Raw genomic sequence first — 242,198 nt, 5'->3', positions numbered from 1 at the left:
CCAGGGAACTCCCAAGAATTTAGCTTAATTACCATACCCATTTGTTTGTTTACTTGGTTATGTAAATACTGGCAAAAATAATCATTTTAAAATTAATAATTAAGGAATAACCAGATCAGAGAAGGGAAGGAAACCCATTATTGACTCAAAAGTTATAAGATCTACTTTTCTTTCTGTACACTTTCAGTATTTTCCAAGCTCAATAATGGAAAAGAGGTGTGTATGTAAATCATTATTGCTGCCTTCACACTTGCCTACATTTTAAACGAAATTCTCAGTATTAACCTTGCAGGTATTCATTAACATAGCAAGCAGTGGCCACGTACCACCACTTACCACCTCTCAGGCAAACTAGGCCTAGAACCCCAGGATTCTGCTGGAATGAGAGACCCCAGAAGCAGAGCCAGGCCTGTTCCTCCCAGTGGCCTATGGCCACATCAGCTCTTAGCCCTACTGCGGAGAGTGACAGATGAGGGACTGTTACCCTAATCTCGGTGAAGTGATGGCGTGGACTAAGGTGCAAGCGGTGGCCAGGGGAGAGGTGAATGGAGTGTCTGAGAGAGGTTTCTGGGGTGACGTCAGCAGGGCCTGGCAATGGAGGGGATGGGGGCGGTGGGTGAGGCCCAGGTCCCCGACTGTTCTCTGGGCAGATGTTGGTGCTGTCAGCTAAGATGGGGGCACTGCAAGTCTGAAAGAGGATAATGAGTCAGGCCTGGGACAGGCTGGAGTGAGGTGAGGGGCCACTGAGACATCCAAGTGTTAAGTGCCAAGCAAGCGTTTGGCTAGCAGGCGCAGAACAGAAATCGGGCTGGAGGTACCACCGTGAGTGATGCTCTCTGCAGGAGGCCGACACTGAAGCCAGGGTGTGCTGAGTCTGCGGGTCCTGGGCAAGCAGGGTGAGGAGAGGGCCTCTGACCCAGCCAGGGGGACTCCGATGGACTTCAAGGGCAGGTAGAGCATGAGCTGTCAGCAAGGAAGGAGAAAAGCCAGCAGAGGGCTGGGTGGGCCAGGAAAGAGACCCACACGCGGGCTGTGGAGGACCTGGCAGCCGGGTGGCTTGATTTGGTGCTCGCTGTGGAGCCACTGTGGGCTCTTTACTCGTTTAGCAAATGGTTTTCCAGCATCTTTGTACAAAGTGATGCTGGGCAGGGGATCCAGGCGTGGTGGGAGAGCCTGGGCAAGTGGAGGAGAGAGGGCACAAGGTCAGGGGTGAAGGCATGGGGTGGGAGGCCTTCAGAGCCAGCTGGAGCTGCATGGGGAGAAAGTTCAGTGGATCCTGGCATCCATGGACTTACATCTGCGGTTTCCACTGCACGAGGTGCACCCTGGCAGTGGGCCGGAGGGGCTGTCCGTGGTTCACTGGAAAGCCGGCTCAGACATCTTCCCAACCCCTCCAGTTTTTTTTGAGGGATTGCTTCCACTGCCCAGAGGTTGCACACGGCACTCATTGGTTGTTTTTTCTCTGATTCGGGAACAGGCTGCCATCATCTAATCTTTGAGGCAGAAGAGCGCACAGAAGAAGTAACGTTGGAGACCCTCTGGCTTCCTCAGAGGGGGTCAATCTAATACACAACCGGGAAGCAAGCTGATAAGTGTGTACTTCTTGCGAGGTAGAAACTGATTCCAGGCTACTCTTCGTACTGGTTCTCAATTTTTTTAATAGAAAATTTCAAACATACACAGAAGTAGAGAAAGCCTCTCACCCAGCTTCAAAACTTATTGACATCCTGAAAGCCTCGTTTCTACTCTCTCTCCTAACTGTGGGTGGGGAGTGGGACTGGAGTACTTTAAAAGTCAGTCCAGCAGATGGCAGACCAGGAGGACGCAGAATTCGCGTCTCCTCACAACCAGGGCACCTACCAGGCCCCGGTGGGGGACTGCGGACCCCTAAGGGGACGGGAGAAACCCCCAGCGACCGGGTAGGACATGGGGCTTAGGGGGAGTGAGGGGGGAGGACAAGTGTAGGCGGGACGGGACTGGCGCCCCTGAGGGGCAGCTGGGGGAGGGGAAGGGATCCCATGCCCGAAGGGGGAAATTGGGGAACCACTAGCAGGGCGGAGGATCAAAAGGGAGCGTGGCCGGGCTTCCCTTGACCACTTGGGCCCCCGGGAAGCTGCTGAGATCCCGGGCCTGATACTCTGCCCACCGAGGCCCCCTCCAGCCGAGCGGATCCTGAGGGAGCGGGAGGGAGGGAAGGGGGAGCAAAAGTAAAGGCCAGACCTCTGGGACCGGCACCCCTAAGGGGCGGCTGGGGGAGGGGAGGAGTTCCTACACCCAGCGGGACCCACCCACGGTTAGGGGTCCAGCAGGGATGGACGGGGGAGACCCTGGGGGAGATGGTGGGGGAGGCCACGAAGGAACGGAAGGGGACGGGGCCAGTGCTCTCCCTGTCCACTCAGGCACTTGGGAGCCTGCTGGGTTCCCGGGCCTAATGCTCTGCCCTCAGAGCCTCCCTCCTGCCATGCAGAGCCCAAGCCCCGCCCCTGCACCCCTAGCCAGGGCCCCATCTCTACACTCGGAGACCCCCTCCAAGACCCCCTCCAAGGCGCTGGGCCTAAGCCCCACCCACACACCTGCACGCAGGGCCCTACCTCCAAACTCCAGAACTCCACACTCCAGAGGCCCTACTTCCAACATGCAGCCTCTCCCCTTCTGCCAGGTCCTAAGCAGAGGCCCCGCCCATGGTTGAACGTCACCCCGCCTAGGCCCCGCCCCATGCTCAAACGTCACCCCCCCACCCGCCTAGGTCCCGCCCCACCCTAAAAGCCGTCCCTGCCTAAGTACCACCCCCCACCTAAACTCCGCTCCCATAGCCAAGGCTTTTTTTTTTCTTTTCCTTTTTTACTCTTTTAGATTGGGGTTCTGTTTTACATTGTTGATTCATTGTTGTTGATTCTTTAATATTTTTATTTTTCCTAATCTTTTATTTTTCTAATTTTATTTTATTCTTTATACTTTGTTAGTGATCTCTCCTTTTGGCTTGTTCCCTACCACCCCCCCTTTTTTTTCCTTTTTCTGTTGTGGTTTTGTTTTACCTTGTTGCAGTTGTTTCAATTATAGTTTTATTTTTCCTAATATACTTTTTATCTTTCTAATTTTATTGTATTTTTTATTTTTGATATTGTACGACTCCTTTTTTTCTTTCTTTCTTCCTTTTTTTTCTTTTTTAACCATACCACGAAGCTTGCGGGATCTTGATTCCCAGGCCAGAGGTAGGGCCTGAGCTCCTGTGGTGGGAGCTTCGAGTCCAAACCACTGGACCAACACAGAACCTCAGACCCCAGGGAATATCAATCGGAGTGAGATCTCCCAGAGGTCCTCATCTCAGCACCAAGCCCCGGCTCTATCCAACTGCCTGCAAACTCCAGTGCTAGACGTCTCAGGCCAAACAACCAGTAAGACAGGAATACAACACCACCCATCAAAGAAAATAAAATGAAACGACAAAAAAAATACATTACAGATGAAGGAGCAAGGTAAAAACCTATGAGACCAAATAAATGAAGATGAAATAGGCAACCTACCTGAAAAAGAATTCACAGTAATGATAGTAAAGATGATCCAAAATCTCAGAAACAGAATGGACAAAATACAAGAAACATTTAACAAGGATCCAGAAGAACTAAAGAGCAAACAAACAGTGATGAACAGCACAATTACTGAAATTAAAAGTAGTCTAGAAGGAATCAATAACAGAATAACTGAGGCAGAAGAACGGATAAGTGAGCTGGAAGATAAAATGGTGGAAATAACTGCCAGGGAGCAGAATAAAGAAAAAAGAATGAAAAGAATTGAGGACAGTCTCAGAGATCTCTGGGACAACATTAAACACACTAACATTTGAATTATAGGGGTCCCAGAAGAAGAGAAAAAGAAAGGGTCTGAGAAGATATTTGAAGAGATTATAGTCAAAAACTTCCCTAACATGGGAAAGGAAGTAGTCAATCAACTCCAGGAAGCACAGAGAGTACGATACAGGATAAACCCAAGGAGAAGCATGCCAAGACACATACTAATCAAACTATCAAAAATTAAATACAGGGCTTCCCTGGTGGCGCAGTGGTTGAAAGTCCACCTGCCGATGCAGGGGACATAGGTTCGTGCCCCGGTCCGGGAAGATCCCACATGCCGCGGAGCAGCTGGGCCCATGAGCCATGGCCGCTGAGCCTGCACGTCCGGAGCCTGTGCTCCGCAACGGGAGAGGCCACAACAGTGAGAGGCCCACATACCACAAAAAAAAAAAAAAAAAAAAAGAACCCACCTGCCAATGCAGGAGACATGGGTTCAAGCCCTAGTCTGTGAAGATCCCACATGCCGTGGAGCAACTAAGCATGTGCGCCACAACTACAGAGCCTGCACTCTAGACCCTATGAGCCACAACTACTGAGTCCATGTGCCACAACTACTGAAGCCCGCGCACCTAGAGCCTGCAACAAGAGAAGCCACCATAATGAGAAGCCTGTGCACCACAACGAAGAGTAGACCCCACTCGCCTCAACTAGAGAAAGCTTGTTCACAGCAACAAAGACCCAATGCAGCCAAAAATTAATTAATTAATTAATTTTAAAAAAATCCAACAGCACATTAAAAGGATCATACCCCATGATCAAGTGGGGTTTGTCCCAGAAATGCAAGGATTCTTCAATATATGCAAATCAATCCACGTGATACACCATGTTAACAAATTGAAGGAGAAAAACCATATGATCATCTCAATAGATGCCAAAAAAGCTTTTGACAAAATTCAACACCCATTTATGATAAAAATTCTCCAGAAAGTAGGCAGATAGAGAACTTACCTCAACATAATAAAGGCCATATATGACAAACCCACAGCCAATATCATTCTCAATGGTGAAAAACTGAAACCATTTCCTCTAAGATCAGGAACAAGAAAAGGTTGCCCACTCTCACCACTATTATTCAACATAGTTTGGAAGTTTTAGCTACAGCAATCAGGGAAGAAAAAGAAATAAAAGGAATCCAAATCAGAAAGGAAGACATAAAACTGTCACTGTTTGCTGATGACATGATACTATACATAGAGAACCCTAAAGATGTTACCAGAAAAACTACTAAGAGCTAATCAATGAATTTGGTAGAGTAGCAGGATACAAAATTAATGCACAGAAATCCATTTCATTCCTATACACTAATGATGAAAAATCTGAAAGAGAAATTAAGAAAACACTCCCATTTACCATTGCAACAAAAAGAATAAAATACCTAGGAATAAACCTACCTAAGGAAACAAAAGACCTGTATGCAGAAAACTATCAGACACTGATAAATGAAAAATTATACAAACATATGGAGAGATATACTATGTTCTTGCATAGGAAGAATCAACATTGTGAAAATTACTACCCAAAGCAATCTACAGACTCAATGCAATCCCTATCAAACTACCAATGGCATTTTTCACAGAACTAGAACAAAAAATTGCACAATTTGTATGGAAACACAAAAGACCCCCAATAGCCAAAACAGTCTTGAGAAAGAAAAACGGAGCTGGAGGAAACAGGCTTGCTGACTTCAGACTATACTACAAAGCTACAGTAATCAAGACAGTATGGTACTGGCACATAAACAAATATATATCAGTGGAACAGGATAGAAAACCCGGAGATAAACCCACGCACCTATGGTCACCTTATCTTTGATAAAGGAGGCATGAATATACAAAGGAGAAAAGACAGCCTCTTCAATAAGTGGTGCTGGGAAAAGTGGACAGCTACACGTAAAAGAATGAAATTAGAACACTCCCTAACACCATACACAAAAATAAACTCAAAATGGATTAAAGACCTAAATGTAAGGCCAAACACAATAAAATTCTTAGAGGAAAACATAGGCAGAACACTCTGTGACATAAATCACAGCAAGATCCTTTTTGACCCACCTCCTAGAGAAATGGAAATAAAAACAAAAATAAACAAATGGGACCTAATGAAACTTAAAAGCTTTTGCACAGCAAACGAAACCATAAACAAGACAAAAAGACAACCCTCAGAATGGGAGAAAATATTAGCAAGTGAAGCAACTGACAAAGGATTAATCCCCAAAATATATAAGCAGCTCATGCAGCTCAATAGCAAAAAAACAACCCAATCCAAAAACGGGCAGAAGACCTAAAAAGACATTTCTCCAAAGAAGATATACAGATTGCCAACAAACACGTGAAAAGATGCTCAACATCACTAATAATTAGAGAAATGCCAATCAAAACTACAATGAGGTATCACCTCACACCAGTCAGTATGGCCATCATCAAAAAATCTACAAACAGTAAATGCTGGAGAGGGTGTTGAGAAAAGGGAACCCTCTTGCACTGTTGGTGGGAATGTAAATTGATACAGCCACTATGGAGAACAGTGTGGAGGTTCCTTAAAAACTAAAAATAGAAGTACCATACGACCCAGCAATCCCACTACTGGGCATATTCCCTGAGAAAACCATAATTCAAAAAGAGTCATGTACCACAATGTTCATTGTAGCACTATTTACAATAGCCAGGACATGGAAGCACCCTAACTGTCCATAGACAGATGAGTGGATAAAGAAGATGTGGCAGATATATACAATGGAATATTACTCAGCCATAAAAAGAAATGAAATTGAGTTATTTGTAGTGAGGTCGATGGACCTAGAGTCTGTCATACAGAATGAAGTAAGTCAGAAAGAGAAAAACAAATACCGTATGCTAACACATATATATGGAATCTAAAAAAAAATGGTTCTGATGAATCTAGGGGCAGGACAGGAATAAAGATGCAGACGTAGAGAATGGACTTGAGGACATGGGGAGGGGGAAGGGTAAGTTGGGACGAAGTGAGAGAATAGCATTGATATATATACACTACCAAATGTCAAATAGATAGCTAGTGGGAAGTGGCTGCATGGCACAGGGAGATCAGCTCAGTGTTTTGCGACCACCTACAGGGGTGGAATAAGGAGGGTGAGAGGGAGATGCAAGGGGGAGGGGATATGGGGATATACGTATGCATATAGCTGATTCATTTTGTTTTACAGCAGAAACTAACAACACTGTAAGGCAATTATACTCCAATAAAGATGTTAAAAAAAAAAAAACTCCAAGCCACCATGTCATTTCACCTAGAAATACTTTAGTCTGCTGCTCTAATGAGGACAGTTTATTTTATGTAACCACCATGACCTCATCACAGCGGACAGACTTAACAGCGATTCCTCGCTACTGTCTAATGCTCAGTCCATATGCAGATTTCTCCAGGTGTCAAATCAGCCCCATGTCTCAATGCCTAGCACTGCCTGGGTGTACGATACAGCCGTATAAAGCCTTGGGCATACAGCTGCCAGGTGTGCGCCCTCCCCTGAAAGTGCAGATAGGGGCTCAAGCCTGCATGTGCCCTTAGTTCCAGACCCTTCTCTGACCCTGTGGCTCACTGCCGCATTGTACCCTTCCCCTCCCACTCCCTCCACCCCTGGGCAGTATGCTCAGCTGTCCCTTCCCCCCACCCTGCCTCAGGGCCCCTCGGGACACTCCCCTCCTAGGCCACCCAGCTGGATCCTTCCCACCTTGGCTGGCGGGTGGGACGAGACCCAAGTGCCTGTTGAGAAACCTCCGCTCCCTCTTGAAGGTGGAGCCCTGTTCAAGGTGAGCTTTTCTGGCAGGGGTTCAGTCCCTCCCAGGGGGTCCCAGCTGTTCCAACTTGCCTCCTCCATGCTCTTCCACACGCTTCAACAAAAACAGGACGCAAGCTCAGACCACCCTGGGGCCGGACGTGGGAAGGGAGTGGAGGCAACCCTGCACTTGGGACGCCTAAGGGAGGGGTGTGCTTGTGGACACAGATTTTGTGTGAGCTCAAAATGAGGATGAGCTAAGAACAAATTTGGTTGTGTCAGCTTAGAACCAAAGTAGGTTCCACCCATAAGATGAAAACTGAAAAGGTAATCATCAAAACTTGGAAATAGATTTACGTGTAAACCTTCCCTCGTCTACCCTTCTGGCTACAGGTGCGCCACCTAGTGGCAGAAAGCAGAGCTCACCTTCTCTTCCCCAACTTGCCAGTTCCTGTCTGACCTCCTTTAGACTAGGAGTGTGGGGAGAGAGAAAGGAAATTCTTTAATTTTTTTTTGAATTATAGTTAATTTACAATGTGTTAGTTTCAGGTATACAGCAAAGTAATTCAGTTATATATAGATATATAGATTCAGATTCTTTTCCATTACAAGTTATTACAAGATATTGAATATAGTTCCCTGTGCTATACAGTAGGACCTTTTTGTTTATCTATTTTATATGTAGTACAGTAGTTTCTATCTGCTAATCCCAAAATCCTAATTTACCCCTCCCGCCTTCCCCTTTGGTAACCATAGGATTGTTTTCTATGTCCCTGAGTCTGTTTCTGTTTGTAAATAAGTTCATTTGTATCATTTTTTTAGACTCCACAAATAAGTGACATCATATGATATTTGTCTTTCTCTGTCTGACTTACTGCATTTAGTATGATCATCTCTAAGTCCATCCATGTTGTTGCAAGTGGCATTATTATGTTCTTTTTTATGGCTGAGTAATATTCCATCATATATATATATATATATATATATATATATATATATATGAAACATCTTCGTTACCCATTCATCTGTTAATGGACACTTAGGTGGCTTCAATGTCTTGGCTATTGTAAATAGTGCTGCAATGAACGTTGGGGTGCATGTATCTTTTCCAATTAGAGTTTTCATCTTTTCCAGATATGTGCCCAGGAGTGGGATTGTTGAATCATATAGTAACTCTAATTTTAGTTTTTAAGGAACCTGCATACTGTTCTCCATAGTGGCTGCACCAACTTACATTCCCACCAACAGGGTAGGAGCATTCCCTTTTCTCCACACCCTCTCCAGCATTTATTATTTGTAGACTTTTTGATGATGGCCATTTTGACCGGTGTGAGATGATACCTCATTGTAGTTTCGATTTACATTTCTCTAATAATTAGCAACGTTGAGCATCTTTTCATGTGTCTGTTGGCCATCTGTATGTCTTATTTGGAGAAATATCTATTTAGGTCCTCTGCCCATTTTTTATAGGGTTGTTTGTTGTTTTAATATTGAGTTATATGAGCTGTTTGTATATCTTGGAAATTAAGCCCTTATCAGTCTCATCGTTTGCAAATATTTTCTCCCAGTCCGTCGGTTGTCTTTTCATTTTGTTTATGGTTTCCTTTGCTGCTCAAAAGCTTGTAAATTTGATTAGGTCCCATTTGTTTGTTTTTGCTTTAACTTCTTTTGCCTTGGGAGACTGACCTAAGAAAACATTGCTATGATTTATATCGGAGAATGTTATGCCTGTGTTCTCTTCTAGGGGTTTTATGGTGTCGTGTCTTATGTTTAAGTCTTTAAGCCATTTTGAGCTTATTTTTGTGTATAGTGTAAGGAAGTATTCTAACTTCTTTGATTTACATGCAGCTATCCATCTTTCCTAGCACCACTTGCTGAAAAGACTTTTTTCTCCATTGTATATTCTTGCCTCCTTTGTCGAAGATTAATTGACCATAGGTGTGTGTTTATTTCTAGGCTCTCTATTCCATTCCATTGACTTATACGTCTGTTTTTGCACTAATACCATGCTATTTTGATTACTGTAGCTTTGTAGTATTGTCTGAAGTCTGGGAGGGTTATGCCTCCAGCTTTGTTCTTTTTCCTCAGGATTGCTTTGGCAATTCTGTGTCTTTTGTGGTTCCATATAAATTTTAGGATTATTTGTTCTAGTTCGTGAAAAATGTCATGGGTAATTTGATAGGGAACACATTAAATCTGTAGATTGCTTTGGGTAGTATGGCGATTTTAACAATATTGATTCTTCCAATCCAAGAGCATGGGATATCTTTCCACGAGAAAGGAAATTCTTATCAGACAATCATTGTTCTCACTCTCTGGGCAGCTGTTTCAGCCGACCCTTCCCAGGGAGATTCCAGAGGTTCTTGGGGAGCCCCTACGTTGCCAATGTTCTCTCACCCATAGTGTAGTCCCCTTGACCTGGGGAAAGGTGTTCTGTCCATTAGGCGGCTGCTTTCTCCTGCAGCCCCTGAGCACAGGGCAGTCCACCTCTTGTCCTCTTTCTGTGGAAGTCTGACAGCCCCTGCTTGTGGCCCTGTGGACGGGATCTAAGTTGATTCCTCCCCTGGCTCGCATCTTGTCCCACTCCCGACACTGACGGGTGGGCAGTTATGCCCTCCCACACAGCTTCCTCGGGCATCTGCTGAGAGCCACCCAGTCGCCTGTAGATATTTCAGCCACTAAGTCCACAAATTCCAGGGGACACGCTCGAGCTCTCAAGAAATTGGGGTGAGAGGGAAGCAACGCCCACCCCTCCTTCTTGAGGAAAGGGGGTTGGAATCAACAGCTCAACTTTCCCCAGAAGAAATTCTCCTTACAAATACTTTTTAAGAATTTGAATTCCTGACCCTTTTATACCCTTAATGTGGATGTGAGGGGCTGGGAGGTCTCTTGGGGACCTCCTCTGTAAACTCTGCCCGTGGTCCAGCAGCACCTTTGGAATGCATGTCTACTGGGTCTCAGCTCCTCCCCCAAGACTTGGCTGGCATGCATGCACGCATGCACACACACAGGTACTCATGCCCACACACACACGCGCGCACACACGCACCCAGGCTTGCACGGGCTCAGCTTCACTGGATCTCGCCCAGCCTTTCTCCAGTTCCCATCCTTCCACTTCCTCTCTGCACGACCGGCCTGAGAGGTAGGATCACTTTCCCATCTTCTACGAGGAAGAGACCTGGGGTCAGAAAGATAGAGGTGCTTGCCCATGTCGCTCAGTGAGTTGGCGGCAGAGCCAAGGGAGACCCCCCCAGTTCTCCCAAGCTACGTTCTCGGACCCGTGCTCCGCAGAGCGCCATTCAAGGCACAGCAATAGAGGATTTCCAAATAACTTGAGAAATACCACGTGCTACGTACAGTGTGTGGTCTATGGGGACTCAGTGAAAGGCATTGGGAAGCTCTGTCATAAAGAAACCTGTTGGGACTTCCCTGATGGTCCAGTGGCTAAGACTCCACACTCCCAATACAGGGGACCGGGGTTCAATCCCTTATCAGGAACTTGATCCCACATGCCGCAACTAAGAGTTCACATGCTGCAACTAAAGATCCTGCGTGCCACACCTAAAAAAGATCCCACATGCCACAACGAAGATCCCACGTGCTGCAATTAAGACCCGGCACAGCCAAAAAAAATAAATATTAAAAAAAAAAAGAGAGAGACCTGTTTACACCAACATTTCCCAGACGTGAGCGTTGGCAACCTGTGCTCTCAAGACACTGATTATCGGCCATGACTCTTCCATCTTAGGAAACGCTGTGAGAGAAAGTTCATCATCCAGGAGCTGAATATATCAAAGAAAGGGGACTCAGAGGCCACATGATTCTCCCTCCCCTCCTCCATCCCCAGTTTCTGCTAAGAAGGGCTTCAAGGCCGCATTCTGAACAGCAGGACAAGGTGCATGAGGGCGCTTCTGCTTTCCTGTGTTCCCAGCCGACTCCTTTAGACTATGTCCTGCTTTCCTCTAGAGCAACCAGCCTCACTGATGCACAGAATCTGTAACTGGAGACCCTAGGGTGCAATGCAACAAGCCCCTAGACAGCGGAGAACACCAACCCTCACCTCCCTCACCCCTTTTATTAAGCCAGTTGCCATGGCGATGGGGGGGGGACCAGAATGGCAGGCACTGGGAACGAATTTGCTTAGAAAGTTTCAGCTTATAACATTTGGGGGCAATCTCTCCCTCCTTACCAGGCCTGAACTAAGGAATTGCCTGACTCCCTGCTGTGTGACACGGTCTGTGGCATTTCTGAGATTCCCTCGGCCAAATGGGCTTCTTTTTTATTATTATTATTTGTTTGTTTGTTTATTTTTGGCTGCGTTGGGTCTTCGTTGCTGCACGTGGGCTTTCTCTAGTTGCAGCGAGCAGGGGCTACTCTTCGTTGTGGTGCACGGAGTCTAGGCGCCCGGACTCAGTAGCTGTGGCTCACGGGCTCAGTAGTTGTGGCTCTAGAGCGCAGGCTCAGTAGTTGTGGCGCGCGGGCTTAGTTGCTCCATGGCATGTGGGATCTTCCCGGACCAGGGCTCAAACCCATGTCCTCTGCATTGGCAGGTGGATTCTTAACCACTGCGCCACCAGGGAAGTCCCCTAAATGGGCTTCTGTATCTTTTAAGTTACCCCCAGAACCCTTACAGCCATGACTGCCAAAAAGGAGAGTGAGCTGTGATAGTCACAATCCAGCGCGCTGCCCACCCCTCACTTACACCCATGGCACTGCACAGTGTTCTGTTCTCATGTGGTTTATTTGGGTTTGTTTTACTCTGATTCACACAGAAGTGGCACGTGGTTTAGAAACCACGGCATCGGCTTATCATCTGGATTTGAAGCCAGCCATGGGAGAAGCCAGACAGCACCCCTGTGCTTCTTGTTTCAGGAGCACCTGAGGTTGCCCCATCCTCACCTTCAATCACCCTTGGCATCGGGCTGCTGTGAAAGCACTTTCAGATGCTGTGGGAAAGGCTTTTCCCTCGTTCTGGCATGTTCACTCCTGTGTGTCTCCTTCCCAGGCTGAGGCAGCTCTCGGGCTCAGACATCAGCAGGGTTCAGAGGAAGGAGAGGACCCAGGAGGCTCAGGACAGCCAGATGGGGAGAACTGGAGTCCAGGAGGACAGCCACGCAGCTACTGCGCCCTTACCTCCCCCGAGGTACTCTGGCCGACCCCCACAGTAGGGTTGTTTTATTTGTAGAATGGTGGGGCTGCAGGAGAACTCGGAGAGCTTGGGGTGGGGGTCATCTTGGGGGAGTATTTCCCCAAGTGTGTTCTGTGGAACATCAATTCCACAAGGTGTTAATAGACCCTGGGTTTGTGAGTCAATGAGTTAAACAGGTTTGAGTATGCTTTTAGTGTGGATCTTCTCAGAGTTTGTTTTTTTTTTTTTTTTTTTTGCGGTACGCGGGCCTCTCACTGTTGTGGCCTCTCCCGTTGCGGAGCACAGGCTCCGGACGCGCAGGCCCAGCGGCCATGGCTCATGGGCCAAGCCGCTCCGCGGCACGTGGGATCTTCCCGGACCAGGGCACGAACCCGTGTCCCCTGCATTGGCAGGCGGACTCTCAACCACTGCGCCACCAGGGAAGCCCCTTCTCAGAGTTTTAATACATCGATGTGCATTGTCCAGGGGGCCATTGTGCCCCTCCATCCATCCAATAAGTACCATCTCCTTTCTGCACCAGACACCACACTAGGACCAGGGACACCAAAGGACACCACAGTTCTTGCTCTTGTGGAGCCAGACAGCTGGCGACAGGCAGCGGGGAGTTAGCAGAGATGGAGACCCCTTAAGCCTGGGGACTCAGGCAGGTGGCCTTTGAGCAGAGAGTGGAGTGGCAGAGTGAGGGGCCGAAGCATGCGGCCATCTGGGGGGGCCTCCTGGGTGCCAAGCACGCAGGGTCCCCAGGGCTGTGTGACCACACTCACCGCCTTTCCTTCCTGGGATGTGTCTACAAGGCAGAGTCTCTGGAGCACATGGTGGGGAGGATGCGATTTTGTTCAGCCCTGTCTTTCTGTAGATGTAGAAACCAGAGTACTGGGAAAACAAGGATTTGCTCTAGGTCACTGTGACCTTGGCAGGGACAGCCCCCCAGCCACCTTAGTTTGTTTGTTTTTTAATAAAATAAAGTTTACTGTACTTTTTCATGATAAAACTAATACATACTCATCACAGCAAATTCAGAAGGAAGCCCTCCCATAACCCTACCACCCAGAAATAGCACTGATATTTCTTAGTGCATTTCCTTCCTGCGTTTTATTTCTGGGAGCACATTTTTAGATGTGTTTCTGTAGTTAACATATTGCATAGACAATGCTTTGTATTGCTTTTTTCATGTAACTTTATAAGTATTTTCCCCTATCATTATAACTTCATTATAAAGAACTCCGATCAGCTGCAGATAAACAGGCTGCTGTGACTGATATCACTCTCTTAGCTCAGTCCTCTCACCCCTATGGTGATGGTGATGATGATGATAAGAAAAAGCAATAAAGGCCACACTTACAGAGGGCATTTGTCCACAATGCATTCTCTGAAGTCTCCTTCCATCAACATTTAAAGAGGCTCCAATCTTTCCCATCAGAAGAAAACCCCCCTGGTCTGTTCCTCAACTCTCGGTCCTCTGCCCGCTTCCTTTCCTTCTCCGCCCCTCCCGGGGCTGTGTCCTCAGCTCCTGGGGTCTCAGTCACCTCTTCAGCTCTGATAAGCCCCCAGATCAGTATCTTTGACTCATCTTCCTTAGCACCACACCTGGATGTCCATCTGCTTGCCCACTGGGACCTCAATTTCATGTCTCAAATCAGTTCATCCACTTTTCTCCCCAAACCCTGTGCTCCATCCTCACAACTGCCCAAGCCAGCAGTGGGCATCCCTCTCCACCCCTCTTTTGGACTCACTGCCCGTATCAACAAGCCGCCAATAATAGTCATGACTCCACAGCATCCCTTAGAGAGCCCTTAGCCACGCCCCACACAGGGCGACTCCTTCAACACTCTCACCACTCGAGGAGGGGGCTTCTCTTTATGATGGTCCTCCTTTTATTGACAATGAGGAAACTAAAACTCAGAGAGGTCAGGTAACTTTCTAGGGCTGCACAGTGAGTGAGCTGGGATTTGAACCCACGTAGTCAGGTTTCAGAGTTCATGCTCAGCAGTCCTGCGTCTCCAGCACTGAAGGGGCCATCACCTGCGTCCACGTCGTCTCCTCATCTGTGTTGCGTCTGCCCTGGCCCAGCTGCAACCCCACTGGCCTTGCGCCACGTGGCAGCCGAGTGAGCTTTCTAAATACCCCCATTCTCTTGCTTAAACTCCTTTAGCGGCTCTTAGGGAAAAGCTCCTTCACGCTGTGCACGGGGCCTGCTCAGGGGGCTCCGGGCTCCTCTGCCACACCACCTCTCTCTGCTACCACTCTCTGTCCCCACACCCCAGCACGCTCCCTGTCACCACCCAGCCTTCACCAGTGTTTACACCTGCTCTCTGCCCCAACACTCTTCCTCCCATTTTTCCTGGCCAACCACCATAACTTTCATAACTCAGCTAAAAAGCCACCTCCTGGGGACTTCCCTGGCGGTCCCGTGGTTAGGACTCCACGCGTCTACTGCAGGGAGCATGAGTTTAATCCCTGGCTGGGGAACTAAGATCCTGCAAGCCACAAGGCATAACAAAAAAGAAAAAAAAATAAAAGAAGCCACCTCCTCCAGGAAGCCTTCCTGGAGTGCCTAGTCTGATTTCTGGTCCCTCTTATGTGTTCCCCTCCCCCTCCATTGTACTTCCCTTATCACAGTGAATTGTTAGCATGGGTTTCCTTAGTCTACTTACCTGTAGCCCTTCTGTCCATAAGCTGCCTAAAGCATAAACACTCCGCATCTTGTTCATTCTTCTTTCTCCAGCACTTAGCACAGTGCCTGGTGAGGACAGCCTATCAGTAAGTTAGGGGGATACACGAATGATTGGAGCTACAGGCAAGGTGAGCATTCGGACTTGTATTCAATTCCTAAACCTTTGCCCTTATCCCCGAATATCTTTTCCTGCTTCCAGTGTTTTACTATTGCAAACCACACTGCTGAGAACAGCTTTGTCCCCTGCGTCTTTCTTTTAGATTTACTTCAAGACAAACGCCCAGAAGTAGAATTACTGAATTAGAGGGCAAGGATATCTGTATGTCCCCTGATAGGTTTTGCAAAAAGTGAGTTCCAAAATTATGGTAACAATCTGGGAGGCTTTTTCTTTTGTAGCAAATAAATCCTCTTTCCTTTTCTATGTGTCTTCCTGGTGGAAGCCGCACAAAGCTATTTTTACCTAAAGGCTGTAAAGCTCGTCATTCTCAGGGGAGAAAGTTGGGCGTGTGTGTGGTTAGACAGTGTGCCTGCCTCATCAGCCCATCAGCCCCTGCATGCTATCTAGTTCTAGGTCATTTGGGGAAAGCAAATTTCAGTTATGTTCCAAATTAAGCAGCACTTCTGTAAAAGAAGGAAACACACAGACACAGATACACACACACATCCATCTCCATTTGGGGACTTATAAACATCTTTAAAATCCTAAGGGACAAACAAGTTGTCAAAGCATAACCCATGAACTTTGGCAGGTGAATGCTATGAAGAGATCAAAGCTGAAAGCACTTTGGGGGCGGAGGGATCATCTGACTTCCAATGTTCGTTTTAGCAACAGCTTTCTGCAGATAATATCTTACAGGAAGGGAGGGAGCCGCAGGGGGAGGAGAAACGGGAATATATGTATATGTATAGCTTTGTTATACAGCAGAAACTAACACACCATTGTAAAGCAATTATACTCCAATAAAGATGTTAAAAAATAATAATAATAAATAAATAACAATAAAAGAGGCCAGTAGAGAAACAAGTATATGCTGTTGTATAATAAAGTCTACCTTGTATCGCTCTGAACTGAATAAAATCAGAAATGATTTCATTAAAGTGAACAGACGAGAATAAATCAAAGAGAAAAAGAAAAAATCTTACGGGAAAATCTGCGCTATAATATGGTTGAGAATGCAGCTGCTGTGGCTTCAGGGGGCGAAGGTGACCAGAAATGCCCTCATCCTGTGCTCGCTCCCTCTCCCACCTCCCCACCCTCCATCCCACCTCCCCACCCTCCATCCCACCTCCACCTGGGACTCCAAAGTCTCCCGTCCAGGAGCCAACGCAGGAGGACACCCAGGCCCAGCAAGGGCAGAGGCCTGCCCAGGGCCCCACAGTGAATAGTGGCCTCCCTGTCTGGGGCTGACTCTCCACCTGCTGTCTTGCCAGGAGCCACTCGGCCACTCACAGACACAGTGCCTGACGTGTCCCCTAGGAGGTCCTGGAGGTGGCTGGCTTCCCCCCAATGCTTACCATCTAGGCACCCCCGCTATCAATTTGGTTTTAGGGTTCAGTCCAATTTAAGTTCTCTTATTACCAGCCTTTCTATCTGCCTTTTAAGAATATCATCCATTTCATGTAGATCCTCAAATTTATTGAAATTAAACTGCAATAGTATCCTCATGTAATTATTTTGTTCTCATTTACCCCATGCAGTTATAAGTCCTTTTTCATTCCTAGTGTACTTTTCTTTTCTGGTCTTTTATTTCTTGGGCTTTGTGGGTTTTCCATTTTATTTCTTCTGGAAGAAGCATATTTTAATTTCGTTTTTTTTGGTATTTCTTGTTTTCTAGTTCATTCTTTTCAGCTTTTTATCCTAAATAATTTCCTTCTCATAATTTTTTAATTTATTTTGTTGTGTTTTAAGTTGAATGCTTCATTCCTTTATACATATTCTTTGTTATATGATAAAAATGTGTAAGGTTTGCTGTTGGTGTATCCCATAGGTGTTACCCTGACATTTTCTCATTTTCATTTATTTCTCATTAATTTGTAGTTTTAATATTGATCTCCTCTTTCAGCTCAAAGTTATCTAGAAGAGTATTTTTACATTTCCAAGCTAAATTTTTACCATATTTTTTATGGTTATTTAGGGTTTCATTGCACTCTGGTGAAACTTCTGAACTCCTAGGATAACAAGGGTAATTCCAGGAATCTTTCAGCCTCCTGGGAGAAAAAACAGATTTCCTATGTGCAGAATGCACCCTCCACCCCTCCCTAAAATGTCCAGTCCTAATCCCAGGAACCATGAGTATGTAGGTTCCATGGCAAAGGGGAATGAAGGCTGCAGGTAGAATTAAGGTTGCTGATCAGCTGACCTTGAAATAGATTATCATGGATTATTCAGGTGGGCCCAGTGTAATCACAAGGGTCCCTAATTATGGGAGAAGGAGGGAGAAGAGGTGAGGGACATGTGACTACACAGCAAGGTCAGAGTGATGCCCCGTGAGAAAGACCTGACCTTAGTTGCTGGCTTTGAAGATGGCCCCTTCCTAAGGTGACATAAGCCGAGGAATGTTAGGTGACCTCTAGAAGCTAGAAAAGGGAAGGAACAGACGCTCTCCTGGAGCCTCCAGAAGGAGCACTGTGATTTTAGCCCAGTGAAGTCAGACTTCTGACCTCCAGAACCATAAGAGAATACATGAGTGTTGCTTTTTTTTTTAATTAATTAATTTATTTCTGGCTGCGTTGGGTCTTCGTTTTTGCGCGCAGGCTTTCTCTAGTTGCGGTGAATGGGGGCTACTCTTCGTTTTGGTGCTCAGGCTTCTCATTGCAGTGGCTTCTCTTGCTGTGGAGCACGGGCTCTAGGCGCGCGGGCTTCAGTAGTTGTGGCACGAGGGCTTGGTTGCTCCTTGGCATGTGGGATCTTCCCGGGCCAGGGATCAAACCCGTGTCCTCTGCATTGGTAGGCAGATTCTTAACCACTGCGCCACCAGAGAAGTCCCCCTATGTGTTGTTTTAAGCCAGCAACTTTAGGGTAATTTGCATGGCAGCAACAGGAAACTAAGACACTGGGTAAAAGGGAGAAACAGATGTGTTATTCAGCTTCTTACCTGCATTTGAAACTCGAAGTTTTCAGATCTCTGAGAACAGAGAAGTGCAGGCCTAAACTCCTGTCCTGTCCAGGGGTATCATCCACATGGGAGAATAAACAAGGCCGTTCCTCCCAGACAGTGGCTACGTGAGTGTCTTTCTCCACCAATCCTCCCAAATGCCTGGTGAGCTCTCTCTTTTCAAACGGCTTTATTGAGATATCACTCACATTCCTTAAAATCCACCCATTTAAGGAATACCACTCAATGGTTTTTAATATATTCACAGTTGTGCAACCATCACTACAGTGTAACTTTATAACATTTTCATCACCCCCAAAGAAACTCCATGCCCATTGGCATTGTATTTGTTTACTAGGGCTGCCATAACAAAATATCACGGACTGGGGGGCTTAAACCATAGACATTTATTTCCTCACTGTTCTGGAGGCTGGAAGTCCAAGATCCAGGTGCAGCAGGTTTGGTCCCTTCTGAGCCCTCTTCTTGGGGGCTTGCAGACGGCCACCTTCTCAAGGCAGCCTTTCCTCTGTTCCAAGAGTCTCTCTGTGTGTCCTAATCTCTGCTTATAAGGACACCAGTCAGATTGGATTAGGGCTCATACTAATGGCCTCATTTTAACTTAACTGTTTAAAAGGTCCTATCTCCAGATACATTCTGGGGTACCAGGAATAGTGCTTCAACAAATGGATTTTGAGGGAACACCATTCAGTTCATACAGATAGATAGTTATTCCCTATTCCCTTCCTGCTCCCCCTACCCCCAGCCCTTGACAACCACTAAACTACTTTATGTCTCTATGGATTTACCTTTTCTGGACATTTCCTATAAGGGGAATCATACAATATGTAGTCTTTGTGACTGGTTTCTTTCACTTAGCCTAATATTTTCAAGGTTCATCAATGTTGTAGCGTGTGTCAGTACTTCATTGCTCTTTATTGCCAACTAACATTCCAGTATATGGGCTTCCCTGGTGGCATAGTGGTTGAGAGTCCACCTGCCAATGTAGGGGACACGGGTTCATACCCCGGTCCGGGAAGATCCCACATGCCGCGGAGCGGCTGGACCCGTGAGCCATGGCTGCTGAGCCTGCGCGTCCGGAGCCTGTGCTCCGCAATGGGAGAGGCCATAGCAGTGAGAGGCCCGCGTACCGAAAAAAACCAAAACAAAACAAAAAACCATTCCAGTATATGGAGAGACCCCACTGTGTTTATCCACTCATCAGGTGATGGACATTTGGGTTGTTTCCACTTTGGGGCTATTATGAATACTTCTGCTGTGAACATTTGTGTACAGGTTTTGGCGTTGATATGTTTTTATTTCACGTGGGCACATACCTAGAAGTTATATTACTGGGTTATATTATAACTTTTTTGAACAGTTTGAAGAACTGCCAATCTGTTTTCCAGAGAGATTGCATCATTTTACAATTCCACCAGAATTATGAGAGTTCCAATTTCTCTGCATCTTCAGCATCACTTATTTCCCTTATTTAATTTAAAAAAAAATTAAAAAAGGGGGCTTCCCTGGTGGCGCAGTGGTTGAGAGTCCGCCTGCCGATGCAGGGGACACGGGTTCGTGGCCCGGTCCGGGAAGATCCCACATGCCTCAGAGCGGCTGGGCCCGTGAGCCATGGCCACTGAGCCTGCGCGTCCGGAGCCTGTGCTCCGCAACGGGAGAGGCCACAACAGTGAGAGGCCCGCGTACCGCAAAAAAAAAAAAAAAAATTAAAAAAATTTTAATTTATAGCCATCTCAGTAGGTGTGAAGTCGTATCTCATTGCAGTTTTGACTTGCATTTCCCTGATAGCTAATGAGGTTGAGCATCTTTTCATTGCCTGTTGGCCATTTCTATATCTTCTTTGGAGAAATATGTATTCAGATCCTTTGCCCACTTTTTAATTGACTTATTTATATTTTTATTATTGAGTTATAAGAGTTCGTTATATAGTCTGGATACAAGGCTCTTTTCACATATATGTTTGCAAATATTTTCCCCCATTCTGTGGGTTGTTTTTTCACTCTAATGGTATTACTTGCAACAAAATTTTTTAATGCTGATGAAGTCCAATTTATCTATTTTTTCTTCCGTTGCTTGTGCCTTTGGAATCATATCTAGGAAGCTTTTGCCTAACCCAAGGTTATGAAGATTTAAACATGTTTCCTTCTAAGGGTTTTATTGTTTTAGCTCTTACGTTTAGGACTATGATTTATTTTAAGGTAATTTCTGTGTATGATGTAAAGGGTCCAAACTTCATTCATTTGTATGTGGATGTCTAGTTGTTCCAGCACCATTTATTGAAGACTATTCTTTCCTGCACTGACTTATCTTGGAGCCCTTGTCAAAAATCAATTGAACATAAGTATAAGGGTTTATTTCTGAACTCTCAATTCAATTCCATTGATCTATATTATCTACACCAGTACCACACTGTCTTGATTACTAAAGCTTTTCAATAAATTTTGAAATCAGGAAATATAAGACCTCCAACTTTGTTCTTTTTCAAGATTGTTTTGGCTGTTCTGGGTCCTTTGCATTTCCAAATGAATTTTAGGATCAGCTTGCTCATTTCTGAAAAAGAGATTTTGACGGGGATTGCATTGAGTTTGCAATCAATCTGCGGACTGTTGCCTTTGTAACAATATTAAGTCTTCCAATCCACGAATGGATGTCTTTACTTTTATTTAGGCCTTCTTTCATTTCTTCCAATGACATTTTGTAGTTTTCAGTGTATGTCTTAACACTTCTTTTGTTAAATTTATTCCTAAGTATTTTATTCTTTTTGATGTTATTGTAAATAGAACTATTTTCTTAATTTAATTTTCAGATTTTTCAGAGCAAGTATATAGAAATACAATTGATTTTTTGAATATCGCTCTTGCATCCTGCAACCTTAGTGAGCTCGTGTATTAGTTTTAATAGTTTTTCAGTCGATTACTTAGGATTTTCTAAACGTAAGATCATGTGATCTGCAGATAGAGATCGTTTCACTTCTTCCTGTCCAATTGAATGCCTTTTTTTCCTTGCCTGATTACCTCCAGTACAATCTTGAAAAGCAGTGGTGAGAGTCGGTAACCCTGTCTTGTTTGATCTTAGGGGAAAGCCTCCAGCCTTCTGATGGGCTCTTTTGATTTAAAAACTCTTATTTTGTCCTCAATTATGGCTTTTCCTCCTTCCCCCCCATTTGGAACTCCTCTTGTCTAGAAGTTAGCTCTCTTGAATCCATCATTTATGTGCTTTACCTTGTCACTGATAATTTCCATTTCTTTCTTTTTTTACTCTGCTTCACAAAGTAATTTTTTCATCTGATCTTTTAGGTCCCTGGATTGCAGGCCCAATCCTGCCTGCCACCTGTTTTTGTCAATAAAGTTTTATTGGAACACACTCACATCCATTGGTTTAGGGATTGTCTGTGGCTGCCTTCACGCTGTGATGGCCGAGAGGAGTAGTTGTGACAGAGACCGAATGGTCTGCAAAAAGCCAAACATATTTACTATCTGGCCCTTTGCAGAAAAGTGTGCCAACCCTAGTTCTAGATCAGTGTCTTTTCTGTTTTTCCCTGCCTCTAATTAATCTTTTTTTTTTTTTTTACAGTATGCGGGCCTCTCACTGCTGTGGCCTCTCCCACTGCGGAGCACAGGCTCCGGACGCGCAGGCTCAGCGGCCATGTCTCACGGGCCCAGCCGCTCCGCGGCATGTGGGATCTTCCCCGACCAGGGCACGAACCCGTGTCCCCTGCGTCGGTAGGCAGACTCCCAACCACTGCGCCACCAGGGAAGCCCCTAATTAATCTTTTAAATTATGAAGTAATGGTTTTTGTTCTCAAGAATTGTCTTTTGTTCTGAGATTGTTCCTCTGCAAGATCTTCCTGGCTCTCCTGATAACTTCTCTGTCATTGCCTCCTCTGGACATACCACCTTCTGACTGCTCAGCGTGGTAGAGCATTTTTGCGGGGCGGGGGGGGATGGCAGTCTTTAAACTTCCCAAGCTCACGGTTTCGGAGGCCCAGGCCTCCCGGCTCTGTTGCAGAAATGAGTTCCCTACAGAGGCCTGGCTGTCTGGGTCTCCAAGGCAGGAGTGAGACAGCCGACAGGGAGAGAAGTAACCAGGACGTTTCTTCCGCAGGCTACTGGTGAACAGCCGCCCACACTGGGACCTGATGGCTGGGGCTGGGAATGACAAGGAGGTTGGGCCTCCTGGGTAGGAGCTGGCTGGGGCATCCTTTCCCAAAGGTCTGGAGGCTCCTGGGTAAAGGCTTCCCAGGGACCAGCAGCTAGGATGGCAGGCTAGGCTGGCCTGAGGGATGCACTTGGCTAAGTTTTCTTAATTTAATGAAGCAGAAACATTAAGATCCTGTTAAGTGGGAAGCCTCAGGCAGCCCAGGATGGCAGGACTTGGCGCCAGGCTCCTCCAGAAAGGCAGGCCTGATCCAGCCTGGGTCCTCGACGCTCCTCTCCCAGTGCAAAGAGGCACTAAGAAGTTGCCCTCTGCTGGATGGGTACCCAAGGTCCTCCCCCTGCCCCCAACATGCACACATCTGGCCCAGCTTCCCCTAGATTGGTCCAGGTCTTTGAGTTACCCCAGCAGAAAGCTGGAGTCATCCCCGGTAGGACCACTGCCGGCTCCTCTCCCAGGAGTCGCCCCCTCCTGAGCCTTCAAAGTGGGTGAAACATAATCTTCAGGGGAGTTGCTTTCTGAGCTGAGGCGCCTGAGAGATGGAGTCAAAGAGAAGCTCCAGCTGTGTGCCCCACACCAACCTCAGTGTGTGGAAGGCAAGGTGGGCCAGGAACAACTTATATTTCCCACCAGATGCAACCAGAACACAAGCGAGAGCTTTGGTTTCCAAAATATAATGCCTGCAGGCTCGTCCCCGCCCCGCACAAGCACCGTTTGGATGAGGACGACATGTCAGTTCTGTGCTGTAAGAAGCTCGGGGGCGGGGTGGCAGTGGGGAAGAAACTCAGGGGGGACAAAGAGGAATAAGCACGGAAGACATGCCTGCTGCTCTCATGAAGTTCACAGTCCAGTGCGGGGGCCAGCAAGTAAAAGACCATTCCAGAATGGGATGGCAAGGGTGTGATGAGGTGGAGCCCAAAGCCCTGAAGCCTTTGGGAGATTGGTGCCTACAGCCCTGTGGGAGAGGATGCCGAGTGTTTGGGGGGCGGGGAGGGGAGGTGACATGTGGGTGGAGTTGAAGATAATTGGCCAGGTAGAGAGTCAGTGGGCTGGGTATGAGAGGAGGCGGACGTGTGTAGGTGCTCAATAAACAATGAATGAATTAATGAAAACAAATGGTGCTGTATTTAAGGAAAACAACTGTTGGTAATAACTGAATTGGTCAAGGAGATTAACGGTGTGAGTGGGGATTTTCAAAAAAAGGGCTGCAGGGTCACAGGTGATCCCAAGTTCCCTGAGACCTCTGTGGTCTTCCCTTTGAAGAAGACACTTCAGTGTCTGACACGAATTTGTAATTTACCTCGGCTCATTCATATAAACCAGACATGGTCTCCTTGGTGAGTCATCAAAAGCAACTGTGTTGCTTTTTATTGTTAGTGGTGAGTGAGGCAATTACTTTGTTTTGGCAAAACCCCAAGTAATGGAGGAGATGATCCATGGAGTTGGGTCCTCACCAGTGACTCCAGGCTGGAAAAACTTCTAGAAACAGGGAGGGAGCATGGGATAACGTGGGCAGTCCTGGGACTTGGTGTTTGCAGAAATGTGTCTGTTAGGCTCTTCATCCACTCACCCGTGCACCCTCTCAGGGCCTCACCTCCACCCTCTGGACAAGGAGGCTGGATAAGATACTCCTTAGGGACTTTTTAGCTCTATTATGTATCTGTGGCTCTGTGACTAGCCTGGGCTTAACACACAGCAGAAACCCCATCTTCCCTGCCTCCCCCATGAATGAGAAATCCAGTCCAGGGGTGCCTCGGAGCTGACCCACAGATAGCCTGGCCACTTGTCCCGAACCCCAGTACAAAGTCACTGACTTTGGTGGGCAATCTTTTCAAATCCAAGAACTGGTGACTTCCAGATTCACATCGTTCAGGGGCCATGTGTCCCCCCAAAACGTTAATTTTGTTTTTAGCAGAAGAATGGAAAACATGAATTCATGTACTTTTAAGAAATAAAGACTTCATTCAGCAAACGGGAAAGATGCTAAATAGACGATGGGTTTAAGTGCTGCACAGTCAAGGGAAAGGGGAAGGAGCTGTGCGAGTGAGGCACTGGAGGAGGGCAGGAAGGATCTTTGGGGAGCTGACTTCGTGCTGATCCTCAGCAGTGCCTGCAACACAGCGTTAGGAGGCCCATCTGTCAGTAAGAAATGGAGGCTCAGAGAGGTCTGAGCTGCTGAGTAAAACGCAGGGCTCTGTCTCCCCAGGCATCTTCGGGCTGGTTGGACAAAGACCCACGCCCATTCATGGGGAAGTGGGGCTCAGCTTAGGGCACAAGTGGTCCCTACCTGCCCACCTGGCCCTTTCTGCAGCTCAAGAAGCCCTCTAACGAACAAACATCCCAAGGAAGAAACCTACCAAGGAGGGTGACACAGCTGATTTCGTGAATTCACTGAGTGATGTTGGGCCACTTAAACCTTTCTCAGTGTTCTGTGCGCCAAACCCTTTACTAAGAGCAGGATTTGCAGGTCCCCTACAGCATCCATTCTCTGATGCTCCTTAAAGGAACTTGAATGTCTTTATGGTTCCAGGAGATTAGTAGTTAGCAGGAAAGGTTGACGGAGGCAAATCCCCCTCACCTTTGGTGCTAATGTTCTATAGGAAGTCTGCCATGAACATCTCCCAGCAAATCTTCTTCCAGTTGCAGAGTCCAAGACAGCAGGGAAAGTGCTTGATCTAGAGGTTAGAGTGCGCCACATGCTTCAATAAATCAGGCTGGGAACAAACAGGCCAATATCCTGGGAGGGTCTTCTCACAGAACTTTGATATGCATGAACCAGGGGTGACCCTGCCTCTGCAGAGCACATTGGGACATCTCCAAGTGACCTGGGGCTTGTCCATTTTAGTAATTTTTAGGGTCTAACCAGTCTCTTCTGTAGCAAAGAAACTGATCTTGACCCTGGAAAGAGAGGGACAAATAAGGTTAGGAGGGGCTGAAATCCTCTGGGGCTGCTCACAGGACTGTTAGAGGACCAAGGTGCCCTTTTGAGTTTGAAGACTCTAGCTCAAAGAAATCGGGGAAGGAAAGTGGAGATGTGACAGCCAATCACTAAAGAGCTCTGAGGACAAGTGGACGGTGAGGAAGGGGGATCAATCTGCAACGTGTAAGAATGATGAACAACTGCAGCAAACAAGAATGGATGGGGGACTTCCCTGGTGGTGCAGTGGTTAAGAATCCGCCTGCCAATGCAGGGAACATGGTTCGAGCTCTGGTCCGGGAAGATCCTACATTCTGTGGAGCAACTCAGCCCACGAGCCACAACTACTGAAGCCCGCGCGCCCTGGAGCCTGTGCTCCACAGCAAGCAATGAGAAGCACGTGCACCGCAACGAAGAGTAGCCCCTGCTCGCCACAACTAGGGAAAGCCTGCGTGCAGCAATGAAGCCCAAGGCAACTTAAAATAAATAAATAAATTTATTTTTTTTTTTAAAAAGAATGGGGCTTCCCTGGTGGCACAGTGGTTGAGAGTCCACCTGCCAATGCAGGGGACACGGGTTCGTGCCCCGGTCCAGGAGGATCCCACATACCGCGGAGCAGCTGGGCCTGGGGGCCACGGCCACTGAGCCTGCACGTCCGGAGCCTGTGCTCCGCAAGGGGAGAGGCCACAACAGTGAGAAGCCCGCGTACAGCAAAAAAAAAAAAAAAAAAAAAAAAAGAATGGATGGGCACTGGGATTTTGAGTCAGAAAAACCTTGGCTTGAGAACTGACTCCACCACTTCCTGTATCTTGGGCAAAACCACTCTTCTCACTCTGGGCCAGCAGTAGAATAGCGACCCTTCGCTGCCCTCCTACTATATGCCAGAAACGGCTTAACGCTTGATGTGCTCTTGCTTAGAGGCAATGTTTTAAAAGGTAGATACGATTTCATTGTTGCTGTGATAGAGGGGAATGGGAGCATTAGTGGCGATACTGAGAAAGCATGACGAACTGTGTCTAATTAGAAGTGAGAAGTGAGACTCTGAGGGTTTAGGGTTTCCAGCTATGAGGATGGCTAACCTTTAGGAAGGCTGGGGATTAAACAACCAGAGAAAACCTGGACGACCTCGTGCAGTCGATGTGATTTTTCACAAGCTGTGGTTTGCAGGCGCCAGGTGGGGCTTTTTTGGACTGGGAGATCCTTCAGCTGTTGATATTGCCTCAAAGATACGACTCCCCGTCCCAGCCTTGGCTCTTTATTTACAAAGAGAGAGGAGTTTGCTCACTGCCTCGGAGCAGGCTGGGCACGCCGCAGGGCCGGGGAAGGTGGACTCCTCCGGCCAAGTCGCACGGACGCCGGCGCGCTCAGCTGCCTTTGTAGTTGAGAGAGGCAACCCGTGCGGGGAGGGGGACGCTCCACGTGCCGCGCCAGCGCCCCGCCCACTTTGGGCCCTACCCTCCTCCTCGGCTCCGCCCCTCACGGATCGCGCTTTCTCCTAAGCCCCGCCCTCTCACGTCCGCCAGTCCCACCCGGCTCTCGGAGCTCCACCCGGCTCTCGGAGCTCCTCCTCGCCCCTCACTGAGCACCCTTCCTTCGAAGCCCCGCCCCTTGCGGCCCGGCCGGGCCCTCACGACCCGCCCCCCGAGGTCCCGCCCCGCCCCTCGCAGACCCCGGCTCAGCTCTCCTGGAGGCGCGGGCGGTGGGGCCCCGCGCCTTTTGTGTCGGGCTTGGGCCGCCGCGCGCGCTCTCCCCTCAGTTTCGACTCGCGGGCTGACTTTGCCCGCGCGCGCCCTCTCGCCTCTCCGTCGGCGGCCTCGCAGCTGCCCGCGCCCGCCCGGGGACCGCGCCCCCAGTCTCGGGCAGGCGCACGCTCCCCCGGCCGGAGGGGACCCGGGCGACGCTCGCCCCCTCCCCTCCACTCCCCTCCCCCCGGCGGCGTGCGCACACGGCGGCCCGGGCACGCGCCCGCCAAGATGGCAGGGGCCGGGGCCCAGCTGTCAGGCGCCGCCGCCGCAGCCCGGCCCCGCAGCTAGCGGCCCGGACGCCAGCCCCGAGAAGATGAGCCCTCGCTGCCCCCCGCAGCCCAGCGAGACGCGGAGCCGCCGCGCCCGGGGCCGGCTGCCCCGCTAACGCCCCGCGCCCCGCGCCGCGCCCCCGGCCCCGCGCGCCCGCCCCGGCAGCGACAATGAGGTGAGTCGGCGGGCGCCTGGGCGTGGGGAGGCCGGGCGGGCGGCGTCCGGAGCGCTGGGCGGGCTTCGGGAGCACCGTGGGGGTGTGGGGGACCGTGAGAGGGTCTGGGGGAGTCGGGGTGGGCGGCCTTCTGGAAGCAGCGGGCGGTGCCGGCCTTTGCAGCTCGCGGGAGGCACACGTGGGGGCTGGGGGCCGCGTGGGGAGGCCGACCCCGCGGCAGGTGTGGCCGCGCCCGGCCCGGAGCCCCTCCGGCCTCCCTCCCCGGGGCTCTGTACCCTTGGTCGAAGCCTCCCTGTGCCAGCGCTCCGGGGCTTACACGTTAAGTGGTCGTTTCCTTCCACCTGGAGCTGCTTGCCCGCTTCTGCTCCCTTTTTCTTGTCCCCGTCTCCTTTTTTCTTGCACGCCGGTCAAGTGCAAGACCCGCAATGTACCACTTATTGGTTTATCACCCAGCCAGGGGGACTGGTGGTTACCAGTTCCAGAAAAAACATTGCCAGCACCCAGGAGCTCGGAATTCTCTCTCCGGAGGTAACCCAATCCTGACTTTTTGGGGATAATCACGTCCTTGCCTTTTGTCTGTGTGATTTTACCTTCCAAACATATATCCCATAAAAACTATAGTGTCCGTAGTTTCATTTTGACTGTTTTGTGATCTTTATATAAGTGAAATACTAATGAAATATATATTCTTTTGTGTCCGTCTTTTTCACTCAACATGCTTCTGAGATTCATCCATTATGTCATAACCGTTGTTCATTTTTATTAATCTATAGTATTCCACTGTATGAAATACTACAATTTAACTATTCTGGTATTGGTAGACATTTGAATTGTTTCTAGCTTTAGACTATTAATAATAATGCTATTTTGAATCCTCTTATACAGCTCCTGGTACATTCATTTCTGTTGAGTATATACCCAGCAGTGGAACTTCTAGGTCAAAAGATACCCATATCTTCAACTTTAGGAGATAACACCAAGTTTCCAAACTGTTTGTACCAATTTACACTCCTGCCAGCAAATGTATGAGAGTTCTCGTGCTCCATGTCCTTGTCAGCACTTGTTAACACTTACATTTTAGCCGTCCTGGTGAGTGTGCAGCCATCCTGGTGAGGTATCCCCTTGTGGTTTCGGATTGCAGTTTCCAGCTGACTGATGAGGTGGAACATCTTTTCATGTTTATTTGGTATCCTCTTTTATGAAGTGCCTGTTCAAAAGTGTTTTCTTTTGGGGTTTACATGTCTTTTTCTTCCTAATTTGTAGGAGTTCTATTCCAAAGTCAAGAAGATAGTTTCCTATGACATCTTCTAAAAATCTTACTGTTCTGCCTTTCAAATTAAGATCTACAGTCCACCTGTGACTTTTGTGTAACTTGTGGAAAAGCGGTCAAATTTTATATTTAGCAGAACCGTTTATTCAGTGCTGTTTATCAGAAAGGTCATCTTTTCCCCATAGTTCTGCAGGGCCACCTTGGTCATCTTCCAGTCTTCCATTTGGGATCATTTCTTTCCATCTGAGGAATACTCTGTAGAATTCCTCATGCAGGTCTGCTGGTGACAAAGTCTTACAGTGTTTGTTTGCAAATGTCATTATTTATCCTTCATTTGAAAAAAAAAACAGATTTATTGAGATGTAATTCACATACCATAAAATTTACCCATTTAGAGTATGCAGTTGGGTGGTTTTTAGTATTTTCACAGAGTTATGAAACCCTTACCACAATCTAATTTTAGAACATTTTCCTCCATTTTAGAAGGGTCTTTTCAGTAGTTACAGAATTCTTGGTTTACCGTTGCTTTCTTTTAGCACTTTAAAGATACCTCATTGTCTCTGACTTGGATTGTTTCTGTTGAGAAGTAACTTGTCTGTCGTTCTTTGAAAGTCATCTTTTTCTCTGGCTGCTTTTAAAATGTTCTCTGTATTTGGTTTTCAGCAGTTTTTCTGTGCTGTCCTTAGTATGTTTTTTTTTTTTTTATATATATATAACTTATAACTTAGGGCTTCTTGAGTCTTTGGCTTTATGTCTCCCATTAGTTTTGGAAGTCATGAGCCATTAGGACTTCAACTATTGCTTCTGTCCCATTCTCCCTCACCTTTCCTTCTGGGGCTACCATTATACATGCTAGGCTATTTCACTGTATCTTCCTTCTGTGTTTTCTTAACCTTCCTTCTGTGTTTTCTGTTTGTCTCTTTGTCCTTCATTCTGGTTATCTCCTCACTTATCTTTCCTATCAATTGACTTTTAAATTTCAGTTATATATTTTTTGATACTTTAATTTCCATTTGCTTTTCTTTTTATAGTTTCCAGCTGTCCGCCAAAATTATCAATATTGTCTTTCATCTCCTTGAATATAGTATGTATAATTATCTTAATGTTTGTCCAGTTATGGCAGTATTTGTGAGTCATTTCCAATGTCTGTTTCTCTTGGTTTTCATTCATATTGTCTTATCTCCTTTTGTGCCTAGTTGTTTTTGTTTTTTAATTCCGTGCTGGACATCATATTTGCAGAATTGTTTGCAGAAATAATTTGAGGCCTAAGGAGATGTTTTTCTCTTCCAGAGATAATTCACATTTGCTTTTGTCACAAATGGGGCACTTATAATCTGGGGTCACTTCAGTGTAGTCTCAAGGAATTGGGCTGTTTCTAAGCTGAGCTCCAGTCCTTGTGAGAGCCAGCCTGTTCTGTTCACCTTTAGTGCTCATGTTCAGCTCTTCGCCAGGACCTTTACCCTCCAACCTAAAGCCAAGCTTTTAGGATTCCCCTCAAAGTTGGCAGACATCTCCAGGGAGAAGTAGCCCCAAATACTGAACTCACCTCCCTGAGCCTCTGATAGCCCTTCTTCCTCCAGGCCTCCAAGCAGATATTTATTCTGTTTTTTCCCCTGCTTTTCTAGTTCTTTTCAACTGGAGGATTGTTCTGATTTACTATGTTCATGTTTACTGGAAGTAAAAGTCCTTGATGTATGCATGTTAGGAGCAGTTTGAGTCAATATTCAACTTCAGAGGAGACTCAAGCTACCCGGTTACAGAAGCTGTGGAGAATAACAACGCCAATTTTTTTTGTGTTATAACTATATTAGATCATTTCAGTTTGTGAAATGCCCTTAGAATCAAGATAACTTTAAGAATAAATCTTTATTTCCTCTTAATATGTAATTAATTGAAAAAAATGGCAGATGATTACTGTAAAGCAAAGGATTTTGGAAGCAGGTGCTTTCCTCTCTTCTTTTAATATTCATTTCTTTCTCCTGTCTTGATTTCCTTAATTGTTTATTTGATAAAAATTACCCCTTTCTTGGCCCACTTGCATAGAACATTTCATTTTTTGATCAATAATGACATAATAGTATTCTCAGATTCCATTTTGGGGGATCAAATGACAAGGCATGGATATAGAAATGAAAGTTTTTAAATACTTTTTCCCAAATGAGTCATTCAGTTACCCTTTTTCTTTACACAGATTTTTTTTTGAAAACGCTGCTAACAGTTTAACATAGTTCTCTGTTGCAGACTGTTTGTAGTTAAACATCTATACGTGTATATTTACATGTACCTCTTGAGGTACATGGCTTTTGCAAATGGACCTGAATGAGTCGAGGAGGTCTGTTCATCATTACCTCTGTTGTCAATTTATTGGATTTGGATATTTATAAGCAATGTGGCTCATCTGTGAAAAATACTTTCTTTTTTGTTCAGTCTGAATTTTTTTAATGAAAATGACACATTTTTCTTTCTAGATAATCTCATGGGAGTACATAGATACGACATTTTGAAAATGGTCTGAAATGGAGCCTCTAAACTGACGCTTTTCAGGAGTGTCCCAGAAAGACATAGGGCTAGAGATGCATTCTAACAAATAAACTAAACATTTGAGGGACATGTCCACATATTTTAGTTTTGCTAAAATATGTGGACATGGTGAATTATCCGAGTCAGTGTTTTGCTGACTTGGATAATTAAGGCTGTGTCTGAGTTTTTCTTAATTTTCTAGACTATTGCCTGAATTCTTATTTCCCTTTTCCTAAGAGACGTTATATATTCTCATATCTCATTCAGAAGTCATTTTTTGAGGCCTTACCGTTGCCTGATACTGGATTTGGTGGTAAGGAGGTAGAAGGGGCCAAGCCTCCCCTCCCCCAAATAGTCTCTATCCCTAAAAGATTTACAAAAATTTACTAAATCCCTTTCTGCATCCTTTTTCTACTTAAAAACAAAGATGCCCACATAAACAGTGTACAATATGTTTCTGCTTATATACTTCAGTCATTTATCTGTTGGGAAGGTTCTCTTCTGTGAACGTTTTCCCCCTCTGCCTTTTATCTTTTAAAGATTTGATACATAGAAGTTAAAGATTTTTATGTTATCAAGTCATTTTCTTTGTGATTTTTCCATCATTTCTTATGTTTTAGCATTCGTCTAGTAGTTGGTTAAGTATTAAGTTGTTTTTTATATGTAAAATTTCACAAAAGTTCATCCTTCAAATTGTCTGGAATATGAGGTAAAGATCAAAATTACAGTTTTCTTCAAAATTGCTGTTCAAATACTTGATTATATTAGTAGATATATGGCAGAGGTATCAGGAATGTTTCTAAGTTGGATGGCAGAACAAACATGCAGATTCCCAAATCCTCTCCAGGGCTGCATGGTAACATCTGAAGCAGGCTCACCTGCAATCTTTGGAAAGCTTTCCTGCCCCCGCCAGGGCCAGCCTTGTGTGTGTAAGGCCTGGCCAGCCTACCATCTCACAGGTCTGGTTATGTGCCAGGGAACTACCTCATCTGGGCCAAGGGCACTTTATCAATTTGGAGTTCTGCAGAATGCAGTGCAATTACAGGGTACAGCATGAGATACCCAAGCACAGACACAGTCTTCACACACCACAGTTAGCCAGCACTACCTAACACAAGTACACCTCAGAGCTTATTGCCGCAGGATAGGGGCAGGGGAGCATTCCTCCAGGTATCCTTGGAAGTTGTGTTCGGGAGACCAGCTATGGGGTTTGGCGCTTCTGTGTGTGTACCTTCAACTCTCTGCGGTTGTTCTGTCTGTTTTTAGACCTGTACCATTACTATATTTACCTTGTGGGTGATGGTTTTTAATAGGAGCAGCAGCATCTTTTTATTAAAGTAATGTCCTTTTGAATTTTGCTGGTTTGGTAGTTTTGTTTGTATCTAGTTACATAAACATAAGAAATTTAAACTTAGTTTTATAATTGCACATAAATAAGCTACATGATAATAAATCGGCATTGTTTCACATGAAGATTTTTTTCCCTTTAAAGGTAATCTATATACTCCCCAGGTTTGAAGCTTGCGGTAAACTATAAGCTTGGTGACTCCGAGTTGAGTGAATGTCTTAAGGGCCTTAATAGTGTGATGATAACTTAGAGAGGAGCACCTCCAGCTGACGTCAGGGTGGGGCGGGAAGGACAGTGGTCCCCTCAGCAAACAGCTTTTTCTCTTTCTTAGCCTGAAAGGAGAATACCTCATAGAAATGACTTCTGGTGGCAGTTTTTATTTTTCTGGTTTAAATGTAGTATATATTGAATGTGGAGAATTTGAAAACATAGAAAGTATAAAGAAGACAATAAAAATCAGCATTGATCTGCTGTTTAGGGATAACCCATTAAACATGGGGTGTAGTCTCTTTATCTTTTTCACGTGTAAGTGTAACATTTTCACAAAATTGATACTATACTGTGTATTCGTATTGGGCATTTTACATTCAACATCTATGCATTTCCTCTTCATTAAATGTTCTTTGAAAACATTTAAAATAGCTGCATAATAGTCTGTCAGATGATATACCATAGTTTATTTACCAGTACCCCCAAGTTTGGGACAGTTAGCTTTGTTTTTAGGATTTCATCATTGTAAATAATACGATGATAATGTCTGTACATAAATCTTAGGGTACGTCTCTGGTTATTTCCTTAAGATAAGTTAGCAAAATAGTATTATTACTGGAACCAAAGGCTGTTGATAAATTTTAAGCAAAGAAGAGAGAAAGATAAAGTTAATGAAAGGAACTTTATTCCTGATCTTAAATTGGAGGTTCCCCTCCCAAAAAGCAAAGGACTAGGAGAGGAATCAGAAGTAAATGGTGTGGTTGCATCTGCTTGCCAGTCGGGGGAGCCCTGTTCTCAAGTCCTCCGTAGCTACTGTGTTTGAAGATGGATTGTCTGTCTTTGTCTTTAAGGCTATGGGAAAGGCATCTTCTGCTTCTGGGTTTGGACTTAACGTAGGAATGTGAATGACCTTTTTCTTTTTATAATATTGAGTTAGGCCACATTTGTCCCTTGTATTCTAAACAGCCTGGGTTTTAGAGTCTGATAGACCTGGATTCTGCCCCATAGCCACTCCTAACCAGCTGACTGACTTTGAGCAAATTACTTAACCTTTATGAACTGACACTTTTCTCAAATATAAATGAGGATAACCCTACTTCTTCCTCAGGGTTTTGTGAGGATCAAATGAGAATACATAGAAAGTTCTCGGCTTACGGTCTTCAGTAAAGGTTAGCTGTTTACTTCCCGCACCTCAATTTGTTATGTCTGTGAAGGAGATGAACCCCGAAAGATCTGGGACAATTCTGATTTCAGATCTTCTGCCCCTTTGTCAGATTGCTATATAAGTTCTCTACCATATGTGATAATTTTTTGGTTTAGAAACCACAGTTGCTATTGATGCTTCAACTTCTAAAAATGATTCAGGGCCATTCTCTGTAAAAGAGGCAAAATAGAACTACTGAAATAAAGACAAAACAGGAGGCATGTTATTTTGGGGTAGAGGAGATCATTACCAGGAAATTTAGATTAAGAAATAGTTACTGCAGTTGAGCAGTTAGTGGTGAAAGTCATGGAGGTGGTGGCAGAAAGGGCAGTGGGAGCCAATGTGACACGTTTTCTGAGTGTCTTAGCGGAAATGGGCAACGTCCCTTACAAGGGCTTGGTTTTGGAAGCCTCTTACTCACCTTCTCCAGTCCTTCCGCCTTGTCATATATCTGCCCTGGGCCCCTCTGTGAAGCTTCCAGCACCTTAAACACTCTCTGGGTGCTGCCCTCCTCTCTGGGCTCTCTCAGTGCATCTGTGTCTGTTGCTCTGATCTTGTCTTCTTCATTCTCCTCCAGAGGATCCTTTATTAAGAAAAGGTCTGATGGACTAAGTCATGAGTTAACCAGAGTTCAACTACTTCCTTTTCCTCTTCACCTTGCTAAGTTCTCAGCCTTCAAATCTTAGCTTAAATGTCACTTCCTCAGGGAGGCAGTCCTTGACTCTGACCCTGGCTGATGGCCCTTCCCGATTATTTGCCTCTGTGGCATTCCATATTTCCTCTTCTGTTACTTTATTTTATTCTTGGCCACGCTGCGTGGCATGTGGGATCCTAGCTCCCTGACCAGGGATCGAACCCATGCCCCCTGCATTGGAAGCACAGAATCTTAACCACTGGACCGCCAGGAAAGTCTCTCTGTTACTTTTTTTTTTTTTGCGGTACGCGGACCTCTCACTGTTGTGGCCTCTCCCGTTGCGGAGCACAGGCTCCGGGCGCGCAGGCTCAGCGGCCATGGCTCACGGGCCTAGCCACTCTGCGGCATGTAGGATCTTCCCGGACCGGGGCATGAACCCGTGTCCCCTGCATCGGCAGGCGGACTCTCAACCACTGCGCCACCAGGGAAGCCCCTCTCTCTTACTTTTTATATTTATAATTACTTATCTTTTTCCTCCTATACTTCATAAAGGATTATGCTTGTTTCCATCTCTGTTGGGTCCCTAGAGCCTAGCGCTGTGCCTGGCAATTGGTAGATGCTTAATGAATATTGATGCTGCCAATTATACGTAAAATGGGTAGTAAATCATGACATTCATTCGGCCTTGTCATGGGTCCTTCCAAGTACCACATGCAAGGCAGCTCCCAAATGAGTGAAGCTGGCATCCAAGATGAAAACTCTTTCATTATGTGCTTAATGAGTTAATGAATTACTGGGTGACAGTGCTTTCATCTAGTGTTTCCGTACCAATACCAGGAGACAGGATTTGTTTAGTGATGTGTGGATGGATTTTATTTTTCCTGAATTTTGTTTGTAAGGACATTGTGCACTGTAACCCTCGATGTCGCTGAAGTTTCTCGAACTTTAATGTGCATAGGAATCCCTGTGTGTATGTCCTTCCAAAATGCAGATCCCAGGCCCCATTGCCAGGGATGGAGGAATGCTTTTCTTAAATCTTTTTTGTCCTGTTTTTATTAGTAGACTATATGTGTGTGTGTGTGTGTGTGTGTGTGTGTGTGTGTGTGTGTGTGTGTGTGTGTGTGTGTATATATTTTTTTTTTTTTTTTTTTGCAGTACGCGGGCCTCTCACTATTGTGGCCTCTCCCATTGCGGAGCGCAGGCTCAGCGGCCATGGCTCACGGGCCCAGCCGCTCCGCGGCATGTGGAATCCTCCCAGACCGGGGCATGAACCCGTGTCCCCTGCATCGGCAGGTGGACTCTCAACCACTGCCCCACCAGGGAAGCCCAGACTTTATATTTTAAAACAATGTTAGAGTTATGGAAAAGTTGAGCAGGTAGTACAGAGAGTTCCCATACACTCTCCACATATATAGTTTCCCCTGTTATTAATATCTTACGTGGTACATTTGTTATACTTAATAAACTGATACTGATACAATATTATTAGCTGAAGTGCATAGTATATTCAAGTTTGCTTGTTTTTACCTAATGTCCTTTTTCTGTTCTGAGGTCTGATCCAGGATACCACATTACATTTAGTTGTTAAATCTCCTTAGACCCCTCTGCTGTGGATAGTTTTTCAGACTTTTAATTTTTGAGGATCTTGACTATTTTTTTATTATTATTTTTTATTTTTTTATTTTTTTTTATTTTTTGCGGTATGCGGGCCTCTCACTGTTGTGGCCTCTCCCGTTGCGGAGCACAGGCTCCGGATGCGCAGGCCCAGCGGCCATGGCTCACGGGCCCAGCCGCTCCGCGGCATATGGGATCCTCCCAGACCGGGGCACGAACCCGTATCCCCTGCATCGGCAGGCGGACTCTTAACCACTGCGCCACCAGGGAGGCCCCAAGATCTTGACTATTTTGAGGAGTACTTGTTTAGGTATATTGTAGGATGCTCTTCTATTGGAATTTATTTCATGTTTTTCTCATAGTTAGCCGGGGGTTGTTAAGTTTCAGGCAGGAAGATCACAGAGATAAAGTGACATTCCATTCCATGTTACAGAGGGTACGTACTGCAGCGTGATTTATCACCGTGGATGTTGACCTTGATCACCTGGCTGAAGCAGTGTTTGTCAGGTTTCATCATTGTAAAGTTACTCTTTTATTCCCCTTTTCATACTATCTTCTTTTCAAGACAGTCACTATTTGTAGCTCACACTTAAGGAGTAGGGAGTCATGCTGCTTCCAATGAGCGCTTTTTAAAGTTTAATAATTAAGTATTTATTTTTGTGTATTAGAAGAAAATCAGTGCATCAAATTAGTGGTATTTTAACTGGATTCCCCAGAAAACTGTACCCGAGATGAAGGCTCCTGTGTGTTTGGAGGCGAGCACAGGATTGATATTTGGGGGGGCCTAAGGGAGAAGCCTATATCCGTTAGCTACCGTCTCCATTTGGCAAAGGGTTGCTCCACGGGGCATTAGTTGCCCCTGTACGTGGTGATGTTCTCAGTGGGTACTGAGAGGGCGCACGTGGCGGCGCACGTGGCCACCCCCTGGGGCCGCAGCAGAGACTGGACACAGGTCAGAGCCTGGGCAGAACTGGTTGCCTCAGGGGTGGCTAGAATAAGAAACAGGTAAGGCAGGAGGAGCTGAAATGATGCAGACTAGGTGCTTAATGCACGTGATTTTGTGGGGATTACTTCTCTTGTTTTGAAATTTTTTTTTACTCACTGCTTCTTGAGTTTCAGTCATGGCTCGAAAGTTTTCTGTGATACCAGCTTGAATTCACCTATGTTTTTTCTAGTACTTGTACAGTTTCTTTTCTTTTTTCTTTTTTTAAACGTTTAAATCTTTGATCCATTTGGAATTAAATATATGGTGTGAGAGCTGGATCCAATTTTAACCTTTTCCATCTGGTTTTTCAGTTATCCCAATACCCCTTATTAAAAATTTCATTTTCTGAGACTTCCCTGGTGGTGCAGTGGGTAAGACTCCACACTCCCAATGCAGGGTGTCCAGGTTCAATCCCTGGTCAGGGAACTAGATCCCACACGCATGCTGCAACTAAGAGTTCGCACATGCCGCAACTAAGGAGCCCACGTGCCACAACTAAGGAGCCCCCTGCTGCAGCTAAGACCCAGCACAACCAAATTAATTAGTTAATTATTTTAAAATTCCATTTTCTCCCAGTGTTTTGAGATTCTGTCCTTTGTCATATTTAATTAATTTAACCTATTTCTGGATTTTCTATTATGTTTCATTGGTCTGCATTTATTCATGTGTCAATACCTCACTTTTGATTAAAGAGGTTCTATAGTGTGTTTTAATATTTAGTAGGGCTAATACTCTCACTGCTCTAGTGAGTTGATTTTAAAGAAAAAGGTTAATTGATAGCACTCACATTAAACAGATATGACAAAAATCATGAATGACCAAACAGTGCTTTAATCCAAGGGAACAAATCCAGAATGGCAGGAGTCAGGCATCTGTCTGCCCCTCGGGGAGAATTCTCACTAATAATATGACATGTGTGGCTTTTGAATATGAATCCAAGGAGGCATCTGTGAGACTGGAGGACACTTACAGGCACTGTGACCCCTCGGGCTAGGATTGTCAGCACAGTCGAAGCACACCCTCGGTCACTCTCCCTCCAAAGTATTAATGAAACTGGGTTATTTTGGAGGGTTTTGACCTGTAAAAAATACTCACTTGTCAAACCATAGAAAGTTAGATTCAGAAACTTAGAAATTCTCTAAGTCCAGTGGTTTTTAACCCTCACTGGGCATCAGAAACAGTGGAAAGACCTTCTTCCCCACCCTCCGCCTGATGCCCGGGCCCTACCTTAGAGAGTCCATTAATCTGGGATGAGGTATTTTGTTGTTGTTTCATTTGAAATCTCTAGGTTACTTAAGTGTGCAGCCTCCGTTAAGAACTGCTGACCTAGTCCTGAGTTTCAAGACTGGGGCTGGTTTTTTGGAATGTAGTAAGTGCTCAATAAGTGTTTCTTGACTAGTGCATGAGCCCCCTATTTCTCAGATGAGAAAATGGACACAGACTCCAGAGGCCACTTGCCTAGGCCTCACAGGCAGTGAGGTATTAGGGGCATGAAGCTCAGATTTCTTGTCTCGCAGTTCTGGTCTTATTTTTCACTCTTCTTCACCCATGGTTTCCTCTTTAGTTGTAGGCAGAAGTAGGCAAGAGCATTTGCTCTCTTGATTCGTGGGTTCATTTTTATGACCTTGACCCTAGTTCCTCCTATTCAGTACAGCAAAAACTTGGGAATGAGCCTGAGACTCTGTAGTGAGACAGCTGGACTAGGCTGAAATTTCAGCCTGGATTCAGTGTCAGCCCTCCTCTAGGTAGGGATCGGGGGAGACGGGGGAGGAGGAGCAGTGGCACCAGCAACTGCCATTCCTGTGTATCGTGGTGTGTCAGGCTCTGTGCCTAGGAGTTTTCAGCTCTCTCATTTTTTGAAGGGAGCTCCATGCCTCCAGCCATAAGGCGTGTTAGATTTTAGATTACAGTGCACGATGACATTACTTTCGATTAATGCTTTGTTTGAATTCCGGCTTTATGGTTTTCTGTTAGTCAGCAGTAATGCCTAATCTCTATTTTCTCACACTCCACATTGCTTCATCCCCTAATTAGGTTAGTCCCCTGGGAAAAACTCAAATTTCAGAACTGCAGAAGTTGTAGAGACCAACTAGAGAAGACTTGAATTAAATTATGAGGGATTTATGTTAGAAAGTTGCCGTTTGGTTCCGTTTTAAACACGTTAAGTTGTACTGGAGTGGGGGGTTCTACTTCTGGCAGTGTTTTAGTCCTATTAAGGGCAAGAAAAGGTGAAAAGTTAAAAAATAACATCACAACCAAAAGACATAGACTGGCTGAATGGATACAAAAACAAGACCTGTATATATGCTGTCTACAAGAGACCCACTTCAGACCTAGGGACACATACAGACTGAAAGTGGGGGGATGGAAAAAGATATTCCATGCAAATGGAAATCAAAAGAAAGCTGGAGTAGCAGTTCTCATATCAGACAAAATAGACTTTAAAATAAAGACTATTACAAGAGACAAAGAAGGATACTACATAATGGTCAAGGGATCGATCCAAGAAGAAGATATAACAATTGTAAATATTTACGCACCCAACATAGGAGCACCTCAATACATAAGGCAAATACGAACAGCCATAAAAGGGGAAATGGACAGTAACACAATCATAGTAGGGGACTTTAACACCCCACTTTCACCGATGGACAGACCATCCAAAATGAAAATAAATAAGGAAACACAAGCTTTAAATAGTACATTAAACAAGATGGACTTAACTGATATTTATAGAACATTGCATCCAAAAACAACACAATACACATTCTTCTCAAGTGCTCATGGAACATTCTCCAGGATAGATCATATCTTGGGTCACAAATCAAGCCTTGGTAAATTTAAGAAAATTGAAATTGTATCAAGTATCTTTTCCAACCACAACGCTATGCGACTAGATATCAGTTACAGGAAAAAATCTATAAGAAATACAAACACATGGAGGCTAAACAGTACACTACTTAATAACCAAGAGATCACTGAAAAAATCAAAGAGGAAATCAAAAAATGCCTAAAAAGAAATGACAGTGAAAACACAACGATCCAAAACCTATGGGATGCAGCAAAAGCAGTCCTAAGAAGGAAGTTTATAGCAATACAATCCTACCTCAAGAAACAAGAAACATCTCAAATAAACAACCTAACCTTACACCTAAAGCAGTTAGAGAAAGAAGAACAAAAAAACCCCAAAGTTAGCAGAAGGAAAGAAATCATAAAGATCAGATCAGAAATAAATGAAAAAGAAATGAAGGAAACAACAGCAAAGATCAATAAAACTAAAAGCTGTTTCTTGAGAAGACAAACAAAATGGATAAACCATTAGCCAGACTCATTAATAAAAAAAAGGGAGAAGACTCAAATCAATAGAATTAGAAATGAAAAAGGAGAAGTAACAACTGACACTGCAGAAATACCAAGGATCGTGAGAGATTAGTACAAATCTATGCCAATAAAATGGACAACCTGGAAGAAATGGACAAATTCTTAGAAAAGCACAACCTTCCGAGACTGAACCAGGAGGAAATAGAAAATATGAACAGACCAGTCACAAGCACTAAAATTGCGACTGTGATTAAAATGTTCCAACAAACAGAAGCCCAGGACCAGATGGCTTCACAGGCGAATTCTATCAAACATTTAGAGAAGAGCTAACACCTGTCCTTCTCAAACTCTAAACTCAAAATATAGGAGAGGGAGGAACACTCCCAAACTCATTCTATTAGGCCACCATCACCCTGATACCAAAACCAGACAAAGATGTCACAAAGAAAGAAAACTATAGGCCAATATCACTGATGAACATAGATGCAAAAATCCTCAACAAAATACTAGCAAGCAGAATCCAACAGCACATTAAAAGGATCATACACCATGATCAGGTGGGTTTATCCCAGGAATGCAAGGATTCTTCAATATATGCAAATCAGTCAATGTGATATACCATATTAACAGATTCAAGGAGAACCATATGATCATCTCAATAGATGCAGAGAAAGCTTTCGACAAAATTCAACACCCATTTATGATAAAAACCTTCCAGAAAGTAGGCATAGAGGGAACTTTCCTCAACTAAGAAAGGCCATATATGACAAACCCACAGCCAACATGATCCTCAGTGGTGAAAAACTGAAACCATTTCCACTAAGATCAGCAACAAGACAAGGTTGTCCACTCTCACCACTATTATTCAACATGGTTTTAAAAGTTTTAGCCACAGCAATCAGAGAAGAAAAAGAAACAGGAATCCAAATCGGAAAAGGAGAAGAAAAGCGGTCACTGTTTGCAGATGAGATGATACTATACATAGAGAATCCTAAAGATGCTACCAGAAAACTACTAGAGCTAATCAATAAATTTGGTAAAGTAGCAGGATACAAAATTAATGCACAGAAATCTCTAGCATTCCTATACACTAATGATGAAAAATCTGAAAGTGAAATTAAGAAAACACTCCTATTTACCATTGCAACAAAAAGAATAAAATAACTTGGAATAAACCTACCTAAGGAGACCAAAGACCTGTATGCAGAAAATTATAAGACACTGTTGAAAGAAATGAAAGATGATACAGATAGATGGAGACATATACCATGTTCTTGGATTGGAAGAATCAACATTGTGAAAATGACTCTACTACCCAAAGCAATCTACAGATTCAGTGCAATCCCTATCAAACTACCATTGGCATTTTTCACAGAACTAGAAAAAAAAAGTTCACAATTTGTATGGAAACACAAAAGACCCCGAATAGCCAAAGCAATCTTGAGAAAGAAAAACGGAGCTGGAGGAATCAGCCTTGCTGACTTCAGACTATACTACAAAGCTAAGTAATCAAGACAGTATGGTACTGGCACAAAAACAGAAATATAGATCAATGGAACAGGATAGAAGGCCCAGAGATAAACCCATGCACATACGGTCACCTTATCTTTGATAAAGGAGGCAAGAATATACAGTGGGGGAAAGACAGCCTCTTCAGTAAGTGGTGCTGGGAAAACTGGACAGCTACATGTAAAAGAATGAAATTAGAACACTCCCTAACACCATACACAAAAATAAACTCAAAATGGATTGAAGACCTAAATGTAAGGCCAGACACTATCAAACTCTTGGAGGAAAACATAGGCAGAACACTCTATGACATAAATCACAGCAAGATCCTTTTTGACCCACCTCCTAGAGAAACAGAAGTAAAAACAAAGATAAACAAATGGGACCTAATGAAACTTAAAAGCTTTTGCACAGCAAAGGAAACCACAAACAAGATGAAAAGACAGCCCTCTGAATGAGAGAAAATATTGCAAATGAAGCAACTGACAAAGGATTAATCTGCAAAATTTACAAGCAACTCATACAGCTCAATATCAAACAAACAACCCAATGCAAAAATGGGCAGAAGACCTAAATAGACATTTCTCCAAAGAAGATATACAGATTGCCAACAAACACATGAAAGAATGCTTAACATCATTAATCATTAGCGAAATGCAAATCAAAACTACAATGAGATATCTCACACCAGTCAGAATGGACACCATCAAAAAATCTAGAAACAATAAATGCTGGAGAGGGTGTGGAGAAAAGGGAACCCTCTTGCACTGTTGGTGGGAATGTAAATTGATACAGCCACTATAGAGAACAGTATGGAGGTTCCTACAAAAACTAAAAGTAGAACTACCGTACAACCCAGCAATCCCATTACTGGGCATACACCCTGAGAAAACCATAGTTCAAAAAGAGTCACGTACCACAATGTTCATTGCAGCTCTATTTACAATAGCCGGGACATGGAAGCAACCTAAGTGTCCATCAACAGATGAATGGATAAAGAAGATACGGCACATATATGCAATGGAATATTACTCAGCCATAAAAAGAAATGAAATTGAGTTATTTGTAGTGAGGTGTATGGACCTAGAGTCTATCATACAGAGTGAAGTAAGTCAGAAAGAGAAAAACCAATACCGTATGCTGACACATATATGGAATCAAAAAAAATGGTCATGAAGAACCTAGGGGCAAGACGGGAATAAAGACACAGACCTACTAGAGAATGGACTTGAGGATATGGGGAGGGGGAAGGGTAAGCTGTGACAAAGTGAGAGAGTGGCATGGGCATGTATACACTACCAAGTGTACGACAGATAGCTAGTGGGAAGAAGCCGCATAGCCCAGGGAGATCAGCTCGGTACTTTGTGACCACCTAGAGGGTTGGGATAGGGAGGGCAGGAGGGAGGGAGACGCAAGAGGGAAGACATATGGGAACATATGTATGTGGATAACTGATTCACTTTGTTACAAAGCAGAAACTAACACACCATTGTAAAGCAATTATACTCCAATAAAGATGTTTAAATAAATAAATAAATAAATACAAATACACACCAAAGGGGAGAAAAACGAATCAGTTTGAAGGCATAGGAGAGCTACAAGGCAGAAAGGATTTGCAGAGCCAAGATTTGGTAGAGGGTTGTCAGGTAAGCCCGACATTGGGCACCATTCTTCCCTTGACGCAATTGTCATTGCTGAAATTGTCAACTGAGAAGCTGGTTAGAGCTTTTGGGAGATTGATGGGACAGGGGAGATTAAGAATAAAAAGTTGGTATTTGCACCCTTGCCAAGGACGAGGAGCCCTAGTAAATGCCCCAGTTTTCATAAGGGCTTTGCTTAGGAGCAGGGGTGAACTAGGCATCGACTGGCCTTCTCAGGAACTGGAGTACTGCTTTGAATCATCTCAGTATCTAACTAGATTAAGGTGACCCGGAGTGGTTTGTACCCCTGACCTACCTACCTGCGCATTAGGAACAAAAGCAAATCCTCCTAGAGGAGCCGCGAATTATCTATGCAGTTTTTTTTAAATAATAAATTTATTTGTTTTTATTTTTGGCTGTGTTGGGTCTTGGTTGCTGCGCATGGGCTTTCTCTAGTTGAGGCAGGCGGGGGCTACTCTTCGCTGTGGTGCACAGGCCTCTTATTGTCGTGGCTTCTTGTTGCAGAGCACGGGCTCTAGAGCGCAGGCTCAGTAGTTGTGGCGCACGGGCTTCATTGCTCTGCGGTTGTGGGATCTTCCCGGGCCAGGGATCGGACCTGTGTCTCCTGCATTGGCAGGCAGATTCTTAACCACTGCACCACCAGGGAAGCCCTATACAGTTTTCATGTACAGTGACTGGCACTCGATCAAAAATTATCAGATATATAAGAAGGTAAGACTTAACCAAAAACCAAGGGAAAACATGGACAGTAAGGACAGACATAATAAAATGATTGACTTGGACTTTAAAAGAACTATGATTAGCATATTTAAGGAAATAAATTGTGTTTTACCTTCTCTTGTTCACCATGGCCATCTCAGCTTAGAGGCTGACTCAGACTCCAGACAAGAGTGTTTATATCAGTGGAGGGCAAGTGTGAACAAGTGTGACTGCCAGTTGTCCTCGGGCATATTTGCATGGTTCTAATCGTCTTTGCTTAATCCCCTGCTATGTAGCTTTGAGGTAGGAATCGAAGAGAAATTGGAATGATGATCACAGGCTTTTAGATCTTAGAACTAGAAGGGCCCCTGGAAGTTAATGTATTGACCTTATTATTTTTATCTTTGAGAGACGTGTACGTGGTGATTGGTTTAGGCAATGTAAACACATGTGGAAGTTATTTTACACAATAAAGGTGGTGTTAAATACTTAATGTAAACATAATTTCAGTAAATGTGAATACTTTTTTTTTTTTTTTTTTTTGGCTGAGCCACATGGCTTGTGGGATCTTAGTTCCCCGACCAGGCATTGAACCCGGGCCCCAGCACTGAAAGAACCAAGTTCTGACCACTGGACCTCAGTGAATTCCCTAAATGTGAATACTTTAAAAATACTTTAGAATTTTAAATTTACTATAATAAATGTGAATTTTTTTAAAAAAAAGTATAGACTTCTCTGTATTATAAATACATGACTACTGCTTATTTATCTATTTTCATATGTCATACCTGCTTAAATTTTTACTTGAAAGATAGATATTATGCATCTACCATATGCAAGACAGTGGTACTAGGGATGGGGCAAGTGAAAGTTGGGCCTTGGGTAGTAGTATGTAGCCGAGAAGGGGAGCATGAGGCATCTGAGATGAAAGTGCCAGAAAAGAGGTATGGACAACACAAGTTTTTTAGTTTATTTTTTTGCATTTGCAGTGGGCTAGGCTAGGCTCTTTTATCTTCTGTTTTCGTTCTTTTACACTTCTTTTTACTGGTTTATTCTTTTGTCCAGTTGGCTTTTCAGTTGCTTGAAAACAATAGTCTTCAGAAAGTCTCTCATTAATTTAGTTTAATGTCTCCGGTTCTTCAAGTTATTCATGATTCATCTCTAATTAGTGGCCCTTTAGAGGGCTTTCCTTTCACTGAGCTCTGACCCACCAAAGTCATTAGCAATTTAAAAATTTAAATTCTCTAACATTGGCCTGAACACAGAAAACTGTTGGACCTGGCGCACGTTTGAAGCCCTTTATACAAAATAGAAACACCACACCTTGGAGCCTCGGTGCCTATAAACAGATGAAAATCAAATATACCCATTGACGCTGCATTCTTCTACCAGCTGAGATTTCTAACTGATCAGCTTTAGGGACTTCCTTTCCTAGGAAGAAGGAAAATGCTCTCCTCATTTTGTGTCACTGTGCAAAATAGAAGTGTAAGCAATACACTGAATCAGAGAAGAGTCCCAAATAGAAGAGCAGCACTAGAAAGAGAACCAACTGGTCCCTTCACGTGAGCAAAGAGTGACATGCCTCAGAGTGTCCACATCTGTGGGTGACGAGGCAGCGACCGTGAACCACACAGATGGATAATCATCCACTGAATGTCATCGAGTTCACTGATTGCTGGGCTGTGAGTAGAAGACATGGTTATCCACACATGTAGCTTATTCCTCAGAAGACAGAGCACAGGTACCTCAAGTTCAGCGTGTCTAAAACTAGACTCACTAACACTGTTTTATGAGCAATTGATTTTTGACAAAGATGCCAAGACAATTCAATGGGAAAAATAGCCTTTTCAGCAAATGCTGGGACAACTGAATATCAACATACAGAAGACTGAAGTTGAACCTACCTACCTCCATATACAAAAGAACTCAAAATAGATAATGAACTTAAATGTGGAAGCTAAAACTTTAGTCTCTTATAGGAGAAAATGTGAGTAAATCTTCATGGCCTTGGGTTAGGCAGTGATTTTTTAGACATAACACCAAAACACAAATGATATCAATAAAGGAAAAAAATAAATTGGATCTCATCTAAAGTAGAAACGTGTGTGCTGCAAACTATACTATCAAGAAAGTGAGAAGACAATTCACAGAATGGGAGAAAGTATGTGCACGTTATATATCTGATAAGGGACTTATATCTAAAATATAGAAAGAACTCTTACAACTCAATAATAAAAAGAAAACTGACTTTAAAAATGGGTGAATGGGGCCTCCCTGGTGGCGCAGTGGTTAAGAGTCCGCCTGCCGATGCAGGGGATACGGGTTCGTGCCCCGGTCTGGGAGGATCCCATATGCCGCGGAGCGGCTGGGCCCGTGAGCCATGGCCGCTGGGCCTGCACATCCGGAGCCTGTGCTCCGCAACGGGAGAGGCCACAACAGTGAGAGGCCCGCATACCGCAAAAAGAAAAAAAAAAAAAAATGCGTGAATGATTTAAATGGATGCTTCTCCAAAGAAGATGTACAAATGGCCAATAAGCACATGAAAAGGTACTCAGCATCATTAGACATGAGGAAGTACAAACCAAACCACAATGAGATACCACTTCACACTCACTGGAATAAAAAGGACAGATAATAACAAATGTTGGTGAGGATGTGGATGCTCTTCACACATTGGGTAAGGGCTATGTGGATAAATCTCATATTGGAACCCTCAGACATTGGCTGGGGTGAATGTAAAAGGGTACAGTTGCTTTGGAAAACAGTTTGGTAGTCCTTCAAAACATTAAACAGGGGCCTCCCTGGTGGCGCAGTGGTTGAGAGTCCGCCTGCCGATGCAGGGGATACGGGTTCGTGCCCCGGTCTGGGAGGATCCCATATGCCGCGGAGCGGCTGGGCCCGTGAGCCATGGCCGCTGGGCCTGCGCATCCGGAGCCTGTGCTCCGCAACGGGAGAGGCCACAACAGTGAGAGGCCCACATAACGCAAAAAGGAAAAAAAAAAAAAAAACATTAAACAGAGTTTCCATATGTCTTGGCATTTCCCCTGTGAGGCATATACCCGAGAGAAATTAAACATACGTCCATACAAAACTTCTACATGAATGTTCATAGGAGCATTATTTATAGTAGCCAAACAGTGAAAACAACCCAAATGTCTGATAAATGGATAAATAAAATGTGGGCTCTTCATACAGTGGGATATTATTCAGCAATAAAAAGGAATGAGGTACCCATACTGATACAACATGGATGAACCTTGAAAACATTATGCTAAGAGAAAGAAGCCAGTCACAAAAGACCACATATTGTTTGATTCCATTTATATGAAATGCCAAGAAAAGGCAAATCCATAGAGATGGGAAGTAGGTTAGCAGGTGCTGAGGTTAAGGGGTGAGAATGGGGAGGGGCTGCTGAGGGGTATAAGGTTTCTTTGGGGGATGATGAACACATTCTAAAATTAGATAGCAGTGTTTGTGCCACCCTGTGAATATACTAAAAAATCATTGAATTGTGTAAATGGGTGGTTTTTATGGAATAAAAAAATCTCTTTCTAAATAAATCTGTTAAAAAAAAATAACTGAACACACTGCTCTCCTTCCCAGACTTTTCTCCTTCCAAAATCCTTATTCTCGGTGAGCTGCGCACTGTGGTCCAAACTAGAAACCTGGAGGCTTGATGGAGCCAGATCCAAGTGGATGCATCATTACCATTATTATGTCTTCTTCCTTAAACTCTCTTTTGTCCCCTTCAGAGCTGTGTTACTGACATACACAGGTCTTCATCATTATTAAAGTGCCCTAATTATATTGCACTTTTGTTCTCTACCTCTTAAACTGTCTCCTCTGTATTTTGTTAAATTGTCAATACTCACATCTGAGTTAATAGTCTCTTCCTAAGTTTCTTCAGGATATTTCTGTGTCTTTCTGGATAAAGTTATGACTCCTTAGCTTAGTTTATAAAGTATTGCATGAACTGGCCTCTCTCTCCCTCCTCAGAGTAATTTCCTCTGTTCTCCATGTTATAAGGAGCCTACCCTCACATGTTCTTTCATATGATAGTCCTCCTGATTATAATGCCAGTTTCAAGTGGTCAGCAGCCCCACGTGGCTACCATGCTGGACAGCACAGATTACGGAACTTCCATCATTGCATCATAAGCACTCAGTAAATACTTCTTGAATGTAATCATAGCCATTATCTATGATAGGCATTTACCCAGCTTCTGCTTTTATACTTTTGGTGGTAAGGTGTTCCCTGGGTTGTTACGTTACTAACCCAGCCCTGGGTACCTCTTCCTTCTTCTTCTTATATTCAGCTGGTGTTTGCTTCTCTAAAATGTCTACTAGTTGATCCAAGTACTGCATCATCCAAAACAGCACCCAGGTTATTAGACTATGGCAGTCATTTCCTCGACTTTGCCCCAGATTGAACACATTGCTCACTTGAACTTTGTATAACAGGCTCTAATTTGTCAGTGGTTCTTACAAATTGTTGACTCCAGTTAAGATGTGGATATGGTGTGACTGGTGCAGAATTCAAGGCTTTATCAGCTCTTTCTGATATGTACATTTCAAGTTGCGCAGCCCTAATTGTTATAAGTTTCAACATTGGGCACAAAGTTCAGCGAGTAGGCAGTAGCTGGCTGAAAGACTTATTCATTGAATATATGTTGAATAAGCTTAAGACTTTTTAAAGGTTTTTGGAGGGAGTGTTTTCTGTCACCAAGTTTGTGATCAAGTAAATTCTAATCAGTCTTGTCTGAAATTATTTATTGCCTCACTGCTATTAAGGCACCTCTTTTTTTAAAATAAATTTATTTAATTTATTGTTTTTTGGGGGCCGCGTTGGGTCTTTGTTGCTGTGCACGGGCTTTCTCTAGTTGGGGCGAGCAGGGGCTGCTCTTCGTTGCGTTGCGTGTGCTACTCATTGCAGTGGCTTCTCTTGTTGCGGAGCACGGGCTCTAGGCGTGGTGTGGGCTTCAGTAGTTGTAGAGCGTGGGCTCAGTAGTTGTGGCTCGCGGGCTCTAGAGTGCACGCTCAGTAGCTGTGGTGCACAGGCTTAGTTGCTCCATGGCATGTGGGATCTTCCCAGACCAGGGCTCGAACCCGTGTCCCCTGCATTGGCAGGAAGACTCCCAACCACTGTGCCACCAGGGAAGCCTCTCTTCTTTTTTTTTTTTTTTTTTAATATTTTAAAATTTTAATAGTATTGGATTTTAACTCAGTTGATTCTCATATTAGTCCTGAGTGATGTGCAGGGACCTGTATCTCCATTTTACAAGCAAGGAAACTGAAATTCAGAGGAAACCAGGGATTTATGTGACAAGTGATCACCCAGGCCTGTAACTCAAGTTTTAAGTATTGCCCAAGAGAGACTGCTGGTGTGCCAGCTATCCTGGGTTAGCCCGGTGGTCCAGTGTCATTTCTTTTTTTTTTTTTTTTGTTCCCATATCCCCTCCCTTTTGCGTCTCCCTCCCACCCTCCCTATCCCACCCCTCCAGGCGGTCACAAAGCACCGAGCTGATCTCCCTGTGCTATGCGGCTGCTTCCCACTAGCTATCTACCTCACGTTTGGTAGTGTATATATGTCCATGCCGCTCCTTTGCTTTGTCACAGCTTACCCTTCCCCCTCCCCATATCCTCAAGTCCATTCTCTAGTAGGTCTGTGTCTTTATTCCTGTCTTACCCCTATGTTCTTCATGACATTTTTTTTTCTTAAATTCCATATATATGTGTCAGCATACAGTATTTGTCTTTCTCTTTCTGACTTACTTCACTCTGTATGACAGACTCTAGGTCCATCCACCTCATTACAAATAGCTCAATTTCGTTTCTTTTTATGGCTGAGTAATATTCCATTGTATATATGTGCCACATCTTCTTTATCCATTCACCCTATGATGGACACTTAGGTTGTTTCCATCTCCGGGCTATTGGCCTCTCTTCTTTTTTTAAATCATAAGAATATTTGATCATTATACAAAAATTTGAAGACGACAGATCAGCAAAAATAAGAGGAAAAGTAGTTGTCATCACATCATCCATCGAGAGTCACTGTTAACTTTCTGCTGTGTGTCCTTTTCCACCAGGCGCACGTTAAAAAAAATGTATATATTGTGGATTTGTACTATGCATACAGCTTTGTAATCTTTTTTTATTTACCAGTACATCACCTTTGATGACATATTTGTGTTATGAAGTATTCTAGAGCTTAACCTTTTTCAACATCGTATGAAAATTTTCAGACTTAGAAAAATCACATTATCCAGTAAATATCTATACTTCCACCACCATTTCACTATATATGCTTTGTCACTTCTCAGTCCATATACCCATCCTTCTATCCTTCTGTCAACTTTTTAACAACTCACTAGTATTTCATTGACTGGAAGTAGCTAGATTATCTAACCAATCCTCATTGTTGTATATTTAGGTTATTTTCAGTTTATATTATGGTTGTTCTCTCATTGTTGAGTTTTGAGATTTTGTTACTCAGTGTGGATATAAGCATTTATCAGATATGTGATTTCTCCCAGTCTGTAGCATGCGCTTTCATTTTCTTAGCAGTGTCTTAAAGCACATATATCTTTAATTTTGATGAAGTCCGGCTTACCAATACTTTCTTCTATGGATTGTTCTTTGCCTAACTCAAGGTCAGAGAGATTTTCTCTTATGTTTTCTTCTAGAGGTTTATAGTTTTATACTTAGTCTATGATCCATTTTATATGGTATGAAGTAAGGGTCTCAGTTCATTTTTTTCGTATGGAACTTCAGTTGTTTTGGCACCATTTGTTGGAAAGACTATCCTTTCCCCACTGAGTTGTCATAGCACCTTTGTTGAAAGTCACTTGACTATCTACTCATTTATTTATTTATCTATCTATCTATTTATCTATCTATCTATCATCTATCTATCATCTATCTATCTATCTATCTATCTATCTATCTATCTATACGCGGGCCTCTCACCGCTGCGGCCTCTCCTGCCGCAGAGCACAGGCTCCGGACGCACGGGCTCAGCGGCCATGGCTTACGGGCCCAGCCGCTCGGCAGCATGTGGGATCTTCCCAGACCAGGGCACGAACCCGCGTCCCCTGCATCGGCAGGCAGACTCTCAACCACTTGCTCCACCAGGGAAGCCCCTCATTCATTTTTAACTTGCTACAGCATATAATAAATCTCTCATTTCTGTTTTATCCTTTTTTACCTCTGTTCCTGATGGCTTCACTCACCAAGCATTTTGGACAGTGTACGTCCCATGTGCCTCTCATCTTGATTGTTGATGCTGGGTGGCAGAGATCTGAGGGCATTGTGAAGAATTGGGAAAATACGGCGGGGGGCCCTGCGTCTTACCCCTTCTCCCTTCCACCAAGGTTGGTTATTTGCCTGGGAAAGTAAGTGATAACTGCTGAGTGCCTAATTGGTGAAAATTTCATAAGAACAACGATTGAATAAATGCTTTAACTGTAAAAAAAAAAAAAATACCATCTAGCATGTACTAGGATATCAGCAAAGCTCAGAAAACTTTCTAAAGACTAAAAGTTAGTTTCTTCCAGTACTCTCTCTTTTGAAGTCATCTTTCTCTGGGCAGTAATTTAATTTTTTTATAGTTTGTGAAAATGTGATTAAATGTAAAAGTGCAGCTTGGTAAGATCTGAACTCTGTTTCTCAATGAATGTACTCAGTAATAAGGATTGCAATAGCTTGTATTAATGAGTACTCTTCACATGCCATCACTGTTCTAACCACTGAACACACATTGTCTCGTTTTATCTTTGCAGTCCTCCCAGAAGGTAGGTGCTGTTACTGCTCTCTTTTCATGGTGACGAGCCTGAGGCACAAAGAGACAAGTGACTTGTCCTTTTGGCTGGAAAGCATGGGCCCCAGCAGGTCCCAAGCTCAGGAGTCACAGCCCTGCACTGCTCAAAAATTCACAGCAGTGGAGTTCCAGATACTCCGTTTATCTGTGATCCTAGCCTTCAGTCAGTACTCAATATTCCCCATGTTTGCTATTGCATCCATTTTTTAAATCACTTGTAAATGTAATTGTTTGCCCGAGTGTAGCTCCTTCACTTCTTGTATGGCTAACATAGCTATCTGGCTTCTCGTTGAGAATTTCAAGCTTTGAGGAAGTTGAGAAGCAGAAGGAAAGGACAGTTCAGTTCCTTTTGTCAGTTGCTGTTCGTGCCTAAAGGGCAGGTTGATGGCCATCCTGTATCTGTTAATCAGCATGTAGGCTCATCCCTTATGTAGTAAAGGTCTGGAGATTGGGGTGTTTTACTGCCACATTGAGCATGTGGTATATCCTGGGCGTCCACTTACCAAGATGCATGACTTCGATTCCGAGGGAGGAACGGATCAGGACAGGGAGGGCACAGGGAGCGAGGATGGAGTAGGGCTGTTGTCACTGGAGGCAGGTCTGAGGTCAGTCATTTGAGGAAGGCGGTAAAGAGGGCTTTGGGCCTGGATCCAGGAGAGCTGGGTTCTGGGCCTGCGCCGCCCAAGCTCCCTGGTGGCCTTGGTGAGTCATTTCCCTCCTCTGAGCCTCACCGTCACCATCGATCTGTTTGTGAAAGGAGGAGACTGAACTAAGTGATGTCCAAGGACGCTTCTGGTATGCTAGCCTGTGGTCCTGTGGATCTTTCAGACTCAGGAGGACAGTGAGCTGACCTGCAAAACTAGGGCAGAATAAGTCAACAGGAGGCATAAACATACATATCTTTCTCGGTTGTTTGCATTAGGGAAGAGTGATCCTGATGTAAGTCAACTCCAGACTCTGCTACCTGGTGTCAACCTCTGGCCCCGCCCTTGACTAAGCAGGGCTAAAGGCACAGCTTTATTTTCCCTCCCCTCTCATCTTTCCCAAAGGGAAGTACAGGGTTGGCCAAAAAGTTCGTTCGGTTTTTTTACGTAAGCTGCCTCTTAGCACTTAGTTGTCTTTAACTTCATTTGAAACAATGTTGTTAGGTTGCATTGTGACAGCATTCATATCAGCATGCATTTTTAAAAAACTTAGCAAAATTGGTAAATTTTTGTGTAGCCATTTTAGTATTGAAGATGGAAGAAAAAAGCAACCTTTTCGGCATATTATGCTTTATTATTTTAAGAAAGGTAAAAAGCACAACTGAAATGCAAAAAAAGATTTGAGCAGCGTATGGAGAAGGTGCGACGACTGATCAAACATGTCAAAAGTGGTTTGCGAAGTTTCGTGCTTGAGATTTCTTGCTAGACGATGCTCCACGGTCAGGTAGACCAGTTGAAGTTGATAGCCATCAAATTGAGACATTAATTGACAACAATCAGTGTTATACCACGTGGGAGATAGCTGACATACTCAAAATATCCAACACTATGTGCAGTTCCCTGTCTGTTATGAAGCATGGCTGGCATTGTAAGGCTTGACTTTGATCAGGGCACTTTAACCGCTTAGATCCATAGTTTCCCCCCTCTAAAGTCAGCATAATCATCCCTGCCTTGCCCGCCATGGCAGATGATTCTTTGGCCGTAGAAGACGGTGTGGAGAACTGCTTTTAAAGGGTTCTGTAGATGTCAGCTGTCACTGAGGTGCTCCACAGTGAGAGCGTGGGTGAGTCCATTAGGTAAGGGTTTCAGCTGGAGGCAACTCAGATGGGTTAGTACTTCCTCTTAAACAGTGGGAATTAGCAAGAGTTCCCATCTTTCTCATCAGGAGAACAAACCACAAGCACCCAGCACTGATGCCAGCTCCCCCGTTCCGTGCAGTCTTTAGCAACGGGCTGAAGTAGACCAGGGTTTCTTGGGAGGCAGTGATTCCAGCCAGATCAAGGCAGACTTTACTTTCAGGTAGACAGGGATTAGGCTATTCTGGGAACGTTCATGAAGGTCAGTAAATTATTACTAATTAATAAAATCTGCATGTTTCTCAGATTTTAAAGGCTGTCCAAGTTTAGTTTATTGGAGCCAAGAGGCTATAAAATAAAGTGAACCAAAAAACTCCCATAATAATCACAGTAAGTCTTTCCATTTGTATAGTATCTGATACTATACAAAAAGCTTTTACATAATTATCACGGCATCCCAAGGGGTAGGTGAATGTTATACTCATTTTATAGGTGAAAAACTGAGAACTTGTCCAGTGTCACACAGTTTGTCATTCGCAAACTTGAGACTGGAGGGAAGGAACTCCTTCGTTGAACTTTTACTAAATGCAAACTGCTTTCACGTCTACTGTTTCATTTAATCCACATAATAGTCTTATAAATTGGTACAATCCCATTTTATAGGTGAGGAAACGGAGGATCAGACGGGTTAAAAATGAAGTGTTCAAGCTTAATAGCTAGAAATTGACAGAACTGATACTTGAATCCAGCCGTTTGGCTCCAAAACTCAGCACTGCTGCACTCTGTTGCCTCTCACTTCATCTGTTCCTTCATTCATTCAGCAGTGTTCCAGGCCCGGGGTCTCAGGCTCCCCAGCTTGCTCTGTTTCTAATTTGAGATACTGCCTATCACGTGAATTCTATTGGAATAGAGAGCACGTTCGTATAAGTACGCTTATCTGTATGTTGGGAGGGTATATACAAAGCAGTGTTGTTGTTTTTATAGAAACCATACCTATTCATTGTAAAAACTCAGCAGTACAGGAGAGTAAAAAAAATAAAGTACAGATGACCAGGGCATATTCAATCCCCTGGAGATAAACAGTTGTTAGCATTTTGGCTAACATGCTTCCGAACATCTCCTTATGCACATACATACACAGATAAAAGCATAGTAATAATGAAACAGCTCAGCTTAAGAGCTGTTTCATAGTGGCTCCATGTGCATTGCATCATTTGATTCTCACCAAAACCCTATGAGATGACAGTGTTACCCCCATTTTACTCAGAGGGAAACTGATGTTGACAGCAGTGCAGTAATTTGCTCCTTAGTGGTGAGCTCTGTGATCTGAAGACTTAGTCTGTAACTACTGCGCTGCGTTGTATGTGATGTACAGGCCGACCTGGCTTTACTGCGCTTCGCAGGTACTGCATTATTTTATTACAGGTGGAAGGTTCGTGGCAACCCTGCGTCCTCCAAGTCTGTGGGAACCATTTTTCCAACAGCATTTGCTCAGTCACTTCATGTCTCTGTGCCACATGTTGGTAATTCTCGCAATATTTCAAACTTTATTATTATTTTATTTGTTTTGTAATCTGTGAGTGATCTTTGATGTTCCTACTACGACTCGCTGAAGGCTCAGATGATGGTTAGCATTTTTTAGTAATAAAGTATTTTTTAACTAAGGTATGTACATTTTTTAGACATAATGCTATTGTACACTTAATAGGCTGTAGTGTAAATAGAACTTTTATATTCACTGGGAAACCAAAAAATTTGTGTGATTCATTTTATTGCATTATTGTGGTGATCTGGAGCTGAACCCGCAATATCTCTGTGGTGTGCCTGTATATGATGGGGCATAAGTGAGAATACACTATAGGCCTTTCTATAACTTGTTTTATTGTATGATTTCTGGAAGTGTTTATCATACAATAATTCACAGTTTGTAATAATCCTCTAATGTTTTTACTCAACAGTAGTAATGTCTAGGCAGTTAATGTAGGTCTATATTTATAATGACTCTTTGTATATGTACTTTATTTGAGCAATCCCTTATTGAGGATATTTAGTTTATTTCCAGTTTTTTGCTATTTTAAGTTATGCAAGAATTAACGTTGGGCTTCCCTGGTGGCGCAGTGGTTGAGAGTCCGCCTGCCAATGCAGGGGACACGGGTTCGTGCCCTGGTCCGGGAAGATACCACGTGCCGCAGAGCGGCCGGGCCTGTGAGCCATGGCCGCTGAGCCTGCGTGTCCGGAGCCTGTGCTCCGCAACGGGAGAGGCCACAACAGTGAGAGGCCTGCGTATGGCAAAAAAAAAAAAAAAAGAATTGACGTCTTCATGCCGTTTGGGTTTTAACTTGTTCTGTAGTGATTAAGAGGACAGAATCCCCCCAAGGTGAGAATCACTGGTGTTAGAGCAGTCAGTATTCTCCATCTTGACCATGCATCAGACTCCACTGGAGAGCTTGTTAAAAAATACAGCTTGCTGGGTTCCATTCTCCCAAAGTCTCTGATTCCCTTAGTCTGGGGACAGGGCTGAGAATTTTCCTCTTTGACAAGCTCCCAAGTAATGCTCACACAGCTGGCGAAGGACCCCATTTTTGAGAGCCACTGATGTAAAGGAAAAGCACTTAAATTGGAAATCAGAAGACTTCCGTTCTAATTCCAGCTCTGACAGTAGTTCTGTGACCCTAAACAGGGTGCTGTGTTTTTCTCTTTCTTTGGTCAAAGTGGGAGGATCGGACTGACATTTTCTTAGGCCACTTCTCATTATCAATGAAAACTATGAAATCCTTCAAAATCCATGTTCTTCTGATGTCATACAGTGGCTCTCAAGGTTTGGTTCATTCAGTGCCTGTGTCCTTTTTGCCCTCTTTTTCTTTCTTTTATTCAGTATTTACTGTGAGCCCATGGAAGGTAGTATCATAGGAGAGTTGAATGGTTTGAGACTGAGGCTTAGAAAATGATCAAGTGCTCATTTTTTTTTCATGTTAACAAGAATACATCTTTTAAAAAACAACTGCAGTTCCAAATTTAGTCAGCTACCTAACATATCCCAGCTTAGCACTAGCAATCCACAGGAAGGTCTTTAATCAGTTTGTCCTCATATCTATTAATTTAAACACCAGGGTTATATGCTGGGTGTCAGAGCTTTTACTAAGAAGGAATATAAACACCATTGTAAGATTCATGCAAATGGAACTTTTTTGGAAACTAAGAAGCAGTGCTCTTTTGGATGAGGAAAAACACTACCCTGTACATTTTAGTAGGAAATCAGAAACAGAGAAAGCCTGATTATCAGAAATAAAATATGAGAAAGAAAAACTAGCTTTTAGAGGGAAAAAAATACATTTATCTAAAGCAGGACTTTTCAGATTACACTTCTCTTAGGCATATATTCATGTAATTTCTTTGTCATTATCTCTGCTCTCAGAACATGTGTGAAATGAAGGTTTTCCTTTTTAGTGCTTGCAGATTAGGAAAAGCTTGCATGGCCTGGATTGGTGCCTAGACTTCAGTCCTTAGAGAGGACTGCTGGCTTTGAGGGTAGCATAGGTGCCTTCAGACCTGTGTGAGTTGATTTTACATGTATGCATTTATACCCCTCCTTTTCTTCCCTGCCTTCAAAATCAAATATCTTCATCCCTGCCTTGCCAGTAGGTGCTAGAAATTCCCACAGTGTTCATTCATTTGGTCGTTGCTATGATGTGAATGTTCGCGTCCCCCCAAAATTCACATGTTGTAATCCCTGTGTGATAGTGTTAGGAGGCGGGGCCTTTGGGTGACTGTGTTACGAGGGTGGTGCCCTCAGAAGTGGGATTAGTGCTCTTGTGAGAGAGACCCCGCAGGGCTCCCTGGTGCTTTCCACCGTGTGAGGACCCGTGAGAGCTCTGTGACCTGGAAGAGGGTCCTCGCCTGACCACGCTGGCACTCTGATCTCGGACCTCCAGCCCCCAGAACTGTAAGAAGTAAATTGTTTATAAGCCACGTGGTCCATTACGCCACAACCCGGGCGGACTAAGACAGTCTCCATTTCTGAAGGCTCCCACTGGACTAGTCCCCGGAAATTCCCTTCCTTACTTAGCCTCTTAAGAGACACTTAACATGCCAAAGCCTTTGGAATCCATTCATTCTTTCAGTTCTTTAGAGCATTTACTTAATTAATCTGTTTGTTTATTCATTCTAATTTCCTAGCCTCTGTGGAAAATACAGATATGAACAAGACATTCTCTGATTCATTAGATTTCTTCTTTGACTTCATATTATTGTGCAGTTAGTGTGGGTTGGGTTTATATGTGCCTCTCTGTAGTGGGTTTGGTTTGTGACTTCCAAGCACCTTTATATTGGAAAGCAAGGAGTGATAGGGGTGGTTTTGTGAAGTTAGGAAATTAGAGTTAATTATGGTAACTGCCTCAGAATAGCCAGAGCCTGGGGGAGGGGGCTCTGTGAATCAGTGCCTATGAATCAGATGTTCCCTTTTTGTCTTTAAGAGACTCACAAGTGTGATAGTTGGAGAGAATTCAGAGAAGCACTGAAGGCTGGAAATTCTGGAAAATAGGGCCCCCCAAATTTCAGATGATTTGACCTAGGAAGACAAAGCAATAATTTAGAATTGACTTCAATTATTTGAAGGATTTCTTTTACAAATTAAGAGGATATAAATGAGGCAGAAGCAAAAAAATGGACCAGATAGGAAAGAACTTCTTATCCTTTCCACCCAGTTCATTGGAATGGATAATAAGCTAGGTTTAGATATTTTAGGAAAATTGCCTAAAACTTGGAGAAAAGGCAAATTGATTATTATGTGCCCTTCCAGTGTCCCTCAAGAGCATTGTCTAGCAAACCTGTCTGAGGGGATCTGATATTCTTGGAGTTGACTTACTCTTGTAAAGTTAGATTTTAACTTGTGAAAAATTGATAAGTGACAGGTGATCTTTTTCTGTCCAGTAGAGATCTAAATGATTTCTGTTTAGTAGAAGAGATAACCTCAAAAGTTACAGTTTAATTGCTCTGTAGGATACTAACCAGTTTTGTATCTAATTTGGCAAGATTATTACAGCATTCTTTTTTTCCACCGAGTTTATATGTTTTTTTCACCACCTTTGAACCAGCTTTGCCATCCTGCTGGTTCCCTCATTAAGGACTTACTTAATACATGCATACTATATATTTGTGTGAGAGTTATGTTTTTGGCTTTTTGAAAATTATACTTTGACAGAAATGAGTGCTTGTGGAGGATATAAGCATCTTAGGTAGCTTACCCAGGAGTGGGGTTTGACTAATTTGACTTCCATGTCCTTTCAGCCCTGAATTCCCACAATTTTGGATGTTCATCTGAATTCTCTTGGTCACTTGGGTAGTAAATTGCGTTTATGGATCATCTAATTATCTGACCTGAATGAATACTTAAAATTCCTGCTTTATCAAGATCTCAGATAGCACAAAGTAGAAAAGGATCATTTCTTTTGTTGTTAAGAATAGCATTATTGGGGCTTCCCTGGTGACACAGTGGTTAAGAATCTGCCTGCTAATGCAGGGGACACGGGTTCGAGCCCTGGTCCTGGAAGATCCCACATGCCGTGGAGCAACTAAGTCCGTGCACCACAACTACTGAGCCTGCACTCTAGAGCCTGCGAGCCACAACTGCTGAAGCCCACATGCCTAGAGCCCGTGCTCTGCAACAAGAGAAGCCACCGCAATGAGAAGCCCGTGCCCCGCAACGAAGAGCAGCCCCCGCTCGCCACAAGTAGAGAAAGCCCGCGCACAGCAACAAAGACCCAATGCAGCCAAAAATAAATTAATTAAATAAATAACTTTATAATAAAAAAAAGAATAACACATTTATTTATGTAGCACTCACAGTTACAAAACACTGGCACACCTACTGTTGTATCTGACCCTCTCTTTCTTTGTGAGGGAGAAGGACAGGAATTATGGTCCCCATTTTATAGGTAACTAAGCTGAGCCTCTGGTAAAATGCCCTTGCCACAGGGCACTCGGCTTGGTGAGGAGTGGAGCTGGGACCACAGCCCAGCCCTTCACACTCCAAGCTCATCAGCAGCTGCACGAGGGAACCAGGGTTCAAGAGGGTCTTGATAAGAACAGTGAGCTGAAGTAGGGAAAAACCAAAGCAACCTAAATGCTCATCGACAGACAAATGGATAAAGAAGATGTGGTACATAGGTATGATGGAATATTACTCAGCCATAAAAAGGAAAGAAATTGGGTCATGTGTAGAGACGTGGATGGACCTAGAGACTGTCATACAGAGTGAAGTAAGTCAGAAAGAGAAAAACAAATGTATATAAATGCATACATGTGGAACCTAGAAAAATGGTACCGATGAACTGGTTTGCAAGGGAGAAATAGAGACACAGACGTAGAGAACAAACGTATGGACACCAAGTGGGGAATCGGCGGTGGGGGGGGGTTGAGGGGATGATGAATTGGGAGGTTGGGATTGACACATATACACTAATATGTATTAAATGGATAACTAATAAGAACCTGCTGTATAAAAAAAAAATTTCAAAAAAAAAAACCCAACTGTAAAGTCCTACATCACGGCTCCAGACTCCTCGCATACTGATTGACTAGTACTGACTCTCGTACTGTGGTTGTGTTCGTCTGTGTGCTCGGTTCCTAACTGTTGGAGAGACCTGAAACGTGTCTGAATCTTCCTTCACCCTCCCTCCCCTCTCAGGGATAGAGCATTGCTGGACACACAGCAGGTGCCCACGGTTCTTGATTGAATGTAGGAATTCGTTTTACGTGCTTTTATATCTTGATTCTCCCTTTATTCCTGGTAAGACTCTCTCGGCAAATTTCTGTCTATCTGGGTGACATCGGAGCAGCTGCACTTGTTCATTCAAAAAGATCATCTGCCCTTTTATTTGATGCTTGCACTGGAAAGAGGACTGCTGACTTAACCCAATTTCATCTTTTTATGAAATCTTCTCTAGATCTACAAACTGCTGATTCGTTAATTCAGCAGATATTTATTGACTGGTTCTGTGGTCCAGGCCCTGGGGGTAGAACAGTAAAGACGAGGCAGGGCCTCCTCTCATGGGGCTCCCACTTCCTTTGGCTCATGGTCCTGGTGGTGTCTTAGTATTTCTTTCTTTCTTTTTTTTTTTTTTTTCCTTTGGCATGCAGGATCTTAGTTCCCTGACCAGGGATTGAACCTGCACCGCCTGCAGTGGAAGTCTTAGCCATTGGACTGCCAGGGAAGTCCAGTGTCTTAGTATTTCTGTTGAAATATTTTCAGTCTTTGCCCTGTTTCATGAAACACAACATGAAACAACTGAGTTGTGACAGAGACTCTCTAAAACACACCCCCAACCCATCAACTTGTCTCTCATCTGCTGCTGCCCCGGGAGTCCACAGCCCACCATCTCTCACCTGCACAGCTGCAGCAGCTTCTCCCACTTCCATTTCCTTCTAAAAATGAAAATCAGGTCATGGTACTCCATTGCTTAAAGCTCTCCAGCAGCTTCCCTGCTGGTAAAGCCCTGCTTTCCCCTCTGTCTCCATCCCCCTCCACTTGCTCCTTCTCCGTTCCAGCCACACTGTGTGAAAGGGCAGAAGCCAGGCTCGTTTCCTCCTCCCTCGGGCCTCTGTACCAGCTGTGTTGTCTGCCCACACTGATCTTGCCCTGGTATTCGCACAACTGTCCCTACTTGTTAATTCACATCTCAGCTTACATATCCCTACCTGAGAGGGGCCTTTCCTGTTACCTCTTAAGTTCAGTAGCTCCTCCCCCATCACTCTGGTACTTTGCCCTATTTTATCATCTTTTTCTTATTTATTATCTTACTTCCTTCACTAGAATATGAAACTGAGGGCTTTAGCTTTTCACACAGAAATTTGTTGAGGGAATGCAAGGATAGTTTTCAATAACCTGGTACAGATACTTAGAGAGTGCTTATTGGGTGAGAGGGATCGATGTAGACAGGAATGAAGAAGTAATTACCAGTAAACTCCTACTTTTGAACAGTGGTAGACTGAAAAATGGATTGTGATTGTGTTTGCTTAATCGTAGAATGATTTTTTTGGATAGCTTTTACTTTTATTTTTTTAACATCTTTATTGCAGTATAATTGCTTTACAATGGTGTGTTAATTTCTGCTTTATAACAGAGTGAATCAGTTATACATATACATATGTCCCCATATGTCTTCCCTCTTGTGTCTCCCTCCCTCCCATCCTCCCTATCCCACCCCTCTAGGTGGTCACAAAGCACTGAGCTGATCTCCCTGTGCCATGCGGCTGCTTCCCACTAGCTATCTATTTTACGTTTGGTAGTGTATACATGTCCATGCCACTCTCTCACTCTGTCACAGCTTACCCTTCCCCCTCCCCATATCCTCAAGTCCATTCTCCAGTAGGTCTGTGTCTTTATTCCCATCTTACCCCTAGGTTCTTCATGACCTTTTTTTTCCCCTTAGATTCCATATATATGTGTTAGCATAACGGTATTTGTTTTTCTCTTTCTGACTTACTTCACTCTGTATGACAGACTCTAGGTCCATCCACCTCACTACAAATAACTCAATTTCTTTTCTTTTTATGGCTGAGTAATATTCCGGTGTATATATGTACCACATCTTCTTTATCCATTCATCCAATGATGGACACTTAGGTTGCTTCCATGTCCTGGCTATTGTAAATAGAGCTGCAGTGAACATTTTGGTACATGACTCTTTGAATTATGGTTTTCTCAGGGTATATGCCCAGTAGTGGGATTGCTGGGTCATATGGTAATTCTATTTGTAGTTTTTTAAGTAACCTCCATACTGTTCTCCATAGTGGCTGTATCAATTTACATTCCCACCAACAGTGCAAGAGAGTTCCCTTTTCTCCACACCCTCTCCAGCATTTACTGTTTGTAGATTTTTTGATGATGGCCATTCTGACTGGTGTGAGGTGATATCTCATTGTAGCTTTGATTTGCATTTCTCTAATGATTAGTGATGTTGAGCATTCTTTCATGTGTTTGTTGGCAATCTGTATATCTTCTTTGGAGAAATGTCGAGATCCTTTTTGACCCACCTCCTGGAGAAATGGAAATAAAAACAAAAATAAACAAATGGGACCTAATGAAACTTCAAAGCTTTTGCACAGCAAAGGAAACCATAAACAAGACCAAAAGACAACCCTGAGAATGGGAGAAAATATTTGCAAATGAAGCAACTGACAAAGGATTAATCTCCAAAACATACAAGCAGCTTATGCAGCTCAATAACAAAAAAACAAACAACCCAATCCAAAGATGGGCAGAAGACCTAAATAGACATTTCTCCAAAGATAGCTTTTACTTTAAATAGAATTCTCAAAATGGAGGTAAGGGATGTCTTTAAAACTTTTGTTTTGAAGTTACATAGTTCAGGTGACATGTAATTTGGGGGGTGGAGTTATTGGAGCAGGACTCACACGTTCCCTGTGCTTTCAACGAGGTGAGGGTTTTGTGTGGTTTAAATTTTTTGAAAGGTTAATTCAACTGGAATAAAAGTACGTTCAGTGCATTCAGCACATCTCTGACAAAGAAATCTATGCCTAAGATTGTGCTCTGCCTTGTGAAGGCTTAGAAATGACTGAAAACAAAGGTCACTGCTCGTGGGCTCCCCACCGATTCAGAATAGGAGAGTTCAGAGCCGGTGGCTCCATATTGTGACGGATTTCTCTTGAAACTGTATTTGCATAGCAAGCATGTTGTTTCACCTGGAATGTCTGTACATTTCTCTTTTTTTATTTTTATTTTTTATTTATTTACTTTTTTGCGGTACGTGGGCCTCTCACTGTTGTGGCCTCTCCCGTTGCGGAGCACAGGCTCCGGACACGCAGGCTCAGTGGCCACGGTTCACGGGCCCAGCCACTCCACGGCATGTGGGATCTTCCCGGACCAGGGCACGAACCCGCATCCCCTGCATTGGCAGGCGGACTCTCAACCACTGCACCACCAGGGAAGCCCCATTTCTCTACTTTTAACATTTATTTGGCCACACCGGGTCTTAGTTGCGGCATGCGGGGTCTTTAGTTGTGGCATGCATGCGGGATCTAGTTCCCCAACCAGGGATCGAACCTGGGCCCCCTGCCTTGGGAGCGCGGAGTCTTAAGCAGTGGACCGCCAGGGAAGGCCCTGTCCATACATTTCTGACGGAGGTTGTGAGGGGCTAAACCCCTCAGGTCTCTTGTCACCAGCCCCCTTAGCCACTGTCCCCAGTGACTCTCACCTGGTCAGAGGCCTAAGACATGTGATGGACAGAGATTACTCCTCAGTACAAGACTTTTGTACAGTATATGAGATTTTAAAAATAATAGCTGTTGATTATCACAGGAATTGCTGAGTTTCAGAGCTTATCGTAGGCTGGCTTTGGTCAGGAGGGGCTCGATGGGACTCTGCGGCATGCGGTAATACCAGCTCCCGTGGCGTGCGGTTAACGTGCGCCAGCGCTTCCTCCCCCCAGCATCCCACACACACGCTGTCATCCCCGTTCTCAGATGAGAGACTGAGGCTTAGATGGGAGAGAGTTTTCCCAAGGCTTCTCAGGCAGGTAGTAGTAGAACTGGGTTCAGAACCCCACTCTCCATAACCTCTGTGGAGAGGAGGCGGGGAGACCCCTGCGTCCGGGTCCCTGGTTGGCAGGGTGGGAAGTGGCTGGAGGCGGGAAGGCCCGGCTGGGGTGCCGAGACTCCATTCTGCAGACAGTGAGGAGGAGTTGTGGGTCCTCCCTGGGAGGTGCTGGAGTGGGTGACTGTGCAGGAAGGGGTCAGATGGCGGGTGATCCGGAGCTGGGGTGCGACCAGGAAGGCCATGGAGCACGCTCTCGAGCGTCCCTTGTTATGCTCCATCCCCTGCTCAGTGGAACGTCTGCGGCCAGGCCGTGAGGACGGAGTCGGATTTTCAGTCTTGTCTGTAGCTGGTTTCCCTTTATGTTCCCTCCTGCTTGGTGTGTATGCAGCACAGCCGCAAGTGTACAGGCCCGTGCATGTCAGAGTGTTCCTGCTCACGTGATGGGAATGCTAGTCTCTGCTCAGATGCCCAGTCTTTGTTTTGTTGCTCATACATCATGGCTGTGCAAACCTAAAAACCCAACAACCTAAGAAAGTGGCAGAGGAAACATTGGTTGTGATGCCTCAAAGCCATGGGACCTCAGGGCCTGAAACTCATAGATTGTCAGTCTCTAAAGGAGCTATGATGAGGATTCAGTGCCAACAATTAAATCATAACTTCGCTTTCTTGGGAAATTGACCATTTCACTTGGAAAGCCATGTTGCTGGCAAGCTGAGCGTGTGCACCTTAAGCTAAGGAAGGACACTGGTTTCAAACATCCTTCTCATGTGGCCTTCCGAGATTGTCCCAGGTCTGGGGACACCTCCTGTCACCCACCGTGCTTCTGCTCTGTTATCCCCATGCCTGTTTCTCTGCGGAAGCCTCGGGCAGCCCACACTGCCAGTACAGGCAGCAGGTCAGTACTGGGACCTGATGGGACAGCCGGGCCCAGTCAGGAGGCTTCTGTTCATAGGATGAGACTGGGAAGAGGAAGTGAGTCCAGAGTGACAAGGGTGAGCGTGATGACGTGTAGCTTGGAGAGCCCCCAAAAGGTCAGCGCCGATGGAGCTGCCAGGTCATCTAGGCCTGGTGTTTCCAGGCTGACTCTGGGCCTGACCCTGGTGGAAGGAGGGGAAAGCCTGGTAGCAGGTAGTCTGGGGCTCTTCCATTTTTATCAGTTTTGTGTTCATATCAGTTTCATGTTCCAAGTAAGTGGCATTTAAAAAAACACAAGCCTAAAAAATTACTGTCTGGTTATTCCTTTGTGTTACAAAGGGAACATAAGTTCCAGAGTAGGAGCATGCTTTGTCTGAGCCTTGAGTCACTGGTGGATGGCCTGGGATAACTCTTTTTTAAAGCATTGTGTGGTCACAGAAGTGCCACTTGGAGAGGAGTGGAGTGGTCAGGAGTCCCTATTCCTGACACTTTGGTGTTATCAGTTATCAAGTGGTCAGGTGCGATTGCCCAGCCTTTGAAGCACACTCCTTCCCAGTCTGGTCCGAAGGCCATGTCAACTCAGGGTTTCCTACTTCCTGGGGCAGCTGAACCACTTTTTCAGCCCTTAGCAGTCTCTTGTCTGGCTGTGAAATCTGGGGATTAGCCAGGGCCAGCTGGATGAAGGAACCTCAAAGGTTTGCCATGTCCCAACCCTGTCTCAGGGCCACGGCTGCCTGACAGTCTGTGGAATAAGTCCTCTTAGGGAGGTAGCCTGAGGCCGTTGGATCTGTGGTGTTGGAACCCCAAATGGTCACAGGGGTTAAAAACTTTGGCATTAAACCTAACCAGGTGCAGGAGGGACTTCCCTGGTGGTCCCGTGGTTAAGACTCCACGCTCCCAATGCAGGGGACCTGGGTTTGATCCCTGGTCAGGAAACTAGATCCTGCGTGCGTGCCACAACTAAAAATCCCTCATGCCACAACTAAGACCCGGCACAGCCAAATAAATAAATAAACAAACCTACCCGGGTGCAAGTCATCGCTCTGCCACTTCACAGCAGTGTGATCTTGGGCAAGTTACTTAACCACTGTGGCCTCTGTTCTCTTATTAGTAAATTGGGGAATCTCATAAAATTATGTCTCAAATACACTTGGTGCTAGGATTTGGCGATTTTTCACCATTTCTGTCAACTCTACTAGGACCTTAAAAGAACTGCTCTGAAAGGTATAACCAGCTCTCCAAGAGGAGGTTCTTGAGTCGCCGGTGGAAACCAGGCGTGAAGTCCAAAGGTTCTCTAACCCACGAGGCCTCATCAGCACGCTGGACCTTCCTGGTGGCCATGGTAGAGCACATCTGGCAGTTCCCACTGTGCCCAGTCTCTGGGGGTTAAGGCCCCTGCTGCTTCCCCCATGCCTTGCAAAGAGTACTGGGAATGTAGGTTTTGACCTTTAGACCAACCAACAGATCCGTCAAGTCATTGTGGGTTGTCTGCTGTTCACTACCCCCACCCTCGAGGGTGGGAAGGATGGGCAGTGGGTGCTCGGTCTGGTCTCCTTTCCCTCGAGAAGCTTGCCCCTACCCCTTTCCATCTGTGACTCTAACCGGGTAGTTTAATAAATTAAAACATCAGAGACCACAACAGTGAGAGGCCCACGTACTGCAAAAAAACAAAAAAACAAACAAAAAAACCAAAACATCATATCATTTTATTTGGTATGGGTAAATTGTTCTTCCTAAGACTTGGGTAAACTCTACTGCTTTTTTTTTTTTTTTTTTTTTTTTTTAAGGACTTAGGACAGTGATTTTATCTGCATATCCATTTATCTTGTATTCCTGTCCTGAGAATCACAGGAGAGAAATACCTTGCCCCTCTTCCCCCTGGGGAAAAAAATTAAATGAGCTCCTGGGAACAGACAGAACTTCAGTGACAGGGTGGCCTCCCATAAAGAAGAGCCATCCAGCTGTCAGCACTGTCAGCGAGAGACCACCTGGTGAAGTAATGAAGACAGTGAAGAACATCTCTATAACTTGACATGCTTGTAAAGAACTTTCACAAGTCCTGCCGTGTTGGGTCCTCGCCCCCATCCTGTGACAGAGGCCTGGGCAGGATCCGCATTCTTCCAGTTTTACGTACAGGGAGTCTCAGGCTGCCAGTGATCACAGAGTTAGTAGGTGGCAGATCTGGGACTTAAACTTGGGTGATTTAGTGACTCTGCCTCTCCTGCGTTTTCTGATCTATCACGATGCCGCCAAGAAGCTGCCGTCACTAGAGGGTCTCGGCAGAGGCTGTCAGGAATACTGCGGAAGGCATCTGGGCCGGCTTGGTTGACGATTGCTGGGTGGTTTGAGGGACAGAGAATTCCCCAGAGGATCCTGCTCAACAGTCAGTCGCCTCAGTTGGCCGTCATCCCTTCATTTCTTTAAAGAGGAGCACCTTCATCCTGAGCACCTTTGTGTGAATACACACATGCCCTAGCTTGCTTTTTCTCCCTGCAAGAAAGCTGCGGAGGTTTGCTCAGCAAACCTTTACTGAGTATCTCCTCCCTGTCAAGCTCTCTATGGGGCCCTGGGAATATAGACATTAACCTCACACAGACCTCCCTCAAGGGCCTCATAGATGTGGGGTGGGCGGGATGCTGTCACGCAGCGCAGTGGACAGCAGAGAGAGCAGCTGACTGTCCTGCTCATGGTTGGATGGTTCAGGCTCCTGGGGAAGGAGCAGCCGAGGGGACAATGGGGGCCACGTGGAAGGGTGCAGCCCGCGTGGGGAGCAAGAAATAATCTGGGGGCCTCCCTGGTGGCGCAGTGGTTGAGAGTCCGCCTGCCGATGCAGGGGATACGGGTTCGTGCCCCGGTCTGGGAGGATCCCATATGCCGCGGAGCGGCTGGGCCCGTGAGCCATGGCCGCTGAGCCTGTGCATCCGGAGCCTGTGCTCCGCAACGGGAGAGGCCACAACAGTGAGAGGCCCGCGTACCACAAAAAAAAAAAAAAAAAAGAAATAATCTGGGCGAGTTGGCCTGGGGACCAGAGGACAGAGGGGCCTGGCTTATTTTGGGAACCGGGAGTGTCTAGCTGAATTTTGGGGTTTGTGAAAAGTTTTAATGGAAGAAAGTTGGAGAAATGAGACTTTGTGTGTTGCGCTGAGACATTTGTACTCAGTCCCGTGACCACCGAGGAACTAAGGGTTAAAATAGGTGGACATCAAAATCAGACTAAGGGGCTTCCCTGGTGGCGCAGTGGTTGAGAGTCCGCCTGCCGATGCAGGGGACACAGGTTCGTGCCCCGGTCCAGGAAGATCCCACATGCCACGGAGCGGCTGGGCCCCTGAGCCATGGCCGCTGAGCCTGCGCATCTGGACCCTGTGCTCCGCAACGGGAGAGGCCACAGCGGTGAGGGGCCCACGTACCGCAAAAAAAAAAAAAAAATCAGACTAAGAAAAATTGTTCTGGCAGATTGTTAGAGAAGGGACGGAACAAGGAAGACCTGTCACTAATGCAAGAGACTCAGGGGGAAATGCTGAAGGCGAGAGCTGAGGCAGTGGGTCTGGGAGTGGGGGAGGGTCAGATTCAAAGAAACCTTCCTGAGGCAGAATCAGTGTTAGTGACCTGTGTGAGGGAGAGAAGAAAAGTCAAGAGTGACTCACCGGTTTTTATTTGAGATCTGCCTCCCTTATGGTATAAAGGTTTGCAATCCAGATGCTACAGTTCTCCTTAATGGCAACTTTCAGAGCACAGCCTCAGCTCACTTGCCAAATCTCGCCAGCTCGGGCTTTACAAGCAGGGAAACATTCCTCTTTTTTTGGCTGACATCTCGTTTCCTTTTTCTTAACTTCTGTTCTGAAATTATTACAGCAGTTTTTGTACTTCAAGGAATTGGAGCCTGGTACATATTAGGTACTCAATAAATGAATAATCAGATAGATGAGGTCACGCATCCTGGTTGACCTACAGGGTGATGTTGTTCGTGGTAAAGTGCTGGGCATAAAATGTGAATTCTGTCATTCCAGAGCAGCTTGTGCATTTGTGCTAAAATAATGTTTGATAGTGGAAGGGTAAAATATAGAATTCTGAAGAATTTCCGGTAACACGCAGCCCGGTATCAGTCTCCTCTGCGTTCGCTGCGCACGGTGGTCATTGTACCTGACCCTGAGCACAGCGGTGGCCGCGGGAGGGTGAGGTGACCCAGCAGAGCGCGGGGGAACAGATTGCGCTCTCATGCCTTTACGCTCTTGCCCCCCACCCCATCCCCCTTACAGTTCGTTGGGGGCGTGTGTTGTGTGATTTCCCCAGTTCTTGCCTGGGACTGACCCAGCTCCCAGCGTGGAGCCTCAGCATTCGCTGCGTTAATCGGACTTGCTGGAATGATCACGTGGTCCTCTAGCTGCCTGCCTGTCAGCTGCTGCTCGTCAGCAGCTGGCTGGCTGAAGGCTGCAGGCCCGTCTGCAGAAAGCCTTCTACTTCAGAATATGGGGGGTCGGGGGGTGCAGACCCGCCTCTTTCTTCTGCACTTTGCACCATCTGACTGACTAAATGGTTGTCCTCCGAACCAGAAAGGCTACCAGGCAGTATAAGGAAATTGTCTCTGACTAGGTCATGTTTGCATTTGAAGAATTCAGGTATGTTCTGGCTTTTCTACATCAGTCTGCTGCTGGGTTTTTGTTCTCGCTGGGTTTTTGCTGTGTAATGACAGCTTAGGCTCTGGCTGGTTCTCACAAAAGAAGGGCTCTTTTCTGTGGCGGGGTTTCTCCCGGTCACGGGGGTGGGAGGCGCGGAGGTGGTACCGGTCCAGGCTGTTTACTGCAGGACAGATGCAGCGTGGGTAATTGGTTTGATCGTGTGTAGCTGTGCCGAGGACCCCACCTTGTGCCTCATCTGAGCTGTGCTGTTGCTGGTGTAGAGGTATGAATACAGAATAGGAACTGCTTATCCAGAAGGAGTCTCCTGCTGCCTTTTGTTTTTCTTCCTTTGTGAAACTCCTGGAGCCTGACTGCTCTTTTTAAAAACGCTAACTGTAGCGGTGAAGGTGAAAATCCTGCACGTCTGTCTGCTTAGCCGAGGTTTGATCTGGGCTCTGATTTTGATCGTTGTGAACGGTGACCTCGCGGCTGGGCGGCTTTCTGGGAAGTACCCTCATGGTGTTGTGTTAACAGGGTCCTTCTTTGCTTTCGTCAGCTTTTCAGCTGCTGTAATTATTAATGCTCCAGATTAAAGTCTTTTGTGAATCTTAGGCCTTCTCTTTCCTCCATCTCTCCTCCCTGGGTATGAATGTGGGGAGGGGTGCTCCAGAGAGATAGTCTCCAAGAAATGCAAATAAAGGAGGTGGGATGGGAGGGTTACCGTCTCATTCTTGTGCAGGTAGGTCTCCACCTCTTCGGAGCATGCGGAAGACAGTGTGTTTGTTTCTCACCTCTGACAGCTTCTCATTTCTCAGATGGAATTTCTGTGTATTTTAGAACTGAACGTAAACACCATATCGAGGGGCGAAGAAGCGATTGTGTGGGAACCTCCACAGGCCTTTTTCGTCCCCTCCAGATGTTGCTGCAGTAGACATTAAAATGATAATAGAATTACCACCTTTCATTACTTGTAAGAGGAAACTAGAGGCCTTTTGATCAAAATCACGGGAGGGGATGAGAGCATTATCAGCTTTCCACAAGGAAAAGCAGGGCTACGGAGGTTGTTCCCGCCCTTTCTATAAACTTGGGGCTTTGGATCCAGGAAGTTATCCTTTGTTTAAGAGCGTGCCTCTGCATTATTTCTAATGGACTGGGTTTGTGAAAAGAACATTCTTTCCACGTGGCAACATGCTCTGGTGACATGGGGTGACACCATGACCAGAACTTACAGTTTTAGGATAGTTCCATTAGATAACTAACAAGAATTTATTTAATGCCTGGCGTGTAACAGTAGATAGGTCCTTAGGGAATGAATCGTGAGTCCTGGGTTCTAATCCGAGTTTCAAAATTGGCTTTCCTGATCCTTGTGAGGGTTACAGAAGAGCTCTGTACATCGTAGAAAGTAGTATAATAGTGAGGCTCATGTTTTATTGCTAGCATTTGTTTGAGATGGAGTAAGTCTTGGCTTCTGCCTTGAACGAGCTTGGAGCCTTTCGTTGCATTTTGTAGTCAGTGGGGAGGGATGCATATCAGCAAACCCCCTCCCACCGTGGCGGCACCTAGTCCCGGAGCCAAGAGCTGGGTCTGATGAGGTGGAAGGGCGTTGAGTTAAAGGCCACTGCTCTGCTGAGCTGAGAAAGTGGGGAAGCCTGTTACCCGTCAAGTTTCTGCCTAAGCTGGCCCTGAAGAATTTTGCTGAGTATGATTGCATTTTATGACGGCTGCACGGGGCCAGACAGGTGGCTTTCTTCTTTAGTCATGGGGCCTATGCGCATGGGGGCCAGGTGACTGTGGTGGGGCAACACGGCGCTCGAGAGGAGCTTAGCTTTTTAGTTTAGGTCAGGTTGGTCCTGAAGCTATAGCATGCAGCAGAATCACCCGGAGGGCTTATGAAAACCCTCCCCCAGAGTTTCAGATCTAGCAGGTCTGGGATGGGGCTTCAGGATCTGTGTGTCGATAAGTTCCCAGGTTTTCTGATGCTGCAGTTCTGGGGACCAGACTTTGAGAACCATTGGCTTGGGAAAAGCAGCCTTTGTTGTTGTCGTTGAGGTGGGAAGTCTGAGGCAGAGGCAAGGAGGTGGGTGCAGGGAGGAGCCAGAAGCTGCAGTTCAGGTACGGGCAGGTGGGCCAAGGCGGGGGTGCCGGCGTGAGCGGGGCATGCTCATGGGGCGGCGGTGGAAGGGAACACCAGGACGAGAACCAGAGGACTTGCTTTACAGTCCTCGTCCTGCCGTGCACTCCTCTGTGGCCTTGGCCAGCCTCTTCCTCGTTCTTAAGTCTCGGTTTTCTCAGCTGAACATGGGGAGAGTTGTTCTTGCCAAGAAAGTCTATAATCCTGTTAGAATTAAACGCGATAACATAAACTTACTTAATAAACTATAGCACGCTTTCCACGTGAGTATAAAGGGAGGAGAGGACCCTGGGGGTCTCCATCAGGTTATCTGCGGACACAGCCCTCCGCACACACACCCAACTCCAAGAGTGCAAGGGCCACGTTCATTTTAAAAGCAAGTCTGACTGACAGACACGTTTACCTGCCGTTACTCCCCATTTGACTCTGAGTTCCAAGGTGGTCTGTCCGTCCATCTGTTTTTAACTTTGTCTCCTTAGTGCCTAAAACTGCTCGACACACAGTACGGCCTTAGTAAGTGGCAGACGCAGTTCATTTTCACAAGGACTTAATAAGGAAGAAAAAGCAGGCAAGCTCTCTGGCTAGCCCAACGCAGGCCTGAGATGGTACCATGGTGCCCGCTGAGTGTGCTGGTTCAGAAGAGCATGTCGAAAAGCTGACCTCTGACCTCCTGAGAAAAATGTGAAGTGTCCTCAGCACACCCCCATTGCAGGAGTGCCAGAGAACTGCGACCACATTTCATAAGGAATCTCCGCGATGCGCTCACTCTAGAATGGGCTGCTGGTTGTCATGATTTGCCGGGGCCCAGGGCCCAAGCCTAGAGAGCTGCAGGGTCCCGAGAGCTTGAGAGGCCGGGCCAGCATTTTCCAGCTGGTCAGGGGGTTTCTGCCTTCCACTGACTGCAAGACTGTGTTGTCCTAACACCAGGCCAGCTATTCTAGCTGGCTGTGCTGGGAGACACACTGCATTTGTGTTTTTGCTTTAAAAAAAAAAAACTTCTTAGGCGAGATGTGTGCTGAACTGATAGTTTAAGTCAACATTTACCTGTTACTGCACACCACAGAGGCTGTCCTCTGAGCCCTGCTGGAGACAGCTTCGTGGAATACTGTCTAGTTCTTCTTCCACCTCTAGACCCAGAATCATGACTGCATCCCCTTACCGACCCTGGAATAAAGAGTTTGAAATGTGATTTTCGGCTTCATAATCCCTCAAGTGAGAATGGAACCCAAATCAGAAACCGCTGTTTCTTAGAATTCCTGCCACTTATTCTGACTTATTTCCAGAAAGAATGTGGTATACCAACTCCAGTATTTAAAATCCACAGTTGGAGGGCTTCCCTGGTGGCACAGTGGTTGAGAGTCCGCCTGCTGATGCAGGGGACACGGGTTCGTGCCCCGGTCTGGGAAGATCCCACATGCCGCGGAGCCTGTGCATCCGGAGCCTGTGCTTCGCAACAGGAGAGGCCACAGCAGTGAGAGGCCCGCGTACTGCAAAAAAAAAAAAAAAAAATCCACAGTTGTAATGAGTCAGTCACATAAAAATGGGAAGTTACTACTTTGGGTCTGTTTTGTTTTATTTTACTTTTAAGTAAAACATTATTATGGAAGGATTGGATTCAAATTCAAACTAGCTCTTTATTTAAATTTCTGTCTAGTCTTGGGAAGTGTTAGCATTTTTCTTGCCCTTTCCCTGGAGTATTGAAACGAGTTAAAATGAGAGGCATCAGGGAAGACCTGAAGTTCGCAAACGAGGAGAGCCCCACCACCCCATTCGAGTGTCCAGAGCCCAAGCCAGCTGAGTCCCTCTCGTTTCCCAGGGTCCTGTAATCCCTTGAAGAAACAGATATTTAGGTACAGTGACTTTCACACTGTGGTGAGGAAATAAATCTCAGATCAACAGGAGATGGAAACTGGGCTGGGCAGGGAAAGGAAAGGTACAGAAACTTGATCACCGAGTACCTACTATGTACCAGACACTGCTAGCTGCTTTGCCCCTGGTAACTTTAACCCACATAAAAATGAAAACAGGCTCAGAGACGTGGGACTGTCCCCAGACCTCCAATCCATAAATAATGTTAAGTGAGTGCAGGAAGTGAAAGCAGAGGCTCAAAGGGGTGAGGTCATTTCCCTGAAGTCACCCAGCAGTTATGGGGGTCTGGTCAATTTCAGTTCAGTCCTTCTTTCTCTGATACTCTGGGCCTAGAATGCCAGCCTGTGAATTGACCTTGTGTCTTCCAGCCAGCACAGCCTTTCTGAGTCTCTCCTGTGGGCCCAGAGCCTGTTGTAGCTCCAGGCACTTGGCTCACCTCCCTGACTGTGGGAAAAGCCCGGGAATAGAAGAGGAATATTCTGCCCCCAAGGGTAGAACAGACTGACCCCTCCTCTTAGCTCCCAGGGCTCCTAGTGATGTAGCTATGTATCAGTAGTACTTACTGTAGTGCAGTTGTATAACAATCAGTTTCTTTCACATCCTTCTACCCTACTAAAGTATGAGCTCTTGGAGGCCAGGAGGCATATCTTAAGTCATCTTACCTCACTACCAACTATTAGCCTAGTATTAGCTCTAGGAGGGATTAGTAAATGTCTGACTATTAAATGTCTACACTACTGATATGGTGGGCATTAGAATAACTTTAATTGAATAAGTCACAGTCCCTGACTGCGGGGAGCTTACAGTCACGCTGTCTGATCCCCCAGGGCTATTAGTATGCACAGCCACGTGGGTGTTTGGTAGGGGGTGGTAGGGGCACCTGGTTGGAGTACATGGGCAGAGGGCGGAGGGTTGAGGGTTGAGGGAGAGAAAAGTAGAGCAGCAGAGAGGGAAGGACAGACAAGTTTCATTGACAGTTTTGCCGAGTGTTTGTCTAGCCACAAGCAAAAGTTATTTTGCGAAACAGATAATTTAGCTGTAGGATGGCCACGCAGATATATTTAAAAATACCGGTCTGGGCTTACCCTGGTGGCGCAGTGGTTGAGAGTCCGCCTGCCGATGCAGGGGACACGGGTTCATGCCCCGGTCCGGGAAGATCCCACATGCCGCGGAGCGGCTGGGCCCGTGAGCCGTGGCCGCTGAGCCTGCGTGTCCGGAGCCTGTGCTCCGCTACAGGAGAGGCCACAGCAGTGAGAGGCCCGCGTACCGCAAAAAGAAAAAAAAAAAATACCGGTCTATTCTCCATTATTAAGTAAGTGTTACAGTTGTTGAGTTTCACTCAAAGCGAAGCAGCGTTGTGGAACCAGACTCCCCTGCAGTTCATACAATGTAAATTTAAAAGCTGGGACCTTGCAGAAGTCACTTCATCTCTCTTTACCTCACTTAGAGGAAAAGGGCTATTTTGAGGATAACATATAGGAAAGAAGTGTATAAATTATAAAACTTTGCTATAAATGTTTGCATTTTATATTTTGGAATCAGTTCATAGTTAACCGGTTCAGGTGCTGCTTTATAAAACAATTTTTGTTTCCATCTCCCATTTCTCTTTGCTTAGCATTCTGGTCTCTTAAATAGAAAACAAAGCAAAACTGAACTAAGAGGAAAGAATTTTAACTGGACTCATTACCTAGAGGAATAAGCCCCAGAGTAGGACACCAGCTTGGGTCTGTGTAACTCTTGCTAGTTACTTAGGATGGTTGCAGAAGAGTCTCCCAGCTGTGTAGGTGTGTCCTTTTGGAGGTGGGAGGGCCTTTCTGCGATTAGGATAGCCCTTCATCCAACAAACCACCTCCTGAACATCAGTAGAAAATGCAAACATGTGTCATCCTTGGTCCTGCCCTCAGGGAATTACTGTCCCGAGAAGGTGCTGAACCAACACCAAAAGCATGGCGTGGGGGTGGCCAAAGAGAAAAGGAACCCAAGGAAAACCAGGGGAAGTTCCACAGGGGTCCGGATAAGGTGCCTGGGCTGGGAGGAGCATCTGATTTTTCTGTTGTGGAAGTTAGGGAGACTTGCGGGCCGGGCCAGGCCGTCTCTTGGAGCGAGTCTTACAGAAGCGTAGGATTTGGGTGGGTGGAAATAAAGGGAAGGGCTGTTGGCAGCAGTGCAGGAGCTGAGGCCCGGGAGCCGGGAGCCAGGGGCAGTGTGCTCTTAGCCATATTTTGGCTGGTAAAACCTGAGGAGAAGGGATGTTTTCTCACTCTTTTCAGGGTAACCCAACCTGGTTGTCTTTTCGTCATGAAGGTCACTTCTCTCTGCCCTGAAGGTCACTATTTTGCAGAGGTACACATTTTTCACCTTTAGGGAACGTGTACGTATTCATAGGAAACGCATGTTTTGCAGTGCTGGCCTGTTACTTCGCACAAGTTACCTCAGTTCTTCGTGGTTTAGTCTGCCTGTCTGTAAGATGGGGGTATTACTTACCTCCCAGAGCTACTGTGTTGATTAAATGAGATTACTTATGTAAAGCATCTGGCACGGTTCCTGGCACTTAGTAGATACTCAATAAATTAATTGCTTTAACTTACCTTAAGCAGCAGAGCATTTAATTCAGACCCTCATCCTGGATTAGAAATTACATAGGAGCCAGGAAGGAGACCTGACACACTCCTAAGGATGGGGGGCACCTCTGATCTCCCCATTTCCTTGGCATTCAGACTCAGAATGCCAGCAGTCAGTCCGCGGAAGATAATCCTGTTCGCTGCTGAAATGTTTATGACACGGTGAACTGACTGTGGTGTGACTAATCAGCTGAGAGCCTGGATCTCGGCTTGGTTGGCACACAGATTCACTGGGCTGAGAGATTAATTAAGTTCCCTGAAGTTGACATAACTGGGACTCTGCCACTTTGTGCCTGATCATGAAGACGTAGCCAAGCCCACCGTCAAGCGTCAGCCTTGTCCCAGTGCCTCCCTAGTTAGTCCGTGGCCCGTCCCTCACTGTTCTGTATTCCTCCGGGTCATATCTCTTTATCTCCAGAGACTGACAGAAGCCATAGATGTCTGTTGAACTGACACAGGCCGCACTGGGCAGGTTCGGTGTGTGAGCCCTCCTCTGGGGGGAAGCAGAGTGAATTACGGGTGGGAACTCTGTGGAGAGCACCATTCCAACCAGCGGGCGCTGTTGTGGATGTGGCATAGTGCATCCCGGGGCAGCTCTGCTGGGCCTCAGGAGAAGCCACTGAAGACCTCAGCTGGTGGATCTTCCGTAATGGTTCCCTACTGGGAGGGTGCACTGAAACCTGACACAGGTGCCCAGGTCGCACCTCAAGCCTACTGAGTCCAGGTGTTCAGAGGTGGAATCCAGGCGTGTCCATTTTTATTCAAGGCTCCGCTGATGACGCACCTCCCTCGTTGGAGTGTGTGGGGAGAACCTGAGCTTGGGAACCTGAAAGCCCTAGGTTCTAACGATACTGTGTTACCTTAGATATGCCACTTAACTTCACTGGGATGTAGTTGGTCCACCTGGAAAGTACAAATAATAATTTATGTGGTTCAGAGAGAACAAGACGAGGGCCACGCGGGAGCGTGGGAAAGGCAGGAGCCCTGGATGATGAAAGGCGCCGTCACACGTGCTTTCAAGTTCAGCGGGCGCCTTCTGCGGCAGATTGAACGCAGGTGTGTTGAGTGTGTGGGGCTCGTACAGACACAACACTGGGTCTAGAACTGACGGCCTGCTGGTTTGTGGTCTGTTGGGTTTGGTAACTGGTCCTGTGGCTCTCGAGTTCATCCTGAACCCCGTTAAAAGTGAGTGGGATTGTTTTCACTCCAGTCAGCCACTTCAGGGCCTGCCCGACGCCAGGACGGATCTCGCTGTGCGTCTCTGAGACTAGCTTGGCCTCCGTCTTCCTCAGCACGAGGGCTGGAGGAGAGAAAAGGCAGCCTGCGTTCATTTGTGGAGGCACTGGAGAAAACTGAAAACCGGGAGCCCTTCCGTCCCTGAGATCACCCCTATGCCCCTGGAGCACAGGGTCATAGGAAAGAGAACCCTGAGCAGGAAGGTGGGTGTCCCTCCGGGGCTCCCTCCAGGGTATTCAGAAGCTCTGTCCTTCCTGTTTCACTGTGTGCCATGGATCAGAAGCTGTGTATTGAGTCAAGATAGAGCCTCCTCAGGAGAGATGGGGAGATGGGTAAAACTATGTGGTTGGATATACTTTTATGAACGGGACATCGAACAAAATGTATGATATAAAGAAGTGTTTATACTCAGTGATGAAATTCCTTTTCCTGGAGAGAGGATGCTTTCATAGTCAAATGAACCTTGGAGCACTTCCAAAGCCAGAGTGAAGACTGTATATTTTCCTTATTCACCAACTTACTGAAGAGTTGAGGGCATTAGAGATTCCTAAGGTGTAGGAAGGCAGATCAACTGTTTTGCTACAGTTGATAAAACTTTGTTTTCCTGGTCTTGGTTGGGGCATTATGATAATCAGGTTCCCGTCGTGAAGTGAATCAGCTCACCCCACCCTGACTGAAAACTTAAATACAGCCTGCCTCAAAGAAAGGTGGCAATGCGGGGAACAAGTCCTAGTATTGGGGGGACGGCCCTTTACCAGGTTGCAGTAGAACTCCGTCCACCACCACTCCAGCTCCCCTGTGTCTTCTGCGAATGAAGCCCTCTGTGGCCTGACTGCGCACTCTCTCTTAAAGCTTAACCCCCAGGAATCTTCCCTCTGCTCCAAAAAACGGATTTAGTCACAGATCTGCACGTGCCACTTTGCTTCCCCGTCTCTAAACTGAAACCACAGAACGCGTTTCAAGAATTCAGCGAGAGGCAGAGTGACAGGTAAGGAAAGAGTTTATTAGTAAGTATAGGATGCTTGTGAGAGATACAAGCGGGCAGGCAAGGGAGTGCCGCCCCCAGAACTTGGTGGGCTACAGTTTATAATCAGAGGAGAAGTGGGGCGGGGGAGAAGACCACCTTCGTCCTCACTCTTAAGCAGACGTCAGGCCTCCATCATCGGCTCCTCCTCCACGGCGGGCGGGGGAGTTCTCTTGCCCCTACATGGGCGAACTGGGACTGTCACGGAGCCATGGAAACGAGCAAACCAGCGGTAACGTACACTGAAACGCAGTAAACCGTCTCAGGTTTCAGTGTAATGTCACCTTTTCCCCACATTTTTGTTTTTCGTGTGTGTGTAGAGGAGTGTGTCCTAGGATTCATTGACTTACTGACCTCCCTGGGCAGGATGTGGGCCTCATTCCACCATTGTTTTATTGTTTTGGGGGGGGGGGGCATGTCTCATGCTTCTGTCGCATGGCTTTGTTGCTAAGCAAGCCTGTTCGGTTTTGTGGTTAAGCAAACCTGCTTTCTTGACTGATCATTAACTTACAGGATTCGCCCATACCTTTTTCTTTACTTAGGATTCCCTAGTGCACTTAACTGTTTAATCACCTACTTCGTCCCTTTACTCTTTTCCTGTCAAAACCGTTGTTTTCTTCCCATGAAACCCTTCAAAACCCAGGACTGCACACGCTGCCTTTGGGAGCCTTTTCTGACCTCTGTCGCCCAAATACATTTCTCTTTCTTACTGAACTCCCATGGAGCACTCAAGCTGTATAACACATCATCTAATATTTAATGTTTCTCAATCTTATTTTCCTGACTAGACTGAGGGATACTTGAAGGCAGAAGCAGTGTTTGATGCATCTTCATCCCATCTGTCACACTTGAGCAGAGCTGGATGCAGCCTGGCTTCTGGGCACTTTTTATTTGCTCATTTTTATTACTTATTTAAAACCCTCTGCCATATGCCAGTCATTGTTCTAGGCCCTAGAAGGGGAAACGGCAGGAAAAAGGACAATTTGCTGCCTCTCTGACGTCTGTTCATTGCTGAGCATGGAGGCATGATTGGGATTTTGAGAGAAGTACTGAGTCTGGGGAGCAAGACCTGCTGTGCACGGGCAGGGTCTGTCCGGGCAGCAGACCAGCAGGAAGGCCTGAAAGGGCCGGGTGGTAGGGTTTCAAAGCTGTAGGGACTTAGAAAAGGTTTGAGCTAGTAAAAATGCATGTGAAGTTTAAAGAGTCGTTACATATTTAAATGAAAAGTTTTTCTGGTTCTTCTAGATTCAGATGCAAACAAGATAACACGTGTGCACGTGTACCCGCCATATTCCAGGCACTTTTGTTATCATCTCTAATTTTCCCAACAGTCCTATGAGCTAGGCATTATTATTACCATCTTATCTAAGAGGCACCTAAGGTTCAGAGAGGTTAGGTCACTTCCTCAGAGTCACACATCTGCTTAATTGGTAAAGCTGGAAATTGGACCTAGGTCTTCTAACTAAAAAGTCAATGCTTGTTTTTATCATTCTGACCCTAATTTTGTAAAACAGAGTCTGTGAGGTGGTATTCTGGCACTGTTTGTTTTATATAATGTTTCATTGGATAAGTGAATATATCACATTTATTGAGCCCTGACTGTGATCATTGTAACCTGCTAAGCACTTTATAGGCATGAACACATGTACTGCCGTCCTCATAGGAATCCTATGAGACAGCTGCTGTTATTGTCATATCTGTTTCACAACTTGCCCAGCATCACACAGAGCTGGCACTTGAACCCAGGGCCGTCTGACTCTGAGACCTGTGCTTTTGACTGCTGTCTTAGTCATACAAGGGGCTTCCTGGGGAACAAAGTTCTGTGGTCGGCTGTTTGAGAAAAATTGCACACCCCATGCCCTGGAGAGTAGCCTGAAGGCTGTGACAAGTCCTGTAGCGGCGGGTGTGTGTATATGTGTGAATTTTGCCCCACGTTTCCCATGTGTGTTTGATGAAGGAACTTTTATTGCCTAACACTAATTTTTAGTTTTAACTCTGGAAAATGCTGCCGTAGCGGAAGGAGAATCTGAGCCTGGGAATTAGAAGAGGGGGGAGAAAGAGAATATTCAGAGAAAAATACATCAATGGAAGAAGATAATAAATAGAGCCTGTGATTTGAAGTCTCATTTAGGTGTGAGTTCAGGCTTCTGCTCTTACTGGCTGTGTAATTTGGGGCAAATCATTTATTCTTTTTGGGTCTCACTTGCCTTATCTGTAAAACATTGTTGTGAGGAAAAGTGTGATTATATACGCAAAAGTGCTTTGTTAACAGTAAAACACGTAGTTCTTTTTTCAGTTGTTATTTGCCAAGTTCATTTAGTGCCCTAGTACCTAACACGGCATCTACTAGCTATTTGAAGGACAATTAAAAGTTGTTCCATGAATGAATGAATTTTGTCTTATGTGTCTCTGAGTTCTGCAGCTGACATGTTACAACTGAAAAGTTCTTTTAAATGTTCCTTGAATTTTCTTTCTCAATTGTGTTTTTGCTAGGTTTTATGTTTTTGGAGTTTAATGAAGTCACTCAATTGGAAAATCAAGAACCGTGTTTCTGTCATTCACTTTGTTGTACCCCAATTTGGACTGCCAAGGCAGTTTGTTTTGTGTGTTTTTGACATGTCCCTGGCAGCAAGAAATGTTGGGACAGTTCCAAATGGTAAATTTCATTCAACAGTGTGCATGTGTTAGCTTTTTTTTCTTTCATAAATTTATTTATTTATATTTGGCTGCGTTGGGTTTTCGTTGCTGTGTGCGGGCTTTCTCTAGTTGCAGCGAGTGGGGGCTACTCTTCGTTGCGGTGCGCGGGCTTCTCATTGCGGTGGCTTCTCTTGTTGCGGAGCACGGGCTCTAGGCGCGCAGGCTTCAGTAGTTGTGGCGCGCGGGCTCAGTAATTGTGGCTTGTGGGCTCTAGAGCGCAGGCTCAGTAGTTGTGGCACACGGGCTTAGTTGTTCCGTGGCATGTGGAATTTTCCCAGACCAGGGCTCGAACCCACGTCCCCTGCATTGGCAGGCGGATTCTTAACCACTGCGCCACCATGGAAGCCCTCTTTTTTTTTTTTTTTTTTTTACAATGCTCATTCTCTCAGATGTGCCCATCTGTGGTGGGGTTTTTTTTTTTAAGGCATTTCTAATGTATCACCCTCTTGATGGAGTTACTCTTGATGTTTCCATGATAAAGTCTAGCTCCTTTCAAGGACTGTAAGGAGGAGAAAGTTGCTGCCATTTTGCTTTCCAGTACAGATCTTCCTGATGGGGAGTACTAAGATGTCAGGGCGTTCTTTACCCACTTCACGTAAGTCATTTGTTTTTTAGCACCTGGCCAAAGAGACAGAGATGACCTTGAGGTTATTTCAATAAGTAAGACGTTGCACCAAGATCAAGAAATTTTTAAAAAGAGAGAGGCAGTCAAAATACTTTTTAAGCACACCTGTTTGTTTGCTGGAATAGCATTTATTGCTAGAAAGATACTGTGTTTTGCCCAGCAGCCGTTTTGGAGAGGAGGGGTTAAGTAGAGGGGAACTAGCTTTCCGTTCCCTGGTAACTTGACCTGGTCATGCAGTTTGTGTGGGCCTGACAACTCACTGCCACTCTGGGGTGGCACACAACCCAGGCCTGGCCCGGCCAAAACTCAATCCCCTGACTGTGGTGTTTGGCTTAGGTGCAGGCATGTCATCTAAGAGTCCTCCATGAGACCCGATGGGCTATAGAGCTATTAGGAAAGAGGCCGGTTTTCTCTCTCAGGTTATGAAAGCCTCAAGTCATTGGTAACCTTCTTTCCCATCATGTGGGGAAAGGTGGTCTGCTAGTGAAGCCAGAGAGAGAGGTAGGGTTCAGCAAAGGCCAAAGAAACCGAATTCCCCTGGCATTGCTGATCTTGTGTGTCCCACTTTCCGCCCTGCTTAATCCAGGCTTATTCATGAGCCCACTTTTTTGTACTGTATGAACTAATACATTCCATTTTTTTCCCATTAATATCTGTCACTTACAACCTAAAGAATCCCAAATAATACAAAACCATGCAAGATAAATAAAAACGGACTAAAAGCTGTATCATTTTTACCTCCAGAGGAGATGACTGTCCCAGTAATCTTGAAAATTGTCAGACCACATTTACAGTGTTGTATTCCATCTGGGTGTTTAACAGAGGACTGTGGTCTAGGACACTGATATGGATGGAACTGTGTCCCCCTGAATTCATAGGTTGAAGCTCTAATCCCCAGTGTGACTGTATTTGGAGATGGGGCCTTTAAGGAGGTACTGAAGGTTAAATGAGGTCGTAAGGGTGGAGCCCTAATCCAATACGACTTGTGTCCATGGAAGAAGTGGCAGGGTCACCAGGAGAGCTCGCACACAGAGGAAGTCTGTGTGAGGACACAAGGCAAGGCGACATCTATTGTACACGTCAGGTGAGAGACCTCTAGAGAAACCAACCCTGCTGACACCTTGATTTGGACTTGCAGCCTCCAGAACTGTGAGAAAGTGAATTGCTGCTTCGAAGCTCCCACTCTGGGGTATTTCGTTACAGCCACCCAAGTTGACTAATACAGGCTCATTCATTCATTCATTTATCTTTTTTTTAAGGTTTTTTTTTAACATCTTTATTGGAGTATAATTGCTTTACAGTGGTGCGTTAGCTGATTCACTGCTATACATATACATATATCCCGATACCTCCTCCTCCTTGCGTCTCCCTCCCTCCTCCCTATCCCACCCCTCTAGGTGGTCACAAAGCACTGAGCTGATCTCCCTGTGCTATGCGGCTGCTTCCCACTAGCTATCTATTTTACATTTGGTAGTGTATCTATGTCCATGCCACTCTCTCACTTCGTCCCAGCTTACCCTTCCCGGGTCCTCAAGTCCATTCTCTACATCTGCATCTTTATTCCTGTCCTGCCCGTAGGTTCTTCAGAACCATTTTTTTTTTTTTTTAGTTTCCATATATATGTGTTAGCATACGGTATTTATTTTTCTCTTTCTGACTTACTTCACTCTGTATGACAGTCTCCAGGTCCATCCACCTCACTACAAATAACTCAATTTTGTTTCTCTTTATGGCTGAGTAATATTCCATTGTGTATATGTGCCACATCTTCTTTTTCCGTTCATCTGTCTATGGACATTTAGGTTGCTTCCATGTCCTGGCTATTGTAAATAGAGCTGCAGTGAACATTGTGGTACATGACACTTTTTGAATTATGGTTTTCTCAGGGTATATGCCCAGAAGTGGGATTGCTGGGTCCTATGGTAGTTCTGGTTTTAGTGTTTTGAAGAACCTCCATGCTGTTCTCCACAGTGGCTGTAACAATTTACATTCCCACCAACAGTGCAAGAGTGTTCCCTTTTCTCCACACCCTCTCCAGCATTTATTGTTTGTAGATTTTTTGATGGCCATTCTGACTGGTGTGAGGTGATACCTCATTGTAGTTTTGATTTGCATTTCTCTAATGATTAGTGATGTTGGGCATCCTTTCATGTGTTTGTTGACAATCTGTATATCTTCTTTGGAGAAATGTGCGCTTAGATCTTCTCCCCATTTTTGGATTGGGTTGTTTGTTTTTTTGTTATTGAGCTGCATGAGCTGCTTGTAAACTTTGGAGATGAATCGTTTGTTAGTTGCTTCATTTGAAAATCTTTTCTCCCATTCGGAGGGTTGTCTTTTTATCTTGTTTATGGATTCCTTGGCTGTGCAAAAAGCTTTTAAGTTTCATTAGGTCCCATTTGTTTATTTTTGTTTCTATTTCCATTTCTCTAGGAGGTGGGTCAAAAAGGATCTAGCTATGATTTATGTCATAGAGTGTTCTGCCTGTGTTTTCCTCTAAGAGTTTTATAGTGTCTGGCCTTACATTTAGGTCTTTAATCCATTTTGAGTTTATTTTTGTGTATGGTATTAGGGAGTGTTCTAATTTCATTCTTTTACATATAGCTGTCCAGTTTTCCCAGCACCACTTATTGAAGAGGCTGTCTTTTCTCCACTCTATATTCTTGCCTCATTTATCAAATATAAGGTGACCATATATGTGTGGGTTTATCTCTGGACTTTCTATCCTGTTCCATTGATCTATATTTCTGTTTTTGTGCCTGTACCATACTGTCTTGATTACTGTAGCTTTGTAGTATAGTCTGAAGTCCAGGAGCCTTATTCCTGCAGCTCCGTTTTTCTTTCTCAGGATTGCTTTGGCTGTTCAGGGTCTTTTGTGTTTCTATACAAATTATGAATTTTTTTGCTCTAGTTCTGTGAAAAATGCCATTGGTAGATTGATAGGGATTGCATTGAATCTGTAGATTGCTTTGGGTAGTATAGTCATTTTCACAATGTTGATTCTTCCAATCCAAGAACATGGTATATCTCTCCAATTGTTTGTATCATCTTTAATTTCTCTCATCAGTGTCTCATAGTTTTCTGCATACAGGTCTTTTGTTCCTTAGGTAGGTTTATTCCAAGTTATTTTATTCTTTTTGTTGCAATGGTAAATGGGGGGTGTTTCCTTAATTTCTCTTTCAGATTTTTCATCATTAGTGTATAGGAATGCAAGAGATTTCTGTGCATTGATTTTGTATCCTGCTACTTTACTAAATTCATTGACTAGCTCTAGTAGTTTTCTGGTAGCATCTTTAGGATTGTCTATGTATAGTATCATGTCATCTGCAAACAGTGACAGCTTTACTTCTTCTTTTCCGATTTGGATTCCTTTTTCTTCTCTGGTTGCTGTGGCTAAAATCTCCAAAACTATGTTGAATAATAGTGGTGAGAGTGGACAACCTTGTCTGGTACCTTTTATCTTAGTGGAAATGGTTTCAGTTTTTCACCATTGAGAACGACGTTGCCTGTGGGTTTGTCATATATGGCCTTTCTTAGTTGAGGTAAGTTCCCTCTATGCCTACTTTCCGGAGGGTTTTTATCAAAATGGGTGTTGAATTTTGTCGAAAGCTTTCTGTGCATCTATTGAGATGATTATATGGTTTTTCTCCTTCATTTTGTTAATGTGGTTTATCCCATTGATTGATTTGCGTATATTGAAGAATCCTTGCATTTGTGGGATAAACCCCACTTGGTCATGGTGTAGGAGCCTTTTTTTTTTTTTTTTGTGGTATGCGGGCCTCTCACTGCCGCAGCCTCTCCTGCTGCGGAGCACAGGCTCCAGACGCTCAGGCTCAGCGGCCATGGCTCACGGGCCCAACCGCTCCGCGGCACATGGGATCTTCCAAGACTGAGGCACGAACCCGTATCCCCTGCATCGGCAGGCGGACTCCCAACCACTGTGCCACCAGGGAAGCCCGTATGATCCTTTTAATGTGCTGTTGGATTCTGTTTGCTAGTATTTTGTTGAGGATTTTTGCATCTATGTTCATCAGTGATATTGGCCTGTAGTTTTCTTTCTTTGTGACATCTTTGTCTGGTTTTGGTATCAGGGTGATAGTGGCCTCGTCGAATGAGTTTGGGAGTGTTCCTCCCTCTGCTATAATTTGGAAGAGTTTGAGAAGGATGGGTGTTAGCTCTTCTCTAAATGTTTGATAGAATTCGCCTGTGAAGCCATCTGGTCCTGGGCTTTTCTTTCTAGGAAGATTTTTAATCACAGTCTCAATTTCAGTGCTTGGGTTTGGTCTGTTCTAATTTTCTATTTCTTTCTGGTTCAGTCTCGGAAGGTTGTGCATTTCTAAGAATTTGTCCATTTCTTCCAGGTTGTCCATTTTATTGGCATAGAGTTGCTTGTAGTAATCTCTCATGATCCTTTGTATTTCTGCAGTGTCCGTTGTTACTTCTCCTTTTTCATTTCTAATTCTATTGATTTGAGTCTTCTCCCTTTTTTTCTTGATGAGTCTGGCTAATGGTTTATCAATTTTGTTTGTCTTCTCAAGAACCAGCTTTTAGTTTTACTGATCTTTACTATTCTTTCCTTCATTTCTTTTTCATTTATTTCTGATCTGATCTTTATGATTTCTTTCCTTCTGCCAACTTTGGGGGTTTTTTGTTCTTTCTCTAATTGCTTTAGGTGTAAAGTTAGGTTGTTTATTTGAGATGTTTCTTGTTTCTTGAGGTAGGATTGCATTGCTATAAACTTCTCTCTTAGAACTGCTTTTGCTGCATCCCATAGGTTTTGGGTCTTCGTGTTTTCATTGCCATTTGTTTCTAGGTATTTTTTAATTTCCTCTTTGATTTCTTCAGTGATCTCTTGGTTTTTAAGTAGTGTATTGTTTAGTCTCCATGTGTTTGTACTTTTACAGATTTTTTCCTGTAAGTGATATCTACTTTCACAGCCTATGGTCCAAAAAGATACTTGATATGATTTAAGTTTTCTTAAATTTACCAAGGCTGGATTTGTGACCCAAGATATGATCCATCCTGGAGAATGTTCCATGAGCACTTGAGAAGAATGTGTATTGTGTTGTTTTTGGATGGAATGTCCTATAAATATCAGTTAAGTCCATCTTGTTTAATGTATCATTTAAAGCTTGTGTTTCCTTATTTATTTTCGTTTTGGATGATCTGTCCCTTGGTGAAAGTGGGGTGTTAAAGTCCCCCACTATGATTGTGTTACTGTCCATTTCCCCTTTTATGGCTGTTAGCATTTGCCTTATGTATTGAGGTGCTCCTATGTTGGGTGCATAAATATTTACAATTGTTATATCTTCTCCTTGTATTGATCCCTTGATCATTATGTAGTGTTCTTTGTCTCTTGTAGTAGTCTTTATTTTAAAGTCTATTTTGTCTGATATGAGAATTGCTACTCCAGCTTTCTTTTGATTTCCATTTGCATGGAATATCTTTTTCCATCCCCTCACTTTCAGTCTGTATGTGTCCCTAGGTCTGAAGTTGGTCTCTTGTAGACAGCATATATACGGGTCTTGTTTTTGTATCTATTCAGCCAGTCTGTGTCTTTTGGTTGGAGCATTTAGTTCATTTACATTTAAGGTAATTGTCAATATGTATGTTCTGCTTACCATTTTCTTAATTGTTTTGGGTTTGTTTTTGCAGGTCTTTTCCTTCTCTTGTGTTTCCTATCTAGAGAAGGTCCTTTAGCATTTGTTGTAAAGCTGGTTTGGTGGTGCTGAATTCTCTTAGCTTTTCCTTGTCTGTAAAGGTTTTAATTTCTCCATCTAATCTGAATGAGATCCTTGCTGGGTAGAGTAATCTTGGTTGTAGTTTTCTCCCTTTCATCAGTTTAAATATGCCCTGCAAAAAAAAAAAAGAAAAAAAGAAATATATATATATGCCCTGCCACTCACTTCTGGCTTGCAGAGTTTCTGCTGAAAGATCAGCTGTTAACCTTATGGGGATTCCCTTGTGTGTTACTTGTTGCTTTTCCCTTGCTCCTTTTAATATTTTTTCTTTGTATTTAATTTTTGAGTTTGACTAGTATGTGTCTTGGCATGTTTCTCCTTGGATTTTTTTCTGTATAGGACTCTCTGCACTTCCTGGACTTGGTTGACTATTTCCTTTCCCATGTTAGGGAAGTTTTCGACTATAATCTCTTCAAATATTTTCTCAGTCCCTTTTTCTCTTCTTCTTCTGGGACCCCTATAATTCAAATGTTGTTGCGTTTAATATTGTCCCAGAGGTCTCTGAGACTGTCCTCAATTCTTTTCATTCTTTTTTCTTTATTCTGCTCTGCAGTAGTTATTTCCACTATTTTATCTTCTAGGTCCCTTATCTCTTCTTCTGCCTCAGTTATTCTGCTATTGATTCCTTCTAGAGAATTTATAATTTCATTTATTGTGTTGTTCATCACTGTTTGTTTGCTCTTTAGTTGTTCTAGGTCCTTGTTAAACGTTTCTTGTATTTTCTCCATCCTGTTTCTGAGATTTTGGGTATCTTTACTATCATTACTCTGAATTCTTTTTCAGGTAGACTGCCTATTTCCTCTTCATTTGTTAGGTCAGGTGGGGTTTTACCTTGCTCCTTCATCTGCTGCATATTTCTCTGTCTTGTCATTTTGCTTAACTTACTGTGTTTGGGGTCTCCTTTTCACAGGCTGCAGGTTCGTAGTTCCCGTTGTTTTTGGTGTCTGCCCCCAGTGGCTAAGGTTGGTTCAGTGGGTTGTGTAGGCTTCCTGGTGGAGAGGACTGGTGCCTGTGTTCTGGTGGATGAGGCTGGATCTTGTCTTTCTGGTGGGCAGGACTGCGTCCGGTGGTGTGTTTTCGGGTGTCTGTGACCTTATTATGATTTTAGGCAGCCTCTCTGCTATTGGGTGGGGTTGTGTTCCTGTCTTGCTAGTTGTTTGGCATGGGGCTTCCAGCACTGGAGCTTGCTGGTCATTGAGTGGAACTGGGTCTTAGCGTTGAGACGGGGATCTCTGGGCAAGCTCTTGCTGGTTGATAATATGTGGGGCTGGGAGGTCTCTGGTGGACCAGCGTCCTGAACTCAGCTCTCCCACCTCAGCGGCACAGGTCTGACACCCGGACAGAGCACGAAGACCCTGTCAGCCACATGGCTTTAGGATGGAGAGCTCTGGGGTCAAGATTGCCAGATTCAAAACTCAGTTTGGCCTTTTCTAGCTCTGTGGTCTCAGGTGAATTTCATCATCCACTGGGTCCTGAAGTACAGCAACCGTTCCCTGTGACTCCGAAACTAAAGGGCAGGAGTGGTGGACTGAACTCTGAGGGGAAAAAAAATGCAAGAAAACGCGGAAGATGGACAGTGATAGAAACCTGAAGAAGGAAGACTAGACAGGATAAAGCTGATGCTGCACAGCAACGGCGGAAGCTGAGGAGCCCATGTTGGGCTTCTTAAAGTGGAACTTTAAGTAAAGTGAATAACCTCGGGTGGACAGTACAGATAAAAGAACTAGGTTTAAACCACATTCAGGAAAGTTCTAAATAAATGGCAACGTGAGTCCATCCCTCCGTGCTAAGGGCTCCTAAGTAATTTCCTCTCCTGGACCCGTCAGCATCTTAACCCACTCTTTTCCCTTGGCTCGTGTGTCCCAGTGGTGGCCTCGAGCCGGTTCTGGGTGGTATCTGTCCCTCTGCGTGCTGGCTTCTGGCACATGGACAGCTCGGCCAGCGGCTCAGGACGTGGTGGTGGTGTTACTAGCACCTTGCTCCCTCTGCAGTTTCTTACAACCTCCTCTTGTTTCCCCGCTGTCTCTCTCCTCCCTGTTCTTGTCCACTGTTACCAGTTGCTGTGTTTTTCTCTTGTGAACGTCTCCTTCTCCTTGTTTATAGTCTGCCATGTGGGCCCACTCCTGCCCCTGCACCCTCTCCCTCTGGTCCACACGCAGGCTTACCTTCTCCACTGTACTTGGATTACTTCTGTGTCTCACTGTTTTTCCCATATTTTGACTTCAAGCTTTAGGGCGGAGAGAGGACGGAGTGTGGTTGCACTCTTGCTCCTCAGGAAACTCACCTGAGGACAAAACAAGGCAGAACAAAACCAAACCTGACTCCTGCACAGCGGATGCACTTCCCTCTCAAGAAGTTAAACCTTTTAATGCATCTTTCCGTGCTTTTGCTTTCACATTTTCCCACCTGCACCAAAGAGTTGATATATCAATCAGTCAGACCTTCCCTGGGCTGTTAGAGACCAAGAAGGGCTTCTCCCAGGCGCTTCTTCGTTTAACCTTTGCTGCCTGTGTGTTTAATTTGTTTGGTCCATAAGTAGCTCTGAGAGCTTTTGTAAAAGTCACTCAACTGTCCTATGTCTCAGTTTCTTCCTCTTTCAAATGAGTATGACACTGTAAGCGTGGAAGAGCTGATGAATACATAAAATACCACACTAAAAATTCATGGTGCCGTTACTACATTCATAATATAAGAATGTATAATATGCGGTTATATGTGTTTGTCACTGAATATGAATATGACTGTTATTGACAGTAATGGTCCCCCTTCTGTTGTTCCCTTAATTCCAAGACCAGGAACACAGTCAGTATTAATTAAAGGAGGAGGTTATGTTTGGTAGCATGGAGAGGGTACATTTGAAAGGATATTGAACCTGTTTTCAGAACTCCTAGGTGTAAGACTGTGCCCCACCAAGCCGTTAGGTGTAGGGCAAGTCCTTGACACAAGCTTTTCATGCCTTTTAATATGAGGATTGATGACCTCCATGTCTACCTCACAGAATAGCTTGGATAATTAGGTGATATAATGTATCTCAAAGTACTTTATGTTTGCCTCACCCTTTACAGTTTACCAAGGCAGAATGTTGGCAGAGGGAGGGATGGGGCAGTGTGCTGTGGTAGCAGGACCGGGGTTCAAGGTGACCTGCCACGAACAAGTAACGTGGCCTTGAACCACTCTGTGAGCTTCAGTTCTCTCGTATTTAAAATGAAAGTAATGATAAATGCGAAGAGCCCAACATTCAGTAGGTGCTCAGTAAATGTCTATAGAAATAGATTCTTATTAGACGTACACCCTGGATGTGACATTTTCACCTGCATATTGCCAAGTGGATTTCACCATGGAATTGGACCCCCTAAATAAATGTGCCTGTCTTAGTGTATTTTCCCAGGTATTTTTGCCAAACTGTTTTTTTATTTGTGTGAAAATACTAGTATCTGACATAGAAAATCCTCTCTGAAAGTTTTGCTTTTGATTTGCAAAGAATAGAATGATTCTAAGGTGGGAATCAATTAAGCAGTGATAGAGTGAATAGAAGCACAGAACAGTGGCTAGTGTGCCACATTTTCTAGAGCAGCCCTGACCAACAGAATAGAACACAAGCCACAGATGGGAGCCATATGCTGCATTTTAAATATTTAATAGCCCTATTAAGTAAGAAGAACAGATACAATTAATTTTAGTAATATATTTATTTAAAATACTGTCTAAAATATAATTTCAACATGTAATCAACATAAAAATTATTAATGAGCTATATTAGATGACTTCTGGTACTAAGTCTTTGAAGTCTGATATGTCCTTTACACTAGCATCACTTCTGTACTCGGACGGGCAACATTTCTAGTGCTCCTGGTCACGTGGCTCGAGGCATGGCACTGGACAGTGCAGGTCCCGTGTCCCCATGAACTGAGAAGGAACAGTACTCAGACAGAGATCTCTTTTACATTGTTGCGTTTAGCAAACAGACTCGAAAGTGCTGAGCTAAACAGAATTCCCAGATTTGTGCAGTATTTCTTGCTCTGTGTTAGGTTGCACTGATATTGGAGGCTTCCAGATCCTTCTCGATGCTCCTCATTTCTCTGCTCCTGACATGAGCCCCATGGGCATGCTGCCTCCTTTAACCCCCTCGTCCGTGGGCGCAGTGGTCCCTGAGCAGGGGAACGTACCATGACGGGGCTTCAGCGGCAGCCCCCGGGCTGGGGGCAGTTCATAAGCTTCCAGCGGTGGGAAGGTCCCTTTTTGGAGATTTGGAGCACCTTTGAAACATGAATGGAAGTTATTAACACAATCCCTGAAAAAGTCCAACATGATTAAACCACAGCATTATGTGCTGTTTCAGGGGGTTATGGATCCCTGAAGCCAGTGTGCGCACCTCCGGTGTAGAGTGGGGTGTGTTGCCTGCACCCGTTTGTGAGGGAGGGAAGGGGCTGGGGGCTCACCACACACTTGACTGTGCGTGGGGGTGGGTGGGAAGGAACAGACGCGGAACTAGTACCAGCAGTTACCCCCGGACGGAGCTTTTTATTTAAAAAAATTCTTTATGACATGCAACATTGCCTAAACACAGAGGTTTTGCTTCAACACACATACATACAAACACAACAACACCCCTCCATCCAGAACCCCATGTTAGAACTGTCCAGAAAGTGTCAACTAAAGCCATAGGAAAATAAGCGTGGGCTGAGCACTCTCAGGCTGCCAGGTGCTGGGGAAGATAAAGTAGAGCCTGTGTCTGCCCTCCCAGAGCCCACAGTGGCAGACAGACCCAGAAGCAGACCTTGTAGTGGGGTCCAAGCATGTCCTAGGCAAACCTGGGGGAGGGGGTAATTAAATGCATAGGCCCCTCAGGGTGAGTTGTGAATTGCCCCAGAGACAGCCTAAAGGGAGCCCTCTCACATCAGCGGGGGTGACCAGAGTGGCCGCCGGTGGGAGACGGCCTGGACCGTGCTGGGGATAAGCTCCCCAGCATTGAAGCTTGGGCCGGCTTTACACCACTTCCCACAGGAGATGGGTGTTCTTCGGGGGGTTTTGTGTGAGGACCTGACATTGTCAGATTTGCATTCTATCCTGTTGCTCTTGGAACTAAGTATGTGGAAGCTGGGTTTGAAGGAGCTATAGCTCGAGGCAGGGCAGCCAGTTAGGGAGCTGAGTTAGTCCACGTGAGAACAGCTGAGGTTTAATCTGGGTTGCCAGTTCCTGACAAATAATTGGATGAGGAATAGGAAAGAAATTCCAGATTGCCTGCCAAATAAATTGTGGTAGCATTAATTAAAGTAGAAACTGTTAGAGGAAAAGCTGGGCATAGAGATGATGAAAGAGTAGCTAATTCCAGCCAGTGTGTTGATATCGTCCTAGGGTGGTGAGCCTCCTGCCTGGGGTTGATGGAGTTAGAGCTGCCTGTGAACTCTGGGTGGGGGAAGGGCTGTGAAAAGAAGGAGACCCCTGAGAGGCAGGAGGCGGCAGGAGGAAGCTTTGAGAGGATCTGAGCGTCTCTCTTCTCGTGGGGGCACTGAGGCCCAGAGAGGGGACTCACTTGGCCAAGGCTGCTGGGGGACTGACAGGAGACCTGACGGGAAACCCAGGACCAGCTGCCCAAGTCACGTGCCTCCTGGGCCAGGGCTCTTTCCTCTGTGCCCCAAAATGTGCATCTCCTAAGTTTAAGATTTTAGGGAACATGCTAGCACGTGGGATTAGCCTGGCATCCATCATGTTTGCAGAGCAAGGAGCACCCAGGAAAAGTTCTGATTGACAGTCACTATCCCAAATGCCAGGTTAGAAGAGTTTTTTTAAGAATAAAAACAACTGGTCACTTTTTTTTTTTTTTTTTTTTTTTTTTTTTTGCGGTACGCGGGCCTCTCACTGCTGTGGCCTCTCCCATTGCGGAGCACAGGCTCCGGACGCGCAGGCTCAGCAGCCATGGCTCACGGGCCCAGCCGCTCTGCGGCATGTGGAATCCCCCCGGACCAGGGCACGAACCCGTGTCTCCTGAATCGGCAGGCGGACTCTCAACCACTGCGCCACCAGGGAAGCCCCAACTGGTCACTTTTGTACTTGCTTTATAGAATACCCATGGCTTCCAGGTCTCCTGTCTCCTCATCAGTCCTAGGCAGGATAAGGACCCGTCACCTCATCTTACAGGTGATGAAATAGGCCAGGGGTAGAGAGGTAAAGGGATTTGCCTGGAGTCCCGCTGCTACCAAAGGACAGAGCTCGGGCTTGTCTAGGTGTTCTGGTGCCAAGGTCAGGCCGTTTCACTATAACGTACCGCACTTCCCAAGTCAGCTTTCCTCCATCCAGTAATCCTCCACTTATACAACAGCCCGAAGCCAGTCCTGTGTCAGGGCCTGGGGCTGCAGAGATGACTGAAACGCTCTCCCTGCCCGATGGCTCAGTCTGGTGGTGGTTTCCCGGAGGACACAGTGCTGCAGTAGATACAGGTGGACGGAGCAGAGTGTGTCTGCCCTCCGTATTCCCGTGCTGGGTTCTCAGGTAGGTCGGTTCTGAATCAGTTTGGGCAGGACCTTAGGCAACCATTTCCTGGCTGTGAACTCAAGGTTGAAAAGAGACTGGTATTGGTGGAAACTAGAGGTTGACTGTTACTAAAATTTTAGACCTAGGATGCTTTGTGAAGAGCTGGAGATTGTGACCTCCTTTAGGGCCTGACAGATGGAGCAGCTGGATCTCTCTCGTCCCTGTCGAGTAGATGACTTCAAGGCAGCGACCTTGAGGAGTTTCTACTGAAGTGCTGGGTGAGTGGGACCGGAAGAGGCAGAGTTCCGTGGACTTACGTGCCTGTTGTCATCCTGCAAAGAGTTTAGTGGCATGTGTCAAACACAGATACATTAGGGCTTCCCTGGTGGCGCAGTGGTTGAGAGTCCGCCTGCCGCTGCAGGGGACGCGGGTTCATGCCCCGGTCTGGGAAGATCCCACATGCCGCGGAGCGGCTGGGCCCGTGAGCCATGGCCGCTGAGCCTGCGCGTCCGGAGCCTGTGCTCCGCAACGGGAGAGGCCACAACAGTGAGAGGCCCGCGTACCAAAAAAAAAAAAAAAACCAGATACATTAGTTCATAGATTTCAGGCCTGCCTGACAGGGTCTTTTTAAATTTTTAAATCATGAACTCTGTTATTAGCTAGATCTAGACTGATGAAACTGGAGTGGAATTCAGCAGAAGTTGAAGACAGTCCCCCAAACCAGGAAGTGACTGTCAGATGGGTGGTAGTCGCTTAGAGGATGCCCACCCAGGGTTGTATGGAATGTGATTCCACCTCTCTGCTAAAAAGATCATATTGTAATGTAAATTAGCAAGAACGATGTTATAGGGGCAACTTTGATTCATCTTGGTGATGGGGAAAAAGGTAATTCTTGGAAACGTTGATACTTCATAGTAATAACTTGCAATGCAATTTTCTGTAGAACTTTTCCTGACACACCGGGTGAGCTGCACTTCCTTAGTTGAGAACTGCTGCTAAAGACCCCTGTGCATGCATAAACTGGCATCCATATGCATGGCCTTTCGTGTATTAATTAAGCGGAGTGCTAAGCTCCACACCCCTCTGACAAGCTTCTCTGACAAGTGAAATGTTCTACTTTTCAAGAATCTTCCCCATTCATTGTTGTATTTAATCTTCACAGGCAGCATGGTAATGAAGAAATGGACTCAGACCAGTTGAGACTTAAAATAGTTTGAGACAGTGTTGCCTGTGTGCAGGTGGCCTCCTAACCCCGTCCCTCATTTTAAAGATGAGGAGATTATGGCCCTGAAAGGTAACTCGTTTCCCTGAGGCCCGACCAGGTGTAGCTTGTCTCCCGACTCCCCACTCCCAGCTCGTCCCATCGCACCTGCCCTGTGTGTCTGCGAGGCCATGAGGCCCAGTCAGGGCATCAGTCACAGGAGAAATGTTAGCGTGAGCAGGAACTAAACCATCATCAGCAAAGCTGCGTGAAACAGCAGCCAGGATGTTTGGACAGAGATTTTTTTTTTAAGGATTCATTTTTTTGAAAATTAATTCATTAACGAAGTAATTATATTTCCTGTCAGCGTAGGCCAAGGCACTAAGCTATACCAGCTGCCTCCCCCGTGACAGTTTTTGTTGGCCACACTTAAAAGCAGTATCATTGGCTTCAGGAATTGAGAATTTTAAAATAGCATAGACTTCGTTTTCACAGCAGGGCGGGCTCTCAAAGGTGATCTGTGGTTTTCTCACTGTGAGCACAGGCAGTGATGCCCAGAGAAGCCAGGAGGCTCACCTGATATGGAAACAGGGCGCGGCCCAGGCCTGCAGTGCCTCCCTGCTCGGGGCCCCAGTTCACCAGGAGGCATGTGAGCTTGCTGTCCCAGGGAGACCTTTCAGAGACACCTGTCCCACCCCCGCGGGCCACAGGGGGGCCGAGAAACTCGCGGTGGGTGCAGGGCTGGGGTGCAGCGCCTGTCGACTGCCCGAGAGGCTGCTGGCCATCGAGTCCTGCCTCTCTCTGCAAAGCTCAGGGGCCCTGGGGTACAGCATTTCGCCCTTCTGGGCTTCAGAGAATGTGAGAATATTTTTATCTTCACCTCTCCCACCTCGCCGATGAGGCTGTTGTGATGACTGAGAGTGTGAAACCCACTTCTTTAAGTGCAGATCACTGTAGAAATGTTAAAGGGTGTCCTAAGAGTCAGAAATAGACGGCCAGCTGCCTGCTGCTTCCTTTGCTTTTTTCTCTCTCCCCTTCTCTCTCCTTCCTCTCTCTCACTGCTCCACGTCTGTGCTGCTCTGACACTAGGACTCAGGTGTGTCCTCCAGCATCAGTCAGGCTCCTGCCCCAGCCCATCGTCCTTCACGCTTTCCCTCTGCTGCCCAGGTGTAGACCTGTGCAGGCTGTGACCTGGGACACCTGTCTGAGGTGCTCGGTCACCAGAGACCGGCGTTCAGGCTCCGGCCCTTCCACTAGCTTGCTGTGGCCTTTTGGACGAGTTGCTTCTCCTCTGCAGGCCTGTCTCCTTTACAGCAGGCCTGCTCAACATTGGCACAGCCGACGTCTGGGGCCAGGTAACCCTTTGTTGGGGAGGCTGCCCTGTGCATTGTATTAGTAGGGTATCTGCAGCATCCCTGGTCTCACCTGCCAGGTGCCAGTAGCCTCTGTGGTTGGGAGCCGCTGCTTTATGTACAGTAAAGGGTAATAGTAAAACCATGGCCCACTTTTGCAGATTATCTCCTGCATCATATAAAATAAAAGAGAGTGAGGTATTTTCTGAAATCTGGTTCCGTCTCCTGCTGCCTTAATACCCTGTTCATGCCATACCTTCACAATCGTTGTCTCTAACTGCCCAGCCTGGAAATGGACCCCTCCTGGGCTCTCCCATCACCCTGTACTTTCCCATCATTGTGCTTGCAGCAGTATGTTATATCTGACTGTCGGGACTGCAGGGATATATTTTATTTATTTATTTATTTGTTATTTTTTTTTCGGTATGCGGGCCTCTCACTGTTGTGGCCTCTCCCGTTGCAGAGCACAGGCTCCGGACATGCAGGCTCAGTGGCCATGGCTCATGGGCCCAGCCGCTCCGCGGCATGTGGGATCCTCCCGGACCGGGGCACGAACCCGTGTCCCCTGCATTGGCAGGTGGACTCTCAACCACTGCGCCACCAGGGAAGCCCCAGGGATATATTTTATTTTACTTTATATCCATGCAGTTTCACAGGGTGCATGCCATTTAATAGGTGCCCGGCACATGCTTGTTAAATGAATAAATCTCTCCCTTAAGTACAGTGCTTTTCACTTCTCCTATCCGTCATCGCCTTTGATCCTCACCAGAACTCTGTCTGCTAGAAAGGACTGGGGTTATTTCTTCCCTTTTGTAGCACACATTAGAAAGCAAGAGGTGAGACTGTCAACCTCGGCCCTGCGGTGACTTCCTCCTGTCCCGCATCCTTGCCTGGGGAGCTTGGGGAAGGAAGGGACTAGCAATAAACTGAAGCGTTAGCTATTGTTCTGCTGTGTCCTGTCCTGGGTATATTAGTTAATCCTAAACCATTCAGTGATGTTTGTTCTCCTTGTTTGTCTGTGTTTATGGTTAATCGATGGAATGAATTATGGAACGAATCAGTGAATTCCCGGAATGCTCTGATGCCACTGTGGGCACTGATGATGTTAAGTAGTCTTGACAACTTTTTCCTCCAGCCACAGCCTGAATCTCATGAAAGCCAGGTCTACTTCCAGCCTAATTAGAGTAGTAGGTCACCCAGAAGCAGCTCAGAGCAGAACTCAGATCTTCAGAAGAGCCCTGTCTGATTTGATATGATGTTTTCCCCCATCTTGTCATTGAAAAAAAGTGTTGAAATTTCAGATGTGTAGGATTCCTTTCTCTTTAAAGTCCTCTGAGACAGTGAGCCTGCAAGACTGAAAACCCAAAGGGTCAGAAAAACCCAGGAGACACTATATACTAGAGGAGGCATCGGGTTACTGAGTCTTCAGCAAATACAGTGTTGATTGATAATTTTGACAAGCAGTAAAAAGGAGTCCTGGACTAAGCATCAGGAGGCTTGGTTTACAAATTCAGTTCTGCAGCCACTGTTTTGAGACCTTGGGCAGATCTCTTTCACATGACCTGAGCCTCTTCCTGAGGCCATTAAACCCAAAGACAGAAACAAGTCATTTGTTCAAAATAGAGTTGTTGGGCCACCTTTGGCAACCATGCAAAATCAGAGACAAACAAGTCATTCAATCCAGTCTCTTATAAAGCAGATGTCCATTACACTTAAAATTGATTGGATGGCCCACGTCAAACCAAAACAGTTTTTCCTGTGGCTTCCCCCTCTGCAAGCAGGAACCATATCTTGTCCGTCTCTGGGCTCCCAGCACATACATAGCACAGTGCCTGGTTTAGCCACTGGTCCTAATCATCTCCCTAAAGATCCCATAAAAGAAGTACTCATCTTTCCAGTGAGCTCCACTTCATAGGTCCAGAGCTGGTGTTCACATTTTCCTTTCATCTCTCCAGGCTAGGCAGCCCTGGTTTTCTCAGCCAGTCCTCATGTGTTAGGATTTCTGTTTGCCTCACTATCTCAGTCACCGTCTCAGAATGTTTCCAGGTGGCCAGTACCCTTCATACTGCAATATCAAAAACTGATCTCAATATTCCATGTGTGGTCCAGCCTGGAGAGGGCATGGGTTACATCCTCCACAGCCTGTAGCACAAAGATAAATGAATCAAGTACCTAATCACTGTTCCTGATTCAGGTTCTGAGTTCTGATGTTGAGACATGTGTGAGATACCAACGAGCTTGCCTTGTGATTTTGCAAGATGACTTAGAGACATGTTGGAGACTTGGGTGGAAAATCCGGAAATAGGTCCATACAGATTTGTCAGTTGATGTTTGACAAAGGTGCAAAGGCAATTCAATGGAGAAAGCATTGTCTTTTCAACAAATGGAGTTGGAATGATTAGATATTAATCTGCCAAAAAATGAACTTTGATCTAATCCCCACACATTATACAAAAGTTACCTCAAGATGGATGCTAAATCTAAATGTAAAATACAAAGCTATAAGAATTCTGGAAGAAATCTTGAGACAACTTTCATGACCTAGGGTTAGGCAAAGGGTTTGAGACGTGACAGCCAAAGCAACCATCCGTAAAAGAAAAAAAAGAGGAATTGGACTTAATCAAACTGAAATAATTGTGACAAGGCAAGAGACAGACTTGGAAAAACTAATTGCTCATCCCAAAGGACTTGTCTTCGGGATGTATAGAGAACGCTCAAAGCTTAGCAGTAATAAAACAGCCTGATTTTTTTAAAATGGGCAAAAGCCTTGAATAGACATTTCACCAAAGACGATATACAGATGGCAAACAAGCACATGAAAAGATACACAGCATCATTAGTCATTAGAGAAATGCAAATTAAAATTACAATGAGATACTACAACGCACTTACTAGAATGACTGAAATAAAGAAAATATTGACAATGCCCAGTGCTGGTGGGGATGCAGCTCTGCTACACCGCTGGTAGGAACAAATGGTACAGCTACTCTGGAAAACAGTTTGGCAGTTTCTTATAAAGTTAAACATATAACCCAGTAATCTCAATCCTGGGTGTTTACCTTACAGAAATGAAAACTTACATTCACGTAAAAACCTGTGTGTGCAGACCTACTAGAGAATGGACTTGAGGATATGGGGAGGGGGAAGGGTAAGCCGTGACAAAGTGAGAGAGTGGCATGGACATATACACACTACCAAACGTAAAATAGATAGCTAGTGGGAAGCAGCCGCATAGCACAAGGAGATCAGCTCGGTGCTTTGTGACCACCTAGAGTGGTGGGATAGGGAGGGTGGGAGGGAGGGAGACGCGAGGGGGAAGGGATATGGGAACATATGTGTGTGTGTGACTGATTCACTTTGTTATGAAGCAGAAACTAACACACCATTGTAAAGCAATTATACTCCAATAAAGATGTAAAAAAAAAAAAAAAAAAAGAATCCACCTGCCAATACAGGGGACATAGGTTCGAGCCCTGGTCCCCCCCCCCAAAAAAAAAAACACCTGTGTGTGTGTGAGAGAGAGAGAAAGAGAGAAACTGTTTACAGTGGCTCTATTTATAACGGCCAAAAGCTGTAAACAACTCAAATGTGCTTCAGCTTACTGGATAAACAACTCGTGGTATACCCATATAATGGAGTACTACTCTGCAAAACAAGAAAAAAGAACCAAATTATTTAATAAACACCGTAACTTGGATGAACCTCAGAGGCATTATGCTGAGTGAAGGAAGCATCCTAAAAGGTTACATACCGTAGAGCTCCATTACTATACCATTCTGTGAAAGAAAACTATAGATCTAGAGAACAGATCAGTGAGAGCAAGGCAGCGGGGGGGGGGGGGCGGGAGGGGGAAACGTGTGACCACTAAGGGACAGTGGAGGAGGTTTAGGGGGCGATGGAACTGTATCCTCTGATTGCGGTGGTGGTTACTCAGATCCATATGGGTGTTAAATTCACTGAAATGAAATAAAATCAAAACCAAGACAAACCAAAAGTTCTGAGGAACAAACAAACAAAAAGCTCCAGTTGTTTGGATGATGAAAAATGGTTTCTCATTATTGTGTTCCTTTGGATTAATTTGATTTATAGTTAACCAAAACTAGCTAATGTGTCCTTCTATCTTCAGATGATCATTAAAACCATTGGAAATCACTGAAAGGAGGCAGAAGGCTTGGAAACATTAAAATACTCAACATATAGCTTGAGATATGAATTGTTCTTGGGTTAGGTTCGTAGGCTTCCCTTGAAGCCTGAGCATAATTCAAGTTCATAGGCATTGCCTTGAAGCCAAAGAGCACATATACTGCACCTGCTGGATTCTGGGGAGGTCTTTTTAGTCAGAAGTCCCCTTGATTCATTTTATTTTCTCTGTATTCTAGAAGGCTGAAATAACTTGAGAGTTCTCACCCTCCGTGAGGTCCTTTCTACTGGCTGTTGTTTCTGGTGTGAGCCAGAATGGTTTTCTTCAACAATCTCAAAGTCCCACTAATTCATAATCCATTTGGAAGCATTGCATTCGCTGCATTTAGGGTTAGTTTTTAATCATAGCTTTATTCAGACATAATTTACATACCATAAAATTCATCCACTTCAGGTGTACTGTTCAGGGGTTTTAGTATATTCAATTTTGCCACTGTTACCACAGTGAATTTTGGAAAATTATCGTCACCCCACAAGGAAACTCTGTACCCATTAGCAGTCCTTTCCCATTTCCCCCAGTCTATTCCCCCGGCAACCACCAATCTACTTCTGTCTCTATGGATTCGCCTGTTCTGGGCATTTCACATAAACGGAATTGTATGATGTTCTTCGTGGTGGGCATCTTTCCCTTAGCCTGATGTTCTCAGTGTGCCTGAATGTTACACCGGCATCCCTTTTTGAGATGCTAAGTTGCACGAGTCCCTCTACAAAGCAGGGCTCATTTTAGTCCATCCCTGCATTACACCTGACACAGGTGTAATGGAAGCAGCGCTGGACCATGATAAATGAAAATTGTAACCTCTCATTCCACACAAACATTTTCCCCAGCATGAAAAATGGTTCTGTTTGGGGAGAGAGGGCCAGAGGAGAGGAGAGGGGCCTTAGTTTACTTCCATATCTTTCTATAGTTTGAGTGTTCTAACTTTAAACAAATATAACTTTAAAGCAAGGAATAGCTGAGTGGAGAGCTGATGCCTCCCACTTTGTTTACTTTGTATCTCTCTGTTTTAAGAAAGATCTAATAAGTCATATGTTTCTAAAATTTCACTGGGATGGTTTATTTAACTATTTCTCATAATTTTTTGGTTACTTTACATAGTTGAAGCTATATTACATATATATGTGCTCGTGATTATTTTTTTGTATTTAATATTCCTCTGGATCCTTAATCATGTTTTTCTCCTTAAATTGTATTTGTGCGATATTAAAATTGCTAATGATGTTCTCTTTATATTTGCCTTATAACTTTTCCATTTATGTATTTTCAATCTTGAAGCATCCTTTTGTTTTAACTGTCTTGTGTTGACTCCATAACTCTGGTTCTTATTCTTCATGAAATCCAACAAATCCCCGTCTGTTGACCAGTGATTTTAACCCATTTATGGTAGGTCATGACTATTACATTAGCACAGCCATCTTCAAACTGGGGCACGTTCATTCTTGGGGGTGTGTTAAGACTTCCTGGGGCTACACTGCCAAAGATAGCTTGAAGAGAATAAGCTTCCTGAGTTCCCAGTTCTGTGTGCCTGTGCTATGCTGGCTCCCCATCCTCACATCACCTCTCATGATTCCTCTTTTCTCACTGTGTGGAAGAGAGGCGTATCGCCTGCCCTTTCCAAACCTTATGAAGATTCATTGCCTCAGGATATAATAACCTTCAGTAGACCAAACGGGAATAATTTGAGAATGCATTGGCCCTGAAGGAGAGTCTCCTGAGAGCAGAGCAAAGAAAGCATCTATAGAAAGTACCAGGGGCTTCCCTGGTGGCACACTGGTTAAGAATCTGCCTGCCAATGCAGGGGACACGGGTTCGAGCCCTGGTCCTGGGAGAGCCCACATGCTGCGGAGCAACTAAGCCCGTGCACCACAGCTACTGAGCCTGTGCTCTAGAGCCTGTGAGCCACAACTACTGAAGCCTGCAAGCCACAACTACTGGAGCCCACGCGCTTTGGGACCCACGTGCCGCAACTACTTGAGCCCACATGCTGCAACTACTGAAGCCCACGTGCCTAGAGCCCGTGCTCCACTGCAATGAGAAGCCCGCGCCCCGCAATGAAGAGTAGCCCCCGCTCACCGCAACTAGAGAAACCCGCATGCAGTAATGAAGACCCCATGCAGCCAAAAAAAAGTAAGTTTAAAAAAAAAAGAAAGAAAATACCAAAGAGGGCAGCTCTTATTTCATCTAGGCTGCCAACTCGTGCAAAGTGTCGTGCCTTATACATGTAGCGCTCTGTTCTAAAATTAAGAATTCTCTCACTGTGATGTGTATAAGCATGTTAGAGTTCAAAAGTTAGTCAAGGACGGGACTTCCCTGGTGGCGCAGTGGTTAAGAATCCGCCTGCCAGTGCAGGAGACACGGGTTCGAGCCCTGGTCCAGAAAGATCCCACATGCCACGGAGCAGCTAAGCCTGTGGGCCACAACTACTGAGTCTGCACACTCTAGAGCCCGCGAGCCACAACTACTGAGCCTGCGTGCCACAACTACTGAAGCTCGCACACCTAGAGCTCATGCCCTGCAACGAGGGGCCACCACAATGAGAAGCCCGCGCGCCGCAACAAAGAGTAGACCCTGCTTACTGCAACTAGAGAAAGCCTGTGCGCGCAGCAGCAAAGACCTGACGCAACAAAAAAATAAATAAATAAATAAATTTATTTTTTAAAAAAAGTTAGGGGCTTCCCTGGTGGTGCAGTGGTTGAGAATCCGCCTGCTAATGCAGGGGACACGGGTTCGAGCCCCTGTCCGGGAAGATCCCACATGCTGCAGAGCATCTAAGCCCGTGTGCCACAACTGCTCAGCATGCGCACCACAGCTACTGAGCCCACGCGCCACAACTACTGAAGACCGCATGCCTAGAGCCTGTGTTCCACAACAAGAGAAGCCACCGCATAGAAGCCCGCCCACCGCAACGAAGAGTAGCCCCTGCTCGCCGCAGTTAGAGGAAGCCCGTGCACAACAACAAAGACCCAACTCAGCCAAAAAATAATAATAATTAATTTTTTAAAAAAGTTAGTCAAACTTTTTCTGATAGAAAGTAAAACTGATTTGGCCCAATGGTTTGATAGAGCAAACAAGTTCTACCAGTTAAGTTTTATGGCAGACCTTTTTCATAAATTGAAAGGACTTAAGCTTACATCCTAAATTGCATTTATAAATTTAACGTATTTAGTGCACATATACCATATATGATGTTTCTAAATATTAAATCCTTTGCAACCATCTACACTTCCTGTGAAAAATTATACATGTCGCCTTAAAAATATGCAGCAGGATATATAATTTTCTAAATATTTCTAGAAGGTACATAAGCAGAAAATTTGGGTGACCAGAGTAATACACTCATTTCTGCTGTCTTATTCTATATTTCTATTTTTAATGCTTTTTCTCCTTGTTTTTTTCCTCCTGCCCTGCCTTCTAGTGTATTATGTATATTGAATTTTCTTAAATTGAATTGAAAGCTATAAATTCTATTTTTATTCCCCTGGTTGCTGCTCCTAACTTACTGTGACCCATGCTTGCTCCTCTTTCATTATCATTGTTGTTTTAAGGCTTGTCAGTGTCTGCGCTTCCCTTAGTCTTTAATTTTCTCTGACCTCCCTCTGTTCCTCATAGGCAGTACTCCCCCACCCCCAAGAGACACACACACACACACACACACACACACAAGTTGGTGTATCTGGAATTTTTGTTCAAAATTATAGATACACTTTCTTAAAAAATGGTTACTGATTATCATTGCTTATTCAAACATAAATTAAACCTCAGGCTATAAGAAGCTTCACTAGATTTTTGCCCCCCCTCCCCGTAATTTTTCTAACTATTTTAAAAAACCATTTTAATCATTCTGCAGTCTGCAATTCAGTGATATTTAGTACATTCACAGTGCTGTGCAACCATCACTACTAATTAGTTTCAAAACGTTTTTATCACTTCAAAAGCAAACTCCATACTCATTAAGTAATGTCTTCCCATACCTCCCTCCCCTCCCCTCCATATTAATTATATTTTTAATGGGTTTTTTTTTTTGGTGTCTTGACATCTCTTGGGGGGCCTTGCTGGCTGGGGAGAGACTGCCCCTCCCAGGGCTGGCTAATTCCCCTAGACAGTAAATTTGTTCGTGGGTCCACCTTTCATGTACAGACCAACCAGTCTGGAGTCCATACCCTCGGCCATCTCCTTTATCTAACTCACACACCAGGCCAGTATTTCCCCTGCCCTAAATCAAGCCTGGGCCAGGTACCAGACAGCTAGGGACAGCCCCTGGGCCCCACAGCCTGCTGGGATTACTCAAACCGGCCAAGCCTAGTCTGTTTACCCTGCTGTGCTCTTCCCACGGAAACTCCAAGGAGGGCTGTGGCCTCGGCCTTCCCCTTGCTTCTTCCTGCCTCCTGACCAACACTGGTGCTTTCGCAATCCCAGACCTCTTGTTTGAAGGGGAACCGTCAGTAACGTTAAACTTTTCTTAGAACGGCATTGTCGTCACTCAGTCACCTTTATAAATGAAGATCCAGACACAAATGACCCCCCCCCCTGTGACGGCACTAGTCTGTGTTCTGTCTCTGAATTTATCTCTGTGAATTCTGGATATCACATGTAAATGGAATCATACAGTATGTAGCCTTTCATGTCTGGCTTCTTTCACTTCGCATAATGATTTCAAGGTTAATCCGTGCTGTAGCGTGTGTCAGTACCTGCCTCTCACTGTTGTGGCCTCTCCCATTGCGGAGCACAGGCTCCAGACGCGCAGGCTCAGTGGCCATGGCTCATGGGCCCAGCTGCTCCGTGGCATGTGGGATCTTCCCGGACCGGGGCACAAACCCGTGTCCCCTGCATCGGCAGTCAGACTCCCAACCACTGCGCCACCAGGGAAGCCCTCTAAGATGTTATATACCTGAAAGTACATTCCCCCCACCACCACATTTAAATAATGGTTTAGCTAGGTATGAAATGTGAGTATCAAACTTTTTCGTCCAGTATTCTGAAGATAATATCCTGTTGTCTTACCGCAACTAGGATATAGAAGTCTGGTCTGATTTTTGTTCTCTTATTGGTCATCTGATTTTACTTGGAAAACTTTTTAGAATTTTCTCTCTGTCTGATTTTTTTTAATTAATTAATTTTGTTTTATTTATCTCTTTTTGGCTGCATTGGGTCTTTGTTCCTGCACGTGGGCCTTCTCTAGTTGTGGCGAGCCGGAGCTACTCTTTGTCGCGGTGCGTGGGCTTCTCATTGTGGTGGCTTCTCTTTTTGCAGAGCACGGGCTCTAGGCGCATGGGCTTCAGTAGTTGTGGCACACGGGCTCAGTAGTTGTGGCTCGCAGGCTCTAGAGCACAGGCTCAGTAGTTGTGGCGCACGGGCTTAGTTGCTCCGCGGCATGTGGCATCTTCCCGGACCAGGGATTGAACCTGTGTCCCCTGCATTGGCAGGCGGATTCTTAACCACTGCACCAGCAGGGAAGTCCTCGTTGTCTGATGTTTTTGAATATCATTATAATCCATGTGTGTGCACATGCACACTTACATTTTTCACTTATCAATTCTGTTTGTCACCCTGTGAGCCTTTTCAGTCTGAGGTCTTACATCTTTCTTGAATTCTGAAAACTTCTGCCATTATTTCTGCAAGTATTTCCTCTCTTTGTTTTTCTTTCCCTCTCAGATGCCTTTTTCACAGAAACTGGTACTTTTCTCCTGTCCTCCTCTTTTTCACTTCCTGATCTGTCTAGGTCAGTTCTTTGACCTGATTTTGTGTTTTTCATCTCTCTCAGTTCTTCTGCTGAGGCTATCCATTGAGTTCTTTATTTCAACAATTATATTTTTATACTAAAATATTGCTTGGTTCTTCTTTCTCACTGCTTATTCCCATGTCATTATTATATCTTTCCTTATATCTCCAATAACTTTTATCATGCTTATTAAGTTTTCAAATTCCGTTTCCCATGGTATAGGTTTTCTAAAGGAGAAGCTCCTGTGTGTTTCACTTACTGTTACACTGCTCTACTACAGTACTGCTTCACTTCCTACTTTATTTTTTTTTTATGTTTTAGTTTTATTGAAGTATAGTTGATTTACAATGTTGTGTTAGTTTCTGGTGGAAAGCAAAGTGATTCAGTTTTGTTTTGTTTTTTTTCTTTTTCAGATTCTTTTCCATTGTAATTTATTACAAGATATTGAATGTAGTTCCCTGTGCTATATAGTAGGACCTTGTTGTTTATCTATTTTATGTACAGTAGTTTATATCTGTTAATCCCAAACTCCTAATTTATCCCTTACTCCCTTTCCCCTTTGGTAACCATAAGTTTATTTTCTATGTCTGTGAGTCTGTTTCTGGGTCGTAAATAAGTTCATTTGTGTCATATTTTAGATTCCACACATAAGTGATATCATATGGTATTTGTCTTTGTCTGACTTACTTCACGTAGTATGTTAATCTCCAGGTCCATCCTTGTTGCTGCAAATGGCTTTATTTCTTTTTTTTATGGCTGAGTAATATTCCATTGTGTATATATACCACATCTTCTTTATCCATTCATCTTTCGATGGACACTTAGGTTGCTTCCATGCCTTGGCTGTTGTTAAATAGTGCCACTATGAACATTGGGGTGCATGTATCTTTTCAAATTATGGTTTTCTCCGGATAAATGCCCGGGAGTGGGATTGCTGGATCATATGGTTACTGTATTTTTAGCCTTTTAAGGGACCTCCATTCTGTTCTCCATAGTGGCTGCACCAATTTGCATTCCCATCAACAGTGCAGGAGGGGTCCCTTTTCGCCACACTCTCTGCAGCATTTATTATTTGTAGACCAACACTGCCTCACGTCTGACACCAGGTGTGTGGGGTTTTCGCACATCAAGCAGTTCTGCAGTGCCAGCTGGGTGTTCTGAGTTGGACTCAGTTCTGATGCTGTTTACCTGGAGATAGCACCACGTCCCACAGATGAAGGGCTCCGTCCCACAAGGCTGTTCCCCCCCCTCCTTCAAATGCCAGTCACAAATCCAGGTTATCACCTGGGCTTCAGACCAACGGGCTATTAATTGGAGGCTCCCATGCCCCCTTCCTGGGGTTCAGTGAATTTGATAGAAGAGCTTACGGAACTCAGGAAACCAGATTATTACAAAGGATATTAAAGGATACAAGTGAACAGCTAGAGGAAAAGATATAAAAGGCAGGGTCCAGAAGGGTCCTGAGGGCAGGGGCCTCTGTTCTCATGTTTAGGTTGTGCCACCCTCCCAGCTTGTGGATACATTCTCTTCACCAACCTGGAAGCTCTCCAAACCCTGTCCTTTTGGGATTTTATGGAGGCTTCATTAAATAGGTGTGATTGAGTAAATCATTAGCCATTGGTGACTGAACTCAATACAGTAAGTCCCCTACATACAAACGAGTTCCATTCCGAGAGTGCGTTTGTAAGTCCAATTTGTTCTTTTTTTTTTTTTTTTTTTTTAAAGGAATAGATGTTTTGGATCCACCAGAGTTCTTAACAGGAAGGTCATCTATTCTTTAAATACATTTTTTAAATTTATTTATTTATTTATTTATTTAATTTTTGGCTGTGTTGGGTCTTCATTTCTGTGTGAGGGCTTTCTCTAGTTGTGGCGAGCGGGGGCCACTCTTCATCGCGGTGCGTGGGCCTCTCACTGTCGTGGCCTCTCTTCTTGCAGAGCACAGGCTCCAGACGCGCAGGCTCAGTAGTTGTGGCGCACGGGCCTAGTTGCTCCGTGGCATGTGGGATCTTCCCAGACCAGGGCCCGAACCCGTGTCCCCTGCATTGGCAGGCAGACTGTCAACCACTGCGCCACCAGGGAAGCCCCCCAATTTGTTCTTAAGTCCAACAGAGTTAGTCTAGGCACCCAAGTAACATAATCGGCTATATAGTACTGTACTGTAATAGGTTTATAATACTTTTCACACAAATAATACCTAAAAAACAAGCAAACACAAAAAATAAAGAAAACCTTTTTAATCTTACAGTACAGTACCTTGAAAAGTACAGTAGTCCAGTACAACAGCTGGCATATGTAGGCTGGCATCCAGTGAACAGGCAAGAAGAGTTACTGACTGGAGGAGGGAGAGGAGGTGGGAGATGGTAGAGCTGAAGGATCCTCAGCAATAGGAGACGGAGGGCAAGCTGCAATGTCACTCACGCCTGATGTTGATGGAATGCACGTTTGCATCGTTGAAAGTTCACAACTTGAACGTTCGTATGTAGGGGACTTCCTGTATCAGCCTTTCTGCCCTCCTTGGAAGTTGAGGTGAAGGCTGTGGGTTGAAAGTTACAACGCTCTAATCACATGGTTGGTTCTCCAGGCAACCATCCCTCATCCTTAGGGGCTTTCCAAAAGTCACCTCATTAACATTAATTCAAGGGTGGTTGAAAGGGGCTTGTTATCAGTAACAAAAGACATCAGTTTCACTGTTATCACACAAAACTGTTTCAGGAAGTGAAGACCAAAGGCCAAGTATTATAACAAAGGATGCTTCCATTCCTCTTATACTTCGGAAATTCCAAGGGTTTTGAGAGCTGTGAGCCAGAAATGGGGACAAAGACCAGATATATATTTCTTATTATGTATCCCAGATTTCTTCATTAGTTGCCTTTCTTTTAAGTCTTTTTTTTTTTTATAATGCTTACACTTCTCAGAGATATTATCGTTTTCCCCTGTGAGTTCATCATTGTTTCCTTGGAACATTCAGTCGCCTCCGCTAGTCATGTAGATTTATGCTGCAGATGAGTTTGGCCAGGAGCTTATTTGGGATGGAAGTTCCTCGGGGCAGAGGACCGTGGTATTATGGTCAAGGCTCAACCATTCCCTTTCCAAATGCTGAGATTTGAAAGTCAAGGCCGTATCTGTACCACTAATAATTCCTGTACTTTTTGAGTCCCAGTCTCTGCAGCAGGATAGCTTTAACAAACATTCTGAACACCCAGTATGTACCAAGAATTGTGCTGGATACAGGTGGTTATAAAAGATGAATAAAACATGGTAGCCCTTACCTAAAGGACAGTGATCTATGACAACTAAACTGATAATGCTGAAGAAACACAGCAGCAGGAATAATTTTCTCGGGGGGGCTGGAGAGCATTAGACACCTCACTGAAGAGGCAATATGTAAGTTGGGTCTTGAAGGACAACTCCAAGTTTGACTACAGTTGGTCGTGAACCTTGCTAGTAGGTTTTCATAACATGTCAATGATGTTAACTAATTCCGTGTAGACATTTCTCTATCCTCTTTTTCTCTGCTCCTAGAGCACAAGGACCTACTGCCCAGAACACTTTGCCTCTTTAACACAGAGTCTCATGAAAAGCCAGTATTACACAAGCATAATTTTTTTCTGTCTTTCTTAGTCCAAGACCCTTTTATGCTCACATATACCACTGAGGCAGAGTAGGAGAGTGGTTAGTCTGTTTAAAGAGAAGGAAACTAAAATCCACAGGAGGTGACTTCCCCACGCCACACAGCAGCTAGATCTTAACTAGATCTCCTAAGCATGGTGTCTTTTAGTACAGCTTCCTGATTCGTTTTCAACCATTCTGCTTCCTTTTGGGATCTAGCCACATGGAAAACACCTCTTTCAAGTCAATATAGTGGTTGTTTATTGAGCATGATCAAGGACCAAATGCTTTAGCATTTAATATCCTGTGGGAGATTTGGTGCCCTTCTCTTTCATTTGTTCATTCATACATTCATTCATGCAATTAACATCTACCCTATACCTCCTCTATCCTAAACAGTATACTAGGTGCTGAGCTCAATTCATAGGAACACATTATAGGGTGCTACCTTAAACGACATTTTTTAACTCTCTCACTAAATTGCTCTTCAAGTGTCAACAGCCCCTATCCTATTTTTCCCATACTTTCTATTTCCCTGACACAGTTGATTTAGGAATTTGTGCTGTACCTACAGCCCATAGTTATTAATGTAACCAGTCCTTTCATTGAACAGATGAGGAAGCCAGGGTCGAAAGTGAGGAAGTGAATGCCCAAGGACATACAGCATGCCAATAATAAAGCAAGGGCTAGAATCCATGTCTCATAACACCCTGTTCATAAATCTTTCCACATTTCTTGCTCCATCTCATAATCCTACTCAAGTGCTGTATTAAGCCAGATGGTAGAGTTTTTTTTAAATGCCCCCAAAAGATTCACTCTTACCTGTTACCTACTTATGAAAACCAAGAAAAAACAGTAGTAACATGTTTGGAGGACAGAGGAAATGAAGGATGAACGTGAAAGGCACATTTCTCACAGTGAGGATATTTACACTCAAACTAATATCTTTAGGAAATGCTCAGGAAATGAAAAAGAATACCCTTTGGTACTTTAATAATCATAATCAACTTCTGCTTCTGGCCATGACAGAGTATTCGTAATAGACTTGTCATCTTGACAAAAACAGCTGTGACACTGAACAAAATATACAAAATTCCTAAATATGTGAAGGATATTGAAACTCAGACAAAATATTAAATTCTGGCTGTTTTCAGGCATTGAACAGGCAGCACAGCACTCTGATCTTTGAGTGTAGAAACGCACATGATAAGCCCCACAATGGCTGTAGCTTTCTACCTGGAGTCTCTTTCTGGTCTCGGCACAGAATGGTGGAACCCAAGCTAAAAGTTGATCTTAGTAAGCGGAAGAGTCAGTTGTTGGAATTCCAAGCTACTAAAATAGCTGGATGTTGCAGGGCAAGGAAATAGCGAAGAGGAAGCCATGTTGAGTTTTGTGTAGGGAATTCACTTTGGGTTGTTGGCTGAGGGCTGGCTGTGAATGAGTAGAATGGCACTCTCCGTGAGACCTAGCACAGATTGCCTTCTCTAGGGCTAAGAGCTGAATGATGATGCCAAAGGTCACGCAGTGCTGGGAAATGCTGGAGATCCCTGTCCACCTGAATGAAGAGACCTCACTGAGCACCTAGGCATTCAGTTGAGACCCCAGAACAGCTACACATTAGGAGTAAGGACTATGCCCTTGAGTAAGGCACATACCCTAGGGCTAAATCAAAATGGAAGTAGAACTTAAGGAAGAATTAATCCAAGCTTGTTAACACTAAAAGGACCTGCCAATAATTTACCTAACTGCCAGGACAAACTCAATACCTTTAAAGGAAGACAGCATAGCCAAGACTTTGCAGTGTATCATAACAGAAGAAGAATTATATAGAGAGGATTATATGAATGACGGCTGACTTTTCATCAAGATACCATGGATGCCAGAAGACAGTAGAACAACATTTTTAAGGTGCTGAAAGGGAAAGAAAAAAATCTCAGAATTCTCTATTCAGAAAAAAAAAGTGCCTTTAAGTATGTAAGCAAAATGAAGATATTTTTCAGATAAAAGAAGAGTAAGAGAATTTATTGCCAGCATACCTGATGTACAAGAAATGCTATTGGCAGTTCCTCAGGCTGAAGAAAAAGGATACCAGGCAACTCAGATGAAGGGATGAAGAATACTGGGAAGGATAAATATATATGGGTAAATATAAAAGACTTTTTCCCATAATTAAAAAATACAAACACACATACAACATTCTATTGAGAATATATAATGCATAGGACCACTAGACCATTAAGGATGGGAGTGGATTTATGCAGTTATGAAGTTCTTGCTGCATGCAGGCTTTCTCTAGTTGTAGTGAGTGGGGGCTACTCTTTGTTGCTGTGCGTGGGCTTTTCATTGTGGTGGCTTCTTCTGTGGAGCATGGGCTCTAGGTGCATGGGCTTCAGTAGTTGTGGCATGTGGGCTCAGTAGTTGTGGCTCACAGGCTCTAGAGCGCAGGATCAGTAGTTGTGGTGCATGGGCTTAGTTGCTCTGCAGCATGTGGGATCTTCCCGGACCAGGGCTCGAACCCGTGTCTCCTGCATTGACAGGCGAATTCTTAACCACTGTGCCACCAGGGAAGCCCCCGAACCACACTTTTAACCACCTTGACTTAATTGACATTTTTAGAAAACTGCACCCAATTTCAGAACACATCTTCTTTTCTTGTGCATGTAGTACATTCACCAAGATCAACTACCTGCTGGACCATCAGACAAGTCTCAGTAAATTTAAAAGGACTGCAGTCATACCAGGAAAAACAAAAGAAGAAATTCTAAGTATGTTCTTTGACCACAGTAGAATTAAATTAGAAATAAATAATAATAACAGAGGTAAGATAACACCAAATATTTGGAAATTAAACAAAATATTTCTCAATAATCTATGGATAAAAGAAGTCACAGGGAAAAATAGAAAATATTTTGAACTAAGAGAAAATGAAAACCACAATATGTCAAAGTTTGTGGTTTGCAACCTGAAGCTGGGCTTAAAGGGAGATGTGTATCTTTGAAATCCTTTGAAAATGCACTTTCAGCCTTCAGCTCTCACTGCCTGTGCTTTCAGCTCTCTAGTTAGAAGTGATCTTTCTTTTGTACTGTTCTCGGTGTAGCTGTTTTCCACTATATCAATAATAACATCTTAACACATCAATTTGCTAACCTGTCAGTCTCTTCCTTTCTAAACCGCAAAAACCCTTTAAGGACAAGTAACTGCTGTTCCCATCAATGTTTTGTCTCTAGTTTCTAGCACAGTGCATGACACTTCGTGGGTCCTCAGTCAATTTTGAATGAAAGATTGGGAATGGACCTTATCTTCATGAGGACCCTGTGGAGACAAGCAAACTAAGAATCATTAGCCCCATTTTACAGCTGAGTAAACAGAAGCCCAGGTTCCCTTAATGAGCCGGTGACAAGGCCAGGTTTCCATCATTCCTCAGAAATTTTCCTTTTGGGTCCTAAGTTGCTGACAGAAATGTCACCATTAGTGAGAAGTACAGAATTTATACTGGAGTAAAACTGAAGCCTTCACCAGCTATAACCTCATCATGTCATCTTTTATTCTCTGGAGGATGGTCCAGGGCACCTTTCCGTGAAGGCTTGTAGGAAGCCCTCGGCACTGGGCCTCAGCATCCGGACCGGTGAGGGAGTCTGGGCCATGACCTGTCACACGCCCTGCCCGGCTGCCCCCCCATCCCGGCCCTGCAGAGAGCGCTGGCGCTTTCGGGCAGCCCACACTGGTGGGTCTGTGCACCACGGGCTCTGTTTCTCTATTTTCTACCTAGGTTTCAGTTCTCAACTGGGGTTTGTTTCTCCTTTGCCTCTGGTTCAGCTTCCTTTTCCTGTTTGGTTTTAAGTAGAGTCTAAAAATCAAGCTGCTGCCTTCCGAGGGTCTGTGCCCTCTGATCAGCTGGCCTGGTGGGAGTACAGGACTTACCTCCTCGGGTTCCCTGTGCTACAGACGTGCAGCCATGGCCACAGTGTGAGTACGGGGACCAGAGGGGACAGGGGGACGTCAGAGGAGACCGAGACTCACGGGGACTGTAGAGGTCTCCCCAGATCCCCCAGGTGTACTGATGGGGAGACCGAGGACCAGAGGGCAGGGGACTCTCTCACGGTCACACAGCAGGTTATGACGGAGCCTGCCCACTCCATCTGCTGGCCTGTCCACTGCACCGGCCTGTGTCTCTGGATGCCTGTCACCTCTAATGGCTTTTTCGTGTGTGTCAGAATCAGGCCCTCAGAAGTCAGAGGCCTGCCTCGGGTGGTAGAGGGGGCTCTGAAGTATCTGAGGGGACTGGGGGGGCTTGGCTGAGAGGTGCTGTGGACGGGTCCTGGCTCTTCTTCAGAATGGCCTGAAAGCATCAGGGTGTTTCCTCTGAATACTGCGCACAGAAGGAGGAGCTGGGGTGCCTTTTGTACAAGTTGAGACCTCATGGGCTGTCACAGCAGAACCCTGACCTTCTGCTTGAGAGACTTGGGACTGGCTTTAGACTGCGGATCGCTTAGGCTGCTGTGGTTTAGCACATGTGTGGGCACCAGCCAGTCTGTGTCCTGAACGGGTAGTTGTGAGCGCCCTTTCCAAAGGTGAGATTACGATTCAGACATGATTTCCCCCTGCCCTGCGACCCCATAAAATACTGTGGATCGTAGGACAGAGCTTTGTCCTCTGGGATTTGGGGCACTGGCTTGATCGACTCCCTGCAGCTTTGCGTCTCAGCATAAGTTTTAATCCCTCCCCTTTAAAATTACTTCACAATTTCCAAACTGCTGTTTCACCAGTTTTCTTGATTCTTTCAACCGTGTTGGGTGGTTAGCTCAGGAAGGGGGCATCACTGCTGTTCTGTGGGCAAGGAGGCCTGGCCTCCGATCGGCTGTGGCCCTCGCTCAGGGTTGCATGGCTGGTTGAGGAGGGACTGGAAGGAGAACCACCCAGAACAGCTGCGTCCAGCGTTTCTCCCAGGATGCAACACGGGCTCTCTAGAAGCATTTTGCAGGGAGTTATGGCAGTTGACACACAGTAAGTGGGGCCCGTCCGATGCTCCTGGTCGGCAGGGGAGCTTTGGCGAGGGCGGCACTCTGGCGCCGTGGCGTGGCCTTGGGCAGGCTGCCGGAGCCCCTTCCTCCAGGCGCTGGCAGCTCTCAAGGCCAGGGCCACAGTTGGCCTTTCCTGCTCCTTTGCAACCAGTTTTCTATCATCCTTGAGCTCTAGAGGACTTGTGGGTGGAACTGCGGCAAACAAGACTTTCCGTTTCAAGGGCTCGTTAGCTTCCAAAGTGGGCAGGCACCAAAGTCATCACCTGCCGAAAACTACACTGAAAAGCTGAGTCTACTCTATCCTGTCCACTACTGATTGCAGAAAATAGTATCAGAAGTAAACCAGGAGGAAGCAAAGCAGTTCTTAAAAATCTTTTAAAGTTGTAGAAATCTTAGGAGTTTCCATCTTGAAAGCAGGTTGAGACCGTCTACAGTAGATCACCTGGGTTAGTGGTGCTTCAGGTGCTTTAGTCCACTTCAACCAGATCCACTCTCTTTTATCTTTTTAAAGTACTCCTCAATATTTCTTTGAGGAAAAGAAGTTGTATTGTTGCTGGTGATGATGATTTTGAAATCTGAAAAGTACTTATTTAGTCCAGCTCTGAGGTATACACAGTTGGGGAAATTGAGGCCCAGAGCCGGGGCAGAACTTGTTCTTTGGTGAGTGAGTTAGTGGTCCAGCCAAACCAAAACCCAGGTTCTCTGCACCCACCCTCCCCGTACCAGGCTGCCTGCGCTCACGGTGCCAGTGGGACCGCACATACAGCAGCTGTGAGAGCCGTAGATGGTTTGCTTTCCACATGCTGATATAACAGAGATGTGGTCGCTGGATTCCTGGGTCGCCGTGGTTCCTGTGGTGGGGATGGAAAAGGCCTTCCCATCATGAAAATGGGTCTGTCCCAGCTCCGGCCATCCATCAGTCAAGAAACATTTTCTGAGCGCTCAACCCTGGGCTGGGACCGGGGAGTTCTCTTGAGCACGTGCCAGCGTACAGCACGCTCTCTCTGGCATGATTTCATTTAATGCCTAAGGCGATCCTGAAGGTGGCAAGTATTGCTTTTATTGTTCCCACTTGATAGCGGAAGAAACCACGGTAGAGAGGCAGGGAGTAAGTTGCCCAGGAAGTGAGAGACCCAGGCTGGAGCGGGTCTCCTGATGCAGACGCTCTGCACTCCTGCCCCTGAGCTGGTCGAGTGGGAAGACGGCGTTCTCAGGAATGAAGGAATCACAGGTCCTTAGTCCGGTGCGGTGTAGACCATGGTGAGTGTAGACAGGAGGCGCGGCAGGAATTGAGAAGTTGGGGGCTGCCAGGAAGTACTTCAGGGAGAAAGTGGGGTCTCGGGTAGACTTGAAGGATAGGGGTGAGTTGTATTTTTATTTTTTATTTATTTTTATTTTTTGGCTGCTCTGGGTCTTAACTGCAGGATGAGGGATCTTTGTCGTGCCATGTCGGATCTTTTTAGTTGCAGCACGCCGGCTCTTAGTTGCGGCATGCGAACTCTTAGTTGCGGCATGCATGCGGGATCCAGTTCCTGACCAGGGATTGAGCCCAGGCCCCCTGCATTGGGAGTGCAGAGTCTTACCCACTGGACCACCAGGGAAGTCCCAGGGCTGAGTTTTAAAAGGGACCAAGGGGCTGCTCTTGGTGCCAGGGAGACAGGGAGCAAGACAGACGTCCTGAGACTGCGCTAGGGGCAGTAGGAAGCGGGCGCACAGTCGAAAAATCGTGGAGAAGCGGGAAGGCCAGCTAGAGCGATGGCAGAGGCGGGGCCCTGCTCACGCCCGCTGCAGCCTTCACCCCCAGGCCTGGGCAAGGGCACGAGGCAGCCACGCCAGACCTGAGCATGAAAACAGGAGGAGGGGCCACACGGGGAGGGACAGCGAGGGGAAGTACCCTGAGACGGGAACGGCTTGGTGTGTCCAGAGGTCAGGAAAAGAACGGGGAGGCTGAAGCGACATAAGGGGAGAGTGAAGGGAGGGGGGGCGGAGGGGCAGCCAGGCCTCATCACGCAGAGCCCGGGAGCCCGGAAAGAGTCCAGGCTGTGTTTGTCGTGTCCTGAGAAGCCTTTGGAGGAGTTTACGCAGGGGGAAAGACATCCGATAGAGCTTCAAGAAAAGTCACTCTGGCCACCGAGTGGATAAGGGTCTGTAGTGCGACAAGAATGGAGGCAGGAAGGCGTCGGGGAGGCTGCCGCAGTCACACGGGTGGCAGGCCACGGCTGGGACCAGTGATGGAGCCAGTGGCGTAGCGGGAGAGTGGCCGGATTCGGGAGGTGTTGTGGAGGTCTAGCCTCTGAGACTGCCCGCCCGATCCAGGGTGGTGTGAAGGAGGGAAGTGAATCAAACCCAACCCCGGGCGGACGCGGGGAAGGCCGGGTGCAAGCCTGCATACTGGCTGGGTCGGTGGGGGTTAAGCCGGTGCAGGACGGCTTCCCAGGAAGTGTTGGCTGACGAGGCTGCGCGAAGCGGGTGCTCAGCGCGTCACAGAGGGAGGACCGCACGCCTCAGTGACGCGTCTGACCCTTCCTGGTGCGGCCGGGTAATTCCAGCCTCTTCCCTCGTCTCCCTCCTGTCCTTACTGTGCTTGCTTGGTTGGTTTTCTAATGCACTTGTCACCTGCTGACATATTACATGACTTTTTAATTTGTTGTTTGTCACCTGTCTCCACCCCACAAGGATGTAAGTTCAAGAGCGGAGGGTTTTTGTGTTTTGCTGACTAGTGTATCCTCAGCGCCTAAAACAGCGCCCAGCGATAGGCATTTATTAACTTGCTGGGATTAATTAACTACTTCCATTATCATACTGGAGGTGGCTGGGCCACCAGAGCCGCCAGCGGAGCTCCGCAGTGTGGCCTGTTGGAGAAGCAGCCAGGAGAGCGGCTGTTTCGTGTGTTCTCAGCTCGTGATGGAGCCAGGGCTCCCTGTGCGACCAGTCAGTAGTCAGCTGCCTGGGCACAGCCGTCACCGCTTATTCCACAGCCCCTCAGAGCTTGAATAAGCAAACGTGGAAGAAGTCCCACGGCCTGGCCACACCACGGTGCCCCCCAGCCCACACCCTTGCCTCTGCTACAGGGTTTGGAAGACCGTCTCTAAGGGCAGCTGTTGTTTCCTTTGACGTCTTGTCCTCACAGGCGAGTGTGAGTCCCGGAAGCTCACAACCAGACGAGCCCTCAGAGATCATGCTGTCCGTTTGCTGTCCCGGGATGTGTAGCCCAGTCATTTGAAGAGCATCTTAAAACTTCGCTGTCTTCTCCTGTTCAAAGAATCCAGTGTGTCTGCAGTGGAGAAACACTCCCATAACGACTCTAAGTTCTTCTCATGGGAGTGTGTTGTGTTCCCTGGGCTTCCTGAGGCAGAGATGGTTGAGAGCTAGTCTAGACTTTGACACCTGAGCCCTTAAAAGACAAAAGTAGCAGCAGTACCCTTTTTCGAGTGTTACATGCCAAGCACTGTGCTAATTGTATTGATATGATTCAACATGTGTTGTACTTAACCCTCATCCTCGGAGGTGTTACGTTGCTGTGCCCATCTCACTGGTAGAACAGGGGTCAGCAAAGTTAACTTGCTTGCTCCAGGTCACACTGGTATCGCTTGGCAGAGTTGGGCTTTGAAGCCAGGTCTCCTGTGTTTTTCAAAAGCTAAGCTTTGGGGCTTCCCTGGTGGCGCAGTGGTTGAGAGTCTGCCTGCCAATGCAGGGGACACGGGTTCGTGCCCCGGTCCGGGAAGATCCCACGTGCCATGGAGCAGCTGGGCCCGTGAGCCATGGCTGCTGGGCCTGTGCGTCCGGAGCCTGTGCTCCACAGGGGGAGAAGCCACAACAATGAGAGGCCCATGTACCGCAAAAAAAAAAAAAAAAAAAAAAAAAAAAGCTAAGCTTTTAGCTACACATCCCGGGACAGCAAACGGACAGCATGATCTCTGAGGGCTCGTCTGGTTGTGAGCTTCCGGGACTCACACTCGCCTGTGAGGACAAGACGTCAAAGGAAACAACAGCTGCCCTTAGAGACGGTCTTCCAAACCCTGTAGCAGAGGCAAGGGTGTGGGCTGGGGGGCACCGTGGTGTGGCCAGGCCGTGGGACTTCTTCCACGTTTGCTTATTCAAGCTCTGAGGGGCTGTGGAATAAGTGGTGACGGCTGTGCCCAGGCAGCTGACTACTGACTGGTCGCACAGGGAGCCCTGGCTCCATCACGAGCTGAGGAACTTGCCCAGAATGACAGTCAGAGTTAGAATCAAGGCTCCTGATCTCTGTCTTTCTTTGTAGTCTCCGATTTTCCACTGTTAATACCACGGGAGACGGGAGACCTCAGGCCTCCTGTGGCGCCCACGCTTCTCTCCATCAGTCATCTGTTCATTCACCACCTCCCCTCCCAGCCTAGAGCTGTTCATGGGCAGGGTCTGCGCCCGCCTCTGTGGCCAGGGGATGGCACGCACTTATTCTGATGCGAATCTGATCCGAAGCGCCCTGCCGATAATGAGGGGTGTCAGCCGAGGCTTAGCCAGGTCTCATTCCCAGGCGATCAGTTTACCCTCGGAGGTGCACATACTGCCCCAGTCCTTGGCCCAGCCAGATCTCTGCAGCTGTCCCAAGGCTGTGTTGAAACCTGTTCCACTCCCACAGTGATCAGAGGCACAGACTCTGGGGACACAGGCATAGAGTGGAATTTAAATATGTTTGAAGTTGGAGCGGTCCTCGTGTCCACATGGCCTGTCAGATGGTTCCCCCAGGGAAGGGCTGCGTCGGTGGCCTCGAGAGAAAGTGTGGGAAGGGGTTGAGACAGGTTCAGCCTAAGGATGTCAGGCCCTCTCAACAGTTGGTTGGAGTATTTGTTCCAGATTCCACTAGACTTCACAGAGAAGTGGAGCCAGCTGTCCAGGCATCCAGGACACTGGCATCAGAGCAGAGAAAAGGCAAATAGTCTTGACCGCACATGACGTGGCAGTCTGGCTCTCCCAACCAACTTGGGTAGAAGAAAAGATATTTGGGTTTGATACCAAATTTATTCTTCATTTACCCAAAGCCTTTCTTTAATTCTAACACTCACAAAAATGGGGCTTAGTCACCATTTGAGATTCTGCATGTTATTCTGTGCAGATCTAATTTATTGTTTTCATTACTGTAATGCAGCAGTCCTCAAAATGTGATCAGAAGACCTACCCTTTTAGGGGTCTGTGAGTCAAAACTATATTTGTAATAATACTGAGACATTATTTGCCTTTTTCACTCTTATGAGTGCAAAGTGGAATTTTCCAGAGGCTACATGACATGTGTTGACATTGTCACGGTGACAGCCAAGGAAGTGTATGTTTGTGTTTTTAAAAATTCTTAGTTTTAATTTCAAATATGGTAAATACAGATAGACTTAATCTCCATAAACAGAAGCTTTTTGGCACCCTCAATAATTTTTTAAAATTTATTTTATTGAAGTATAGTTGATTTACAATGTTGTGTTAATTTCTGCTATACAGCAAAGTGATTCAGTTATACATGTATATACATTCTTTTTCATATTCTTCTCAATTATGGTTTATCACAGGATATTGAATATAGTTCCCTGTGCTATACAGTAGGACCTTGCTGTTTATCCATCCTATATATACCTATATAAACTAGTTTGCATCTGCTAATCCCGGTCTCCCAATTCTTCCCTTCCCCACCCTTCCCCCCTTGGCAACCACAAGTCTGTTCTCTATGTCTGTGAGTCTTTTTCTGTTTTGTAGATATGTTCATTTGTGTTATATTTTAGATCCCACATATAAGTGATATCAAATGGTATTTGTCTTTCTCTTTCTGACTTACTTCGCTTAGTAGGGTAATCTCTAGGTCCATCTATGTTGCTGCCGATGGCATTGTTTCATTCTTTTTTATGGCTGAGTAATATTCCATTGTATATAGATAGGTACCACATCTTCTTTATCCATTCATCTGTTGATGGACATTTAGGTTGCTTCCATGTCTTGGCTATTGTAAATAGTGCTGCTGTGAACATAGGGGTACGTGTATCTTTTTGAATTATAGTTTTGTCCAGATATATGCCCAGGAGTGGGATTGCAGGATCATATGGTAATTCTGTTTTTAGTTTTTTGAGGAACCTTCATACTGTTTTCCATAGTGGCCGCACCAATTTACATTCCCGCCAGCGGTGTAGGAGGGTTCCCTTTTCTCCACATCCTCCCCAGCATTTGTTATTTGTAGACTTTTTAATGACGGCCATTCTGACTGGTATAAGGTGGTACCTCATTGTAGTTTTGATTTGCATTTCTTTAATAATTAGCTGCCATCTTCCGTAATTTATATGGGCGTACAGGGGTCCTGAGACCAAAAAAGTTTGTGAACCACTCCTGTAAAATAGTCCGTTATGTGATTGTACCATGAAAGGCATGCACAGAATTGGTAAGCACCCAGTTCAGGATGGTGGCTCCCACTGGTCGAGAGGAGGGCACTGGGATGCAGGGGCCTCTCGAGCTAAACAGCTTTCTGAGATGACATCACGTTTCCTGGCCTGAGTGGTGGGATCATGGGCACCTACTTCTCACAGGCGTGAACTGTTTCAGAATAACATTTTAAGTTTAGAACAAAACACCAACCTGTTTCAGGCCTGTTTCCATTAAGAGGAAAAAAGGTCACCCTATAGGGGATTTACTCATTACCAAGAAGAAAGGTACCTTTCCATTGGAGAGATCTGGCATCTGCTCCCGTAGACAAGCTTGCATCTCAAAGAGAAGGCGCCCGATGTGATGTGATAGAATAAATGCCCACTACCACCTGTGTTGTGTTCTTCCTATTTACCCTGAATTTAGTCACGAGGAAACAATCCAGGATGGGGACGGCCTCCAACACAATTGGCCTGATCTCTTCACACACACAAAAATCAATATCAGCGAAAAACAGGAAAAAAGTATGGCCTAACATTCTAGCTTAAAAGAGAGTAAGCTGACAACACAACCAAATGGAATGCATGAGCGGATCCTAGATCTATAAAAAATCAAAACATTTTGGGGAAACTTGGGTAACTTTTAATATGGGCTCTGTATTGGATCTATTAGTAAATTACTAATTTTCTTAGATGTAATAATGGTGTTTAAGTTATATATTAGAACATTCTTATTTTAAAGAAATGTAAAAACCTTAGGATTGATGTATCATGATATCTGGAACTGTCAAATGGTTCCGAAAAAAATGACATAAAAAAGAGAAAAGCTGGCATGTGGTAAAAATGCTTTATTCAGGAGGCAGAGAAGCCCTATCGTGTAGCAGAAAGGGGTCTGCAGTCTAGTCCCGGCCTCCCGCATATTAGCTGTGGGACATTGGTAAACTTGCCCCCTTCACTTGGCCTGACTGCTGCATCTAAAGAGTTCCTTCCGAATGCTTCTCGGCTCTGACAGGGCTGTGTTTCCATCCCTGTTCCGTGGTCCCTGGATTGGGATGCAGTGCCAGTGCGCCTGGTGCGGGCTTCCTGGTTCCCCTGGCATGCGTGCGTGTTGAGAAGTAACGGGCGGCCCAGGGTGATGGCCAGGAACACCGGGCACTCTGCCCGAGACGCATGCACCCCCACCCTGGGCCAGACGCGCCAGGCTCCCCTTCTGCCGCGGGTGCTCTGCACCCCTGGAGTGCCATGGGCTGTGCGCGTGCGCCTTCCCTTGATGGTGCAGACCACATGGCTTCTGTTCAACACACGGTCTGCTTTCTAAGTACCAGGTGTGGGGATATATTTGGTTCATAGTCAGTACTCAGTGAAAGGGGTGTGTTCTTGGTTTATTTGTTAAATTAATGCAGGAAGAGAAAGCAGTGGTGGCCCGATCTCAGGTGGGTCGTGACCCCCTCCCCACCCCACCCCAAAGAATCCTCGAAGGCTGAGAAGTATGATGCCTGGCAGAGCTACGCACAACTCAAAAGCAGGCATGTATTCAGAGATAATTACTGAGCATCCAGCAGGTCCCAGTTATTGGAGCTACAGAGATGAACAACATCTTTAAACCAACCACAAAAAACCTGCCTCGTGGGGGAGAGAGAAAATCAGCAGACCTTCAGGACAGTGGCAGGGAATGGATAGGTGTTTCCTGAAGGCAGTGGCACTGATCGGAGAAAGGTGAGATGCAAACTGTGGATGTAGGAAAGAGAAGTCGTCTTGAACAAGGGACACACTGGCTCAAGTCAACAGCACATCTGCATGAGGTAAGACTTGAGGTGAAGCCAGTGTGAGGCGCCTTCTGTGTCCGCATTGGAGCTGCCCTCACCCCTTATTCTTTTAACCTCTAAGGAGAAAACTAAGGTCAGAGGCTCCTGAGTGTGACCTGGAGAGCCACCTTGGGCGTTTAGGTCGTAGCACGCAGGCCGTTGGGTCCTGCCTTTGCCGAGAGCCCCAGGGCGGAGGCTTGCCCATGGCGGGCACAGGCTGTGCTGCGGGGGTGTCTCCCACACCGGGTCTCCGAGCCCTGCTTTGCCCACTTACTCTCCGGAGTGCCTGCTCCTCGCAGGGTGATGGCCCACCCCACGGAGAAGATGCTGGGTAGCTTTTCCTCATGCCACTTACTGTACCTGCCACTGTCGCAGGTCTGTCTGGCCAGGTATCATATTTCTCAGCTTGACGAAGAGAAAACGAGAGCTAGAGAGGTAGCAGCTGGGAGCAGGGAGTGGTGTCAGCCCGTGTCACCTGACATCAGCCCAACCCACATTCAGTGGATGTCTGTTAGGTACTTACTCCGTGATAGTTACTGTGGAGAGGGAGAGGAGGCTCCCAGGAGGGTAACCACTCCCTCTGCTTTGCCTGGGACCATCCTGGTTTTAGCGCTGAGTGTCCTGCCCCACCTCCCGGGAAACGCCTCAGTCCCAGGCAAACCTGGGTTCCCGGTCCTGCTGGGCCGACAAGATCAGCCTTCAGGACAGAGTGTGATGACTTGTTCCGTCTGAAGGGAGTGGCCGAGCTGGGCCTTGGGTTGGGCCAGTGCTGGCGGGGAGGGTGAGGTGCGATCCAGGCGACAGAGTGCGCTCCTAGGCTGACCCTCCGCACCCGCGAGAGGGCAGCCTGCACTTTCCCAGAGCGGCGGGTCTGTGTCTCCAGCTGGCCTCCTGGGAGCCTCACTCTCAGTAGGCGCCCCGTCAGCACTGCGGTCTCCTGACTTTCAGATCCCTGGCCGCGGTGATCGGACGGTACTCTGTGACCGAGGCTTTCATTCGGCAGCTAGTCTCTCTGAGGATCAGCGGAGTCGGATTGTAGATGGACTGTTCCCACGGGCATGCGGTCATAAATGCACTTAGTCACAGGTAGAGAGTCATATATTCAACAGTTTGTAGTGTCTGCAACACACGAGGGACCAGATTTACGAAGGGGAAAGCAATAGAGCCCCTGCCTTCAAGGAGCTCACCGTCTAATGGGACAGACGGATGCTGATGCAGGTATTGAGAAGCAGGACAGCCAGGTAAGAGCTTCGGTGAGAGGTAGAGATGAGCACAGTGCTGCGGGGGCCGGTTCTTCTTACAGGTCCAAGTGCTGTTCAGGTTCCAAGCTCAACCCTGGACTTAGTTTTCCAAGGAGCCTCTCTTCATTGGCCCTGTTCCCTTTTTGGCTTTGCACCTTTTTGCCCTTACTTTATGAAATTACACTCTGTCCTTCAAATTTTTGTAGTAAATGCCTGGAAAAGCCCCGAAAGGTATTTGTAGAGTGGAAAGGATTCCACATTCACTGTGCATGGGAAAGAGCGTGGCCGGGATGGGGTGTCACCGCAAGCCCGAGAGAGGTTCGGAGACCTCATTCCTGGTCACGTAGGGAGCGGCGGGGCGGGAGTCCAACAGCTGGTGGGACGTGGAAGCTGCGCTTTTTCAGAAGGAACAGACAGAAGCAGAGGGGGAGACTGACTTCAGGCTACCTTTACTGTGTTTTCCCGTGTATTCGTTTTATCCACAAGTGCATCAGTGGTTTCTTATGTCAAGTCCAGGAATATCTGTGAGTATGTTTCACAGTTACATGCAGAAAGTTTGGGGTGTGTTTGCTCTTTTTCTTTTTAAGTGAGAGATTTCAACAGGGATTCAGTAGTGGTCTCTGACGTATAGCCTAGAAGAGTTAACTGCTGAACCAGTGACAAGACACTGACTGCTGGCCTGGGGCTGGGCTTATGGGCAGAGCTCAGCACGAACGCATGGCTGTCTGAGGGGGGCCCTGAGGTCAGACTAGCCTTGTACAGATGAGGAAACGGAGGCCCAGGGGATGCCGTCTTCCTCCTCTAAGGTCCTGACGAAAGAGCTGTCCCAGCTTTGTTAGTGTATGTCTCACCTGCCACTGGGAGGGAAGTTACAGACTTCAATTTTTGGCCGGGCCCACAAATACCCATACAAAAGCCCAAAATGAGACGAATTGGATTGCTAGCTCTGAAAGAGCCTTCTCCTGGGAGAGAAACTCTGCTTGTACCTGCAGCTCAGAGCAGCCTGTTAGGTCCCAGGGGGCAAAAGTCCATCAGCCTGGCAGCTCGGCACCATGTGAAACCAACCAAACGGCACATTGGACCGATTCCCACTAGTCAGTGGTTGTTTGCTCGCGTGAAGGCAGCCTGTCCGAGATGAGCCCTCAGGAGGACCAGCTTTGGCGCACGTTGTACAGGGCCAGGGCTGGGGGGGACGGGTAGCAATAGTCCTTTTCAGTTTAGTAAAGGGAATTTTGTATATATGTGTTTAAAAAAGAGTTCAGTCGTTCTAATATTCGTCTACCAAATTAACTTTCCTCAAAAAACTGATTTAGACAAATGAAGTGTCTGGTGCCTGTGAATGCGCGTGTAGTATAGAGTTTGTGTATTCATCCCAATGGAGGTGTCGAGAAGACAGTGAATATATGGCGCTCAGAGGCAATGTCTAGGCTGGAGAGCAATCAAGAGTTTATTAAAACAAAACACAAGAAAAAATTTTCGTAACTAGGTGTGGTGATGGATATTAACTAGACTTACTGTGGTGATCATTTTGCAATATATATAAACATTGAATCATTGTGTTATACACCTGAAGCTAATATAACGTTACATGTCAATTATATCTCAGTAAAAATAAAAAATAATAAAATGCTGACTCCTGCAAAACAAAACAAAAATCCCAAAGGGATAATAAGACAAATCTTAAGTAAACAAGTATTTTCTTGCATTTAGGGTTTGTTAGTGGTAATAAAATAAGCATAGATAGACAAGCACTAGTCAAATGGGAACAAAAATAGGGATTTTTGATTAACCACAAGTTCAATTTGAAACCTAAACTGCTAAAAAAAAAAACGACACACACAAAAAGGGACCTGTGGCTATGATTACAATTTAAAAAACAGCGGTTGATGTTGAAGCACCTAGCAGGGGCGAGCACAGTGGTGGGTCCGTTGCTGTATCATGTCCGTTGAACAGCCCCGAGAGGTGTACGTGGTGCCCCAGGTAGGCTCTACACGCAGTGCACTGTCCTAGCCTCGCTGGCTGCTGGCCGCCCCCGCCCAGAATCCCACATCCCCTTCCTGAACCCGCCTGGGGTTGAGAGCTCTTCAGCTTTAAACCCACACCGCAGTTTCTTCAGAAAGTCTCCCCTGTTCCCCCAGTCCCTCCAGGCTGAGTAAGGTGTGTAATTATTTGTCTTATTTCCTGAGTAGCTGTGAGCAGAGACTGTCATATGCATCTCTGCATCACTAAATGTTTGACTCACTGGCATCTGTGCTTGTCAGACGAAGACAAGAGTATCATACCCAGATCCTAAGAGAACATTTGGCAGGTGGGGACTCACTGGGGTGGCACGGGGGCCTGTAGCTGTGTCGTGTGAATGGTGGACGGCAGAGCCAAGGTGTTCCTTCAGTTGTCCACTAGACTGGCAGAGCCGTCCAGAACCCCTTTGTACCTCTGGAGGTCAGGGAGTGGGCTGACCCTCAGAGCAAGGACAACTCAAACCATTCCACAACCAACAGACTGCTTTGGAGAACAGAGCTCCCCGTTGCCAGCCGTTCCATTCAGAGGCTCGGCGTGCTCTTCGGGCTGCTTTAGGAGGCGTGCTGTGCTGAGCAGGAGAGGGGCTGGGTCCTCTGCAGAGCTGTCTTCACAGGGAGCAGTCATCAGGCCCCTGCCCTCTGCCGGGTTCTGGAGGTAGTGGAGAATGAGACCCCTGTGTCTCTGCCCTCAGGGAGCCTGCACCGCGCAGGCCATGTTCCTTTGGGTCTTCCAAAAGCAGACACCAAGACCCCCAGGACGGTTAGATACCAGGGATTTATCAGAAGGTCAGTGAAGGATGGAGGGAGCGGAGGGGCGCGGAGAACCTCGGGCCGAGATGCAGGTCTGACGTCTGCAGGAGGCGAAGGAGCAAGAAGGGCTGAGTAGGAAGCGTCTCAGCCCACAGCACAGTTCCGAGAAAATGTGGGCCTGGCTGATGAGGTTTCCCCTGGGAGGCGCCCCGCGTGGGCCAGCCATCCCTGCCGCCGTTGGGTCATGGGCGGAGAGTGGCCCAGAGGATGTGGCCTCTGTGCAGACGTGGTGGGCGTCCAGAGGGCAGCAGCTGGGACCACTGGTCAGCTCTTCTCCAGAACGGGCTCGTTTGAAGGTGATCAGAAGGGCGGCGCTCCACGGCCTTCGCACAGGGACTCTACCACACGGTTCCTTCCTGGTTTGCTCCCCCAGAGGCATCTCAAGGGCTTCTGTGTCACATGCCAGTAAGCGCTCCGCCTGGGATTTTGGCTCAGATCCCTCTGACTTAACCGAGTCTGTGCTTTGTTACCTAACGCTGTTCCGCGTCTCAGGATCTCTCCCAGCTCCTGAGCCAGCGTTCAGAGCACACACCTACTTGCCCGCGGTCACCATGAGCGCCTACGTGCGTGAGTAGCAGTCAGTGACACAACGTAGCCCAGAACTTGATTAGTAATTAGTTTGTATCGGTGTGGGACTCTGACTTGATCTGAACCAAGATCTGTCTTATTCTGTGTACACTTTACTCTGATTCCTACCTTCGACTTCCTGAGGACACAGCCCCAAAGACTCAGCTCGGGGAGCAGCAACTCCTCCTAATATTCTCGTAGAAGATACATGGTTTCGGGCTCCAGAGCTCAGAGAAGGCAAAGCATAGTGCTGTGTTTGGTTTTCTTTTTGTTTTTCTTTTTTCTCCCCGCCAGTATGATATGGCCGTCTTGTGGGGAAGCCCATGCCTGCTCGGCTCATCACTGATTTCCCCTTAATTACTTGTTGAACGAATAGTGAATTATGAGAAGAAAGATGTAGCACAATTGCACAACAAAACCCATATAATTCACTCCCAGTACATGTGTCCACAAGAGGAGCCTCAGCACAGGGCTTGGACGGCTGGCGTCCAGTGTACCCCAGACTCCTGCACCCTCGGGCAGAGCTGACGGGCCAGCTGAAGGATTGAGACGGAGCAGTGTAGGCCTTTGGAGTGGGTCTGAGAGCGCCGGCACGCGAAGTCATTAGCTGGACAGCCATCAAATGTACGTAGGGATTCGTGTAACGTGAAGTGAGGGAATATGTACAGACAGGTTTGTGTGTGCACATACCCAGAATTGTTGCTAAGATGGTAATCATCTGTACATGGCTCCTCCACCGTCTTGGAGTCGTAGGGGAGCCGGGTCCCGGGAAAGCTCAGCCCGCAGGAGCCCTCAGGCAGGCTGCCTAGGCCGAGTTGAGGTTTCCAGGTCCCTCAGGGCCAATCTCCTGAAAACCATCATTTTGTCACCTGGTGACCACTGGGACCGGGGAGAGAACTTCTCCGAATATTTGGTTTCCCTGCCCTCTTAGATATGGTGAAGGGAACGGGCTGTGACTTTCTCCCGACTGCTTGGTCTCACACACTTTCACTTCTGTATAAATTGGCGCCGACTTGCTGGGCTTGAACTTTCCGTTTCTAATTCTTCAGCCACCCTTTCCGCTAACAGCCACTGCCTCGCTGCTGTTGGTGTGCCTACCTTTGACAACCACGTCTTACCTTTTTTTTTTTTTTTTTTTTTTGCGGTACGCAGGCCTCTCACTTGTGGCCTCTCCCATTGTGGAGCACAGGCTCCGGACGCACAGGCTCAGCGGCCATGGCTCACGGGCCCAGCCGCTCCACGGCATGTGGGATCTTCCCAGACCAGAGCACGAACCCGTGTCCCCTGCATTGGCAGGCGGACTCTCAACCACTGCGCCACCAGGGAAGCCCTGTGTTTCTTTTTTTTTTTGCGGTACACGGGACTGTCACTGCTGTGGCCTCTCCCGTTGCGGAGCATAGGCTCCGGATGCGCAGGCTCAGCGACCATGGCTCATGGGTCCAGCCGCTCCACGGCATGTGGGATCTTCCCGGACCGGGGCATGAACCCGTGTCCCCTGCATCGGCAGGCGGACTCTCAACCACTTGCGCCACCAGGGAAGCCTGTCTTACCTTTTTAATTGGGGGATTCTAATATACTCGAGACTGAGAAAGTAAATGTTTAAGATTATTAGGCTTATATGTAAATGAAGAGGCCGGTGGGCTCCGGGAGACTTGCCCTGCGTGCTGTGGCGGGAGTTGCAGTGTGTGACTTCAGTGATAACTGTCTTCTGTCTCCAGGTGCTTCTTTTGCTTCTTCCCTGGTTTTCTGTCATATGCTGAACAGGGGAATTTGCTTGGAAATGTCTCCACTGAAGCAGGGTGGACCATCTATTCATTTTGATTTTCATCACTCTGTTCTTTAGAAGATCACCTAATCATGTAATTGTCTACATAGCATGTGTGAAGCCACACTATCGTACTATCATAAATTGAGCATTTTGTTGGATGTTGTGGAGAATATTATCTGTATCATGTATTCTAGAGTCAGACAGAACAGGTTGGAAATCCCAGATAAAATCGCTGAGTACCTATGTAAGTTTGTATAAATCTTTCCAAGTCTCTGAGCCACTCTTTTGTCATCTACAAAATGGAGGAAATAAATGGCTGCTTCATAAGTTGCGAAGCTTATGTGCTTTAGTGCATTGTCTTATTTAACACCATGCCTGGAATATCATGGACAGTTGGCAAATTATAGCTGTAATTCCTTTCTAATTCAAGCACCTTTTCTCCTGAAAGAGAAGCTGGGAGTCTCTTCCATGCTATCAAAAACTTTGGCTTAGGGGCTTCCCTGGTGGTACAATGGTTGAGAGTCCGCCTGCCGATGCAGGGGACACGGGTTTGTGCCCCGGTCCGGGAGGATCCCACATGCCGCGGAGCGGCTGGGCCCGTGAGCCATGGCCGCTGAGCCTGCGCATCCGGAGCCTGTGCTCCGCAACGGGAGGGGCCACAACAGTGAGAGGCCCGCGTACCGCAAAAAAAAAAAAAAAACTTTGACATAGAACCTCCTGTCCACCACTCCCCCTGGTCTTTGGAGAGTCAAAACTTATCACCTCACAGAGCGGCCCTTCCACAGACAGTTGGAAGCTCTGGCAACTAGGAAGTTCCTTTGTGTCAAGCGGCAGTTGGCCTCTGTTTCAGAAAAAGACAAAGCCAGCCTCCATCCCTTGTAACTGAGGCTGACGCTTAACGTTTTCTCTTGGTCTGCAGCGAACAGAGTATCTGCCAAGCCCGGGCTTCCGTGATGGTCTACGATGACACCAGTAAGAAGTGGGTACCAATCAAACCTGGCCAGCAGGGATTCAGCCGGATCAACATCTACCACAACACTGCCAGCAACACCTTCAGAGTCGTGGGAGTCAAGCTTCAGGATCAGCAGGTGAGTGCTGGGGTGACAGGCCGTCCCCACACACACCTCACACACACACCTCACACACACACACCACACACACCTCACACACACACCTCACACACACACCACCCACACACACACCACACACACACACACACACCTCACACACACCTCACTTCACACATACACCTCACTTCACACACACACCTCACTTCACACACACACCTCACTTCACACACACACCTCACACACACCACACACACACACCTCACACACACCACTCACACACACACACACACACACACACACACACACTGGTGAACAATGGTCAGAGAACAGCAAGGTCACGATTTAGGGTCAAAGGTCTGGGTTCAGCGTCTGGCTCTGTGTCCTCCTATCCAACGTGTAAGACCTTGAGCAAACTATCTTTTCTGAACTTCATTTTTCTCAGCTGTCTTACACAGGCAGTAATCCACACCCTGCCTACCTCACTGTATTATTGTCATATTAGAATATAAATAAAATAATAGATGTGAAACAGCTTTGAAAAATATATTGTACGAACGTGTTAGTAGTATTCTCTGCCTGCGTACCCATAAGTAATAGAGCTGTGAAGATTTTTGGTCCACCAACCCCCTAAGTCTTACTTTGGGGGGAATATCAAGATGATTTAAAGAATCTGGGATCATTCATCTCCATAATAGTACATCCTGGACAAATCAGATGAGATAGTTTGTGAGTGTACCTGGTAAGTACCTGTGCCAGTAAATACAAGGTAATCCACCTATGTCTGGGGTAGTCGTGTACACATAACTCAGACAGAGTGATCTGACGTGTCGTGGACTGAAATAGAGACGTGGAGAAAGGGCTCGTGTGGTTTCAGCACAGTGACTTTGTTAGAGCTTCAGGCTCTCCCTCCAGCTCTCTTCTTAGAGATGGACAGGGACATTTTCCAGCAGTGAAATCAGCATATCTGTGGTTTAGCATTTATGAACACCTCTGCCTTAAATAGGCAGCCTTTGTCAGTCAGCCCTTGGCTGAGTTGAGCAGCAGGTTTGCTTCTATCTTTGCAAGAATCATCGTGTTCACAAATAGAAAAGAGAGAACAGAAACTGAGGACTCCGTTTTTAGTGTGTTGCCTATTGAATGGGTTTCTGCTTTTGCCAAAATAGTCCTATTAAATTTCAGATTCTTGTGGCTAAAAGGGACCTCCTCACTTCAGAACCCCTGATCAAAGGTGGTCTTTCTGACCTGGAACTCTGGGTACCTTCAGGGGCATCCCTGTCCCTTGTTGATGAGCCTTACAGATAGGCAGGTTATTCTAAAAACCTTCTAGAAGCTGCTTCCCTGTTCTTCTAGTTCACTTATGCTAGCTCTGCCTTTTAGAGGCACACTGCACCATATGCTGCAGGATTTATAACACCTTTAGCCCCAACTATAGCGACAACCAAAAACATCTCACACATTTCCCTGACAGCCAGGGCAGTTCCACCCTGGTACTCGCCTTTGACATAAGGCCCATTATCTCATGCAGTTCCTGAATCATAGTGGGTGTTCCCTAGGTGGCTGGTTTTATTATGACAAGTTTTCCATTCTCTTCATGCCTCTTGGTTGCACTGCAGTGCACTAGGAATATACCATGGTGTGTGGGAACCAACGTGAACCTTGTTCTCGGAAGCCTCAGCTTCCTTCAGAGGAAAGCACATGTTGGGGCTCATTTGGGAGGAGACCTTTCCTGCATTCAGGGAGGGACTGGCAGCAGTCCTCAGTGATCTCCTGGGGAAACTCAGAGAGACGCTGTTGCCTCTGACTTAGAGATCTTCTGGGACCTGATGGAGAAGTTACCAACATAGCCTTCCAGTTGGAATTACACGTTCATCACACAGGCTCCTGGAACATGGTTGCAACTCTGCCCAGGTGGGTGGGACACATTAGCCAGGAACACAAAAAGAGATTCTCAGTAAACCAAGGTATTAGAGAAAGTGGCAGGAAACCTGGTCCATAATAAGTTTTATGGACCCAGGAGAAAATATGGATTTTCACAGGTCTGATTTCCAGTCAGTATGGATTACAAGGTCAGACATCTTAAGAGAGACAGAGATTCCTGGTCTTATAACCAGAGGGGGCTATCTTACATGTTCAGTGCTCTCTATGGCTTACATAGCACTCTTCATGTTTATTATTTCAGCCCCCCAGTAACCCCATGAGGATAATGGTGTAAGAATTGTCTCCCCCGTGTTGCTAAATAGGTGGACATAAAACCAGGTGATCATTTGTGGGGAAAAGGACTGGTAAGTTATAGTATCATTAGCCAAGGTCTAACCTGAATCTCACATTAAAGGTGAAGAAACCAAAAGATGTTTAGTTGAGAATGAGTTACGGCCACTAAAAATGTTAGTGACTCTCAGGCTGAATTAATAGAAGTAGAGGCCCAGAAGGAGGGGTATTATAGTCCTGCTCTCCTCTGCACTGGTTGTACTTTACCGTGAATGTTGGGACCAAATCTGAGTGCCCTAAATGGAATCTGTAAGGAGGAGGGCGTCCAAACTGGTGAGAGGTCTGAAAGCAGCATTAATATGTGGAACAGTTGAAGAAGTAGCAAAAGATATTTACTTGGAGGAGAGAAAAACTGAAAGGGGCATGGCCACAGTTTTCAAATCTCTGAAGAGCTCCTTCTCCATGTGGAGGAGAAATCTTACTTTTTCTGTGAAGCCCTGAGAACAGAACTAGGAATACTGCGTGGATACTATGATGAAGAAGATTTAAACTCCATAAAAGGAAGAGCTTTCTTATAAACACACTACGGAAGAGGGACTATATTGCTTTGTGAGCCCACGAGCCAGCAGGCCATTTGGTAAGCATCCTGGGAAGAACGTCCCATCACTGGGTAGACATTTGGATGAGACCACAGAGGCCTTTGCCAACCTGTAGATCCTGTGAGTTTTAGACCCAGGTGAACATGTGGGTCAGGAAGACCTTTCCCCACCATCAGCTTCTTTTTCTGTAAAGGGCTCTTGACTATTCTTACTCAGGAGCCTCAGAAACCTGTTAGACAGTATTTGGAGTTACAAGGTCTTCCTTGAAGAGAACTGGAAAACACTCCCACTTGTTCCCACGCTTCCCAAAATAAAACATGTGCAGACGTTGTTAATTGTGGGTTCTTACACAAGAAGTGTGACCTCTTAAAATAAGGTTTACTACAATGAGGTACCACCTCACACTGGTCACAATGGCCATCATCAAAAAATCTACAAACAGTAAATGCTGGAGAGGGTGTGGAGAAAAGGGAACCCTCTTGCACTGTTGGTGGGAATGTAAATTGATACAGCCACTATGCAGAACAGTATGGAGGTTCCTTAAAAAACTAAAAATAGAACTACCATATGACCCAGCAATCCCACTACTGGGCATATACCCTGAGAAAACCATAATTCAGAAAGAGTCATGTACCACAATGTTCACTGCAGCACTATTTACAATAACCAGGAGATGGAAGCAAGTGTCCATAGACAGATGAATGGATAAAGATGTGGCACATATACACAATGGAATATTACTCAGCCATGAAAAGAACGAAATTGAGTTATTTGTAGTGAGGTGGATGGACCTAGAGACTGTCATACAGAGTGAAATAAGTCAGAAAGAGAAAAATAAATACTGTATGCTAACACATATATATGGAATCTAAAAAAAAAAAAAGTTTCTGAAGAACCTAGGGGCAGGACAGGAATAAAGACGCAAACGTAGAGAATGGACTTGAGGACATGGGGAGGGGAAAGGGTAAGCTGGGACGAAGTGAGAGAGTGGCATGGACATATATACACTACTAAATGTAAAATAGATAGCTAGTGGGAAGTAGCCACACAGCACAGGGAGATGAGCTCGGTGCTTTGTGTCCACCTAGGGGGTATGATAGGGAGGGTGGGAGGGAGATGCAAGAGGGAAAAGATACAGGGATATATGTATACATACAGCTGATTTACTTTGTTATACAGCAGCAACTAACATAACATTGTAAAGCAATTATACTCCAATAAAGATGTTAAAAAATAAAATAAAATAAGTTTTATCCTTCAGCATTTGTCTAGATTAGTCCTACCAAAGCTTGGAGAATTAGTTTAATATAAAGCTGATAAGGACACAGGTTGAGAGTAATAGAGTGGAAAAAGATGAACCTTAACAGACACTAACCAAAGAAAATGGTGTGACTATATTAATATTACACAAAGTAGACTTTAAGGCAAGAATTATTTAGTGAAGATAAAGGACCTTTTTAATGATAAAAGAGTCAATTGAAAAGGATGACTTAACAATCCTAAATTTGTAGGCATCTAATATATCTTCAAAATATATAAAGCAAAAATGGACAGATCTAAAGGGAGAAGTAAAGGAATCCAGAAGCCTGGTCGGAGATTCTAATCATACCTGCAAGAGACTGACTCAACAAGCAGACAAAAATAAGTAGACGTAGAAAATTTGAAGAGCATTATTAACCAACTTGACGTAATTTACATTTATAGAAACTACAGGCAGCCACAGTAGAATATACAGTCTTCTCAAGTGTACATTGAGCATTTACCAGAACAGACTACATGCTAGGCCACAAAGCCAACCTCAACAAATTTAAAAGGATTAAAATCATACAGAGTTTTTCTTTGACCACAGAGGAATTAAGCCAGAAATCAGTAATAGAAGGATAACTAGAAAATCTTCAAATGTTTAGAAATAAAGCAGTATACTACTAAATAATCCATAGGACCAAAAAAAAAATCACAATGCAAACTAGAAAATATTTTGAACAGAACAATAGTGAAACTGGAATGTAGCAAAACTTGTGGGATGCAACTAAAGCATGGCATATAGAGAAATGTATAGCTAGAAATGCATAGTCTAGAAAAAGAATGATTGAAAGTCAGTGACCTAAGCTTCTATCTCAATAAGCTAGAAAAAAACACATTAAACCAACAAAAGTAGAAGGAAAAATTAAAAGCAAAACCAAAAATCTAATGAAATAGAAAGCAAGATACACAATAGAGAAAAGCAAAATGTTTTAGTTTTTTTTGAAAAAAAAGAGTCTAGATAGACCCACATATATATGGTCACTTGATTTATGACAAAGCCCCGTTGCACTCAGTGGGCTAAAGATGGTCTTTTCAACAAATGATACCAGAACAATCAGATATCAATATGAAAAAAAAAACTTTACCCCTAGTTCACACTATACCCCCAAATTAATTAAAAATCAACCTAAATATGCAAAGTAAATCAATAAAGTATCTAGAAGAAAATTCAGGAAAATATCTTCATTATATTGAGGGGAAAATACGGGAAAATATCTTTATGACCTTGAACGGGACACACAAAGCATTAACTGTAAAAGAAAAAAAATTAAGTTGGACTTCTTTAAATTTAAGGAGTTTTCTTTGTTAAAAGGCCCCATTAAGAGTGAAAAGGCAAGCTACATACAGGGAGAATATATATACATACACACACACATATGTACATACATACATACATATGGGCAGGGAGAAAGAGGGGGAGAGAGAGAAATGAATATGACAGAGGATTCATATGAAGAATATATACAGAACTCCTACAAATCAAAAAGAAAAAAACAGACAACCTCTTAAAAATGAGCAAAGTGACTGGAACAGGAGTTTCACAAAAGAGAAAAGAGCAGTGGAACAGAAGACATGGCCAGTGAGCACGTGAAGATTGCTCTACGTCATGACTCATAAGGGAAGTACAAACGAAAACTGCAATCACAGTACTGCATGCACAGCAGAAAGGCTAGAATTTAAAGGACTAAAGGCTAAAATTTAAAGCTAAAATTAAAAGGATACCAAATGTTGGTGAGGATGCAGAGCAGCTGGAGTTCCCATTACTGCTGGTGGAGGTGTAATCAATACAGCCTGTTGGAAACATGGCTTGCCAGAACCTAGTAAAACTCAATATACACCTACCCTGTAACCTACTCTCGGGTACCTGCCCAAGAGAAATGAGTGTCTGTGTCCACTGAAAGACCTGTATGAAAATATTCACAGCAGTTTTATTCCTAATCCCCAACAGTTAGAAACTACGAGAATGTCCATCAACAGGAGAATGGATAGGTTATTTATGGTATATCAAAAAATGGAATGTGATGTAGCAATCAAAAAAAACTATATACTTATAAATGCAGTGACACAGATGAATCTCATAGATATTCTATTGAGTGAAAGAACACAGAAACAAAAGTGAACACACCATATGAATCCATTTCTGTGTAGTTCAGGAACAGGCGAAAGTAACTGATGGTGATGCTCAGAAACGTGGACATCTCTGGGGAGGAGTGTATGAAATGAAGCTGATCCACACCCCAAAGTGGACTTGTAGTAATGCACGTGCTCTAAGGAGAGTAAACAAGGGAATGGAGCCATTGAGTAGGTACAGAGATTTTTAACTATCAGCCCATAAGTTCTGTCTGTCCGTTAATGAACACTGATCACCTCTCGAGATGGTCAAGTGACAGTAGGCCATGTGTCATCTGCACATATGTCCAAAACACAGTGCATGGACTCTCCTTTTTTAGAAGGCAGTTTAGAAGTTTCAGAGTAGATCTTTTCAAATAGAAAATATAAATGTTTAAATGGTCATGTCCATTGATCCAGAAATTCTGTTCATAGGAATATTCACACAGATATATGCACAAGGATATTCAGTCCAGCATTATTTATAATATTTTCATTTTACATATGAAGAAGCTAATGCCAGTAACTTTTCCAAGTGTATTCAGCTGCAAAGTAATAAGGCCAGAATTTTAATCCTGAACCGTTTGACTCAAAACCCCCTGCGCAGTCCTTGTACCTAGCACGGTAGTTGTGTTCAGAGCAGTCGTAGACCCTTGTGGGCTATGTCTGGCTAGCAGACACAGCACTCGGTGAGCAGCCTTTCTAACTCTATGCTCTAGGTGTAGATGGATCAGAAATGGTAACCCAAGCGCTGCAGTCGGAGGAGAGGCCAGCCATGTGCACCAAAGAACCCAGAGAACTTCTGGAACAGCTCTATCACACTCTCCCAATCCAATATCTGAAAATCTCTAAAAGCAGAGAATCGGTTTCTGAGGCTCTTTAGAGGTTAGAGCTAGGACCAGAGAAGGAATGATGGGAAGAAAGATTGCAGCCCATTATGCTGGCAGTGAGAAGCAGCACAGAGTCCTAGGCTACAGGCTTGGATTCTAAATTCAGTTCTACCATTATATACCTTGTAAGCTTAGACAAATCACTTATTCTCCCTGGGCCTCAGTTTTCCCAACTGTAAAATGGGAGGATTGAGTTAGACATTCCGTCTGGTCTCTGAGTTCCTTACGCCACACTGTTTCTAGATTCTGGATAGGCATCCACCTTCCCCAGTTCCCACTCCCTCTAAGTCCCCCTCCAAGAACATAGCCAAGCAGAGATATCAAATGTTAGGATTCTAACTCTCACTTCCCCAGATCATCCCCTCAAGTACCTGGAGAGAGTATGTGATACACTGGAGAGTCTTCTTTTATCCTGCTTCAGTATCCCTCAACCATTCTTGATATGATGTGGTTTCCAGACCTTCTTCCATTTGAAACACATCCCTCTGGCTTGCTCTAGTTTATTCATGTCCACTAAAAGTGCAGCACCAAAACCACACAAACACAGACCTTCTGGTATAGACTTAGCCACAGCAGAAAGGAAGAGGGCCTTATCTCCCTCATTCTGGTCACTGTACCGCCATTATTGTGCCCTCTCCTCTGAAGAGCTGTGTTAACCACAGATCACTGTGCTTCTTATCATGCATGTAGCCACAAAACCTCCAGCCCTTTTTCTGATGACCTAGAGCTAAACCCAGAGAGAACCACCGAGGAACCTGGGTATAGATGTTGGCCAAAACTGCAGTGTCAGTATGTAACAACTAAGTTAAGAAACTGTTGTGTTTCTTTAGCTAATTTAGTACATGTGCTTCTCTCCCTCCGTCTCTCTCACTTGATCGCTCTTTTTTCACTATAGGACAATCCAAACCTACCTTCCGCCTGGCTGAGACTTGGGAAAAAGCTCTTGTGGATATTGCCCGTATTTGCCATCCTCTGGCCTTACTTTATCCAACAGCACAGCAGGATGGAGGAGTAAAGGAGAGCATTAAATCAGAGTCCTCATCTTAGCGTCCCAGCCAGCACACAGGGTGTCTCGGCCATGTCCCTTTGCGTCTCCGAATCTTTTCCTGAGCTCTCCTTCCTGACTGGGGGACAACAGACTGAGTTATCTCCAATTCAGGTCACAAAACCCTAGAGCCTCAAAGCCAGAGGAGATCCGAGAAATCATCTTGTACCTCTCCTAAAGCAGAATCTTTCCATTGTATCACTGATAGCAGGCCATCCAGCCTTATCTAGACTCTGCTTGCATATTTCCATCTCTGAGGACCTTAATATTTCTCAGTTAACACTTGCTGACAACCTGTGTGCTAGCAGCTGTGTTAAGTGGTTTCATATGCATAATTTCTCCCCCGCCCTTCCCTTACGCCCCCCACCACCTCTGGCAACCATCAATCTGTTCTCTGTATCCATGAGCTTTTTTTTTCTTTTTTAAGATTCCACATACAAGATAGATCATACGGTTTTTGTCTTTCTCTGTCTGACTTCTTTCCTTTAGCATAATGCCCTTGAGATCCATCCATGTTGTCACAAATGGCTAGATTTCATTCTTTTTTATGGCTGAGTAATATTCCATTGTGTATATACCACAGTTTCTTAATCTGTTCATACATCAGTGGCCACAGGTTATTTCCATATCTTGACTATTGTAAATAATGCTGCCGTGCACATGGGGGTGCATATATGTTTCTGATTTCGTGTTTATATTTTCTTTGGGTAAATACCCAAAAGTGGAATTGCAGGATCCTGTGATAGTTCTATTTTTAACTTTAAGGAACCTCTATACTGTTTTCTGTAGTGGCTGCACCAATTTGCATTCCCACTGACAGTGCACAAGGGTTCCTTTTTCTCCATATCCTTGCCAACACTTTATTTCTTGTCTTTTTGATAACAGCCGTTCTGACATGTGTGAGATGGTATCTCCTTGTGGTTCTGATTTGCATTTCCCTGATCATTAATGATGTTGAGCATCTTTTCTTGTATCTGTTAGCCATCTGTATGTCTTCTTTAGACAAATATCTATTCAGATCTTCTGCCCATTTCTTAATTGGATTGTTTTTCTGCTGTTGAACAATACAGGTTCTTTATATATTTTAGATATTAGTCCCTTATCAGATATGTTTTGCAAACACTTTCTCCCATTCAATAGATTGCCTTTTCATTCTGTTGATGGCTTTCTTTGCTATACAGAAGCTTTTTAGTTTGATGTAGTCCCACTTGTTTATTTTTGCTTTTGTCGCTTTTGTTTTTGGTATCAGGTTCAAAAAATCATCACCAAGGCCTATGTCAAGGAGCTTACCACTTATATTTTCTTCTAGGGGCTTTATGGTTTCAGGTCACAAGTATGTGGAGATTAAACAACATGCTACGGAAGTGGGTTGAAGGAGAAATCAAAGAGAAATTTTAAAAGTACCTGGAAAAAAAAAGAAAGAATATTGCCTTTAGCCTGAAATGTACATGGTGGCCCATTCTCAAGGCTCTGCCTCCCAGGCTTGACCTTTAAAGATGTTAACACCTTCCATTCATATAGAGATAAAAAGCTGCAGAACAGAAAATAACATTTGCCTTGTTGGAGGTTTACAGGAACATGGTGACCAGTCCCTCATGGACAGATTCGAGAACAAAGGATTACCTTAACCCCTCCAGGGTCTGGCCGCACCAAGAAGTTTGCAACAACCAGCCACATCCCCTTTCCTTTTAGTATAAAAGAAGTCTGAATTCTAACCTGGGTAAAAGGGTTCTTTGGGACACGAGTCTGCCATCTTCTTGGTCTGACAGCTTTCTGAATAAAGTTGCTATTCCTTGCCCCCCAAAAAAAGTACCTGGAGACAGGGCTTCCCTGGTGGCACAGTGGTTGAGGGTCCGCCTGCCGATGCAGGAGACACGGGTTCGTGCCCCAGTCCGGGAAGATCCCACATGCCGTGGAGCGGCTGGGCCCGTGAGCCATAGCCGCTGAGCCTGCGCATCTGGAGCCTGTGTTCCGCAACGGGAGAGGCCACAACAGTGAGAGGCCTGCGTACTGCAAAAAAAAAAAAAAAAAAAATTGTACCTGGAGACAAATGAAAATGGAAGTATAACATAACAGAATTTGTGGGATGCAGCAAAAGCAGTTCTGCATTCTACTGCTAAGTTCATAGCAGTCAATGCCTACCTCAAGAAACAAAAGTCACAAACAACCTAACTTTACGCCCCAGGGAACTGGAAAAAGATGAACCAAAGAAGCCCAAAGTTAGTAGAAGGAAGGAAATGACAAAGATGAGAGCAGAAGTCAATGAAATAGGACTTCCCTGGTGGCACAGTGGTTAAGAGTCCACCTGCCAGTGCAGGGAACACGGGTTCGAGCCCTGATCCGGGAAGATCCCACATGCTGCGGAACAACAAAGCCTGTGCACAACAACTACTGAGCCTGAGCTCTAGAGCCTGTGAGCCACAACTGCTGAGCCCACGTGCCCCAACTACTGAAGCCCGCGCGCCTAGTGCCCGCGCTCCACCACAAGAGAAGCTACCGCAGTGAGAAGCCTGCGCACTGCAATGAAAGTAGCCCCTGCTCGCCACTAGAGAAAGCTCATGTGCAGCAGTGAAGACCCAACGCAGCCAAGAAAGAAAGAAAGGAAGGAGGGAGGGAGGAAGGAAGGAAGGAAGGTGATCATTTTAAAAAAGAAGAAATCAATGCAATAGAGACTAAAAAGACAATAGAGAAGATCAAGGAAACTAAGAGCTGATTCTTTGAAAATGTAAACAAAACTGACAAGCCTTCAGCCAGACTCACCAAGGAAAAGAGAGCAGACTCTGTGCTCATGTTAGAATGTCCACACCACCCAAAGCGATGAACAGATTCAACGCAATCCCTATCAAAATGCCACAGAATTATAACAATAATCCTAACATTTGTATGGAACCACAAAAGACCCCAAATGGCGAAAGCAATCTTGAGAAAGAAGAACAAAGCTGGAGACATCACACTCCCTCATTTCAAACTATATTACTGTAATTTTAGTATAGTAATTAAAAACTATAGCAGCCGCATAGCACAGGGAGATCAGATTGGTGCTTTGTGACCGCCTGGAGGGGAGGGATAGGGAGGGTGGGAGGGAAGGAGATGCAAGAGGGAAGGGATATGGGAACAGATGTATATGTATAACTGATTCACTTTGTTATAAAGCAGAAACTAACACACCATTGTGAAGCAATTATTCTCCAATAAAGTTGTAAAAAAAAAAACTATAGTAAATAAAAAGCGTGATGTTGGCATAAAAACAGACACAAAAATCAATGGAACAGAATAGAGAATCCAGTAATAAACCCATGCAGGTATGGTTTTATTAATTTATGACAAAGGCGTCAGGAGCATATAGTGGGGAAAGGACAGTCTCTTCGATAAATGGTGTTGAGAAAACTGAATAGCCACATGCAAAAGAACGGATAGATGTCCTTTTAACTAATAACCCATTTATTAATGCATTCTAAGATTAGACACTATGCAGAGCGCTATGGGAGGCATAAATATGAATTAGAAAAGACTCTCGCCCTTAAGGATCTTTATATCTAGAAGTCTCCATAAGATATGTGTCACAGTGTGACCTTTGCAGTAACCCCATTAGGTCAGTAGAGCCAGGATCATTATCCCCATTTTATAACTGGCGAAACTGAGACCCAGAGAAGTGCGGTGCCGCCTAGGGTGACATGGCTGGGAGTCAGGGCCAAGACCAGGACCCAGGGAACCTGACTCCCAGCTTAGGGCTCTCATGTGGAGGTCACGACCACACTCTTTGTTAGTTAAATGAAATAACTGGTTTTCAAACCCTCAGTGTTGTATAGATCATGTTGAAAAGCTGCCTGGTGGTGCTTTCCCCTTCTTCTGACCCCATCCCTGTCCCCCCTGTCCTCTTGTAGCCCCAGGGGACACAATATCCTTGCCCCACACAGCTCCCTCCAGCTCACTTACCTTTTATTTATTTACACGTATTTCTCTCTCTTTTCCCTTTCAGGTTGTGATCAATTATTCAATCGTGAAAGGGCTGAAGTACAATCAGGCAACGCCAACCTTCCACCAGTGGCGAGATGCCCGCCAGGTCTATGGGTTAAACTTTGCAAGTAAGGAAGAGGCGACCACGTTCTCCAATGCCATGCTGTTTGCCCTGAACATCATGAATTCCCAAGAAGGAGGTAAGCGGGGCTCCGTCTTGGCCTGGTGCCTAGACCCTCTCTCCTCCTACCTCTGCCGTCCTACAGTTCTGGCTGCCTGGGTGTCCTCGCCCTGCAGCTGCGCTGAGCTGATGCTTTGTGGGTTCTCAGAGAAACCCACTGCCTGACTCTAGATTTAAAGCTGTGTTAGCAATTTGAAGGAGGAGAGAATGGCATTAACATCTTTTTTGCCCTTGGTGAGATACAGATTTGTACTGTGTTCCTAAAGCCGAGTATCCGGATGCATTTTACATTTGTCATCCTAATTCGACATTCTAGACACATGTTCGGCATAGATCGGAGAGAACAAGCAAAAATGTATTCTTGTAGTCAATTATGCATATGTTTAGCACACTGTTACTAAACCTTTACTGAGTGTTAGAAACTGACTAGACAGAATAGGTAAGAAACGGGTAGATGGAGTCCTTTCCCTCAAGGCACTTGGTATCTTGGAGTAGACGGATTCATGAACTGCTGACTGTAACGTATTGTGATAAGTGTGCTGATAAGGTATGAGCAGGGCAGGGACTTCGGGAACACAGAAAGGGAAATAAGGGACTGCCCATATGGGCTGCCAAGGGAGGCTTTGAGCGGGTGGGGACATTTGAGCTGGAGTTTTGAAGGGCAAAGAGGTGGGAGTGGGCATCCCAGGCAGAGGGAACAGCAAATACGAAGGCACATGGGCCTGAAAGCCCAGCACATGCTGGGAAAGAGAACACTGCAGTGTCTCTGCAGACTGCGGTGCCGATAGGAAAGAGATTGGATGTGGAATTAGACGGGTGGCACGGATTGCACAGTGAAAGGCTCCAAATTGGAAGACTTGGGCTGTGGACGGTGGGCTGGGGGCGGCGAGTGGCGCTAGCAAAAGCTTCTACGCAGGGCAGGTAAAGCAAAGGAGCAAAAACACACGTGGCTGTTCTCGGAGATTTGTAGTGTTAGCTTCAGAGGGTGGTCGGGGGCCTTCCAGGATGTTGGCATCTTGGTGGCCACAGAGACAGTCTTGCACTTTGCTGGAGATCTTACCTTGGTAGGGCGTGGTAGTGAGGACCTGGGCCTCGGGGTGCCCTGCTGGCCTTGAGTCCTGGTCATTTTTCTAGGCTTCAGTTTCTTTAGCTATCAGATGGGTGACGTGTGGTTGTTTCTGCGTTTAAATGAAGTCGAATGTATGTTAGCAGGCTGCCTGACACGTGTGCATCACCCAGTATTAGTACTTGTGGGTCTTATTACTGTCACTGCGGCTGCTGCCAGAATTGGGGTGGGAAGTGGGGAGACATAGTACTTGGGACCTGGAGGAAGATGGCTTTTCAGTATCTATTGTGCCTGACAGGTTGGAGCTTTGGGACCCAATTTAAACCCTAGGAGAATTTCTTTAAGAAAATAAAGAACACGTTTTGAGTATGCTTCCCGCGGGTCGTACATAGAACCGGTACTTGTAGAGTTCTGTCCCCACTGTGAAAAGGCCCCAGGGTTTGTGGATTTTCTGCCGAGAACTGGGGGTGCGCAGTGAGGAACCACAGCGGTGTGAGTGATGAGTGCAGGGCCTGCCTGCAACCTTGTAGGCACCAAATAACCGCGTAGTCAGCTGTCTTTTTTTCCACCCGAGAGCCTTGAGCTTCGTGGTAGGCTGACCTGACTTCAAGGTTTCCGATCCGAGCTGCCTCACTTGCCCCGGGACGTGGGAGTTAAGCTGTATTTTATCTGTACATACAGATACATTAAGGAGGGGGAAAAAAGGTTTTCATTTATTCAGATGACTGATGCAAAGCAACTACTCGTTATTTTTTTAACTTCACCATAGAACCACAAGGAAATCAGCTAATCCAGCCCTCATTTTCAGATAAGAATCATGTGACCTAGTATGAAGAAATAACTTCCCGGTGCCAGGTAGTAACTCAGGTTCAGAACCCCAACCACCTGCGTCTCCTCTGGGTTGAACGGGTGTCTTTGTTGGGGTAGGGGGTGGATGTGTGCTCACGAGGTGACAGTGGCCTGACTTGAAACTTTCATCGTGAATAGTAGTCGCCCATCCCGGTGCCACGGCCTTTGGTGGAGGGGAGACCCTGGGCCCACTGAGGAGGAAGCGTTTTCTTCACCTGGGGTGTAGCCCACTGTACCGTACAGAAACCTGAAGTGTGAGCTCGATGAGCTTGTACAAGTGCGTATGCAGAACCCGTGCCAGGCCCTGACGGGGACCAAATCCCTCCACCCCGTCCCAGGAAAACCAGGATGTCAGGTTCTGTGATAACAGAACACTCTTACCCGTGTTCGAACTTCGTGTAAATGGATCACACTGTGTGCACTTCAGGGCCTGATTTCTGTCCCTCGACATTACGTCTGAGAGACCCGCCCCTGGACCCATGTGTCTCTGCAGCCGGCTCTGTCACTGTGGAGTGCCACTCCACGATATGGCTGTGCCACCCTGACCTGTAGGCCAGGCCTCAGAGCGCGGGCAGGGCACAGGCAGCCTCTCCACCAGCTACCACGGGAGGCCTCTGCTGCAGGATAATTGTGAGGCTTCTATCAAATCCCCTCTGTATTGGCAAATTGTGTTCTACCCTCCTCGGCGGTTTGCGGTTTGCGGTTTGCGGTGCAGTGGACCCTTGAACCAACACGGCTTTGAACCAAGTGGTCCACTGACAGTGGTTTCTTTTCCATGAAGGCATCTCCGGCCCTACATGATCCGCAGTTGGTCGCATCTGCGGGTGCGGAGCCGTGGACGTGGAGGCCAGCTGTGCAGTTACATGCAGGCTTTCACCCATGCAGACTCAGAGCCCGACCGCCACGTTGTTCAGGGGTCAAGTGTAGTGAGAAAAGCATGTGTTTGGAGGCAGTGAGATCTTATATTAAGTCTTTGTTCTGCCACCTGTGGCCTTGGGGTAATAAACCCTACTTCCTAGGGTTGTCATGAGGGTTAAATTTAAAACGTTTATAGAGTACTTAGTGTACAGTGCCTGGTATGTGATAAGAGCGTGAATGATACTGGTTCTTTCCCCTTTGGTCCTGTTGAATTTGCTTATCTTCTGTAGGCTTCAGCATCCTTATTTGTAAAATGGGGTTATAGGTCCCACTTGCAGAGTTGTGGAGAGGGTTCAGTTGCCCGGCATGGGGCCTGGCACCTCGGAAATGCCCGCCTCTGCTCCCTCCTCTCCTCACGGGCATGTCCTCTTCTGTGCTAGGCATCCGGGGCTCGGGCCATCGGATCGTGGACTTTCTGAGACTCAGGGTCTCATCAGCATTTCCCACCTCCCCCTCATGCGTGAGCGACACTACTGTGGCCTCCTGGGGTCCAACAAACCTGGCAGACACGAGGTGCTTAGATACACACCTGAAAGCAAAGCAGAGCAAATCGTGGCCGCCCAGTCTTCACACCCCTTTCTCTTACCTGATTCTCACCACAGCCCTGGGAAGTGAGTCCCCACACAACCTCGCTGGGTTAGGAGGCCGGGGCTCAAGAGGGGAAGGGGCTTCCCTGGGTGTACACCCAGGACTTGACCCACCCTTGCAGCTTGCACCCTCTGGGTGCTGAGGACAGGTCACGACTCTGTTCTTTCTTTTGTTCCTTCCTGCCTGTCACCCTGGTGAAACCCATTGTTCAGCCAGAGTTCTTGACATTATTCTGGAGAAAGAACGGGCGCAACAGAGTAATGTTTTCGCTGCCTGACTTCTACGTGGAAGAGAGAGGAGAGTCAGAGAGACCCTTGAGAGATCTGTTTTGCTGACATTGGTACCCACAGAACCTGTCTTTTTATGCCAGTGAGTTTTGGATACTCATCCTTCAACTTCAGGCCCAACCTAGGGAACCTAAAGCCAATTTAGCAAGTCAGATCAATATATTAAATAATGGTCCTGTTGCCTGGTTGCTTTCAGTTCCCTGGGTAGGGACAAGAGTGCAGAGCTGGCTCAGGGTTCTCTTGGGACCCACAGGGCTCTGGGTTCAGGGGTTACCTTGGTGGACAGGGACAGTCAGCCACTGGGTTCTTGGGGCTTTTTCTGTAGAAATTGGCACCTGGAGGTAGTTTGGGGTGTGGGGAGGAGCCGTCTGTCTCTGACGCACAGCCGTCTTCTGCGTGAAGGAGGAGTGCCGACGTTGGCGGAAACGGGGCCTCCCTGTGGGCGCCTCTCCGTGACGAGGTGTGATGGCCGCGGGTGGTGTGTGTGCTTAGGGGGACTCAGAGTGGGGCTTCTGCAGTCTAGTTGGATGGCAGAGAGAGTGACTGTAGTAACAATAACATCTAGGCTTCCTCCTCAAAGCCCAGGATTTTCATTTCTTACCAGGACCTTCTCCCACGTGCCCCTGCTCTGCCCTTCTTGAGGGAAGGGGCTCCCACTGACCAGGCAGCCCCACAGGTAGGCCTTAGCTGGCTAAGGAAGGACTTCTTATACTCTAAAGAGCCTATAATTTGGCTTTTATTTCCCGCAGGTTGTCAGGCCGGCTACTGTTATACACATTTATTCAGATGGGGGCTGGGGTTAAAAGAGGTGACATGTCTGCCAGAATCTTCAGTGGAACTGAGACTCAATTTTAGGGCTCCTGGTTTGAAATCCAGTGTTTTTTCTACAACTCTGCACTGCCTCAGTAGGTCAGAGGGGAGGGTCAACCAGCCTTGGGCCCAGCCTGAGCCCACAGCTCCGGGTGGTCTTCTTGCTTTGGGGATCACAGGGGCTTGGTCAGGGCAGTGAGCGTGGCTCATGGCACGTTACAGCTGCTACAGAAAAAGGACCGAGGACGCGGGCCTCGGTGTCGGCAGGTCTGCACCGTCTCAACTCCCACACCACTGATGCACGTACCTGGACTCCCTGCGGCTGCTGTCCTCAGCGGGCGCACACCACTGCCTGGCAAAGCCGCCAGCTGTCAGGCGGGCAGCAGTGTTTACAGGCTGTACTTGGCCACCCGGCCCAGCTCAGCTTCCCTCCCCGTTGCAGTTCATTCTCTTAGCAGAGTTCAGTTCACAGTTGAGTGGCCTTATAAAGGCAACTGCTTCTATATGCTTCCATGTGCGCCTGCTTCTGACCTTAAACAGGTCATTTCTCTGGGGGCCCCAGTTTCCCCGTCTCTGAAAGGAGGGATACAGACTTGCTCGAGCTCTCTACAGGTCCTTCTAGCCCTGACGGTTTAGGTTTCATGTTTATTGTCTGGACGGAGGGAATGCTAGTTCACTGCCTTCAGATGTGGTCGCTGCGGCCGATGCTAGAAGCAGGAAGAGCCCTGTGTAGAAACTGGGCGGAAGACTGTCCTTCTTTACTTCCCGAAGGACCTGGCACGTCCGGGAGTCAGCATCCCTCATCATCCATAGTCCTTGCTTGTAACTGAAAAGTAGAAAATAGAGACAAGCAAACAAAACGTTACCCCTGATCCTCAAACCCAGAGATGACTGCTGTTAACTTAGGTAGTCTTCCAGAGTTTTATGTGTTCACATATGACTGAAGAGCTCTTCCCCAGAAATAGTCTGTATGTACTGTCTTGTAAGCTTTTCTCACCTGGCACTATGGTGCGCATGTCCTTCTGTGCCAAGGAAGTCGGATCTCCTCACCGTTTAAGTGGCCGGAGTGTGGCACTGAGTACCATATAGAGATGTTACTACAATTTAACCAGCCTTCGGCTTGTAAGTAAGTTGTCCCCAGTTTTCACTACTACATTCGTGTAACAGAGGGCTGTTACAGGCTCTCAGGCTCTCTTGTATGTTTATATGTTAATTTGTATGTATGCTTTGTGTCTTCTGTTCATCTTTACACACTTGTCCAATTATATCTTGGGATATTTCTGAGTCAAACAATACATACATTTCTAAAGCTTTGACGTATCTTGCTGAATACACCTTCCGGAATGAGAGTACTAGTTTGTACTGTGTCCAGCCCAGTTGATGGTCACCCACTGCTGAGCCTGCACCAGGACCAGGCCTTAGTACTCCTATAATCTTAGCAAACACAAGGGAAGGGAAATCTTTTCATTTTAATTTGCTTTTTTGTTTACTAGTATGATGACCATTTTTCATACGCTAATCTGAGATTTCATTTTTCCCATTATTTTCAGCAGTAGCTTTAATTAAGGGCAGTACAACACGGAGGGCTGCAAACCTCCTGCGCCTTTAGTCACGTCTGCATAATTCCCCACTCCCAAAGCAGGTGCGTCCTCTAATGACCAAGAGATCTTTTATTTCCTTTGGCAAATGAGTGGAGGCAGTCTGCGCTCATGTAGTGTGTTTCAGGCCCACGACAGATAATAAATACACCTCCCTTGCCCGGCTGCTGTGAAGGTGGGGTTACCTCATCTGTGTCTTAGGAGTCGTCGTTATTCATGCTCGTCCGCATAGACGTAGAAGGAAACATTCACTTTCATTCTCTTTCATTCCCTGGAACTTTACTTCTGCTGGAGGAACTTCTTTCTGTTTAGAGTCTAGAATCATGTCAGTAGGTCAGAGAGATTCCTTGGCTGTTCCTTCATCTGGCTTCTTAAAGCAGGGAGGGGGTCTAGGAGTTAGAAGACCAGCTGTTTCAAGCTCTCAGGTGTCTGGGTGCCTGTTTGAGAAAGCGTTTCCCTGAATGATTCACTGGGTAACATGAAAAAGAAAAATGGCTCTTTTGTTGGAAAAGCAAATGTGTAGGTAAATAATTCCCTCATTGACCTATATTTAGAAATAAATTTAAAGATGGGAAGGATCTTAGAGATTCTCAGCCAAGTTTTTTTGTTTTATTGTTTTGCTGTTTGGAGCGACTTCTCTGGTTGAAGGGGAAGGACGGAGGGGAGCTGGCCTCCCCGAGGGCTCTGTGGCGGCTCCGGAGAGCACAGACCCTGCGGGTCGTGCAGCACTGGCCCGTGCACCTGCTGCCGCGCCCCACGGCCTCCCGCCTCGGGCAGCTGCAGCCAGCACCCTCAGCCCTGCACATCCCCTCGCCGGGATACTTACGTGTTTTACTCACACCAGCTCTGTGGGGTCTGCTTCCCCGCCACCTGGCTGGTTCTACGGTGGTAGGACCGGTGTAGCCTTAGTCACCAGCCACTTTCCAGGAACAGAGCCGGAGAGGCACACAGGGAGCTCAGGAGATGCGTGTGAGAAGCAGCAGCCTTTTTGACCCTCTGAATCTCAGGAGCCCAAGTTCTGTTCTTCTGGGCTAGGACTCAGGGGGTCTGGCTCTGGTCCCAGCTCCGCTCCCCATGTGTGCCCTTGATCGGTGCAGTGACCTCCGTGGGCCTCAGTTTCCTCGTCTGAAACATGCAGTGCTGGTTGTCCTCCAAGGTCCCTCCAGGCCAGAGGCCCTCAGAGCCCTTTGTGTGTGGTGCCCTGTCGGCTCTGCGGAGGAAGAGGCCATGGTGGCCGGGAGGTTAGCGGGCCTGGCTGCTGCTCGCCTACATGCAGCCTGGGCAAATCACCTCCCTTTTCTGGGCCTCGGTTTCTCCATCTGTAAGATGGGCGGATTCTGAGGCGTTCAGCGCAGCACGGCGCATGAAAGGCTGTGATGGCAACCAGCCAGGCCCCGTCCGACTAAGGAAGAGGCTCACCCAGCACAGCGTCTGGGTTCCCCGGGAAACTCCGCCCTTGGTGGGAGGAGCCTGGCCTAGAGGTCGGGCACCTGGTTGTTGGCCAACTCGGCCGCCGCCATACCTGTGGCTTCAGGCCTGTCTCCTCTGCTGTGCGGGCGTCGGTGCTTAGGCTGGACTAGTCAGGTGGTTCTAACAGGGACAGTGTGGGAGCGGAGAGGAGGCGTTTGGTGGCCAGTGGACAGAGGGCCAGGAGCGCTGGACGCATCACAGTGTGCCGGGCAGCCCCGCATGATCACAGACCGTCCTGCGTGTCCCACCAAACACGTGGAGGTGAGGAACTTAATTATCTGAGGCAGAACTTTACTGTGTTGCAAGAAAAAGCACTCCTTTTTTTTTTTTAAGTTAAGTTATTTATTTATGTTTGGCTGCATCGGGTCTTCATTGCTGCACTTTCTCTAGTTGCAGCGGGCAGGGACTACTCTTCGTTGAGGTGTGCGGGCTTCTCATCGCAGTGGCTTCTCTTGTTGCGGAGCACGGGCTCTAGGTGGGCGGACTTATGTAGTCATGGCACGTGGGCTCAGTAGCTGTGGCTCGCAGGCCTAGAACACAGGCTCAGTAGTTGTGGCCCACGGGCTTAGTTGCTCCATGGCATGTGGGATCTTCCCGGACCAGGGCCCGAACCCGTGTCCCCTGCATTGGCAGGCGGGTTCTTAACCACTGCGCCACCAGGGCAGCCCCTCCTTTTTTTTTTTAATACCAGTTTTAGTATGTGCTGAATTTTCTAGGAATGCAGCCACCACATGCTTCAAAAGAAAATTGTGGGGCTTCCCTGGTGGCGCAGTGGTTGGGGGTCCGCCTGCCGATGCAAGGGACACGGGTTCGTGCCCCGATCTGGGAGGATCCCGCATGCCGCGGAGCGGCTGGGCCCGTGGGCCGTGGCCGCTGGGCCTGTGCGTCCGGAACCTGTGCTCCGCAACGGGAGAGGCCGCAACAGTGAGAAGCCCGCATACCGCAAAAAACAAACAAAAACAAAAACAAAAAAGAAAACAACAAAAAAGAAAATTGTGCTTTAGTTTGTTTGTAACTTTACCAAGAATTGTTTTCTCTTTTGGAAAGTCTTATCTCCAGCGTTATCGCTGATGAGATACACACACAGCACCGCATTATTGAAACCGCTCGTGTCAGTAGTGGTCACTGTGTGTCTGGGGGTGGTGCCAGCATCTGACTGATGATGGCTCCTACTGTAGTTGTCTGAGCTTTTACGTGGTGCAGTGTCGTCTTACTATTGGTTACTTCTCTCTGTTCTCTCCTTTATTATTTTTTTCTAATTTATGTAGGTAGGTTATATAATCTTTGAATTTCACTTCAGTATAATACAGGGAGTGTTATAAAATGTTTGTCATAAAAAGGGGCCATTGAATCTGAAGGGAAGGGCTAGAAGTTCTGTAAGAACGAGACGAGTTCCATCTTCGTCGCGTCTGTTATCTCCCCGGATCGTCCCCTCACAGTGCCGGCTGGATAAGGGAGGCTGGGGTCCGAGCACTGTTCCTCTTCTCCTCCGGAGACAAGCGGGAGAGGCAGCAGGGCCCCCGGGAGGCGGGGGGTGGGCGGGGAAGGTACAGTGTGGAGCCAGGGTACCGCGGTGTGAAGGAGAGCCACGCGTTCCTCCCGCCCCTGCTCCGGCACCGCGTCCCTCCGACCGCGCACCGAGCGGTCCAGACACTGCCTGCCTGCAGGCAGCATCCCACAGGCTACGGGCTCAGCCCCACAAGACCGCCCCCACCCCCTTCAGAAGCCAGTCACCTGTGCTTCTGACCAGCAGGCCATGAGTCAGAGGGGCCTGTGACCTCCTCAGGTACAATTAATTTGCTAGAGTGGCTTTTGCAGAACTCAGAGAAATGTCTGTCTGACCTACGAGATTACCGACCAGTGTTTTAGAAAAGGGTGGAACTCCGGAGCAGCCGCATGGACGAGATGCACAGGGCCGGGCGCGTGGGGCGGGCCAGAGCTTCTGTGCCCACTCTGGGCAGCACCCTCCCCAGCCTCCACAAGTTCACCAACCCAAGATCTCTGAGCCCCATCCTTTTGGGTTTTTTATGGGGGGTTCATTACATAGGCCATAGGTGATTGAACCCAATCTAGCCAGTCTGCCCTCCGTAGAGGTCGAGGACGTGGGGACCGAAAGTTCCAGCCCTTCTCATCAAAAGTCACTGCATTAACATCAACTCAAGGGTGGTTGAAAGGGCCTGTTAGGAGTAACAGAATACACCCATGTCACCTCCATGCTCTGAAGCTGTTTCAGAAAGTGAGAAGAAGACTAAATGTTATCACGAAAGATGCCCCTTTGGCTCCTATTTAGGAAGTTACAAGGGTTTAGGAGCTATGTGCCAGGAACGGTGTACGAAGACCAAACATACATTTCTTATTATAAATCACAGTATCACCCTTGGGTTCAAATTTCTGCTACTCACAAGCAGTGTGACCCTGACGAGTCACTTCATCTATAAAATGGATATAATAATACCATTGATGGCTGGAGGATCACCCCACACAATTCCTGTGTGACACCTGTACCGGTAGGTGTCCGGTAAATAAAGCTGGTTCCCTCCAGGCCTCTGCTTTTCCCCCCGCACAGGCACTGCTGTTCCTTGTCAGCAGGTGAGCGCTTTCATTAAACGAGGTTCTCTCAGAACTGCCCGCAGTCACCGTCCAGTTGTCTTTCCTTGTTCCTGAAGGGTAGGGCCCTGGTGGCACCGGATGCGAGGCCCCAGGCTGATGGCCTCCAGCCATCTGGCGGGAGTGGGCTTTTGAGAATAATCTTCCCCCTCCAAGCCTCCACTGGTGTGGAGGACAGATGGTGGAGGCCTGGCCAGCACTGATGTGGGACCAGAGAAGGGCTTAGACGTCAGGACGCTGGGCTTCCGTTTTGCAGCTGGGACCCAGTGAGGGGAGGGACTTGTGCGGGTTGCACAGCACATCGGGGCGGAGCCGGCGCCTGTGCCCAAGCTTCCTCCCGCTGTCCCACATCACGCCCATTCCTTCCTAAAGAAGGATTTTTCCTAGGACCCAGACCCAGGGTGGGGCTAGGAAGAGAGCTGTGGAGCCTGGAAGGCGGGACTCTGGAGGGCCTGAGAGCTTGGCTTGTCTGTGTTCTCTCCAGAGACATCCAGTCCACCCTCCCAGAGGGCAAAGTCATGCTGTCCTGTAGCTCACTCTCCCACAGCTTCACCTTCTTACTGTCAACTCACAACAGAGTGGGAAGACCCCAGACCAAACCTGAGGGTTCCCTCCATTCCCGCTAAGACCCCAAGAAACTCTTCAAGTCAGAAGATGCGGCGACCCTCAACTCATCCCAGAGTCATAGATGCTCCCAGTAGGTCACCAGCAGTGATGAGGGGAGGGGGCCGGTGTCATGTGCATGTGACCGAGCCTGAGTGTGCCGGGAAGAGTGGAAGAGACGGCCCAGAGGGCCCCCCACGGCATGTTGGGCCTTCCCTACAGACCGTCAGGGTCTGGGGCCCAAGAATGCTTCAAGCAGGAGACCGTTACAGCCAGCACTGGAGGCGGGAGCTCATTTCCCCAGAACCTTAGGGCTTCTGGAGCCCCCGGAGGGGTGCTGGGAGGACCTATGTCCCAGTGCCTGGGCTTCTAGGGCAGGACCGTGAAGTTGCATTCACACGGGAGAGGCCAGGAGCAGCCCTGCTGCTGTAGGCTGTCAGACCTTGGGCAGGACTCCTCCCAGCCTCAGCTTCTTCATCTGTAAAATGGGGTGGTCAGGCCTACCTCAGATGACATCATGGGTGTACAGCAAAGCATGGTGCTGGTGGCAGGAGTTCTGAAGACTGGCTGGCTTGTCACGAGCCGGAGGTAACAACTCAGAGCATCCAGGCTCCCCGTGGGAGTATGGCTTTCCTTTAAAGGCCTTGGGCTCAGGATTAGATGCAGGAATGCCTCAGAATGTTAAAGCCTGCTGTTGGCGCTGGGCAGGGAGGGGAACAGGAGCTTGCCTGGTCAAAGGCAACTTTGCTTACAGTTTGGGAGTTGAATGCAGTGAATGTCAAGCTGTCTATGTTGTGGAGTTACAGGGGTTCACCAGGCACGTCCTACCCTCACCCTGGTAACAACCAGAATAGTTCCACTTTATTTTATCTTTTGAGACTCTGCAAAAATGGAAAAGGAACACCTGGTAGCTTGGTGCACATCCACACGGGGTGAGTTAAAGCACGTCTCTCAGAACATAGCAGTGTGGCCTTTTGTTACCTGGTTTGCTTGTGATAACATCATTCGTTGGTGCATTTCAAGCTGGTGCTGGTGGTAGGTGTTCCCCCAGTCTTTCCAACGTCCTTAACCGCTGCAGCGTCAGCTCCCACGGGAGGGCGCCCAGGCCACTCTCCTGAAGAGTGAGACCCAGAGCCGTTTCCTCTCACTGCCCCACCTCCCGGCTTCGTAGAGCCGGGGCTGGATTCTGCTTTTCATAAACCTCTTTTCTTCTTAAAATTACCTGCTTTTTTCTCCTAAGGAAAAAAGCTGTCTTCACCTCCCTCCTGCGGAGTCCGTGGGCACTTTCTACCCCCGACAAAGGGTCACTGAGGACACCCGCTCCCTGAGGCTCCACGCCCTCTCCTGCCTGCCCCCTGGTGGCCGCTTCCTGCACACCAGACACCCCCCCATCCGCGTGCCCTCCTGTGCCCACTCTTCCAAGCCGCGCTCCTCCTGTGGGACCCTGGCTCTGCAGACGAAGCTGTTTCCGGCCACCGTGGCAGAGTGCCCCGCTCCTTCCCCGCACTCCCACGGTGCTTCATTTATGCCTCCCTCGCGGGGGTTAATGCCACCTAGCATGTCATATTGTCCTCAGCATGTGAGCTCTGTCAGGCCGGGAAGTCAGAAAGTGTCCTGTTTGTCTGTGGACCCTCAAAAACCAGCACACTGTCTAACTGACAAGCTCTGGCTGCATCCGTATGGGTGGGGGGGGCAAACAAAACCCGGGGACTTGCCGGTCTTGAGACCTCCAGCCCCATATTGCGATGGCACTGGATGGTCTATGCTGACGCGGGCGTGCGCTGGGCCCGACCCCAGACCCCAGCCTCACGTGTGTTGTCCTCGCGCTTCGTGCTTGGGCTGCGAGCCGCAAGGCACCCTCCCCTCCCCTCCGCTCTCCTCCCCTCCAGGGGCCTCCTCCTGCCTCTCAACACATGGCCATCCACTTGGTTTGAGCTCACTATTTGCTCATCTAGACTGTGAGCCCGTCGAGGGCAGGAGCCCCAAAGAAGGGCCAACACGTCCCAGGTGTTTGGACAGCAGGTGAGCTCGCTGGTGCGGTCACACATCTGTCTGTCTGTCTGTCCCTCACGTGGCCTGATGCTTCCTGCCGTCACGCCGTCCTCTGCAGACCAAGACGACGTTCCTGGATCAGCACCACTTTCGGAACTGGGCGCGAGGCGAGGGGTGCTATCTGTGATTGAGGGACATGGCACATAGAATTGTCTCACACAGAAATCGCACCCGTCACCTTGGCCCACCTAGCAGCACCCTGCACCGAGGAATACGCCTTCCCCAGCCAGCAGCCGTGTTCTCACCGACCTCCAGCTCTTTGTGGCCCTGGGGGACATGTGTATCGGACGTGGAGTCAGGCAGGTCTGGGTTCGGGCACTACTCGTGCCAAGGGTGTGCCCTCGGGCAAGTCACTTCACATTTCTGAGACTCAGTTTCTCCATCTGTACAATGGGTTTACTACACCTACCTCACAGGGTTGTTGTGAGGATAACATGAGATGATGTTTGTGCAAGTTTTTTGTCACCTGTAAATTACTGTAACAATTTGAAGTTACTTTTTTTTTTTTTTTTTTTTTTTTTTTAGTATTTGAAAAGTTAACTAACTAACATATCAACTCCTGTGGTGATGCCTTGGGAGACACAGGGAGGCCGGGCTTCTTGGGCTGGGATGGTGAGTTCAAGTCAAGTCCAAGGAGAGGCTGTGCCTGACCCTTGGCGTCTCCCTCCGCACCTTGGCGGTACTCTGTAGCCTTCTTGGGGCCCCTAATTTCTGAGCATCCCAGCAGCAGCCTGCTGCCATCATTGTCTTCCTTTAAAGCACTGCTGGTTTGTGTGTAGCTCCCATCCCGGAGAAGGAGGACCGCCTTCCACCAGTCCCAGGGTCATCTCCCTAACGCTAATGGGAGGATTTCTTGGGGGCTTTTCGTTTTCCTTAGATCTGGCCTGGGCACCACATGCTCATTCGGGGCTTGAGCTCGTGAATGGTCCATTATGGATGCCCGCCTCGCCGGTGCCCAAGTACATCTCGGGTTGGGTCGTGGTGAGCAGCCTGTGGTCAGCACAGCGACTGACAGATGACACAGACTCTGGGGGCAGAGGACAGAGTGCCAGGCCCGTGCTCCAGGCCCTGTCACACAAGAGCCTGTGAAACCTTGAGCAAACCGTTTCATCACCCCGAGCCTCAGTTTCCTCATCTTTAAAGGTGGTTATAATAACTACCTACAACGTTGCTGTGAGACTCAAATGATAACATAAGTGGGAATGTGACTTGCAAGCTGTGAAGCACCCTAAGAATGCAAATTGTCATGCTTGCCCGTGGAGCACCCCATCCCAGGACACTGTCTGAGATCTCAGCCCTCAGAAACGGCCAGAGTCCTCACTGGTGTGGGAAGAAAAAGTGACATGCCCGGGGGCTGGCCCACATGCTCCTCAAGGAAAGGGACGTGTCTTTTGTTGTACCTGTCCCGCCTGGTCTCACTGGGTCCCCTGGCATCCTCCTGAGACTGTCAGGGACAGGGTAGGAATTCCTGTCCCCACTTTAAGGCTGAAGAAACGAAGGCTCACAGCAGTGATTCGCCAAAGGCTACACGAGTGAGTGACAGAGCCCAAGTCTCCGATTCAAAGTCCAGGCCTTTGCCCAGTGAGCCAGATGGCCTGTCAAAGAGACCCCAGTCAGCTGGTGGCCTCCACACTTTCTAAATCATAACCCAGTTTGATCACGGGTTGATTATTATGGGCATTTAACCTGGCGCATCTTTATAGCAAAATGCCTACTTCTTCTGAAATAAGTCAAAAATTAATTAGCATCCATTTTCTTTTTTCTCAGTTAGCATACTTAATATCTTTCCTAAAGAATGATAATTTCCGGGTCAGCCTTCTGCCAACTTTAGCTCATATAGCATAAGAGCCAGCTCAAATATTTTAGTAAGTGACCATCCCAGGGACGCAGAAACCCAGGTGCTGGACTTGGATGCAACTTGCAGCTTCTAGAGTGGACAGGGCGTGAGCATTTGAGACCCTGCCCCCCACCTGCTTGTCAGCTGTCTGCCTTCATTCATCATTTATTCATTCAACAAACGACTGGGCTTTCACAGTGGACACCTACTTGATTTGCCTGCTTCTGCGCTTAGTCTGTTCTCCACACACAAGCAGATTGATCTTTCCGCATCTAGGTCAAGCCAGGTCAAGCCAGGTCGAGCCAGGTCGAGCCTTGCTCAGGACTCTCCAGAGACTAACAGTCTTAACCAGAATCAAATCCAAACCCCGACTGAGGCCTGCGTGGACCTCCCTGGCCCTGGCTGCCTTGCTTGTTCACTTCCGCCCCGCTCTCTACCTCACCCACTTAGTTCCGGTCGCAGCGGCCTCCTGGTCGTCACACGTGCCCCTTCACCCCGGGGTCCCTTCTGCCTGGAACGCTCTTCCCTCCGAGTAACCCATGGCGCACGTGACACCCCGTCAGGGAGGCAGGACCCACACACCTGCCCCTTCAGCTCTTCCTGCTCTGTTCCTCCTGTTACGTGCGACCGTGTTGCCTGTCTTTCGTCTCGAGAACCAAGGGCCCAGGAGAGCGGTTTGTGTCCACGGCTGTATCCCCAGTGCCGCGCACGGTGACGTTTGTGTGATGGATGAAGGACCAGGCATATCTCGGGCCTGTTCTGTTATGGGCCGTGCACCAGCGCACAGAGAGAACCGAGACACGGTTCCCACGTCTGCAGAGCTCCGTCAGGCAGAGAAGAGGGACTTGACAGTGCAGTGTGGCCAGTGCGGGGACAGAGGGAAGTAAGTCCAGGGCCTCGGGAGCCTGAGATGCAGGGACAGGGCTCCAGGAAAGCCTCTGCAGTGGGCATGCTGCATCTGGGGCTCCAAGGATGGATAGTTTGCCAGTTAGAGAAGAGAGAGGACAGTCAGGTGAGGAAGCTGTGCATGCAAAGGCACAGAGACGTGTTTCAGCCTTTCACGGGGGCACTTCCCACCCTGGACGGGTGTGGGGGAATCGGTGAGGCTTACGCAACAGTCAGGGCCAGGTCTTGAAGGGCCTAGACCTTCCCCTCGAGCACCAGGCCTTCGTGGCCTCCTCTCCCTGCCAGACAGATCTTCAGAGGTGAAAAATTACATCCTGATATCCTGCCCTGGCGCCGTGGCTCTTACCAGGGCTTAGAGGGAGGGTCCTTGCCGATTCCCAGCTGCCTGGGACTTCCTGAGACCTGAGAACCTCGTGCTCTGCCGCTGTGGCTCCTGGGCAGCTCTTGGCCACAGCCCGTGGCTTCTAAATGGACTCAGCGATGGTTTGCCCCGGCCAGCCAGCCCCAGTCGCCACTGTCCGTGGATAGCACCCCGCCTGTCTCCCAGCTTTGGAGGGACACGGCATGCTGTTTGCAGTGGCAGACGGGTGGGACTGAAAGAGTCCTGGCTTCACCCACCTTTACCACCGATTGGGGGTAATTCATGCCTCTGAAACTCCATTTCTAACCTGTTGCATGGGGTTGTAATAACAGCCTGTCAGGTGGTTTTGAGAAGTAGACACTGTGATGTGGAGGCATAAATGTAGGGTATTCTTCTTAAGGTGCTCGCAGTCCAGCAGGGGTGTACACAGGCACCTACACAACTCTGATAAAAGGCAGCCTGGGGCCTGGCGGGCAGGGCTTCACCAAGTCCCTGAGCAAGCCTGGGGCCATGGGCTTGTGGGGCAGAGGTGGGAACGTGCCACATCCCAGGCAGAGGAAGCACCAGAGAAAGGCAGGAAAGAAAGAACCATTTCAGAAGGACGCAGGCGACCGACTGAAGAACAGAGAGGTTAGGAGAGCACACCGGGGCGAGGCTCAGAGAGTGAGTCGCAGGGCCCTGGATGCCGGTCAGGATCCCGCCTGTCCCGGGGCTGGTGTGCGGTGGAGCTGCAAGAGACCCCCAGTCTCCGAAGTCCTTGCAAGTCCTGGGCCGTATTGTAAAAACTCCTGCAGATTTTATGTTCTTCTCCATGGTGTATCTGTGCCTCCTTCCCTATTTGGAATTATTTCCCATTCAGTAAAACTGATGCTCCAGAAGGGTGGTCTGTGCCCTCTTGTTTCCGCACATACCACAGAGCACCCCACGCTGTGGAAGGGTCTACCCAAGGCACAGGGGCCTCTCCAGTTGAGGTGTGGAGGGCAGAGAGTGGCCTGGCCTCAGCAGCAGAGTGCAGGAGCAGCCCTACCGTGTGACCTCAGTGACTCAGGCACAGCTGGAGATTAGCCAAGCCACACATAACTGGCAGGACGTTCTTACATGAGCTCATCTAGAAAACTTAGAATAAATCCTTGCTGAAGAAACAAATACATTTAATTAGCTGGTTCATAGGCTCATAGTGTAAAAAAGGACTTTACAAGCCATATCAGCCAAGACCCTCGTTTTATACACAGAGAAACTAGCTCGGAAAGTCCAGCACCGGCAGCAACAGGGCTCAAATCCAGCTGTTTGCCTGACTGTGTTTCAGTAGCTCGTGATTCCCTTTGCAAACACTGCTGTTGAGATGTCATCACACGCTTCTGGAGCGTCTAGCAGCTGGAGGTGGAGCAGGCAGCTTAGTCGGGGTCCGAGCCCTGCCACCTGCAGGGTGTGAATTCTGCGGATCCCATCCACTGCGCCTTCAGCAGTTGGAGGTAATGGAGACACTAAAGCCCAAAGAGAATTAACACTTGGCTCTGCTGACCCGCATCCTAGCTTCGGTTACAACTTCACCTTCAGTTTCTCCAGCTGCTTGCACCTAAGACATAGCGCTTTTCTAAGGAGAAGTGGTCCGTGGCTGGACCAATCCAATCCGGAGTTGGATTTCTGACCACTGGATGCCAAGGAGAGAAACTGCTCCTGAAGACCTCCCCTCTGGGGAGTTTTCTCAACATGACCCCTTGCAGAGCTGACCTCTGAAGAGACAGGAAGCTGATGGGGACAGAACACGGGCTCGGAAGCTGCAGGAGCTCCTTCTGCTTCTGACTCTGTCACTTACTTGATGTAGACAAGCTTTTAATCTCTCTGGGCGTCCCTGGCCTGCTGAGGTAATGATAATTCCACTCCTGGGATGTGTTATGAGAACTTAATAGATACAGATATGAAATGTTAGTCACTCAGAATTCCCTAAGAAGAAGAGACACTGGCCGAGGGCTGAGTTGTGCTATGTCAGACTCTAGGCTGACACTAACGCGTTGAAGGTCCACATCCCAAGATAAGGGATGCTCTCGTTGCGTTTCAGACCAGAAAACAGAAAGAGCTTCAGCAATATGCCCAAGGTCAGAGAGTGACAGAACCGGGACTCAAATTTAGCTCCCGGTGGCTTCAAGTCCATGCACTGTGTAAACGGGGAGTGCTGTGCCTCCTCTGGCTCAGCCCCGCAGGTGGGAAATTAAGTCCCAAAGAGGGAAAGCGACTAGCTACCCAAGGCCCCAAAGTCCAGCAGAACTGATGTGTTAATCATCCGGGGAAAGATTTGGACAGGAAAGGCAGTGTGAGCCCCGTGTCAGGGAGGAAGTGGCAGGGGGGTGGGTAGGAGGTGCCAACCTTGAGATGCCCCTCCTAGGCAGCAAGTCTGGGGGATCCCAGGTTCCTTTGAAGTCCTTTGTGGTACCTTACAAATCTGTACATATTTGCATTTTAGCTCAGGACAGTAAAGAGGGAGCAGTCAGCTTCACAAGGGAAGATGGTGATGGTAAGGGAGGTGGGGCCTGACCCCAGTAGGTCACTGGTAGGGAAAGAGGAGCTGGAGGAGGGGGCTGGGGGCCGGGAAGCGTTTCCCAAGGGACCCTTGGAAATGCTGTTTCCCACGTGGGGACCAGCACAGAAGCGCTATGCTTTCTGATGTTTCGTGTGAGAGCAGGGCTCAGGGGGAAGAGTCAGACACAGAGCAGGAGGCAACCTAGGTGTCGGGGAAGGCTCCGCGGGGTCGGCGGCCCACTTGACTGGGCTTTATGGGCCCTGGGGCTTTGCCAGCTGGGGAAGTGCAGAGGCGCCTTCACGGCGGAGGGAGCAGCCACGGCACCCACAGGTATGATGGCAGAAAGGGTCCAGGGTGGTGGAAGTGGGTGAAGGATTGACTTCCCGCGGGCCTTGAAGCCGGTTGGGCTGGAAAGCAGGCAGGAGGGGCAGGGATTGGCTGAGAGAAGCAGCGAGGAGAGGAGAGGAAATCCAAGGAACGGCCGGATGGAGCTCGGGAAGAGCGGGCGGCCGAGGTCAGCAGTGCCTGGGACTCTTCCTTCGGTTGGTCACCTGTTCCCTCTGGCTCCGCACCCACCTTGTCCCCTCCCACAGCCCACGGGGGCAAGAGGAGAGCGAGCCACAGTAGGAGGCTCCTTCTGGAAGACACCAGGCGTCACCAGGGCCCGTGGGCTGGCCCCACGAGGGGTCTGGACTCTCCTCCAGGGCCCCCAGAGCTTTCTGGAGTCAGGTAGGCAGGCAGGTTCTGATAGGTTAGCTGGGAAGCCTCATTAAACATTGAAGCGGCGAAGCCCATTTGACGGCTGCCCGGCGTATCAGTTTCCCAGTGCCCAAGCCAGGCGGCTGAGGAAGGAGAGGTAAGTGGGCAGGATGCGAGCAGCGCGCCTCCGGACTGCGCCCCGGGGCCTGCCCGTAATGGTCAGCAGGGAGTGGACCTTCCACTGCTTCTGCTTCTGCCACTGCGACTGCACCGTGCTTTGCAGAGTGAGCTGTAGGTGACGGGAGCCCCTCCCCCTCCTCCCTGCTCCTCCCGGGCCTCCCCTTTCGCTCCCAGGTGCTGGGGGAGGCGGGGCCGGAGCTCTGGGTCTTGCGACGACCTCCCTGTCACTGACGGTCGGAGGGTTGAGATGCTGTTCTGACCGAGGCCTTGCAGGAGGGGTGGGCAGAAGACGCAGCAGCACGCGGGCTGGGCCGCGGCCAGTGTGGGCTCTGGTCCCAGCAGCCCCGTCCACTTGGGGTGCCTGTGGCCTTGGGAAATCGCTCACCCTTTCCAAGCCTCAGTTTCCCCGTCTATGACATAGGTCTGACAGGCTCTGCCCTGGATAATTGAGCAGATTAATCACAAAAATGATGCAAAGGTGGTTTGTCACACAGGCAATAAATGTGTGACAGATTTTATTGCACTTTATTCTATTTGAGATCCTTTTCAAGGTGTGTAATGTGTTCTGAAAGGAGCTTATTAAGAAAGGGAGAAAAAATATTTTACTAGGATGACAATTGGCCTGAGGACCACAGCCTGAGTGGGACTGAGCAGGCTGGTTGGCAGCATCCTGGCCTGGAAGCCAGGAGACCTGGGTTCTAGCCCCGTTTACCCCTGTTTGGATGTGTTCCTGGGCAAGTCCCTCCCTTTCCCCTGGCCTCAGGATCCCTCTACGCCAGGAGAGGGGACCCTGCTTGCTAGCACCCAGGGTGGCACACAGGCCTCCTGCTGTCATTGTCAGAGTGAAAGGGCCTTTCCTCTCTGGCATGCCATGCTGGTGCTTAATTGCAAGGCTGGTAGATGCTTCTTACTGTGTGGCCTTGGGCAGTCCGCCCCTCTCTGAATTGCAGCCTCTGCATCTGCACATGCTGACCTGGGTCTACAGGTCATTTCAACACTGGCCTCTTAGACACAGCTTTAACCACTGGTCACCCTGGGGTTGAGCCATAACTGGCGGGCCCAGGGATGAGGGTGTATTACAGGATTGCAGTGGATGATAAATCAGCTGGGCCTGGTGATCTGAGTAAAACAAAACAAGCTGCCTCACGTATCAGCCACTGTGAGCGTAAATTCACGCATAAGGACTGGCAGAAAAGGCCCTAGAAAATTGACACGGGATAGCTTTAAGCAAGCAATCAAACTGGACTGGCAGGGCGGTGGCAGTCGGGATTTGTCTGCTGCTGGGCCAAGCTCAGGAGGTGGGTTAAGCACCCCTGCCTGGGCTTCCTAAGCACAGAGGTGGTGAGGCAGCTGTCTGACTGTCTAGCCAGAGCCGAGCATCAGCGTGCTGGTGTGGACAGAGCCCTGGGCTGGGAGACACTTGTCCTGGGCGCTGGTCCCAGCTCTGCCACCGATTCCCGGGTGGCCTTGGCAGGGTGGCTCTGAAGACCGTGGCCAGGCCGGAGCTTAGGCCCGGATCACAGGCTCCGTTCCCACGTGTGTGTTTGCTTGCTTGGCAGCAGGAACCTAGACACGAGAAGGGAAGGCTGCACCCCATCTCAAAGTGTGGCTCTGAGCTGGTCCAAAATGGAGGCACCTCTGGAGAAAGGAGAAGGAGTCAGCCAGAGAGATGGCAGAGGGGAAGGGGGCTCGAAGGGGCTTGGGGCTCTGCCCAGCCTGGGCCAGGTGGCTGTCACTTGCTGGCCAGCAATTCCATCAGGCATCACTGAGCAGGTGCTGGATCCTTGGTTTCCGGTGCTGCTGGGATCTCAGGTTCCATCTTCTCAGGAGGCCCAGGGGATGCCTTTCCTGTAGAGGCTGCCTGGAAACCTGGCCCGTCCCTCCTGTCCCAGAGGAGCTGGGGGCTGGTGTCCCAGGGCCTCATAAATGTTAATGGCCAGCAGGAGGACGGCCTTTCTCATGAGGAGGTGTCCGCAGTGCCTATCTGCCTACCTCAGCTGTGTAACTTGAAATGCAGTACCTGGGGCAGGAGCCGTACGGGGCCGTACAGCCAGCCTCAGGGTGGAGTCGCAGCGGAGCGCTTATCCCCTCCGTGGGGACTCTTAGTCTTTTGTTTCTTTATTATAAGGTGATGTGTCCTGCTTGTGCAGAATTTGGAAGTTCAAAAAGAGGGGAAGAATCCACAATCCAGAGGTAGCTACTGTGAACATTTAGGTATATTTCCTTCTTTGTCCTTTTAAGTTGCTGAGACTCAGAACTAGGAGATCCTTGGTTCCGTCCGTCTCGCTCTGTAGGAAACTGAGGCCCGGAGCGGGGAGGGGCTTAACCACGGCGTAGCCGAAATCCAGTAAGTACCTGGGTCTCCCCGGCTCCAGGTTCACTCCAAAGGGGATTTGGACAAACTGAAACAGTCCAGGGAGGCTAGCCAGGAACGGGGAGGGGCTGGAAAACAGGAATGAGGGGCACTGGGAGGACTGGAGGGGGAGCCCGAGCACCACTCTCCACTGTCCAGGCCCCTGTCTGGTCCTGACCGGCTCCCGTGGGAGCAGTGCCAGCAAGACGGGCTTCAGCCCACTGGGAAGTAGACCCCGGGTAGGCTCTGGGGTCTCTCCTCGCTGTGGCCCTTCAGGCTCTGCACAGCTGAGAGCCTGGGCTACAGATCTTTCTCCTGGGTCGGGAGCGTTCATTTGCGCTCACTTCACCCAGGCACTACGTGGGCAGGGCACCTAGGTGGGGTCAGGCAGGAGGGCGGCAAGCAGGCCAACCCACAGTCTCCCTCTCCAGAGGCCAGTGGGTGCTGAGAGTCTGCGGGGGCTGGACTTCGGCCAGGAAAGGGTACCAGGGCTCCCCCAGCCCTGGCCGCCGCTGCCTGCCTCCCGCCCTCCACGCTGCCCTCTAGGACCCCCTGCTCCTGTCCTCCCATCCGGCCTCCCCCACCCTTCCTTCCCCGGGAGGCGGAGCAGTTCAAGGACATGTGTCTAAGGAAGCTGAAGTCACTTGACGTCCTCTGCTCTCCGGCTTCCTTAGGATAAAAAACGGATGGTACCAGGGCTCCTGGGATGAGGGTGCGGATTAAGTGAGTGAGTTGGGGAGTCTCTGGCGCAGGACCCAGCACGCAGCGTGGTGGCTGCTCCATGAACTTGAGTTCTCTCTTCCCACATCCCGTCCCCTCGAGTTGGCCGAGTGCCACCCCCGCCGGTGACCACGGTGCCTCCCTGCTCGCGTATCTCCCGCTCGTGAGGCGCATCCCCAGCTCAGCCACAGCCTGTTTCCAGCGTGAGGGGAAAGCTCTAGAATGTGCCACCTGCACAGCCTCGGCAGTTGTTGGAGATCATCAGACAGTCTGCCTGGGGCCTGATCATTCATTTATTCAACAGCTATTTGTCGAGTGTTGGCCGGATGCCAAGAAGTACGTTAAGTGCCGGGCACGTGGGGAACAGGACAGTTACGTGCCTGGAGGTTAAGTCGGACGGCTATGCGCCCGGGTCCTGGCACATACAGGCGCACGTAATATGTCCTAGGGGACGGGGAGCCTGGGCTCGCAGAGTCCCCGTGAAGAGGTGCCCCCTGCACAGCAGAGCATGGCCTGGGCCCCGCCTGTCCCCTGCACCCCTCTCAGCAAGGCTGGGGCGGGGCCGCGGGTCAGCCACTTTGGGTCCCTTCCCCCAGAAGCCTGACCCTGTGCAGCCAGCTTTTCCTCCATCTGCTCTCCCCGGCCCCTTGCTGCTAAATGAGGGCAGCGTCCCCGAGGACGATCGCATCTCACGCTGGAATCTGCGTCACAGATGGAGGCCGTGCAAGTCTTCGGGGCGCAGTACCCGGACCAGGCACTCTCACCCCACCTGGGAACAGCCCTGTACCCTGTGGAGGGCGCGGGGACGTTCACGCCCTGCTCGCTGCTGAGGCCCCAGGTCTGACCTCAGTCCTCCCAGCCCCTCTCTCCCCTTCAGTGTGGCCTCCGGTCACTCAGTGACTTGCCCTAGGGCCCTCGGCTGCCAGCCCCCCATCCCGGGTGGGCTCGTGGCCTGGGTCTGGCCAGCCTCACCCTCCCCTCTGGTGGTGTCTCTCCTTCCCGTCCCCCACCTCATGACCCCCAAGGGTAAGAGGGCCTCCGCTGAGTCACCAGCGTGTTTGTAGGAGTGGGTGTTTGATGGGACTCCTACCTAAAGCTGGAATGTGGGCCTCAGGGAACAAGAAGTCACTCCTTCCCCAAGAAGCATCATGTCAGATCGACTCAGAGCGGACGAGCCTGCCTGTCCCATCCCCAGGCTCCTCTCTGTGGTCAGACAGGGGCTCCATCAGGCCACCCTCTGCCCTGGCCTGCCAGCAGGGCGTGCGCTCCGATGCTGTGGGCTGGACCCACAAGACACCAGAAACTCACAGGCACCCCGCTTCTCCCGATGTTGGGTCCATGTTCCACGTTAAATTTTCCTCTTTGTCACGTGTCTGTAGTGCAAATTAGGCTCTTTATTGTGACTTTGCAAAACTTGTTTGAAGTGAATGAGAGAAGGGCGGGGTCTGTCTTAGTTGGAGCTCCCAGACTTGGCAGCTTGTGACACCGAGCCCCATGGCATTGGGCCAGCCCCCCCCCCCAACGCCACCTCTCAAAGCCACCAACGCCCCTTCTCCGGGCGGCAGTGGGCCCCTGGTGCCGGCGGGGAGCAGTCAGCCCGAGAGCTGTGCCTCGGTCGGCCTCCTCTCTGAACAGGCACGGACTTGGGGAGCCCTGTGTTTCTGTGGCTCGCTTCTGGGTAGGTCTTATTTTCATCTGAGCGAGTTCAGTCCCATTCCTTCACCTGTGCTTTTTTCCCTGGGCTTGGTGATCACACGTTCCCTCAGACCTTCCCAACTCCATTTGATAAAATACGCCACCAAGTACTTGACGTGAGCTGGCCTTGAGCAGGGAGGGATGAGCGACAGGCATGGTCTCTGCCCTGCGGTCACTGGAATATCAGAAAGTGGTGTGGGGGAGGCCGAGCAGTGGAGGCGGGAGGATGTAGGTGGGCTTCCTGGAAGAGGCAGCTGTGCAGCTGGGCCTTGAAGACTTGGTAGGTGAGGAAGGTGTCCGGGTGGATGGGGGCCACACAGCGACGGGGAGGTGGGAAGCAAGCAGGTGATCCAGGGTTAGTGAGCAGGTGCAGAAGGCCTGCTGCGGGGGTGAGTCCAGGAGAAGCGGCTGTGGGGATGGGCTGGACTCTTAACTCCATTGAGCTTGGACTTGACCCCATAAGGGTCAGGCTTGTGTTTTCCAGAGATCACGTGGCCTGCAGTGTCCGTGTGGAAGCTGGATGGGGAGAAAGGGGTGTGGGTCGAGGCAGAGGTCCCTTTGGTTGACTAAGGCACGGGTCCAGGAGAGATGCTGAGGCAGCCACGTGAGCAGGGAGAGGCAGGTGGATTCTGCTGGGGTCTCAGACGCAGCAGCAGAGGACTTGGTAGCTAAGGAGATTGGGGGGTGGGGTGGCCTGCGGTCCTCACCTGGATCCTGGAAGTGGGGGCACGGCTGGCCTGCGGTGACTCGAGCACGGGACACTCCGCGTGTCTGGCTTCTGATTGCACTGCTCGGAGAATCATGGGAAGTAGCTTGGGACGCGGGACAGACAGGAGTGATGACCAGCCAGCCGCCCGATGCTCCTGCCCTGAGATCTCAGCACAAGAAGCATCTACGGATGGGCTCTGCCCAGGCTTCCCAAAGGTCCTAGACCGTCTGGAGGGCAGAGCCTCCTCCCCGTTCTCCTCCCGCCTCTGCCAGTGGGGCACCGTGGCCAGTGGGTGGAATGGGCCAGGAGGAAGGAGGCACGCCCTGCGCGACCCTGGACAGACCCCTCCCCTCTGAGACAGAGGGCCTGTGCTTCCTGATGCTAAGGACCCTCGCAGCTCAAACCACACCCACATTTTCTGAGGTTAAGAAAAATGGGAGGCCTTACGCAGCCAGTGTTATCTCTTCCTGCCCCGTAGTGTCTAAAGTTCTAGCCATCTCATTTTGAGATGCCTCACGCGCAGGGACTGGAGCCCCCTGGGAGCAGCGAGGGCTCCGCTCGGTCCTCCCACCCTGACCAGGCCGGCCAGCTGAGGGTGTCAGGAGGCAGTCCAGGCCCGCGGGCGGAACAAGGGGCGCAAGTGCACGACCTCCGCAGTTCACGCCATGGCAGCTGGCTGCCAGCGGGGGTCCTGACAGCTGGTGGGGCCCGGCCAGAGCGCGGGTGGGCTCCCGTCCTCAGACCAGGGGCCAGGCGGGGGCTCCGGGGCAGGGGCTTGGCCCCGGAAGAGGGGCAGATCCGGACGTGGGCACGGGTCCAGCAGCCGAGGCCAGGTCTTGGAACAAGGCAGGAGTCCAGCTGTCAGGCCTGAGCCCCAAATGCTGGGCTGAGTGGGTGGCACTGTCCGCCGCGTGGACACCAGGCAGAGCCTGGGCGCTGTCTGAGGGCTGCAGCCCCTCACCCGGGACCCTTCTGGCCAGTCTTCCTTCCACCTGCACTCTTCATCCTATGGGCCGGTCCCAGCCGACACCACGGTGCGATTGAATTTAAGAAAGAAAGGGGCGTTTTACGGGTAGTCTGAGCCTGGTTCTCCTGCTTACAGGTGTGTCACTTACCCTTTCTGGGCTGTTCCCTCACCTGTTAAAAGCCTTCCTGGGAGCTGTCCAGGAGGGTTGTGAGAATTAAAGCAACTGTAAATTAAATTAAGAAAAGTGCCTTGACACCGCTGTCCAGCAGCGTTCTCATATTCTTGCTCTGGTTTCCTGAGAACAAGGCGGGGAGAGCCCTGAGGCCTGGGCCTCACGGAGTGGGAGAGAAAAGAGATCCCCTCCACTGTGGATTTCTTTTTAATTAAGAATGTTTTTTCTTTATTAAACTTGAAAATTTTTCTAATGTCTATACTGGACATATTTACAGAAAAACCAATTTTTAGAAAGAGCAGAGTTATTTTATGTTAAATGAATAAAGCAGAAAAAGCATGTTTAGAGACAGGAAAAGAAAACCAGTATTTATTTCACACCTACTCTGTGCCAGGCCACCAGACATTTATGTAGTCACCTCTGTTAAGAGTACGCAGGCGTCTTCTCTCCTGCCCGGCCCCTGAGTTCAGCAGTTGGCATTGAGCAAGGCAGGGTCAGGCAGGGCCACCCAGGGCAGAAATTCATCCTCAGGTGCTGGGAGGCCCTCCTCCCATCAAGCAGCTGGCCCACTGCCCACCATCTGGATCCTCCTCTTTCCCCAACTAAAGCATCCACACAGGGGTCCAGAAGCGGCAAAGCAAGGCTCACTCAAAACTTGACCGAAGCCCATACTGGGGCCTAGGACTGGGCACTGCCTGATATGGAAGCAAACTTCTGGCTTGGAAAGGACTGTCAAGCATAGGAAAGTAGAAAAGGATTCAACCCGTGTCGTCACACCTGGGGGTGGAAATGGGGCCTTCCTGGGTGGGTAGATTTGGGACCTCGGTGTAGGAAGGAACCTGCTCCCTTGGGAGGTAAGGCTTGCATTGCGGGGATCATGCTAGGAGAGCCAGCCTGGAGGGCACCTGTGCTGAGCAGGAGCTTGCCCCAGAATCAGATGACCTGCTTCAGCTTTGAGATTCTGTTACTCTCTGTGCCGCTGTGCCCCTGACCCAGGGGACACCCTGCTAACCTCTCAGCTGTTTGAAGCACCTGTGGGAGAGGCCTTCTGCCCATCGTGGAGTTTGTCGTACGCTGAGCATTGCTGGCCCCTCATCCTAGAGAGGAGACAATGCCCCTTCCCCGTCTAGGCAGCGAGGCATGAGGCCAGCTTGCCCAGAGTCCCTCCCCCATTGCTGTGACTCTTCAGTTCCCCAGTGACACCTGAGCTGACAAAGAGAAGGAACAATCGGCTCCTTCTCAGATTGGAGCAAAAGCCTGATTTTCCTGTGAATGTAACACAGCACCAGCCCCAGCCTGAACAGGAGGTACACTCGGCAGACCTCGCCTGCTCTGGGGCCCTGCCTTCAGGGTCAGGGGCAAGAATGTGGCCTGGAAGGCTCCACGGTTGCTCTGTTCTCTCCTGCCCACCCCACACCTCCAGACTCCTAGATGCAGGCAGGAGGGCGTCACATCGCAGTGAGGGACACGGGCTGCAGCCCAGACCCGGTGCTGAAACCCCGGCTCTGACACGTACCTGCTGTAAGGGTCATTCGCCTGCTCAAAAGGCAGAATAAAACGGATCTGCTGGGTTCGGTGATTCCAAATTTTAGTTAGAACAGCTTTGTGGGACCTGGAGAGGCCGGAGCCAGAGGTTGAGGGTCGAGGGCACAGTGGCACATGAGGACGTGGCAACAGCAGGTGCGGCTTGAGAGGGAGGCCAGAAGGGTCAGGCGAGAAGGGGTGATTCTGAGCCGTGTGAAACGGCTCCCCCTTTACTGATGCCAAAGCAAGAGCCGCGAGAAAGGGGGAAGGAGGGATGACTGAGAGGCTGAGGTGGGACAGGGTGTTGCAGGGCTGAGAACCAACCGTTGAGACCATCTCCGGTGGGACCAGAGGGCAGAGGTAGGGAGAGTCCCGGGGGTCCTCTCTTGTCTGTTAACCGCTGTGCTCTTGTGCTTCTCTGCCCCACAGGCTCCTCCAGCCAGCGTCAGGTGCAGAATGGCCCGTCTCCTGATGAGATGGACATCCAGAGAAGGTAACCCCCCAGCAGCAAGGGCCAGCCTGGAGGACACACCTGTGGCTGCAGCCAGGACTCCCAGAGAGACACGGGGGCGGGGGAACAGGCCTGACCAGAAAGGAAAGGGAGCCGGCTCGTTGCTGCTTCGCCCGTGGCCCTGAGAGGGTGCGGTCTCACAGGGGCAGAGCTCGCCGGCGCCGCAGCCTCGTGACCAGCCTGGCAGTGTCCTGAGTCGCTCACTTATTGAGCACAGCCCTCCCGGGTATAGTAGGAGGTGGTCATCTGGGGATTCAGGAACGGGGCCAAGGCTGTGTACTGCTGGAGATGGGCGGACGCGACCCGCCAGGCCTGTGCGACTGAGGCCCGTCCTGTGCTCTGTCTGAAGGCCTCGTGAGCCCTGGTCCTGCCACTCTCTGGCTGGGTGCCCTGGGTGGGTGCCACGGCCTCTCTAGAGGATCTTAACGCCCTGCCTGCTCGCCTCCCGGCGGAGGTTCAAGCAGGCAGAGGCTGTGAGAGCACTTTGTGCGCTGCAGCTGCTCTTGGGTGGCTGGGCCAGGGCTAGGCCATAGGGTGACGCCCTGCCCCCCGGCCCCTCCACGGAGCTTCTTAAGTGTTAGAACTGGGTGGAAGGGCCAGTGCCATTGTCCTGAAGTTACAAAAGCGGCCGTGGTGGCCAAGCAGGCAGCAGCCTCCCCAGGTCCCATCGCCAGGTACGGCAGCACCAGGGCTGGAACCTGGTCTGTGCCGCCTGGGGGGGAACTCAGCGTCTGTGAAGGGCTTGGAGTCCCGGCTCTGTGGGAGCCGTGCTGCGGAGGGAGGCCTGGGGCTTGCATCCTCAGCCAGGTCAGCGGGAGAGGGCGTGCCTCCAGGGCCCTGTGGTGAGACTCAGGTAGAGCCCAGGGCCGGGAGCTGGGGAGGCCGACGTCCCCGCCCTCACCTGGCTGTGAGACTCTCTCAGGGGGCTCTCTTCTCGAGCCCCTACCCTGCTCTGAGCGCCTTCTGGCCGCCATGGTGTCCTTTGTGACCTTGGGCCAGGTACTGCTCTAGGCCTCGGCTTCCTGTTTGAAGGTAACAGTGCTAACGAAGGAAAGATGGGAATATGCTTCCCAGACTCAGGTTGGAGAGATTCCTCTTTTTTTTTTTTTTTCGGCTTTTTAACAATTTATTTAAAATTTTAAAAATCATCAGATTTACCATCTTAGCCATTTTTAAGGGTACAAATCAGTGGTGTTAAGGACATCGACGTTGTTGTGCAGCGAGCATCATCACCCATCCACAGAACGATTGCATCAAAAATGAAACCCTGTCCCCATTAAATACTAGCACCCCCTTCTCCCTCCCCTCCACCCCTGGCGAGCACCTCTGTACTCCCGGTCTTCGTGAATTTGACCCCTCTCAGGACCTCATGTGAGTGGAATCATACAGTATTTGTCCTCTTGTGACAAGCTTTTTTTTTTTTTTTTACCTGTGGTAAAATACACATAACATAAAATTTACCATCTTAACCATTTTTAAAGTGTCCAGCTAAGTGGTATTAAATACATTCATATGTTGCGCAGCCATCACCGCCATCAATCTCCATAACTCGTTCATCCTGTAAAACTGAAACTCTACGCCCAGTAAACATTAACTCCCCCCTCCCCCCTCCCATAGCCCCTGGCAGCCACCATCCTGCTTTCCGTCTTTATGAATTTGACTACTCTGTGTACCTAAGATAAACAGGATCATACAATAAGTGTTTTTGTGGCTGGTTAATTTCACCGAGCATAATGTCTTCAGGGTGCATCCAGGCTGTAACATATGTCAGAATTTTCTAACTTTAAAAAATAATTTTTTTTTCTTCCTTTTTAAAGTGCGTAGTATTCCATCGTATGTATAGACCACATTTTTCCTATAGTATTTTTCTTGCTTTGACATTTTGGCTATTGTAAATAATGCTGCTATGAACATGATTGTCCAGTGGGTGAAGGTGACAGCCTGGCAGTGAGTGGCCGAGACCAGTTCCCCTGACCTCAGAGGTTCCTTTTTTTTTTTTTTGCGGTACACGGGCCTCTCACTGTTGTGGCTTCTCCCGTTGCAGAGCACAGGCTCCAGATGCACAGGCTCAGTGGCCATGGGTCATGGGCCCAGCCGCTCCGTGACATGTGGGATCCTCCCAGACCGGGGCACGAACCCGCGTCCCCTGCATCGGCAGGCAGACTCTCAACCACTGCGCCACCAGGGAAGCCCAGAGGTTCCTTTTTATTAATTCCACTGCCCTGTCTTCTAGCCTCTCAGGAGTATAACATATTGCCGTTTACAAGGGGCTTTTACACACTTTGTTTCATTTTAATCCTCACATTAGCTGCTCTGTTTCATTTTAATCCTCACATTAGCCGTCAGGGGTTGTTACTACCCATACTATTTCTCACATGAGCCAACTGAAGCCCACAGAACAGAAATGACTTGCCCAAAGTAAGCAAAACTTAGAAGCAGAACCAGAACTGGCCCCAGCTCAGCCCTGTGCCAGGTCCCAGGGCTGCCTCCACCCAGAGAAGGGCCTGCGTCCTAAACAGACCCCTGCAGTTGCGCTCTCAGAACTGGTGAAACACCACGCACTTTATCTAACGCCACCCCCCAAGTCCAGTGTCCCAGGCCACTGGCTACAGAGGGCCGTTCAGTTTTGTCTGCAGTCGACTGTGCACAGACCGAGCGACCCCGGGAGGTCAGTCTGTGAACCACAGGCATCAAACTGCAGAGCAGGGATCCTACTCCCCCTGCATCCCTGGCAGTCACCATGGAGGGGGGCCCGGAAAGAGAGGAATTGCGTGGTGCCCAGCAGTGAGGTAGGGACTCTTTAGTGTCAAAAGGGTCTTTTTCATTATTTTTTAGATCTCGGGCATAATCCTCCCAAGAACCCCATGAAACAGGTGTTCTCATGCTTATTTATGGAGAGGAATCTGAGGCCCGGGAAAGGGAAACGACTCGCCTGTGATCACAAACCAGAGAATCCCAGAACGGGAACCAGAAAGCTCTCTACCTCTAAATGACCTTGCAGTAAACTCCGGGTCCCACTTGACCTTCCTCCAAGGTGAAAGCAGCTGGGCAGCCCCGTGTAGCTATTCAACACAAAGCACGTACTGAGCAGCTGCTGCGTGCACACCTGGCCCCGGCCCCTGCCCCAGACGTCAGTGCGCTGTAAACCAGCGGAGCAGACGCATGGCCCCCAGCCTCTCGCCCTGGGGGCGTCCTCCTGCGTCGGAGCGCTGCTCAGCCCCGCGCCCCATTACAGGCCTTCCGAGTTGGCTCAGCAGTTGAAGCCCTTCCGCCACCCGGGCCCACATGACTCCTCGAGCCCCTCTTCCCCAGCATCTCAGCCCCAGGTTCTCTGGGTGTGTTTGTGAGTCAGTGTCTTCACTCATCCAACCTTGAAGAGCAACCCAGGGCCACTCATGCGAGGAGCTAGGAGGTTGGTCCCCGCAGAGGTGCACCCGCACTACAGTGCAGCCTCCCAATGGCCCTCCAGATGGAGGCCAGGCCGCAGCTGGATCAGTGGGAAAGGAGGACGGGTAGCCTTAGTGTCCGCTTCTGTCACAGCCAACGGTGCCTGACAGTTGTTCCAGGAAACTGGGCCAGGTGAGGTAAGAATGGGTGCCCCTGAGGTCGAGTCTGTTGTGGCCATAGGCCCCCCAAAACCAGGCGAGCTTGTCCAGCCTAGGGGAGAGCTTGGTCTGCCCAGGTGTCTTAAGACTCAGCGGGCTGCCGGCGCTCCCCCGTGTAGGGCCCTGGAGCCAGGGCCTACAACCCTGCCTCTGTAAGCGGGGCGGCAAGCCCAGCAGCCGGAGCCTAGGGTGGGATGAGGCGAGCTCATGGCTGAGCCCCCCGGGGCGCCGGTGAAGCCCAACTCTGCAGCCTGGGCTCTGACACGGAGCCGCACTGCTCTCGCTCCAGGAGGTCAGACCCGCTCTGCTGTGTTTGCTTTTCAGACAAGTGATGGAGCAACAGCAGCAGCGCCAGGAGTCTCTAGAGAGAAGAGCCTCAGCCACAGGTGAGAGCTTCCCGTACCTGTGCCCGGCTTGCAGCCCCTTCACTAGATGGTGCCCAGGGACACACTGGGAACGCTGTGACCAGCTGCCGGTTGCACAGGCCTCAGAGCGTGACAGCCACGCCCGGTGAACGTGGGGAAACAAGGGAATGGAGCAAGGGTGCGGGGACTAGCTCAGCTTGGTCCAGCCCTGCCCACCAGCCTCTGGTCCTCCCCCGACTCATCCCCTGAGTAGAGCGTGTCTCAGGCCCTGTACTAAGGGCTGAGGACACAGCGGTGGACGAGGCGGATGCACCCCCTGCCCCAGGGAGCTGACTGTCCAGTCAAGGACACAAACTAATGACCCTGGATCACCACGGGGCACATGCAGTTACCAAGTCAGTGCAGGGGTGGAGGCACATGGAGGGGGCCCCAGCTGCCCTGGGGGTCAGAGAAGACCCCAGGGGAGGGGTGGCTTCAGTCCTGAACGGTGACTGGAACTCAGCACAGTTAAGCAGAGGGGTTTTCTGGAAACGGGTAATGTTGATTAGTAAGCATGGGGCTTCATGACTTACAAAGTACTTCCACGTCCTTCGTTTCACTTAATTCTCTCGAGCCCTGTGAAGTCAGCAGGTGAATGTTTCCCTGTCCTACTGATGAGGACACCGGGCCCCAGCCAGTTGCAGAAGGCCCCGCTGGTGGGGATGCTGTCTGGTGCCGCCCCCTCTCAGCTAGGCTGCTGCACCCCTCGGACTCCTCCACCCCTGCGTTACTAATGCGGGTCCCACCCCGTCACCGGGTCACCCTTCTCCGTCACTCCTAAACAACCTGGGTCCTTGGCACGGGCTCCAGGTGCGTGGGCCCGGTCCCCGCAGACCCGCTGCCCGGCACACTCCCTCCCGGCGGCTCCTTCGGTTCCTGCAGGGCCTCCTCCTCCCTCGCACTCGCTCACCCTTCACCAAACGTCACTCCTGCTCTTCTGTCCTGTCCCAGCACAGTCATTACTTCCCAAAGGAAGCCTTCCACGGACTTCGGTCAGGTTGGAGCGCCTCCTCATAGGCCAAGGTGGCACTTGTCACCCTGCCGCAGGGACAGTTCTGCATTCATCCGTGTGATTGGTTTGCTGCTACCAGGCCATGAGCACCGTGTGCAGGGAGCCTGTGGCCGTTTATCCCCAGCGCCCTGCACAGGGCCAGGCCTCCAGCAGAGGCTCGGGCGTTGGATGGCGGCTGGGGGACAGGGGACTGCCCAGCACGCAGCAGTGCTCCTGGACAGATGCCCTGGTCTGCCGTGTGACCCGCAGCTGCCTGCTGCCATCCCCAGAGGCCAAGGGGCAGTCACAGTTGTATCTTGGGGACTAACAATTGCTGATGCCTAGGGGGGTGCCAGGAGCTGAGGAGAAACAGAGAAGGAAAAAAAGACACAATTCACGCCACCAAAGAGCTTCTTGTCCCACTGGAAGGCCACAGTTGAGCAAGAGAAAGTTAGCGGAGCTCAAGGGCTGTTAAGCAAGTATGTGACGCTGGGTCCAGCCTGGCCCCCGAATGTAGGGAGAGACTGGAACAATGCCAGGTACATCCTGCGGGGGCTTCCTGGAAGAGGCCACCTTGAGCTGTTCCTCGTCCCTCAGGGGAGTAGGCTGCCCTCTGTCCCTGCTCCTGGGGAGGCGCCCGCCGGGGCTGGGCACTCACTGAGCCCACTGTTGTTTCAGGACCCACCCTCCCAGCGGGGCACCCCTCCGCTGCAGCCGGCGCCCCCCTCTCCTGTAGCGGGCCTCCACCCCCACCCCCACCCCCTGTCCCGCCTCCACCCACAGGGGCTGCCCCCCCTCCCCCGCCCCCCCTGCCAGCCGGAGGAGCCCAGGGCGCCAGCCACGACGAGGGCTCCGTGTCCGGCCTGGCCGCCGCCCTGGCTGGGGCCAAGCTGAGAAGAGTCCCGAGGGTAAGTGTCCCGGGCCCGGCAGACGGGCGGGCGGGCAGGGAGGACCAGGCTGGGGGACATGTTTCTAACTGGCGGAGGGGCGGACCCTTTCGCGCCGGCGGGGAGCGCAGTGCCGTCCTCCCCAGCCAGAAGGCACCTCCCACCTCCTCGGTCACAGTTCCCCGGTTACTGAGACCACTGGGATAGGGCTGCGTGTGAGCCGTAGGTGTGTCCAGTTACATGACCTGCCGCTGGTCCTTTACAAGCGAGGCAGGAGATCTCTGCCCTCGTAGGTGAGGAAACCGAGGTGCAGGCATGAACAGCTTGTTCAAAGCACGCAGGTCATCAGTTGCAGTTTGGACTCAGGCCCTGGGTCTCCTGCATTTAAGTCCACCGGCTCCCTCAGGCTCAGCTGGCCCTCCCAGCCTTCCGCAGTGTCTTGGGAGGTGGGGCTTCTAGAAGGCCATTCATATGGCTGTGGGATTAGGAGCACCTGGGATACGGAACTGTGCCTCCTCCCCCCCTCAAGCCACGCTGGCCTTGGCAAGGGTGCTGACCGCGAGCCAGCGAACCCGGGGCGTGCCTGCCAACCGTGACCCTCCAGTCCCGCTCGCTCTCTGGACTCCAGCTCTGCCACCAGCAGGTGGGGTTGGGGGACTAGATGGCCTCGGCCTCTTCCAGCACTGCCATCACACGTGGCCCCATCTCCCCTCGAGTGGCGTCCCGCCATGGACACCAGACCGAAGCGCTTCGTCCTCTCCCCTTAGCCAGAAGATGCGTCCGGAGGCTCCAGTCCCAGCGGGACCTCGAAGTCTGACGCCAACCGGGCAAGCAGTGGGGGTGGAGGAGGAGGCCTCATGGAAGAAATGAACAAGCTGCTGGCCAAGAGGTGAGTGTTTAGGCTTCCCCCAGACCCAGCCCCTGTCAGGAGCCCCTGTTTCTCAGTGGAAAGGAGAAGCCTCGCGTGGCCCCAGGACCCACTGCCCCCTGGGTTCAGCCAAGCAGGGAGGACTGTTCGTCGAGTTTTCCCTTCTCTAGGGGTCAGTCTGAGACATCAAGCCCAAAGGAGTCCTCTAAACTCTAAATCCTTCCCCATTTCAGTTTAACAAGTATTCGTTGAAACATCTGCCATGTATCAGCCTTGTCCTGAGCAGAGAGAAATTTGGAGATCATTTCAGAGCTAAATTCTGAGGGAAAAGAGGAGTATTCTCGGCGGTGAACGTATGTTGAAGGGGCCCGTCCTGTGGGGGCCCTTACGGAGGACTCAGGAGAAAGGGCGCTGAGGTGGCAGGAGCCCAGACGACGTCGCCCCTCGGGGACGGAGCGGCAGTTCCCTCCCCGTCGTGCTCAGCTCTGCGGCCTCCGCCTCCATCCTCACCAGCACGTGTGCCTCCAGCTTGCCCAAGGCATCAGCCTGTCACTACGGCTCTTGGTTGTTCCCCAACTGAATCCCAGGCAGATGGAGAGATCAGACAGCTCCCTCTCGGAAGGGTCGCAAAAGCTTGGGTCTTACTTGTAAATGTGGTGTGGCAGCGGGAACGCCCTGATGGGGTTCCCCGGGCCATGGCTCACCCGGGCACCAGAGGACCCAGGAGTGGGCCTCAACTGTCAGCACGCTCCTTGTTGTCCGAGAAAAGCAACGGCGGGGGCCTTGCTCCCCCGTGACCCCTCCTGCCTTCTCTCAGTCTCCAGGCTCTTCCCGCTGCCCCCATGGCGGCTGACCCCGGGCGAGCGCTTTCTGTGCCGGGTCTTCAGTAAACCCACACGGCCCTGCGAGGACACGGGATAGACAGAAGCCCCCAGAGTGCAAGTAGCTGGTCTGGCACATGTTGGCAGGGCCGGCCCAGGGCCCTGTGTGCCCAGCAAGGGAGGGCACCGGGGGAGGGGAGCAGCCAGGTGGGTCCACGTGCCGTGACTAGAGGTGAGCCGGTGACTGCAGCAGAACAGCTCCAGGGAGCCGGGGTGCTTCACGGAGGAGGTTCCGCAGTCCTCTGGGTCGAGGCAGCAGAGGTGGGTGCGGTGGGCGGAGTCACACTACCTGGAGAGGCTGAGACCCCCCAGAGCCCAGGACCTGGAGGAGGTGGGCCAGGATGCAGGCTAGCGGGGAGAGCCTCGTGTGCACGTGCGTTAGAGTCCATGCCAGAGGGGCCTCGCATAAGAATAGAAGATTCTTTAAAAAAGGAAGTGTTCACGCTCTCCCCAAGTCCAACGCCAATGCGTTCCCAGTCACTGCTTGGCCTAGATGGTTTAGACCAAACGGAGAGGAAGTTTCTGAGAACAGGAAAAGGCCGGTGTGCCAGGAGCCAGTGAGACGCCAGAAGCTGGCGGCAGAGCCGGGCCCACCGAGAGCACTCACCCTGCACGACCGGCAAGGGGCAGTCACGTTGCTCTTTGAAGCCCGCCTCGGCGCAGGACACTGGGTGGAGCCTACAAGGAGATGCGTTCGAGGGCTGCTATTTTTCTTTTTTTTTTTTTTTATAGAAGATCTCTACTTCCACTTTGTACAGACAGCTAGTTCTCTGTCTTAATCAGCTTGCGATGCTATTAAAAACAATCATGATGCATGGCTTATAAACAATTTTATTTCTCACAGTTCTGGAGAAGTCCAAGACTACGGCACTGACAAATGCAGTGTCTGGTGAGAGCCCCCTGCCTGGTTCATGAATGGCCATCTCTTTGCTGTGTCCTCACATGGTGAAAGGAGCAGGGAGCTCTCTGGGGTCTCTTATTTATTTTTTTTTTTTGGCTAGGCTCTTGTTAAAGCCACCACCCTTTTTTTTTTTAAATTGGGGTATATCTGTTTTACAATGTTGTGTGAGTTTCTACTGTACAGCGAAGTGCAGTTCCCAGTGCCATACAGCAGCTTCTTATTAGTTATCTGTTTTATACATATTAGTGTATACGTGTCAATCCCAGTCTCCCAATTCATCCCACCCCCACTTCTCCCCTTGGCGTCCATATGTTTGTTCTCTACGTCTCTGTCTCTATTTCTGCCTGGCAAACAGGTTCGTCTGTACCATTTTTCTAGATTCCACATAGGCGTTAATATACGATATTTGTTTTTCTCTTTCTGACTTACCTCACTCCGTATGACAGTCTCTAGGTCCGTCCATGTCTCTATGGATGACCCCATCTCGTTCCTTTTTATTAGGGCTTCTTTTTCTTATCTGTCACACAAGCATAGTAACAGAGCTTAGCTGATCCAAGGTCCTTGCGGAGTTCCTGCCTCCTGTCCCGGCAGTGGGCCAGGCGGGGGAACCGTGTCGCTGGGAGCTGCTCGATACCGAGCGTGTCCACGGCCACTCAGCCCAGGGAGTCTTCACAGGCCTGGAGGGGCCTGCTCTGCTGGGTATCCTTCAAAGATTAAACGCAGGCTCTGGGCAGGAGCAGAATGTCACGGGCGCGGTGGCAGTAGCGGACCAGGCAGGAGCTGGTGGTGCCGGCACGCAGCGTCGGGAGTGAAGACGGGCCAGACGGCCCAGAAACGAAGTGCAGAGCAGAACCGAGCGGGCGCGCCGTCGTGAGGAAGAAGTCGGGGATGAGTCCCGGGTTCCTGGGGAGTGCCGTGGGTGGGTGGACCTGGCCTCCCCGGGATGAGAAGATGAGGAAGGAGCCCCCTGTGGCCGGTCCCTAGATGGGGACAGCCAGCCGGTGGCCCTCACCCCCGCCAGGCCAGCTTCCCCCTTGATGGCCAGCTCACCTCGTGAGCTCTGAGAGCTTTGTTTGTGTTCTGGTGGCTTCCCCGAGTTGAGAACCCCCAGGGCCGGGTCTTTGGAGAGTAGGAAGGGGTGTGTGTGTAGATTTGGGAATTAGCCAGAGGTAGGCCACCCCTGAGGCCGGAAAAGAGCAGTGAGTTTTCAGAGTGTCTGAGAAGGGGGCTCATCCCCACGGGGAGGTGCGCGCCGTGACTGGAGGGCGTCTGTTGGGTTCTTTCCTTCCTGAGCACGTGCCGCTCTTCGTGGTGTCCAGGTCGGGGAGGACGTGGCTGCTGAACTCTGAGGTAGGAGGAGCTTTAGGGTGATAGGGAAAGGCTTCCTCCTCCGTCCTGCAGGCGGCCTGCAGACGGGATGCCCCCAGCCTGACCTGTGGCGGGGGCAGCTCTCCTGCCCCTCGTGGCCAGGCCTTGAGCGTCCTGGGAGAACAGCGGCCACCCGGCCGAGCCCAGGTCCCCGGGGACCTGGACAGGGTGCGGACCAACCTCTTCGGCCTTCAGGTGCTGTAGACAGAGATGGGGTGCCCCCACCCAGACCAGTTTTGTGTCCAGGGTCCTGGGACCAGCACAGAAGGCCTGGACACTCACCCGGGCATCACCACGGACCAGATGGGTGCCTGGACAAGTCACCTCCTTCACACGAAACAGGGGTCAGACCCCAGCAAGGAGTCTCTGAGGACCAAGCTGTGTCCGCACAGAGGCGGTGTCTGCTCTGTGTGGAAACCTTCAGGGTTGATTGTATCTTCTCCCTCCTTGTGTCAGGAGAAAAGCAGCCTCCCAGACAGACAAGCCGGCTGATAAAAAGGAAGACGAAAGCCAAACGGTAAGCACACCCTACGGCCAGCCCACCCCAGCTTCCCCAGAGGTGTGAACAGACCAGGCCTGCGGGACACTGTGTTTGGACATACACGTGGTCGATACTTCGCTGGGTGATTTGTAGGAGGACAGGGGGGACAGGGGGAACAGGAGGGGGTGGTGCAGGGGGACAGGGCCTGTGGGCGCTCGTGTCCATCCCCGCTGCACCGGGTGGCAGGCCTGTGCTCACTGAGCATCTAGCGGACACTGCTCTCTGCTTTGCAGCTCGCAGCCTCACAGGGAAGGCAGGTAAGAGGCAGAGAAGCAGGACCCGCCTGGGAGCGCCTTGAGGGAAAGGCCTGGAGGCTGGGGAGCTCAGAGGGGCCAGCAGACAGATCTCAAGGGACTCGGGGGTTGGAGAGTACAATCGCAGTAGGCAATGTCTGCTTGAAGACCAGGGCAGTTCTTATTTTCAAATTATTTCTGTTCTTGAAAGGCTTCACTTGAGTCCGTCGATTCCAGCAGGAGCCTCAGGTGAGCTGGGCAGAGGAACCCGGCGCTCTGGCTCTTGTCCTGAGGGGGTCCTGGAGCCTAGTCCGTCCACACAGATTCCAAGCGCCTGCCATCACTAGGGTGGCTAACACTCTTTCCCTCTGTGTTAAGCTTTCCCTGTAAAAATAGACTCCTACTGAAACGGCTAAGTTTAGACCTTAACTACAGATGCCATACAGGTGGCAGGAGACAGAAGAAACATTACAACCACCAGGCCCCAGGGTACCGTGCCACCCCCGTCAGCAGGGTGAGGCTTACCGGGTGTGACCCCCGGGCTCCAGCCCTGCCAGGGGTCCTCCCTTCCCCTGGTCCCCCCGCCTGGCGCATTCAGTCCCCTCAGCCCCAGCAGCTAACTCCTCCTCGGCTGCACTTCTCTGCGTAAACAGTGCTCCCTGAGAAACAGGCTCCCGACCTCCAGGCTAGTAAGGCTCTCTACTGCTTGGGCCCCGGGCCCCGCTCCCCACCATGTGTCTCCTCTGCCCTCAGCACACACGTTTTTGCTTGTTCAGATTTGCTCTTCCCTGCTGGTTCGTGAGCCCTGTGAAGACCAGGCGTGCATATTCCACTGTCCCCATGCCTTGCACAGCGTATGGAGTTCATCCAGCTAACTCCGCACTAATTTCTCAAACTGCAGAGGCCTGTCTGGCCAGGAGCCCAGGAATAATTATAGGTCTCCAAAGGCGCCGGCCGGTTCCTGCCATCACAGCTCCAGCCCCCATACCCAACCTCCCTCCTCCCTGGTCTCCAGGAAGAGTAGGTTTCAAATCCCAGGGACCCAGGAGAAATCTTTGACCCCAAGGGTAGAGTTTTCTTCCCCTGACTCCCCTTTTTCTTTCCTTTCCTCTCCTTTTTTAAGAAGCCTCCTGGTCACTGGGAGTCCTGTTTGCCTTGGTCCCCCGCAGTCAGGAGGCCCTGCCCGCCCGGGAGCAGCCTCTTCCAGGGCAGGGCTAGAGCAGTTCCACACACCAGAGCAGGTGCCGCATGGATGGAGACACTGGAGACTGGCTTTTCTTCTTTCTGTTTTCTCTTTTTTTGTTGTTTTTTGGCCACGCTGTGTGGTTGGTGGGATCTGAGTTCCCCGCCCAGGGATTGAACCCGGGCCCTCAGCAGTGAGACCACCGAGTCCTAACCACTGGACCGCCAGGAATTCCCTGACTTTTCTTTTTTATACTTTTCACAGTTTTCCAGATTATCTTCATTGAACATGTACTAGGTTTATAATTAATGAGAAACAAATAAGCATTCGTTAAAGAAGGAAGACGCCCCAGATGTGGGGTCAGGTGGCTCAGGCAGGTGCTCTGACACTTGCTGGCCACAGGCCGATTATGTCACTGCTCTAAGGACGTGTCACCTGGCATGAAAACACAGCCCCCAGGTGCTCGGCCGGCAGCCTCGGGGCTCTACAGCTGGGGCAGGGGGGTGGGCACAGAGCCCTGTGCGCTGGGAGGGAAGATTCTTTTTTTTTTTTTTTTTTTTGTGGTACACGGGACTGTCACTGCTGTGGCCTCTCCCGTTGCAGGGCACAGGCTCCGGACGCGCAGGCTCAGCGGCCATGGCTCACGGGCCCAGCCGCTCCACGGCATGTGGGATCTTCCCGGACCGGGGCATGAACCCGTGTCCCCTGCATCGGCAGGCAGACTCTCAACCACTGCGCCACCAGGGAAGCCCTGGAGGATTCTTATTAACTGTTTTTGAGTTAATAATAGGATGATACTAAAAACAACTTTCTGATTTTTTTTCAGTTACTCTAACTTCACCCATAATGACTTCCATTCTTGCCTGTTTCCTCTGGGCCCTGGTCCCCACACATACGTGTTGATTTATATAATTTCATTTCTTCCACTCTCTCTTTAAACGAGAGCCCTCAGGAGACTTGTCCTAAGTCCCACGCCTAGCACATTCTTTTGCCCCTGGGCCAGCAACTCCCGGGTTCATTCAGTCACCGCGGATACAGGGTGCGGGGGTTCCTGATAGGTGCCAGGTCTGCTCTCGGCGCGGGGACCAGGCGTGAGCCGTCGTGGTTGTGGCTCTCACAGGCTCGCATTAGGTGGAGTGGGCCTGGTGGGTCCTGATTGGAGCGCTGAGCCTGGAGTCCTGGCCCTGGAGGTGGCCGTGAGCGTCCCAGAGCCCTCACCCCAAGGCTTGGATGGACCAGATGGGAAGCAGAGTTGACGTGGGCAGTGGCAGAAGGCGATGCTTGGCTTTGGTCAGCATTGTGCTACTTGGGTCTCATCAGGTCGGCTGGCTGTCTCTGGTCAAAAGCTCCGGGTAGCAGCTGTGTGTGTTTTGCTTGAGAAAAATGGAGGAATTATGATTACTTGATAAATGCCATTTTCCTAAGAGTGTAGAATCTTTCCAAAATATGTGTGATGATAAACGTCAGCTTGTATTACTGCTACATTACTCACCTCCATTACAAGTGTCGCCACAGATGTATCCCACGGGCAGAGCAGACACACGCGGGCTGCCTTCGTGGGGCCCCGCTGGGAGCCAGGCGCCGGGGGTGCTGGGTGGATAGGACATGGCTTCTGTGCTCAAGGGAGGACACAAGAAGCCGACAAAGAAGGTGCTGAGGGCAGAGACGGAGCTCCAGGGCCCAGAGCCCTGCGAGAGCTCCCAGGACAGGCGGCATCTGCCCCGAGCTCTGAGAGGAGCGGGCATGCAGGACAGAGACGCGCAGCGGCCGTGTCTGGGGGATGGTGGGGCGCACGGTCGGGCGGCCGGAGGCGCGGGGCTCCACCTGGCCCACTGGTCAGCGACATTGATGAACTCGTAAGCTGGTTGGACTAAAGATAACCTTCAGAGCATTCTGAATTCTTTTTTTTTTTTTTTTAAATTTTTGGCCTCATTGGGCCTCTTTTGCCGCACGTGGGCTTTCTCTAGTTGTGGGAGCGGGGGCTACTCTTTGTTGCGTTGCGCAGGCTTCTTACTGCGGTGGCTTCTCTTATTGTGGAACACGGGCTCTAGGCACACAGGCTTCAGTAGTTGTGGCACACGGGCTCTAGAGCGCAGGCTCAGTAGTTGTGGTGCACGGGCTTAGTTGCTCCGTGGCATGTGGGATCTTCCCGGATCAGGGCTCGAACCCGTGTGCCCTGCATTGGCAGGCGGATTCTTAACCACTGCACCACCAGGGAAGTCCTTACATTCTAAATTTTTTTTTTTTCTTTTTTTACACATTCTAAATTCTTAACGCTTCCTCCTCTCCTGTGAAAGAGAAGTGAAGTGCCGGGGTCTCTAGGACTCAGGCTGTGTCCGTGCCCAGCCTTGACCAGCAGGGCTGACTGGAAGCGGGCTCCTCCCAGGGCTGCGGAAGGGTCCCAGTGGACAAGGGGTGGCAGCGCCTCGTGAGGGACAGTGAGTCTGTGGGCAGCGCCAGACCCGGGGTCCAGGCCACGTCCACTGTGTCCCCCTGCAGCCTTCTCCTTCCCTGACTTCCGTGGGGTGGACCACCTCCCCACCACGACCTGGGGTTTTCATTGGTGAATCGTATTTGTTGTTTCACTGATTATAAAAATAATATATGTTCGTTGGCTACTTTGGAAAACTGAGGTTTTCTAGATGACCTGGCTCAAAGGTCCCCCACCCAGCCGGCCTTCCTAAGCAGGCCAACGGCAGAGCCTTTCTCTTCCATTTCAGGAAGAGCCGAGCACCTCTCCATCTCCGGGGACCCGAGCAGCCAGCCAGCCCCCCAACTCCTCAGGTAAGGCGCACCGCCCTGCTGGCGCCAGCACGGGGTCTTAGCACAGGAGGGGCTCTTACAGGAGGGCGATCTGATCCCACTGCCTCGCTTTACGGTGAGCAGAGAGGCTGTGCTGGTGGGGGTCTGCCCTCCATCTTCGCGGCCTCCATGCCGAGCCTGAGTAGGGGCAGGGGCACCCTAGAGGAAAGGCCGCCCAGTCTAAGCCTTGCGTTTCCCAGCCGGCCTGCCAGCACCTACCGAGTGGTGTGGGAGACCGTGCCCTGGGGCTCAGGTTCCCAGCCTTGGGCCCGTACTCCAAAGAGGGGCATGTAAATGTCACCTTCCTGCGCCCTGCAAAACGCCAGCTGTGAGCCACGTTACAGAGGTTAGCAGTGAGCCTCGCTCACTGAGAAGTCAACCAGACAAGGCGGTCCTGAGCCCTGCGCAGAAATCCCCCAGGCTGAGCTCTGGGACGGGGGATGCGATTAGAAGGGTGCCTTGAGGCTCTACGGTGGGAAGAAGCCACTGCAGTCCGTCACTCGTCCAACATTTCAGTGTCTGCTCTGAGCCAGGCCTGTGCTCCTGAGCACATGGTGCAGTGCAGGGCTGGGAGAGACGGAGGGGAAATAGCACACACACACCCCACCCCCGCCAGCCAGCGGAGGGAAGCTCTTGCCAGGTGTTGGCTGCTCGCTGGGGCACGGCTCTGCCCCGCACGGGCCTAGCGTCCGGACTGTGTCGGCGCGTCTGCCTCCCTTGCGAGGCTGGGGTCTGTGTCCTCTCCTTCTCAGGCAGTGCCACCACGTGAGTGACTGCATGAACACCTCACATCCCGGTGGACGGGTTACGTGTTTCCCAGTCTAGGAGGTTGAGGCTCAGTGTGTTTAAGTGGTTTCCTCCAGGCCGCGTGCCTGGACCCTGGACGTGGCCCCAGCTCTCGTACCTGCCCTCCCGGCCCAGCGTGGGTCTGTCGGCCGGCACAGTCTCCAGGCTCAGCTCAGGGTGGTTGGCCCTCTGCTGCCCCGGGGGTTTTTCCTTCGGCCTCTCGTCTCATCCTGCAAAGTCAGGGAATTCTGTCCAGCTCAACAAATCTCTTGAAGTAAAGTGAAATGTAGTTTAACACCACTTAAAAAAGAAAAAGGAAAGACAAATCAACTTTCAAGCCCAGGCTGGGAAAGAACCAGCTGCAGTGTCGGGGGGAAACCAAGGAGTCAGGGGACGGGGGTGCACGTGGGTCGTGGGCCTGGGCCCTGCAAGCGAACGTGGGCCCCGGGCTGCCCTGAGAGTGTCCTGGTGGGGGGCCTCCTGTGCCCTGCTCGGCCCACTGCTGGAGTCACAGGTCGCCTTTGGAAGTTGTAGTTAAGAGGTTCCCTGACCAGTTGGCTCACATCCAACTGGAGAGACCCAGTCATGGTGAGGGGACTCGAAGCCAGGCCACAAGTCAAGGTCAACCGAGTCGAGGGAACAGAGGCTCATGTCCTGAGGTGGGGGAGACGCTGGCTGACAGCAGGGCCATCTACAGCCTGCCAGGGCCTCCTGGGCCCAAGGGGACTGGAATAAGGAGCTGGGTCTCAGCTGGGACGGGGGGGCACGGGCGGGGCCTGCTGCCCGGGACGCTGCGGGATGGGGGCCACTGAGCGCCCTCCCAGCCCTGAGGCGCTTCATCCATGGCATGAACCGACAGAGGCCGGCCGGAAGCCCTGGGAGCGGAGCAGCTCGGCGGAGAAGCCCGTGTCCTCCTTGCTGTCCAGGTGAGCTGCCCCGGGAAGGCTGGCCCTGCGCCCGGGTCGGTCGGGCCCAGGCGGGCAACGGCGCCAACTCACCTCTCTGTTCCATTCCGTTCCACCGCGCAGAACCCCGTCTGTGGCCAAGAGCCCCGAAGCTAAGAGCCCCCTTCAGTCGCAGCCTCACTCTAGGTACCGAACAGCCCCGCCTCTGGGGCCTCCTTTGTCCCCTGCCCGTGACTAACACCGCGGATCCCACCCGTGTCCTGTCATCTAACAGTCGGCTCTGGGAAAGGGTGGTCTGTGCTTCGTCAGGGACAGGGCGGGCCAGCTGCTTCCTGTCTTCTCCTAGACAGAGGGCCCGAGGCCAGGGGAGGGGAGTGACTGTCCAGAGAGGCAGCGAGGTGGAGCCGGGATCGAATCCCAGCTCTGGCCTCGCTAATTGTGACACCGGGCAAGCCAGGGGACCTCTCCGAGCCTCCACTCCTCCCCCACGCCACAAGGAGGTCTCTTCATCCCTCCCGCACAGGGTGGCCATGTGTGGACAACAGCTGGACACAGGAAATCTTCAGCAGCCCTGGCTGCATCCCGGGGGCTGGCCCAGCAACCCACCTCCTCTCCTTCCTCTGCCTTTTCCCCAGAGATACGCTGACCATATTTCCCAAACCAAAAGCTGATGTGATAACAGGATGGGTTGTTTGAAACTGAGGTCGCCCAAAAAATCAGAGAGACAGTCACACAGTAACTGTGGGCCAGTGTGGCCTGAATTTGCAGGCTTCTAGAATCCGTACTAAGAAATGTCTTCAGTGCCCATCACAAATTGAAGGGGAACAGCCCAAATCCCAGAGCAGGTGGAGTTTGAGCCTGGTCTTGCCAAATCAAACAAGGTGGCCAGAGAGAGCTCCAGCCGGCCCAGCAGGAATGGCGATGACAGATGCCGGTGAACGGGGATGAGGGCTCTCGGCGGCAACCAGGGTTTGTGGAGGGCCTTTGTCAGCCAGGCTCTGAGCTGGGCCCTGCAGGTCCCTGCCTGCGAGGAGCTCATTTTCCTGTTGGAAAGGCCCGTAAATAAGACAACTGTGAGTTCTGAGAGGTGCTCTGGGGGAGACATAGAGGGCCGTGTGGTGGACGGTGCCAGGGACAGGGCTGCTTTAGCGAGTGGGCCTCTCTGAGGTGGCATTTGAGTTGACCCGGATGAGAGGGAGCCTGCCCCGTGGAGATTGTGGGGACGGCCCTCCAGGCTGAAGGAGTGGTTAAGTGCTAAGGCCCTGAGCCTGCCACCAGCCTGGCAAGTTCAAAGAACAGAAAGCAGGCCATTGTGGCTGGCAAGTGGTCGGACGTGGGGAGGGCAGAGGGAGGCACATTTAGAGGGGGCAGGAAGGAGCCGCACGGTGAGAAGTGTGGATTTTATTCTGTGTGCGGGCCCCAGTCTCCGAGCTCTGAGCAAAGGGCGCCGCGATGCAGTCACTCTCTGGGCAGCTTCCTCTGGCTGTGAAGCGAGAGGTGGACCGGAGCCGGGCGGGAGCCAGAGCAGCCGGGCAGGCGAGGCGGCTGGGGCTGACCTGCACCTCCCAGCAGAGCTAGCTGCTTCCTGGTCGTGGAGTAAGGACGGGCGGCCAAGTTCTGAGTGGCCAGGCACCCCTCACAGGGCAGGAGCATTGTCCAGGGCATTCCCACGCGTAAGAGGGCTCTCCGGCTCCGAGCCAGAGCGCTTCTCCAGACTCACAGACGGGGCGGGTGCCGCAGGGCTCACAGAGCTGTCGGGGTCACCATCGGGGGGACTGTCCAGGTCTGCAGATGGGGGGACCGAGGCCCAGAGGGGTGGAGCGGTTTGTCCAGGTGACCGGAAAATTGCTCTTGGAACAGGGACTTGAAACTACAGGATGGGTGTGACGGACGGATCCAGGGATCTCAGGCCGGACCTCTTTCTGCATCAGGACCCAAAGTTACTTACAGACTCAGTCAGGACCACATTTATTGAGTCTCTTTATTGAGTTCATCCAGGAGGGGTGCAGGAGCACTTTCTTTTTCTTTTCTTTTTTAACCCAGGTTTGTGCACTGGACCACTAAAATTTTATTTACATAGCATTCAGTGTTTTTTTTTTAATCCAGTTTTATTGAGATATAATTGAAATCTAGTGTTGTGTAAGTTCAGGTGTACCACACTGTGAGTTGATATATGTGTGCACTGTAAAGTGATTACCACAGTCAGGTAAGTTAACTTGTCCATAACCTCACACAGTTACCTTTTTTTGTACGTGTGTGGTGAAAACTTTCAGATATACTTTCTACGCTCCTTTCAAGCATATGATACAGTATCGTTAACTGTAGTTACCGTGCTGTACGTTACACCCCCAAGAGGGAACCCACCTTATTAGCGGAAGTGTGTGCCCTGGGACCACCTCCACCAGTTGCCGCCACCCGCCAGCCCCTGGCAGCCACGAGTCTACACTCTGTTTCTGAGTTTAGCCCTTCTAGGTTTTACATATACGTGAGATCATGCAGCATTTCTTTTTCTCTGTCTGGCTTATTTCACTTAGCATAATGTCCATGTTGTCACAAATGGCAGGGTTTCCTTCTTTCTTGTGGCAGAATACTCCATATGTGACTGTGTGGTGTACATATGTACACGTGTGTGTACATACACTCACGCACACAGATACAGACATGACGTCTTCTGTCTCCGTTCATCTGTCCGCGGACCCTTGGGTTGTCCCCATGTCGTGGCCGTTGTGAATGTCGCTGCAGTCAGCATGGGCGTCCAGCTGTCTCCTGGGACAGTGATTTCATTCCCTTCGGCTGTGTACCCAGAGGTGGGATTGCTGGCTCGTGTGGTCGTTCCGTTCTTAATTCTTTGAGGCCCCCCCACACTGTCCTCCATCGCAGCTGCTCCAGCACTTTAGTTGTCGTGCTTGTTCTCCTTCACTGTGGCGAACACCAGCCCTCGATTTCCCCAGATGGACCTAATCTGTACCGTGACCCCTGGTAGCCATGCCAGTCCGCCAGGTCGATGTCTGTCCGCCAGCTGTCACGTCCACGATCCCTGCAGCTGGCTCTAACCACATCATTTCCCTGAACCTGCCTTTCTCTCCACTTGGGGACAGAAAGTGGATCCAGAAAGTGTACCCTCAGCACCACGGTCCTGCTCTGAAAGGCCAGGTGGTTAGCCGAGCGTTTGCCAAGATTTCCTCCCTCCTCCCTCCTCCCTCCTCCCTCCTCCCGTGCTTCCCTCCCCTCCTCTCTTCCACTGGTGGGACTTTAGTTCCCCGACCAGGGATTGAACCTGGGCCCCGGCTCTGAAAGCAGCAGGTCCTAACCACTGGACCGCCAGGGAATTCCCTGCCAAGATTTTCCAGGCAGGATTCATGTGCAAGAGACATTAAGTTTCAAACCAGGTAACCTCAGTTCAGAAGTGTCAGAGAAGGACTGTCCCCAAAACTGAAACCTTTGCCTGAGAAGAGCAACCACATCCAAGGACGTTTCCTGAAGTAATTACACACCAGAGCCGGTTACCAACACCAGGGACACGTGTTTGTGTCGGAAGTGGGTGCCTTTAGGATGTTGAGTGTTTAAGATTTTTGCAATTTTGTCTCGTATTTAATGCCATCGTTACTAGTTTTCCCCAAGCCTCCGTCTAGCCAGGAACGTAGACCCTCACACTGAGGATCGGCTTATCGGGGTCCCTTTCCAGGGGAGGCTGCACGTGACGCGGTCCGCGTACGTGGCCGCTTCTGTGTGAGAGCTGTCGAGTCAGAAGACCCCAAGTCCTGACTGACGCTCGGGTTGGGAAATACGGTCGCAGTATCCGTGAGCCCCTCTCGAGGTGGAGACAGGGCATTGGAGTCCTTTTCAGGTAGCTAAGGAGCGGCCGGAGGTAAAAGCAGAAAGCGTTTGAAGGACGACGAGAGAGGGCAGGGCTGGGCCCGCAGCGAGGAGGCGCCGGGGCGCCGCTCAGCCTCCCAGCACAGGGGGCGCCTGCCGGGCCCCAACGCCCACCTGACCGCACCCTGCCGCCCTCTCCCCAGGATGAAGCCGGCGGGAAGCGTAAACGACGTGGCCCTGGATGCCTTAGATTTAGAGCGGATGAAACAGGTGAGTGTGTCCTTTCCGGAGAGGCTGTGAAGGAGCCAGAGGCTGGGGACTTCTCGGGGCTGCGTGGACAGGCAGGCCCGCCCAACAGGGCCACACGTGGCTGCCAGCAGTCGGGAGCCGGCGACCGGGGGAGGGGACACGCGTAGCGTCGGTCCCCCTGCCCCTGTCCTCACCAGGAAAAGGCTCTGGGCGCTCCCGGCCCGCCTCTGGGGCTTCCCCTTCCGGGCACCCCGGCTCCTCCAGAGTATTTCTCAGGCGTGGGAGGGTGTCCCGTCTCCCGCTCACACACCCTGCCCCGGCTTGGGGAGGGAGCCGAGAACACGGGGCGACGTGGGCCGGGGGAGGGCTGTGGCGCTGCCCCCCAGCTGAGGCCGCTCCTCCTCTGCTGTCTGTCTCTTCACTCCGAGGCTCTCCTCCCACCAGGAGATCCTCGAGGAGGTGGTCCGCGAGCTCCACAAAGTGAAGGACGAGATCATCGACGGTGAGTAGAGGCCCCACCCCCGCATCGCCCTGAGCCGGGGCGCACCCAGCCTCCTTGAAGAGGGAGGCCTGCCTGCGCCCAGGGCGGCCAAGCCGGGGGCCAGGAGGGTCCAGCCAGGGAGGCCGTGCTGGGCCAAGAGGCCTGGGCCTTGGACCGGCATGGGGGCGGGGGTCCCAGCCAACACCACCCTCCCGAGTCTCTGAGCACACTGAGGCCCAGACGGATGAAGCGCCTTGTCTAAGGACGGGCACGCCCTGCTGGTCCGCCGCCTCAGTCTGAGGCTTCGGCTCCCCCAGGCTCCTTCCCAGGATTAGCCTGTGGGAGGAGAAAGATCCGAGAGTGCGTTCCCGAGCCAGGAGCAGCCCTGAGTTATCTGTTGCTTAGCTCAGCGTCTGTGGACTTAGATTCCTTTTTTTTATTCTGCCACTTCTGATCACTGGGTTTGGGGTTATTAGGGCGACCGCTGCCTTCCCAGAGGTTTAGGGGTCCAAGAAGCCGCAGAGTTACCTATGGGCCTGACCTAGTTCACAGCCTGCTTGGCCTGGCCTGGGGGAGCAGGCACGTGGCTCCAGAGGCAGGGCCTCGTCACAGTGAATCACATCCGTCCTTCCGGTCCCCACCGGAGCCTTTGATACGGCCGGCTCAGATCTGGAGCCAGAGGAAAAGGAAAGGTTCGGGCAGGGCTGGCTCCACCCGACGGAGCAGTGAGGCACAGCCTGGCGCCCACACCCCTCCGCATCCCACCTGGTGGGTGCTGGTGGCCGAGGGCCGCCAGCCGTGGGAGAGAGGAGAGGCGGCTGGGAACCTGAGCGGGGTGCCAGCAGAGCCGGACCCCTGCGCAGGGCTGGGTGACAGCCACACCCTGTCCTTGACCCAGCGGGAGAGCGCTCAGTTCCTGTTTGCCCAGTCCCCCCACAGGCCTGGGATGGGCAGATAAGGAGTTAATGAATGAAGAGAGCGAGCGGAGCCAGAGAGGAGACACAGAGGCCAACTGTTAACCCTGCTCTAGTGCTGGGCGCTCCACCTCAGGAGGGCTGCTTGTGTGGCCCCAGGGCCAGGGCTGGTGTGGGGCCCGAAGCAGGGCTGCCAGCCAGCCAGCAAGCAGAGGGCACAGGCCTCGACAGAGGGAGCCAGTGGGTGTGGGGGGCCCCCGTCTCTGCACCTGCCACAGCGGCCACGGTGGACGCAGCCTCTGGGGCGGGCGGCTGAGAGGCCGGGGGAGATGTGGGCCATGGGGGCGCTCCTGGAACCCTCGCCTCGTTCCCCTGCTGCTGGAGACGGCCCGGCCCTCAGCTCTCTCTCCCGGCCTTCGGCTCCAGGCCCCCTGGGGTCTGTCCGGGCAGAGGCTCAAATCTGGGGGGGACTCTAAGAAGGGGGAGAGGAGGGGAGAAGCCCCTGCCCACTCCGGACGGGGCGAGCCCAGGCCCGGGAGGCAGGCCGTGGGAGCCCGCCGCCCTGCTCGAGGTCACCGACCTGATGCTGCCCCTGCGGGCGGGGTGGGGGGGCTGGCCTGTCCTCCGACCAGAGCTGGGCTGCCTGCCGGCCCCTTACCAGCTCGTCCTCTGACGGGGAAGGGGCAGTGCCACCCTCGAGGGACCGCCAGCTCACGAGAAACGGCCGACGAGACCCACAGAAGGCTTTGCCGTCACCCCGGAGTCGGCTGGAGCCCGCTGCGCTGCTTGACCTCTGGCCTGTGGCTCGTGACCTCCGGAGGCCTGGGCGGGCAGCGGGGCAGTTCTCGGGAGACAGAGCGGGGCGGACACCAGGCAGGACCTGACCAGGCCGGGGGGCGGCACCTGAGCCTCCTCTCCCGCCCTGTCCCCTCAGCCATCAGGCAGGAGCTGAGTGGGATCAGCACCTCGTAGGTCGCTCGGCCCCCGACGCCGCCCGAGACCCGGTCCAGCCGAAGGCGGGGACAGCAAGGAACCCAGCGCCCCAGGCCTCCAGCACACACGAGCACTCACTGAAGCTAGGATGTGCTTCGTTTAAAAGTCTTAACCTGTGATAAAATATTAAAATGAGGAAAAAAGTTCAGCTCCTGGATTTTTTTAGATTCAACCTGACACAGCACACCAGGCCTATCGCCTTTTTTTGTATTTTATATTTGCCTATTTAAGTGTACATTCCTTTCGGTTTATAGAGAAGATACCCGAGTCGGTCACGCGCCTCGCTAGATGGTTTCAAGTTTTCTCCTAGGTGCCACCAGGAGCAGCGGCCGCTTCCCCGCGGCTCCTTCCCAGCGTCCTGGTGGTTGGGGTCCGTCCACGCACCAGGCGGTCTGTGTCCACGTGGTAATAAACGCTTACCGTCCACACCCCGGCTCTGACTCGCTCGCTCTTGGTGGCTCCCGGCCAGGGAGGCCTCTTTTGGGGGAAGGGCCCATGGCAGTGGCGGCCGTGGGTGCGAGGCTGGGCCGACTCAGACGCGAGGGGGGACGGGCCGCTGAGCCGCGCAGCTCAGGCACTGCCGGCGGGGGGCCCAGGAACCGCCCCCCGGGGCCTCCTCCAGGGAGACGGGCCCTGGGTGGCACCTGGAACATCAGCGGGGCCGGGAGGAGGCGCCAGCTTAACCTCCCCCGCCGCGCAGAGGGGCGCCGCATGACTCGGGCCCAGCGAGGCGGGCAGGGAAGGCCTCGGCCCTGCCCCACGAGTCTCCTGCAGCCCCCAGGGAGGAGCTCAGGTCCCCGCCTCCGTGGCAGGAGGGGCGGCCCGGGTGCCCACCTGAGGCCCTTCCCGGCACTTCTCAGACCGCGTGAGGCCCCCGTTGCAGCCAGAGAGGGTCTGGCTGTCCACCTTGGCGACTGCTGCCCCTGAGCCAGGAGTGAGGCCCCAGCCAGTGGAAAAGCTTTGGCATCCTGTGACCATCCCACAGGCACCACGGCACAGTAGGCCCAGGCACTGGCCCAGCCGTCCTCTGGGGGCCACGGGAGGAGGGCCCCCAGTCTGGCTCGTGACAGTGGGACTGTTTTCTGGCCAGGCTCTGGACACACCGTCTCACTGAGTGCTCCCAGCAACCCTGGGACACAGGAATAGGGCTGTTCTGCCGGTTGGGAGGTGAGCGGCTTTAACCCACAGCTCCAGGAGCCGCTCTCCCGGGCTCCTTCAGCCTCCCGCCCGTCCAGGAATCCTGTCGCCTCGGGGAGGGAGTGCTCCCCTCTTCCTGAGCAGCTCCCTCTCGAGAGGGTTGTGCCAGACCCCTGCCCTGGGCCCACCTTCGGCTCTGGGTAAGGCCCAGCCCTGACTGTCCCATCAGCAGATAAGCTCGCTGGCGGACACAGAGAGCTCGCGAGGCTCAGCGGGGCTCTCTGGGGCTCCCCTGGGCCCAGGCCAGCCTGTGTGCACAAGGAGGGGCCACCTGCCCAGGCTCACAGCCGCACTGCCCTCCCACAGCCAGCCCAAGGGCCTCTTCCCCAGGCCATCTCAGTGGTCAGAACACCCGGGGACAGGACTGCCTGGCACATGCGAGGCCACTCCCAGCCCTGAGCAGGAAGTCCTTGCTCCGCAGCTGCCCGGTCTCAGGCACCTGAGACCTTCCTCCCCTCCCAGCTGTGCTGTGCCTTCCTCCCAGCCCTCCCTCGCCCGGGCCAGCTAAGGCAGCCCCGCCATGCCCGCCCCTAGGCCGTGGTCCTCGGCCTCCCCTGCCTCTGGAAGACCAGGACCCACACCCCGACACAGCTCCTGGGCCAAGGCGCTGGCGCCAGCGATGCCTCCCCACCTCTCAGCTGGGCCACTAGCCCTCCGCACCGTCCAGACGAGCCACATCCCGCTTCGCAGAGGCACCGAGGACGCCAGCCTGCTTCCGTCAGAGCCCTAGCTCGCTTGGGCAGTCACCCATCGGTCCAGCCGCCTGTGCCCCCGCCATCTGCCTGGCCTGTGGTACCTGTTCTCCTCAAGCCCCCCGTCTGAGCTGGTGGGGGTGAGGGCCCGAGGTGCAGCAGGAACTCGGCAGGCGTGGGGCAGGGACGGGGGGGTGGGCAGGGTTGTGGCGGGAGCGGGGACGTGGCCCGAGGACCGCGTGGATCTCTGCCCTCACCCCCAAAACTGGCCACTCAATGACAGGGCCCCCGGGGAAGGCTACCCCAGAGGGAGGAGCATGGCCTCACCAGGAGCCGAGCCCACTCCTGGGAAGCGCCATCTGTGGACTTGAAAACATGCTGCTTTAGTTTAGGGCGTGGGCACGCCAGAGAAATCAGCTCCCTGGGCACAGGGCACCCAGCGCCGGGCCTGAAAGGGAGGGCCTGGCCTGCGGTCACCAGTCTACGTGCACACCAAGCTTCTCCAGGCTGCCACCCGTGCTTGCTGTCTCCAGGCGTGGTCTCGGGACTCCAGGGGGACAAGAACAGCAGCCTAGGGTGCGGGAACCAAATGCAGCCAAACCAGTTCTGGGCACTACACGCCCTGGGGACAGGTGATGGCCAGCCCTGCAGCAGGTGGGTGGGGCAAGGCCAGGCAGCAAACAGAGAGCACAGGTCCTGCTCCCGCCAGGCCCTGAGGCGCGGGCACTGAGGCGCAGGCAGCAGGGCCAACGAGCAGCAGGGTCCGTGCACTCAGGGCGCCTACCATCGGGCTCACAGGCCGTCCTCCGCCAGCTTGCACACCCGCTTCACCCTGGCGTAGGGCCCCAAGGAGTCCTTGGACACAAAGTCCCAGAGCACCTTCACCCACGAGTAGTGCTGGGGCAGGTGGTCGTAGTACTCGGGCGCAATCTTCCGCACCTGCGGAGAGGGCACGTGGGTCAGAGGCTGCGCACAGCCACAGGCGCACGTGCGCGCAGACACACGTGAGCACAGACCACATGAGCGCACAGACACACGTGAGCACACAGACCACGTAAGCACACACGAAACCCTGTCACCTCCCAGGGTACCCGTGTCCAGGCCAGCCGGGCAGGAGGCCACCCGGCGCTGCCCGAAAGCGGAGGGGCCATTCGCCAGGGCCACCAAGAGGCGCTGAGGCCCCTGCCCCAAATGGGGGTGAGGAGTTAAAATGCACACACCCCCTCCCCGGAGCCCACACACCGAGTTTCTGATCCAGGAGCCTCGGGGTGGCCGAGTCCTGCTGAACCAAGATCACGTCCATGCACCTCGGCCCAGCGTTTGGTGCCCTCTCGGACCTGCAAACCCCTCTGACCTTGGCTCCCACCATCCTCCCACCCCGTCGCCCTCCTGCCAGCCTCAGGACTTGTCATTTCCCCCTCCAGCTCCCTGCCCCTCTCTACACCTGACACCCTCAGCCCGCCTCCTCCAAGAAGTGCTCCAGCCTCAGCACCTACATCCATACCAACTGCAGGGGAGGCCTCCCCCCCCCCACAGAGGACGCACCAGGTGCACAGGGCCTGCCTTATAACTGAAAAGGGGGGCCTAAGGGGGATGAGGGGGCACGCACGGCAGGGACAGGGAGCCTTTGCCTTGGCCTGGGAGAAGGAAAGGCTCACAGCTGACAGCAGCTGCGTCTGCGAGTATCCTGGGTCAAGATTCAGGCTCTGCTGCTTCCTGAGTCGGGGACCCCTGCTCCCTGAGCCTCTCCCTTCGCGTCCATGAAATGGGTGTGATGGGCTTGAAATGCTGCGTAGGCTTGTGGTGAGGCTTCGGTGAGATGGTGCCCGGCACAGAGCGGGACCTCAGTACCATTGGGCGCGGGGGGTGGGGGGTGCCTGCACAGCCAGGGTAGACACGCAGGCTGTCAGACTCCAGAGTCACGTGGGCCACGGCACAAACACCTGCACACCCAGACCAGTGCTCACTTGCACTCCGGCACACGAGTGGGTGAACATGCACTCACAGACAGGCACATATGGACAGGCACACCTAATCACGTGCAGGAATGTGGGCACAGACACGCACACACAGTCTCGCACACTCAGACACCCTTCCCACCACCACAATCTCCAACCCCCTGTGCGCGGTCACTTCTGCTCTAACCGACCAGTGCCAGACCGGAACAACAACAACAACTCCTCCGCCTCCCCCCTCCTCCCTCCCCCTCCTCCCTCCCCCTCCCTCCTTCTTTAGAAATTCTCCAACCCAGGTCTCCCAAGACAGAGGCGCCAGCCCAGGGGCTTCCACTCTGAGTCAGCTCGGGCCAAGCCCCTTGGGTCACAAAGGGCAAGGGCCACCCTGTCCTCTCTGCCATGAAGGGGCCCCTGAAGGGTCACAGGACAAGAAATGCGGAGGGACAGGGTCAGGAAGGGGAGGTGCTTCACTTGCAGTATCGTTACTGCTGCTCCATTTACAGAAGAGAAAGCTGAGGCACAGAGAGGGCAAGCGGCTTGCCCCAGGACACACAGCCAGCCAGTGAATAGCATAGCTGTGCTCAAACGGGTTTTCATTAAACCAAGAAGCCTGAACTGTAAAATGCCCCTTGAGCCCCTGCCCCGCCCCCACCCCCGAATTCACCTTCCTATTCTCCAGCCAGGCACTCCGTGTGCCAGGTGGCCCTTCCTTCTGCCCTGGGGATCCCAAGTGAGCACGTAGCCATCCCGTGATCAGCACGAGAGAAAGGCCAGAGTGTGGCCCAAAGCCCTCCCCGGGTTCCCCCACGTCCCGCTAAGGTGCCATCGCAGCCCTGCGACCATGGCCACATACCAGGGGCAGGTTGCAGCCCGGGATGCTGGGGAAGTCGTGATGCTCCATGTGGTAGCCCACGTTGAAAGTGATCCAGTTGAGGGGCCCATAGTAGGAGTAGGTCTCGTGGCCCTTGAGGAACATGTAGTGCTCAGCCACAAAGTGGCCCGAGATGGGGTGCAGGCCCAGCCCCAGTAGGGAGCTGGCCAGCAGGTAGACCATGGGCTTGAGCCCCCAGAGGGTGAAGATGGTGGCGTTGGCCGCCAGCTGCGCCAGGGCGTTGAACACCTCCATGCGGGTCATGGCCTTGGGGTGCACGCAGAGCGGCCGCAGCGAGTAGAAGAAGGGCTGCAGCGCCAGCCAGAGCAGCTTGCGGGCCGGCGTGCAGAAGAGCCAGCCCTCGAGGCGCGTGGGCACGTCCACGTCCAGCCCGTCGCCGCCCAGGTAGCGGTGGTGATCCACGTGGTACTTCTTGAAGGAGGAGGCGTAGGGCACACCCAAGGGCAGGTTGGCGAAGACGGCGAACCAGCGGTTGTGGGCAGGGTGGCCCGTGCCGAAGGCCGTGTTGTGCGAGATGTCGTGGATGGCCAGCGTCAGCGAGTGGTTCACGCAGCCCCCGAAGGTATAGGCCCAGAAGAGCAGCCAGCGCCATGCCAGGCCCCGCACCAGCCAGCAGGCCAGCAGCTGCGCCAGCACCATCCCCAGCACCAGCCACTTGAGATGAGGGTCCGGCCGCATCAGGGCCTTGATGGCCGGGTACTTGGCTGCAGGGAGGACCGGGAGAGAAGGTGAGGGGTGCGCTGGCCGCGTGGTCCCAGATGCATGCTTCCCCTCCTCCCCGCTTCAATTTTTCCTGCCGTCTTCCCTCCCTCTCCTTTCCTCCACCATCCATTAAGCCCCCAGGCAGTGACACGGAGAGTCACTCTAAGATCTGGCACTGGGCTTTGGGCCTAGAAGCAGCCTCGCCTGTGCTCGTGCCGAGGGAGGCCGGCAGACCCGTCTCCCCCCACCACCCAGGGGGCTCTGGGGAGACTCCCCAGGGTGGGGGTCTTTGTCACCAGCCTAAACAAAGAGCAGGCGTCAGCAGGGGCCACAGAAACACAATTCCCAAAATCAAACAGCTGCCGAGAGCCACAGGTTCCGTGCACGCGGTGCTGTGTCCGGTTGCTTGGCTGCTGCGGGCTTCCAGGGAGCCCAGAGGGGCCCCTGGGAGGGGGCAGGGCGGCTGGGGGAGGGGAATGTGGAGGGCTCTGGCTTTGTCTTGGGTGTTGCAGTTCGTAAAACAAACAAGATCTGAAGGAAATATGATAAAATGTTGAATACGCTTATTTTGGGTGGTGGGTGTTTGTTATAGTATCTTTTGTACTTTTCTGTATTTTGTTTTACAGAAAAGGAAAAAACAATGGCAGTGGGAGTTGCCCAAGCAGGGAGGGCCTTCCCAGCCGAGGAGGAGCAGCCGGAAGAGAACAGGGTTGGGTGGGGGCCTTGGGGCAAGAGAGCAGTGCCTTCTAGAAACCTCTGCTTGGTGGGAGGGGGCTGGCAGGCTTAAGGCTGGTGAGGCAGCTGGTGCTGTATCCAGGGGCACGGAGGGACAGGGCCGGGGGGCATCCCATGCTCAAGGGGACAGTCACCCTCCCACTCCAGGTCTGCTGTGTCCCTTGGTTCCCCGGCAGAGGAGACAGGCCCTCAGGTGGAGCCAGCATCCTGACACAGGGATTGGGATCCAGGCCGGCGAGGGCAGGGCTCATCCCAGGCACCCTTAGGACAGTCAGTACCTGTCTCCGGTACCTTCAGTGTCCACCCCTCCTACCCATCCAGCAGCTGGGTGGCCTCAGGCTGGCCTGTGAAGAGGGTGTCCAGGGCTGCAGCAGAGGCTGGGCCCCAAATGGAATCGGCCAGGCCAAGGTCAAATCCTGGCCTACGCTTCCCTCCTCATGACCCAGGAAGTCGCTGCCCTTTTGTGCTCAGAATGGGAAGCATGTGACAGGGCTGCCTTCTTCCTCCCAGCCCAGAGAACTTTCTGTCAGAGCCACCCAGCAATGGAACAGGCTGCTTCATAGGTGGTGAGCTGCCTGTCCCTGGGGGTGTGCAAGGAGAAACACAACAAGGGCAAGGACTTCTGCCCCAGAGGGGAGACTCAGGCTCAGAGTCTTCCTGCCCAAGCTATGGTGGTGCCACAAGCCCATCTCGAGGTCAGTCTTGATCTTGCTGTGTGTGGCCATGGTACATTCCCACCCTCTCTGGGCCTCTGGGTCCCAGTGTGACACAGTGTGGGCAGGATGTGCCTCACAGGGTATGTGTTCCACATACCGGTCCTGCAGCCTGATGGTGGGACAGCCTGCGTCTGCTGGAGATGCTGGGGAGGGGGGCGGTCGTCGGGGTTCCCACATCCTAGAACCTCTGCCCAGGAAGCCCAGAGTCTCCCAAGCAGCACTGACGCCCCTGCCATCTGCACACCAGCCCTCCCACCGAGCCTTCACCTCGTCTGGCGGCTGCGGGGGTTTGGGCTCCAACCAAGTGAGCACTGCTTGGGGGGGTGGCCAAACCTCACACCCCTACCCCCCACTCCCATTCCAGCCTCCTTCCCCCTACTGCTGGGGCCACCCGCCAGGCTTCCAAGCTCGGCAAAACTGCCCGGGCCCTTGGATCCCGGGAGCTCTCCCCAAAGCTGCCGAGGACACCACCTAATCAGGTCCCGAAGGATGGTGGTCACAGCACAAGTGTCAAAGCAGAACTTGGGAAAGAGCAAGCGAAGCCCAGGCCTGGCAACAAACCTCAGCCCTGATTAACAGGGGCCCAGGGGGCCACAGCATCTCCAGGGGGGTTGGAAGGGAGCAGCGTTCAGAAAGGGTTCAAATTCCAGCTCTGGATAAGGGTTATAAGAATTATAAGAGGGTTATAAGGGTTACAAGAATATATAAAGATCTCCTACAACCCAAAAACAAAGACAAGCAACCCAATAAAAAATGAGCAAAGGACCTGAATAGATATTTCTCCAAAGATGTGCACCTGTTTCTCTAAGCACATGAAAAGATGCTCAGCAACCATCAGTCATCAGGGGTGCAGTCAGCCCGACAGTGATATCCCACCTCAGAGCCGCTAGGACGGCCACACTCAAAAAACGGAAAATAGCAAGTGCTGACAAGGCTGCAGAGAAATGGGGGCCCTTGTTTGTATGTTGCTAGTAGGAATGGAAAATGGTGCAGCCACTGTGGAAAACAATTGGGTGGTTCCTCAAAAAGTTAAACATGGAATTACCATAAGACCCAGCAATTCCACTGCTAAATATATACCCCAAAGAATTTAAATCAGGGACACAAACAGAAACTTGCATACCCATGTTCACAGAACTACTCACAATAGCCAGAAGGTAGAAGCAACCCAAGTATCTGTTAACTGATGAGCAGTTAAACAAAATATGGTCTCTCTACACAATGGAATATTATTCAGCCTTAGGAAGGAGTGAAACTTCCAATTACAAAATAAGTAGGACGTGGGGATGTAATGTCTAGAATGGCGACTGTAGTTATTAATACTGTGTTGCATATTTTTTTTTTTTTTTTTTTTTTTTTGCGGTATGCGGGCCTCTCACTGTTGTGGCCTCCCCCGTTGCGGAGCACAGGCTCCGGACGCACAGGCTCCGGACGCGCAGGCTCAGCGGCCATGGCTCACGGGCCCAGCCGCTCCGCGGCATATGGGATCCTCCCAGACCGGGGCACGAACCCGTATCCCCTGCATCGGCAGGCGGACTCTCAACCACTTGCGCCACCAGGGAGGCCCAATACTGTGTTGCATATTTTAAAGTTGTTAAGAAAGTAGATCTTGAAAGTTCTCATCAAGAACTTCTCATCCAAATAAAGAGGGAGACATAGAGAATGGACTTGAGGACTTGGGGTGGGAGGGGGAAGCTGGGGCGAAGTGAGAGTAGCGTCGACATATATACACTACCGAATGTAAAGTAGGTGGCTGGTGGGAAGCAGCCGCGTAGCACAGGGAGGTCAGCTCGATGCTTTGCGATGACCTAGAGGGGTGGGATAGGGAGGGTGGGAGGGAGGCTCAAGAGGGAGGGGATATGGGGACATGTGTATGCATATGGCTGATTCAGTTTGTTGTACAAGAAAAACACAGTATTGTGAAGCAATTATACTCCAATAAAGGTCTATTAAAAAAAAAAGAACTTGTCATCCAAGAACTCATCAAGAAAAAAAAAATTTGTAACTGTGTATGATGACTTGTTAGGACCATTTCACAGTATTCCATATCAAATCACTGTGTTGGTGGGGGAGGGATAAATTAGGAGTTTGGGATTAAAATATACACACTACTGGGACTTCCCTGGTGGTCCAGTGGTTAAGACTCCATGCTCCCAATGCAGGGGGCCTGGGTTTGATCCCTGGTCAGGGAACTAGATCCCGCACGCTGCAACTGAGAGCCCGCATCCCACAACTAAAGATCCCACACGCCGTAATTAAGACCTGGCACAGCCAAATAAGTAAATAAATATTTTTTAAAATATATGTACCCTGCCGATGCAGGGTACATGGGTTCGAGCCCTGGTCTGGGAAGATCCCACATGCCGCGGAGCAACTGGGCCCGTGAGCCACAACTACTGAGCCTGCGCGTCTGGAGCCTGTGCTCCGCAATAAGAGAAGCTGCAATAGTGAGAAGCCCGCGCACTGCGATGAAGAGTGGCCCCCGCTTGCCACAACTAGAGAAAGCCCTCCCACAGAAACGAAGACCCAGAACAGCAAAAATAATAAACTCCTACCCCCAACATCTTCTTTAAAAAAAAAATATATATATATATATATATATATATATACACACACTACTATACATAAAATAGATAATCAACAAGGACCTACTGTGTAGTACAGGGAACTCTACTCAATATCTTGTAATAACTTGTAATGGAAGAGAATGTAGAAAAATTATATATATATATTTTTATATATATGTATGTATAACTGAATCACTTTGCTGTACACCTGAAACTAACACAACACTGTAAATCAACTATATTTCAATAAGAATTTTTTTTTAAAATCATTACGTTGTACACCTGAAGCTAATATAACGCTATAGGTCAATTATACCTCAATTTTTTTTTTTTTTTTTTTTTTTTTTTTCGGTACGCGGGCCTCTCACTGTTGTGGCCTCCCCCGTTGCGGAGCACAGGCTCCGGACGCGCAGGCTCAGTGGCCATGGCTCACGGGCCCAGCCGCTCCGCGGCATATGGGATCCTCCCAGACCGGGGCGCGAACCCGTATCCGCTGCATCGGCAGGCGGACTCTCAACCACTTGCGCCACCAGGGAGGCCCTGTACCTCAATTGTAAAAGCCCTTATATTGCATTTGCTGCTTCTCTGTCACAGCGCCGGCTCCCCCAGTCCTGCTCCCGGGAACTGACTCCCAAATAAACTAGCAGCACGTCCCACCCCCCCAAAAACAAAGGCATGAAGGAGTACCGCAGGCTGCACACAACACGGATGCACCTTGAAGACATGATGCCGAGTGAAAGAAGCCAGTCAGGAAAGGCCACATACCGTACGATTCCACTTACGTGAAATATCTAGAACAGGCAAGTTCACAGAACCAGAAAGTAGAGGTTTCCAGGGCTGGGGGGCGGGGGGGTGGGCAGTGACTGGTAATGGCTGTAGAATTTCTGTTTCGAGTCATGAAGAAGTTTTGGAACTAGTAGTGATGGCTGCACCACACCGTGAAAGTCACGAATGCCCCCAAATCACATGCTTCACACACGGTTAAAATGGCAAATTCTAAGCTGTGACAAAGTGAAAGAGTGGCTTGGACATATATACACTACCAAATGTAAAATAGATAGCTAGTGGGAAGCAGCCGCATAGCACAGGGAGATCAGCTCGGTTCTTTGTGACCGCCTGGAGGGGTGGGATAGGGAGGGTGGGAGGGAGACGCAAAAGGGAGGGGATATGGGAACATATGTATATGTATAACTGATTAAATTTGTAAAATAAAAAAAAAAAAATGGCAAATTCTATGTTATCCTTTACCACAATTTTTTTTTTAAGTTTAAAAAAAAAAAAATCCCAGCTCCAAGCAGGTTATGTCAGCTCCAAGGCTCGTTTCTGAACCATAAATGGGTCACTGGGAGGATGAATAGATAAGGCACGGAAAGCTCAGGCTGCCCGGCCAGGAGCAGACACCCAGATGAATCTGCGCTTTCTGACGACCACCCAACAAGGTGCACCGTGAGGGCTGGCGGCCAGGATGCTGCCCGAAAACGGGGATGCCGGGGACAGCGGGGGTGGGATGAGGCTGTGTGGCGCTCTCCTCCCGGGCCTCGTGGCCCAACGGCGGCCGAGTGGGCTGTCCCTGCATTGCGTGTGGGAGGCGACTTGGCTGTCCCAGAAAGGCCAGAGGCCCCGAAGGATACTCGCTGCCCCAGGCAGGTGGAGGAAGATGCAGGGAAGGGGGTGCCAAGGCCCTGCCACCTGGAACCAGCTCACAAGGTGGAGGGAGAGCCTGGCAACTGGGGTGAGCAGAACAGGGGCCCCCCAAACATATCCAGGTCCTACTCCCCTCACTGTGAATCGGTCAGCTTCTGAGGGACACTGGAAGTCAGGCTGCACCCAGGGTGCTGGTCTGCCGACCTCACAACAGCAAGGAGAGCCTGGAGTATCCTGGCGGCACAGCGTCACCCCAGGCTCAGGGCAGTGGGAAAGCGACAGGAGAGGAGGTCCGGGGATGTGCAAGTCTCCACCGGCCTCGCCAGCTGTGAAGATCGAGGGGCCACGAGCCGAGGGGCGCAGGCGGCTCCAGAAGCTGGAAAGGCCAGGAAACAGATTCCCCCCTGGAGCCTCCAGAAGAAACTTCACCCAGTGGGACCCGGGTCAGACTTCTGACCTCCAGAACCGTAAGATAACAAGCGCATTGTTTGTGGTCATTTGTCTCTGCAGCTCTAGGAAACGCACAGCAACTGGACGGGGGATGAGGAAACCCCGGGGCTCCGACAGCCCGGATAACCTCACTGCCCCATCCCTGCACTGGCCTGGCACTGGGCGACTCACATTCAACCCTGCCCCTCAAGGGCGCCACTGCCCGCCAGCCTTGGCCGAGGTGGACCAGCCAACATGGCGCTTGCCCAGCCTCACCCTGCCAGGTGGGGCAAAGGAGACAAAAGGACCCCAACCTGGGGTGTTGGCCCCACTCGGGAGGGGGGCAGGGGGCAGGCCTCATCCCAGCTTGTTCCTGCTGCCAAAGGGGGTCAGAGTGAGCGGGCACACTTCAGAAGGTGGGCCTCAGTGGTGCCCAGGAAGATGCGTGATTCCACTGGGGGAGCTGAGAGGCCTGAGGGAGTGGGAATCCAGCAGCCACAGTGAGGTGGAGCAGGGGAGGATGGAAGTGTCTTCACGACGCCAGGGCAAGAAGGATGGCCCGCAACCCAGCCTTCAGGAATGTTCTCGCCCAGCGCCCAGGAAAGCACATGCAGAGTTCCCGAACATTTGCATACCTGAATGTCAGGTCGGGACCACAGGCTGCAGGGCTCCATCAGCCTCCCGCCCACCAGAGGTGGCCTCTGGACACCAGCCTCGCCCCTTGGGCAACCAGGGGCCAGGCCCTCACCTGCCCAGGCACACCTGGGAGCTCAGCCAGGCAGCCAGAGGCCACCAGCCTCCAGAGGGTGCGTCTCTCCATCTTCCCCTTGGAAGGAGGCCAGGCCTGGGACAGGCCACACCTGCACCAGGTGAGCACAGACCGGCAAGCTAGCAGGGACAAGCACCCCAGCTCAGGGATCCAGGCCAGCAAACAGGCCACCCCCGTACCCCTCAGAGGCAAGGGCAGTGACAGAGCCCAGCAGCTGTGACCTCAGATGGTGGGCCTCTGGTGCTCCGTCTGTCATACAAGGCCAGTAAGTCGTGCATGAGTGGAAGCAAAGGAGACCATCCTGGGGCATCCCTTCCTCCTTTCCTGGCAGTTTCCCAGGGACTCGGGTGCGGCCTCAACACAGCCTGGGGTGCCTGGTCCCCAGCCCCTCACCCTGGCCGACTGGGCAGGCCACAGCATTGCCCCAGCCTAGGTCTCCACATCTGGGAAATGGGGCCGACACCCCGACCTGCCCATCCAGGCTCTGGCGAGGCTGGGATAACAGCTCTGAGCCCTGGGAGCTGTTACTACTGTTGTTATTAAATACAGTTTTCTGACCTGAGAGTAAAAAACATCCCATTTCTGACCTCTGGGGTTGTGGGCCGATCTTGCAGGTGATCTGGTCCCAGGCTTGCTTTAACCTATGAGAAAAGGCCCCATGCTCCCCGGCCACGATAGTCACTGGGCCCAGCCATCCTGCTGGAAGCAACGGAAAAAGGCGGCCAACGCACAAGCTGGATGCTGGGCAGCTCCGGGGCGATCCCGAGAAGGGGCCAAGCTCTTAAGCTCCAGATCACCCCCACCCTGTCCGGAGGCCCTGTCCAGATCACAGTGAGGGGAGGAGGAGCCCCAGCAAGCCAGGCAAGCCAAAAACGGGGGCTCAGACAGCGGCCAGGGGGCCAGGAGCCCAGCGGATTCCATGGGTGGCGTGGCTCGGAGACCTCGCTGAATACCCCTGGCCTTCAGTGGAGACCCCAGGAAGGCGCCATCTAAGCAGTGGGGCCCCTCCGGACCCACCCCAGCCGCGCTGGTGAGCAGGTCAGGCTGGTTCACCAGCTCAGCTACCGCCTGCTGGACGAAGACTCCAGCTTCACTGAAGCGAAACAGCAAACATCGAACCTTTTCAATTCCAGGGCTTCTGGGTCCCTGAGGAGGTGGGAGGCCTAGAGGCCTCCCTGAGAAGATGCTGTGGGGCCCTCCAGCCAGGCAGGCCTAATGAGGTCACTGGGTGCAAGTTGGGCTTGGGATAAATGGAGCCGTGGGCTTGGGGGTGCCCAGCTGCCGGGGGTCAAGGAGGGTCACGGCAAGGAAGGCCGAACTTAGCAAGGCCCTGGGGGCCCCAGCAAGAAGCTTTTCAGCAGGAGGCGAGGTGAGAAGGTGAGGCCAAGCGTAGGCCTGGGGAGGGAGGGCTGGCTCGGGGGGTGAGATGGGAGAGACTGGGGCCAGCGGATTGCAGAAGGACAGAGATGGGGGGCGGGGGGCGCAGAGAAGGCCAGGGGGTGCTGGCCTGACGGGGGTGCTGGCCTGACAGAGGGGCGCCTCTTCTGGGGCTCAGGGATGAGGCTGGGGAGGGGAAAGCTGATGGCTCCACGTTCTCTGGGCCCCAGGAGAGGTGGGATGCCCAAGAGGGGGGCGAGACTGCCCTGGCAGCCCCACGAGGAGCCCTCCGGGCCTGGCTGAACACCCAAACCTGGCCCAGCCTGACCAGGCTCTGCCCCCGGGGGATCTGAGCGGATGTCGGGGGGGAACCCTGCTTGCTCAGGCCTCCAGCACAGAGCACCAGAGAAGCTGGGTTAGGGCACTCACGCCTCAGGGGCTCTCTGCTCCAGTGGGGCAGCCTGGAGCCCGCATGGACGGCCACATGGAACCGGAGACAAACAGACCCATGCAAATGGCCTTCCAGCAGCAGCCTGGGCGGGACCCAAGGCAGCTGCCCACGAAAACAACCATTGCTAGAAGTCACACTGTCGAGACATGACACAGAAAGGAGGGGCGGAGGCCCAGGGAAGGGTCTGACAAGGCAGGGCAAGGCCGACAGAGCCAAGACTTGACCTCAGGACCCCCCGACTTCAGGCCTGCGGGATGTGGCCGCAGCCCGGGGGTGGACGTGGTGCTCAGCAGGTGAAACGTGCCCGGCATCTGACACACACTCGTGCAGCCCTCACCACCCTGCCTGGGAGGGGACCGTCCCCCCATCTTAGAGATGAGCATGCAGAGCTTCCACCACATGGTGAAATGACCTAATTTTCCACTGGCTCCTCCAGAGTCCACAGGGATTCCTCAGCCCCGAGAGGACCTGTTTCCTGGAGCTGGGCTATGTCATCAGGGCAGAGCGCCCAGAGAAAATCCTGGGTCCCAGTTCAAGAGAGCCTCACTGCAGCCTGGCTCAGTCCCACTGCTGCGTGCCCTTGGGCCAGCCCCTGTCCCTCTCTGGGCCAGCTTCCTCACTCTCCGTCCCTAAGGCACCCACTCTGACAACCCTGGGCTGTGAGGACCTGGAGATGGGGTCTTCCCCAGGGCACATGGGCCTTGGGTGGACAACAGAGAGGAGGCCGTAGGCCCCGAGGTGCTGGGGAGCTTGGCTCCAGCAGATGTGAACATTTCCATGCATTACATATATTTACATACGTGGCAGACTTGCTCATGAGGACCCAGAGGGCTCAGGAGAGGAGCCTGCCAGAGGGAAGCAGCCTGACCCCGACACCCTACACTGACCCCAAAGAACAGTCTACCCGTGGACACCTGGTTATTCCCAGAAGCCTTCCTGACAAATCCTGCTGTGCCACGCGTGGTGGGGAGGAAACGGCAGAAACAGGCAGCCAGGCAGGGGGGGCTTCCGGGCCCTCGCCCTCCGCAGGGAGCAAGGCCCCCCCACGCAGCCCCTGTTGACCGGCCCCGATGAGGTCCCTTCTCGCCGGCCTCCTCCAGGGCTCCCAGGAGCACACGGGGCTTCTCCCCACTCTGGATCCTCCACACACCCGGGCCGGGCACCATCTAGGGCTAGATACCCTGACCGCTTCCCCAGGGAGGTCAGGTGCCACCGCAGGACAGTCCCGCTGGCTCCAGGGGGGCCCCGTCACCGCCTTTCACCACCAAGCGCCCTCCAGCCTGAATATTCCATCGTGTCGATCAGCTCGCTGTGCCCACCTGCCTCCAGCGCCTGTCTGACCCTGTCCCGCCACAAGCCGTGCGGAGCACCTTCCCTCTCCCCGCAGTGGCTGAGCACCTGTCCTCTGACAGCTTCTACAGCAAAGGCACCCAAGCCCTCTTCATCCCCTCCTTCCTGAACGGCTCCCCTGCAGCTCCGGCCCCAGTGCTTCCTAAGCCGCCTGCCCTGCCCCACCTCGCCCCCTCCTTTCCGGTTTTGGAGCCCAAAGGCAAGCCTAAGCCTGGCTGGTCAGTGTGGGCGGTGCTCCGGGGGGACCAGGGAAGCGGCCCAAAGTGCCTTCAGGAATCACTCACCCACCTCCTGCCCAACCTGCTCTTGATTCCCGGACAAATATTTGCCGAAGGTCTGGGCCGAGCCAGCCCCAGGCCCCAGAGGTGGGAGGGGCTCGCAGGCTCAGGGCGGGTGGGAGGCACACGAGTGGGACACACGTGTGGGGCACAGTGGTGTGTCCCGACTAGGACGGGCTTAGAGAGGACACACACACCAAGTCCCATGACGCTCGAGCCGAAACTCGAGGGATGAGGAGTGGCTCTAAGGATACAGGGTGGGCTGCCGAGTGACTGCAAGTGGTCCTAGGGACCTCCGGGGTGAGGGGAAGTCTCTAAAACTAGACTGTGTAACTTCACTAAAAAATCACTGGACTGTGCCTTTAAAATGAGTGAATTTTATGGCATGTAAATCACACCTCATAAAAGCTGGTACGAATTAAAGAATGTGGATTAGAAGCAGGCCAGGTGGAACGCACAGCACACACATCAGTACGGAGGCCGGGGCCACGTGAGCTGGTGACTGCCCGTGGGTCACGTGCCAGGGAGGACAGGAGGGGGACAGGCTCTCTTCAGGTCCCAGGTGGAGAAGAGGGTGGAATAAAGGCGCAGGCCGGAGTCACCAAGTTAGAGCCCTGTCCTAACCCTAACCAGGCTGGGTGACCTTAGGCAAGGGGCCTAACTTCCCAGGGTCCTGCCCTGCATAAAAAAAAAATGCAAATGTCTGTAAGGCCAAAAAAAAAAAAAAAAAAGGTGGGGGAGAAACTAAACGAATGAAAAAAATGTTCCAGGACTTCCCTGGTGGTCCAGTGGTTAAGACTCCACGCTTCCAATGCAGGGGTGCGGGTTCAATCCCTGGTCAGGGAACTAAGTTTCCACGTGATGTGCAGTGTGCACCCTGCCTCAAGAAAAAAAAAAAAAGTTCCAAGTGAAAAGACAAAGGACAGACATGGGAAGATTCTTGTTACATGTGGCAAAAGCAGGGCCACTACAAGTCATGTATAAAAGACTCCTAGGGATCCAGGAAAAGGGCTCCTCCGATAGAAAAAGGACATGAGTCGAAAATTCACATAAGGAGAAAGACAGTGAAATCATGGAAGAAACACTCAGCCTCACTAATCAGCTCAGAAATGCCAATTAAAACGGGATGTCTCAGGACTTTCCTGGTGGTCCAGTGCCTGGGACTCTGTGCTCCCAATGCAGGGGGCCGATGTTCAATCCCCGGTCAAGGAACTAGATCCCAGAGGCCGCAACTAAGAGTTCGCATGCCACAACTAAAGATCCCACATGCTGCAACTAAAGATCCAACGTGTCCACAACTAAAAAGATCCAGTGTGCGGCTACTAAAGATCCCGCATGCCAACTAAGACCCAGCACAGCCAAATAAACAGATAAATAGATATTAGGGGGGAAAAAAAAACAACGGGATGTCTCCCTGCTCTCCAGCTGGCAAGGATTAAACCGCGTGCTCTGAGCTGTGGCTGACAGGTCCCTGGCACCTCTGGAGGGAGGGGAACCCTGCGACGGTCGTGGCAGGTTGGACTAGAGATGCTCAAGCTTTGGCAGGTGCCTACTGCCCCACTCAGCCTCGCTGGGAAGGGCACTGGTGGAGGTGGGCCCGGCCCTGCCCTTGGGAAGCTCAGAGTCGAGTGGGAGAGTCAGACAAAGCTATCACCCCACAAATCAATGTAGAATTACAGATGGGAGCAAAGGTCACAAGGTAACAGTGCACAGCACCCCACAGAAGGATAAGGGAGGAATAGCTGGGCGGCAGAGACGGGGGTGGACTGTGGTGTGGGCAACCAGCCTATGCCTGCCGCTGTCAAGCCCCCAAATATACCGCTCTCGCCCCAACTCCGTGGGCGGCGATGCATGTTGGTAGTTTGAAATTGGGCATGACGGAAATTGCTATAAAAATTGGCAAATGCCAATTTGCGAATCAGGGTCTTTTGTTCCCTCCAGAGATTCAGTTGATTGTTTAATATTTCCCAGCATACCGTGTGTGAGGGCACGCGCTGTTAGACAGTGTTTCTGAGAAAAGGATATTTAGGCTGAGACCTGAAGGATGCATAGGAGTTCCGTAGACGAAGAGTAGGGAAAAAGAATTCAAGCAGAGGAAACAGCATTTGCAAAAGCCATGAAGTAGGAAATGGACAGATGGTGGGTATATTCCACCAAGTGGCTAGAGAGCAGAAAGTAAGGAGAAAGGGCAGGGGCCAGAGCATGGGGATGCCAATACGCAGAGCAGAGATGAGATTTTAGGAAGCGAAGCCCTTGGAGGATTCAAGCCAGGGAGGACACAGTCAGCTCAAATAGGGTCCTAGAGGGACTCCCTGGTGCTCCAGTGGGTAAGACTCCACGCTCCCAATTCAGGGGCCTGGGTTCAATCCCTGGTCAGGGTGCTAGATCCCACATGCCGCAACTAAGACCCAGATAAATAAATAAATATTTTTTAAAAAATAGGGTCCCAAGGATCACCTATTGTCTGTGCTGCTGTGCACCCATGCACCCAGCACCCCTCCCTCCCCACCCAACTTAGGCTCACAGCACCCCTTTTTCAGAGAGCTGCAACTCTCTGACGTCACAACGTGATACCGTGCAGCTTGCCCATCACAGCCCCCCGCCCACTGGCCAATCAGAGGACTCACAGCTCTGACCAGAGATGAGCTGGCTCAAGGGGAGGACGGGCTACTCAGGGCAGAAGGGGAGAGAGGCACCTCTCTCTCTTCTGTGGGCATCTCAGAGCTGGGTGGACACAGGCTGCAGCCCGCCTGGAGGACGAGGAGAAGGCTGACTGCAGCAAGGACAGGGGCGGGAGAGAGTGGCCATGTGGCTGGCCGGCCCTCCACCCCTGGCTCCAGCATCTCTGTGGCTGGGTGAGGAGCCTCCACGGATGCGCCTGAGAGCGTCGGCCAGTTCTGTTCTGGATTTTACCACTCACCACTCAGAGACCCCTGCGCCCACCCCAGGGCCTTTTGTGAGCAAATCATCCAACAACTGCCAGAGTCTCACTTCCTTGCTTTCCTCTGATTATTTGATTTTCTTTTTCCTTATGAAAGGGCACATACATGGTAAAACACACAAAGAAACAAAAAATCACAAAGCTATTTGTTTTTGAAAAGACAAATTCAAACCCTGCTTCTTATTCCACTGGGCACCCCTGGCTTGGACTCCGATCTCCAATGTGACCAGAGTCTCGCCGGCTCCGTTCCTGCCCTCACAGCACAGGGAGCCTCAGCCCTGGCCTGCAAGGCACGTCCCCATCCAGGCAGGATCTGGAGATGGACTTTGGTCCCACGCGAAGAGCACGGCAACCAGCTCTACGCGAGGACTTCCTGGGTTCTGACTTCAAGATTAGGATCTTTGAGCATCCAGCGGCCCCCCAGGAGCTTGGTGTGGGCCACAGCAGCCAACTGGCTGGGACTGGAGCACATCCCTGCCTGAATACCAACTTGGCCTCTGTGGCCACTGAGCTGTGTGGCCCTAGGCAAGTCACTTCCGCTCCCTGAGCCCCACTCTGGGGCCTCCTCTGTAAAGACAGGCTGACGGTTACACATAGGATTTCCCTCAGGCTGGGAACAGCACAAGCTTCAGGAAAACAGAGATGGAAAGGCGTTGCCTGTCCTTGGGGAAAACACGGGCCTTTCTACAAGAGGTAATAATTATTGTCGCAGCTAACATTTTGTTGAGTGAGTGCTGGGCTAAGCATGAACACCACCTCATATAATCTGCACAACAGGGACTTCCTTGGTGGCACAGTGTTTAAGACTCTGCGCTCCCAGTGCAGGGGGCCCAGGTTCCATCCCTGGTTGGGGAACTAGATCCCACATGCATGCCGCAACTAAGAGTTTGCCTGCCGCAGCTAAGGAGCCAACCAGCCACAACTAAGACCTGTTGCAACCAAATAAATAAATAAATATTTTAAAAATAAATAAATAAAAGTGATATTTTTTTAAAAATCTGCACAACTCCATAAAGAAAGTGCTACAATTCACCCCTTTTAACTCAATCAAACCTCAGTTTCCTCATCTGCTTATTGACTTGCCCAGGGTCACATGACTAATGAGTGGGTGTTGTCCTTGCCACGAGATCAGCTCACAGACAAGGTCTAGAGCCATGGAACGTGCCCCAGAGAGATAAGGACCCGATGGGCTGGAGCAGTGGACGGGAATCCCCCTGAAGCACCCTCCCCTGGCCCAGGCTCGGGGCGGGGGGGGGGGGGGGGAGGGTAATTCCCACAGGAGGGAGAGCTGAGCAAGAGTGAGTGGGGCAGGGTAGCGGGGAAGGTCCCCCAGGCGGAGAACAGCGTGCGCACACGCCTGAGAGGGAGGGGGAATGGCACGTTCCAAGTTCGTTAGCTCAAAACTGGACGCGTGGGCTTCCCTGGTGGCGCAGTGGTTGAGGGTCCTCCTGCCGATGCAGGGGACATGGATTCGTGCCCCGGTCTGGGAAGATCCCACATGCCGTGGAGCAGCTGGGCCCGTGAGCCGTGGCCGTTGAGCCTGTGCGTCCGGAGCCTGTGCTCCACAACGGGAGAGGCCACAACAGTGAGAGGCCCACATACCACAAAAAAAAAAAAAAAAAAAAAAAACTGGACGCGTGGGGAGGAATCCACAGCACCCGGTGCACAGAGGGAATCTGCAAAGCTCCCTGGAGAGTCAGCCCTTGAGAACTGGTGCTGTTCCCACCCTGACCCAAGTCACCTCCCTCTCCTCCAAGTCTTCCAGGCTTCCCAGCCACCCTGTCCAGGATGCTTCCTGGATTGGTTCCAGGGTCCGTGGCTTCCCTCTTGAGAGACAGATCATTCTCCATGTCCTGGCGTGCTGGGTACCAGAGTGAGCACCTTCTCACCCATGCTCTCCTTTTATCCTCATACCCACTCCTCCAGAAAGGATGATGGTGCCCATTATGCAGATTGGGAAAGTAAGTCTGCAACCCAGAATGTCTGGATCCCTCCAGGCAGCTCTATGGGCCAGGATACATCCCGCAGCCTTCTCCACCTGGGGCCAGGTGCCAGGGGGAGGTGGGGGACAGCCAGGGGAGGGGAAGGAAACACAGCCCTGCCTTGAAACTGCTGAGAGTGCTCTGTGGGGGAGGGAGGACCAGATGATCACCAAGCGCCCTCTGAGCCACCTGCAGGAAGTTCGCAGGCGTAAATAGTGCTGGGTTATTGCTTACCTCACAGGAGAAAACCACAGACGTTACAGACCCACCCAGGGGTCTCTAGGCCCCGAAACCCCAGCAACAGCAGGGCACAGTCATACACTAACCACTCGGTGCATCCAGTGTCTGAAAGGTAATAGGACAGATATTTCCCTAGCCTTGGGGTGGGGCAGGAAGACGTCAAAGGGAAAATTCTAAAGAAAAAAAAGCCAACCTATTCAAATGCATTTTTAAAAAAAACAAAAAAGCTTTTGTGACTATAAAGGGAAAAAGATTTGCAATGTATAAGACAAAGGGTTAAAAGCCTCTATACAAAGAGCTCTAACACCAACAGCAAAAGACCAAGCCAAGAGAAAAAAAAAATTTAAATGGCCAATTAAACATTGAAACCAATCATCAAATTAAAAATTAAACCCATAATGAAATGGTTTTGTCAATCTGCTTGGTAAAAATTAAAAACGTTTGCCAACCCCAGGTGTAGGCGAGGGTGTGGTGAAATGGCGACGGATTCTGGGGCAGGGGAACATGTCCACCCTGCTGGAAGCTGGCCCGGCACTGCAAAGGCGATTTGGTGGCACCTAGTAAAAGCTGTTCTGGAGGTGCGGGCCCTTTAACCCCTAATTGCAGGTAAAGGACTGTACATCCTGGGTCTTCCTGAGAGACGGATGGAGCCCATCAGGATGGGTGAATCCAAAGGATGGGTGACCACGTAGGTAAAAATGACCTCCCGGGACACTAAACGACAGAGAGGGGGGCCACCGTGTGTTAGGCTATAAAATAAAAGGACAGACTCTTTGGTGCAGTCTTTGTTTTTAAAAAACTTGTCTCTCTGCTTCAGCGTTTGCTTCCTTCGAGGCGCTCATTCTGCCCTAAACTCCGGGATTGGGGGTGGGCTTGGCGGCTTCTCCGGCTGGGCCGCCGGGACCCCGGCGCCCAGCGCACATCGGAGCCCGGGGGTGCGGCGGAGGACAGGTGGCTGCGGAGCTGCCTTCGAAGGCGGGGCGGCGCATCCCGTACACAGACAGTCCCTGGGGCCGACCTCTGCGCTTCGACCTCTCCCCAGAGCTCGAGCCCTGGTCCCGGCCCTGGGAGTGGCTCGCGTCCCACAGCCAGGATGGAGCAGCTGAGACGCGCTCCCCTGACGCGCGGATCTGCGCTGGGATCCTCGGGTCTTAGATCCCAGGACAGAGGCAGAGACGCGAGGGGACTTCCAGGCCGGAGCTGGGGACCCTCAGGAAACCCGAGCCGGGGACGCTGAGGCAGGGGGAGTGGCGCTCCTACCCTCTCTGGAGCAGAGGTAGGGGAGGGCCTGCTAGGCATCCGGGCCGCAGGAGCGACCCCCTGGGCTCGGGCTGGCCCGGGACACCAGACGGCCCCAGGGCTGTCCCCACCTGGGGCCCGAGCTCACCGAGCATCTCCTTGCGCCGCTGCGTGTGCGGCTGGTCCGTGTAGACCCACTCGAAGTCGCTGCGGCCCGCGCTGTTGCCCATGGTGGGGCCGGGAGCGCGGCTCAGGGCTCGGCTCCCCTCCACCTGTCTCCCTGCTCTGCGCGAGGACCAGTTCGGCCTCGGGGCAGGGCCTCCGGGGGCGGGGCCTCTGGGGGCGGGGCCGGGAGCGCCACTGCCACCAGACCTGGGCGCGGCCTTGTGTCGGGGCAGAGGCGGGTCCCCGGGGCTCTCGGAGCCTCAGTTACCTCGGCTGGAAAATGAGACTGTTAGGACGCAACCCGTGCAGAGTCCCCGGACCCCACGTTGTGTGGCGACGCCCCGTTCCCTCGGTTTCACTGAGCCCCCCCCCCCCCACCGCGGCTGAGCACCAGTTCTCTCCGCGCGGCCCAGGGCCACTCGCGCTCCTGCCATCCCTGCCCCTACAGACTCGCCAGTGAAAGCGCCCACCTGGCACGGGGCAGGGGTTGGAGGGTAGAGATTAAATGGATGCGAAAGTGCTGGTAAGCAGAAGGGGCTCGGGAAAGGTTCGCCACAGCGATTCTCCCTTCCCCTACCCACTCCTTTCATGCAATAAGGCAGAGGACAATGAGGTGTCTGCAGGTTCGAGGGAGTCAGTCAGCCCCACCCCTGCCTTCAGGGAAATGGAGCGACAGGGACACAGGCATGGAAGAGGCCTATTAATGACTCAGGGTGATACGTGCTATGACACAGGTAGGTCCTGGGACAGCTAAGGTTCAGTAGAGGGGTCTTTTGTATTAGGCTTCTAAGGATGAGTAGGAGTTCAACAGCTAAAGGAGGGCCAGGGCACTGGTGGTAGCGGGAACAGAAGCTGCAAAGGCTGGGACTTGGAAGAATCCAAAACTGTCAGAATGGAGAGTCGGGTTTGTGGGGAGTGGGGGCACAGGGCCCCTCACTGCACCTTCTCAGGGATTCCTCCCGGCCTCCTCTTGCTTCTTTGGAGCTTTGTATCGTGTACCTTGTGTACCTGGAGCCCAGCCTGTAGGAGCTGCCTAGGTAGCAGACTGGCCTGGCAGCCAGAGGTACCCCAAGGTGGGCGGGTAATAATGGTGAGCCTCCCTCCAGCCTCCCGCAAGTCTGTGGGCCAGGGCCAAAGGCAGTCCTGGCGTGAGACGGGAAGGAAGGCAACTGGGTGTGGGCATCTGGTGGCGGCCAGCCACTTGCCCCTGAGTCAAGGGTAGGAAAATGGGCCAACAGAGAGGCTGGATTCCCTGTCCAACAGGGAGACGCTTAGAGCCTAGGGTTGCCACCACCCCTTGCACCACCCAACAGTGTCGCCTACCTGGCTTGCACACCTCCAGGAATGGAGAACTCAGCACTCCCTGCTCCCCTGCTCTATTCACAGCCAGAGGGACCCTCAGAAGTCGTCTCAGCGGCTGCCACTCTACAGATGGGTACACTGAGGCTCAGAGATGAAGGGGGCCTCAGAATAAGCAGAAGAGCTGGGCCAGGCCCCTGATCTTTGACTTTAAAAGCCCAAAGTCAGAGTGTCAGCCCCGTGTTACAACCAGTGAGATCTGAGTCCCAGCTCTGCCCTCTGGGGCACCACCATGCCTGCCAGCTCCCTCTGCCCAGGATGGAGATCAGCAAACCACTCAGAGATCGACCCCAGGACTCATATGTCCAGGTGAAACTAGCCCAATGGCTTCATTTTACAGATGAGAAAATTGAGGCCAAAGAGGGGACAAGTCAAAGAACAGACTGGAGAGAGACCTGAGAGTGGAATAAAAGTTCATGACTTCCAATCAGCTGCCATGGCCAAGTAATCCCCAATTCCCTGAGGTCGGCTTGAACCACAGAAACTCGGCTTCAAAATGATGAACCCACTCAGAGCACATGGGCTAGTCTCCCCACCAGGTCCCTGGTCCTAGAAATGAAAGAAACTGCATATTCATTTGTAATGTGGTGTCCTGGGTGGGATCCTGGACCAGAAAATGGGCAGTACGTAAAAACTAAGGGAATCTGAATAAACTATGGGCTTTAGTTAATAATAATGTATGAATATTTGGTTAATGCCTTGTGTATTAGATTATAATATATCCCTATATTTTAAGATAGTAAAATAAAGAGAATTGGGTGTGGAAGCTATGGAACCATCAATACTATCTTCACAGTTTTTCTGTAAATCTAAACCAGATGTTAAAGTTTAGTTTAAAAATGAAGCGGGGCTTCCCCGGTGGCACAGTGGTTAGGAATCTGCCTGCCAATGCAGGGGACATGGGTTCGAGCCCTGGTCCGGGAAGATTTCACAGGCCGCGGAGCAATTAAGCCCGTGTGCCACAACTACTGAGCCTGTGCTCTAGAGCCCGCGAGCCACAGCTACTGAGCCCACGTGCCACAACTACCGAAGCCCGCGCACCTAGAGCCCGTGCTCCGCAACAAGAGAAGCCACTGCAATGAGAAGCCTGCACACCACAACGAAGAGTAGCCCCCGCTCACTGCAACTAGAGAAAGCCCATGCTCAGCAACAAAGACCCAACACAGCCATAAATAAATAAATAAATAGATATTTCTTAAAAAAAAAAATTAAAGTGAAGTGTATAGACTTCCCTGGCGGTCCAGTGGTTAAGACTCCACACTTCCACTGCAGGGGTCACAGGTTCGATCCCTGGTCGGGGAACTAAGATCCCGCATGTAACAGGGTGTAGCCAAAAAATAAAAATTAAATTAAAATGAAGTGTATAAAATGTACATATGTACAGATACATACATGCATAGATACATACATATGTATACAGATACATATATATATGTGTGTGTGTGTATATATATATATATGTAGTCGTTGTTAAATCCCTAACAATCTTGGAAAACAGTGACTTTTGTGGATGGAAACCGAGAGGAACTCAACAAGGCCAGCCACTCTTCCATGACTCCTGCACACCCTCCACTCCCCCACTTCCCCTAAGCTGGGTACCAGCCCCAGTAGGCAGGGTTCACTGACCCCCAGGAGGGACCCTGATCGGAGACTCTTGGTCAGGGTGCTCTGGTGTCTTCAGCTGCCTGTGAGAAGCAGGAAGCACCTACGCCCAGAAGTCTTGACTATAGTGTTTGCTGCCCCAGCAGAAAGTCCTCTCCTGCCCCATGTTTGCAGAAAACAGGCCAGAATGCATTCCACACAGCACCTCCCAGCCCTCCCCAAAGCCAGCTGAGTCTAACAGCCCGTGACCCAGAGCCGGCCAACGTCAGAGAGAAATCACTCCACGAAAAAGGGCAACCACCCCAAGAATGGGAGGAACTTCACACCTGGGAAAACAGAACTGGACCGAGGAATGAGAGTAACATCTCCCAGGAGACATAAAGGGCTATTCCAACCTATTAAAATAAACAAACACACCAGAGGTGGGCAGGTATGTATTGCTTCTTTAAAAAAAAAAAAAAAAAAGGGCTTCCCTGGTGGCGCAGTGGTTGAGAGTCTGCCTGCCGATGCAGGGGACGCGTATTCGTGCCCCGGTCTGGGAGGATCCCACATGCCGTGGAGCGGCTGGGCCCATGAGCCATGGCCGCTGAGCCTGCGTGTCCGGAGCCTGTGCTCTGCAACGGGAGAGGCCATAGCAGTGAGAGGCCCGCATACCGAAAAAAAAAAACAAACCTTCAGGACTTCCCTGGTGGTCCAACGGTTAAGAATCCTCACTTCCACCACAGGGGGCACAGGTTCAATCCCTGGTTGGGGAACTAAGATCCCACTTGCCACATGGGGCAGCCACAGGAGAAAAAAAAAACCTCTACTGAAATGAGAGGGACTTCCCTGGTGGTGCAGTGGTTAAGAATCCGTCTGCCAATGCAGGAGACAAGGGTTCGAGCCCTGGTCTGGGAAGATCCCACATGCCACGGAGCAACTAAGCCCGTGCACCACAACTACTGAGCCTGCACTCTAGAGCCCGTGAGCCACAACTACTGAGCCCGCATGCCACAACTACTGAAGCCCGCATGCCTAGAGCCCAAGCTTCACAACAAGAGAAGCCACCGCAATGAGAAACCCATGCACCACAACAAACAGTAGCCCCAACTCACCACAACTAGAGAAAGCCCACACGTAGCAAGGAAGACCCAATGCAGCCAAAATAAATTAATTAATTTTAAAAAGAAAAAGAAATGAGAGCTGGGGGACAGGAACAGAAACCCAACATCCTTTTAATGAGATTTCTAGGAGAGAGAATGAAGGAGAGGTGACATTTACCCCTCCCCTGCCTTGTTTTCTTCAAAGAAGCCATCTCCCACTAAAATTATAATTTAATTATATGCACGTATGATTCTGCCAACCTTAAATAAATTGTTACATCATGTACTTATTTATTTGCTTATTGTCTGCTCCCTCCTCTCCAGTGTCTTGTTCCCTTGGGTTCACCCCTTGCATCCCTAATGCCTAGAAGAGTTCCTGGCACAGGAGATGACCTTAATAACAATTTGCTAAATGAAAGAATGAATGGGGACTTCCTTAGTGGCACAGTGGTTAAGACTACACGCTCCCAATGCAGGGGACCTGGGTTCAATCCCTGGTCAGGGAACTAGATCCCACATGCATGCCACAACTAAGAGTTCACATGCCGCAACTAAGGAGCCCATGTGCTGCAACTAAGGAGCCTGCCTGCTGCAACTAAGACTCGGTGCAACCAAATTAATTAATTAATAAAAACATTTTTAAAGCCTACAAAAAAAAAAAAAAAAAAAGGAGGGACTTCCCGGGTGGGCAGTGGTTAAGAATCCACCTGCCAATGCAGGGGACATGGGTTCGAGCCCTGGTCTGGGAAGATCCCACATGCTGTGGAGCAACTAAGCCCATGCACCACAACTACTGGGCCTGCGCTGTAGAGCCCGCGAGCCACAACTACTGAAGCCCGCACACCTAGAGCCCATGCCCCGCAACAAGAGAATCCACCACAATGAGAAGCCCACACACTGCAACAAAGAGTAGCCCCTGCTCAACGCAACTAGAGAAAGCCCACGCGCAGCAACGAAGACCCAGCACAGCCTAAAATAAATTAAAAAAAAAAAAAAGAATGAATGAGTCACATCAAACAAGTAATAACTGAGGATTTCCCCAGAACAAAGGAAAGACATGAGTCTTCAGACTGAAAAGTGTGTCGTCAAGATGAAAACTTGGTTCAGCCAGTTTGGAAAAAACTCTGCAGCAAAACCTGCTGAAGTTCCACGCCCATCCACCTCATGAAGTGGAACTTTCACAGCGGGGTGCGTCTTGCAAAGAAATGAAAATAGGCACTCGCCAAAGACATGTGCAGGGATGTCCACTGCAGCTTTACTGGTAGGAGCCCAGTCCTGGAGACGACACCAACCTCCAACCACAGGAGGATGGACAGACATCTCATGGCAAATCCACCTGCTTGAAGGTGTGCCGCAGTCAAACCACGGCACCAAAACCTACACCAACGTGGTGTATTATCTGAGCGTTTTAAATTTACTGTATTTCTAATGCTTTGACATCTTGGGGCATTGCTGACCCTGAAGAGACTGCCCTCCAGGGCTGGCCAGTTCCTAGAGATGTAAATGCTTGGCCAGGGAGTGTGCCTTCCATAAGCAAACTCACCCACCTCCAGCCCACCACCTGACCTACCTGCTCTGTACTCAGGGCCAGTATTCCCCTGCCCAAATCACCCCAGGGCCAGGTACCAGGCAACTCGACAGACAACCTGAAGAAAATTATTCAAACTAACCAATGCTAAGCCTGCTGACCTTGCCTCATCCTTCATGGAAACTACCATAAAGGCTCCTGCCCTGCTTTCCCCTCACGCCCTGGGCGCCTGACCCTGGTGCTTCCCCGTGTGGCCCTGGTGGCACTGCCTCTGCTCTTGGGAACGATGCAGGACAAACTGTCTTGCAAGGGCAGTGGCCTCCTGATCTCTTGGCCTCACCACACCTGAATAATAATAAAACCTACATTTTAAAACAATTGGTGCAGCAAGCAGGGTGGTTTGGCCTCAGACTAAAAAGATACGCTCTTGGAATACTAACTGGTCCCACCAGGTGGCAGTGGCAGCCTGGGAGGGTGGCGCCACCTGCTGGCAACACTTGTGCTTGGTGCCGCTGCCGTTGGGCACTGGCCGGACGTGGCCACAGTTCCTTGAGCTCTGGTCTGAGCCATTACTTGCCTAGATTCCGGGAGGACGTTCCCAGGGTCCCCCTTTTTCTTGGTTGACCAGCTAAGTTTACAAAGGCCCCTCCAAAGGGAAGGAGGTGTGACTTCCCGCTAAGTGCTGTGGCCGGGCCTGACCGGACAGCACTGATACGTGTGCACAAACTGAGCTGCCGTGAAAGGTGCCCTGCCTTTCAGCCCGGCCCATGGGGCAGAGTCGTGCTCTTCAGAGCCACACTGCCAGGGCGCCCACCCCAGGGACCGTGGCACCCTGCAGGTCCTGGGGGAAGGGCCATCGTCGCTGTGTTGTTTGCCTTGCTGCAGTCCCATTTTCCCCCTGACCCAGAGGAATAGGAGGGACCATACTGGTGGAGACCTGGGGCAGGAGGGAGGCAAAAGAAGCGTCCCAGGTAGTGGCTGCTACCTAGAGGCTGACAATTGGGCCCCTTGTCCCTGCCCATTTTTTGCTTATCGGCCCAAGACAGAAACTAAAAACCACAGAATCAAGCAGCTAAAAGCCTCAAACAGAAAAGAAAAAAAAAAAAGAAAAAGAAAAAGAAAAAAAGCAGGGGTGGCAGAAAAGAGAAAAAAAGGAAGAAAAAAGAAAGCCCTAGATACAGGGGGAGAAAGCAAAAGGTGAATAAATAAATTACATATCTTATAAATATATAAATATATTTATAAAATATATAATAAATTTTACATATATACATAAATTAAAGGTCCATAGTTTGACCCAACTGGAGATCCAAAATTTAGACACTAACAATTTATAAAATAAATTATATATATCAATACATAACTATACATAACAAAAATACCACAGAATTTATATAACAAAAAGATTAAAAAGCACCAGTTGGCTTTTGTGCTTCTATAACATAGGTTCTAAATTAGCTCTAGTATTTGCTGACATCACCCACTGACAAACCTTCATGGGGCTTAATCAATACTGGGGCTCAAATGATTGTCATACCTGGGGATCCCACGAAATTTGAACACTGTGCCCCCTATAATCTTAGGAAAGAAACTGAATATAAAATAGAGGGGAAATAGATATACTTCACTTTAGTGGTAGCCTTGCCTAAATTTCCCATACTCATAGTACTTTTTGCCCTAAAATATCTCATATTGAGCAAAGACTCTCTAACACTATGAATAATAAAATTAAAGTCTTTGGCATCTACAAATTGACTTGATAAAATGGGACCCCACAGACCCCCAGTTAAAATAGTTAATATGACACAACGTAAGTTAAAACAGGGCCTTCAGGGAGTAAAACTTTTATATAAAACCTAATTAACAAAGAGTGATTATCCCCACTGCTTCCATTTAATAACCCAACTTGGCCTATTCTGAAACCTGGGAAAAAGAAAGTGTTCCTCCTGGTGGATTCACAATAGTAAAGCTGTGGTTCATGCATTAAGGCCCTTGACCCAATATCCACTTTTTTAAAGAATATTTATTTATTTATTTGGCTGTGCTGGGTCGTAGCTGCGGCACGTGGGAACTCCATTGCAGCATGCATGCAGGATCTAGTTCCCTGATGAGGGATCGAACCTGGGCCCCCTGCATTGGGAGCACAGAGTCTTAGCCACTGGACCATCAGGGAAGTCCCTCCGATATTATTAAAGTCACTCCCTCCACCCAATCAAGACCAGTATTTCTTTTGCTCTTACAGATTTGGCTGCTATGCTCTGTTCAGTGCCTATATCAACAGCCTTTCTGCCAGTTTGCCTTCAACTCTAAAGGGATACACACACCTTTCACAGGCTTCCCATGGGGACTTGGACAGCTTTGCCATCACCTCTGCATGAGAACACCCACTCCCCAGTGCCTTCCCCTACTACACCCTCCAGCTTCCCAGCAGGACCACGACGACTGCCCCTTCCCCTTGGTTACACACACCACCACTCATCCTCACATAGACTTTACCAGACGGTCACCTCATGCCCCCAGCAACTGCCCCCCAAAACACACCAGGATAATATTGTAGAAAAACAGGGCTTCCCTGGTGGCACAGTGGTTGAGAGTCTGCCTGCCGATGCAGGGGACATGGGTTCGAGCCCTGGTCTGGGAAGACCCCACATGCCACGGAGCAACTATCCCCGTGAGCCAGAATTACTGAGCCTGCGCGTCTGGAGCCTGTGCTCCGCAACAAGAGAGGTCGCGATAGTGAGAGGCCCACGCACCGTGATGAAGAGTGGCCCCCACTTGCCGCAACTAGAGAAAGCCCTCGCACAGAAACGAAGACCCAGCGCAGCAAAAATAAATAAATAAATAAATAAATAAAATTTAAAAAAATATATTGTAGAAAAACAGACAACAGCAACAAATCATATGTATCTCTTATATTAATATTTTTAACACACTCTGATTCCACAGAGATATGGTTAGAGACCCTGGAAATTTCAGATCTGTTTTCTGGGGTAATGCCATATAAACGAGAACCTTCGGTACGGACCAGCCTGGAAGGACTCCTAATACTTGCTACTTGTGTCCTTCCTTCCTCTTCTCACAATAGGAACCCAGGCCCCACTCTCTAAAATCCTCCTCTATCATCTCCCCAGGGTTCCTTAAAATGATGTCCAAGCATCACAGGGCCAATTATATTCATCATGCCTATTTATTTTCTGTAATTCTAATGCTCTGGCATCTTGAAGCCTTGTTGACATTGAAGAGACTACCCACCTCCCAGGGCTGGCCACATCCTAGAGATAACAAACTGGGAGTGTGCTTTCCACACGCAAATTAACCAATCCCAAGCCCAGGAGCCACCATACTAAAGAATAACAAAGTAACGATGTCAAGACTTACTATGAGACAATATGTCCTTGGTGAAAGGACAGACATGTAGACCCACGAAACAGAACAGAAAGCCCAGAAACAGACCCCACACAAATATAGTCAGCTGATCACTGACAACAGAGCAAAGGCATTCAATGGAGAAAAGACAGTCTCTTCAGCAAAGGTTCTAGAACCACCAGACGCCCATATGCAAAAGAACAAATGAACCTAGGCACAGACCTCACACAAAAAATTAACTCAAAATGGATCACAGACCTAACTGTGAAGTGCAAAATGATAAAACTTCTTCAAGAAAACATAGGACGGGGATTCCCTGGTGGCGCAGTGGTTGAGAATCTGCCTGCCAATGCAGGGGACATGGGTTCGAGCCCTGGTCTGGGAAGATCCCACATGCCACGGAGCAACTAGGCCCGTGAGCCACAATTACTGAGCCTGCGCGTCTGGAGCCTGTGCTCCACAACAAGAGAGGCCGCAATAGTGAGAGGCCTGCGCACCGCGATGAAGAGTGGCCCCCACTTGCCGCAACTAGAGAAAGCCCTCACACAGAAACGAAGACCCAACACAGCCATAAATAAATAAATAAATAAATAAATTAATTTTATAAAGGGGAACAAACCACTCAAAAGTCATAAGGAGAGTGTGTTTCCTAAAAAAAAAAAAAAAAAGATTTGATCACGTTTTACTATTCTCCCACTGGAGATGGGGGAGGGGGAATCAGTCATATTTAATAAACATCTCTCTCCTCAAAAAAAAAAAAAAAGAAAACATAGGACGGACTTCCCTGATGGTGCAGTGATTAAGAGTCCACCTGCCACTGCAGGGGACACGGTTCGAGCCCTGGTCCAGGAAGATCCCACATGCCGCAGAGCAACTAAGTCTGTGCACCACAACTACTGAGCCTGTGCTGTAGAGCCCGTGCTCTGCAACAAGAAGCCACCACAATGAGAAGCCTGCACACCACAATGAAGAGTAGCCCCCACTCTCTGCAACTAAAGAAAGCCCACGTGCAGCAACAAAGACCCAACACAGCCAAAAAATTCATTCATTCATTCATTTTTTAAAAAAAGAAAACAGGAGAAAAATCTAAATGACTTTGGGTTTGGTGATGAGTTTTTAAATACAACAGCAATAGTACAATCCATGAAAGAGAAAAAAAATTATAGTTTCCACTTTATTAAAATTTAAAATGTTTGCTCTGTGACACTGTTAAAAGAATGAACAGACAAGTCACAGAGGAGGAAAAAATATTTGCAAAACACATATCTGATAAAGGACTTGTATCCAAAACATACAAACTACTATAAAAAGTCAACAAGGGCTTCCCTAGTGGCGCAGTGGTTGAGAGTCCTCCTGCCGATGCAGGGGATGCAGGTTCGTGCCCCAGTCCGGGAAGATCCCACATGCTGTGGAGCGGCTGGGCCCGTGAGTCATGGCCGCTGAGCCTGTGCGTCCAGGGCCTGTGCTCCGCAACGGGAGAGGCCACAGCAGTGAGAGGCCCGCGTACCGCAAAAAAAAAAAAAAAAAAAAAAAAAGTCAACAATAAGAAAACAAATGACCCAATTAACAAATGGGCAAAAGATCTGAACAGATACCTCACCATAGAAGATATACAGGTAGCAAATAGCTTATGAAAAGATGCTCAACATCATGCTGAACAAATTAATGAGATACGACTTGCACACCTGTTACAACAGCTAAAATCCAGAACACTGACCCCACTAAATAATGTCAAGGATGTGGGGCAACAGGAACTGGGCTGCATCCATACAGTGGAATATTATTCAGAGATAAAAAGAAATGAGCTAATAATTCGCAAAAAGATGTGGATGACTCTTAAATGCATACTGGTAAGTGAAAGAAGCCAGTCTGAAAACACTGTGTGACTCCAATTATAGAATATTCTGGAAAAGGCAAAACTAGTGTGAATACAAACAGAACAGTAGTTGCCAGGTGTGCTGAGGGTAGAGTTAGGGATTGATAGGGGGTAGTAGGCAAAGCTCAGGGGAATTTTTAAGGAGGTGAAATTATTGTGTAATAGTAACTATAAGACATTAGCAATTGTCAAAACTCGTAGAACTTTATATCACAAAGAGTGAATCTTAATGCATGCAAAAAGCCATTTAGGAGGTATGGATCCCAGGATGCAATGCAGAATATGACAAAAGAATCTGACTGTCTTAAAAATGGGTGAAACAACCTCACTGAAGGGCCGAATAAGGTGCTGACCTAAGTAACACTGGAAATGTGTACAGACTGCAAGACTAAAGGCAAAAGAACTGTACTCTAGTTGATAAAGTTGTTTCCTGTGGGGACATGTGTTAACAATTCTAGAACCACTCTACAAGTATCCTGGAATTGAACAATTAAGTAAATAAGTGGCAGATGGTAAGAGCCAGGTTTCTTGCTGTTGCAGTGGGATGTTAAGATAAGCAAGGGCAAGAGGCTGAAATGTTCCAGGCAGTAATGGCTTAGGGTTGGAGACATCAACGTAAATTTATGTTTAGCTTAACATATACACAATGGTTACATGTTGAAATAGTAATAGATTGCCTTGCTTTGTTAGCTCTGAGCACCTAGAAACAAGGACATCCCAGCAGCTACGATCACATGTGATCTTCATTTCTAATACCCTTCTCCAGTGAAGAACCCGGGCTTCTTGGAGAAATGGCAGATGGTATGACTAGGGCTAGAAATATACAAGATGAGCCTGGAGCATCCTGTAATGGCTGAAAGTAAGGAAGTGCTCAACACACACAGACACACACACACACAGAGTGACAGGGGCATCACAAAGAGACCCGGGAGCCAACCACAAGAGTTCCCAATGGCCAAAGCTAGGACAATTTGAGCAATAAAATAAAGTAGCATTGAATCATTAGAGACATGCAAATCAAAACTACATGAGGTACCACCTCACACTGGTCAGAATGGCCATCATTAAAAAGTCTACAAATGACAAATGCTGGAGAGGGTGTGGAGAAAAGGGAACCCTCCTACACTGTTGGCGGGAAGGTAGATTGGTGCAGCCACTATGGAGAACAGTAACAAAGTTCTCTAAAAAACTAAAAATGGAGTTGCCATATAATCCTGCAATCCCACTCCTGGGCATATATCTGGAGAAAACTCTAATTCAAAAAGATACATGCACCCCAGTGTTCATACCAGCACTATTTACAATAGCCAGGACATGGAAGCAACTTAACTGTCCATCGACAAAGGAATGGGTAAAGATGTGGTACACATGTACAATGGAATATTACTCAGCCATAAAAAAGAATGAAATAGGACTTCTCTGGTGGAGCAGTGGTTAAGAATCTGCCTGCCAATGCAGGGGATACGGGTTCAAGCCCTGGTCCAGGAAGATCCCACATGCCACGGAGCAACTAAGCCCGTGCACCACAACTACTGAGCCTGCACTCTAGAGCCCACGAGCCACAACTACTGAGCCCACATGCCACAACTACTGAAGCCCACACGCCTAGAGCCCGTGCTCCGCAATGAGAAGTCACCGCAACGAGAAGCCCACGCACAGCAACAAAGAGTAGCCCCTGCTCGCCACAACTAGAGAAAGCCTGCACACAGCAATGAAGACCCAACGTAGCCAAAACTAAATAAATTTTTAAAAAAAGAATGAAATAATGCCATTTGCAGCAACATGGATGGACCTAGAGATTATCATACTACGTGAAGTCAGACAAAGACAAATACCATATGATATCCCTTATATGTGGAATCTAAAATATGACACAAATGAACTTATATTTGAAACAAAAACAGACTCACAGACATAGAAAATAAACTTATGGTTACCAAAGGGGAAAGTGGGTGGGGAGAAGTTTGGGATTAGCAGATACAAGCTACTATATATAAAATAGATAAACAACAAGGTCCTACTGTTTAGCACAGGGAACTATATTCAATATCCTGTAATAAACCATTATGGAAAAGAATCTGGAAAAAAATAAAGAGATATATATATGTATATTTCAGATATATATATAATTTAATCACTTTGTTGTGCACCAGAAACTAACACAACATTGTAAATCAACTACGGAATGAAGGAAGGGAAGGGGGGAAGGGGGGAAGGACTGGGACTTCCCCGGTGGTCCAGTGGTTAAGACTTCACCTTCCAGTGCAGGGGGTGTGGGTTCGATCCCTGATTGGGGAACTAAGATCTCATATGCCTCGCAGCCAAAAAAACAAAACATAAAACGAAGCAATATTGTAACAAATTCAATAAAGACTTTAAAAATGGTCCACATCAAAAAAAATCTTAAAAAAAGAAGAAAGAAAATGGCATTGGATTATAACCCAAAGCATTAGACAAATATCCATGAGTCCATATTGATATAAATGACTGAGTAAATAACTAAATGGAGAAGAGACGAACCTCCCATGCAGAAGAATTCCAAGGAATTTAGGTTCATATCCCCCCCTCAAGGACAACTCCCCACTCCTCAAGTGTGGGCTGCACCATGACTTCCTTCCGAAGACGACAGTATAGGCAATTCCCTGGCAGTCCCGTGGTTAGGACTCTGTGCTTTCACTGCCGAGGGCCAGGATTCAATCCCTGGCCAGGGAACTAAGATGGAACAAGCCGCGCTGTGCGCGGCCAAGAAAGAAAGAAAAAAAGAAAACAAAAAACCCCCGAAGAGGACAGTATGGAAGGGGAGGGGGAAGGGTCACTTCATGGAGGAGAAACACGACAAACACATCTCAGCCAGGTGACCCAGGTCAACGTCAACAGCGATGAATCTCGTTGAGAGTATGTGGCCTTGATATGAAGAAAGGGCACTTCACCGCTGGGGTCTTCCTCCCAAACCCGTAACTCAAGTCTAATCATGAGAAAAAGCCAGAAAAATCCCAGCTCAGGAGCATTATACAAAACACCTGGCAGTACTTAAAACTGCCGAGACCATCAGAAACAAGGAAAGTCTGAGAAACTGTCATGGCCAAGAGACACCCGAAGGGACATGACAATTGAATGTGATGTGCTGTCCTGGAAGGAATTTTGGAACAGAAAAAGGACATCAGGGAAAAACTGAGGAAACCTGAATAATGTATGGATTCTAGTTAGTAATAATGTATTGACATCAATACGTGTTCACTAATTGTAGGAAATCTACCATACTAATGAGCATGAGTATAGGAGAACTCTCTGGACTATCTTCCCTGCAACTGTAAACCTAAAACTGTTCTAAAATTTCAGAAGTTTATTTTTAAAATATACACAAAAGCATACAGACTATGTTTCCATTTACGTGAAGTTCAAGAATAGGCAAAACTAATCAATGGTGTTAGTGGTCAGAATCGCGGTTTCCTCTGTGGGTGAAAGGGAGCCCACCAGGGGCTGGAAGTGAGTGGTCTGCATCCGGACTGGGGTGGTGGTTACACAGGTGTAGACAAATGTGAAAATTCACGGAGCTGTATTCCTGAAATGTGTGCATTTAATACGTTACATTTTTAAAAACTGGAGTTGCTTTACAATGTTGTTAGTTTCTGCTGCACAGCAAAGTGAATCCGCTACACGTATCCATATATCCACTCTTTTTTAGATTTCCTTCACATTTAGGTCACCACAGAGCACTGAGTAGAGTTCCCTGTGCTACACAGCAGGTTCTCATTAGTTATCTGTTTTATACGTAGTGGTGTATATATGTCAACCCCCATCTCCCAATTCGTCCCATGCTCCCCAATACATGTTACAATTTAATTAAAAAGTGAACACAGGGACTTCCCTGGTGGCGCAGTGGTTAAGAATCCGCCTGCCAATTCAGGGAACATGGGTTTGAGCCCTGGACCGGGAAGATCCCACATGCTGCGGAGCAACTAAGCCTGCGAGCCACAACTACTGAAGCCTGCACGCCTAGAGCCTGTGCTCTGCAACAAGGGAAGCCACCGCAGTGAGAAGCCCATGCACCACAACGAAGAGTAGCCCCGGCTCGCCGCCACTAGAAAAAGCCTGCGGGCAGCAATGAAGACCCCACGCAGCCAAAAATAAATTAATTAATTAATTTTTAAAAATGGGGCTTCCCTGGTGGCGCAGTGCTTGAGAGTCCGCCTGCCGATGCAGGGGACACGGGTTGGTGCTCCGGTCCGGGAAGATCCCACATGCCGCGGAGCGGCTGGGCCCGTGAGCCATGGCCGCTGAGCCTGCGCGTCCGGAGCCTGTGCTCCGCAACGGGAGAGGCCACAGCAGTGAGGGGCCCGCGTACCGCAAAAAACAAACAAACAAGCAAACAAATGAACACAAAAGGAAACAATAACAGCAAAAAAGCCTGACATCACCATCTACAAACACTGTCAAGAAATTTCTGAATACCTGCAATGAAGACAAAAATGCCAAAAGCTTCCAAGAAGAGACAGAGAAGAAACAACCTGTAGAAGAACACGAGTCAGCCTGGCCACAGACTCCTCAGCAATGCTGTGCACAGGAAGCCCTGGAGCCGGCTGCCAGGTCCGCCCCTCCTGCGTCTCTCCAACCTTGGCGCCCCCAGCCCACCCAATACGCCCAGGCCAGACCAGCTCTGCCCTCGTAGCTAAGTCTGAGCAGCTCCTCCAGCTGCACCCCACAATGCCTCCACCCCCTCCCTGTGTCCCCAGATCTCTTACCTCGCATGCCTTCCCCATCTCTCTCCAAATCCTTCATGCCAGGCCCCAGTGCAACCTCCTCCAGAAGCTCCCCAGGCCTGTGAGCCTGAACTAGAGGCGCATCTCTCTTCCACCCTCTCCGCTCCGCACTGGTCGCTATATAATACGGAAGAGCCTTTGTATTCTATTACAAGTTAATCACTAAAGGGATGTTGCCTATAAGCTTCAATTATACACAATGGCCCCTCTCTGGGGACCTGCCTCCCAGGTATTGAGTGTTAAGCTAAAATACTTTTGTTTAGCTCATAGGAAACCTCCTGACTGGGCCCATCTGTGAACGGCTGCGGGAAGGAAGAAAGGAACACGTCCCCTGCAGAGGCTGGCCGAAACCAGGACTTCACCCTGTCCCCTTTCAGTGTAAAAGCATCCTGAATTCTAGCTCAGGGAGGATGGTTCTTTGGGACCTCTGGTCCACCACCTTCTCAGTGTGCTGGCTTTCTAAAGAAAGTCGCTATTCCTTGCCCCAGCACCTTGTCTCTCCGTTTACTGGCCTGTCCTACAGCAAAGCAGTAACATCTGTCTCTGGGATCTCTGTCTCCCCTGTTCTGCCCGAGGGGCAGCACAGCCTCTGGACACAGACGGACCCGACTGGGGTGGCGGCCCTGCCTCCCACCTGCCAGGTGACCTTGGGCAAGCGTCACATCCCAGCCTCGGTGTCCCCACCTGTAAAGCGGGGATAGCTACTCCACTTCCCAGGGCGGTTGGACGTAAGTGGAAGCCTGTGTAGGAAGCACCCAAGACCTCGCCTGGCACCTCAAATGAAGGCAGTTATCAGCTGGGAGGACCAGGCTGATCACGGGATTGATGGACGCCTCCTCCGTGGGGCCCTTGGCATTCCGGGCGGGGAGCCAGGCCCTGAGCACTCTTGTTGAGAGTTAATTCATGACACTTCTTTGATTAAGTCATTTCAAACATGTGGCTTAAGGATAAAATTAAAACCAGTTGGAGAAGTCCGCCCTGATTTGGCGGGGGGAGGGTTCCAACCACAGACAAACGAACCCAGTCACGTGTGGATGGATGTTTGGGGCATGAGATGTGGTGCCAGCCCCACGGGCCAGAAGTCAGACCCTGCACCAGGTCACGCCAGCGCCTCCCCTGAGCCAACAGTAAACTGGGGGCCTCCCTCCTCCCATGTGACTGTTGAGGAAACAGGTTCAGCAGAGACATGAGCTTTAGCCCAGGCCTGTCCGGCTTGTGCGTGTTCCGCGGAGCTGAGGCTTCCAAATCAAAGCTCTGGAAGCTTCTTGGTCTCCAGGGCCAGATCCCCAGCGCAGGCCCAGGTGTGACAGGGTGACAGCCAGGCACAGGGGCAGCCCAGGGCTGGCACACTGCAGACTCAGTCCTCTCCTGCCTCCGTCCACGCCTGTCTGTGGATCCTGTCAAGGTGTCTCCGCAGGGCCCACTCCTGGACCTGGCAGCCTGCTGAGAAGCATTCTGAAGCTCAGATCTTATTCAGGCTGCAAGGCCTCTAAGTGCCTTTGAAACAGGAGGGAAGCGGACAGGGCACAACCTCTGAAAGAATGACATAGCCCTTGAGGATAGGACATAAACTGGTCGGCACCAACTAGGTCCAAGATGGAAGATTCAACTTCCAGTGGACCATGAGACTCGTTATATGCTCATTGTACTACATTAGCATAAGCTAAGTGACACACCCACCAGCACCATGACAGTCCCCAGGCCAACCATAAAAGGCCATAAAGTGGGCGGTGGCCCAATTCCTGGAAATCTCAGCCCCTTCTCCAAAATAGTTGGAATAATCCTCCCACTCATTACCCAGCTCATAAAAACTAACCACCCCATATTTCGGGGCCTCCCGCCTTCTGAGACAGCCCAAAACCTGCCTGTGGAGTGTGTTTCTCCCAAGGTCGGTGTTGCCTTTTGAGATGGACCACATTCTGTCTATAATGTGTATCTCTCTAAATAGGTCCACTTCTTACCTATCACTTTGTCTCTCACTGAATTCTTTCTGTGATGAGACATAAAGAACCTGAACTTCGGACTTCCCTTGTGGCTCAGTGTTTAAGAATCCTCCTGCCATGGGCTTCCCTGGTGGCACAGTGGTTAAGAATCTGCCTGCCAATGCAGGGGACATGGGTTTCAGCCCTGGTCCGGGAAGATCCCACATGCCGTGGAGCAACTAAGTCTGTGCACCACAACTACTAAGCCTGCGCTCTAGAGCCCACGAGCCACAACTACTGAAGCCCGCGCGCCAAGAGCCCGTGCTCTGCAACAAGAGAAGCCACTGCAATGAGTAGCCCCCCGCTCGCTGCAACTAGAGAAAGCCCACGCACAGCAACGAAGACCAGACCCAGACATACATACATACATACATAAATAAATAAATAAATAAATAAATAAAAGAACCTGAGCTTCATTAAGTCCTGAGACCAGGTGTGTGATTTTAATTAAAAGAGTGGGTTTAAGTCCCAATCTGTGTTTCGGCTGCATTGAAATCCCATCTGAGTTTGGGGCTTCCCTGGTGGCGCAGTGGTTGGGAGTCCGCCTGCCGATGCAGGTGACACAGGTTCGTGCCCCAGTCCGGGAAGATCCCACATGCCGCGGAGCGGCTGGGCCCGTGAGCCATGGCCGCTGAGCCTGCGAGTCCGGAGCCTGTGCTCCGCAACGGGAGAGGCCACAACAGTGAGAGGCCCGCGTACTGGAAAGAAAAAAAAAATCCCATCTGAGCTGTGCGGCTTCACTGCCAGCACCACCCGTGGGAACACCTTCTGAGCTGGGCCTGGAGTTGGGGGTTGAAATGCTTCCTCCCCACACCCAACACACACACCCACAGACTGTAGAAGTCACTGTCAACCAGTCAGGCCCCTTGGGGGCTCTGCTGGGGCTACGATCACCTGGGGCATAGTGGCTTTCAAGAGAACTCCCCAGAATTCACCAGAGTGGGGGTAATGGTGGAATTGCAGGCAGAGTGACTGGGCCCCCATGTGTTCAGGTAGACCAGAAACCCCGGGTGTGGAGAGCCCTCTCCTTAAGGGTCTCTCTGGGGTCTAGTTTCAGCTCAACATGGTTGCATTTTCAGGGGATAATCAGTGTTTGCGGCCCACACAAATCCAAAGAGTCCCCAAGGTCTCAGACATGTCCCTTGAGAGGGTCAAGGGTTGGCCCCAGGCCAGCCATTGGCCTCTGACTTCTCCCCTCCTTGGCTTTGCCCTCACTCTCAGGGCATCTTCCTGAATCCCAAGGGGTAGGCAATACCCCACGCCCACACCCAGGGCCCCCCATCACCACCACCCAAGCAGCCCTGGCAATGTGTCATCAGCCGTGAAGAGTTTAGACATGGGCCACCTTGCAGCCAGCAGCTGGGCTCACCCACAGTGCGGAAGGTGGGATGGAAATGTGGAATGCCTGTTGCTGTGGCAGCAGGAAAGCCGGAAGGGGAGGCGAGGTTTTTATGCAAAACCTGTAAAAATAAAATGTATGTAGATCCATCACCAGAGATGTGTCGGCCTAAATACACCCACACCACAGAGTATTCCGACCAACCTATTTATGTGCTACAAGTGTTCTCATGTATCGGCGTGTCCCTGTGTGTCTGGGTGAATGCGTGTCTGTGAGTGCATCTGTGAGCCTCGCATCTTGCTCTGTGTGTGTGTGTGTCCTTGTATAAGTGAATGCTCTGGAGAAGGCCTGGAAGGATGCTCCCCAAGAGGGGAGGGCAGGGCAGGGATTACTTCCAGGAGGAGGGGCTGTGGGACCAGGGGTGTTATTTTAACGCTTCTGTCCTGTTTGAGTTTTGTAAGCTTAGATCATTAAAAGAATAAAAAGTATCTATTTGGACCAAAAAACATTGCCTGCCATCAAGCCAGCAGCCGCTGCAGCCACCCGCTATGGTGCGCCCTGAGGGGAATTCAGGATGGAGAAAAACTGGATACTGGTCCTAAGTAGTTAAGATGCATGTCTAAGGAATAATTTCAATGAGCACAGACTCTTGCATCTTTTTTTTTTTTTTTTTTTGCATCGGGTCTTCATTGCTGCACTTTCTCTTGTTCTGGGTCGCGGGATCTAGAGCACAGGCTCAGTGGTTGTGGCCCATGGGCCTAGTTGCTCTGCGGCATGTGGGATCTTCCAAGACCAGGGCTTGAACCCGTGTCCCCTGCATTGGCAGGCGGATTCTTAACCACTGCACCACTGGGGAAGTCCCCAGACTCTTGCATCTTTCCATACATAGAAAGGCACTAGAATCATTAACTTGCGATGCCTGGTTTCTGTGATTAGCAGTAAGCTTTTGATGTTCTACTACTTTTTTTTTTTTTTTTCCCAGCAAAAACTCCTATATACCCTGGCTCCCCCCTTACTTCTTCGGAGCAGGTCCTCAAAGCTATCTGAGAGGCACTGAGCTCTCAAGTTATAGTCCTCGGTAAGGTCACCAAATAAAACATAATTCTCAATTTTTAGGTTTTGCATTTTTTTCAGTTGCCATCTAATTTAATGTTTTAAAATTAACAGACCTCTCTGGTCCAGCATCGCTGAGTCTCGCCCTCCTCCACCCCCAAGGCCAACCCGCGCCCCCTGTTGGCTGGAAGGGCCACCCGCGTCCCTAGCCCTCGCTGGGTCACCTGGGCTTGTGGCCTTTGCTGTTTTGCCTCTGAGAGTCCCACCCTCCCACCCCGAATCCCGGCCCACCGAGGCAGCCCAGCCCAGCCCCTGCCTTGAACTGCCCACCCCACTCCGCCCCGTCCCCACCCCGGGGTTCCCCTGCGTGCAGCCGGTGGGAACCGGGGCACTGGTGGCCCGACGGCCCCCCATCCCACCCTCCCGCGAACAAGCGCCAGAAGTAAGAAGGCCCCAGAGGGGAGACTCGCAGGTCTAGCACAGAGCTTGGGAGCGGGGAGGGGTGGGCCGCAAGGAAGGGAGAAATTCGCTTTCGAAATCCTTAGTTTAACCCCTTTTCTGCCGGCCCATCCGTCTCCTATCTGGGGGAGGGGGGCAACAGGCCCCTCCCTGGGCCACGCTCAGGGCTCCCAGCGCTCCGGGCGCCAGCCACGCCCATGCGGGGGCGGGAGTCGGGGAGGGGACAGCCGCCCAGATGCCACAACCTTGGCGAGGGTGGGAAGCCCTGAAGCTGTGGGTTCGGGCCTCCAAGGAGAGGGAAGAGAGGGTTCCTGACCAGAGGGAGAAGAGGGAAGAGACTCCCAGCGGAGGGCACCGCTGGGCAGAGGCCTGGCATCGGGAAGGAGCCCGCGGGCTGCTGCTGGAGAGGGCGATCACAGGGGCCTCGGGAGGGGCTCCAGCGGTTGCGGGGGAGAAGGGGCAGATGCCAGGCGGCCACGAGAGAGACCATTAGAAGTCCTGGAAAACGGGGGCGCCCCCACAGTCCCGCGGTTAAGACTTCCTCTGCAGGAGGCGCGGGTTCCATACCTGGTAAGGGAAGTTCCGCGTGAAGCCAAAAAGAAAAGGAAGGGATGGAGGGAGGGAGGGAGAGAGTGCATCCTTCTTCAACATTTCTTCTTGGGCCCCTGCTCCTGGGGCCACCTCCATGGGGTCTGGATCAGGGACACCTCCACTTCTGCAAAGAGCAAAGGGGACGGTACCTGAGACCTTGAAGGAGACAAATGCAACCAGCAAGTCGGTCAGCGGCTGAACCAGGGGAGGTGGCCAAGCCTCCTGTTGGCCCTGCCAGAGAAGCTGAGTTTACCCCCCATCAGTGGAGTGCAGGAATGGCCTGCTCCAGGAGGTGAGAGTAGAGGGCATGCCTAATAGAACCAAGACTAATCCTTGTGCTGATTTAATCACCTGTGGGCCTAGGGCCCTGGCTCATTCAACACCACCTGCCTCCCTGGCATGGACTGCAGCTTTCAAACCCCATTCACTGATTCACTACACCCCACCCTCCATTCATCTATCTGCCACGGGGAGAGATTTGGAGAGATTTACCCAGGGGCCAACATAGGGTCACACAGAGGGTGGAAGGAAAGCCTAGAGCTCAGGTCCTGCACCTGCTCCAAAGGGAGTCTCCAGGGTTCACCAACACCACCCCAAGGAGGGTCTTGGAGCAGCTTCAACAAGCCTTTCTCCTGGGGAATTCCCTGGCAGTCCAAGGGTTAGGACTCTGTGCTTCCACTGCAGGGGGCCTGGGTTCGATCCCTGGTCAGGGAACTGAGGTCCCACAAGTCTTGGTGCAGGGGGAAAAAAAAAAAAAGGAAATAAAAAACAAAACAAAAAAACAAGCCTCTCTCCTGAACGCTTCTCTCAGCCCGCAGCCCATCGCTGGCCCCAGATCACTCTCCCACTGCTAAGCCTTTGTTCCAGCGGTTCCCTCCACCTGGAATACCCTCACTTAGGCCTGGCCAAAGTCCCTGAGCCTTCAAAGGCCAACCGCTTGGTGAAGCTTCCCCAGACCCCTCCCTGGAGCACGGCTCTCCTTGGCCTGGACAGGTTGGCTTATCTCTGGGTCTTCAGTGCCTACTCATGGTACACAGTAGTTGCCTAGTAGGTGCTGGCTGAGTACTCATCCACTCCCTGAATAAAGACTCAGCCTGCACTTGGAGCTTCAGTTTCCCATCTGTGGAAGGGAAGCTAGCAAGAGCAGACATGGCCTGTCCCTCCGGGAGTGACTTCAGGACCAATGAGAACCCACCCCCTAGGAGCCCCTGGACTAAGGCACCAGTCCTGAGATTTCAACCTGGGGGCTCTGGAGCAGGATGACGGAATGTTTTCTCCCCTCCAGACCAAGGCCAAGGCTCGCATGTCTCACCTCCTGGGTATCTACACCCAAAGGAGGACAGCAGGGTCCTAGACACCAAGGCTAGACAAGGAGCAGGCGCTTGAGCTGGGTAGACCAGGGTGGGGTGGAGGGGTGGGGCCCAGTGACCCCAAGGGATGACAGAAGCCACCAGCTTGAGGTAACCTCAGGACGCTGCCGGGGCATTTATAAACAGCTAAGCCAAACCACAGATACCAGCGACCAGTAAAGTGAACTCCCTGGCGTTCTCTGCTGCCCTGATTTCCACCTTCAGAACAGTTTTCAACAATGGAGTCGACTCAGGTCATGTTCTCGTACAAAAAAAAAAAAAAAAAAAAAAGGCTGAAAGGGTCAAGTTCCCTCAACCAAGACTCACTATTAACTAATCACCTGCCATGTGCCAGGCCCCAGGGGGGGCGGATACAATTATTATTATTGTCATTATTAGTATAATAACATATAGACGGATAACGTAATAATGCTGAGTGAAAGAAGCCAGACCCACTAGAGCACATACTGCATGATTCCATTGATATAAAGTACAAAAATCAGGCAAAATTAATCTATGGTGGTTAAAATCAAGGTAGTAGTTGCCTGTGGTGGGGAATTGTGGAGGCTGAAATGCAGTTTGTTTTTTTATTTTTTATTTTTGTCTGTGCTGGGTCTTCCTTGTGGCATACGGGCTTCTCTAGTTGCTGAGTGGGTGGGCTCAGTAGTTGTGGCACATGGGCTTAGTTGCCCCGCGGCATGTGGGATCTTAGTTCCCCCACCAGGGATCGACCCCGCGTCCCCTGCATTGGAAGGCGGATTCTTAACCACTGTGCCACCAGGGAAGTCCCTGAAATGTGCTTTAACTTGATCTGCATGGAGTCACAGTGTAGACATATGGAAGAATTCATCTGGCTGCTCACATAAGATTTTACACTTTAATGTAAATAAACCAGTAAAGCTAATATAATAATATACCAAAATGCTAATGATTGTCCCCCCACTTTTGAGCCCCGCGGCAGGAAGCGCTGTCCCCACCGCCGTGTCCTCACTGCCACGCACAGGGCAGCCACTTGGCGGCCGCAACTCTCTCTATTCAACCTCACAACTTTTACAACCACGGAAACTGCAGTTTGGTGGAAGTGGGTCTTGTCTGACTCCAGTGCCTTTCCTGGGAAGTTCTGTGGCCACTGCAGCTCTGGGAATGAAGGCAGAGACATGAGTTCGAGGATGGAGCCAGGGCTTCCAGTGGCCCGGTGGCCAGCTACCCCCGGCCAGGCTGTGGGGGGCCAGAGAGGGAGGGTCTAATGCTTCCAGCAGGAGGTGATGTTCAGGCTGAGGGTTTAGATCAGCAAAACCTGGAGGGAGGACGGCAGCCCCTGTGGAAGAAACAGCAGAAGCAAAGGCCTGGAGGGAGGCAAGTACAAGGTGTGGGCGGGATAGGGTGACCTGGTCAGGCTGGCACACAGGAGCTAGAGGAGGCTCAGCGGAGCAGGTGTGACTGGCACAGCCATGCGTTGGCACCAGGCAAGGCTGGGTTCTGCTGAGAACTCTGGGGTCCTGAGAAACTTCCAGAAGGCTTTAATAAGATGTTATCAAACAGGAGTTGTTTGGGGGACTTCCCTGGCGGTCCAGTGGTTAAGACTCTGCAATCCCAATGCAGGGGGCGCGAGTTTGATCCCTGGTCGGGGAACTAAGATCCCACATCCCGTACAATGTGGCCAAAAACAAAAAAAACAGGAGTTGTATCTGAGCTAATGTCAGCCACGCCCAGATTCACAAAAGAGGCTAGAGAAAGAGGAACATCAAGGCAGGGCGGATGTGACATCACCGCCCTCCCTACCCCATCCCCCCCACTCCTCCTCCCATTCCCACCCCACCCCCACACAGAGCTTTGTGTGCCTGGAATCCAGGGTGACACAACCAGAGCCTCTCCACCCAGGTGGCTCCTGCTGGGACACTCACAGCTGTGATCACTGGCAAGGACACTGGACACCTCCCCCAAATGGCCCTAAGGAGGACAGGACCTCTGTTGGCAGCCCAGTCAGGGAAATAGGGTTCAGAGAGAAGAAGATCAAGAGGCCCTTGAATTCCATCTCGGGCATGACCACTGTTAGCCCTCTGCAGGGACTGTGGGATGGGAAAGAGTTTTGTTTTTGTTCAAGAAGCTGTTACTACGTCAGTGGAGCATCTTAAAATCAACGACATCTTAGACACAAGCACATATTTTATATATATATGATATAAATGGATATATTTAACCTGATGTTTTTTTCATTTAAAATTATTTTGTGAAGAGGATGGTGGAGAAAAGGAAGGAGAAAGGAAAGACATAATAGTGTCATCATAACCCATAGCTGGGAATCAGTAGATAACTAAAGGACTAAGTGTGTCACATAAACTTACAGAGGTAACCGCAAGTACACAGTTACAAAATTTCCAAAATATCAGAAGAAATCTTGCACCAAAATTAAGCCAATATTTTATAAACTACAAAAATAGAAAGCATAAAATCAGATGACTTCACTGAGTCTAAGATAGATTTGTCACATCGATATATGCAAACTCATCTGTAAAGGGACCTGCCCCGTCAGATGGTTCATATTCAACTTTAAGCTGGAGGCAAAAGACACTCCCCAATCCAGAGGACTCAGAAAGAACGAAAATAAAAGCATGGTGTGAGGGATAACAGGCAAATGCAAACAAACAGAAAGCAGGGGTCAAGTTCAAGGCAAAACATTAGGTGGGGCCAAGAGGTGCACTTTATAATGAGAATGAGTGCAAGTCACAGTGAAGGTATCACATATCTAGTATGCACCAAATTGCATTCATTTGCTCTTTGGTGCCAACCCTGCATCAAATA

General features: G+C 49.5%; 2 protein-coding genes across 4 annotated transcripts; one reads left to right on the top strand and one right to left on the bottom strand.

The window, feature by feature from the left end:
- The first annotated feature begins 27,739 nt into the window (after positions 1-27,739).
- On the top strand, positions 27,740-194,877 carry EVL (Enah/Vasp-like). Of its 3 annotated transcripts, none has more exons than XM_060095650.1 (14): positions 27,740-27,800; positions 131,477-131,645; positions 143,763-143,940; positions 171,840-171,903; positions 175,851-175,912; positions 177,600-177,829; positions 178,576-178,697; positions 182,283-182,343; positions 186,504-186,567; positions 188,231-188,297; positions 188,400-188,462; positions 192,296-192,362; positions 192,786-192,843; positions 194,671-194,877. In XM_060095650.1, exons 1-14 carry the CDS (start codon positions 27,796-27,798, stop codon positions 194,706-194,708), a joined length of 1,248 nt encoding a protein of 415 aa, XP_059951633.1. In that variant the 5' UTR covers positions 27,740-27,795; the 3' UTR covers positions 194,709-194,877. The 3 variants fall into 3 exon arrangements, with proteins under 3 accessions (XP_059951633.1, XP_059951634.1, XP_059951632.1); XM_060095651.1 differs by lacking the exon at positions 27,740-27,800 and adding an exon at positions 70,404-70,459 and having other exon boundaries at positions 177,705-177,829; XM_060095649.1 differs by lacking the exon at positions 27,740-27,800 and adding an exon at positions 70,404-70,459.
- Positions 194,878-197,410: 2,533 nt separating this feature from the next.
- DEGS2 (delta 4-desaturase, sphingolipid 2) lies at positions 197,411-217,115 on the bottom strand. The gene is made up of 3 exons (XM_060097887.1): positions 217,034-217,115; positions 199,427-200,169; positions 197,411-197,557 (listed from the first exon to the last, which is right to left on the bottom strand). Exons 1-3 carry the CDS (start codon positions 217,113-217,115, stop codon positions 197,411-197,413), a joined length of 972 nt encoding a protein of 323 aa, XP_059953870.1.
- Positions 217,116-242,198: the final 25,083 nt, after the last annotated feature.

Source organism: Mesoplodon densirostris, chromosome 4 (genome assembly GCF_025265405.1).
Source record: "Mesoplodon densirostris isolate mMesDen1 chromosome 4, mMesDen1 primary haplotype, whole genome shotgun sequence".
Lineage (NCBI taxonomy): Eukaryota > Metazoa > Chordata > Mammalia > Artiodactyla > Ziphiidae > Mesoplodon > Mesoplodon densirostris.
The sequence above is the reverse complement of the archived record's forward strand: the minus strand, read 5'-3'. Positions and strand labels throughout refer to the sequence as shown.

Bases quoted from the DNA above. Each gene is read 5' to 3' on its own strand.
- EVL (XM_060095649.1), top strand. From the start codon at position 70,437: ATGTTTGCATTTGAAGAATTCAG. The intron at 171,904-175,850 runs GTAACCCCCCAG...TTTGCTTTTCAG, and splicing joins GAGATGGACATCCAGAGAAG to ACAAGTGATGGAGCAACAGC. The intron at 192,844-194,670 runs GTGAGTAGAGGC...CTGTCCCCTCAG, and splicing joins GAAGGACGAGATCATCGACG to CCATCAGGCAGGAGCTGAGT.
- DEGS2 (XM_060097887.1), bottom strand. From the start codon at position 217,115: ATGGGCAACAGCGCGGGCCGCAGCGACTTCGAGTGGGTCTACACGGAC. The intron at 200,170-217,033 runs GTGAGCTCGGGC...TCCTCCCTGCAG, and splicing joins GCGGCGCAAGGAGATGCTCG to CCAAGTACCCGGCCATCAAG. The intron at 197,558-199,426 runs GTATGTGGCCAT...CCCTCTCCGCAG, and splicing joins CGGGCTGCAACCTGCCCCTG to GTGCGGAAGATTGCGCCCGA.